Source organism: Lepidochelys kempii, chromosome 14 (genome assembly GCF_965140265.1).
Source record: "Lepidochelys kempii isolate rLepKem1 chromosome 14, rLepKem1.hap2, whole genome shotgun sequence".
Taxonomy (NCBI): Eukaryota; Metazoa; Chordata; order Testudines; family Cheloniidae; genus Lepidochelys; species Lepidochelys kempii.
Genome location: NC_133269.1, coordinates 16,929,274 through 17,215,380, shown reverse-complemented (window position 1 = coordinate 17,215,380; position 286,107 = coordinate 16,929,274). Strand labels below are relative to the sequence as shown.

Below are 286,107 nucleotides of genomic sequence, written 5' to 3'. Positions count from 1 at the left end.
AGAGGGATTCTCTATGTTTTGAATCTAATTACCCTGTAAGGTATTTACCATCCTGATTTTACAGAGATGATTCTTTTTACTTCTATTAAAATTTTTCTTTTAAGAAACTGAATGTTTTTTCATTGTTCTTAAGATCCAAGGGTTTGGGTCTGTGGTCACCTATGCAAATGGGTGAGGATTTTTATCAAACCTTCCCCAGGAAGAGGGGTGCAAGGTTTTGGGGAAAAACATTTCCAAACTGCTCTTTCCCAATAATAAACCCAGTTAGACGTTTGGTGGTGGCAGCAAAAGTCCAAGGGCAACAGGTAAAATAGTTTGTACCGTGGGGAAACTTTAACCTAAGCTGGTAAAAGTAAGTTTTGGAGGTTTTTATTCAGGTCCCCACATCTGTACCCTAGAGTTCAGAGTGGGGAAGAAACCTTGACAGGGGCAGACAACCCTGTTACAGCCCTCATTCTCACAGATCCATTCGCACAGAAAGCCAAACAAACTCACATTCTAAGCATGCATCTTAGTGGCCAAGAAGGAAGCATGAGAGCAAAAGCACTGTAATCATTTCAGTAATAGGAGGTGCTCACATACTCTGGGGATGAGGGCCAACTTGAGATAGACAGTCTGCAAATCAAGACAATGCTGAAAGAGCATCAGAGAACCCTGGCCCTGATTCTCTTGGTTTTACACCTGTGAACTCCATTGGCTTCAACAGGCTCAATTCTGTTTTGCACCAGGGTGAGTGAGAGCAGGACTGGGCCCGTTGAGTACACTGGAGTTATTCCTGGTATACACCAGGCTGAGAGGCAACACAGTCAGGCCACCATCACAGCTAGCAATAATAATCAGGTAGAGCATTCTGCCAAAGGTTGCCAGGTGCCATTCTGGCAGCCAGGGATTGCCAAGGAGGTAAGGAGCTCTGGCCACATCTCCTTTTCCACACTCCTGCTCCTTGTATCAGTGGCCAGCACGGTGGCGGGAATAGAAACAGCCACAGTATCTCTCCCCCTTTGGAGGATGCGCCTGTGAAGATGGCATGCTCCGATGGCTGGCTATGTTTGCCTACGGGCAGCTTAGTGCCAGCAGAGCAAGACAGAACTGTCCCTGCCCAATGCACTGGAGGATCCAGACCAGACTGTAAAAGAAACAGCAAAAGTGAGAGGAGAATGAGACAAACGCCAGACAGTTTAAATGCCCAGTGAACCAAACTCACCTGAATTACTCCCAGCAGAACAAGCGAGGGTCAGAACACACATCAGAAGAACCTGGGGTCAGCTGTCTCCTGGGCTTTGCAGAGTACTGGGAAGGCCATCTCATGGCTTGAGAGGAATCCCTGCAGCACCTGGCAGAAGGAGCTGATTCCACAAATTAGCTCAAGTCCCACTCCAGCCTCTAATTGTGATCGCCCTTCGGTTTGACATATTGATTGGGAGCCTGAGACTGCTCAGGTTCCAGCTGGAGCCAGTAGACAGATGAAAAATATAAATAAATAAATAAATAACAAGCAGTTTATTGTGTTTGAAATCACCATTTAATGTGCTTTTACTGTGGCTCCAGACAGCATATCAAGAGGCAATTGTCCATTATCTTATGCGGGTGTGTTGAGGCATTAGTAATGTCATAACAGCACCCACTGACAATGTGCAAAAACTCATAAACACTAACATTAGCCAGGAAACCTAGATTTGCAGGAACATCTCATGGTGCAATGGGGAAAGCAGGAAGAGGAATCAAACAGATACAGTTGTTTCTCTGATGCATATTTCATGCCTGATGTTTCAAAACATTTAGGTTAATCCCAGGAGTGAGAGAAAATATGTCTATCTGATTTTTATTTATAAGGGAAAGGGCATTTTTCATGTTTTCACAATAGCCTGGGAGATTTGGTGGGAGAATTGTTGCTCACACTTAAAACAACACAGCAAACAGAACATTTTTCCAGCCCAAAGATGTGACAGGGAAACCATTGCTAGTGCTTCATGTCTCTGGGCAGCTGTGGGATCACCCATGAAATGCCCTCAAATTGTTACACAGACCCCAATATGTAAATATAGGTGTCTGATTTGCAATAATATCAACTCCACGTATTCAAAAATCATGGGTCAGGCCCCCCACAAACCTCGAGACTGGTTTAAAAACCATGAGATTTTTCATACAACAACAATGAACTTTTGCTTTCTGCCTGGCTTCTGAGTCCTGAGGGCACACGCAGGTCACACTTTCAATCTTTTCTCTGCAGCCATTAAGGATAGAAACATTTTAAAGAAAGAAAAATAGCAAGCTAAGATTCTCACTGAATTGCTTGGCTCCAGGAGCTGAGGCTTTAAGTGAAATATCAAATATTGCAAGACTTGCACTCAAGTGGCAAGAGTTGGCAATGCTGAAATTGGGTCCTCAGTTCTGCATATGAATGCTCAAATCAGCCCCCAGGCATTGGCCAGCCCCAGTGACTGCCAGCACAGATTCTTTATGGGCCCAGCTCAGCAAGGTACTTAATCACATGCGGCAGTCCAGCCCTATTCAGCAAAGCACTACGATGTCCAAATGGCGGCTCGGAGGAGGGACTCTCCAATTCCTTTTGACTTCCTACCTGAGCCAGGATTTGAATTCATGTCTCCACAGGTGATCAGCCATCTGTATCATCCAGCCCTCCTTCAGAACACATTTTCCTGATGACAGCCTGTTTCTAGCCTTGCAGGGAAACTGATCAGCTGTTGCTTTTCTATTTCAATAGGCACTTGAAGTGCCATATTCTATTTATACCTCACTTATGTAAGCTTTCCGTCTCAGCTGCTGCTCAGTGTTGCTTTCTGGTGTGGTAGGGGAGCGGGTGGTGTAGGAGGCCTGGTGCTTCAGGAGACTTAAAAAGCTGGCAGTGGTGGAAGCTGCCGTTGTCTATGTATATTCCTAGCTGGCCAGAAATAGCAGAGGGAGTGGCAGAATGAAAGCTCCAGCAATCCCAGGCCTGTCATTTCTACTCATGACATACCTGAGGCTAGAGAGCCTGGGGGATTTTAGCGTCCTCTGAGGTGGTGGGGAATGAGGGGATGGAGGAACGATCTAGTGACCTATTTGTCAGGGGTTCCCCAGCCACAAAATAAGGAATATGCACCCTGAATATGCCCAGAGGAGGAAATGTCCCCAAAGTTTCAGCATACGGCTATCGCTGATTTCGTCCCTGGAATGGGTGTGTGTAGGAAATCCACCAGCATCATCTTGGGTTGGTCTCATAGAATCATAGAATATCAGGGTTGGAAGGGACCTCAGGAGGTCATCTAGTCCAACCCCCTTGCTCAAAGCAGGACCAATCCCCATTTTTTGCCCCAGATCCCTAAATGGCCCCCTCAAGGATTGAACTCACAACCCTGGGTTTAGCAGGCCAATGCTCAATTCAAGGTCCCATGTTTGGGCCCCTTATTCTCCCAGCCTTTGGGGTCTGGGAGCATCTCCTTTGGCGCTGTATTGACCCCCTTTGGGTAAATGAAGGAGTAGTGCTGGCTAGTTTTGGGGGAGAAGAGCATCTGCCCCTCCTCACCCGAGGAAAAGCGGTTATGTTTCTGGGCTGGGGAAAGCAAGTGGCTGGATACAGGGTGGTGGGTTCTCAGCGAAACTATCTTCTTCAGTGACCAGCTCCTGCTTGCCAGTGGGTGGCAATGTCTGTGCTGGATTCAGAATGATCCAGAGCCAGAACCTTCTTCCTAGTCTCTGATGCTCACTGAGGGAGGAGATGGGGAGGCATAGGAGGCAGGTTCATTTCTCTGTGGCTCTGTTGGGCTTTGTTGTTGTCATTGTTCTATACTTTGCATGAGGCTGCAGGTCACATCGCAATTATTTCACTCTAGATCCTTTTCTCCAGCCTCACTTACATACAGCAGCAAAGAGAAGCCTGTCTAACAGTCCATAGACAGAGGGGTGGGTTCAGGGAAGAATATACCATGCCAGCTTGGCCCACCGTGCTGAAGAGGGGCAGGACTTGGGTAGCCAATCACAGCACAGGACAAATCGTCAAAGGGATGAGGGTGAAAACAACACAAAGACCTAAAAAGCTTCCAAGGGAGGTTGTGGAATCCCAGTCACTGCGAGTATTGGAGACCAAGTTGGGCAAACCACTGTAAGGGATAGTTTAGGTTTACTTGGTCCTGCCTCAGCACAGGGGGCTGGACTAGATGATTTCTTGAGGTCACTTCCAGCCCAACATGTCTATGATTCTGTGAAAATACCCTATTGGACGAATGCTTGTGCAGGAAATCACCCCACAGAAAAAGGGCTGAATCCATAGGGTCAGTTTGCCCCTTGCCCCCCTCCTTACATCTGCTTCAGCCTAGGCCTTGTGCAGGGCTGGGTCTTGCTAGCAGCAGGATATGGCGGTTAGGGTGCTAGCCTAGGACTTTGGAGAGCTGGATTCAAGTCCCCGCTCTGTGTGACCATGGGCAAGTCACACGATGAGCAAGGGCTGTGATTGCCCTTCTCACACACAAATACTGGGAGTAGCTCTCAGCGAGCTAGCGTGAGTACAGATAGCAGCATAGCTGCAGTAGCAGGGCTAGCAGCAGTGGAGACATAGCTGATTACAAACCTGCCTGACCCTGAAGCGCTCCTCGAGTTAGCACGAGGTTGTGTACCTGAGAGGGGAATCGCACTCCTAGCTCACAGAATACACTGGGCCTGTGCTTCACTCCCCTCTCTATAAAATGGGAACAACAGCACAGCCCTGCCTCGACAGGGTGTTGTGAGGATAAATCCATTAAAGGGTCTGAGGTGTTCAAAGTAACAGGGGCCCTATGAGTCTGATAGGTCGTGTCCCAGATCTACAGGATAGGTGCTGTGTCCCCAGCTTTGGAAGAATCTCTAGGAAGAACCCGTTCAGTGTGCCAGACCCCCACGGGGTCTCACTCTTCCTTCAGGGTAAGACACAGAGCCTACTGCCTCCTTCCACTGAACCTCTGGGTCTCCAGCACACTGTGAGCTCTGTTCAGCGAGTCCAACTGAGACCGACTCCTGTTGGAGACTTGTCCACTTAGTGCACCTCCCCAAGCATTTGCAGTGACTCCCAAACAACAGTGTCAAAACAGACAGGTTATTAGTCAGCTGGAACACAGCCTAGGAAGTCTTTAGAGCAGCACAGAGAAAGGAAGATTAAAGCGTAGGCCATTCTTCTGAGCCCAGAGCCCAGCCAAACATTCAAGTTCTCTTTGTCTTTCTCCATCTCACCTCCTTGTCAGTTCCCAGGTGAAAGCCAGACTCCCTCCAGCAGCCCTGAGAGAGATACCTATACTGACGTAAAACCCTAGTGTAACCTATGTCTCGCAGCCTGCCCTAAAAGCACCTGGACCTTTTTCCCCCTATGGGAAACTGTCAGGGTTCCCTCCCCACTCTGAACTCTAGGGTGCAGATATGGGGACCCACATGAAAGACCCCCCAAGCTTATTTCTACCAGCTTAGGTTAAAAACTTCCCCAAGGCACAAATTCTTCCTTGTCCTTGGATGGGTACTGCTGCCACCACCAAGTGAGTTAGACAAAGATTCAGGAAAAGGACGACTTGGAGTTCCTGTTTCCCTAAAATATCCCCCCAAACCGCTTCACCCCCTTTCCTGGGTAGGTTTAAGAATAATCTACCAACCAGATAGGTAAACAAGATGAGCACAGACCAGACCCTTGGGTTTTTAGGACCCTAAAAAACAATCAGGTTCTTAAAAAACACAACTTTATTATAAAAACAAAATAAAAGCAGCACCTCTGTAAAATCAGGATGGAAGGGTTTTTACAGGTTCCAGCTGACTAATAACCTGTCTGTTTTGACACTGTTTGGGTGTCACTGCAAATGCTTGGGGAGGTGCACAGAATTTTACAGGGTAATCAGGTTCAAAACACAGAGGATTCCCCTCTAGGCAAAACTTTAAAGTTACCAAAAAAACCCAACAACCAGGAATAAACCTCCCTCTTAGCCTAGGGAAAATTCACAAGCTAAAACAAAAGCTACTCTAACACATTTCCTTGCTATTACTTACTATTTCTGTACATTTAGTTGTATCATTCAGTAGGAGCTAGACTACTTGCTTGGTCTCTCTGCCTCCAGAGAGAACACACAAGCTCAAAACAAAAACCTTCCCCCACAGATTTGAAAGTATCTTCTCCCCTTATTGGTTCTTTTGGTCAGATGCCAACCCAGTTATTTAAGCTTCTTAATCCTTTACAGGTAAAGGAGGGATTTTATGCTACCCGTAGCTGTATGTTTATGACAGTAACAATGCAAAATATAGGGGAAACTGAGCCATACATAGGATTCATAAAAATATTACAGAAAATTTCCACTTCTCACAGGTAGAATTTCACCCCTGGTGGAATGGTTTGGCCAAATCCATTGTCCATAGGATTACTTTTTTCCGGCCAATGAGAACAACATCACATTAGCCAGCTGTGGAGGTTCTCTCTGTGCATTCTGGGAAAAATCTCTCTCAGTCCCTGTTTGATTATTCCAGCTGATTCCTGTTCCATGGGGCAGAACTGCTAACGATGGTTTGTTATTAGAACACGCAGGAAATTCTCTTTGATGAAAAGCATTACAGGTGCATTCTCTCACTTCACTGCGCCCCTTGGTGAAACTTAATCTTAATGAACTACCACGTCACTGCTTCTTTAATTTGATAAATAGAAAATCCAAGCACAATAATAAAGTGATCAATCATCTCCTATCAAGGCAGCCCGCAAAGCGATGGCCCCTAAAATCAATACTTTGAAAAAAAATATTATTATGGTTACAAATTAGGCAGCGTAAGGGAATGGTGCAAGTGGAATTAACAGCTGGTTGAGATAGAAAAGGCCAGACTTCCACAAGGGGCTTAGACTTCTTGCCCAGGCACATATAGGGAGAGAGGCATCATTTCTCATTATGTACAGCAGAAAGATAATGCACTAGACTAGGCAACATGTCCAGTTGTTACAGCAGAGGAATAGGAGCCAGCACTGTCTGGTTGTAGTCCCAGCTTTGCCACAATGTCACTGCGAGCAAAATTCACCTCTGAGCATTAGGTCAGAACAAGGCCTATGCTAAGTTAAGTCCCATTGACAGCAGCAGGCTCTTTTGGGTTGGCCTTCTGGGCAGGAGTGAATTTTACCCTGTATGAACTTGATCATGTCACTCTTTGTGCTGTCAGTGAAATGCGGGTAAAGCTATCTACTCCAAAGGGGAGCTGTGAGACTTTACTAATACTTGTAAAGTGCTTTGAGATGGATACATACTCACTCTTCTTTCTTCTTTATCTAGAGCCATATCCGTCCTATGTCCTGGTGCAACTTGTCAGCACAAACTGACATTGGTATTGCACTAGGAGATGAAGTATTTCAATACCATGCCTAATAGAGGCTCATCTCCATATCTATTACACTTTGCTACTTCCTTCTCCTCCCTGCTCTGCTAACACAGCAGCATGTCAGCCTCCAGCCACTCCTGACAATAGATGAGCGCACCTGCTCAATGTACTGTGCTTTCCAAAACCAGAGTGATGGATTCTGCACACGTTCCATGTTGGAACCCCTTCCCCATCTTAGATTTGCTGCATCTTTCTGCAAAAACAATAACATAGAATTGTAACAAAACAATAAACTATAATGCAATAAGACTGGCTGCTTTCCTGAGCTCTACCTACGTACAATTTTGCTCTTGAGATAGAAAATAGAACTTGATTGTGGGAGCTATGAGATCCAAAGGCTTTGGGCATTATATCACGTAGTCTCAGCAACTTCTGTCTCTCCTGTGTGAGATTTTACTGTTGTCACCCCGAAGAAAGGCCAATTTAACCTGAAGCTGTTTGATCACTGGCTCACTTTCAATAGTGAAGTTCAAATTAGCATCTAATGCTATGTCTGAGGGGCAGAAAGGCACTTGGGCTGATTCCAACCTCCATTGCACTGGTGAAAATCAGGTGTGATCCCACTGGAGTTGATGAACCAAATTGTCATTTACACTGATGGTACTACTCTGGCACTATAAAAGGACGCTGGTATCCTCCATGGCCAGCACAGAGTCAGTGTTAGGGATATACACATGGCCCTGCTCCCAGCTCCCAGTGTAGAGGCCAGATTTCACCAGTGCACTCTGGCTATTCTCTGCTTCCCGGGGCGGATGGGAAATAGTGTATGTGAGAGTATCCGCAAGGTTGCTCGTACTTACACCAGGGGGCAGATAGGCTGCTGAACACTCCCAGAATACTGGGGGAACAAAGGTGGCTTAAAGCCACCATCACCTCCCCCTACCCCATCCTGTGCCACGCTTAGGAACCCAGGAGCTGAGAATGAGATCCAGCAGTGCCACATTGGTGTAAATCAGATGCAAGAGAGATTCAAGCAAAGCCATCCACTCTCTCTGCAGCAGCATTGTCCCAAAATCAGCCCATCTCTGTGGTGCTTTATATTCTAGCTGTCCAGGAAACACCACTGAGATCTGTCTTCTGATGGGCGAGAGCAATTGGCCAATGCTTTTTGTTAAGCAGATTCAGCTGATTTGTTTTCAGGAGGAGTCTGGAGAGTACTCTGGGTTTTACGAGTGGAGGCACTTCTGCCATAAAGTAAGTGTGTCATCTGCATCAGAAATAGTCCATGTGAAGAAGTGAAAGGTATTTGTATATATCCTACTATATTAATAGAAAGCGAGAGAACAGCTAGCCATTTGCAATTCAAATTCAGTCTGTGTTCAACTCCAGATGTGGTTCAGGCTAGAGTTCCAGGTTTGTGATTTTTGGCACAAGATAGCAGTGATGCTGTAGGGGTGGAGGCGGGGACCATAGCCCTTCCACTTTTGAAAGTGGATGGGGCTTGCTCCAGCCAGGGGCTGGCGGGAGGCAGCCTTGGAGCAGCAGCCCCACCATGGTAAGAGCTCCACAGGCAACTGTGGGGAGCCACATGGACCCTCCATCCAGTGATGAGCTGCCAAAATCTTAACAACGGGTTCCCTCCTCACCCCACAAGGGGGTTGTTGCCCAGCCCCGCCCCTCAGGACTCCTGCGCCATCCAACCTCCCCGCATTCCTTGACGCCCCCACCCCAGAACCCCCGCCTCATCCACCCCCCTCCCCTGTCCCCTGACTGCCCCCAGAACCGGACAGGAGGGTCTCATGGGCCACCATAGTGGGTGCCCACCCCACCCCTAAGAGCTAGAGGCACCTGCCGGGGGGCAAGGTGGGGAGTCCTGGCGGTGCTTACCTGGGGCAGCTCCCAGGAAGCATCTGGCAGGTCCCTCTGGCTCCTAGGGGTGGGGGAGCGTAGCTGGGGGGGGGAGCAGAGGGAGCAGCCGCTCCCTCCACTGATCACATCAAAAGTGGCGCCTTAGGCACCGGCTCCCTGGGTGCTCCAGGGTTGGAACACCCACGGGGAAAATTTGGTGGGTGCAGAGCACCCACCGGCAGCTCCCCGCCCCGCGCCCGGCCCCAGCTCACCTCCGCTCCACCTCCGCCTCCTCCCCTAAACGCACCACCCCGCTCTGCTTCTCTGCCCCCCCGCCTCCGCCTCCTCCCCTGAACGCACCGTCCCCGCTCTGCTTCTCTGCCCCCCCGCCTCTGCCTCCGCCTCCTCCCCTGAACGCACTGCCCCGCTCTGCTTCTCTGCCCCCACCGCCTCCGCCTCCTCCCCTGAACGCACCGTCCCCGCTCTGCTTCTCTGCCCCCTCCGCCTCCTCCCCTGAACGCACCGCCCCGCTCTGCTTCTCTGCAGCCCCCCCCCTCACCCCGGCTTCCCGCAAATCAGCTGTTCGGGGGGCAGCCGGGGAGGACTGAGAAGCAGGCCGCGGCTTCACACTCAGGCCAAGGGTGGCGGAGGTGAGCTGGGGCGGGGAGCGGTTCCCCTGTGCACCCCCCCGGGTTACCTGCTGTGGCGCAGGCGCCCCGCCTTCCTTTCCCCCCCACCCCCCCCGAGCTCACCTCCGCCTCCCTGGGCCTGAGCGGGAAGCCGCTGCTTGCTTCTCGGCCTGCCCTGGCTTCCCGCGTGAACAGCTGATTCGCGGGAAGCCTTGAGGGGGCGGAGAAGCAGAGCGGGGCGGTGCGTTCAGGGGAGGAGGTGGGGGCAGAGCGGAGGTGAGGTGAGCTGGGGCCGGGCGCGGGGCGGGGAGCTGCCGGTTGGTGCTCTGCACCCACCAAATTTTCCCCTTGGGTGCTCCAGCCCTGGAGCACCCGTGGAGTCGGTGCCTAAGGCGCCACTTCTAGCGAACCGGTGCGAACCAGCTCCGGCTCACCTGCCTCCACCTGTCCTGGGTGGGCCGGCACCCGGGGTGCGGGGACATGGGCCAGGGGCTGCTCTCGGTGGGCTCCGCGTATCACGGGCAGGTGGAGGGTCCGCTGTGGCTCCCCACAGCTGCCCACCAGGCTCTTATCATGACCGGGCTGTGGCTCCAAGGCCCTGCCCCGTGGCCTGAGCCAGGTTGGGGAGAGCTGCGTGGGCAGCTGTGAGGAGGTTGGGTCCTTCCACCTGCCCAGGGTGGAGGGCCCAGGAGGCGGGACATGGGCAGGGGTTGCTCTTGGCCCCACTCTGGCTTCCAGCTTGGCTGGGGGCAGGGTCTCTGTTGGAAGAGGAGGGGCAGAGCCTTGGGAAGGGTGGGGGCCCCTATCCCCCCTCCCACTTTTGGGAAGGCGCTGACTCCCTTGCAAAAAATAGCAGAAATCTAGTGAGATCAGCTGTGTTGAGCAAGTTTTCTGCCATCTAGAGCCAAGATCACACAAAACACCTGTTTTCCTGTGACTTCACCCACTACCAACCTAGGTGGAAAACAGTCTGGTTTGAGTTCTGGATCCAACTTGAAACCAAAACTATATGTGTGAGCCTGGATCTGGGGTTTGACTCCATCCTCCTCTCCCTGAAATTCAAAAAAGCTTGCATTCAGAGTTTGGGTTTTAAGCCAGCATCTACCTGTTTTAGGGTTTTATATTGCTATCTCAGGATCTGATCTCTAATAGTATCGCTAGGAACCCCACACAAGGATAATGGCCCCAGTGTGCTGCGCCTGGGACAGACGAGTAACAGTCCCTGGCTGAAAGGGCTCACAATCTATATGGCAGACAGGATGCAATAGGTGAAAGAGACAATAAAGATAACAATAAAGCAAACAGAGTTCAGTGGGCAAACAGTATTCGTAGCTTGCCATTTGCCTAATCAATGCCAGATGACCATAGTTGTGGCTAATGCAGTTTCATAATGTTATGGATAAGAGCTGGGGGGTGGGAAACTGTCTTATTTGGTTTTGTTGCTGCTTACACAGCTGCTTACACAGTGATACAAAACAATCAATCATGTTGGATCCACAACCCAGGCAGAAGAACCCCCGTTTCCTTCTCTCATTGCACCACTTCAATTTCACACTCTCAGGATCCATTTTCTATCTAGGTCAGCCTGAGGCTTTTATACCAAACCCTCCTCGGTGGTCCAGCCATTGTACAAAAATTCTGGATTTCCAGCTGTACCAAAAACCTCTGTTTGATCAATAGATGAAACCCACATCCAAAGCTGCGACCGACAGCACGTACCATCCAGGCACCTTGAGAGAGGCAGAAATTGCACTGAACATGGACGCAGCCTCCTGCTGCATAAGAATGAATCTATTATATAAAGCCAGCTGTTCGCACACTAGTGATGTGAGAGGTTTTGGCAAGAACAGAGAGGGTCAAAGTCAGACAATAATTATTCACCTGTGATGGATCATGCTTTCAGTGAAGGCATAACATGTGCCACTGTGCAGTACAAGGGCATTTCACTTAGAATTAAAGTCAAATAGGAAATATCTGCTAAGGGATGAGCTCTAATATTCTCCCGTTGGACATTTTATTCGTTTAGCATCCAAGCCATTAGTCCCCAAAGATTTTTAATATCCATTGCTTTCACTCACTTCCTCGCCTGTCAAATGACCTAAAGCAAATGCACCCAGATGCTGTCTTGATTGAAACATTTTTTTCTGGCTTTAAAGCAATCTCCAGTGGGGCTCCAGCCAGCCATCCTGCGAGGGGCTGAACCCCTCAACAGCAGTGGAAATTGAGGTGCTTGGTACCATGCAGGATTAAGCTCTGAAGTTTTGGGTGTGATCATCCACTACATATGCAGGCTGGTGTGTGGAATTACCGACTGGGCACATTCACAATCCACATGTGGAACTGTTACATTGCTCTCAGCAAAATTTAATCTGCTGGGGTTGGGGAAAAGGGGATTGATGTAGATGCCAAGCAGCCTTCCAAGGGTCCAGGAACCATTCTGGATGTGGCAGAATCATTTAAGTAATAAATTACACCTGTCTCTAGGGACAGATTTACCTCTATGCTTAGAGATGACAGTGATAGTTGCCTTACAAAAACCAGAGAGAGTGGTTAATTGGATGGAGTGCTGCCACACCTCTCAAGCCTACATATATGTTCCCCTTTTAATAACACTGGTCCCTATCTTTCAGCAGTATTGGCCATCCCTCCATTCTGTCCCTGCAGAAACCTCTCTTGCCCAAATACAATGGCAAAATGAGTGGTCAGAGAACACAAGCTGAAGTAATAGAGCTGTGCAGCCTGCACCAGCCTGCCATCCAGTGGGTGTGCATATAGAGCGTAACTTGCACGTTGATGGACAGGAGGCACGGTGTGCACACCCAGCACGTAACTTACACTGTCGTTTACATCACTGCTGTATTTGGCCCAATGGTTTCCACCAGAGATGTACCATTTTATTCCAGCCACATATCTTCACTTACCATGGTAACTAAGCTACACAGGTTTCACTGTAACTGCTGGTCCCTGTACGTGACGCTGTGGAATTACACTTAGAGGGTACAAAAATAATTACCATATGCTGAATAACTCTGACTTAAACAATAGATATAACCATGGCACGTATATCCCACTGAACCTTTGCATGGAGAGACTTCTCCCTGCCTGCCTGCAAAGGGAAGTACCCCCTCCATGGTACTGCCCCCCCACCTCCCTGGAACTCCATGGACTCAACTCTCCTGAGAATCTGCCCCCGGCCCCATGCCCGGGGCTCTGCTCCAGGCCCTGGGCCCAGGGTCCCAGCTGCAGGACCCTGGCTCCCGGCACCACATGTAGGTCTTGGCTGCAGGACCCACACCCAGCTTCAGCCCCCTTCCCCCTCTCCGTGTCCCTCCACCCTCCCAGAGCCATGGCCCAGTCCTGGCCCCAGCTCTGAGGAGAGGTGTAAAGGGGTGCAAAGTAAAAAGTTTGGGGACCACTGGCTTTCAGCACCCCCACTGTAACAAGTGTTCCATTGCCACTGAGCAGAGGTGTGAGGGACAGGGCAGTGCAGTACTGCAAGGTTATATTGCACATCGGCTGAATCATTTGTCCCCTGCATTTCTGGCCTCAGACCCTACTTGTGACGCAGACAGACCCTCTCCCTCAGAGAAGAGACTCAGCTCCTGTGTCCATGCCTGGCTGCTCACAGCTCACACGCTGAATCTTCACATTCATTTCTGGAAGCTCACTCAGTCTTGATTTGATTTAAAGTGACCATGCCCTGAGAGCACTAATCGCCATGTCAGAAACCATAAGTATTTCAGTGTCCATTTGATAAACAATGAGAATCAAGACAGAGTGAGTGAGTGTAAAAGCATCAGAGAGGTGGCAGTTTGCTCTGTGATTTCTTATTGTCACCTGAATCCTGGTCTCACAGGCATTTAGGGGAGAGATGGACTGAAAGCCTTCAGAGGTCCTCCTGGAGCAATGAGTTCGTTACGCTGTCATTGCAGGACAATCCCATAATCTGGCAACAACGTAGCACTGTCTACACTGGGGGCTAGGTCAGCTTAACTACATAGAATCATAGAATATCAGGGTTGGAAGGGACCCCAGAAGGTCATCTAGTCCAACCCCCTGCTTGAAGCAGGACCAATTCCCAGTTAAATCATCCCAGCCAGGGCTTTGTCAAGCCTGACCTTAAAAACCTCTAAGGAAGGAGATTCTACCATCTCCCTAGGTAACGCATTCCAGTGTTTCACCACCCTCTTAGTGAAAAAGTTTTTCCTAATATCCAATCTAAACTTCCCCACTGCAACTTGAGACCATTACTCCTCGTTCTGTCATCTGCTACCATTGAGAACAGTCTAGAGCCATCCTCTTTGGAACCCCCTTTCAGGTAGTTGAAAGCAGCTATCAAATCCCCCCTCATTCTTCTCTTCTGCAGGCTAAACAATCCCAGCTCCCTCAGCCTCTCCTCATAACTCATGTGTTCCAGTCCCCTAATCATTTTTGTTGCCCTTCGCTGGACTCTCTCCAATTTATCCACATCCTTCTTGAAGTGTGGGGCCCAAAACTGGACACAGTACTCCAGATGAGGCCTCACCAATGTCGAATAGAGGGGAACGATCACGTCCCTCGATCTGCTCGCTATGCCCCTACTTATACATCCCAAAATGCCATTGGCCTTCTTGGCAACAAGGGCACACTGCTGACTCATATCCAGCTTCTCGTCCACTGTCACCCCTAGGTCCTTTTCCGCAGAACTGCTGCCTAGCCATTCGGTCCCTAGTCTGTAGCTGTGCATTGGGTTCTTCCGTCCTAAGTGCAGGACCCTGCACTTATCCTTATTGAACCTCATCAGATTCCTTTTGGCCCAATCTTCCAATTTGTCTAGGTCCTTCTGTATCCTATCCCTCCCCTCCAGCGTATCTACCACTCCTCCCAGTTTAGTATCATCCGCAAATTTGCTGAGAGTGCAATCCACACCATCCTCCAGATCATTTATGAAGATATTGAATAAAACCGGCCCCAGGACCGACCCTTGGGGCACTCCACTTGATACCGGCTGCCAACTAGACATGGAGCCATTGATCACTACCCGTTGAGCCCGACAATCTAGCCAGCTTTCTACCCACCTTATAGTGCATTCATCCAGCCCATACTTCCTTAACTTGCTGACAAGAATACTGTGGGAGACCGTGTCAAAAGCTTTGCTAAAGTCAAGAAACAATACATCCACTGCTTTCCCTTCATCCACAGAACCAGTAATCTCATCATAAAAGGCGATTAGATTAGTCAGGCATGACCTTCCCTTGGTGAATCCATGCTGGCTGTTCCTGATCACTTTCCTCTCATGCAAGTGCTTCAGGATTGAATCTTTGAGGACCTGCTCCATGATTTTTCCAGGGACTGAGGTGAGGCTGACTGGCCTGTAGTTCCCAGGAACCTCCTTCTTCCCTTTTTTAAAGATTGGCACTACATTAGCCTTTTTCCAGTCATCCGGGACTTCCCCGGTTCGCCACGAGTTTTCAAAGATAATGGCCAATGGCTCTGCAATCACAGCCGCCAATTCCTTCAGCACTCTCGGATGCAACTCGTCCGGCCCCATGGACTTGTGCACGTCCAGCTTTTCTAAATAGTCCCTAACCGCCTCTATCTCCACAGAGGGCTGGCCATCTCTTCCCCATTTTGTGATGCCCAGCGCAGCAGTCTGGGAGCTGACCTTGTTAGTGAAAACAGAGGCAAAAAAAGCATTGAGTACATTAGCTTTTTCCACATCCTCTGTCACTAGGTTGCCTCCCTCATTCAGTAAGGGGCCCACACATTCCTTGGCTTTCTTCTTGTTGCCAACATACCTGAAGAAACCCTTCTTGTTACTCTTGACATCTCTGGCTAGCTGCAGCTCCAGGTGCGATTTGGCCCTCCTGATAACATTCCTACATGCCCGAGCAATATTTTTATACTCTTCCCTGGTCATATGTCCAACCTTCCACTTCTTGTAAGCTTCTTTTTTATGTTTAAGATCCGCTAGGATTTCACCATTAAGCCAAGCTGGTCGCCTGTCATATTTACTATTCTTTCGACTCATTGGGATGGTTTGTCCCTGTAACCTCAACAGGGATTCCTTGAAATACAGCCATCTCTCAGGGGTGTGGATTTTTCACATCCCTAAGAGCCGGAGCTACGTTGATTTAACTCTTAAGTATAGACCAGGCCTTACAGTGTCTTTGTGCCATCGAGGTTAATCCACTTTCACTTAACCCATGTAGCATGGAAGAAAAGCATCCACACCAGGAGCGAGTACAACACAGCTATTCAGCAACAGCTATTCTCAGCTAGTTATTCCGGGCTTTTTCCCCTTGTAGACAAGTCCCATTTTCAAAAGTGACTTGATCCCAGATCTTCTATCAAAAGTATTCAGATGCCTGTGCCAGAGTTGCCATCCAGCACACCCCAGTATCCAGCAGCTGTGCCTCAGTTTCCCTCCTGTTCTTCCATCTGTTCTGGCTGGAGCGGCTTCACCCTCTGACCAATGCACATTAAAGAGTGTGACCCCTTCCAGAGCCCCTAAATTATTTAACACATCCAACAGAACTATAAAGATAACTGAATCTTCCTGCCCAGTTGGGTTCAGCTGGCCTCACTCTCACCTCAGGTGATGGTCGGCTACAATGTGATATCTTCACAGCTACCCTCAAGGTCCTGTCCCTCACTCCACCCCTGCAGCTTAGAGCTAGCACAGTTCTCTACCTTCTTCAGGTTCAGGCAGGCAACTCTTCATCTTGCTTCAGGTTCACCCCAGGAGCACACGGGCTACATCTCTGCCCTTCCAGCAAGCCCCTTCCCAGGGACCACAACACCCTTTTTCCAGGTCTCCACCCCCATTGTCCTCCTCTCTCCTATTTAAAGACCATCCCCTTCAGCTGACCACACTCTCCCCATGTGCAATCAGGGAGGTTACTCGACCTCAGAGGCTCCCTTAACCCTCTGGGTGCCTATGCGGGGTTTATACTCCGTCACACTGACTCACTCCCATTGATTTTATAGGGAGCAAGGAAACAAAATACCTCTGAAGATCTGAGCCTTCGGACCCTAAATCCTCTTGTCCTTCAGAGATCCTTAGGAGCCTAGAGTGCCTAAGTCACTTTTGAAAATGTAGGCTTCTAAGTCACCTGGGCACTCTTGAAAAGGTTACCCTCAGTCTCATCAAAAGTCAATAGAACTTCAGCTCCTAAGTGACCTAGATGCCCATAAGCTGACCATGACCAAAACCATTGCAGTTACATGATCCCCACCAAACCTCGCACTGCACTGACTCCAGGAAGGTGAAACCACTCCAGAGCTTGGGACCCCCAGCCTGGCAAGCTGTATCATTCACCCCAGAGCTTGACCAGAAACAGTGAAGCGCAATGGCCCCATCCAGCTCTGGTGTAAATCTACTGGCGTCATTGGTGGGAGGATACAAGTACTGTTTTTTAAAATGTGCAACAGCAAGTCAGGCAGAAGGGGTGGGACTAGAGGAGGTGTTAAGGAAAAATACTGCAGTGAAGCAGAGGGATGGTGCTTTAGGAATAACCCTGCCCTCCTTATTCTAATAAAGTGCCTGGTTCAGTGTGCTGAACAAAGTGACTTTTTCCCTGATTCTTTACCATTGGCATCGAGCAAGTGGAGTGACATATGTTTACACTGCACCTGAATTTAACCCTAAGCATTCAAAGGACTGAGTGCATAGGCGGCGACGTCTAGTGGATAGAGCAATGGAGTGGGACTCAGGTTTTCTTCTCAGATCAAACATTGGCCTGCTGAGTGACCTTGGGTCAGTCGCCTCCCCCACACCAGGCCTCAGTTTCCCCATCTCTAAAATGGGGATAACAACACTGACCTCCATTGTAAAGTTCTTTGAGATCTACTGATGAAAAGTGCTCTAGAAGAGGTAGTTATTGGCGTTATTATTAGATGCAGCAGGAAAACAGCTTCTGTGGGTTCTCAATAAAGTAAGGGTTGTGATTTAACGCCTCTACAATTGTTCTCTTGTAACCAGAGGGGGACACGACAAACACAACTAAATACATGCACACCCTTGAGAATAGGACTTTCCCAGAGGGATGCAGCATCCAAACTATTCTTCAAGGGACACTTTACAGTCCTTGATGAACTACCAAATCTCTCATCTGCAGACAGAATAACAAGGCACTTATAGACCTGAGGAAGAGCTCTGCGTAGCTCGAAAGCTTGTCTCTCACCAACAGAAGCTGGTCCAATAAAAGAGATTACCTCACCCGCCTTGTCTCTATAATATCCTGGGACCTACGCAGCTACATCTACACTGTATACATGACCTACAGCATGGCAGTTATAAAGGTCAGCACAGATGCAATGGCAGAGCTACATGATGGAAGTTTGCAAAGTGCCTGCCACCGTCACTCTACTGCCCACGCTATTAATCCTTTTCTTTTGTTAGCAGTAAGTTCACTTAGAGCTGAAATAAATAACAGAGTTAAGCATCAGTGTGTGGATACAAACACAATTACAGAGAGAGAGGGAAGGGAAATTGAGTTTTGCCTTTTCTGGCCCCAGCACATTTTGCATACAGTGTTAATCAAAAGCACAACTGTCCTGGTAAACAGTGTAATGGGTTAAAATGAGCGGAAACCTCAGGATCTGCTTTACCTTGAAGAAAGGTTTAGACACTTCCTTGCTGCAAAGGGAAAGAGTGCAGGAAAAACAAGAGCGGCAATTAAAGCAAGATGTGCAGAGAATTAATGGGGGGAGGAGGTGCTTGCGTGCTCCAGTCTGTGCAGCTGGCTCTTCTATTCCTTCCCGGCATTCACACAACTAGGCTTCCCCAGCGGGGCTTTAAACACTCTTTGATGAGCAGCACTGACAAGCAGTGAGGGCGGCTCACAGATCATTACTGACTGTAGCAGCAGGGCCATTCTGCCCAGTTCGATCACAGCATGCAGAGAGGAAAGACGAAACAGGAGAGGACGAATTGGGAAAACACAGGACAGAAGAATGGAAGGGAACTATTCACTATCAACCTGAGTAAGACATGCTGAATGGGGGAAGAGAGAAGGCCCCCTAGACAAATGACTGGCATGGTCTATTACCATAAGAAAGCATTCTCTTCGTCTGATGAGAGGATGTTCAAGACTAAGACCCCTAGTAACCAGTTAGAGATGGGACCAAGCCATGGGATTCTGAGCTGGATACAGATCACCAAGAATTCAGATCCAGGGGATTGGGTCAGGCCCATCCCCTATTAGAGATCTCATCACAGCAAGTTGAGGTCTTCTTCCTCCTTTCCTTGTCACACTCAGTTAACCAGCATCCTCCAACTCAGTGCAAACTCCATTCCTCAGCCATTGAATTAGCATGGCAAGAACATTGCACAGGGGAGTGAAAGATAAAAGTCGGCCTCGGGATCTCTGTGTGACTATTAGTATGTTTCATTCAATGGAGGCCACCTCCCCGAACACAGGAATCAAGTTAAGTGAATAGGCTCCCTTTCTCCACCTCTCCCGGGGAGAAAGTTACACCATGTTTAGAACTGGTTGGATATTGCGATGCAGGGTTTGTGAACATCAACTCCAACTACAAACAGCTGTTTGATTTGACCATGTTCACATCCCTTGTTATTCGCTGTGAACATTCAGAAGGGGGGAGGAGCTCTTCCTCCCCCAAAGACCTATACTCCTTTGCAAAGGAAGGTATCTATGCACCCAGTAAAGCAGGGGTTCTCAAACTAGACCAATCACATGCTATGTAAAAATAAACAGTTGAAGCAAAGAGTTCATGAAAAGCCTATGGGCTGGTAAGTTAACTGAACCTACAGACTGGTCCCAGCTCAAATTTTGGCTCAGGCTAGTTTCTAGTTTATCTGACTCAGTCCTTGATCCTTCGTGTCCTTTGACGCTTCTCAGGCCCAGCAAGGCTGAGCTCCACCACACACACACACACACAACTGCAGTCTTTGGGACACATGGTCCTTAGTTCTCCAGTCTCCCTAGATTCACACAGTGCTCAGCATTCGCACACTCACTGATCCCATGCAGCCTCTTTTGCTTCTGTACGGATCTCCAGACTGGAGGAACCCTTCCTCCCACCATGAGACACCATTTTTGGCTTCTGGTACCGTCTCCCATTCTCCAGGCCTCTCATCCTTCCTCAATGTTCATCTACTGATGAAAATCATAAATAAACAAAGATCATGCTTTGAGAATGCCAGACAGCACATCCTGAATTAGATAGCACATCCTGCAGCACTTACTCAAGGCACAAGTCAGTGGGCCTACTCTGATGAGTAAGTGCCACTGGGTGCGGGAGGGTTGCAGGACTGAGCCCTAGTTTATTCTCCAGTACCAAAATGTCAATTGATTAATGAAATCATATCTACGGACTACAAGAGCATCTGACAGTGCAGTCTGGAGTGAGTCCGGACACATCTAAGTTGTGTTTTTAAATGTGTATGGAAATATGGGGTGAGGGCTGGTGTATGTGCATGTTTACTATGTATATGTACATGTGATTGTGTACATAGGGTTTGTATGTGCCAATGCCAGCAGGGGTGTGTGTGTGTGTGTGTGAGTGAATGAATGCTCAGACATCCATGCATGTGTATACATGCATTACATACATACATGCATGCTATCATAAGAGCTTCACCCCCTGGATTGAAGTGGTTTCCATCAGATACAGGGTTTACAGTTTGGTTCAATGGCTCTCAGCACCCCCACTATACAAACTGTCTGAGCTCCCCGGCATGCTGTGTGTGTGTGAGTACACCTAGGCAAACTGCTCCTGAGTTACATCAAGGTATCTAATCCAAACTAGACACCCTTTCAGTCATTTCCCATAAAATCACAAGGAAGAAAATTGTACCTGGAAATCAGATCTCTGAGGCAGCTGCACCTTAACTCTCTGCAGGAAGTGATGGGTTCTGAATACACTCCCAGGCTGAGTCTGGAGAGGAACGGAGATTGCAAACATAAACCTCTATAAAGGGAAAACATCTGAGGATCCTTCCAAGTGTCTGTCTGCTCAGTGTAGATGCCAGTTGCCTGCTGTGAACCAAACAGAGTCTGATTAGGTGACATTCGTATCATCTGGTAAACACCATTTTAAAAATGTGCTGATGAATATTGTGTTTTATGAAAGGGAGGGACTGAGCGCGAATCCAGGCACAATGCAAACTATACAAACTTCCCCTACATGGTTCAGCCAGTATAACTGTGTCCTAACTACAGCACCCTTTTCTGTACCCATCATGGATTGGCACACAGCTCTGCCAATGCATCTCGGTCCTGACCTGCACCCCCCACTGCTATTCCACTCCTGAGGCCTCTATACATGCCCAGTTCTCACCCACAGCAATTGCTACCATTCCAGTTCCAAGCCTTACCTGAGCAAAAACTACCAATCATGCTGAATTGCCTGGAGCTACATGGCCAATTTTTGATGTGGACAAGAAACATTTAGAGACTAAGTTGAGACTGAGACCGTGCAACTTGTTTTCTTTGGTGACTGATTCATAATTTCAGCCCAGGGCTCCAGTAAAAGGCTGCTCTGTTCTCATCCCTGGAACACGTAGGCCACTCTGATTTGGGCTTCCTTAAAAACAGTAAGTGCCTCCGTTTTCAAAAAAGTTAGGCAGGTCATGATGCATGAAAACCATATGCAACTGTGCAGCTGTGTAGGTACCAGGATTGTACATGCAAATCAGGTTATTGCACAGGCAAATGTTTCTAGTCAGCTATAAAAACACTCACTAAGCCTGGTCAAAAATTTTCCAATGGGACTATTTTCCATTGGAAAATGTCAATTTGATGATCTCAAAACTTCTGGGGGAATGTGTCGATTTTGATGACATTTCATTTCAGAAAAAACCCTAACCAGTTCATTTTGGTGCTGCTCAAACATCACGTTTCGACCTTTTTGTTTTACAACTTTTTCATTGTGACTATATCACTTCTTATATTATAAATGTCAACATTGAAATGAAACATTCTGGCTTTCTCAAAACAAAACATTTTGATCCTCCTGAAACTTTGTTTTTGTTTTTTTGGGGTATTTCCTTTTGGGGAAAATTCCATTATTTTGATTTTTTTTTGTTCCAGTTTGGAAAAAAAAATTTTTTGACGGAAATACTGGATTGCGCTCACCTCTAACACTCACGTACCATAATGAACCATGGCCACAAACCCACAGGCACTTTGCTCATCTCCTAAGGATTGAAACAAAGCCCTTCACTGCCCCACGTAGTGCCCTTTAGACGGCTGGCCTTTAGATGGGCTAAAGGAGCTCTTCTTTAGTTTAATGAGCAGACAGCTATGCTTTTTGTACTGGAGGTCCCAGATTCAATCCCCACTGATGACCATGTATGTGGATTCAGCCACATTTGTTATAGTTTCGCCCCCCACAGAGACACATACAAGTCAAGCAAAGATAGACGAGGCCTGACTTGTAACTCCATTTGGTTTGTAAAGGGATCCGTTTTCTGACTGTTGCCCTGAAATTGTGTGCAACACATTATGTGACATAAAGCATCAATGGAACGCCTGCTGCTTACTTAGATAGAAAAGCCATGAGAAAAATCCACCAGCTTCTGTATGCACTCTGACAAGGGCAGGGCTGGGGAGGTTGCTGCTTCCTGCTCTGCACTGCCATGTTGGGGAGACTTATTCATGACCTCTCAGTTCCTCAGTCCCTGGACAGGCAGAGGCTGAGAGCTCTGTGGATGGAATGTGAACACAGAAAACCTCTTGCCAGCTGATAATGGGACCTTCAGCCACCTAAAGATCGGCACTTGTGGGCTCCAAAGTCAATCCCATTTCACCCTCCTCAGCCAGGGCTGTGCCCACAAAGCTGAAGCTACTGGAGGGAGTACTCTGGACTCCATGAGAAGCTCCTTCCCAGGCCACAAAGAGCATGATCTCATGGTTAGAGCACTGAACTGGAACTCAGGAGTTCTGATTCCATACCGGGCTTACTGCGTGACCTTGGGCAAGTCACTTCACTCCTCAGCCTCAGGTCACACGCCTGTAAAACTTACCTCACAATGGCATCGTGATGCTTAGTTAGTTGATGCTTCTAAAACATTGGAGGTCCTTGAGGACCAGTGCTATAGAGGGGGGCATGTAAAGAAACAAGCCCAGCCCTGCACTGCAATTCTCTAGTCGGCCCCCAGAGAGCTGTCAGAAAGTTTCTGAGTGAGTGAGGGGATGGTTTGTGGTCCAGCACTGCTGGTATGAGCCACACCTGCTGCACAGCATCCTCAGTGTGGAAATTAACACCTTCTTTCTGTAGTTAGGGTATGTCTACACTGTAAACAAAGGTGTGCTTGTAGCATGGGTAGGCATACCTGGGCTAGCTTTCATCTAGCTAGCTAGCACGAGGCAACAATAATAGTGTAGATGTGGTGGCACAGGGTTCAACATGGGCTAGCAACCAGAATACGTCCCCGGGCTCCCTGCCGAGCTTGTATTCTAGTTGCTATCCTGGGCTGCAACATCCACCACTCCTGTTACCCCTGCTAGCTAGATATGGGCTCCAATCACATCTTCATTTGCACACTAGACATTAACCCCATGGCACAGGGAGGAGTGACACAGCCCAAATTAGGAGTGAGCCAAATCCACAGCCTTCAGTCAAGGCATTAGCAGCAGGCTGGGAAAGGGATGTTTGCACCTACATTAGGCAGATTAAGAGGGAACCGTGCTGAGCTTCAGCTGTAATTAAAGAAATTAAAGTCCGGGGTTAGGAGAGCAGGAGCTCTCAAGCCTTATAATTAAGGTGGGAAATGTACTAATGCTAAAAGGGAGCCGCTGCACCTGCTGCTGAGATTTATAATGAGTAAAATAAAGTGTGCTCTCTCTGCTGTGAGCCCATTATTTCCCCAGAGCTTCCCGGCATTGCAGCAGACCTAGTGCAGACTGTCTCTGAGGCAGCTGCAGACAGCTGTCCAGGAGGGTGAAAAGGACACGGCTGCTGTCTGTCACAGGTCTGGGTGTTGCTGGAAACGGCTTACATTTGAACATAAGAATGTGTATTTGGGGGCTGGACTTTCACCCCTGTAGCTTAGGAAGGCAAAGATCTGTGGTAGCTCTCACGTGCAAAAGCTACGGGTCTGATCCTGTGAGGGGCTGAGCCCTTGATTTCTATGAGAGCTGAGGGTGCTTAGTCCCTCACAGGGTCACGCCCTAGGAAAATTCCTTCCATGTGGTTCAGTTAGTTGGCTGAGCCCCTTTCCCTCCTGGTGAGGGACTGGGAGCCAGCCTGCTGCACCTCCATCATGCAGCTACTGCAGTGCACTACCCGCAGTGCTTGCTGCCCGAAGCCTCGGTCTTTTCTTCATCTCCATCCCCTTCTGCTCAAAGCCAGGGATCGCACTCCACCTCTGGAGCCCCAGGGCTTGGTTCACCTCCTCCAGCTAGCTGGCATCCAAGAGAGAGATGAGGATGCCTCTAACCAGTGTGTGGAACCGCTCCTAGCTCTGTCCGAACTTTGCATTCTGGGCTACGTCTAAATGGGGGAACCCTCTCAAACCCCAGGCTGAGGCCCAGTGCCCCTAAGGAGCAATCCTCCCAAACGCCAGGCCAAGCCAGGCCAGGCCAGGCCCTATACCCAATGGGGTCTTTATCCTTGAGTCCTCCACCTGAGACATCTGTTTTGCCTTCAGCTCCGGGACTTGAAAGTGACTGTGCTGCCAGAGACGTGAATACGAAAGGTGCCGCAGGTGACGGTGGCTGTCCTGAGCAATGGCAGAGTTCTCTTGGAATGTAGATTTCTGTCACTGAAGTCAGTCAATCATTTCCAGTAAGTCGAGCATCACAACAACAGAAACCAAAAATAAACTGCAAATAAAGAGTGAGCTGCAATCCAGGGCATTTATCATGGGGGCAGGAGGGGAAGAAAAAGAAACCGACATTAGAAAAGGCTGCATACATTGGCTGCATACAGATGCAGTCTAAATGGAAAGACCTTCCAATTGAAATGTCAGAGGTAGAATGGGCTGTGCTTCCCCCCTACACTCACCTACCAAGCAGGACTCAGTGGGGGACTTGGAGAACAGGAGTCAGGACCTTAATTATATACTGGTAAATATTTTGGTGAGTGCGCCTGTGTGAGAAGGGAAAGATGCAGAAATTTTTGTGTGTCCCAAGAAATTCAGGATTTTGTCAGAGAAACTGATGAGAACCTGATGTGTCAGTGGGGGCTGCTTATCCCCCCGAAACAGACCCACACCCATGCATACATTTACCCAAAACACCCAGACAATTGCTTTTGTTTGCAACCCTGTATTTTACACTGTAAGAAAGAGGGACAAAGAAAAGGAGCCCTAGAGATGCCTCCTTGCCCTGCAGCTGTTGGAGCAGTGGAGCCTGTACTAGGACCTGGGCTGGGCTTCAACTACAAAATTCGGATCCAGATTGCGAACCCCCCAGAGAACAAGACAGCGTCCAGATCAGGTTCTTGCTCTGTCTATACAGAATAAGGGGTCATTTACAAAATTCAGCTCTGGCTCTGGGTTCTGAGGGCTGTGAAGTTGTGGGATTTGGAAATCTGCAGGCAACTGTAACGTCTGCCTGCTCCTAAAAGAGTAAAATAAGCAAGCAGTGGTAGCCTGCCAGTTGCCGCAGATGGGTTCTGACTAAATAAATCTTCCTGTCAGAGGCTTTGGCGGTAGAGCCTTGCAATTCATTTGAAACAGTTCCTGAAACTCTGTTTCATGGTCCAGATCTTGCCTGGGGGACAGCAAGGGGGCTTGTTATTTAAAAAAACCCGGGTTGATGCACCGGTTGCTGCTGAGAAACTGACGGATTTCAACGCTGCCACCAAGGCTTCCTCCACACTGCCCAGCCATGAATGCTAACTAAACAAAGGCAGCCAGTCCAGCTGCTCCGTATCCCCTGGTGCCAGCAATGGCCTCGGGTCTCAGTGTTTGCTGCGTCAAGCTAGAACGAACAAGGGCTACAGGAACATAACACCAGTGACATGTAGGCAAGGGGATATTTTTACCATCCCCTGAAAAAGCACAAAGAATTTTGTTTGAATGCAGGTCAGTTTAATGGGGACTCTGTTAGAAAGAACCGGCTGCATAATGTGCTGGCACTCCAGGCAGAGGGCAAATCCTCCTGCCACACCACTCATAAATCTCTGGTAGCATGGAAGGGGAATCTGTGAAAGTCACAAAGGCAGAATGGAGCCAGGTTTCAAACGCTTGGGGATAGAGAGAAAATGCCTTTGACGGAAAGGAGGGGTTGGAAAATGCCCCAGGGTTTTGTGAGGATAGTGAAGAATGTGGCAGGAGAAATCTGAGAGGGCCCTACCTTCTTAGGGCCCATCCCTCCTCATCTGACTCAATCAGTCCCAGGGAGCCCACTTGCACGCATAAGGCATGTAAGCTTCAGCACCTACGTGCTACAGAAATCCAGGGTGCTGTCCGTCCAGCAGCTGCCCTAGCACACCTGTGACACACCTTGCATCCTCATGGAAAAGTGCACACAGGCAACCACATGTCCATGAGAAGACTGCCCTCCCTGCTTGTCTTTGCCACCATCATGAGATCACACACCATAGCAATCTCCCTGGTGCAGTGCCAGCTCCGACAGCTCCAACAGTGCAAATAGTCTCCCACCCATGGCGCATTGGTCACTGCTCAGTGCCTTTCTGGTCAGCTTTTGCATGTGCCAGAAGTCCCTTCCTCCTTCAGATAATCCTGCATGCACCATGGAGCTCTTTTGCATGCTCTTTTGCCAGTATCATCTTCTTCAACATTGGTCTACTCCAATCTACTCCATTTGTCACTAGCCGGTCTCAGAGGGAGCTTTGCTATGAGCCTGCTGCCAGCTGGCCACCAGCCAATATGCAAGCCCTAGTTGATAAAGGGATCCAGGCCCAGCTGGACTCGGTGATTCAGAACACCAGCCTATTGGGGAAAAGTCAACACGCCTTTTGTAAACGGAAATCACGCCTCACCAATCTATTAGAATTCTTTGAGGGCGGTCAACGAATATGTGGACAAGGATGATCCGTGGATATAGCATACTTGGACTTTCAGAAAGTCTTTGACAAGATCCCTCACCAAAGGCTCTTAAGCAAAATAAGCAGTCATAGGTTAAGAGGGAAGGTCCTCTCATGGATCAGTAACTGGTTAAAAGACAGGAAACCAAGGGTAGGAATAGATGACCAGTTTTCAGAATGGAGATAGATAAATAGAAGTGTTCCCCAGGGATCTGTACTGGGACCTATGCTGTTCAACATTCATAAATGATCTGGGGAAAAGGGTAAACAGTGAAGTGGCAAAATTTGCAGACGATACAAAACTACTCAAGACAGTTAAGTCCAAAGCAGACTGCAAAGAGTTACAAAGAGATCTTACAAAACTGGGTGACTGGGAAACAAAATGGCAGATGAAATTCAATGTTGATAAATGCCAAGTAATACACATTGGAAAACATAATCCCAACTATACATAAAAAATGATGGGGTCTAAATTAGCTGTTACCACTCAAGAAAGAAATCTTGGAGTCATTGTGGATAGTTCTCTGAAAACATCCGCTCAGTGTGCAGCGGCAGTCAAAAAAGTGACCAGAATGTTAGAAACCATTAGGAAAGGCTAGATAATAAAACAGGAAATATCATAATTCCATGATATAAATCCATGGTACGCCCACACCTTGAATACTGTGTTCAGTTCTAGTTGCTCCATCTCATAAAAGATAGATTAGAATTGGAAAAGATACAGAGAAGGGCAACAAAAATGATTAGGGGTATGGAACAGCTTTCATATGAGGATTGAGTAAAAAGACTAAAACATTTCAGCCTGGAAAAGAGATGACTCTGGGGATATGATAGAGGTCTATAAAATTGTGAATGCTGTGGAGAAAGTGAATGCATCCGATGAAGTGAGCTGTAGTTTATGCTCAAATAAATTTGTTAGTCTCTAAGGTGCCACAAGTCCTCCTTTTCTTTTTGTGAATAAGGAAGTGTTATTTACTCCTTCACATAACACAAGAACCAGGGATCACCCAATGAAATGAATAGGCAGCATATTTAAACAAACAAAAGGAAGTACTTCTTCACACAATGCAGTCAACCTGTGGAGCTCGTTTCCAAGAAATGTTGTGAGGGCCAAGACTATGGCAGGGTTTTAAAAAGAATTAGATAAGTTCATGGAGGACAGGTCAATTCATGTCTATTAGCCAAGATGGTCAGGGATGCAACCCTATGCTCTGGGTATCACTAGCCTCTGATTACCAGAAGCTGGGAATGGACAAGAGGGGATGGATCACTCAATGATTGCCTGATCTGTTTGTTCTCTCTGAAGCACCTGGTACTGGCCGCTGTCAGAAGACAGGATACGGGGCTAGATGGATCATTGATCTGAACCAGTATGGCCATTCTTATGTCCAGTTATCCAAGTACCTGGTGGTTCCGGGCCTCACCCCGGGTAACAAGCAAGGCTGTGGGCAGTGGTGAGCTGGAACCGGTTCGCTAGAACTGGTTGTTAAATTTAGAAGCCCTTTTAGAACCGGCTGTTCCACAAGGGACAACCGGTTCTAAAAGGGCTTCTAAATTTAACCGGTCAAAAGTGGCGCCTTAGGCGCCGACTCCACGGGTGCTCCAGCCCTGGAGCACCCAAGGGGAAAATTTGGTGGGTGCAGAGCACCCACCAGCAGCTCCCCGCCCCACCCCCGGCCCCAGCTCACCTCACCTCTGCTCTGCCTCCGCCTCCTCCCCTGAACGCGCTGCCCCACTCTACTTCTCTGCCCCCCCCAGGCTTCCTGCAAATCAGCTGTTCGCGCAGGAAGCCAGGGCAGGCTGAGAAGCAAGCGGCGGCTTCCCTCTCAGGCCCAGGGAGGCAGAGGTGAGCTCAGGGGAGGGAACGCGAGGCGGGGCGCCCGGGCCACAGCAGGTAACCCGGGGGGGTGCGCAGGGGAACCGCTCCCCGCCCCAGCTCACCTCCGCCACCCTCGGCCTGAGTGTGAAGCCGCTGCCTGCTTCTCAGTCCTCCCCGGCTGCCCGCCAAACAGCTGATTTGCGGGAAGCCGGGGTGGGGGGGAGTGTGCGGAGAAGCAGAGCGGTGCAGTGCGTTCAGGGGAGGAGGCGGAGGCGGGGGGGGCAGAGAAGCAGAGTGGGGTGGTGCATTCAAGGGAGGAGGCGGAGGAGGAGCGGAGGTGAGCTGGGGCCGGGCGCGGGGCAGGGAGCTGCCGGTGGGTGCTCTGAACCCACCAAATTTTCCCCGTGGGTGTTCCAACCCTGGAGCACCTAGGGAGTCGGTGCCTAAGGCACCACTTTTGATGTGATCAGTGGGGGTGTGGCCAGTCCCCCTGCTCCCCCCCAGCTATGCTTCCCCACCCCTAGGAGCCAGAGGGACCTGCTGGATGCTTCCTGGGAGCTGCCTCAGGTAAGCACCGCCAGGACTCCCCACCTCGCCCCCCGGCAGGAGCCTCTGGCTCTTAGGGGTGGGGTGGGCATCCACTACGGTGGCCCACAAGACCCTCCTGCCCGGTTCTGGGGGCAGTCAGGGGACAGGGGAGGGGGCTGGTTGGGGCAGGGGTCCTGGGGGGGGGCGTCAAGGAACGCGGGGGATTTGGATGGGGCAGGAGTCCTGGGGTGCGGGGGTGGGCAACGACCCCCTTGTGGGGTGAGGAGGGAACCCATTGTTAAGATTTTGGCAGCTCATCACTGGCTGTGGGGACTTTCAGTTCGTCATAGGAGGGTTAAGACATTTTGGAGTGAGCTCTAGTATCAATGAGGGTGAGAAACTGACCACAGAGACAAGCATGTAGGCAGGTGCTGTGCAAGATCATCTCACCCAGCTCTGCCAGTGTATCTTGATCCTGACCTCCAGCACTCCATTAGGTATCCAGTCCTGGGCTGGCACTGTAAGTGCACCTCCATTCAGGCCTGTGACACTCCCCCTCCACGAGCAGACCCATCGTGAGTACAGATTGACCGTCCTGGTTAATTGTGATGTCCACAAATGTCTGCTAACGCCTGGCTGAGGCTGCCAAACACTCCACACACGACCACATCTAGATTCGAAGCAAGATCTCCAGAAAGAAAAGATAGGCACCTTCCCCACCCCCAGTGGGATGGGAATAGCACTGAGGGAACTGCCACTATCCTGGCAAAGCAAGAGCCCAGCTTCACTACCCTAGGTTGCCACCGTCTTTGTTACCAGTCTGTTATAGAGTCCTTTGTGCTAAAATAAACTGCTGTATATCATGCAAAGTAGTTTACTTTGCCTTTGGATACATCAATGGCCATATTCAAAGCGAAGGCAGTGAGAACAGCCCTATGCATCACAATTCAAAGGGAGTGATATATCTTCATTTCACGTCTTATTATGCAGTTCTGCTCCCTCTGTTTTTATTTGGCTAACAAAGCCATGTACCACCGCTTCACGCCGGCCTTTGTTTCGCACGCAGGAAGGTACGGAAAAAGAAGCAGCAATATAATGACACGCTTCAGATTTAATTTCTCTTCTCACCTCCTGCCCCAGCCTCTTCCCTGCCCCCCCCCCAAGAAGGGGAGCTGCGAGTTTTATGAAGCAAGAGCAAACGTTCAAATGAGGTGACACAAGCTCTCCGCCTGCAGCCAGCACTCAGCAGGTTGCATTTCTGTGCTGCTTATTAATCCTTGTTCATTATACACAAGCAGGGCATTCATGTGTGTCGTCTTTGCAGTGTGAACCTTGGCACCTCATTTCCTTTATCAGAAACTTTCTCAGATAACAGGGAAGGCCTCTGAAGTTGCTGCTGCTAATTCTCTGGGGGTTGGGGGGTGGGGAGAAGGTTGGAGGGGGGAAAGCTGATATATGAAATGATCATCAGTAATAACATTGTGAAAGCCTCAGATGAAAGGGGCTATGAAATGCAAAGAGCCTTACTGACATTATTTCAGAGTAACAGCCGTGTTAGTCTGTATTTGCAAAAAGAAAAGGAGTACTTGTGGCACCTTAGAGACTAACCAATTTATTTGAGCATAAGCTTTTGTGAGCTACAGCTCACTTCATCGGATGCATACTGTGGAAAATACAGAAGACGTTTTTATACACACAAACCATGAAAAAATGGGTGATTATCACTACAAAAGGTTTTCTCTCCCCCCACCCCATTATCCTGCTGGTAATAGCTTACGTAAAGTGATCACTCTCCTTACAATGTGTATGATAACCTGGATTTGTGCTGGAAATGGCCCACCTTGATTATCATACACATTGTAAGGAGAGTGATCACTTTACATAAGCTATTACCAGCAGGAGAGTGGGGTGGGGGGAGAGAAAACCTTTTGTAGTGATAATCACCCATTTTTTCATGGTTTGTGTGTATAAAAACGTCTTCTGTATTTTCCACAGTATGCATCCGATGAAGTGAGCTGTAGCTCACAAAAGCTTATGCTCAAATAAATTGGTTAGTCTCTAAGGTGCCACAAGTACTCCTTTTCTTTTTACTGACATTAGTGAACATAGTCTAGCAATCCCTCCCCCGCTCCTGTCAGGCAGGGAAGTATCTTTATGCCTGTTACACACAGGGGGAAAATGAGGCACAGTGAAGCTAAAGCCTAAGTTTTCAAATGTGCCCTTGAATTTTAGGTGACTCCTTTATTGGGTGCCCACCCTGAGACCAACTGAGCACCCACAACCGTGGTTGATCACATTATGAGCTGTCGGCACTCAGTCCCTCTGAAAATCAGGTCCCAGATGTTCCAAGCTGTGCACCCAAAAGCTGAGAAACCTCCAAATTAATACTCCTGAGTGACTTTCTCCAGGTTACCCAGAGAGTCAGCTGGGAGTAGAGCCCATGAGTACTAGCTCCCAGTCCCCTAATCAAACCATCAGATGACACTGCCTGCCTGGTCATGCACACAGAAATGTGACCTGTGTTTATGTGTTTCTAGAACTTAGTGGCAGGTGCAAGTAACTATGGCAGGGGGAAAAGCAGAGGAAGTGCATTGCAGATCAGGACTGAGACACATTGGCAGAGCTCTGTGATTCCAGGGCCGGTATAGCAAGGATTGTGCAAGCTACCTGCAACATAGCAGCTCATGCTAGCTAATGACAATTTATGGGCTAAGGCAGACATATGTCATTTACACCACAGCTTACAATTTCATTCCCGGGAGGCAATATTTCTCATGGGGACTACACACTCAGATATACTGTGATAGATAGATAGATAGATAGATAGATAGATAGATAGATAGATAGATAGATAGATAGATAGATAGATAGATAGATAGATATTCTGGCCCCTTTAAGAAGTAGTGGGGCTTGGATCCAGCCAACCCTATTGCATGACCTGGCCCCTTTAAGGAATAGCACCATGATGCATGCATTGGCAGGGCCCATGCTTTCAGAGAAATCTGTGTCCATGTTCTGATCACTCACGTGACCGTGCTGACGTCGCCTCCTCGCCCGGTATCGCTCTGCCAGGTTCTGGTGCTGCATATACTGCTGGATAATGCATGTGGTGTTTAATGTGCTCCTAATTGCCAAAGTGAGCTGAGCGGCCTCCATGCTTGCCTTGGTATGGCGTCCGCACAGAAAAAAGGCGCGGAACGATTGTCTGCCGTTGCTCTGACGGAGGGAGGGGCGACTGACGACATGGCTTACAGGGTTGGCTTACAGAGAATTAAAATCAACAAAGGGGGTGGCTTTACATCAAGGAGTATTTCAGGCAGGACTTCACGGAGGGTTCCAATAAGAAATGGTGCACCTAAGTAATTGTTCTTATTGGAACAAGCAGGTTGGTCTGGCCTCTGATTGATACATGGCTAGATTTACCTTGCTGCACCTTCTCTGTGAGTGACTGCAGCGTGACCTAGAGGAATGAGTCCCCTAGATGGGGGGGGGGGTGTCTATTTCTTGTTTTGATCCACTCCATCTATCTTTTACATCTTTGGCTGGCAACAGACGGTGCAGAAGGACTGCAAGCCATCCACATCTCATGGCTGCTCGGCAGAAAGTGAGCTGTAGCTCACGAAAGCTCATGCTCAAATAAATTGGTTAGTCTCTAAGGTGCCACAAGTACTCCTTTTCTTTTTGCGAATACGGACTAACACGGCTGTTACTCTGAAACCTACAATAGGACTGCTAGCCATCCTCATCTCTTGCCTGCAGCAGAAGATGGTACAATAGGACTGCTAGCCATCCTCATCTCTTGCCTGCCCGGCAGAAGATGGTACAATAGGACTGCTAGCCATCCGTATCGCCTGCCTGCTCACCATAAGATGGTTCAATAGGACTGACTGCAGGACTAAAGAGAATGACCTGCTCAAGTCACTTCTAACGTAGTCCCTGCATCCATGTCTGCCCAGGCGCTCCTGGCCGATGTGGCCAGGAGCACCTCGGACATGACGATGACGGCTACCAGTCCTATTGTACCGTCTGCTACCACAAGGCAAGGGGTTGCTGCTGCTGTGTAGCAATGCAGTACCACGTCTGCCAGCACCCAGGAGACATATGGTGACGGTTACCTGAGCAGGCTCCATGCTTGCCGTGGTATGGCGTCTGCACAGGTAACTCAAGAAAAAAGGTGTGAAACGATTGTCTGCTGCTGCTTTCATGGAGGGAGGGAGGGAACGGGGGCCTGACGATATGTACCCAGAACCACCTGCAACAATGTTTTAGCCCCATCAGGCATTGGGATCTCAACCCAGAATTCCAATGGGCAGAGGAGACTGCAGGAACTGTGGGATAGCTACCCACAGTGCAACGCTCCAGAAGTCGACGCTTGCCTCGGTACTGTGGAAGCACTCCGCCGAGTTAATGCACTTAATGCACTTAGAGCATTTTCTGTGGGGACACACACACTCGAATATATAAAACCGATTTCTAAAAAACCGACTTCTATAAATTCGACCTAATTTTGTAGTGTAGACATACCCTAAGAGAGCAGCAGACAAGCTGGGAATGGGGTCCAGGTGCTACCTCCTGATCAGGATAAAAGCCACTACACAGCCCAAGGAAGGAGGGCTGTAGAATCCCTTAACTAGAGGGAAGGATTTGGGACCAAGGGACAACGGAGACTACATTTTTATAAGGAGTTACTAAATTGACCCCCCCCCCAGGAAGAGGAATGTTACTTCACATCCTTTGGACTGTGAACCAGTTATATGGGAGAAGCAAAAGGAAACTGAGGGTAGCATACCTGCAGGGCCACGCCCTGCCATGAGGGGGCAAGCTATGAGATAATACCCTGCCACAGATAAGAGAGATAAGCAGGAACTATAGTTTTCTTCCCCACTGGGCCTTTTCTTAGCCCATTTCTTGTCAGTGTGCTACGGCATCAGCTCTTCTAATGATCGTCACAGGCTAAATCCTGCATTCAGTTACATCTGGAGAGTTAATGGGGTTACACCAGTGTGAATGAGATCGGGCTTTGGTCCTCTATGGTGCACTGATCCGTGTATCAAAGGCACATCTATTTTGGGGATATGTAGGGCCAGGTTTGCAAAGGAGCTCAGCCCCCATCATGCTACTGAAAATCCTTCCATATTTTTAGGAGCCTAAGTAGGAGCAGAGCTCTTTGGAAAATCTTGTCTACCTGGCCAGTTCCACTCTCTCTGACTAGTGTGAATCTGGAGTAACGCCATGGCGTGAGTGAAATGAGGGGCACCAGTGAAATGAGCTTAAAACTGAGCCCTATAGCTATAGTGCAGGTAGGAGCACTAGCAAAGTGAGTCTCAGACTGCTAGCTATTTACAAGGCTGACCTGACCTATGAAATTCAGCTCACTAAATGCTCCTGCACATGACGGAAATTGGAAAAAACCCATCTGAACCCCCCCAAAAAATTGTTTTTCTAAAATTACCCCAGGAAATAATATACATCCTGACCTACTGAAATTCATAAAGGAACGAAATAAAAGCTCTAAGCTGTGGTCTGAGATCAAACAAGCAGACTATACAAAAAAAATTTAAAAAGCTTTAAAGACCCTCAGACATTTAAATCTGATAGACTGTATAAAGGAAAATGTTCACTTTTCATATGCAGTGAGTTGAAATCATTTTAGATTTTTTATTATTTTTATTATTATTATTTTAGACAAGGGTAGGCAAGAAATAAGCATATTTCAACCCAGTCAAGAGTGAAATTAAGTTTAACAACAAAGCAATTTCTACTAGTGGAGGCCCAGCAAAAAAATATGGATGAATAGAAAATTCACAAAGGCTGAGAAATGTGTCAGACAATGGCAATATTAAGAATTAAAAGCGACTTTGCTTTAGTGCAGATAATGTAACCACCTAATGATACACCTCACAGCTAATGTGTTCCCTTCGCAAATAAATATTGTAAAAGCTCAACAGTGGAGAAGATGGTTATTAAGTTTTGCACCATTCCCAACCAAAAAAGAAAAAGTGATGTTTTAGGTATGCAACCATAGGCCTAACTACAAGAATCACTTGGCAACTGACAAATCAGTGATGGAGAAATTAGAGATGAAGAGCTGAATAAAAAGCCAGATGTTATCGAATACATAATGGACAGCAACCTACATAGAAAACATTCAGGTTATCAGTGCAGGTACTCATAAGAGCCCCAACATTGTGGGATTTGAGTGCCCCACATATATGAAGGAATTTACTCTCCCCATGCCCTTGTTTATTGGGAAAGTATTGCTATCCCCATTTTATAGATGGGGAAACTGAGGCACAATGCGATGAAGTAGCTTGTCCAAGGTCACAGAGAGGAAGGATGAGCTTGTGGCTTAAGCGCTGCAGTGAGACTTGTGAAGTCTGGTTTCTGTTCCTGTGACTTTGGGCCAGCCACTTAATCTCTCTGGTCTGTTTAGATTGCAAATTTTCAGGGCAAGGATTGCATGTCTATGCATTTGTACGCTTCTTGGTTAGTGCCTCTAAGTGCTACTGGATTACAAATAATTAATAAGCCAGATAAAGCATCCACCTATTCCACAGCTTCCATGTTAATGGGAGATATATTAGTGTGTGGCACCAGGAGTCACATCATCTGGGAAGCCTGTGGCAGTGAGAGTGATGGAATCCAGATCTCCTGGGTCCCAGAGCTCACTTCCAGAACCTCCCCTACTTCAATCCCAGTGATAAATTACCACAAGTCATAACTGATCAAATTTTTATTCTCCTGTTTCCTGACCCCAACTCCAGATATATAATAATGGATCTTATCTACTATTAAACGTCATCCAGGCCAAGTCATGCCGGAGCTGCCTGCTCAGACGAATGCTGAATTAATCAACATAGCTCTTCCTATGCAGGAAAAAGACTTTTATCCAACATGAAGTATTCTCCAATCAATAACATCATGATTTGCAAGAAGAGGCTTTCTGAATCAAATGCTAGGCAGATCATCTTGCTGTGTCCAAGGCAGCTCCAGCCTGCATCCCTCCCCTTTCTCCTTCTCAAAGGGAAGGGATTGTAAAGAGGCTAGCCAGGGCTCGTCCCTCTCTGGGGCGGTGAGGAGCCACACTGGCTCACCACACACTGTCGATGTTTACGTGGAATTAGTTCTGCCACGGGAGTCTCTCTCGGCAGCCTTTGCGGCAACTGAAATAAGCACAGTGAGCCTGGGCCCTAGGTGAGGGCGGGGCACCAGTGAGTCAGGAGCTCAGGCCCTCAGGCAGGGGCTGAGCAGTAGCAGTACAATAATAGAAATAAGCCCATTCCCCAAAGGCCCTGGGAGAGGGGGAGACGGCCACGCACGAGTTGGGTGGCAGGGGGGACGCAGGCCCACCCACTCCACTGCGTCCCAACCCAGGGCCCTAGCAGCGGCCGAAGACCCGCTGCTGTGTCAGTGGGGACCCTGGCCGCAACACACTGACGTGGGCTCTGGCAGAGCTGCAGCCAGACTAGGGTCGGCTGCCCCCGGGGCTACTTCCAGACTCGCCCTCGGGTGGTACCTGGGTCACGGAGGTGTCCTCCGGGGGGGTCCAGCACCATGGGTTCCTCGGGGTAGGTGGCGAAAGGCAGGCCCGGCAACTCCTCGGGATAGCGGGCGCAGGGCAGGTCGGAGGCGTCTGGCCTCCCTGGCGGCTGTCTCCCTAGTGAGTTCTGAGGTCGAGCCTTTATACTTCCGGGGCGCCGTCTGACCCTCTGAGGGTGGGTTCAGAGCTCCCTAGCTCCGCCCACTCCGGTGTCTGGAAGGGCTCGTCCAAACCCCCCCCCGAAGTCTGGCTCCCGTGTGTCAGGGCCAGGCTCTTCCATCCCTCCTAGGCGGGACAGGAAGTCCGCATTCGCATGGTCCTTGCCGGCCCAAGGCTGATGGTGAAAGCGTAGGGCTGTAAAGCCAGATACCAGCGCAGTAATCTAGTGTTGTTATTTTTCATTCTCGTTAACCATTGGAGGGGAGCATGGCCCGTGACTAGTGTAAATGGGGTCCCAAGGAGGTAGTACCATAGGGCATCGCAGACCCACTTCACGGCAACTATTTCTTTCTCAATTACGGCATAGTTCTTCTCACGGGGGAATAATTTTCGGCTAAGGTATAGGACCGGGTGGTCATCTCCATCAACTTCTTGGGACAGGACAGCCCCTAGCCTCCTCCCATCCGTGTGGAGGATGAACTCACAGTCAAAGTCCGGGCTGTATAGGACCAGTATGTATTGGTCATCCAGTGTCCAGAAGGGCCCATCCCTCTCCAGGGCGGCAGGGAGCCACACCAGCTCACTACAGGGATCAATAACAAAGTATGCAAACTCCTTGCCTGGTTCCTGTGCAGTTAGACGGTACGCACTTCATTAGAGCACGCCGTTCAGTATGAGTGCTCACTCTGGGTTGGGAGTAAAAATTCATGTTCTCACCAAATGGGTTTTTTATGACTTTTCAGAGAAAAAAAATGAACCTCTCTAATGTAGGGGTTTTTTTTTTTTTTTAAACTGAATTTTAGTGCCGGTGAAAACCACCCCTTTAACATCCCTAGCATCTGACATTTCCTATTTGCATACAGAACAGGTACAGCAAAGGGCAGCAATGACGCAAGCTTCTCTCCCTGCATCATGGTGCCCCAATCCTGGCCCCTATGTACGACCTCTGGTAGGTCAGGGGGGTTTCATAGAATTCAAGGCCAGAAGAGACCATTAGATTATCGAGTCCAGTGGTTCTGAACCAGGGGGCCCCTGAGCAGCTTTCAGGGGGTCCGCCAAGCAGGACCAGTGTTAGACCTGCTGGGGGCTGAGGGCAGAAAGCCAAAGTCCCACTGCATGGGGTTGAAGCCTGGGGCCCTGAGCCCTGCTACCTGAGGCTGAAGCAGAAGCCTGAGCAACTCAGCTTCACGGTGCCCCCTGTGGCATGGGACCCTGGGCAGTTGCCCTGCTTCCTACCCATTAACACCAGCCCTGGCTTTTATATGTAAAAAACCAGTTATTGTGGCACAGGTGGGCCATGGAGTTTTTATAGCATGTTTGGGGAGCCTCAGAAAGAAAAAGGTTGAAAACCCCTGATCTAGTCTCAGCACCTGTATTTCACAGGCCATTCACTTGGACCAAGCTGCCTATATAATGACCCCAATGGCTTTGGTTAGACTAAAGCAATTCAATCCTCAGGAGACTAAACTAGTGCGTGCCACAGGCAGAGAACAGGAGAGACTGAAGGGCTGCCACTGCCTGAGGCCCCTCCAGTGGCAGGGAACTGATATGGGGAGATATGCCCAGATGATCCCAGGAGGCAAATCAGACCCCACGCTGCAGAGGAAGGTGAAAAAAACACCGGTCTGACCTAGGGTGAATTTCCTTCCTGACCCCAGATCTGGTAATCCGTGTGTCCCTGAGCAAGACCCGCCAGCCAGGCATCTAAGAAAGAGGATTCTCTGTACCACCTCATAGCACTGGTTCACCCGTCCGTTGTCCCGTCCCCAGCTGTGGCCAGTCTCTAATTTGTCCTGATGGTCCATGCAATCCTTGATCTCTACAGAAATTGCTAACGAAGGGGTCGCAATTAGTATAATGAATTATTTGTATTAGAGTTGGGCCTAAAGAGCCCCATTGCACGAGGCATTGAACAAACACAGAGTGGGAAACACACCCTGCCGTGAGGAGCTGGTAATCTACATAAACAAAGGGTGGGAAGGGAATTAACACAGAGAGCTGAAGAGGCTTTACCAAAGTTACAGAGCTGGAAATTGAACTGAGTCTCCAGATTCACCATCCACCAGCCCATTCTGTCTCTGCGGTGGTCGTTTTGGACATCAGCCCAATGAAAACTGGGCTGAGCCCACCCCAAAACTCATTTCACACAGGGTCACCCAAAAACCATCAGAGGGGAATATCTTTCAGTAACTCCCAACCTGCTCTGAATGCAGATCGGTTGCCTAATGGTGAGGGGCTCCATATCCTATTGCCAGTCTTCTGAGCAACCCAGTTCCACAATGAACCTTTTGTTAATGAGACACTGGAGGAAAGTGTTACATCAAAGATACTGTGAGATGAATAATGCATACATTTGGCACTTGCAGGCATCCGCTGCAGAGGCCGGGAGGGATAGAATCAGTAAACAGTGTATTTTATACCAACGTGTATCCCCTCCATTATGGAGATAAATGCAAATTACAGCGTGAAGAATGAGTGTGGCAGTATACTTGGGTGCCTGTTGATTGAGAAATCATAGTATTTGTACTCCAGCTTTAATAAAACATATAGGCTTTTCTTTCTGGTGATTAGATTTGTGAGATGGAAAGGCATAAACTATTGCAGGTTTTAAAGGGCAAACCAGCTATAAAGGAGTATAAAAGCTTTCATCACCCTTGTGGGATGAATATGCCTTTGATAGGCCACACTGAACAGCCATCAACAGGCAGCTCTGCGTATGCTCACTGTCAGGGGGTGGGCACCCCACACCAGCTCTGAAAGGGTTCATGTTGATCACAGACACCAGTTAACATACTGGCTGTACCTAGGGCATGGCACAGGTTTATGGGATCATGAAGACCAGCTGGGTGGTTAGTTTAAGACAGAAAGCACAGATTAGAAAGTGGTGTGATGAGTTGGATCACAGAAGCCCCCTGGGAGCTGCCACCTGATGTGCCAAGACTACTTACGCTCCTGCTTTCCTGCCCTGTCAACTTAGGACTTCAGTGCCCTGCCTGGTTTGAGCCAGACCCGCTAGCCTGCTGCAAACCCAGACCCAGGTCTGAACGACATCCCCTAACAGCTGTAGGCTTAACTGAAAGCAGCTTACAGAAGTGTTCCTGTCTTTGACACTCAGATGCCCAACTCCCAATGGGGTCCAAACCCTAAATAAATCTGTTTTACCCTGTATAAAGCTTATACAGAGTAAACTCATAAATTGTTCGCCCTCTATAATACTGATAGAGAGATATGCACAGCTGCTTCCCCCCCCCCCCCCCCGCACCCTCAAGTATTAATACATACTCTGGGTTAATTAATCAGTAAAAAGTGATTTTATTAAATACAGAAAGTAGGATTTAAGTGGTTCCAAGTAGTGACAGACAGAACAAAGTGAATTACCAAGCAAAATAAAATAAAACCTGCAAGTCTATGTCTAATCCAACTGAATACAGACAAAACCTCACCAGTTCCAGTAAGCTTCCTTTTACAGACTAATCTCCTTCTAGTCCAGGTCCAGCAATCACTCACACCCACTGTAGTTACTGTCTTTCGTTCCACTTTCTTTCAGGTATCCTTGGGGGTAGAGAGGCTATCTCCTTAGCCAGCTGAAGACAAAATAGAGGGGTCTCCCACAGGCTTAAATAGACTTTCTCTTGTGGGTGGAGACCCCCTCTTCTCTCCTATGCAAAGTCCAGCTCCAAGATGGAGTTCTGGAGTCACCTGGGCAAGTCACATGTCCCTGCATGACTCACAGTTTTTACAGGCAGCAGCCATTGCCCACATGGTATCTTGAATGTCTCCAGGAAGACTTCTTATGTGGACTGGAGAATTCCAAGATGCATTGTTCCTTAAGTGCTTCTTGACTGGGCACTTAACTTTGCAAATTCCTTTCTCCAAGAACTGACCAAATGCTCTACTAAGGTTATTTGGAAATCAAGCCAGTACACGGCCAATATTCATAACTTCAAATACAAAAGTGATACATGCATACAAATAGGATTAATAGATGCAGTAGATCATAACCTTTACATAGATATGTTACATGGCATATGTAGCATAGAACATATTCCAGTTATGTCATATATATTCATAAGCATATTTCCATAAAGCCTTATGCGGGGCACCATCACAAGTGGGTCCAGGCAGGAGTTTTGTGGTCACTCTCTGGGATTGGGCAGTAGAAGGACTTGGCCCTGGAATCTTCTCCTGAATAGGGAAGTCTGGGAGGCAGTCAGGAGAGACACAGAGTGGCCACTGGGTTGGAGCAGACTGTGGCGGGAAACCCTGACAAAAGAGCTTCCTGGGAGATATTTAACTGGGGAATGAAAGATTGAGTCTGAGGAGGGCAGAAAGTTGGTTTTAAATTTTGGTGGTTTTGGTTTGAGCTTTATTGAAGAGCCCTGAGAAGAGGGTGAACCTAGAGAGGTTGTAGGGAGAAGGCCTGCGAAGAAGCCTGTGGAGGCAGCAGGGGCAGGTTGGATAGACAGACCTTGCCTGTTCACTACAAGATCCCTGGGGTGGAAGCCAGAGGAGCAGGAGGACCTGGGCTCCCCTACCAGCCACTAGAGAAGGTGGTAGGAAGGCTCTGCTCCAGACATAAGGGGGTAAGCACATTCAAAATCCTGAGCTAAGAGGGTGCAAGGAGCAGGGGGCATAGAGTGAGGGCTGAAGACCTGCAGTAAGGGCCTAGGACTGTATTTGAGGGGCTCTGCTACCCCAGAAGAGGTGGAATTAAATGTGACTGGCTGAAGAGCTGAGTTATGGGAGGAAAAACCATAGCAGGACCAGACCAGCTGTGGGCAGGGCATGCCAGATGGGGTGAGAGCTTGCTATGTCATGCCCAGCCACGAGGGGGCATGTCAGCAGTGAATGCACTCTTCTGAAGCTGGCCAGACCTCCAGCAGCTTAATTAGGCTGAAGGGTACTGACGCCAATCTCCCCTTCTTGTGGTGCAATAACATAAAACAGCATGTAGCTAAGGAAAAGAATAATCCTGCCTGTGTGACAGCTGCTTTATTAGTTATTATATGGAAGGGAATGTACCCCAGGAGCAGGGGCAGGGAGGGGGCCTGATTTACTACAGGTTTTGGGCAAATCACATAACCCTTCCATGCCTCAGTTTACTCAGCTATAAAATGAGGATAATGTGGGGTGGATGTCATTTCTTGTTAAACACCTGCAGCTGGAGTAGGGTTCAGTGAGGCTGAGTGCCAGATGGATTAAAGAATCTAGCAAGAGCATATTTATCAAAGGAAATCTCAGGAATGTGCCAAAAACATTGGGAATGGGCCTCTCCCAATTCCAGGGAGCTGTTGAAATGGATGGCGGCAGGATGGGGGCCTGAGCAGGTTTGCTCTGAAAGGAGAAACATTCGGAAATCCATGGGTTAGTCTTTATGAGCTAGATTCTCAAAAGTATTGAAATCAAATGGCAGTTAGATGCCTCAATGCCTTTTGAGGAGCTGGGCCTATGTCACCAGGTTGGTCTACCTGGCACATTGCCCTAAGGTTTAACTAGCCTGGATTACTGGCTTTGTCACACACTCCCTTTGTGAATATGGGGAAGTCACTGCCCGCCTCTATGTCTCCGTTTCTTGGTCTGTTTAATGGAGATATGACTTCCCTGCCACACATCTGGATACATCTTTGCCAAGCTCTCTGAGAGCCTTATTGGAAGAGTCTGTGAAAGTGGAACATATCAACATTACGTTAGCTCGTGGCTGCAGCCAACTTTTCTGGGAAGAGATGTCGTGAAGCACTGCATCACCTTTATCTCCCAGGGTGTGTGTTGGGTAGGCTGGTGGCACAAGGGGAAGTGGAGGGCTTTTGGGGAGAAAAATTTGCGAGAAAAATTCTATTTTTAATGAGAAGTGGCCTAAATTTTAATCCATCGCTATTTGCACCTGCAAAAATGGATGTTTGGTTAAGGATGGGCTGAAAAGTGAGACCTGCTTTTCACAGATACCAATTTCAATGGGGCTTCATTGGTAATCGGCACCTTTTAAAAATCAAGCCCTAGGTGCCTTGCCCAGGTTAAGACAGTTGATTAGTGCGAGGGCTGGGATTAGAAATCAGGAAGGCCTGGGTCCCAATCCAGTGCTTTGACCACTGTACTATACTGCCTTTTGCTGGGAGCTGTTTAACTTTCACCTGCTATTTAACCAAACTCCAGCAGGTTTCAGAGTAACAGCCGTGTTAGTCTGTATTCGCAAAAAGAAAAGGAGGACTTGTGGCACCTTAGAGACTAACCAATTTATTTGAGCATAAGCTTTCGTGAGCTACAGCTCACTTCATCGGATGCATACTGTGGAAAGTACAGAAGATCTTTTTATACACACAAGGCCAGTGTGGATAGCTGCATAGAAGCACGGCAGAGGGATTGAAATCCTTCTTGTTCCCCTGTAAGCAAAGGGAAGCTCCTGGTGCACTGAGCCGACAAGCATGCATTGCCTGAGTCCCTGTGACCCTTTGCATTCTGCGGAGAAGCAGGCAGGGCACAGGTGGGAAATGTATCCTTTGTGACAAAGGCAGGGAAGCGGTTGTAGGCCCTTCTCTTCCGCAAAGCAATTGAAGGGAGCGGCCTCAGGAACACTTTGTACTGAGCTCCTCCGTCAGCTCCTTGCTGTACTCCCACCATGTGGTCAGCTGGGGGATGGGCAGTGGAGACAACCGTGATGTCCTTTGGACTTTATCTCATCCAGAGGTGGGCTTGAGTTGCACTGATGTGAATCTGAAGTGCCGCAAGCATCAGGGGTGTTTGGATCAGGAGTTTGATTTGGCCCATTATACTTTACCTATCTACCTCTATCTCTCTCCCTGTCTAATATCTATCTACTTGTTTAATCCACCTACCTAATATCCACTTACCTGTCTAATCTACTTACCTACCTATACTTCACCTCTCTGTGCCTGTTTTCCTTCCTACTCTGTCTCCCTCGTCTATTTAGATTAAAAGTTCTGTAGGGCAGCAACTGCCTCTCACTACGTGTTTGCACAGCGCCTCACTACTGCACTACAAATAAACATCATAATAAGCTACCTACCTATGTTACCTCAATGCCCTCCTTCACTATGGTATCTAAAGATACAGAGAGATGAGCCGATCGCAACGTTTGGATTGGGATCCGGACATAAATCTCCCCGTGGTCTGGCATTATTCGGATGCAGTGGCATTGCTCATTTCATCATCCCCCTTATTCTTCAAAAATGTTGGCAGAGGGCCCTGGCATTGCTTCCAAGTTTGAATCCTCTCCACATCCGTGCAAGGATCTAAACACTGGGTTCAGAATTGAAAATCTGAAAAGTCTAATGCATCAAATCTTAAAGTAATTATACTGCCCTAAATCTTTATTGGCTTTCAAGATTAACTTCCCATCTCTGGCAAGCTGGCTCCACTTGCTCCTTCTCTACAGGTTTCACAATTTGACTATGAAGACAAATGAATATTGATCATCCTGAAGATTATTGAATGGGACTTTTCTATTTCTTTTTTGCAATTTAGATTTTTTTTAAAAACAAGATAATGTCAGTAAAACTGTTGTAGGAGTGAGAGAGGGATTCACTAACCACTCTGTAAGAGATAGGCAAAGGATCACAGGTTTCAGAGTAACAGCCGTGTTAGTCTGTATTCGCAAAAAGAAAAGGAGTACTTGTGGCACCTTAGAGACTAACCAATTTATTTGAGCATGAGCTTTCGTGAGCTGTAGCTCACGAAAGCTCATGCTCAAATAAATTGGTTAGTCTCTAAGGTGCCACAAGTACTCCTTTTCTTTTTGCAAAGGATCACAAAACTCCATTTACACCAAAGCATGTTCCCTGTGAAGTCAGTCACAGAACTCCCATGGACTTCAGTTCAATGGGAACAGACTCAGGCCATTAGAGAAGGAGCAATTTACTAAACACTGGTAAAAGCAGGGAGTGATTCACTAAATCACTGCTGAACCAGTCATCCAATGATATTTTGCAAAGGCATCATTAAGGAATAAATAATAATGATACCTGATGCTTATGAAGTGTCTTTCACCTGGAGAATCCTATAGTGCTTTACAAATTGCATAGATTAGGGCCTCTCAATCACCACTGAATTGCAGGCAATTCTGGGATGGAATGCAATGGGCATTCTGCTCCACCAAGAATATAGCAGGAGGTGCTGGGAGAGGGAATAAAGAATGTCAGAGCCGACTGATGGCATAGGGAAATGTCCTTTCCCAGATTGGTATATGGCCAGTGCAGCAGGTCTAACGCTTCTGCAAACGTACATCACATTTCTCTCTAAGCAATCAGGCGGAGTCTGACGTCTTCTCAGTAATGGGGGAGGGAGATTGCTGTTGTTGCTAGTGTAGTCTCAGGTTCCAGTGAAATTACATCCAGAAGATAACGGATGACACTGGATTTAGTTTCTCACTCAGAGAGACTCTATCTGCCTCCATGTTTCTCTGAAGCCTACTTACTCCCTGCTCCTTTACTTCCTGTTAGATACAGGCAGTGCGGACAGTTGGCACTATGCCACAACACAGCCTTTCCTACTTTCTTTCAACCTGCCACAGTCAACGTTTTGGGGTCCTGATCCCCAAATCAAGAGAGACAGGAAAAAATCTCCAAGGAAGAGAGTTCAGACAGCCTGGGAGGATGTTTTTACTCTCTCACAGACAGTATTTCCTACCGCTTCAGATTCCTGGCTCAGCATTCCCCGCTGTGCCTCGCTGACAAGAGGGAAAGTGAAACGAGGTGACCTTTATGTGGGACACAGCCAGGTTACCATGAGGCTAACAAGTGAGGGTAGTGTCAGTCCAAAAGAGCCTCAAGGGCAACTGAGAATGAAAGTTCCTAATACACAAATCCAAGGGCCAGATGGTTTTCCATACCAACATGATTGTATAGATCTCTATCATATCTCCCATCTCTTTTCTTCTCTGAACAGTGCCAGTCTTTTTAATGTCTCTTCATACAGAAGCTGTTCCATGACCTAATCATTTTTGTTGCCCTTCACTGCACCTTTTCCAATTCTAATATATCTCTGTTTAGACAGGGCAACCAGAACTGCCCCATCTAAACAGAGATATATTAGAATCGGTGTGGGCGTTTCATGGATTTATATAGTAGCATTATGATACTTTCTGTTTTATTCTCTTTCCTTTTCCTAATAGTTCCCAACTTTCTGTTAGAGTTTTTGACGGCCGCCACACACTGAGCAGATGTTTTCAGAGAACTGTCCATGATGACTCCAAGATTTCTTTCTTGAGTGGTAACAGCTAATTTAGGCCCCATCATTTTGTATGTATACTTGGAATTATTTTTTTCAGTGTGCATTTCTTTGCACTTATCAACACTGCATTTCACTTGCCATTTTGTTTCCCAGTCACCCAGTTTACTGAGACCCCCTTGAAACTCTTTGTAGTCAGCTTTGGACTTAACTACCCTGAGTAAGCTTGAGTAGATGCTGCTATGACTGACAGAGTGGCCATCCCTTCTTTGATACCCACTCAGAGATGCAGGTTACGAAAGCCATCTTGAAGCCCTGCACATCTGAATTCACATGGACTTTCCAAAACCTAGGGCTGCATTCAGGGGGAGAAAACTGTCAGGCACCAGCCTGTTGGTGTCTGAAAAGGATGGCAAGCGTGGCACTTCTATTACTGTTCAATCTGGATCACTTCCCTTCTCTTCTGTTGCTTTCTTATCTGCCTCACTCCCAGCTTTGTACAGAGCACTGAAAAACAGAGTAGGCTTTGCCTGGCAGGGGTCCATCTGGGCATGACAATACGCCATCTAGAGGAGAAGAAGAGAATTAGCAAACTGAAGAACAAGTCAAATAGCACCAGCTCTGCACAAAGATTAAGTAAATAACCAGACTATCTTCCCTTAAGTCCCTCATGCATAGAGTTGGGAGGGTTCTTCAAAAACCTGCAATAAGACATCTGCAGTTATTGTTTTGTCTCCTAGAAACTGGTAAATAATTCAAAAGAACTTTTTTTGTTTTGTTTTTCATTTTAATTAATCCATGTAGAATTTAGTCCTCCATGCATAATCATTTCAGCCCGGAAACAGCAGGTACAGAGAATCTCATTACCGAGCTTAGCAGCCAGATCCTGGAGCTGTTATTAATAGAGACTTCATTGCTATGAAGAATTAATAAAACCCGACTATAAGAGGGAGAAAAATGCTCCATTAAGAATGCGCTGCCCTCTTTGTTTTAAACTCAGAATATAACACTTTAGAGACCGCTCATGCTGAGAGACAATGCACGTTCCTATTTGGCAAAGGTCTGGGGAAGCAACAGAGAGTTTTCAGAGTAACAGCCGTGTTAGTCTGTATTCGCAAAAAGAAAAGGAGGACTTGTGGCACCTTAGAGACTAACCGATTTATTTGAGCATGAGCTTTCGTGAGCTACAGCTCACTTCATCGGATGAAGTGAGCTGTAGCTCACGAAAGCTCATGCTCAAATAAATTGGTTAGTCTCTAAGGTGCCACAAGTACTCCTTTTCTTTTAACAGAGAGTTTGTATTCGGCAGATTGTGCATTGCCATTATTAGACTACTACTTTCATTTCAGCTGGGGTAGAGAATGCAATCTGTTAAGCTGCTTTAAGTAAGGAAATGCATGCAGTATATGAGGGGCAAAGCTTGTCTCTAAACTCAAGCTAGGTACTGATGGCTCTTGTAAGGATGCATGGTCTGGCTAGAGCAGGGACCTGGGAGTCAGGAGACCTGAGCCCAGATTGCATATTCCATGGCAATATCTTAGTTACTTGTATGATCCCCGTTAGTGTCATAGCTGATCATCTCACAATCTTCAACGTATTTATTCTTACAACATCCCTGTGGGGGAGGGCAGTGCTATTATACTTTTGGCAGTTAGTCACCTTGTGGGTGTTCCAGTTAGGAGCAGAAAGTGGTTGTAGTCAGGTATTTCTCTGATTATTTACAAAGACAGTACAAAGCCCTGTGCCTCTGAGCGCAGAAGGGATCAAATAGCAGGATACAGTTTCTTTTGCTCACAGCACCAAGTGCACTTTTTCAGTCAGCAGCCGTGGCCCAAAAATCTCTCCTCAGATTTCTTCCAGGGTTAACCACCATGCTTTTAGGAGCTCCTTTTTGCTGTCTCTTCTCTGTTTCTTTTTGTTTTGCCTTCACACCAACCATCCTGATTCAAAACAATACACAGCAATAGCTCCTGGGCAGGTTCCCAGTCTCCTTTTGTCTTAGCTGGGGCTTATGCTTACAGTTACGTTAAGTGCAGGGTGAGTTCATGCATATCAGCCTAACTCCCATAATAAGAACAGGAGGACTTGTGGCACCTTAGAGACTGACAAATTTATTTGAGCATTTGTTAGTCTCTAAGGTGCCAGAAGTACTCCTGTTCTTTTTCCAGATACAGACTAACACAGCTGCTACCCTGACTCCCATAATAAGATTTCACCCTGCTCATAACAATTCCCGTTTTACTGATGGGGAACTAAGGCACAGAGAGGCTAAGTGACTTGCCCAAGAACACATACTGTCTGTGGCATAGTAGGAAACTGAACCTGGATGTTCCAAATGCTAGGTTACTGCCCTACCCACGAACCCATCCTTCCTTGAGATCCATGACACAGTGCTCTGGGAGAACTGAGGATTCCCCCTGCAGAGTTTCCCTGTGATCTATTGAAGGAAGAGGGTTTACTCTCCTGGAATGGGCAGCGGTTCTGCCACCAAAATGCACAAGATGTGCCGGAAGCCAGATCCATTTGTACTGAGCTCTCCAGTCCTCCATCTCAACTCTGAATGCATCCGATGAAATGAGCTGTAGCTCACGAAAGCTTATACTCAAATAAATTTGTTAGTCTCTAAGCCCTGGTCTACACTAGGACTTTAGGTCGAATTTAGCAACGTTAAATCGATTTAAACCTGCACCCGTCCACACAGTGAAGCCCTTTATTTCGACTTAAAGGGCTCTTAAAATCGATTTCCTTACTCCACCCCTGACAAGTGGATTAGCGCTTAAATCGATGTTCCCAGCTCGAATTTAGGGTACTGTGGACACAATTCGATGGTATTGGCCTCCGGGAGCTATCCCAGAGTGCTCCATTGTGACCGCTCTGGACAGCACTCTCAACTCAGATGCACTGGCCAGGTAGACAGGAAAAGAACCGCAAACTTTTGAATCTCATTTCCTGTTTGGCCAGCGTGGCAAGCTGCAGGTGACCATGCAGAGCTCATCAGCACAGGTGACCATGATGGAGTCCCAGAATCGCAAAAGAGCTCCAGCATGGACCGAACGGGAGGTACGGAATCTGATCGCTGTTTGGGGAGAGGAATCCGTGCTATCAGAACTCCGTTCCAGTTTTCGAAATGCCAAAACCTTTGTGAAAATCTCCCAGGGCATGAAGGACAGAGGCCATAACAGGGACCCGAAGCAGTGCCGCGTGAAACTTAAGGAGCTGAGGCAAGCCTACCAGAAAACCAGAGAGGCGAACAGCCGCTCTGGGTCAGAGCCCCAAACATGCCGCTTCTATGATGAGCTGCATGCCATTTTAGGGAGTTCAGCCACCACTACCCCAGCCGTGTTGTTTGACTCCTTCAATGGAGATGGAGGCAATACGGAAGCAGGTTTTGGGGACGAAGAAGATGATGAGGAGGAGGAGGTTGTAGATAGCTCACAGCAAGCAAGCGGAGAAACCGGTTTTCCCGACAGCCAGGAACTGTTTCTCACCCTAGACCTGGAGCCAGTACCCCCCGAACCCACCCAAGGCTGCCTCCTGGACCCAGCAGGCGGAGAAGGGACCTCTGGTGAGTGTACCTTTTAAAATGCTATACATGGTTTAAAAGCAAGCATGTGAAAGGATTACTTTGCCCTGGCATTTGCGGTTCTCCTAGATGTAGTCCTAAAGCCTTTGCAAAAGGTTTCTGGGGAGGGCAGCCTTATTGCGTCCTTCATGGTAGGACACTTTACCACTCCAGGCCAGTAACACATACTCGGGAATCACTGTAGAACAAAGCATTGCAGTGTATGTTTGCTGGCATTCAACCAAAATCCGTTCTTTATCTCTCTGTGTTATCCTCAGGAGAGTGAGATATAATTCATGGTCACCTGGTTGAAATAGGGTGCTTTTCTTCAGGGACACTCAGTATAGCCCATTCCTGCTGGGCTGTTTGCCTGTGGCTGAACAGAAATGTTCGCCGCTGTTAGCCACAGGGAGGGGGGAAGGTTGAGGGGGTAGTCACGCGGTGGGAGGAGGCAAAATGCGACCTTGTAACGAAAGCACATGTGCTATGTATGTAATGTTAACAGCAAGGTTTACCCTGAAAGAGTGTAGCGACTGTTTTATAAAATGTGTCTTTTTAAATACCGCTGTCCCTTTTTTTTTCTCCACCAGCTGCATGTCTTTCAATGATCACAGGATCTTCTCCTTCCCAGAGGCTAGTGAAGCTTAGAAAGAAAAAAAAACGCACTCGCGATGAAATGTTCTCCGAGCTCATGCTGTCCTCCCACACTGACAGAGCACAGACGAATGCATGGAGGCAAATAATGTCAGAGTGCAGGAAAGCACAAAATGACCGGGAGGAGAGGTGGAGGGCTGAAGAGAGTAAGTGGCGGGCTGAAGAGAGTAAGTGGCGGGCTGAAGACAGGGCTGAAGCTCAAATGTGGTGGCAGCGTGATGAGAGGAGGCAGGATTCAATGCTGAGGCTGCTGCAGGACCAAACCAGAATGCTCCAGTGTATGGTTGAGCTGCAGCAAAGGCAGCTGGAGCACAGACTACCACTGCTGCCCCTCTGTAACCAACCGCCCTCCTCCCCAAGTTCCATAGCCTCCACACCCAGACGCCCAAGAACGCGGTGGGGGGGCCTCCGGCCAACCAGCCACTCCACCACAGAGGATTGCCCAAAAAAAAGAAGGCTGTCATTCAATAAATTTTAAAGTTGTAAACTTTTAAAGTGCTGTGCTTAAAGTGCTGTGTGGCATTTTCCTTCCCTCCTCCACCACCCCTCCTGGGATACCTTGGTAGTCATCTCCCTATTTGTGTGATGAATGAATAACGAATGCATGACTGTGAAGCAGCAATGACTTTATTGCCTCTGCAAGCGGTGATTAAAGGGAGGAGAGGAGGGTGGTTAGCTTACAGGGAAGTAGAGTGAACCAAGGGGCGGGGGGTTTCATCAAGGAGAAACAAACAGAACTTTCACACCGTAGCCTGGCCAGTCATGAAACTGGTTTTCAAAGCTTCTCTGATGCGTACCACGCCCTCCTGTGCTCTTCTAACCGCCCTGGTGTCTGGCTGCGCGTAACCAGCAGCTAGGCGATTTGCCTCAGCCTCCCACCCCACCATAAACGTCTCCCCCTTACTCTCACAGATATTGTGGAGCACACAGCAAGCAGTAATAACAGTGGGAATATTGGTTTCGCTGAGGTCTAAGCGAGTCAGTAAACTGCGCCAGCGCGCCTTTAAACGTCCAAATGCACATTCTACCACCATTCTGCACTTGCTCAGCCTGTAGTTGAACAGCTCCTGACCACTGTCCAGGCTGCCTGTGTATGGCTTCATGAGCCATGGCATTAAGGGGTAGGCTGGGTCCCCAAGGATACATATAGGCATTTCAACATCCCCAACAGTTATTTTCTGGTCTGGGAAGAAAGTCCCTTCCTGCAGCTTTTGAAACAGACCAGAGTTCCTGAAGATGCGAGCGTCATGCACCTTTCCCGGCCATCCCACGTTGATGTTGGTGAAACGTCCCTTGTGATCCACCAGAGCTTGCAGCACTATCGAAAAGTACCCCTTGCGGTTTATGTACTCGGCGGCTTGATGCTCCGGTGCCAAGATAGGGATATGGGTTCCGTCTATAGCCCCACCACAGTTAGGGAATCCCATTGCAGCAAAGCCATCCACTATGACCTGCACATTTCCCAGGGTCACTACCCTTGATATCAGCAGATCTTTGATTGCGTGAGCTACTTGCATCACAGCAGCCCCCACAGTAGATTTGCCCACTCCAAATTGATTCCCGAATGACCGGTAGCTGTCTGGCGTTGCAAGCTTCCACAGGGCTATCGCCACTCACTTCTCAACTGTGAGGGCTGCTCTCATCCTGGTATTCATGCGCTTCAGGGCAGGGGAAAGCAAGTCACAAAGTTCCATGAAAGTGCCCTTACGCATGCGAAAGTTTTGCAGCCACTGGGAATCATCCCAGACCTGCAACACTATGCGGTCCCACCAGTCTGTGCTTGTTTCCCGAGCCCAGAATCGGCGTTCCACAGCATGAACCTGCCCCATTAGCACCATGATGCATGCATTGTCAGGGCCCATGCTTTCAGAGAAATCTGTGTCCATGTCCTGATCACTCACTCACGCGCTGACGTCGCCTCCTCGCCAGGTATCGCGTTGCCATGTTCTGGTGCTGCATATACTGCTGGATAATGCGTGTGGTGGTTGATGTGCTCCTAATTGCCAAAATGAGCTCAGCGGCCTCCATGCTTGCCTTGGTATGGCGTCTGCACATAAAAAAGGCGCGGAACGATTGTCTGCCGTTGCTCTGACGGAGGGAGGGGCGACTGACGACACGGCTTACAGGGTTGGCTTCAGGGAGCTAAAATCAACAAAGGGTGTGCCTGTACATCAAGGAGTATTTCAGGCAGGACTGCACGGAGGGTTCCAATAAGAAATGGTGCACCAAAGTTATCGTTGTTATTGGAACAAGGAGGTTAGCCTGGCCTCTGATTGATACATGGCTAGATTTACCTCGCTGCACCTTCTCTGTAAGTGACTGCAGTGTGATCTAGAAGAATGAGTCCCCTAGACAGGGGAGGGGGGAAGCAAATCTGGTCTATTTCTTGTTTTGATCCACTCCATCTATCTTTTACATCTTTGGCTGGCAGCAGACGGTGCAGAAGGACTGCATGCCATCCACATCTCATGGCTGCTCGGCAGAAGATGGTACAGTATGACTGCTAGCAGTCCGTATCGCCTGCCCGCTCACCATAAGACGGTTCAATAGGACTGACTGCAGGACTAAAGAGAATGACCTGCTCAAGTCACTCCAAATTTAGTCCCTGCGCCCATGTCTGCCCAGGCGCTCCTGATCGACCTTACAGAGGCGACCAGGAGCACCTCAGACATGACGATGACGGCTACCAGTCGTACTGTACCGTCTGCTGCCACAAGGCAAGGGGTTGCTGCTACTGTGTAGCAATGCCGTACCGCGTCTGCCAGCATCCAGGAGACATAGGGTGACGGTTACCTGAGCGGGCTCCATGCTTGCCGTGGTATGGCGTCTGCACAGGTAACTCAGGAAAAAAGGCGCGAAATGATTGTCTGCCCTTGCTTTCACGGGGGGAGGGAGGGTGGGAACGGGGGCCTGACGATATGTACCCAGAACCACCCGCGACAATGTTTTAGCCCCATCAGGCATTGGGATATCAACCCAGAATTCCAATGGGCAGCGGAGACTGCGGGAACTGTGGGATAGCTACCCACAGTGCAACGCTCCGGAAGTCGACGCTTGCCTCGGTACTGTGGAAGCGCTCCGCCGAGTTAATGCACTTAATGCACTTAGAGCATTTTCTGTGGGGACACACACACTCGAATATATAAAACCAATTTCAAAAAAACCGACTTCTATAAATTCGACCTAATTTCGTAGTGTAGACATACCCTAAGGTGCTGCAAGTCCTCCTGTTCTTTTTGCGGATACAGACTAACACAGCTACTACTCTGAAACATCTCAACTCTGGGACCCTCCTCTGGCCCCCCTGGTAGTGCAGATTCCCCCAGCTATCCCTGCTCCCAGACTCTGCCCAAGGAGATTTGCTTAGCACAGGAGTGGCAGAACAGATAATACAGCCTTTAGCTTCAAAGGAATTACTCCCAGTTTACTCCAGAGAAACTGACAGCAGTAGCTGATCCTCACTCAGGTCCATGTTGATGAGAGCTGAGAGCACTTCACACCTTGCAGGATCAAGGTTCTATGTTAATCACACAGAGCAAGGGAGGGATGTTTCTGTATCATGCAAATCAAAGTGGGATTCCCAGGCAGCATTATTCATGTCTTCTGGCATCCAGAAAACACCTTCTTCATTAATAACAGATGATGGGTTTCTCCTTGCCTCTGGAAGGCAAGTAAATCATTGATCAGACAGCATTTAATACACATTAGTTGTCTTAACAATGAGCTAGATTCTCAGCAGTTCTCAAACTTCACTGCACCGCAACCCCCTTCTGACAACAAAAATTACTACATGACTCCAGGATGGGGGACTGAAGCCAGAGCCTACCCAACCTCCATCACCCCAGGTGGGGGGAGCAAAGCCCAAGCCCAAGGGCTTCAGCCCCAGGCAGGGGGCCTGTAATCTGAGCCCCACCACCCAGGGCTGAAGCCCTCAGGTTTCAGCTTAGACCCTGGGAGGTGGGACTCGGGCTTTGGCTTTGGCCCTGGCCCCCAGCAAGTCTAACACCAGCCCTGGCGACCCCATTAAAACAGGGTCACCATCCACTTTGGGGTCCCAACCCACAGGCTGAGAACTGCTGACTAAGTGTACCCAAAATTCAATCCCTATTCTCTTTATTCTCCAAAATAAGTATACAATGAAATATCAGGGGTTTGAAAACAGCCAGTCGGTGCTTTAGAAAGGAGAGTGAATGTTGGCAATTTACTAAAGGCCAGATTCTGATCCCTGTACTCCCATGTCAATGGTATTTCTAGCGGAGTAAGATGCTGTCCAGTGGGAGTACAGAGATCAGCCCTTGGCCATCTATCTGGGGTAGATTGTTTCCAGCTTGGGAACAGCCTCACATAAGAGACAGGAACCCCCGTGAGGTCCTCCTCCAGGAGTTTCCATTAGCTCATTTGTCCAGGGTGTGAGGGTACAGCGTCCCCCCCAGCACTTCCCTCCCATGCACAGAACAGCCAGGGGTTCAGCCACCAAAACCCACAGAGTTCACAAGATCTGCACAGATCTTAGCAGAGCTGTTACAGACAAGAGCCATTGGAACAGACCCCACCACCCCTCTGCATGGCACCAGAGTCCCTAGGGCATCACAACCATGAAGTGATGCTACTAGGGGTTCATCTGAGGACACTGCCCCCAGTATACGGGGCAGTTCCACACCACAGAGGGAAACCACCTAATGTAATGCTGACTCAGCATTATCTCGGGCAGGTTGGCCTGCATGATACCATGAAGGATAGCTGCCACCCTACCCCCAAACTTGCCCACGCTTGTCCTGCCCCCTGTCCAGATGCAGAACCCTAGAGAGAATCCACCGCGTGGTGAGAATTGGGAACCATGACACAGAAACTCCCCACACCCGGGTCCACTGGGCTTTCCTCCCCTCTGCCTACAGAGGCAGATAGCTGCAAGAGGGGCCTGTACCGGACGATGCTGTTTCCAGAGAACAAAAGTATAGTCTCCCTCAGAGAGCACCAGTCTCCAGGAAACCACACAACACAGCTGCTGACAGCACAGTCCTTAGCAGTTTAAAGGTGCAGCACACTAGAAACAGAGGTATAAAAGCTACGAGCCAAACAGACCATATCCGTGAGCAAAATGTCTGGAGGGAATGATCCAAGCCCTGCCTGTTGGGGAGAGGAACCGTCACACTGGGTCTCAAGGGTGGGAGAGGACTAAGAAGTGAAGGGGAAAATTGACTGACCCAAGGATTCAGGGTGATGGGGGAATCATAGGATCTCAGGGTTGGAAGGGACCTCAGGAGGTCATCTAGCCCAACCCCCTGCTCAAAGCAGGGCCAATCCCCAACTTTTGCCCCAGATCCCTAAATGGCCCCCTCAAGGATTGAACTCACAACCCTGGGTTTATCAGGCCAATGCTCAAACCACTGAGCTATCCCTCCCCGCATCAATCAGTATTCAGTATTAAAGGACTGATCCTCAGTGGCCCAACACCTATACATAAGCCCTGTGGCCTGAAGTCCCTAGAGAGTAGAGAGTAGAGAGTATTGACACCTGTTGGTAAAAAGAAAGAAGAAAAGCCCAGAGCTGTTTGAGGACTCCAGATGGACAGGGACTCCATAGGAAAGGGAGCTCTCTGCTGGCAAGCAAGGGGAATGGACTGAGTGGGCCAAGCCTCATTTGCATTTCTGTTATGTGACAGTTTGGGACATTTTGGTATAAGTTCAGTTAAGTTTTAAGTTTGGAGGCGATGAAACTTTATTATCCTTGTTGGAAAACTAAGGGACTAGTGAACTGTATCAAGCATTTCTGGAGTGAGGAGTCACCCTGACCAGCAGTTTAGTCTGGCATGGTTGTGTAAGGGAGCCTGGACAGCCTAAAAAGGAAGTGGTAGAAAGGAGATGTTATTCTTTATTAGGAGTATTTTAGTGGTGATAAGGACATTACTGAGGTGGGTAGTGCTACTTAGGTAACTTGTGCTGAAACTACAAAGCATGCTATCCTTGCTGATTGACCCTGGGGAGGCCTCCCTATCCAAGCTGTAATTACTTCAGCTGGGATAGGTGATAGATTCCCCTAGAACAACCCAGGCAGTTCTTCCCTTTGGGGCTGCAGAGGGACCTGCCTGGATTTTGGACTCTGCCAACACTAGACAACAAACTGTGAGTGGGGAGCAGCAGAGATGCAGCAGTGGGGAGTGGCTAGCACTAAAACATATTGTGTCAGCCATTCACAGCCATGAGAGCAAGACTGAGGGTTAAGCTATTGCTAAGACTCCCAGGTGGGAGGGTCTTACCTAACAGAAAGGGTTGATTTATTAATTGCTGACTTTCCTGTGTTGATTCCATGCCCCCCTCCCCACATAAAGTTCTCTTTGTTTGAGACCCTTGGACTCAGTGCATCAGAGTGGGGAAGTATGACCTATCTAAGATGCTCAGGGGAGGTAATTTAGTTTTCTCTGGTTTCTGGCTGGGGGCTCAGCTGGTGTTGTATAAATTTTCAGGAGGGAGCCCTAGATAATTGAACCTGGCCCTTTTTTGTTGCCAACAATGCCTGGTAGAGGGGTTATATATATGCACCCAACTTTCACTGATGTAAATGACCACCCAAGGGGCTTGGCAACAGAGGACCAGGCCCTAAGACTGTGTCACAGGTGAATTGGGCCCTGTAAGAGGGAACTAGTCAAGCCCACCTGCACTTGTGATGGAGCTGATCGAGGGAAGGTGGCCTCTGTAAAGGGCCAGAGAGGAGCAGGGAACAGGAGGAAGAGGCGCTAGCGGAGACTGTAGAAAAGCTGCAGGAGGCTATTGCAGGAGTCCCACGAGTGGAAGAAGAGTTTGGGCCTGAAAGAACACTCCAGCTAGGAATGGCTGGGAGTGGCCAGCTAAAAACAGGGAACGAAGTTGGATTTTGTAGACTTTGTTTGGGGACTTTGGTATTAATAAACCCAGAACTTAAGGAGGGATGTTTGAATGGAGAAAAGCCTGTGTGTGAAGTTTATAGAGGTGCCTGGAAGAAGGGAAATTGAGGCAGGGTATTGCAGAGCCACCCTAGCCATGAGGAAATGCTCTGGAGATGGTTGACCCAGTTACAGACTGCATTACAGAGGGAACCTTTATCCCAGTAGACTTTGTATGCACGGCATGCCCATGTAATGAATCACAGGAATGACAAGACTGGTGCCATCTGAGCTCGCCTGCATAGACGTTGCTGATTGACAGGACACAGTTGTCCTGCTATTTTTTTCCCCTGTTGAAATCTTTTCTTCGAGTGTGCTGAAGCTCATTGCTGTGGATCCGCACATGAGTTCAATCCACATTCTGCTGCACTGGGGCACACCGAGGTGTGATTCGCTTAGGCTCCATGACATTTTTGCCTTAATCAGCTACACTTATACAAACAGCAGTACATCAATAAGCAGCTTTAATTAGCAATGGGACCGTGGAGTAGCCCATCACAGCAGAGGGAGAGAAATCTGCAATCCAAGGTGAGAGGAGGGGCCAGACCAAACAGGATTCTTGGGACCCTCTTTTCCTGTCATTCATATCCAGCGGGTGAGTGAATGAAGCCCTAGGAGACCATGGGTAATTGCTAGGGAAATGTAAACCCCATGCTGGTTATCCTGAATAATTCATGCAGGTTTTAGCATACATTCATGTTTTATGGATGAACCATAAAGCCAAGGCCCTGACCACTTGTGATCATAAACCACCTCCTGGAAAGATTCCTTATGATGAAGTGGTACAAAGCTCAGGAGGGGATCTGCAGCTAGGTATATGAGACCTGGGCACTGGCTGTAACTCCTGCTTTCCTCCCTTTCCATCTGCCTGGTGATGGCTGGGACTTCTAACACAGCCATCCAGTGGGCAAGCCAGATGCAAAGAGGCACCGCTCAGGTTGTCAAATCAAGCTTGAAAAGCCAGGTGTGAACCAGTCCTTACTGTTCTGCACAGTGTTCCCTGCGCCGCTGGGCCAATGCTCTGGTATCACACTACGTCCTGCAGAAAAACACACATGCACCGCTCCTTCTAATGACCCTGTGTGACTGACCCCTGCCTCTTTGTGGCACTTCCCCCATAAAACACCTTCCTCCAGTCTTCAAAGTGCAGCTATGCAGGCGTCAGAAAAGAGAGAGAAAGGATACTATCCAATCGCCAGGTAAATCTGTGCACTGGCGGAGTTCATGTTTGTGCAGCACCTTGCATCCCTCAAGATCCAAGAGAGCTTTACGTAGGCAAAGGAATTGCTACTCAATCAAAGCAGAGGACAGTGAAGGACAGAAGCTCCCAAGGCATCCTCTGAGGTGCAGTTAAAACCACAGTGGGTGGGGAGGGTGGAGATAGGCTGTGTTTAATTACCCCGGGTCCTGGTGCTATCATCCATGCCCTGGCTTTTACACAAAGTGCTGTCACTGGATCTTTTTGGTCAGGACATTGGTTTTATAACTCATCCAAGTGGCGGGCACTTAGCCCCATGCTCGCACATGGGAGCACTGCGGACCTCAGAGGGAAGAATGTCACAGTTTGAACCACAAATACCTAAAGGTGAAAATCTGACCACAGCAAAGGAAAGTGCCAGGGGTGTGCTTTTTTTTTTTTTTTTTTTTTTAATTGCTTGAGAGGCAGGAAGGAATATACGAATTTAGCTAAATCAGAGATTGTAGATTGCAGTGACGTCAAGGGGAAACAATTAACCTGGATATTTTCCAGGCATGTGTCTTTCCATTTTACTTGTACATTTGGAGCCACCTTGTGATCCTTGTGCTCTCATGGACTAGTGACTTGGTCCACAAGTGGTGCCATTGAAGAAAACTGGAACTACACGTGCAGTATGGTACTATTCAACACAAGCAAAGGTATCAAAATCCATCCCTTAATGTTCTCTTGTTAGCCAGGATGACTTGGATTTTTGTTCATTGGGGGGGGAGGGGCGGTGTGTGGAGGGGAGGGGGAAAACAGCATTCTGTGAACTAAGCAGGATACAGTATGACTGACTGACATTGTGACCTTCAGCGGCCACCTTAACGTCTCTCTGCCTCGGTTTTCCTGTCTGTAAAGATAACGATGATGACACTTCACCATCTTGTTAAAAGCGCTGTGTGATCTATGGATGAAAAGGGCCATGGAAACATTAAGATTTCGTGTTCCTATTAATCGTAACAAATAATCCCAATAGAAAACTCGTCACATCCCTGCTCAGAATGAAATTATTTATTTTCAACACTAGAATTATATTTTCAAAAAACCTGGCACTGCAAGGGAAGAGGGAACTAAAGCTAACCCTCCAAGAAATTGTCTGCCCCTGGGATATCTCCCGGTTAAGCCTGCCCTCCCAAGGGTGACCAGACAGCAAATGTGAAAAATCGGGACGGGGCGGGGGGTTATAAGAGCCTAGATAAGAAAAAGACCCAAAAATCGGGACTGTCCCTACAAAATTGGGACATCTGGTCACCCTAGCCCTCCCATGCGAGAGTTTCCCCCATTTGCTGCCTAAGACAAGGTGCTGAGGGGCAGAAAGGAAATCAAAGTGACTATCGTCACTCGGAATGTTTCCCAGCTGCCCCAGAATGAGCAAGCACTTGTAGCCCTCGCCCAGGCACGAGGGAGATGCCAATAGAGGAAGCAGATGCTCTTGGGCTGACACTCCTGGATGGAAGGCAGAGGCTGTGCTTAATTACAGAGCACTGAAGAGCCAAGGGTATAATGGACAAGAGAAGCTGTAATGAGAAGGGGCTGTTGCTGTCACTCACAGGCTGCTGGAGATCCCATGGGAACATGAGGAGTCAGCTCTCAGTGCCAGCTCTCACCAGCTAAGGGGGCAGGTGCTCGCAGCTTCTCTGGGGTGGCTGTCTGCTCTGCTGGGCAGGGGCAGCATCGGAAATGGCTCTCAGAGCCAACCATCAGTCCCTCTGGTGAGCAGCTACTGGAGAAGGATGGGGATCATGGCTGGGTGGATTTGAGGGGTGGGGCTGTTGAGAGGCAGGGTGGTGGGGAGAATGCTACGTGGCCAGGTCCAGGGCCCAAGGGGCAGTTCAGCCTATCTGGGTGTGAACAGGGCCTGCTGATCCCAGAGGAGAAAGTCATGTTAGATGCTGAGGCTGGCTCTGGACATTTACCCTTCTTAGCTCTGGTCTACACTAGGACTTTAGGTCGAATTTAGCAGCGTTAAATCGATGTAAACCTGCACCCATCCACACGATGAAGCCCTTTAGTTCGACTTAAAGGGGTCTTAAAATCGATTTCCGTACTCCACCCCTGACAAGTGGATTAGCGCTTAAATCGGCCTTGCCGGGTCAAATTTGGGGTGCTGTGGACACAATTTGACGGTATTGGCCTCCGGGAGCTATCCCAGAGTGCTCCATTGTGACCGCTCTGGACAGCACTCTCAACTCAGATGCACTGGCCAGGTAGACAGGAAAAGAACTGCGAACTTTTGAATCTCATTTCCTGTTTGGCCAAGGTGGCAAGCTGCAGGTGACCATGCAGAGCTCATCAGCAGAGGTGACCATGATGGAGTCCCAGAATCGCAAAAGAGCTCCAGCATGGACCGAACGGGAGGTACGGGATTTGATCACTGTATGGGGAGAGGAATCCGTGCTATCAGAACTCCGTTCCAGTTTTCGAAATGCCAAAACCTTGTCAAAATCTCCCAGGGCATGAAGGACAGAGGCCATAACAGGGATCCGAAGCAGTGCCGCGTGAAACTTAAGGAGCTGAGGCAAGCCTACCAGAAAACTAGAGGGGTGAACAGCCGCTCCGGGTCAGAGCCCCAAACATGCCGCTTCTATGATGAGCTGCATGCCATTTTAGGGGGTTCATTCACCACTACCCCAGCCGTGTTGTTTGAGTCCTTCAATGGAGATGGAGGCAACACGGAAGCAGGTTTTGGGGACAAAGAAGATGATGATGAGGTTGTAGATAGCTCACAGCAAGCAAGCGGAGAAACCGGTTTTCCCGACAGCCAGGAACTGTTTCTCACCCTGGACCTGGAGCCAGTACCCCCCGAACCCACCCAAGGCTGCCTCCTGGACCCGGCAGGCGGAGAAGGGACCTCCAGTGAGTGTACCTTTTAAAATACCATACATGGTTTAAAAGCAAGCATGTGAAAGGATTAATTTGCCCTGGCATTCGCGGCTCTCCTGAATGTACTCCCAAAGCCTTTGCAAAAGGTTTCTGGGGAGGGCAGCCTTATTGCGTCCTTCATGGTAGGACACTTTACCACTCCAGGCCAGTAACACGTACTCGGGAATCATTGTACAACGAAGCATTGCAGTGTATGTTTGCTGGCGTTCAAACAACATCCGTTCTTTATCTCTCTGTGTTATTCTCAGGAGAGTGAGATATCATTCGTGGTCTCCTGGTTGAAATAGGGTGCTTTTCTTCAGGGGACATTCAGAGGAGCCCGTTCCTGCTGAGCTGTTTGCCTGTGGCTGAACAGAAATGTTCCCTGCTGTTAGCCACGGGGAGGGGGGAAGGTTGAGGGGGTAGCCACGCGGTGGGGGGAGGCAAAATGCGACCTTGTAACAAAAGCACATGTGCTATGTATGTAATGTTAACAGCAAGGTTTACCCTGAAAGACTGTAGCCACTGTTTTATAAAATGTGTCTTTTTAAATACCGCTGTCCCTTTTTTTTTCTCCACCAGCTGCATGTCTTTCAATGATCACAGGATCTTCTCCTTCCCAGAGGCTAGTGAAGCTTAGAAAGAAAAAAAAACGCACTCGAGATGAAATGTTCTCCGAGCTCATGCTGTCCTCCCACACTGACAGAGCACAGACAAATGCGTGGAGGCAAATAATGTCAGAGTGCAGGAAAGCACAAAATGACCGGGAGGAGAGGTGGCGGGCTGAAGAGAGTAAGTGGCGGGCTGAAGACAGGACTGAAGTTCAAATGTGGCGGCAGCATGATGAGAGGAGGCAGGATTCAGTGCTGAGGCTGCTGGTGGACCAAACCAGTATGCTCCAGTGTATGGCTGAGCTGCAGCAAAGGCAGCTGGAGCACAGACTGCCACTACAGCCCCTGTGTAACCAAACGCCCTCCTCCCCAAGTTCCATAGCCTCCACACCCAGCCGCCCACGAACGCAGTGGGGGGGCCACTGGCCAACCAGCCACTCCACCACAGAGGATTGCCCAAAAAAAAGAAGGCTGGCATTCAATAAATTTTAAAGTTGTAAACTTTTAAAGTGCTGTGTGGCATTTTCCTTCCCTCCTCCACCACCCCTCCTGGGATACCTTGGTAGTCATCCCCCTATTTGTGTGATGAATGAATAAAGAATGCATGAATGTGAAGCAACAATGACTTTATTGCCTCTGCAAGCAATGATTAAAGGGAGGAGGGGAGGGTGGTTAGCTTGCAGGGAAGTAGAGTGAACCAAGGGGCGGGGGGGTTCATCAAGGAGAAACAAAGAGAACTTTCACACCGTAGCCTTGCCAGTCATGAAACTTGTTTTCAAAGCTTCTCTGATGCGTACCGCACCCTACTGTGCTCTTCTAACCACCCTGGTGTCTGGCTGCGCATAACCAGCAGCCAGGCGATTTGCCTCAATCTCCCACCCCACCATAAACGTCTCCCCCTTACTCTCACAGATATTGTGGAGCACACAGCAAGCAGTAATAACAGTGGGAATATTGGTTTCGCTGAGGTCTAAGCGAGTCAGTAAACTGCGCCAGCGCGCCTTTAAACGTCCAAATGCACATTCTACCACCATTCTGCACTTGCTCAGCCTGTAGTGGAACAGCTCCTGACCACTGTCCAGGCTGCCTGTGTACGGCTTCATGAGCCATGGCATTAAGGGGTAGGCTGGGTCCCCAAGGATACATATAGGCATTTCAACATCCCCAACAGTTATTTTCTGGTCTGGGAATAAAGTCCCTTCCTGCAGCTTTTGAAACAGACCAGAGTTCCTGAAGATGCGAGCGTCATGTACCTTTCCCGGCCATCCCACGTTGATGTTGCTGAAACGTCCCTTGTGATCGACCAGGGCTTGCAGCACTATTGAAAAGTACCCCTTGTGGTTTACGTACTCGGCGGCTTGGTGCTCCGGTGCCAAGATAGGGATATGGGTTCCGTCTATGGCCCCACCACAGTTAGGGAATCCCATTGCAGTAAAGCCATCCACTATGACCTACGCATTTCCCAGGGTCACTGCCCTTGATATCAGCAGATCTTTGATTGCGTGGGCTACTTGCATCACAGCAGCCCCAACAGTAGATTTGCCCACTCCAAATTGATTCCCAACTGACCGGTAGCTGTCTGGCGTTGCAAGCTTCCACAGGGCTATCACCACTCGCTTCTCAACTGTGAGGGCTGCTCTCATCTTGGTATTCATGCGCTTCAGGGCAGGGGAAAGCAAGTCACAAGGTTCCATGAAAGTGCCCTTACGCATGCGAAAGTTTCGCAGCCTTGACTTGACCAGGTCATTCTCTTTAGTCCTGCAGTCAGACCTATTGAACTGTCTTATGGTGAGCAGGCAGGCGATACGGATTGCTAGCATTCATACTGTACCATCTTCTGCTGGGCAGGCAAGAGATGAGGATGGCTAGCAGTCATATTGCACCATCTTCTGCCGAGCAGCCATGAGATGTGGATGGCATGCAGTCCTTCTGCACCGTCTGCTGCCAGCCAAAGATGTAAAAGATAGATGGAGTGGATCAAAACAAGAAATAGTCCAGATTTGTTTTGTACTCATTTGCTTACCCCTCCCCCCGTCCATGCCCTGGACAGCTGTAGCTGTGCCGGCTGAAGTCTGCAGCTTTGATCCGGCCTGACTGCAGAGACAGCCATAGAGCGAGGCCATGAGTGCTGCGTTCACTCCCGGCTTGGAGGCTCCACAGGCCCCCTCCTTGGTTTTCTCCGCTTTCCTGTGGTTCTAGGACTGAGGAGTATGGCAGCTTCCAGGAAGCCTGAGGGGGCTGGGCTACGGTGACTTTCTCACTCCAGGGGAGGAACAGACAGGGGAGGAAGGCTCCTGGAGCGTCTTTTTTTATGTTGAAATGTGCAATCTTCAATGCTTTTAGCGCTGGCATTGCCCTTTCATGTGCGATTGGGAAGGATGCTCACCTACTGTGTGCTATAAGCATGAGCCTCTGTCTCCTTGGAAACGGAGCTGCAGTAACTGGCAAGGGGGGGGTTGTTATTTCCCTTTAGAAGACATGTGAAGATGAGTTCTGAGTCCCTCCGTGTTCATCTTCCCGCTTGATATCCCTCAGCAGGCAGACAGAGACCAGGAAGCGCTCCCAGCTTTGATGTGCCAGGCAATGAATGGCACCAGCAGTGAAAATGACTTTTCTTACATGTTTCAGAGTAGCAGCCGTGTTAGTCTGTATCCGCAAAAAGAAAAGGAGTACTTGTGGCACCTTAGAGACGAACAAATTTATTTGAGCAAATATATGCTCAAATAAATTTGTTCCTCTCTAAGGTGCCACAAGTACTCCTTTTCTTTTTTCTTACATGGTGGATCCTCAGGGCAAGAGTTTACTGTAGGGACTAGAAATGGGCCCAAACCAAAGAGCTGGATGTGAACAAATATCTCCTGACCATAGGGACTCTCCATTCCAAATCCAAACTTCTCAGACGCCCTTGCAATATGCTAGTAGTCCCTTTCATGACCAGTGAATCTGGGACAGGATTTAAGCAGACGCAGGGTGATGACCTGAGGCAAGACAGAGGTGAGAGGTGAAGCCAGAGGATCAAAAGACTTTGCCTAGGGAAAGCATACAGGGAGAAAAGAAGGGAGCTGAGAACAGAGGCCAGGAAAGGTGGGAGAGGCTAAAAGAGAAGCCACTAAAGGACATGGTGATGGTAGCCAGTAAGACAGGAGGCGAATCCGAAGAGCAAGCTGTGGAAGACGGCATGGAGGAGGAAGGAGGGATTGAATGTCCCAAAGGCAGTGGGAAGATAGTCCCCTATCGTCTGATGGCTTAGGGCAGTGAGCACCCTCCTTGGAAGCTACCAGGGTGACATGAAACCAGTGAACCATGCTGAAGACCGTGAAGTAAAAATGTCACTCCCTATTCTGTTCCTCGTGGGATAATAAAGGCTGATGAAATGCAGCAATATTTTTATGTTAGGATAGTGCAGGGGGATTTGTCACAAGGGCATCCTGCTGCCACCCCAGCTATTTGCATGTTAGTAGTACCATTAACATTCATGAAGGCTTTTCCTCTTGATGCAAAGGACTCAACCTGCCAAAAAATAAATGTGTGAGGGCGCCCTTTAAAATGTGTGAGAAGGACATCCAATAAGGGACACGACATTAAAGAGCGGAGAGGAACATTTTTCTATCCTGGGCAGATTTGCCTTTGATCTCCACTTCCTCGTTCAACAGTCCTGACAATTAATTTCCCTTGATAAAAGCTAAATGAGGGGGCAGGTGGGCTTGTGTCTGAAATGAGCAGTGGCTTTCTCAACACAGGATGTGCGGGAGACAGCAGGGGTGAAAGGGTTTCTCAGAGACACAGCATGATCTTCCGACCTGTACCCTGCAATATCTTTCAGGAAACTGCCCCCTCTAGCTCTGCCTCTGTTGCCACCACTGTTCTGAAGAGATGGGGTGGGAAGACCCTCCTGCACTGATGCAAGGAAAGAGGCTTTGAATGTACCCAATACGGCCCTGTCCACACTACAACCTTTAAAATCATAGAATCATAGAATAACAGAGTTGGAAGGGACCTCTGGAGGCCATCTAGTCCAACCCCCTGCCCAGAGCAGGACCAATCCCAACTAAATCATCCCAGCCAGGGCTTTGTCAAGCATGACCTTAAAAACTTCTAAGGAAGGGGTTAGCCAAATTGGTAACCAGTTAGTGGCAAGATTGGCGCTAAATGTGGTTGTGTCTGCACATAGCTAATAAATACCCTGCTAGGAACTGTGCCACCTAACCATGACCCCCGTCTGGCAAATCATCAACTTTCAGTGTGGGCTTCAGTCCATCCCTGTTCAGCAAAACACTGGAGCATATGCTAAATTTTAAGCTAGAACTGGTCAGAGAGGTTTTTTTTTTTTTTAAACCATTTTCCATTGGAAAATGCTGTTTTTGTCTAAGCCAGTTTCTTTCCTGAAATCATATCTATTCTGATGAAATTTCCCACAAAAGTTAAAAAGTTGAAACAAATTTTATTTTGAAATGAAATTGTTCGGAAACAAAATTTTCAGAATGGATTTTTTTTTTTTAATTTGTTTTGTGGGAAGTTTTGCCAATGTTTAGATTTGTTCTGATTTGGACCAAAAACAAATTCCAAAACATACTGTGAAATGGAAATTCAAGGTTTCAACCAACTCTGCTTGAAACACGTGCTGCCAGTCAGCCCAAAGTTGTGCTTAATGTTTAGTACATGCTTAAGCACTTTGCTGAGTTGAGGTCCGGGCCTAGGCTGGCAAATGGTGGTTGCCTTGAAGCAGATCATAGCCTGGCTTTTTTGCAGTGTGGATGGCATCTACCTATCTTAGAGTTTTACACTGAAGCCCATCACAGTAGTATCTGAACGCCTTCCACATAAAATGCATAGGAGTAGTGAAGCCTCTAGTAGACTTCCTGGAGTCTGTGGCTCTCCTTCCTTCTCGGGGTCAAACCTCTGGGGTGGGCTTTTTGGGGAGGTGGGAGTTTGATGATAAAAGGGGTGTTGAAACTGTGAGTGTCACTTATGGTGGAAAGACTTTTTCAAAGAGGACTCCCAGGCCTATGTACCTGCCTGTGTGAGCTCTCCTTCCTCACAGTTGTCTGTGCAGTGGGACGTTTCAGGGCACATTGTCCCATCTGCTTGGAGGTATCGCTCTTGTGTGCGTGTCCTCCGAGCACTCCATCCCCTACTGAAGCATTGCAGTCCAGCGGCCCAGCTTCTCCCAGAATGCACTGATACAAATACAGTGAGGCAGGGATGAATCTACACACACAGTGGCGACGTGTGTGCAGAAAAACTGGGGCACGGGCACAGCTCAGCTGTGTTGGTTGTAACCGAGTCGGAAGAGAGTATCACAACCGAAAAGTGCTTGTAAGCTGAACCAGAGCCTTCGTCCCAGTCCCTCCAGTTTGTCCCTCTGCTAATGACCAGGGTAATTTCACCAGGGTAAATCAACGCAGTCACAATTTACACCAGTGCCACGTGTCTACGCTAAGGGCAGCAAAGCCCAACTGCACCGTGCAGCTATGCCAGTAGCACAGACAAGGCTGGAGGGACCTGACTCCATCAAGTTTTCTCTCTGACAGACTCTGACGCCCCCTCCCTCACCATGTTACGCTGTTTTGTTTGTTTAAAGAATGCCAGGGAAAATTCAACTGAGCCAGGCCATCTCTGCCTGCAGCATGTTTCAGACATTTCAATTACAGAGCCTTCCTCAGAAGGAAGGCCAGAAACCTGAGCTCCTGAGATGCTGCCAGCTAGGAGGACAAAGGCCAGTAGTGCTGCTGTACATGGACACTGTGCCCAGCCCTCATCTATCATTTACAAACCATCTGCACGTGTGCCGAGCTTTGCCTACAAAGAGGAGGGGAGTAGTAGATAACATCCTCCCATCAGTAGGTGTTAACCGAACAGCGTTACTGTAGCATGGCATTGATCAGGAAATGGCTTGTAGCCATGTTTAATGAGCATGTTGTCTACCCAGTGATGAGTTATAGCATTTTGTTTATCCAGAGAAAAGTCACCTTAAGTTGTTTATATGGAGATGGGTCATCATGGCATCTGTGATAGGGTTATTACAGAAGCTGCGGCTTCTAAGGAGATGGATCATTATAGCCTCTGGTTTATAAGGGTATGGGTTATTAATTATAGTGTGTGGTTTGTATAGAGTACAGCTTGCTATATCATCGGGGATTTATAATGACATGGGGCGGAATCCTCACCCCACTGAAATCAGTGGAAGCTTTGTCATTGATTTAAATAGGATCCAGATTTCACTCGTAGTTTATTATTGTGTAACGTCCCCAGATGGGTCACGTATGGGCACTGAACCTGGGACCTCAAAGCGTGGGCCACCTTTGCTTGAGCTGAAGGACCACGTCCACTCACAAACTACTACATACTCTAACGACCAGAGAGAGAGACCGAGCCACATAGAGTGCCTGCCCGGTGCGTGGAGTACACTTGTAGCATTCTGATAGGCTACGTCTACACTACGAGCAAGGGGTTTGATTCTCTGCTTGCGCTGAGCTCTACTTGAGCTGGCGTGAGTGTAAACAGCAGAGTAGCCATAGTAGCACGGCGAGGTACAGCAGAGGCTCAGCGGGGCCATGCTGAGCACATACCCACAGCCATGCCTCTGCCGCCACCACTCCTCGTGCTGCCGCCGCTGCATCCTGCTAGCATGAGCAGGGGAATCCCACCCCTTGCTGGTAATGTAGACGCAACCATAGCAGGAAGTTGATAGTCTTTGGAGTATTCTGTTGGTGGGGATTAAAAGCTGATGTAAGGAGCTGCACACAAGAAGTCATTTGCATTGCACCATAACAACAAAACCAATCCCAGGACCATGTTCTTGAGTGCCATCTACTGGCACTTTACCTGGTAACTATTCACATACAGGGTAACCGACCTCTCTTTTTACAGAGCCCTCTTGTAACGGTCACCATTAAAGAGAAACCACAGATTAGCAGCTAGATCAGACAGACTGACGTGGGGTAATCTAGCACGGGGTTTATATGGTTACCGGCTCTTGTAGCTTGTGGTTTATAACTGTCGGATGTTACTGCGTGTAGTTTATGAGTAAATAATTTGCACACGACGCTTCACAAGTGACCGTGGGCGGTGCAGGGCTCAGACTAAACACATGTGTAGTGTAGGCCAGTTCTGTTTTGTGGCACTGTTGTCCTTCTGGATGGCAGAAAACAATGCCTCCACCGTCATTCTGGCCTCTCCTTATTGCGACGTTCCAGCTGCCACTGTACAACTGCCCCTCTAACAGCACAGCAGGGACAGAGTTTCTGTCATGGCCATTGTTAATTTACACCTGTGAATGCCGCCTCCAGGGGGCACTGGGGTCAGCCTCCCTTCTCCCTGTTCCCAGACAAGTCCCCAGCTGTTTGCTGGCATTGTTACCCCAAGAGGGGGCCCTTCATTTAGGGCTGCAATCCAGAGATGTGCTGGGCACACAGGCAACTCCCACAGATGCTCATCAGCTCTCAGGATGTGGGATGTAGCCCTTAAAATCCAGCTCTGTCCAGTCAGAAAGGGCCTGCTCTGGGACTGAGCCTGGCACTGCAGGTCTCTTGCTCTCCGCAGCATTTACTTCATAGTACATAGTTTGTAGGCCTGGTTGAAAATTTTCTAACAGAACAGTTTTCTGTCAGCAAATGCTGAGTCAACTAAACCAAAATGTTTCGCAGGAATGTATCAATTTTGTCAACATTTTGGGCAAAAGATTATCAAAATGTTTCATTTTAATGCAGTTGAAGTGCTTCATTTTGCCCTTTACAATATGATCATCAAAACAATCAAGTTAAAACAGAGGAAAGTTGTTTTGATATTTCCTAAAGAATTTGGGGGAAGTTTTGACTTTTCGTTCCCATGTGGGACAAAAGGAAATTTCAAACTGTCGGGCTTTCTCACTGAATGGGAATGCTGAGTTCTGGCCAGCTCTGATTTTTGGTGTTAAGGACACGTCTGTTCTTCCTCCTTACTGCTGCCAGGTGCTGAAAGGTGGTTTATTCCTGTGCAGCTTGCTGGAGGTTCTCTCCCACAGAAAAGATGCTTCTGTGGGTTAGCAGCATAGGTGCTGGAACTAGGGATGCTGGGGGAGCTACCGTACCCCCTGGCTTGAAGTGGCTTCCATTACACAAGGTTTACCTTTTGGTTCGATGGCTCTCAGCACTCCCACTATAAAAATGGTTCCAGCACCCTTGGTTAGCAGCACCCACTGCTAAGCAGCCCTGTCACAGATACTGTCTAATGTGACACACATTGATCTGGTTCTACTGAGGCAAGAAAGCATGGCATGGAAGAGAGGCGTGCTCAGATATTTGCTGTATTTGCCCACGCACCCATTGAGAGGATCCAGGCTTTGTCATTTTCACTGCCATCTAATTATCGATCCATAAAGATACTTATTTCTGCCTTTGCAATCCGCTTTCCTTGTGGTCCGGGCAATGGGTGTAGGGTTGCTGCAGGGCTGGCTTTTCTACTGCTTTGCTGGTTGCAGTGTGTTGGGGGTGTTTTTTTGTTGTTGGGGTGGAGGGCTGTTTTCCCACCTGTAAGCGGCACACACGCATGGTGGCGACAGCAGACGCACAGCCATCTTCTAACTATGGTGCGCCGGTCACATGGCTGGGAGCGCTGCTGGCCCAGTACCCAGGTCCTGCTCTGTGTGCTAGGCCTTCAACATGACGAAACAGTGGCAGCTCAGGCTCCTACTCCTCCCAGTGCCAGGGATCAAAAAGCAAGATGGATGAACCTGAGGCTCGCCAGCAGGGAGGGGAAAGGAGAGAGGACTATGGTGGGGGAGGCAGGAGCTCCTGGGAGAGGATGGTACTGGGGCTCCCTCTTGGGCTGAGGTTCTTTGGATGGGATGAGTGTAGAGGCTCATGGGCCAGGGATTTTGAGGCCTGGGTGGGGGAGGTGCCTGAGAGGGGAAAGGAAGTTCAGGCTGTGGGGGCGTGGCTAGACTCTGTTTTTTCTGCATCTCGGAGATGGCAACCCTAAATGTGGGAGGAGCATCAGAGGTGGTGACTTGACCAAGGTCACCCAGAAGATCAGAGGCAGAGCTAGGAATTGACCCCAGGAGCCTAACTCAGGCTAGTGCCCTAGCCACACTTCACACTAGGTTGGCTAGTGGTTTGATTCCATTGATTTCAGTGGCACTCCTGAAAAGCAGAATCAAGTCAGAGGTGTAGTCAGGGCCAAAGTAGAAAAAACACCCCACTCCAACTCCCCAAAAAACTAGGGAAATTTCCCAGAAATTTTTTTTAATGTTTAAGGTTACTCCCTGTACGAGACAGGTCAGTGGGCATTTGCATACATATTAGACCTGCACAAAGCCCCAGATTCAGCCAAGCACTTACACATGTGTTTAACTTTAAGCATGTAAGAAGTTTATTTGTCTAAGGTATGTCTCTGGCCCCCATCACTGGAGTATCTGAGCACCTTACGCTCTTTAACATTTATACTCCTCACCCCGGGGAGGGAGGGGTGCAGTAGCAGCTAGAGCTGAGCAAATGATTGACCCTTTGGTGTGGTGGCTGAACTAAAATAAAAAATTTTTCTGACTGAAACTGAAATTTTGGGGGTTTCTCTTGACAAAACGAAAAACAAAAGCAGTCTGTTCACGTTGAATCAGAGCACTATTTTCTAAATGACGTATCAAATCAAAACGTTTTGACATTTCCCAAATTTTTGTTTTTCAGGATGTTTTTTTTCCAGCTCCCCCAAAATGCATTTTTCAGCAAATTTACTATTTGCTGAAAAAAATCTGCCCACATCTTCTAGTACCCAGTATTACACTGTGGTGGTCAGAGAAACTAAATGACTTTACCAAGAGGTCTGTGGAAGATCAGGAAATTTAAGCCACGTCTCCTAAATCCAGAACTCCAACCACGGTGAATTCAATGGGATTCAAGCATATGCTTAAGTGCTTTGCTGAGCTGGAGCCCAAGCAACCAGAGAGAACTGCAGCAATGAAGAGAAAAACATATGGGAATGGGGAGCAGACTTTAAACTTATAAATGAGCTTTTTCCTTTCTCCAGGACGCTGGCTCCTGTTGAGCCAACCATCAAACCAAAAGGGTTGCATCCAACTGTGGGGCGGGGCAGGGGGGGAAACGTATCCTATTAAAAATTATAAAAACCACCTTGACAGAGCCTTTTAACGTAATTAAAAACCATATTTACAAGCATGCCAAACGTTTACTAATTTACACAGCCACTTTATTCTGTAAAAATAGAGGTAGTTCAGGCAAATGCCAGTTTTTTAAGAAATAATTTGATAGGAAATGAGTTACTAAATTAAACCATTTTATACCCACCCTTTATTGTGGGTGGGGGAAATGTGGGGGGGTGTTTTTGTCGTTTTTTCTTTCACTTGTGTTAACTCAGTCATTGCCATTCAGCCCCCTCTTGTCCACTTAGGCTCAGTGGTGATTTCTGTTACAGACCGACTACACCCTGCTTGGGCTCAGCTAGCCAGAGTGCTCCAGCCCGGGTGCCGATCACCTGAATTGCCCAGAAGACATACCCCTAGAAAGGAGAAACTGGAAGTGTATTAAAGTTAGCTGATTTGCCCAAAGTCAGCCAGCCAGTCAGGAGCAGATCTGTGAATGAACCATTTCAGAGTTAGGCTGGGGTAGGGAGCCAACAGGAATTAAACCCAGGTTGGTTCCATAACTACCTGCCAAATGTACCAGGCCTGTCCTGATTTCCCTTGGAACTCAGACTGGGACTGCAGCGCTGGAGTGAAAGGGCCAGCAGAGAAAACCTGCCCACCGAAGCCACTGTCGCACGTGGCACTCATGGGCACTGGCTGGCCAGCTCATCAAAGAGGGCAAAGATTAAGTGGGCCATGGAGAGGGAACGCTCCCTCCCCACAAAATGGGCCCTCCTGGTTAGGTCGGAGGCATGGAGCTGGGGTGTCTTGCTGAGGTGACTGTTCTGAAGCGAGAGGAAGGACTTCAGACTCCATGGCTTCCATTCCGACTCCTTGATTTTGTTTAGTGAAAGGAACGTAGGCCCGGCTCACCACCTCCCACAGGAGAGGCTGCATCACCCCCTCTCTGCCTATTCCAACTCCCCCACCTACCCCGCCTTCACTCTGACCACTGAAATGGGCACAAATATATGCAGAGATCAAAATAAGAAATCAGCAGGAGACTGAGCAGCCCCATTTCCTATTCAAGGATCTATTTCCAATAGATGGGGGCCAGCTCCTCAGATGGTGTAAATCAAGGTATCTCTATTGAAATCAGTCTGGCCCTACAACACTAGCCTATTATTCTGCAACAGAACTTACTATGAAAAATAAGTCAACCTACAAATGTCCATTGCTACGGAGTATAAAATAGTTAAAAACACTAGACCCAGCTGCTCAGCTAGTGTAGATCAGCCTAGCTCCATTGCACACACATACCTAAACCTGCAGCATTGTAGAACCTGCTCTTTTGTTAACAGTGAACAGAATCGATCATTCCAGTTCTGTACACACAAATGTGTCCTCCTGCTCCGCCTCATGTCACCCCACAAGGCGACTGAGAGCTCTGATGTGACATAAGGTCCTTATGGACTCCATCCCTCCTGAAATCTTTACTGAACACTTAGGGCCAGATCCCGCAAACACTGGGGAAGAGTGGGGTGTGCGTGTGTGGGGGGGGTCATCCTGTTGAATTCATTTCTCCTCCCTCGGTGGACAAACTCAGCTGCCTCTGGTGCGATCTCACCTCGCAGTGGTGATCAGCACACTGTGCATTCTGCATCTCCCCACTGTTAAGCTTGGCTGCTAGCAGGCTTTCCCTGCACTAGTAGCCCAGGGCATATGTACAGTGAGGCTTACAAGTTCTCAAAACCCGCAGGTGGGACCAGACTTCCCAAAGACCTCGCTTGATTTTTGGCATCTCAGTGAAATGGCCAGGTTTTCACAAGCGCTCCGCACGTAGCAGTTTCTGTTCTCATTTGCAGCTGCTGGTGGCTGAGCTCTATTGAAAATCTAACCTGTTGAATGGATAAAATGCAGTGCTGCCAGGCAGCAGCAGCATCTTGCTTGAGACAGCAGATGTGCCACCCGGATCCCAACCCCTCCAAAGTGTGGCAAAATTCCGGTTTAAATTTAAATTTGAATTTAAATCCAAATTTTGCATCTCCCCTTTATACACTGGCTTCCATAGACCATCAAATCAGGGTCTCAGTCTTTATCTTCAAAGCACTCAATGGCCTGGGCTCACAATACTTAGAAGATCGGCTAAAGCTCTGGGATGAAGACCATGGTCAACACCTTCACTCGGGTTCAAAGGAACTTTCTAGAAGAAGGGTAAAGTTCAACTGTGCAGCAGTCAGAACTTTCCTGGGGGATAGTCTGAGACTGTGGCATGAACTCCACCCGGAACGAAGGGCCAGCCCAAGTCACACTAGCTCCATTCCAAGTGTAAGGCACATTTCTTAGACCTCCCCTACTGCCAGGGCCCCACAGCTGAACCCAGACCCAGCTCCTTGCCCTCAGCCGAGTCAGCTAATGAACGTGGCCTCCTGAAAAATCCAGCAGGCACATTCTTAAACCCTTGTCTACTCGGATTGTAAACTCTTCAGAGCCAGCTCTGTCCCTTACTACATCCATGAACAGCACCTAACACAAGGGGCCCTCTAGCCTAATTGGTGGCCCCATTGGCACAGTAATGCAATCAATTAGGATGCACAGTGACTGCAGGGCCAGCATGAGCTGCAAATCTCTGCTTTTGTATGTGCAAAGCCCCTGGACTTTAAGGATTAAAGTGGAAGGATGCTGTGTTCAGAACCGGTTCATAAATCAGCTAATAAAATCCTGCTCTTCCCATCCAGCAGCGGCAGAACTGTTATAAATAAAATGGAATGTAAGCAGTCTACATCTGCCGCCTCCTTCTGCAGATGGCACACAAAGCTACTCCTGGCCAAGGGTGCCTCTTACTCACCCTTCTGTGTGCTAGAGTGTACGGCACTCCATTCTATGTGGGCACATAAACCACCCGGTGCTTGTTTTTCATCCGAGTTTTGTGTAGATGTTTCTCAGCCCACCAGATCCACTGGCACCTTCAAAGGGGAGACGCAGACTTCTCAGCAAGGCCAATAACCCAAGACAGTACGTGTCCTCATTCAAGGGGGAGATGGAGACGGTGAGGAGGAAATGAGGCTCTTGTGCATACCGCTAGCTTATTACCGACTCTTAAGTGTGGCTGGCTTGTCGGGCCTTTGATAGCAGATGGGGAATCTGATTGCATTTGCTGATAATGGATTAAGAGGCTTATCTTTGATCTCAGCTTTCTCCTGGTTAGCCGATTTCCTGAGGGGCTCTGCAGTGAGGTGTTAGATTACATTTATTAAGATTAACTCAATGGGCACGACTTCTGCAAAAGTCCCTTTCTCCTGATGCACGCTTAGGATTGGGGTGGGGCAGGGGTGGGAATTACCCATGTGAATAGAGCCAGAACCCCACATTCTTGGGCACCGTTTAAGGGACATTCTTCACAGTAACTGCTCCCTCCCTACTGAGGATGGGCAGAGCTCTAGGGGGAAATTATCAATCATGTGGTTTTCTTACCAGCCAGTCCCCTGTCTGAATCGCTCAATGTCCTAGAGAACTTTGCCAAGAGTCAGAAGCGCAACCAGAATTTTCCTCGGAGGGGACCCAGGGAGAAGTCTCCTCCCCAGTAGGGCACCTGTCCCTGGATGCCCCGCAGGCATGGCTCGGCTTGGTGCATGGCTTGCTGAGGGCAGACCCAGCCATGGACAGGCTTATGGGTCTGCAGCCAGGGAAGGAAAGTGCTGGGACTTGCTGAGCCCAGGCCGCCAGAGCCAGGGCAGGGCACAGCCTGGAGAGTGCAGAGGCAGGCATCATGTGGTACGACAGGCCCTAGCACCCCACTCCCCATGGAAACCCCAGGATCTGGATTGCTACCCCACTCCTTGCTGCTGCCCTGCCCAGGGCAGGAGACTTGGGGAAGTGCTGAGGCCTCCCAGCCCAGCCCACAGCGTCAGGATTCTGGCAGGGACTCCAGCCTGCTACCTTCTGTACAGGTGGCGGGTCCCCAGTCACAGGGCTGCCCTGCACTGTTGTCTCAGGCATGTCTGGGAGGGGAGGCTGCAGCTGCAGGGTCTCCACTCAGAGCCAGACAGGGTGGGGGTGGGGGGTATGTGTCGGGGGGCTGTGCCCCCTGCCTTCTCCCTTCCCGTTGTGCCCCACCAAGAGTATTTGACAGCATTTTCAAACGTAGGTGCCTAAAGTTAGGCAGAGAGGAGCCAAAGTCCTATGTACTTCCAAGGAGACATTGACTTCTAGTGCCTAAAGGCAAGATTTCTAAAACACATTTAGGTGCATAAATCCCATGGGAGTTAGATGCCTAAATACCTTTAAACAGTCTGGCCCAAAGTCGCTTTTGAAAATGGAACTTGGGTGCATAAGTCACTGAGGCGCTTTGGAAACTGTGACCCCTAAATAACAGCTGCTGGCCTTTCTGAGGTGCTGAGCACCCTTGGCTCCCCCTGAAATCAGCGGGGAGCTGCCAGGTGCTCTGCCCCCTGGGAAATCAGCCCAGTGTTCTTTAGGGGCGGAGCTTTAGCCCTCTGAATTTGAAAATGTTGCTCACTGTCTGCAGCAGTGCTCTCTCTAACTCCAGGGGCTTTGTGCCAGACGACCTATCCTAGGACCTAAGCACAGCTCGACGTCTCCAGAGAGCGGTCGCAAAAACAGCAACCATGGGAAATGGTCACGGGCCCCCAGGTGTGTCTCTGCGAATACTCTGCTGTGTGCTCACAAGATGATGCTCTCTTACCATAAGAGGTACCCTTGAATCTACCGCTTTATAGGGAGATGAGACACGCACAGATCAGCCCTTTCAGCCCAGAGGAAGCTGGGAGGAGAAAGAAAACTCAGACTTCAGAGTCTCCCTTATTTTCCTGCTCCAGCAGGAGCACTAATGCATGAACAGGGGTAAATCACCATGGTCAAATCCCTCCTGACATATGACACCCCAAATCTCTCCAGATCTTTCACAATAAGAAGCATATACATTGCTTTAAGCCTTCTTCCCAGCTGCCTCCTTGGTACAGCACCCCCTAGAGGCTCCCACAAACCCTGGGGAAACCATCAGTTCTTAATAACCTTACATCCGGGGAGCAGACAGTTCCTTAAGAATTAAACTTGGTAGTAGAGTTCTCAGCACATCTGTTTACAGCCAGAATATCCCAGTTATAGTCCCTCCAGAGTCCTAAATGCTACCCTGCTAGCATGCTGTGGGTAACCCATGTCAGACTGGAGCAGCTCCCCATAAAGGTGAAAGCTAAACCAGAACAAGAGTCACAGACAGCTGCAACTACATATTAATTATAATTAATACTTTTCTCCAAAGCAGCAATAAGTGCACCATGAGGATTTTAGCAATATCCCCATCTTGCAGATGGGGAAACTGAGGCAGAGAGGGATACAGTGACTCACTTAAGGCTAGAGAGGGAGTCAGGATAAGCACTTGAGAGTTCCAGGCTCAGACCACCAGACCTGTATCTCTTGTGCCACTCAATCACCCTGAAAGTGCTAGCTTTGCTGCTTTTTATTTCAGCCCTGGTTTTAAAAGGTAGCAGTGTCCCTTAGCTATTTACTAAGCATTACAAAAAAGGAGGAGCCAGAAGAGGGGTGGGGAGGAGAGAGAGAAAGTGATGGGTGAGGGAGGAAAGAAGCAGAGGAGGGGGAGGAGTGAGATAGGAAAGCTAGGATGATAAATGTGCAATGAACTTTTGAGTCCAGATGGAGTTTTTAGAGGCACCGCTCAGCAATGCTGTTTTTTGCCGCTAGGGAACTAAACTGCCCTGTTTGTATTTGTGTCTCTCTCAAACCTTCCAAAGGCTTTTGGCACAAACAAAATGGTACAGCTGCCTCAAAGGGCTGTGCAGCTCGTGGGCCAGGTGCTTGTCCTTGGAAACATTGGGCAGGGATTTCGGGCCAGATTCTGTGCTGCGCCTCTCAAGGTGCACTCACTTTTCCCACTGCTCCTTCCCAAGGAAAACAGTCAAGACCTAACAAAAACACAGGTCCCCCACAATGTGGGTTATAACATCTCTGACTAGCCAGCAATTTCCATCACCTATAGGCTCCCATAGTGACTTTGGGTTTTCTTTGATGATCTACAAATTCCTCTTTCTCTTCATCTGATGAAACAGCACATCTGGAGACTTTAGTTCTGCATAGAAACTGAAATCCTTCCTGAGTGATTACCAGTTGAAGTGTATGTCCATCTTCTGCCTCAATACGGTATGGGGCTAAAATATTTTTATAATTCCTTTTATTTCAGTAACACCTAGAAGCCTCAGCCAGGCACTTCATTGTCCTGAGCACTCAGGAAATGCTTCCCCAAAGATCTTATAATTTAACTAACTAAATAAGTAATTTGTAAGACTCTCTCAGGCCCTCAAGTCTGGTGCCTGTGCTGTATAAATATATACAGTCCCAGGAGGAACCAGCTCTGATTAACATAATATTTATTAAAAGCAATAGCAGAGTTCCGCGGTGCTAGAGTGAATGAATGTTTGATGATGAGTGCTGAATGAATGTTTGATGATGCACCAAGTGTGGGGGCAAATTGGTGTTCCGATTGCTTTGTGCCTCTTCATCCATGTAGCTTGATGGGGCTGTTTTACTTCACTGGCAAATGTTTCCTTCAGTTCCTATCTGCTTTGGCTTTGTACCAGCCCGGGCTTTGCTTTGAGCTTTGCACTCATGATCTGGGAATTGGTCCTGCTTTGAGCAGGGGGTTGGACTAGATGACCTTCTGGGGTCCCTTCCAACCCTGATATTCTATGATTCTATGATCTATCCAGATACTTATAAGGGCCGCATCACCATAATATTCATGATCTCCCTAAAGCCCCCGTGGATCACTTGAACTTGGAGAGGCAGAGTGGCTAATGGATTAGAGCATTGTCTGGGAAGTGAGGAGACCTGGGTTTTGTTCGTTGTTCTGCTGCTGGGTGGCTTCTGGCAAACCATGTCACTGCTCTATGCATCATTTGCAAGATGGAGATGATAAAGATGCTTCCCTCCTTTGTGAAGCGCTTTGATTTCTCCGGATCAAAAGAGCCACACATTATTACTGAACAACGAGGTTATAGTGCCAATGAAGGTGATTCTGATGCCATCACACACCACCATGCAGCTTTGTTCTCAAAGAGTTTTCTCCCCACTGTATATTCTCTGGAGCTGGTTGGGGAAAAAATTGAATTTCAAAACTTTTGGCAAAAACATTCATCAAAATGTCAATTGTTGGTAGGAAAAAGTGACAAACTCCTGAAAATCTCCTTCCTCTGCCCCTCTTAAAATGTCTCTTTCCCACATCCCAACAGGGGGTCTTCACTTTAAACCTGAAGGGCTGAATTACTGCTGTTGCATACAGGTGCAATGTCAAAGATGTCATTAGAGTCGCTCTTGCTTATGGTGACCTTGGCTCAAAGAGGTTAACGATCTCAATGGGAAACTACACTCTGGGTCTAGGACATTCTGTTGGGCCAGGGCTGCTGTCTCTGCATGAGATCCTTCCTCAGAACATCATGACAGGCCTCTCATTGCTTGGGATATTCTGTTCATTTCAAAACTAATTTCCCCACCTCAAATAATTCCCTGCCTATGGAGCCTGGGACTCAGGTACCAAAGCATTTGAAAATTCAGCTATTTTCTGTCTGGAGGGAGGAGGGGGGTTGGAGGGTGGGAAGTGGGGGAAGGTGTTTCCTACTGGTTAAAGCAGGAGACTACAAATCAGGAGTTCTGAGCTCTGTTCTTATCTCTATCACTCCCTCACTTTGTGACTCTGAACAAGTCATTTAACCTCTCTCTGTCTTTCATCAAGGGACAAAATCCTTCTGCCTCTATTTCCCAACCTGTAGAACAGGGATAGTTGTACAGTAAAACCTCAGAATTACGAACACCAGAGTTACGAACGGACCAGTCAACCACAAACCTCTTTTGGAACTGGAAGTACACAATCAGGCAGCTGAGACCCCCAAAAAAGCAATTATTGTACAGTACTGTGTTAAACGTAAACCACTAAAAAATAAGGGGAAAATTAAAAAAAAAAATTGACCAGGTAGGGAAATTGTTTCTGTGCTTGCTTCAGTTAAATGAAGATGGTTAAAAGCAGCATTTTCCTTCAGCATAGTAAAGTTTCAAAGTTGTATTAAGTCAATAGTCAGTTGTAAACTTTTGAAAGAACAACCATAACGTTTTATTCACTTATGAATATTTCTGAGTTACGAACCTCTATTCCCGAGGTATTCATAACTCTGAGGTTCTACTGTACCTACCTCCTAGGGGAATTGTGAAGTTTCATTTAATAATAAGTAACTCTTTTATGCAAAACTTTTTATCTATAGATCTTAAATCACTTTACAAAGGACAAGGAGGTAAGTATCATTATTCCTATTATATAAGTAGGGAAATTGAGACCCGGAGCAGTGAAGTGACTTGCCCAGTAGGCCAGTGTCAGCTGGGAATAGAACCTGGTCTCTTGAGTTGCAGGTCAATGTTCTATCCACTAGATCGTGCTCCCCTCCCCCCCCCCCCCATCAGTGCTTGTACAGTGCTTTGAGATCATCAGATAGCGCTTCTGTGATGGGAACTTTAGCACCATTTGGAGAATTCCAATCTGCCATGTACATCCAGGGCATTGCATTTAGCAGCTTGCAGAGCTAAGCTACTATGAGAAGCAGATAGCTTTATGCCTGTCATGGCATTTCAAAGTGAGCTGTTAAGTCATATGATATGAGCAGCCTTGGGCAGGAATCCAGCCTAGACAAGCTGTCTGGCTGCACCAGGGTATCTCCTGTTAATAAACAGCAATGGCTTGTGGGAAAGGCTTCTTATTAGCACTGGAGACAGAGAGTGGCCGCCATTGTCGGAAACAATGAGAGAGAATGAGGAACGAAAGGACTAGACACGGACATATCTTTGGAGAGTCCCGGAGTCCCTGCATGGGTCTGGGGAGAAGGCTGGGGGGGCTTGGAGATGGCTTAGCCCCTGTCCCCATGGGCACTAATGAAACTAATAAACACAAATACAGTTCCAGCCTGCAGCAAAAGAGGGGAGCTCAGCTGTCTAGCCAGGTGCCTAGCTCAGGGAGCTCAGCTAAGGTAGGGGGCTATGGGGCCTGTGCCATCACCAATCAGATTAGAAGGAGAAAGGGGCATCTCTAGGTCCTCTCATTTTCACTCCAGGGAGCATTTCCCAGGTCGGTAATGCAATTGGCGCTGTCCGTGCCCAGGTGCGTTACAGCAGCTCCTGACTTGGAGAACAGCACAAATCCCACCCAGTGACTCTCCATGCTGGGGGAGAACAGCTGAGTCTCTCAACCTGCTAGAAACTCTCCACCGGGGCCCAGCCCGCATTTGCTGCTGCATGCCAGTGTCTGCATTTGAAGGGTGGATGCAGTGGGGCTGGCGGAGTGGGGCAGAACTGTCTATGTCAGGCGATGGTAGGCATTTTAGGAGCTGACAGGCCAAAGCTAGACAATGTGACGGGGAGGGGGTTTTTCCCGCTGTTTGCCAGAACTTTGGACTCTAGTGATCAGGCCCCCTGAGGCGGACTGTCCAATCACACAAACTCACTGCTAGCCTTGGAACAAAAAGGTAGGCAGAAAGCAGTCCACAGTGATACTCTCCTCACTGCCAGCATGCAGGGAGGGATGGAAAAAGACTGTGAGGCCTACCACATACATCTCAAGCACACAGAGGAGTGTGTTTTATTTCTTGGCGCCTTCCCTTCCCCAGCTGCATGAAAGCTCAGGCTGGGGAGGGACCTTGGCAAGAGCACACTTGGGGAGATGCCCAAGACTCGATTTTGATCAGAATGCTATTGAGGTGAAAAAAAAATCATTCTGTAACATGTGGTGTTCCCTTACCTCTGTGCCTGAAAACATCTGGTTGCAAAGACAGTGTGAAAGTATCTGGTCCCTTCTCTTGGTGCCCCCCAGGAGCCAACAGTGGCTCAGACTGAAATATGGCAGCAGTGGAGTTCCCACCAGCAAAGGGATCAGTGAATGCCATTCCACTGACTCCATAACAGAGTGCCACTAGCCCACACCAGGGCTGTGTCCGGTCCCACATGTCTGATATTTAATCTCGTCTGTCCCCAGGCACTTACACCGTGCCCATTATATATTGGCCTTGGTACTTGTTATATAACCTACTGGCCCTAATTGTCTGAAACCCAGATCCTTAGAACTGCATCCACACTAGGTGCCTACTGGGCACATTGCTTGCTCATTGGGGATGTGATTTTTACACTTTATCATCTAAAGATCAGAATTAAAATGTATCCAGCTTCTAACTGTATTTAGAAATATTAAAAAGCGGGCCTGGCTGCTCAGGAATGGACATCTGTGCCCATTAGGGAAGCAGCTTATACCATACATGCAGGTAAAAAATTTGCTGTTGCACATCAATTCACAGGCCAAACCAATTGTGTCTGTCCTGCCTCCATTTCAAACACCAACGTTTCAACCTCCCCTTCATTTCCAGCATCAGGTTTCCATTTGGTACAATGGAATGGGGGCTGTCCTGTGGATTCTCTGTGGGAAAGGCATGGATTTTGGGGTCTTGGGTGAGGGAGATGGGGGTTCTCAGGCCTGGCAAGGAAAAGGGGACTCTTGTGACCCCCAGCCTGTGGAGTCTCAGTTCCTGTGGCCTGTTGGGGATGTAGATTCTCAGCTCCTGTGACCTGTCAGGGATTCTTGGGCTCTGTGGCCACAGATCCTTGGACTCTAATTCCTCTTGGAGATGGGGGTGAATTCTCAGGTTCGCTGGCCAATAAACTGCCATCTTCCCATTACCACAAGCGATTGCCCTGTTCTCCTATCTCCACAGATGGGTGTTCTAATATCTCTGTCATAAGCCCCTAATGCTCCCACCCACAAAAAACAAAACAAAGCAAAAAACACTTAGGGCCAATGAGCATTTGGGAAGAAGAACAATTAACTAGGATATAAGAACGGCCATACTGGGTCAGACCAATTGTCCACCTAGCCCAGTATCCTGTCTTCCAACAGGGACCAGTGCCAGATGCTTCAGAGGGAATGAACAAAGCAGGGTAATTATTGAGCGATCCGTCCCTTGTCACCTAGTCCCAGCATCTGGTAGTCAGAGGTTTAGAGACACCCAGAGCAAGGGGTTGCATCACTGACCCTGTTGGCAATAGTCATTGATGGACCTGTCCTCCACGAGCTTTTCTAATTCTTTTCCGAACCCAGTTATACTTTTGGCCTTCACAACATCTTCTGGCAAACAGTTCCAGAGGCTGGGTGGGTAGGGGTGTGTGTGATGAAATACTTCTTTATTACTTGTGTGATACAGGAGGACCAGGGAGCAGTGGTAGAGTGCTAGAGGGGAAATATATAAGCCCAAGGCTAATTAAGGCATGGTTCCCTGTAGACTAGGAAGGGTGGCTACAGGTTAATTAGAGCACCTGCAGTCAATTAAGGCCCTGTCAGGAACGTAATAAAACCCCCCTGCTTCAGGCAGTAAGGGAGGAAAGAGGACTGGAGCTTGGAGGTGTGCTACAAGACTTCAAAGATCAGAGAACTGAAGTGAGGGAGACTCCCTCCCCAGTGTCTAAGGATTGAAGGTACCCTACCCTAGGGGGAAGAGGGTAAGAACCTGCAGGAGTTGAGAGGAGTTCAGAGTGAGAGCAAACCCAAACCTCTCCCCTGCTTCCCTCCTCTACCACCTTCCTGGGCCACTAGTGGGGACCTTGGTGGGCAAGGGGTGGCATCTTAGCCTCCCTACCAAGAAAAGTGCAGGATCCACCATACTAACATTGGCCATCTTGTCATTTATTGAGTGTCCTCCATATGCTTGGGGCTGTGTAGTATAGAGAAGAAGGCAAGGTGGCTGCTCAAGAGTGTCTGTATAAAGCTACCATCCACTTGGCTTGTCAGTGGGGTTTGAACCCAGGATGTTCAAAAAGTGTAAGCCTCTACTGATCCCTGCTGGCCTTAAAAATCTATAGATCTATTGCTTGAGCTAACTGGTATTCTCTTCCTTAAATAGGCCAGTAGAGAGAGAGAGAGACACTGTGCTAGGGTGAGTTTTGCCTGCAAGGATGTGGTGGTTGATCCTTTCTTGGAGCTTGTCTGTATGCGCATGTGGTACTGCTTTAACTATACCAGTACAGTTGGGGTGGTACACCACCCCTAGTGTGAACACTGTTATAGTGGTATAAAAGGTATTGGTATAGCAAGCAGCTCCCAACCAAGATACATACATTTGCAATAACTGCCAAAGGTCATGCAAATCTTGGATTGGACTAGTCAGTCACGTGAGACATTGCAAACCATCTGTCATAGGCTGCAATTCCCACTGTCTTTTGCAGACTAAAGATGCCAATAAAGAAAAATGATGACTTCTGTATGGGAAGAGGAATAAGCTGTACTGGCATAAGGCACCTCTCTAACAGTATATCTGTCCATGCTAGGGGTTGTACTGAAATAACTACGCTGGTTAGAAAATCACACCCTTACCTAGCACAGTTATATCAGTACAAAATCTGTGTATAGACCGGGCCTTAGAAGGTGGGGCTAAACATGAATCTGAATGGGTTTGAGCCCTGAAGGACTCTGAAATCATTTTGTAACAGCCTATTTACTCCTTATGTTGCTGGTCCTTGGGCTGCCACTCAGCTTCCCATTGGGATGTCATGCTTACAGGGCTAGTAGCGTCTCTGCCCCCTTTCTGCTTTCTCTGAGTGCACCCATAGTAGGTTTTGAGCCTCTTCTCCTTACCTGTCTGGGGTGGAATCTCAGACCAAGGCCTGATGGTGCTGCACCATGTACCTAACATCCTGCAGATCCAATGGCATTTGGGGCATTTGCCTTTCCTGCCCTTTGGGAGCCTGTGACCAGTGAGATTGACTATCCACTTTCTTGAGAAGGTACATTCATTAAGCACTCTGAACAAAATATCAGAGAAAGTGGTTTTACGTTGTAGGAAAGCAGCCTACTCACATATTTAGCCTTCGCTACAAACTATATTAAATGGGCTTTCCTCTAAAGTGAGGGGAACAGCACAGAAAGACATTCTCTCCCGTCAACTCCAAACCTCCTGTCTGTGACAATGTCTCTCAAAATGGCTTCTCCCCAGCGTGGTCCACCCTATTCAAACTGGTTTCAGAATCATTAAGCCTGCTTACTCTGGCATTGGCTCTCAATGACCCATCTGTCTCAGGTAGCTGTAATTGCTGGTCTTGTGTCTGTATCTCTCCTGTGGGGGGAAGGTGTTGAAACAGCCTGCCTCCCTAACATACCACTCCTCTCATTCTGAGGCAGCTCAACAATCCTTAGCAAGCTCCCCTCCATTCATCACTGGTGTCTTGGCAATGCCCAGGGCTCGCCCTCTGGGCAGCAGCGTAGCATGTCGTCTGTTCATATTCTGGATGTGTCCTTGCTTCTGCTTTCAAATCCCAGAAGAAGGGGGCGTCTGGCACAGAATTCACAAGTCACCCTGAGCGACAAAGTTTTGCTATTAAAACTGGGATCCAAACTTAAACACCACTTAGCCTTGCCAATCTCCTATGTTGAGGCTTCACCCTGGAGCCTGGCAGGACAGGCTCGTTAATTCAAATGGCTGCAATTATCTCTGTACTACGTAAGAGGGGAGGCTAATGTAACCCAGCAGCTTTATCAACCCTACAGAGTATTAACCTCAGTCAGTGAGGGCTGCCACAAAGAAACACCAAGCTGGGGAGAACAGGACTGTGCCAGTCTCGGCTAATCCCTCCTTACAGACTGCCACTCACAGAGCAGCTGGAACTGAACTTGAATTGGTCTGCGGAAAAGGACCTAGGGGTGACAGTGGACGAGAAGCTGGATATGAGTCAGCAGTGTGCCCTTGTTGCCAAGAAGGCCAATGGCATTTTGGGATGTATAGGTAGGGGCATAGCAAGCAGATCGAGGGACGTGATCGTTCCCCTCTATTCGACATTGGTGAGGCCTCATCTGGAGTACTGTCCAGTTTTGGGCCCCACACTACGAGAAGGATGTGGATAAATTGGAGAGAGTCCAGTGAAGGGCAACAAAAATGATTAGGGGTCTGGAACACATGACTTATGAGGAGAGGCTGAGGGAGCTGGGATTGTTTAGTCTGCAGAAGAGAAGAATGAGGGGGGATTTGATAGCTGCTTTCAACTACCTGAAAGGGGGTTCCAAAGAGGATGGCTCTAGACTGTTCTCAATGGTAGCAGATAACAGAACGAGGAGTAATGGTCTCAAGTTGCAGTGGGGGAGGTTTAGGTTGGATATTAGAAAAAACTTTTTCACTAAGAGGGTGGTGAAACACTGGAATGCGTTACCTAGGGAGGTGGTAGAATCTCCTTCCTTAGAGGTTTTTAAGGTCAGGCTTGACAAAGCCCTGGCTGGGATGATTTAACTGGGAATTGGTCCTGCTTCAAGCAGGGGGTTGGACTAGATGACCTTCTGGGGTCCCTTCCAACCCTGATATTCTATGAGTGGTATCAGGATAATTTAGAGGATGAGAAGCACAGCTGTTCATGGAGCATGTTGCATTCTGGGACATTAATTCAAATTGCAGCAGAGTGATTAGATATGGCAAAAGCCACCTCTCTCTTCCTGAGTCCTATGCTCTGAGATGGCACTTTTCATCAGTAGACCTCAAAGCACTTCACAAAGAAGGTCTGTATCATCATATGCCTTTTACAGATAGGGAAACTGAGGCACAAAGACGTGACCTGCTCAAGATCACCTAGCAAACTAGTGGCAGAGTGAGGAACAGAATTCAGGTCTCCTATGTGCTAGGCACTAGTCCACTCTGCCTCTCCTTGGTATTAAAGGCCCATTCCAAAGGCCACTAAATGAAGACTTTCCATTGACTTCAGTAGGCACAGATGGGAACCAATGCAGAGATTTCCCCTGTTACCTTGGTGCAGGGGTGTCTGACATGGTTTGTAGAGTTGCTGAGCACTTGAAACTCCCATGGACTGAGTCAGTGGGAGTGGTGGGTGCTTATCCCCCTGAGCACCAGCTCAGTAATGAGTGCCCCCTAGCACAGATGCAACAAACAGCAATGCTGCTTTAGGGTATGATCCAAAGCCCGCAGAAATCAATGGGAGCCTTTTCACTGATTGCAGGGGCTTAAAGGAGTGGAAAAAGGCATTGGAGTCTTATGCATTTGCACTGTGGGAAAAGCCACTGGGAGGCAGTAGGTCAGATTCCCCAGATGCTGTTAATGGCTGTAGCTGACTATACACACAATCAAAACAAATAAATAACCATACTGTCCAATTTGTCTGTATTCTCTGTTAGTGGGACCCCGAATATACAAATCAAACTTGCAGCTTCAGCCATGGGCCTTATCGTCATCTCTCCATTGTACAGCATCACACACACTAACTATCCTTAACTAGTAACAATCATCATTACTAACAACCTATATAAGTATCTGGGAACATACAAATTGCCAGGCTGGATCAGAGCCAAGGTCCATTAAGACCAATATGCTGTCTCAGGCAGTGGCCAGATCCAGACGTCTGAGAGGAAGGGGCAAGAAACTTCATAGTAGGCACATGTGGGACAATCTGCCCTCCATTACAGGTTCCACTGTGGTCTCATAGAGTTAGAGGCTGGGTTTAAACCCTGGAGCACAAGGTTTAATATCCCTTCCAACGTTTTTGTTGTCATTAATTATGATAACTCTGGATATATGGTTGGTTGTTTTCTAAGTTCTGTGCAGGCAGCAGCTAATAACTAACATTCTGTACTTCTTACCACCTCTTGGTGGGGTAGCCCATTTTGGTTGGATGTATTCCTGGAGGTTTCCTCCCATGACACAATCTCTAATTACAGATTAATTTTAAATTCCTGGAGACTCCAGGACAATCCTGGAGGCTTGGCAACCATACCTCTTGGTGCACTGAAAAACTGGCTTACTAAACCAAGTGTAACCTAAGCTCCACACCAATGCCTCGGCAAATAAAGTTGCCAAGGAGGAAAAAAATATCAAATAGAACATGGTTGGGTTCCAGCAAAAGATTTTTTTTTTTTTTAAGTTGCATTTCAGGAATATGCTGGTTGATAACCTCCCTGAGTTACAAGGGAGCCTTCTTGTCAGAGCTGACCTGAGTTGGATTTAATTGAAAGTGTGCTGTTGGCAGTGGGAGTGAGATAGTTGAAAGGGCACTTTCATGGCATAGTTTAATACAAAGAGCAGCTAGAAATGACACGCCAGACCTTGTATTCTGGAATGGGAGGACAGACACTCCAGTGAGTGAACAGCACCCTCTACAGGCCAATCCAGGTAAAGCAGCCAACGGTGGGAGCCAACATTTTCAAAAAGAAAAGGAGTACTTGTGGCACCTTAGAGACTAACCAATTTATTTGAGCATAAGCTTCCGATGAAGTGAGCTGTAGCTCACGGAAGCTTATGCTCAAATAAATTGGTTAGTCTCTAAGGTGCCACAAGTACTCCTTTTCTTTTTTACAAATACAGACTAACAGGGCTGTTACTCTGAAACATTTTCAAAAGTAATTTTGGAGGCATCAGTTTACCTTGAGACACGGTGCTGCATGCCCAGAACTCCAAATGAATAGGAACAGCAAGCGCAAAATGTGCCTGTTAGATTTTATTCAGTTAAATTAAGCCCGAGCCACTATTCAGCAGTCAGCTTTCTAAAACATTGAGCTCTCTTCAGTTTAAAATGCACAAAGGCAACTACCCTATGAACAAACTCTGCAAACAAACCCCCACAGGTGCTGGAACTAGGAGTGCTGCTGCACCCCTGGCTTGAAGCAGCTTCCATCACATAGAGGGTTTTCAGTTTGGTTCAATGGCTCTCAGCACCCTCACTATACAAATTGTTCCAGCGCCCTTGCAAACTCCACGTTCAAGGGGCTCTGTCAGGGCTGCTAGGCCAAAAGTCTTAACTCCAAGCTGTGCTTTAGACTTGGGGACCCAGTTCAGGGTATTTGTCCAGTCTGCATTCCCAAGATACCAGCCCCTCTAATAGCTTCCATGGAGTTGGCAACTTTTTTCTTGGTCCCCCGTCTCCCAGTGTGGAACCCCCTCTCTGAAGAGATCTTGGTTCATTCAGAACCAAATGCAAAACCTCTCTCTCCATACCCTATCTCCACCCCCATCTGCAGTGATAACCCTAATATCCACCAAAAATTACCCATCGCTACCCTGCAGCGATCCGCAAACCACATGGTGACCTACTGAACCACTCAGCTACCACAGTGATTAGAATGGCATAGATACACAAGTAGACAGGGCACTTGGTACAGGCTTGAACCCTTGCCTTCTGCCTCAGTTTACCACCTTCTACAGTGGATGCAATAACACTGACCTAGTGCCACAAGGGGAAGTAATAAGACTTCACTGTGCTTTCAGTGCCCTGGATAGAAAGTGCTATCTGCATACAGAACACTATTATTGTGAAGCATCATGATCCAGAAGCCTGAGCACGGGGTTAGGCAGCAAGTAGTTGTGAGTTCTAATCCTCATTCTGCTAGCGATCTTGTGAAAGTCACTTCACCTTCTCTCCCAGATTGTCCCAGTCTGTAAAATGGGGTCATATTTCCCTACCTCAGAAGGGTGTTCTGAAGATGAGTCAGCAAATGCCTGTGCACAGTGCTTTGTAGAAAGCACAATAAGCTGTTAGAGCTATATTAACCCTTTAATTCCAATAGAGGAAAACATGTTCATCAGGCACTTCAGTCATTCCCCAGGAAATTATCCCTCTTACTCTTTGTTTCTAAAAATAGTCAGCGGTTTGCAGGAGAATATTGCATTCCTGGCCACCACACCATACTTTTAGTTGGTTGTAATTTATCTGGCTATGACCAACTTCTTTCTATTTTGACATATTCTAGCTAATCCCATAATGCTCCAACCTTGTCAATTTTTGAAACAGCGTTTAATCTTTCATGGTACACTGTTATCCTCCACTCATGTCAAAATAAGACGAAGAGGAGAGAAAAACCCACCCCAGCACATCCCATGAGTTTAAAAGGTAACAGAATAATTTTTTACTGCATACAGCCCCTGTCCTGCAACAAGCTCCCTGCAGAGAAACCCTTGTACCCACACAGCGGCCTGCTGAAGAAAAGGGGTTTCAGGCAGGCACAGTGGGCCATACACACACACAGCTCTTTGGAGAATCAGGTCCTATCTTTGCATTATGCCAAATTGTTTCCACCTGCCATCTCTTTATTTTAATACAGTGCATTAGAATTTAGTAACTGACCTGTTTTAATAGGAAAAATAATCTTCTGCTTTATTATATTTGTGTGCCACTAGCACCCAGAGGCCCCAGTTGTGCTAGGCATTGTACATTCCATATGGATTTTAAATAAGCACGTTTAACCCGCATTTACCTGCCAGACTGGAGTGAGCCCTGAGCTGTTCTGGTCTATTGAGCACAGAATGCTTGCAGCCGCCTGCATCCAGAAATCTCCGATTCAGAGACAGCTGCTCTACTCTCTTCAGGGGAGTGCTCTGGCCATGGAATTGGAGATGGCCTCGTTCCAGTACTGCACTACGGATGTCGCAAGAGGGGCTTATGTAACAGGTGGGGAGCACTCCTATCTTCGATGAATTTAAATCCATTTTCCTTTACTGCCATGATACTTTTTCATCATATTTGCTGTTTGCCCCAGCTAGTAGTGCTGAACCAAAGGCTTTGCGCCCTCGTGAATCCAAGTTTGTCTTTCCCTTTGATCCTGAAGTGAAGCCAGAATTGGAGATGGGGGAAAAGCCTGAAAGTTTGGATCAGAACACAGACTTCTTTAGAGCACAGATGAAAGATTTGGGTTTGACCCACGAGAGCAGCTTTGCAAAACTACCCTAGCTATTCATTCATCAGCCCAAGCATCAGAATCGATTTCACCCTGCTGACTGGTGGTGGTGGTCTTTCAACAGTCCTAGCGGCTGATCCACAGAAGAGGCTAATGAGTTTGCTGCAGCTACCAGTTAGGGACCTTAAGGCATGATCCAAAGTCAGGTGGAGTCATGCCATTACCTTCAATGAGCGTTGGACCAGGCCTATAGTCCTTTAGGTCAAGTAGTAGAGACTTGGAAAAGAATGGGATAGAGCAAGCTAGAAGTTTAAGGGTCACCTACAAATAAAACCTAAACACTGAGAGAACCACTGACATAGGAGATGAAGCCCCAGCTAACCAGGCTTCGGCTCAGGCAGCACAGAAGGACTGTCAAAATAAGCTTTTAAAGAAAAATGGTGTTCCACAAAAATGACTGGGCTGGTTTTGGGTTCACTTAAGCCTCCCCTGAGCACATCATCCTGGGTTGTCACAAAGCTGGCCAGATGCGGGACTGTATCAGTTCAGAGAGACTCAGGTAAAATGGAATTTTCTTTGCAACTACGTGTGCGTTTTTCAAATTTCCCTTTTGCACTGTTCCATAAGTGGGGAATTAAAAAGAGGAAAACTAAAACCACTCAGTAGATGGACTTGCCTATTTGTAAATGTTTTTCCAAAGGGCAGTGGCTAACAGATGAGATCCTTGCAACAGGGATAGTTCAAGAAAAACTGGTGTTCCCTGCAAAGCCATCTGATTGGATTCCCAGGCAGCAAGCCCCAGGAGTTTGATTGCCAGTTCCGTTCTTCCCCCGCCCCACCCTTCTGTTCTATACCCACAGCACAGACTAACCTTTTAGGCACAGATCTCATAAGGCAGCAGTTCTCAAACTGTGGGGTCGGGACCCCAAAGTGGGTTGCAGCCCTGTTTTAATGGGGTCACTAGGGCTGGCGTTAGCCTTGCTGGGGGCTGAGGCTGAAGCCCAAACCTCATTGCCCAGGGCCAAAACCTGAGGGTTTCAGGTTATAGGCCCCCTGCCTGGGGCCGAAGCCCTTGGGGATTCAGCTTTGTCCGACCCCCCACCCTGGGCAGTGGGCTTAGGCTTTGGTCCCCCCTCTTGGGGTCATGTAGTAGTTTTTGTTGACAGAGTGTCACAGTACAATGAAGTTTCAGAACCCCTGTCATAAAGTATTCTAGCTTGGCAGATTCCTGCACCTTCCTGAGCCCCACGGACTTCTGTGCAGCAGAAGCCAGGCTGTCTCCCTGTTTGGTGCCTGTGCACCATTCATGATGGCACCAGGGGTGTACACAATGTAGGGGGCTGTGGTAAAACGCTGCCTCAGAGTCAGCAAGGAGAAGTGCACATCTTTTTTTATGCATCCCAGGAAAAGATGGTATGTATGATCCTGTGGTTAAATGTCTCAGAACAATGTAACAGCTGATTAAAATGAAACTTCTATTTAGAATCAAGACTATGTAACAACTAAGATGATGTATCAGCCTAGATTATATCAAGGAAGAGGCGACAGTTTAGGCACTATCCCTTTAGGCAAGAATGGGGTGCAACCTCATGCTCAGGCTGACCCTAAAAACCTCTGACTCCTAGAAGCCAGGAGGAAAGACAGGCATGGATTTCTCCAGAGTTCCCCTATTCTATACACTCCCGGCTGCTTGGAGACCAGATACTGGGCTAGTCGGCCCATTGGTCTGACTTTTCTTATGTTTTTAAGAATATATCGGGAAGCTTTTGCAGACATGTGAAGCCTCCTTGCCTAAATCCCTCGAGTTGCTCAGTGGGTCGATCCAGAGCAGCTCTGCTGCCTATCACTGACATGCTGTAATTCCCCGCGCGCGCCTCCCCCCCAAAAAAAATTTAAGAGCAGGAGTCTACTGGTGGCTAGGAGGGATGTGAGGCATCAAAATAGGAGTGTGTGAAAGGTGCTTGTCTGGCTAGACTGCTGGAAAAAAGCACTCTTTGCACACTACAGCGCTAGCTATAGTAATTGCCCTCTCTCTAGCAAAGTTTGACAGGCAGCTTCACTAATGAGTGGTGTTATATGAAGTGTCTGAGAATTCCGCACCACTTGGGTGAGTTATCTGGGTAGCACATTTGGAACCTCAGGCTTCTATATTGCACCAGTTGAAGCCATCATGTCCTCCCAATACCTATGATGGAGGCTTATTTGTTCACTGCCGACTCTTAAAAGCATTTTATTGTCTTGTAATCTTTTAAATCTGATTTTTCTTTGTATGAAATGAAACTCAGCCTGCAGCCCCCTCAGGGTCATAGATCTAAAATAAAATCACAGTGATATAAGCAAGGAGCCTTAAGGGAGGAGTTAAGGACTAATCGTGCAGAGTGCTGAGTGCCTTGTGAGTGGGACTGAGTGCCCTCAGCTGCCACTGATGTTAATGAGAATAGGGAGCGCTTTCAGCACTGTACAACAAATGCTCAGTACCTTCCAGAATTAGGTTCTCATATAGTATGATTATTATTATTCACAGGCTTTGCTGGGTTTAACTAGTGCTATTGCTGTTAAACTTCAGTGTGTTCACTCTGCAATAATATACACTGTAATCCAATGGTAACACTTGTATGTTTCAGTTTTACTTCCAGGATTTCGCTCCTGTAGTATTCTTTTAAAACTTTAAACTATGGGATAATTTGTCATTCCCATTGGTGGATTTAATACTGACTGATGTCCTAAGTCCAACGTGATCTAACAAGGTAATGACAAGTGTCAGCTTCCCACCACACACAGGCTGTTGGCTCCAACTACAGATGAGGAATTGCAACTCACTGCTGTTTCACTGTGGGGGAATAGAGACCAATTTTGTTATGCTTCAAGTTTGAGGCACTGACACCCACATAGAGGCAGACACCTGAAAGTTAAACATGAGCAGACTGACGTGTAGTCCCCAGCCTATATTAAATTGGGCCTACTGACATTGTGATACAGTACTTGTTTCTGTCATTTCTTTTTGCTGCTGCTGTTATAAAATGCATACTGTGAAAAGCAGCAGTCTATAAATTCAGGATCAGACAATGTGGAAATTTTATCATGGGGGGGAAAATATTTAAGAGTCCACTGCTATCCTCTTGCTGCTTTTCTCTATCACTCATTCCTGGTTGAGTGGGGAATGTACGTGTGTTTTAAAGAAATAACAGAGCTGCAGCCCACAGTTTCAGAAACTTCAACCCCCAATTCTTAGGTGGGGTCTCAAACTTCTACCATTAAGACAAATGCATTCAGTCCATTGCTGATGAAGCACGTTGCATACATGGGAGGATTCCGTCTATGCTATGTATTCAGAGCACTGTCACATCACAGCCATCAAACTTCCAGGCAGGAAGGCACCCATAAATTCCCTTTGGAGCCCTTCATTTCTTTGTAATTGACTAAAGGGGCAAAAAGGGACCTGTGATGGAAATTGAAAATTGGGCATGTGCCCGTGACATATGAAGAAAGCCTGATATTTCTTCCCCTGGGTGTTTTTTGGGTTGGTTTGCTCTGACTCTTTGGTGACTGGAGACTTAGTGAAGTGAAAGCATCACACAAGAGTGAGAGTTGAGCAACTGAGAGTAAGGGATTTTTAGACACATTGTTTAAAATGCTTTGGGCCAGACATAGCTGACAAGCAGACTGTTCCCAGATCTGTCACTGATTTACTGTGTGACCTTAAAGTCACTTCACTGTTCTGGCCTTGTCTTCACTGGGAAAAGAAGCGTGTTTTTTACCATCTTTTTTTTCCTAGTGTGGATTCACCTATTTTTCCCTCCCACTCTTGGACAGTCTAAATAGACAACAGACCCACGAAGTTCCTACCACAATGGGCCCTGATCTCAGTTGGGGTCTCTCGGTGCTACTGTAATGCCATTCTGTTTATGTACATATGTGGCCAACATCACTATAGCACGAGCACCTCACAATCATTAATGAATTGTATCCTCAGAGGACCTCTGTGAGGTAGGGAACTATCCCCAGCTGTAAAAATGAAGCTCAAAGTACATTGAGCAACTTGGCTCAGATCATAGTCATAGAAGATTAGGGTTGGAAGAGACCTCAGGAGGTCATCTAGTCCAATCCCCTGCTCAAAGCAGGACCAACACCAACTAAATCATCCCAGCCAAGGCTTTGTCAAACCAAGCCTTAAAAAGCTCTAAGGATGGAGATTCCACCACCTCCCTAGGTAATCCATTCCAGTGCTTCACCACCCTCCCAGTGAAATAGTTTTTCCTAATATCCATCCTAGACCTCTCACACTGCAACTTGAGACCATTGCTCCTTGTTCTATCATCTGCCACCACTGAGAACAGCCTAGCTCCATCCTCTTTGGAACCCATCTTCCGGTAGTTGAAGGTTGCTATCAAATCCCCCCTCACTCCTCTCTTCTGCAGATTAAATAAGCCTAGTTCTCTCAGCCTCTCCTGGTAAGTCATGTGCCCCAGCCGCTAATCATTTTCGTTACCCTCCGCTGGACTCTCTCTCCAATTTGTCCACATCCTTTCTGTAGTGGGGGGCCCAAAACTGGATGCAATACTCCAGATGTGGCCTCACCAGTGCCAAATAGAGGGGAATAATCACTTCCCTCGATCTGCTGGCAATGCTCCTACTAATGCACCCCAATATGCCGTTGGAACTTCTTGGCAACAAGGGCACACTGTTGACTCATATCCAGCTTCTCGTCCACTGTAATTCCCAGGTCCTTTTTTGCAGAACTGCCACTTAGCCAGTTGGTCCCAGCCTGCAGCAGTGCATGGGATTCTTCCTTCCTAAGTGCATGACTCTGCACTTGTCCTTGTTGAACCTCATCAGATTTCTTTTGGCCCAGTCCTCCCATTTGTCTAGATCACTCTGGACCCTATCCCTACCTTCCAGCATATCTACCTTTCCCCACAGCTTAATGTCATCTGTGAACTTGCTGAGGGTGCAATCCATACCATCATCCAGATCCTTAATGAAGCTGTTGAAAAAAACTGGCCCAGGACTGACCCCTGGGGCACTCCACTTGATACCAGCTGCCAACTAGACATCAAGCCGTGGATTACTACCCATTGAGCCTGACTATCTAGCCAGCTTTCTATCCACCTTATAGTCCACTCATCCAATCCATACTTTTTTAACTTGCTGCAAGAATATGGTGGGAGACCATATCAAAAGCTTTGCTAAAGTCAAGATATATCACATCCACCACTTTCCCCATATCCTCAGAGCTAGTTCTCTCATCATAGAAGGCAATCAGGTTGGTCAGGCATGACTTGCCCTTGGTGAATCCATGTTGACTGTTCCTGATCACTTTCCTCTCCTCCAAGTGCTTCAAAATGGATTCCTTGAGGACCTGCTCTATCATTTTTCCAGGGACTGAGGTGAGGCTGATTGGACTGTAGTTCCCTGGATTCTCCTTCTTCCCTTTTTTAAAGATGGGCACTATATTTGCCTTTTTCCAATCATCCAGGACCTCCCCCAATTGCCACAAGTTTTCAAAGATAATGGCCAATGGCTCTGCAATCACAACAGCCAACTCCCTCAGCACCCTCGGATGCATTAGATCTGGCCCCATGGACTTGTGCATGTCCAGCTTTTCTAAATAGTCCTTAACCTGTTCTTTCACCACTGAAGGCCACTCATACTGCCCAGTGCATCAGTCTGGGAGCTGACCTTGTCTGTGAAGACCGAGGCAAAAAAAGCATTGAGTACTTCTGCATTTTCCACATCATCTGTCACTAGGTTGCCTCCCCCATTCAGTAAGGGTCCCACGCTTTCTCTGACCTTCTTCTTGTTGCTAACATCCCTGTAGAAACCCTTCTTGTTACCCTTCACATCCCTTGCTAGCTGCAACTCCAATTGTGCTTTGGCTTTCCTTATTACACCTTTGCATGCTTGAGCAATATTTTTATACTCCTCCCTAGTTATCTGTCCAAGTTTCCACTTCTTTAAGCTTCCTTTTTGTGTTTTAAGCTCGCTGAAGATTTCTCTGTTAAGCCAAGCTGGTCACCTGCCATATTTGCTATTCTTTCTGCACATTGGGATGGTTTCTTCCTGCATCCTCAATAAGACTTCTTTAAAATTATAGCCAGCTCTCCTGGACTCCTTTCCCCCTCATATTAGCCTCCCAAGGGATCCTGCCCATCAGTTCCCTGAGGGAGTCAAAATCTGCTTTTCTGAATTCCAGGGTCCATATTCTGCTACTCTCCTTTCTTCCTTTTATCAGGATCCTGAACTTGACCATTTCATGGTCACTGCTGTCCAGGTTGCCACCCACTTCTTCTTCCCCTACCAATTCTTCCCTGTTTGCGAGCAGCAGGTCAAGAGGAGCATGGCCCCTAGTTGTTTCCTCCAGCACATGCACCAGGAAGTTGTTCCCAACACTCTCCAAAAACTTCCTGGATTGTCTGTGTCCTGCTGTATTGCTCTCCCAGCAGATGTCAGGGTGATTGAAGTCCCCCATGAGAACCATGCCCTGTGATCTAGAAACTTCTGCTAGTTGTCCAAAGAGCCTCATCTACCTCATCCTCCTGCTCTGGTGGTCTGTAGCAGACACCCAGCATGACATCACCCTTGTTGCTCTTGCCTCTAAACTTAACCTGAAGACTCTCAACAGGCTTTTCTCCAGTTTCACATTGAAGCTCTGAGCAATCATACTGCTCTCTTACTTACAGTGCAACTCCTCCACCTTTCCTCCTCCTCCTCCTCCTCCTGTCCTTCCTGAACAGTTTATACCCATCCATGACAGTGCTCCAGTCATGTGAGTTACCCCACCAAGTCTCTGTTATTCCAATCACATCCTAGTTCCTTGGCTATGCCAGAACATCCAATTGTTCCTGCTTGTTTCCCAGGCTTCTTGCGTTCGTGTATGGGCACCTAAGATAATTAGCTGATTGCCCTCATTTCTCAGTATGAATCAGGAGACCTCCCCTGTTGCAACCTCCTTCTTGTTTCCTCCCAGTACCCCACTTACCTCTGGGCTTAAGTCACCATTCCCCGGCGAACCTAGCTTAAAGCCCTCCTCACTATGTTAGCTAGCCTGCCTGCGAAGATGGCTCTTCCCTCTCTTCGTTAGGTGGATCCCATCTCTTCCTAGCAATCCTTCTTCCTGGAACAACATCCTTGGTCAAAGAATCCAAAGCCCTCTCTCCGACATCACCTGCATAACCATGCATTTACCTCCACAATTTGATGGTCCCTACCTGAGCCTTTTCCTTCAACAGGGAGGATGGACAAGAACACAACTTGCACCTCAAACTCCTTTATCCTTCTTCCCAGAGCCATGTAGTCTGCCGTGATCCAGTCAGTCATTCTTGGCAGTATCAGTGGTGCCCATGTGGAGAAGTAGGAAGGGATAGCGGTTCAAGGGCTTAATCAGTCTTGGCAGACACTCCGTCACATCCTGAATTCTAGCTCCAGACAAGCAGCACGCTTCTCGAGTCTCCCAGTCTGGACGGCAGACGGATGATTCCATCCCACTTAGGAAGGAGTCTCGGACCACCACCACCATCTCCTCTTGGGAGTGGTAGTTGTGGAACCCCCATCCCTAGGAGAATGTATCCCATACCTTCCAGTTGTTGGGGTCTCCTTCTGATTCCTTCCCTCAGATAACTCTTCCAAACCATTCTCCACCATAATACCTGTGCAGAGAGCCTGAAAACAGTTTACCTCTATCTGCATTGGAGGTACGTGGCTTCTCCCTTTTCTTCTGGAGATCACATGCTGCCAATTTTCTTCCCCGTTCTGCACTGCCCTCTCTGATTCTTCAGCATGCTGTGCCTGCAGTACCAAACGCTGACTTCTATCCAGAAAGTCTTCATTCTCTCTGAATCAACTCTGAAACAGAGTTGCTACTTGGTTCTCTAGTCCTTAAACCTTCTCTTCCAATATGGAGACCAGCTTGCCCTCCATACAGACGAAGTTGCTTCTATCCTCTGGGAGAAAGAGGAACATGGCACATCCTGTGCAGGTCACAACAGCTGATTGCCCACTATCCATAATGTCTTCCTTCTCAGAGCCTCTTCAGATATCGTATTTACTGCTCACAGAAGCCTGAACGGCAAAAGCACTCTGGGGGAACTCCCCGCAGGCGAACTCCCAGGCAAACCTTTTTGTCTGTCCTCTGTTCGCTGTTCACTTGATTTGCAACTGGCTGCTTTTTTATAAGGCTGCTAGCTTCAAAAGCAGTTGGCCCGGATCAAAGCCTTCCCTCCAATCAACCACTCAAGGCCTACCTGGAGGAAAGCACTCCCAATTCAGTTTTCAAACAAACAACCTCAGGGCCAAACAGTCCTTGCAACTAGCTCCAGTCAAACAAATGGTCACAGCAGAACACAAAGGAAGTCTGTAGCTGAGCCAGAAATGGAACCTATATCTCCCACAGCCCTATCCACTAACCATCCTTCTTCTGTGGCAATCTCCACTGGGACCTGTTGATGCTACTGTGACATGAATAAATAATTCCCACTCTAACTAATTACCACTCCAAAGATAATCAGCCCCTGTTGGCTGAAGTAGCCATACATGGGCCCAAAGAGCAAAAGCTAGGTCCCCGTGTGACAGTGCAGACAGCCCTATAAGGCCCAGAGCCGGCAATTAAATCTGCTTCTAAAATAGCTGCTTATATTAAAAAGGAGGAAAATCAGTAGATTAGAAACTTCATTCACTGCTACCAGAATACACTTAGGTCCCAGTGAAGCACATTTCTATTGAATGTACATTTGAATGACTTGCCTGTGAGTGTCCCGCCTGCAGTGGGGGGAGAACACATTTCAGCTTTCCCTGGTACAATCATTTAGCACTGGAACAGTTAACAGAGCTGTATATCCCATTCCCTCTCCTGCAATCATGAAATAAATAATGTATAACTATGAGGCTCTTTCAAACAGGTTATTTATGTATTTTTTTCTTTAAAAAGATTAATATTAGAAACAAACCCATGTAGGGCAGCCATTACCATAAGATGAATGGCCCTGACAATAAGCAGAGACCATTACACTTGCTGTGCTTGCTTAATTGGAGCTAATGTCAATAAGTGACCTAAACAAATGGCTATTTTCCTTTAATATGACAGAATGAGTAATTTTTCATTTGAGTCACAAACCTTCTTTCTATATTTTTTCCCTCATGCCATAAATGTGAAGTGAGAACTCCAAAATGTCCTGAGACACACATGGCTTTTTGGAAAGAAAACAAATCTGAGTCTATTTTGTTAATTCCAATTCTTTACAAAAAGTAACTGTTTTGAATACAGAGATTCAAGGAAGGAACTTAAATATGAAACAGCAGAACTACTAACTGGTATGTAACCCATTGCTTAAACCAGCATCTTTCCAGATGACTGGAGAGTAACTAATCTACTGCTGATTTTTTTAAAAAGGGCTCCTCAGGTGATTCTGGTAAGCCCAATTTCAGTACCAGGCAAATTGGCTGAAATTATAGTAAAGAACAGAATTATCAGACACACAGATCAACATGAGATGATAAAGGCGGGATATGATGTCTGTGAATGGGCAACAGGGGATGGATCATTGGATGATTACCTGTTCTGTTCATTCCCTCTGATGCACCTGGCATTGGCCATTGTCAGAAGACAGGATACTGGGCTAGATGGACTACTGATCTAATGCAGTTTGGCCTTTCTTATGTTCTTATAAAATCATGAATGATGTAGACAAAATGAATGAATAGGGTAGTGTATGTAATTCACATAACACAAGAACTATAGATCACCTAATTAATTTAATAGGCAGCAGATTTTAAATAAACATAAGGTATGTTGATAGAAGAGAGGTCCATTAGTGGCTGTTAGCCAAGATAGTCATGAATACAACGGACGCACACGGCCCAGGTTTCCCTAAACCTCCAAACACCAGAAGCTGGGACTGGATGACAGGGAATGGCTCAACTGTTTATTCCTTCTGCAGCATTTGGCATTGGCCACTGTCAGAAGATAGAACACTAGGCTAGATGGACTTTAGTGTGACCTAGTATGGCTGTTCTTATCTCCTCAGAAATCAGAATATTGAAAGGATCCAATCCTCGCACTAGTAGGAACACACTGAATTTTGTGGATGTGAGATATGCAGCATCCTCAGAGGAAAATGCAGCAGAGCAGCTTCCTCTGTGCTGGTCCTTCTGCATGCAGGTGCTTCCTACCCACACTGCAGTTTTCAGATTTTTGTCCATCTGCCCTCACTCATCATCCACAGTTTTGGCATCTGACAGCCAACTGAATTGTTACTCGAGTTGCTACTTTTCTAGTTTACTAGAACCATCACCTTTCAGTTCTTCATCACCTGAAGAAAACTGTTTGGTCCAAATGGTACATTCTAGCCAACTAGCTATCAGATTGAACAAAAATCTCTCCTCACTTGCGTCTAATCTGACTCTTAAATAGGTTCCAAAGATGGAGCCCATTAAACTGACTGATTTTACAAGAGACAAGGTGGGTGAGAGAATCTTTTCTTGGATCAACTTCTGTTGGTGAGAGAGACAAGCTTTCAAGCTTGTCTCTCACCAACAGAAGTTGATCCAAGAAAAGATATTACCTCACCCACTTTGTCTCTCTAATATCCTGAGACCAACAAGGCTATAGCTACATTGATTTTATAAGGGCATATCATAGGGACATGTGAAAGGAGTTGTGAAGGGAATATCAGAACTTGAGAAGTATGTTTATGGGTGGTAGATAAATCCCATGCTATAAAACTGGATGGAACCAAATCTTCCTTTCACTGATTGGGTCTAGTCTTCATAAAATGGGCTTGCAAATGGAGTGAGATGAGAAAACTAATCAGGGAGTGGAAGTCAGATCTGTATTTCCACAGACATCTCAATATTCTACTCTCTCTATGCCATGATGACTAGCACAAAGTGAAATCCTTCCTGACTGAAATGGAGTGCTGGTGTTCCAGGACACATTCATTTTCTAAAGCAAGCCAATATAGTTGATGCAAAGACTTTCCGAGATCAATCAGCCCACATATTTTGACTTAACTTCACAAAGCCTCTGGCATGAGTGCACAGCTTAAAACAGTGACAACAACAATTCCGACAACTTAATAAGCAAATTAGCAAAAATACAGGCCATGATTCACTTTTATTTGTGTGGCTGTAACCACAAAAGAAATATAGTAAGGAGTCTGTTTTTACTCAAAACACTTGCATACGATCAGTGTTTTCATTGTAACAGTCATCACATGGCTCCACTTTCAGTTAATGTGACCTCAATTATAACCAAAGACACCATTTTTAATGTAAAAAAGGCTTAAAACTATTTTAATAAGACTTCTGCATGACATCAAAATGTAAACAAAACAGAAAAGATGGCTTGGAGGAGGGCTTGTCAATACTGAAATAATAATTTAGCAGAACAGAAATTGAATTAATGCCAACAACTAATTCCCTAAACATCCTTTTCATTGAACCCTGACCACCTCTCCCCTCACATGCTCTTTCTGACACTCTCTCTCTCTCTCTCTGCTTCCAAATGTCCTTTCCATTGCACTCCTATAGCTCTGAGCATATTTCTTTCACTGCTTGCTCATTAGCACTTTACATAGTGCTATACAGTTTCTAAAGTGACATTAGTTGAGTGTGCTAATGGAAATTGTAAAAAACAGGAGTCTCAGCTACTGAACCAAACAGGTGACGTGTCATTGTGGAGTGTCTTGTAAAACAGAAATCTCTTAGACCTGGTCTACACTAAAAAGAGGTCGACCCAGCTATGCCACTCAGGGGTGTAGATTTTTCACACCTCTGAGCAATGTAGTTAAGCCAAGCTAGCCACCGGTGTACACAGCGCTAGGTTAACAGAAGAATTCTTCCACTGACTTAGCTGCTGCTTGTTGGGGACGTGGATTACCTACACCAATGCAAGGGGTTCTCCCACTGGTGCAGGTAGTGTCTATGCTGAAGCACTACAGCTGCAACACTGCAGCCCGGCCACTTTAGCACTTCTAGTGTGGACTAGCCCTTAAACGTTCCTTACTGTGTTTTCTCTAAAAAAGAAAAGGAGGACTTGTGGCACCTTAGAGGCTAACACATTTATTTGAGCATAAGCTTTCGTGTGCTACAGCTCACTTCATCGGATGCATCAAATAAATTTGTTAGTCTCTAAGGTGCCACAAGTACTCCTTTTCTTTTTGCGGATACAGACTAACATGGCTGCTACTCTGAAACCTGTGTTTTCTTTGAAATTCTACTAGGGCTGACATTTTACCACCATGTCACCTACAAAAGGTTAGACATGTTGAAAAATACACTGGAAGCTGGTCTCTGCTACTCCTTCCACCATTGCTAGCACTGGAACAGCTGCAAGAACTCCAGAAGAATCAGCATAGACACAGCCTTATAAGACTCATCTTTGCTAGAAAATTAGGTCATGTTAAACATGATTTTGCATTCATTGTAGAGAAAAATCAAGATTAGCATTCTGACAGCTGATCACAGCTAAAGCTATGGTTCGAGCTGGGTATACCCATCTCCATCTGGCATGATGTTAAACAAAATGGTCCCTGTCTATATTGACTGCAAAGTTGTGTTTAACATTGTGCTACTTAACACAACTCTTCAAACATGACCTAATTTTCTAGTGAAGACAAACTCATCGGGTAATTTCTGTGAGAATAGTTCGCAACATTCAAACAGAGTAGTAGCCATGGAGCACTACAACTTTTGGGTCCCGATCTTCAGCTGATAGAAACTGGTATAGCTTCACTGAAGTCAATTGGAGGTTTGCCAATTTATACCAGCTGAGCATTTGGCCCTGGTTTTGTAAAATAAACCACTATGAGAGTTTCCCTTCTCATCCCTACCTACTAGTGTAGATTATACTCAAAATTAAAACCATACAAATTAGAACATATCAATTAGTGAAGAACAAGGAATATAGACATCCAGACTGCAAAACATCTTTCCATACATTTTGCTGTTTTCATAAGAATCTAAACTTTTGAGAACTGCAAAATGAAGAGAAATGTACATATACCCTTATGCTTTTTCTGATGAATATAGGCCTATTTTTTAAAAAAAATCAAGGGGGCGGGGGGTTGCATTCAAAAGTCAGGAATATCAGTTTTTACTTCCTCTTTCTTCCTAAAGGATTTTGCCATTTGTTTAGAGGACTCACAAAGTAACATCACAGGAAGTTGAAACCATTACAGCATTAAGAGTAAAGGGTACAATAAACAAACAAATATATGTCTTTGCAGCTAACCAAGTTCTATTTACAGTTCTGCTTCTGGAGATAATTTTCCCAATATAAACCAATGCACTAGTGATTTTGAAGCATGCAAACCAGACTACAAGAAATTCACAGAAAGCCTGGCCCTGATCAAATTCACATTGAAAAAAATGGAAAGACCACAACTGAATTCAGTGGGCAGTGATTCAAATGCCAAGAGAAATGTGACTTTACCCCATTCATCTCAATTGGCCCTTACTGCCAGTGCTTAGATATGGTGATAGGAGCTTTAGAAATGCTTACAGAGATGGGAGCATAATTAGATGTCAACATTACTAACCTTTTTACTGCTGATCATTGTATCCAAAACAGCTGACTAATGTGCTTTATCCTGTGCAGCTGAATGTATTTTTCATGTCCTGACATTCCACAGGAATAAGTCTGCGAGTTTAGATGTAGTTACATGATTGCCTGGATAATTGAGGGTTTTTCTACTTTTCTTAAAAATTCAAATTAAAACATGATAAAGAGAAAGACAAGCTTCCAAGCTACACAGAGCTCTTCCTCAGGTCAGGCTCTGTGTATCTCGAAAGCTTGTCTCTTTCACCAACAGAAGTTGGTCCAATAAATAAATAAATAAAAGATATTACTTCACCTACCTTGTGTCTCTAATATCATGGGACCAACAGGGCTACAACAGTAGTGCATATATTTATAGGGTATGCAGTTTTAAAATGTTTGACATTCATAATGTGGCTTGAAGAATTTTGTCAATTTCTTATCAAATTTGGCTCAAAAAAGAAAACTTAGTTCACTTTAATAACCTAATAAGTAATTCTGAGCCTTCCTTGTGTCTTACATTATCTGGTTTTGAGTCAAATCAGATAGAATAGAAAAAGACAAATGCTCTGGATGTTCACAGGTGCTGAGAACCCCCAACTCTAATTGTCAGCAGTGAGAGGTCGGTACTCAGCACCTCTGAAAATCAGATCCAAAATACTTGCTGAAATTGTGAAAATTTAGAGGTGAAAATCTTTCCCTACAGATTTTACTAAAGCACTCTGCATACTTCTGTTATCCCAGATGAACAACACTGCACACAGACATCCATTAATAAAGCACCATTTTTAAAAGCAATCTCATCGTAAGTATTACCTTCTAAAATGAAATTGTATTATTTTTAATGCATTTGCAAGGCACTCATCACCATAAGCACCAATTTGTTCACCCATGTATTACCAAACAGAATGCTCCTTGTGATCTTTTAGCAATTAAAATCTTCTCTCACTGGTGTGTGGAGAACAGACTCCAAGAATAGTATGAAGCTTGATTTTTTTTCTCTCTTAATTAAAGTTCTCTATGCCTTTTGGTACTTTGAAGAAAATATAAAAAAAGAATGCAGTAGGAAAATACCTAATCACTGAAGGATTTCCTAGTGTCTTTACTTTTCCCCCCTCATGAATGGTATATAAAAAATATTATATTTGAAAAAAGAAAAGGAGTACTTGTGGCATCTTAGAGACTAACAAATTTGTTAATCTCTAAGGTGCCACAAGTACTCCTTTTCTTTTTGCAAATACAGACGACCACAGCTGCTACTTTGAAACCTGTCATTATATTTGAAATTACTGAATAAAAGAAGTGGATGGGAGGCACTAATGTGCAGCCAGCTACATCATATACATTGATTCAATTTGATTCCATGCCCTGAATTTCCCCTTTAGTTTGACTGACAACGTAGAATTGTTATATTAACCCTTTCTCCCCTTTCATTTTCTTCTCCATCTCACTCCCTTTTACACTTTATTCAGTGAAACTCCTGCTGACCAATAAGGTTTCCTTGAGTTTCCCTCACCTATCCTCTTCCCAGCTAAGTATCTGGGGTTTCAATAATTCTCTCACTAACACCTTTCTGACCTCACAGCAGAAACCTGGAATGAACCCAAAGCCAATACCCCTAAATTTGTGTACAGTGCCATTTTACTATGCACAGGCTTGGTTGTGCCTAGGGTGACCAGATGCAATGGACAAAATATCGGGACATAGGGGGGAAGCAAAAAAAAAAAAAAAAAGTGGCCGGAGCGGCCAAAGCCACAACATCGGGACAAATGGCGTCCCGACCGTGCATCGGTCGGGATGTGGGACAAAGAACTAAAAATCGGGACATCTAGTCACCCTAGTTGTGCCACATGAGGATTTCACGTGATGCACCACTTTGAGACTGGCACGGAGATACAGAAAGACACAGGGTTCCCCTAATTCAATACCAAATTTATCCTCCATGCTCACTAAGTAGTTATGACATAGTATGAGAAACTGAAACATCATTTAATTCTTTCTTAATCATCTTTAAATACAAGAAGTCAACATACCAACTGTGCTCATCAAAAGGTTTGCAGTCTAACAAAGGATGGTACCTCACTAAAAATCAAACTAAGAACGTTTCTAATAAAGTGTTTTAAAAAGTTTCCACCTTGGTGTTCAGATCTATTCTCAATTGCTTCAGATCAATTTGTTTACTAGTCAAAACCTAACTGCCAGCACTGAAAGTTCAACTAGGTAAACAAAATCTAGGTGTGTTGTATCTGCTGCCTACATTATCACCAATTACAGTATAACAATTCTGCATCCAAAATTTAGCTGCCAAGTTTTTTTGATGATGCAGAATAAATTATTGCATGTTCTTCCTATGTTCTATTGAGTGACAAACATATTTTATTAATCAGCTATTCATATATTACTTAGATGATGTACATGGAGCAGATACTGTATGTACAGTAACAAGAGACAATTTTTACAGTCCTCTTTCCCCTCTAACCAGGCTTTAAAGTGGTAAATGGGAAAGCGTGCCCATCACAAGATGCCATTACTAACATGTACATCTAACTAATGTAAGCCCTGATCTTGTAAATACTTGTACACCTGAGTAACTTTAACCATGAGTAATGCCAGTGAACCCAATGTTTGCAGGCTGAGAGCCGTGTCTTTATGACTCCTTGTATAGCATTTCCTGGAGAACATTCTGGCAGCCAACCTAATCTATAGCCTGATCCTGAGAGGTGCTGAGCACTCACAATACCTGTTGATATAAATGGGGATTAAGTTGCTCCACACTTCTCAGGTTCAGGCCCTTAATCATCTTGGACTTTACTTAGCCTTCTGATAAGCTTCAATAAAGAAAATCTTGTCCAAATGTATCTAATATACTTTACATCAGCCCATAATACTTACGATCTCTCTTTTTTTAAAAACTGATCCTAGATAAAATTTTAAGCTATAAAATAGGGTATCAACAATGTTATATACTTAGGAACCAAGGGATGGAGGGGCACAGCATCACAAAATGTTCCCCTTAAAACACCTCTATTGCCACAGAAGTCCATGGGTTAGATTGGCTTCTCGGATATGTAGACATGCTGCAGCACACTGTATCCTCATACACAGAAGGAATTTTTACAAGATAAGAGTCTGCAGAGCTTGGATCTAAGTAAAAATAAAACTATTTGAGAGGAATGAAACTAGAATTTCTATAGTACCTGATCACAAAGAGAGAAATAGGCACTCAGCAAAGGGATGTATCCGAATAAAATTGTTCAATGCACAGATCCCATTTTCCTTCCATTTTCTAATATGTGATTTCTGCACATCAATGTCAATTAAAATAAGAAAGAAAGCCTTTTAATTTTGGCATTTTGTTTTTCTATGTTTCATTATGACTGTTCCTGTCAGTTACACTGAAAGGGCTTTAACAGAGGCTTCCCTCATCCCGGCCTCTCTAATGTGATCTTTTCACCTTCTCAAGTCATTTCAATAAATATGTTTCTGTGCATCTCCTCACATCAGGCTGATGGAACACCTGAATCAAATGCTCCTGTAGTCAGAGCCACGGGCGACAAATGCTGCTGCTTCCCACTCCACAGTAAAGAAGGAGATTGTTCCAAAGAACCCAACCACTGCCATGATCAGGAGCTGCCACTGAAGAAGAAGGTAGTTGCTGTAGAAAAATGCGATTGCAGCACAGATGGACTGAAAGAAAAAACACAAAACACAAGCTATCACTTCAGGTATGCAGTCTAGCTGTTCTATGTAAAGATTATCATTACTGACATGCATACAGAAAGATATTTAGCCTTTAATTCTCTTAGAAATATACTCCTTTATCAGATATTAAATGTAAAAAGGCTTCACTATATTTATTTTGGTCTGATACACAGAAAATTCAGTTTTAACTTCTGTCATTTAAGTTCACTGGATGAATTGAACACCGCACACAAGGGTGTTTATAGTATCCTATATGCAATTCTCTGTTACTGAAACCACTGTGTCTCATGCACAACACATCCAAGGAATGAGTACAGAATATAAAACAATAACCTGAATAATCTTTTCCCAGTATTACAGCACTTTATTACAGAACCAGAGGCATGCATGTATGACATAACTGCAAATTTCTACCAAGTGTAGCTCTTAAATGCACTCTACCCTTGTTAAGGATTCAACCTACAATACTCATTAGCTCCCAGCTAGATTAAAGAACTTTTATAATTAGGCTGACCCATCATCACGTTAAATACTTAATTATCTTGGATAATGTTATCAAAACAGAATGGTGCATCGGGAAATCACTGGAAATAATAAAGTCCTTACAAACACAGCAGCTGTGATCTAGTGGATTAGGCACATGGCTGGGAGTCAGAACACCTGGGCTCTGTTTATTTCACACAATTTATTGTGTGACCCTGGGCAAATCTTGTCACCTCTTCATGCCTCAGTTTTCTGATCATCACAATCCAGGATCTGGGAAAGCTCAAAACCACAAAGGTTTCCACCTGGGCTTCATGTCTGCTATTTATCAACCCATTCAGAATAGGAGAAAGCAATCATTTATGAGAAGGGCTTCTAATTTAGTCCACAACTGACATAATTATAAATAGTTTCGGGGTGATGGCTTAAGACATGTGAAATGACCATTTCAATTCTTCTTATGCCCAGGTTCCCCTCACCAAGTACTGGGCACAACCGGTAACTCTAAGTGACATGTGGTACAAACTTTAAAAAACTTGGAAACCAACATTTAACCAATACATTTGCTGTTACCTACTACCCAATCTCCAAAGACTTCTTCCAGTAAATAAATATTTAAACCAAAAATCAGAATCTGCATATCTGAACATGCCTTTAGACATTAAAGCAGAACCCACCATTATCGATAGCTCACACTCAAAAACCTGAGAGTGTCTGATTGCTCAATACATTAACACAGCACTTTTATATTGTTCTCCTGAACCAAGGGCTACTACTTTAACCAGTTTTTGCATAAAAGACAGAACAGGCTCCCATCCTTTCTGGGAAGGATAGTATTAAATTTATTGAGCTCACTAAAAAAATCTGCCTTATTTCAGTAGAATACTAATTATTCATATACCCAAAAGACATCTTCACATACACAGTGACTTTGCTATTTGACGCAATATAATACCTGGACAAATTTGAAGACAGCGAAGGCAGGTGCACTGTCTTCTGAATAAAGGAACCCCAAAATACTGAGGAGTTGGGTGTTAAAGCAGCTGTCTCCTAGTCCCAACAGAAAGCTGCATAAAATTGCCAACTCTTTGCTGCAGGGAAAAATGAAACCAACTTTAATAGGGATATTCAGCTACTGGCTAGTGCTAGTACCCATAGAGATTCTCAATATAAACAACCTGTTTTGTCAGACTTGTCTTGGAAATAAAAGTAGAAAATTGAATTCAGGTTTGAATTTTGATGGAAAACTACTGATGTGGGTGGTAGATATATTTCCTTACAGGATTTTTGTACTCTGAAATTCTAAATTTTCTGCCAGTGCTACAGCCAGTCAATCCTACACTGAATTGGAGCTGCTAAAACAACTACCTCACTTTGGGACTCCTCTTCTGTTAATGGGCAAGCATATCTGGATCTTAATGCCTGCAGCCACCAGATATGGAGAGCATGAAAACTCTATGAATATGGGAGGCTTAAAAAGCACCTTTCAAATTGCAGAAAATTTCAGATATAATGCTTAACACAAGTCCATTAATATGTTCACAATTTCTTACGTTGGCAAATTAGCAGTTACTTGTATTTAAACATGGGATTGCTGCCTTCCAACTCATTCTCCTTCATATGTGTGTGTGGAGGAAGCAAGATGGTAGAACAATGTGGGCACAGAAACAGAGTGATCCCTGCAATATCCTGACCACAGAGATTAGAATTCTTCTTGGCCCTTACGGGGGTCATGCATGCACAAGGCAAGAAAGCTTCTGATGCCCACTCCCCAAACTGAGCACCCATGTAATGGACAGGCAGAATCTGGCCACAAGTTAATGGAGTGGACCTGGACAATGAGTATTCAATTGGCTTTAGAAATTGCTGTCATAGTGTGTGGTATAGTTGTGCCCTCTGGTATATTAGAATAACGGAAATCACTGGCATCTACGATAACTAAAGTAATTTCTCAGACCATCAGTAATAATGTTCACAAACAATGCACTTAATATGAACTGACACCATTCTGACCTGCCATTTAACCGCCTACATTTTGGTATGAATTGCTATAACATCTGAAGCTACTGAGAATGGAGAACTGTGGATGGAAACGTTCTCTAGGATCTTGATCACTAGTCAATGAAAAGAGCTTGAAGCTGTCTTTCCAACAGAATAACAAGCTGCTTCTCTCCAAGGTTGTTAAAAAGAGGACAGCGATAAACTCTTTTCCACATCCAGCCAGGATAGGACAAGAAGTAATCTGCTTAATCTGCAGCAAGGAAGATTTAAATTAGGTATCAGGAAAAACTTTCTTTTTACTGTATAAGGATAGTCAACCTCTGGAACAGGTTACCAAGGGAGGTTGTGTAATCCTTGTCACTGGAGGTTTTTAAAAACAGGGAAGACTAACACCTGTCAGGGATGGTCATGGTATATTTAATCCTGCCTCAGTGCAGGAGGATGGACTAGAAGACCTCTTAAGGCCCATACCACAGCCTTACATTTCTATGCTTTCAAATTATGCTGATCAAGAGAAACAGAACACTTTGTACCTTGGATTCATATAAGCACTATTATCTGTTCCTTTGAAGGAAGCAATGGGGGCATCATTTGGTATGTTGTAAAAAATTAAATAAAAGGCTAAAAAATGGACCACAATGCCAAGCATCACAACTGGGTTCCTGCCAAAGCGATTATCTTTGTTCACTAAGCCAAAGAATCCTCCACCTATAGGAGGGGAAAAGAATACATAATTATTAGGATTAATGACAAAAAGAAAGAAACATGTTTAAAAAGTTTCCATTTAATTGTATATGTACAGTGTAAAGAAAGAATCCAAACTTCAGATATGGCAGCACATGTTGAAAATGTACATTAGAAATTTATCTATGATAGACCCTGAAGGAGGGACTGGCAGAGCTGAGATCAACCAAATGGTACCTTGGTTCCACGGGGGGAGGGATGCAACTTGACAGGTAACAGAGGTGAGTTCTCTGGGCTGTCAGAGCCATCAGTGAAAGGTGGGCAGGAGCTTTGTGGAACAGTACTGAAAGGGCTAATTGTATTGTTGCAGCTGCTCTGCCAGTACTTACTATCTTCAGAGGGATTGCAATGGTGAAGGACAGTAGGTCTCAAACTGTGAGTCAGGACCCCAATGTGGGTTGTGACACCATTTTAATGGGGTCGCCAGGGTTGGCATTAGACTTGCTAAGCCAGAGCCTGAGCTCTACTGCCCAGGGCCACAGCCCAAGACCTGAGCTGTGGGTGGTGGGGCTCAGGTTACAGCGCCCTGACCTGGGGCTGAAAGCCTTGGGCTTTGGCTTTGGTCCCCCTGCATGGGGTCATGCAGTAATTTTTGTTATCGGAAGGGGGTTGCAGTGCAATGAAGTTTGAGAACCCTTGCTGGAGGGTAATAGTGGTGGATGATACTGTGCTTAGCCTCATTCAGAGCAAGTGCAATTACAACCATGTTGTGAATGCCTGTGTGGATTCAGGGTGTTTCACAAGTTGGGGGATTTCAATGGTGTTAGCTACACCAAAATGCTCTAGTGTAAGCAAAGGGTAGGAGATTTTGATTTAGTCAACTGAGATTTGTATTCAGTCATTTTAATTGAGTACTAAGTTTACCTTTGATATATGTTTAGTCTTTCACCTCTAAGCATACAACCTTAGCTTTTTATTATAAAAAAGAAGGTTTAGACTTAGCAATACAAAAATCAGTTCCAGAGTAGCAGCTGTTAGTCTGTATTTGCAAAAAGAAAAGGAGTACTTGTAGCACCTTAGAGACTAACAAATGTATTTGAGCATAAGCTTTCGTGAGCTACAGCTCACTTCATCGAATGCTGTAGCTCACGAAAGCTTATGCTCAAATACATTTGTTAGTCTCTAAGGTGCCACAAGTCCTCCTTTTCTTTTTGCCAATACAAAAATGTAAATCAGATGCAGCTAACCATAAAAGCATGATGTACAAATGCTAAAAATTGCCTATTAACACTATAGACTGGATTCACTATTGTTGTCGTCTTACATAGTCATTTATACCAATGCAAAGTGGGTGGAAAATGCTAAGACTCTTATCTGGTAATATTCCACATCCTTCTCTGCATTCAGTTTGTACTAGTGTAAATGATTACATAAGATGCAGCACAATAATGAATCACAGAATCATAGGGTTAGAAGGGACCGCAACGGTCATCTAGTCTAACCCCGCCAAGTATTGTAGCAGATCTTAGTTGTACTTTACTTCTTGCATATGCAACTTTTGCTGCAAGTCTGACATGTGTAGTGCACTGTACATTTGTGTAGAAACAACCTTTTCAATAATCTCAACAACTTCATTTTTTAAACTTAAACTTTAATTTCTTTAGACTCACCTAAAATTTCTCCAACGCCAATAAAAATACCAGAGAGTCCAATAAGACTTTTCTCTTCAGTGCCAAATCTATTCACAGCACCAATACAGGTTCCATATACTCCAGAAAAGAATGTTAATTCCAGACCTTTAAGGAAAGGCAGACAAAAGTTGACAGCTGTAGTATTATGCATTATTTCAGACACCATTATGCAAAAGTTCCTTTTGTCTAACCATTGTCTCTCACAAATACATGGTTAAAAGACGAAGATTGTAGATGCAATCACATTAGTTTAGGAGTATTCCAAGACATATAATTATATGACTTTCATAAGTCAGAATACATAAACTATTTTAGAAAAACCCACACACCATGACATGTGAAGTTAGTGTCATATCTGCACCTGGGGTGAAATTCTGGCTCCATTGAAGTCAATGGAAAAAGTTACATTGACTTCAATGGGAGTAAGATTTTACCATGGGTCTTTGACCTCCCACCACTTAATAAATGTATGACAATATAACCACACACCTATTCTGTATCAGTACTTTCAGATATTGTGGAATAATATATAACTGGAAGTTGGTTATAAGATTATACAATGGGGATGTCAAACCTATAGCCCCAGTGACACACCTAGAATGATCATTTAATATTATATTAAGTAGGCCTGCTGCCAGCAGCAGCCAAAACATTGCTTCAGTCATTTACATACACTTCAAAAAAGCACATTACAAAATTTGGAACCCTGTGAGAACCTTAAGACTTGTAGTGGCTTTCACAGAAACAGGTACTGCAACATGGGCTGCACTAATGCTATGTTTCTGAGGTCACTACAACACAGAAAGACATTGGTCATTTCTGGCTAGATCTCGGCTTGGGCAACTCTTTTCTGACTTGTTAAATTCTGCACAAATATTCACCTATACCATGAAGCATCACTGTTGTGGTGACCATATACCACTTTGTTTATTTTGTGTATTATATCCATTCATAATATTTATCGTATACTCTTCATCTTCAACGCCCTGGCTGGGATGATTTAACTGGGAATTGGTCCTGCTTTGAGCAGGGGGTTGGACTAGATGACCTTCTGGGGTCCCTTCCAACCCTGATATTCTATGATTCTATGATCTTCAAAGTGCTTTACAAAAAATCCCTAATCCTCATAACACCCCTAACATGAAGTAAGTAACCATTATTATCCCCATTTTACAGAGGGAAAAACTAGCCCAAAAATGCTAAGTGACTTACTCAAGGCCACATATCAGTCAGAAGTAGAGTTAATAATAGAGCTTCTGACTACTAGTCTCATGCTCTAACCACTAGACAAACTGCCCTTGGATTGTTAATACTTTCCTACACAAATTTTGTTCGTTTCATAAACTTTATATATTTCACAGCTAAAAAAAATACCTAAGGTGCTCTATAAATAGCTGTGTTTAATTAATACACTTCCCCTAACGATCTAATAAGATGTGGTATTTTTCATGCCTTGTCCTAACCTGTGATGTACTGTTATTGCGGAATGTTGACCAGCTGCTGTGTTCCATCCCAGAGGTAGGTCTATTTTAGTGATGAGCAATGTGATCCCTATAGACAATATGTATTTCAGTTTTCAAACTGTTTTGGGAATTCTTGCAGATGAAAAGTGCCACAGAATTATTATAAATATCATTTCAGGGAAACAGTCAAATAATCAAGTCTTTAAAGCCTGACTTCAATGCAGGAAAAAATTCTTCTTTTTTTTGGTCCAGTGATGGCATTTGTGAAAAAGAGCCCTTGTCCAAAGACTTATAAAGGAAATGACAGATTCCAGGTTAAGCTCCTAATATGTACTACTACTTTCAATACACTTATAATTAACTAAAACTTAATAAAAGTAAAACTAAACTCTAAGATAAGACCAATGTTTTGCTTGGTACTTCTCTACCCTGGTACTGTCATTAACATGAGGGAAGGTAACATGGCTGAGTCCCAGCTAGGGTGACCACAGAACCATGAGTCATGCAATAAGACTTTTCAATATATAGAGTCCATTTTATAAATGTCAACTCTTCCATAGCAAGTATATTTACAACAGTGCAAAGAGATTTGCTTAAACCAACACAAAGCCAGGCCAAAAATGAACTCTTAAGTAAACCTCTTTGGCCTTTGCTACTGCAGAAAATATAGTACACCATATAAAGATCTAGTAATAGTAGGTGATTTTACATGGCATGTGAGCAGTAAAGCCTCACAAAACTTTGAACAGTTTCAATAACAGACCACAACAATTCAGAATCATTATCTGCTTTTGGAGCTCTTACAATGAATTGTACCAAATCACTTTACAATACAGATGGTAATGGTGAATTTGAGCCACCAGATGGCAGCAACATATTTCAAGCTAGACTAAGTTTCTGACATGGTTACTTTAAGAGCCCAATGCAGCTTGAATTACACAAAACTCCCATTAAGAGAAAAAATTCTACGCAAAAGAATAAATGGACACAAATCTGACATCAGGAATCGTAACATTCAAAAACCGGTAGGAGAACACTTCATCCTCTCTGGCCACTCAGTAACAGACTTAAAGGTAGCAATTTTGCAACAGAAAAGCTTCAAAAACAGACTCCAATGAGAAACTGCTGAGCTTGAATTAATATGTTCCATTCTATTGCATCCGATGAAGTGGGCTGTAGCCCACGAAAGCTTATGCTCAAATAAATTTGTTAGTCTCTAAAGTGCCATAAGTACTCCTGTTCCTTTTGCAGATACAGACTAACATGGCTGCTACTCTGAAACCTGATAAAACTCCCATTGATTTCTTCTATCAACTCAGCACTTTCTACACTAGGGATTAAGCTGACTTATCTACGTTGCTCAGGGGTGTGGACATGTGTCTAGTCAACTGACCACCAACTGGTCTTAAAACAGGGCACCTGTCCTGGCCCCTAGAGGAAGGTGGTCACCAGATGAAAGCTCAACTGTCTGAGAACATGAGAGACAAAGCTCAGAGAATCAGAGACTAGAAGTATATAAAGAGAGAGAGTGAGCAAAAAGTTGCTTGGATAGAGCTATAGGAGACCTGGTAGAGAGAGCTGAGTTCTGCAGAGAGCTGGAACAGAATTGTTGGTGAGACCTGACCTAACTGGGAGCCTCTGATGAGCAGAAGGCTTGACCAGTGACCCCTATCCAGCCTGGTGAGAAGAAGCTGGGCCTCGAAGCAAGAGGTTGGGCTCTCAGCATGGGTAGGACTTAGGCAGGGAGTCCTGAGGTGTGGAACATAGTGAGGAGCTCTCTTGTGGGCAACCTGACTTGAGGACTGTGGTAAAGTTCATGAGACTGGGCACTCAGATGGACGGCCTGGAGAGTAGAGCAAAAAGGAAATGGGAACACCGTGCCACATTGACTCTCAGGTGGGTGATCTGGAGGCACTGTCCCTGAAGAGAGGACTGGAAAAATTGTTGTATCTTAGTATTTTTACTGTGAGTTTGTCAAGAACAGTTTTGTTGCAAGGGCTTTAGGGGAATTACTGCACTGGTATATATGAACAAATTATGCCCAGAGGCAGGTTTTGTATCAAACACTGAAGGTATATCTGCACTACGGAGACTATACTGGCATGGGTATGCCAGCATAGCCCTGTAGTGTAGATCCAGCCTTCAACAACAGTTTGGGTTTTCCTGTCAGCATAGGAATACCACTTCCCTGAATAAAGTTGGCTATGTCAATGGAAGCCCTCTTCCATCGACATAGCTGTGACTATATTTTGTCAGCATAACTAAGTCAGTAAGGGATGTAGTTTTTTCACACCTGTGACTGACACAGGCATGCAGCTATAACTTTACAGTGTAGACCAAGCCTGAGAGTCTGTCATGGGCAAACAAACAGGAAACTGAGGCAGGTGCAAGGAGAAAGTGGTGTCTCCCAGGGATCTGTACTTGGACCAGTATTATTCAACATATTCATAAATGATCTGGAAAAAGGCATAAACAGTGAGGTGGCAAAATTTGCAGATGATATCAAACTACTCAGGACAATTAAGTCCAAAGCAGACTGCGAAAAGCTACCAAAGGGTCTCACAAAACAGTGTGACTTGGCAACAAAATGGCAGATGAAATTCAATGTTCATAAATGCGAAGTAATGCATTGGAAAACATAACCCCAACTATACATATAAAATGATGGGGTGTAAATTAGCTGTAACCAATCAAGAGAGAGATCTTGGCTTCATATGGATAGTTCTCTGAAAACACTCACTCAATGTTCAGTGGCAGTCAAAAAAGTGAACAGAATGTTAAGAATCATTAAGAAAGGGATAGATAATAAGACAGAAAATATCATATTGCCTCTATATAAATCCATGGTACGCCCACATCTTGAAAACTGTGTGCAGATATGTTCGTCCCATCTCAAAAAAGATATATTGGAATTGGAAAAGGTTCAGAAAAGGACAACAAAAATGACTAGGGGTATGAAACAGCTTCCGTATGAGGAGAAATGAATAAGACCGGGACTTTTCAGCTTGGAAAAGAGACAACTAAGGGGGGATATGATAGAGGTCTATAAAACCATGACTGCTGTAGAGAAAGTAAATAAGGAAGTGTTATTCACTCCTTCTCATAACACAAGAACTAGGGGTCACCAAATGAAATAGGCAGCAGGTTAAAACAAACAAAAGGAAGTATTTCTTCACACAATGCACAGTTAACCTGTGGAACTCTTTGTCAGAGAACGTTCTGAAGGCCAAGACTATAACAGGGTTCAAAAAATTAAATAAATTCATGGAGGACAGGTCCATCAATGGCTGATGGGCAGGCATGGTGCCCCTAGCCTCTGTTTGCCAGAAGCTGGGAATGGGCAACAGGGGATGGATCACTTGATGATTACCTGCTCTGTTCATTCCCTGTGGGGCACTTGGCATTGGCCACTGTCAGAAGACAGGATACTGGGCTAGATGGACCTTGTCCTTTGGTCTGACCCAGTATGGCCATTCTTATGTTTTTATTGTGTAGAGACCTGCCTTAGGAGGGCACTCCACGTGGAGGCTGCCCTACTACAGAGTCAAATCAGTGATTGCAATGTAGGAAGTCTTTGCAACATTTTCCTAATGCACACATGGTTTTAGGACAAGGGCTCTTACAAAAGTCTCCTACACTTCATTGCAAGTCTGATGGAGCTGATATTAAAGACCTCATCTACAAAAATGAGTTTAATTACCATTATTAGACTTTACTGCAGTTTAATTGTGTTCTAACATGATTTAATCTGGCCAGTATGAACAAGGACAAACTGTGTAATAAAGCAGACTCATAAACCATGCCCTAGCCAAGATATAAATTGGCTGACCTTAAACTGGGTTTAACAACTCTTATTAAATCCCATAATTTTGGCAGGGTTGGGTACAAAAAAATTAATCTATAGAAGAGCATTTTTCAGAAACAGAGTACAAAAATACTACAAAATGGTAATAAACTCCAATACATTAAAGTAATATATACTGGGATACAGGAATATGATCCTGATTGAGGGGTACTCATTTAGTGTCCCATAAAATGCCCTGGCACTAGCAAATGATTGTGTCCTTTTGCCTGTTTCATTACCTGTATAAGCTGTTGTAACACTAAGGAGCAAAATCTCTTTGGTGAAGTACAGTTTAATAGATCTCTCTGCAAAGAAAAAATATAAATGAATAAAATTCACTGACATTAAGGGTGCATTTATTTTCTTTTGCTGTTTACCAAAGGCACAAATATGTTAAAGCGATGCAAATCATGTACTGATTTTTTCTCTCTTTGATTAAATAAGGCTGCTACAAAGGGGGCCTTTAACTTAAAAGGCCAATCTGAAAGGGTTTTATTGTGGGGGGGCAGGGTAGAGAGGGAAATCAACCAAATACATTTTCCAGTGACTAAAGGCTGAGTGGTTTTATGTACTGTACTCTTGTAATCTCAATTCAGAATATTTTTATTTTACAGTAATTGAGTTTTTCTAAATGTGTTTGGGCCAAATTCTGCCTTCAGATATCAACAGTTAAGTGCCACTACTTACAAGCTCCAGTGGGAGCTGCACACATGTATCCGAATGAAGAATTTTTATTTTTTAAATTGTTGAACTTTATTGTAAATGTTGATGTAAATTCATACAAAAGGTAACTTATACTTCATCTTGCTCTTTCTTTAATGGGAAACATTTTTACTTTCATAGAGTGGCTTTTCCTTTTTTCCTCCCCTCATCCCCATGATCTCTCCCTCTCACATCCTGTCCTCCCTTTCTAGTGTTAACCCTCTTTTTCACCTCCCTAGACTTGTTTCACTTCTGTCCTGAGACTGTCAAATATCCTTTGCTTCCCTCTCAACTCAGTAACTCGCACAATTGTTCAACAGTCCTCTTTAATCTCCACAGAATGAGATCTTTGCTCTTTCCACTGAGCCTTGAACCAGGAGGTGCCTAGAGCCTTCAAAACACAAATGCAGCCTACTCTTTGCCTCAGTGTCATATCACTTTAAAGCAGGCACCACCACTGAAGACTCTAAAGATCCTGGACTGATCTGGGATATGAAGGATCTGGGCTACATGATACATTGGCTGAATGAAGAACAGAGGAGGGAACTGTGAGGGTTGTTTAGCTGAGTGATAAACAAAGAAGATTAAGTGTCTCAGGATTAAGGAAGGGGAGACTGCAGGTCTATTGCCCTGCATTATTAAAGCCAAATTTCTGTTTAAAATTATTTATATATGGTTGTGTACAAATAGGATCATTTGACAGTTCATAGATCTGTTGTAATATTTTTGAGAAATGGTTCTAAAGTGCAATAATACTTACTAAATGCATCCACTGCCCTCGTCGCTTTGCTTTGGATAGACCTGTGTAAATATTTTCTTAAGATCAGAAAGATGAACCAGAGATAACCATGCTTTTACCATTATGATGGAAAATAGACAAATTCATATTTTTGTTTTCTGTACATTTTCCTGCCCATAATTAGCAATTTCAACACACTATGTTTAATAAAACATTTTTGTGAAATAATCCTCTAGTTGAAAAAGGTATCTACCTTTAGTGGGGGTGTATGTCATTCACAGAGTATCCTCTTTTATAGCACTATGTCTCTGGGCTTTGTCTGTATCAGACTTGTTCTCTCCACTACATGTGCTCTCGTCTTTCTAATCATCCTACAGCTGGCTAATAAAATAACTGTATCTGCAAATACTGTTTCAGAGAGACTTTAGTGCTTATAGCTATGCATTTCTAATGTGCACATCAGCATGATACCTAGGTCATTTATGTGTGATCTGCAGCTAAATAATAACTGATAGCTGAACAGATCTCTACATGTTATTAAATCTTTCCAAACAACCCTTGCCTACCACTGTGGCATGATATTTTTTTAAAACTGTTGGCCAGATAATCAGCCTCCATTGCTACTGATACGACAGGCCTTGTTGAGCGGATGCTTTTGAAAATCCAGACCCATACACAAAGCACCTGCCAAAAAGACAAAGTAGTAAGAATTCTAAGCCCTATCTCCACCAGCAAACCAAAATTACAAACCACTTAGCTTCAAATAACTAATAAAGGACAATGGAAGAATTGTTTAAGGTAAGGGGTGTGGATAAAAGGGTTTAGAAACCTACAAAGCTCTTAGAACTACAAAGGCACTTGACTACCAGATACAAATTCTGATAAGAGTGAATCAAGCTTCCTATAATTCTCGGAGAGGCTCTGAAGGTTCTTTCTGTGCTGCTCAATAAGGAAGTCAGCCCTCTCTTGCAGAATTATTGCAGAGACACAAATTGAGAATGTGCTTTTAGAAGGGAAGTAAACAGTCTCATCCCAATCTGACCCCCGGTCTTTTTTTACCTTCATAAACCCCACTCTGTTCTGCTTCTATCCCCAAATCACTTCCATGGTTAGAGACCAATAGTTACTGTTTGGAGATAAGGGCAAGGAAAAATATGAAAGAACATACATACGCTTAATAGTGAGAGGAGGGAGATAAATGAAGTCTCCCCAAAGACCCTTACTCACCAATGAAAAAACACTATTTGTTATGCCCTATCCCATGCTCAAGTGTACCGCCTATGAGGAGAACAAGTAAGGATTGCATCAACTAGGTAATAGCTCCAGGGACTCTCCTATACTTTATTCAAATTCTAGATGCTTTTGGTTCAGAGGGAGAAGCAAATAAGGAGTTTTCCATTATGCACTAGGTACACACGTGCTTGGCTGGGTGGTAATGTGTTATTGCCATAAGCACTTACGAGTTGTCTACAGTGCTTTCATCAGTGGAGGAGACTTCCTCCTCCAGTGTGTTTGACTCCTCTGATTTCCTAATCAGAAAGAACAGAAATGTGCCCACGAGACTGAAGACAGTTAGAGCAATGAAGACAGTCCTGCGATCACTCTCTGTGGAAAATCAAAAAGGTGTCACACACAGGTCTGCATAAAACAATTCAAGTCTAGTAAACTATCTCCACAAATAATGGTGCAGATAGCTAAGAAGTTCCCATGCTAAAGCAAGGTACAATTTATAAAGAGGTGTATATAATACATATTAATTTCAGTGGTGTTGTCTGACTTACTACCCGTGTGGCAAAGTGTCCCGCATGTTTGGCAAGTTCCTTTGTCATTGCTGATATGCCAATGGAATACTGGCTGATCAAAGAATATCACCACCACTTTTGGCTGTGGCTAAGTGGGGGTAAATAAAAGGGAAGAGAAAGTGCAGAGGCTGTTCAATAACAGTATCCATTATTGCTTGCAGGGCAGAGGCTACATCATCTTCCCTACACTGATTAGAAAAAACTGCCTTCCTCTCCAGCCCCAGGAACTAATGTTACATCATGTGATACTATAAACTGGTAGAGCTATACATTTCAAAAGCTATAGGCTCATGAAACCTCACAATTTGACAGAAGATAACAGTGAGCATCTGGAGGAAAGGTACCTGATGTTCCATGCACCAGTCCCTCTACACTAACCAACTTGCTTGGCACAGTAAACTCTTTTGTGCAGAGGCTTCCCCTATTCATCAGGCAGAAAAATTGCTGAGAAGCAGCTAATCATGAGTTGTCCTGAGACAAACTAACCTTTGGGCTCCCACTTCTCAACCCTAAAGATACTGCCTACACACTCATACTTATTTCTCCAATGGCTTAAAGGTGAACAGAATTTTTTTAAAATACATTTTTAAAAAAAACCTGTGTAAGATTCCAAATCAATAACAATCTGTCTGTGTGTGTGTAGTTTTAAAAATAGTATTTTATGTGCATGTGTAAACAGCTCTTGTGGGAACCTGAAATAAAGTGTGGCAAGGAGGGACTGATGTTCAAATGTAGGAACATTCACCTTCTAATGAAATGGAAGGAGACTCCTAAATTATTTCAACATGCTTCAAGGGACTTTAATTCACTTAAAGTTAAAGGAAAACTTCAGTGTGAGTTCTGCTAAATGCTGTAATCCGAGGTGATTAGCAGGAGCAATATAAATTAGGACTCATAGAATTTCAGATTCCACAGATTTATGTTTTTGGCAGAATTTAAGCTTTCATTTTAATTCTTGGATGTTTGAATTTTTTATTTTTATATGTAGGCTGTGCTACTCAGTCTGCAAAGAGCCTGAATCAATAGTACAGTAACAGAGCTGAGAACTGCTCTTTTCAGCACAAGAGGATGCTAACTGCGAAGTTTGAAATGATCATTTAAAAGTCAACATTTCAAATTGTCTTTAGCAGAAACATCCTCCTAAAATGTTTATCAAATGAGGTTGAAAATTCCATTTATTTGGAAGGATGTCCTACAGGGAAAAGGTTTCATGTTTTAAAGATGTGAATAGTTGAACGGTCTATCAGATATCTGAGTTCTTTTTTAGTACATAATATAGGAAACCCTCCTCCTCACATACACCTTACAGCAGGATCATCAACTCCATTTCATATTACAATTCGTTTTTTTTTCTGGGTTTTCTGAATGATTATATTAAAACACAAGCTTTGTCACAGTTTCCATATAAATCAGTTGGCTTCTTAGGGCATGGCTACATTTGCAGTTGAAGAGCGCTGGGAGTTAAACCAGCCTTCGGAGACCGCAGCAGGGAAAACGCTGTCGAGTGTTTACACTCTCAGCTGGAAGCGCACTGGCGTGGCCACATTAGCAGCTTTTGCAATGCCACAAAGAGCAGTGCATTGTGATAGTTATCCCAGCGTGCAAGTGGCTGCAACATGCTTTTCAAATGCAGGGAGTGGATGGAGTGTGACAGAGAGTGTTTTGTGTGTATGTGGAGGGAGAGAGAGTGGATTTTTGGGGGGTTGAGAGCGTGTCAGCATGCTGTCTTGTAAATTCAGACAGCAGCAGACCTCCCTCCCCCCCCACCCCGCCCCGCCTCTCTCTAACTCACTCAAAACAAGCAGCATTCCTCAGTAATGGTTCCTTTGTCCCGGAGCAGATAAGCAGCCAGCTGTCAGAAACCAAGCTTTGAAAGGGCATATCCGCATTCCTACAGCGAGTTCAAAACAATGACAAGAGTGGCCACTTGAATTAAGGGGATTATGGGACGTTTCCAGAGGTCAACAGAGCGCAGTAATGCAACACCTCGTTCACACTGGTGCCGCAGCGCTCCACCGGGGGCGCAGCAAACGTTATTCCACTCGCCAAGGTGGAGTACCAGCAGCGCTGTAGCCGCGGAGTCAGAGTGCTCTACATGCCTTGCCAGTGTGGACGGGTAGTGACCTAGTGCGCCTGGGGCTCCTTTATTGCGCTGTAACTCACAAGTGTAGCCAAGCCCTGAGTTGACAACCACTACCGATATATATCAGTCCCTGCCTCCACCTTTTCAGAGCAACTCAGGTCCCAGATGTTCTGTATGGAGCCCTACAGCTTTGTCCACCTGTCACTTTCTCCACTGAATATGAGTGCACTTTGCTCCAAGTTCTACTCTGATAGATTTGGAAGGCTCCAGCCACAATATTAATTATAATTCAAACAGGAAATTAACCTTGATTATCTGTATCAAGACAGGGACACTGAGGGTTTGTCTGCACCAGGATATTATTTTGGAAAAGGGAGGATGTGAATTTAAAGTGTAATAGCTATTCCAGAACAGCTCCCCATGTAGACATTCTTATTTCAGAATAAGAGTCTTCACATGGGAAGCTATTATGGAATTCTGCAATAAACTATTGTGATGAAGTGCGACTGTTCTTAATGTTTCCTCTGAATAGTGTGCGGGTGCCTCAGTTTCCCCTATGCAGTTCTTAAGTATCTAGGTGGTGGGATAAGGGTGTATGATCGTTGCAGAGCCCTAGAGGGCAGGTGTGTGCAGGGGTCTGGACATAGAGAATGGCCAACACCCTGTTTCCTGGCAACAGATGGCCGGGCCCTTCCCCCCTGCAAGGTGAGAGCTAAAGGGTTGGAGAACAAAGGAATCCGGTGGCCTCCTGGCCCAGGAAAGGGACAAAGCCCAGAGGAGGAGGGGCTGGAGAGAGTCAGTTGGGGCTGGTTGGGGACATGGAGTGAAGTGCAGACATGGTTGTCTGGCTCACTGTCCCCCAAAATGGAGCCAGCTGAGGGGATCCTGTTCTCTGCACCTACAAGCTCTGTGTTAGACCATGTTCCTGTCTTCTAATAAACCTCTGTTTTACTGGCTCGCTGAGAGTTATGTCTTATTGCGGAGTTGGGGTGCAGGACCCTCTGGCTTCCCCAGGACCCCGCCTGGGCGGACTCGCTGTGGGAAGCGCAAGGAGGGGCAGAGAGGATGCTGAATGCTCCAAGGTCAGACCCAGGAAGATGGAAGCTGTGTGAGCTGTGTGCCCTGCAGACAGTCTGCTCACAGAAAGGAGACTTCCCCAGAGTCCTGACTGGCTTCGTAGGGAGCAGTTCCAGAGCATTGCCCGGGGACTCTGTGACAACTATTCTGATCAATTTCCCTCTGTACACAAGTCCTGAAAGAAGGCAAAGGGAACAGCAGCCAGGAACACTGGAGATATTCACAGCTCTTGTATTACATGGCTTTACATACTAAGGTTATGTCTATACTACGCAGCTTTTTGCGACACGGCTATGGCGCAACAGTCGTGCTGCTAAAAGGTGCACAGTGTAGCCGCTGTTTGTCGGCAGGAGAGCGCTCTCCCACCAACAAATAACTTCCAGCCCCAATGAGCGGCATTAGTGTTGTTGGCAGGAGAGCACTCCTGACTACAAAGCGCTGTTCACACCAGCCTGTGTCGTCGACAAAACTTTTTTCTTTCGGGGGGGGAGGGTGTTTTAACACCTCTGAACAACAAACGTTTTGTCTTTCAATTGCTAGTGTAGACAAAGCCTAAAACTAAAATACTCCCCAGAAAACAAACACAAATTTTACCTGCTGTTCCCTATGTTTCTAGCTGTCACAACTATGGCTATGTCTACACTAGCACTTTTGTCAGTCGGGATGTGCAAAAAACACCCCGACAAAAGTTTCACAGACAAAAACACCAGTGTGCATCTCCCGCCAACACAGCTATCGCCACTTGGGTTGGGGGTGGCTTAATTATGCCGGTGGGGGAGCTCTCTCCCGCCAGCATAGAGGGACTACACAGGAGACCTTACAGCGGCACAGTGCAGCTGTGCCGCTGTAAGGTCCGTAATGTAGACATAGGCTATGGCTGCTTCCTACTTCATTGTTTTATCCATTTTTTCATACATTATGATACATCAAAGTATTCTACACACAAAGCAAGTAATACAAACCTGATATATGAATTTTCCCACGCCAAGCAAAGTATATATAAAGATTTCCAAAAAACAAGCTGCAAACAAAAGAGGGATAACACAGGAATATAGTATTTATTATGGTAACAAATTATATATAAAAGAATATGGTGTAAATGTTAAAGAGAGAGAGGGTGCCTGTCCTCACACTGTCCAAGTCAAACTGCTAGCCCCATAGAAATGTAAAACAAAATTGAGGATTCACCTTCATAAGGCCAGCTCTACATTTCAAAGGGATCCAAGATATCAGAAATGACATTAACTTTAGTCCATCAGGAGGAAAGACCTGCAGTATATAACTCCTATTTACCATTAAGCATTGCTCAGTATCAGCAACAATTGTCACCTCCAGCTTTTCCTTTCGTTTCATAGTCTGCGGAGCATCACTCTGAAGTATTGGAGACAAAAGTCTCCCTTGCTCTCTCATTGAACAACAACAGCAAGTACAGGGTGCATGTAACCACAGGGAAAGACTTAATAAAGGAAAGTTACCTGGACTGTAAAAGTGCCCAGAAAATTCCACTGTTTCTCCCAATAGTGTTTTCATCTGAATTTATTGTCAGGCAATTTCCCTGTGCAGTCCAAAGTACTGAAATTCAAGCAAAAAAGTTGCTGAGAAAGGAGGAAAAATAGTTTCGAGAGAGAGAGACAAATGTAGTGAAGAAGTACAAGCAGATACACACTAAGTGCAATACTTACCAGCAGCTGCTATCCCAATGAAAACAGAAGCAGTGTAGAAGGACCATGTGAAAGGCTGGATAAAAACCGCAATGTATATGCTAAAATATAACAATGTATTATATTCAAATTGAATGTGCGCAATGTTATGTGATTATGCTTTTTAACAATCAGATTTGTATCTTAGCTTCCTCCAAATCAAGTACTTATTCCTAAACTCATTTTGAAAAGACTCCAAGTCAATAAGATTTGAAACAAAACAGTTTTTATTATCCTAAACATTTAATGCTATTTTTCTAATACAGTCATTAGACTGAGGCCTGATCTTGGGTCTTTACTACAAGGTCAGCCAGGCCTGCCAAAGCTGTGGAAATAACACGGTCACTGTCTCTGGGGGAGGGAGTGCTCTGAAGTGACATTCCAAGTGACTCAAGAGCAACACTAGTATCACTGCAAGAAGCCAAACCCTGCCTTCCTCAACCAGTACAATTTCATGCATGACATGGTACCTTTTGAAGTAAAGGGAGGAAATACATAAGAAACAGAAACTACAGATTTAAATGAATTACTTACCTGTAAAATAGACCACTAACAAACATGGATAACTGAGGTCCCACTACAGCAACCACTGAAGGTGAAATAAGATTTGATGCAGAGAACACCCCATAAATAATGGCCATGCTACACAAATAAATAATAAAGACAAATAAGCATTTCAAATGAAATTCAAGAGTATTGGATAGTGTAGCCAATTTTATTTATTTAAGGACATTTTTCAAATGATTCAAAACTATTACATCAAACATATCGCTAGCCTATGTAACTGCGTGATCTTATTATTTTAGCCTCTCTTTCCCTTCTATTGTTATTTACCCTTGTTTGTTGCACCTTATCTTAAATTAGATTGTAAACTCTTCAGGGCAGCAACCAAGTCTTCCTAAATGATTGCAGAGTCCCAGCACAACAGGCCCCTGATCATGATTAGGGACTTTGGTTGCTATGGCAAAATAATAAACATTAAAAAACTGCAAAAAGAAAAGGAGTACTTGTGGCACCTTAGAGACTAACAAATTTATTTGAGCATAAGCTTTCGTGAGCTGCAGCTCACTTACTGGTTTCCACAGCTCTGATACCCTGATTTTCCTCCTATCTTTCAGAGTGTTCCCTTCCATGTGACTGTTGAAATCTCTCCTGCAAGCTGATCTGCACAGGCAGACCCTGTACAAAGGTCCACACATGCAGATAAGTTTGTAGGATCAACGCCTTAGTTAGCTGCTTTACTTTTCAATAATTTCAGCACAGACTGCATGACCCAAGATAAAAAGCAAAGTACGGCATTGTTTTTCCCTACACAGAAAAAGTGCAAAACATTAATGTGGTTCATTTAAATAGAAAGATATACATGCAAAATTAAGCTGTGTTTAAGTATGATAACATAATTTTGTTTTTAACGTGTGAGTTCAGCAGAACAATACAATCACGTAAGAGCGTGTCCCTATAAGATTTCATTAAGACTAGCTATGCCTCTTAAAGTAACAAAAGGACAAAAATATCACTGTAACTTACCTGGTATAGCCACTGCCATGAAAATTTGTGTTGTTTAAATTCGTGATAACGGTTTGCTGTGTAGAGAAAATTATAAATAATAATACAAAAAGTACATTTTATAGTTTTTTTTTAATCTGAAAACTACAGACAGATTAGCATAAGAGAGCAAAGTTAGAACTGATTGTTAATAACACCCAAGGAACTAAAAGTAGTTTAGAAATGGCCGTTAAACCTTGTATAACCTATGTGAGGAAGTAACTATTACACCCATTGTACAGTTAGGGAAACTGAACTGCAACTTGTTCAGATTTAGTGGCAGAGTCAAGGACTGGACATCAAAATTTTGACTTCCATCCCCCTTTTCTAATTACTCTACACTCCCTTCTCTTTTCAAATGAGCAGTACGCAAGCCTTTGAAAACCACATTTATTAATTACAGCCTAAGGCCCTGAACCTCAGAGGTTTTTAGGCTCCCAACTTCTGTTGATTTCAAGAGAAGTTAGGGCACCTAAATACCTTAGAGGGATCTGAGACTAAGCTCCTTTGTGGATCTAGGCCTTCCTTCCTACACTCTCCCTCTGTCAACTGGTTTTCTGGTATGCTGGTTTGGTCCCGGGGCAACTGCAATTTGAACAATGGAACCTAAGTCCTGATTCATTCACTGCCAGGCAATGGATATTTCTTGCAGACACTTTTATTTATGAGAGACAAGATGGGTGAGGTAGTATCTTTTATTGGACAAGCTCTCTCTCATCAACAGAAGTTGGTCCAATAAAAGATATTACCTCACTTACCTTGTCTCTCTCTCTAAGGCTTTGTCTACACTGGACTTTCGTTGGTAAAATTTTTATTGTTCAGGGGTGTGAAAAAAACAATACCACCCCGAACGACAAAACGTTTACCGACTAAAAAGGGCCGGTGTGAACAGTGCTTTATCGGCAGAAGAGCTCTCCTGTCGACAAAGCTACCGCTGCTCATTGGGGGGTGGAAGTTTTTTGTCAGTGGGAGAGCTCTCTCCTGCCAACAAAGAGCGGCTATGCTGTGCATCTTTTAATGTAATATCCTGGGACTAATATGGCTACAACAAAACTGTATACAGCTTTTATTTATAAAAGTTCACCCCACAAAGATGCTTGGGGTGAAGCTGTCCATTTGAAACAATAACTATTATTTTGTGATTCTATAGTGCCTTTAGATCTCAAAGTATTTAACAGACATTAACAAATTAGGCCTCCCAACACCTCTTTAATGTAAAACAGTATGAGCCCCATTTTTACAGAAATGGAAACTGAGACATGGACATGGTCTGTAGCAATCACAAATTGAACCTCTATTTGCAAACTCTCTGTTCTGTGCTTTAACCACAAGATCAGTCTCCTCCACCATAAATTAATCATACAACATGGTAAAGCAACCTTTATACACCTACAAACAGGGAATTCCTCCTGAAAATAAGAAAAGAGAGTCTCTAAATATGGCAAACATAGGTTTATAATAATAAAAGTAATAAAAGGGCAGTCTGCTTCTAAAGATAAATTGAATTATTTTTATGTCCAATTTGCCTGCAGTAAAGGAGAGAGAGACTGGCAGTAAATTATAAAGTGACTTGGCAGTTCTGTCAGTTGTGACAGTATGACCACTCGCCAGATACTGTATTCATACCCCTTCAATCTCCTGTTTGTCATTACACAGAGAAAATGTGAGATTAAGGAAGATTAATTAACCAGGAGAAATTAGGTGACAAAGTTACAAAAAATAGCATCGTGGTCATGTGTTTTACAGCGAAATTATAAAAAAGCTCAGAAACATGACAAGATCCAGTTTAATTCAATTGCTAGACAGATAATTGCCAGAGCAGATATTATTAAGATGAATGTGTTTAATTAACTTAATTTTTTTCTAAGCAACCATGTATTGTCCCATACCATTATTTCATTGCTATACTCTCTTAAAGAAACAGATTACTTAAGTACCTGTGCAAATACTAAATCAAGAGAAACACAAAAAGATAAAATGTAATGCTATCATGCATCTTAGATCCCTAAACAAAATAACCCTTAAAACTGGGGTGTCAGAAAGAAAGGTGAGGATGTGGAGTGTTTTGATATTTGCACTTACCGCAACATTTCCACACGTTTGAAAGGCAGTAAAGATAAACATAAAAGCAATTCCTAAAATAATTATGTTAAAAAGCTTTTTCAATTTAGGAGACATTTTGTTTTTTCTTAGGAAGTTGTCCTCTTCAGTCTGAAGAAGTTCTATTTTCCTTTTAAAGCTCCCTTTTAAGTTCTGTAAAAAAAAAAAAAAAAACCACAAGGAAAAAACCCCTCACAAACAGGTTATTTAAAACTAATTGTTAAGTGTTAAAAAGTACTGTATTCACTGGCAAGTCAAGAGGTCTAGTCTCCACTGTAAAGAAAAGAAAATTAAAAAACCAATAATACTGAAAAAAAACCAAGTCAACGGTTTAGTAGGCGTTGTGAAGATTATTTAGATCCTTTCATATGAAGATATGCAGAGTGCAGTATATTATTTCTTCATGACATCCCTTCCCCCTAGAAGTAGTTTCCGACCTGCTGAGTTAGTAAATCAGCTCACTTCCTTGCCACCATTGCTCTGAATAAGATTTTAGTCAAAAGACATTAAATCACCTGACAAAGGAAAGAAAGGACACTCATACACACAAGCCATGTCCATTAATGCTGAACAGGAAATAAGGAATATTTCACAATCCAGGTCAGCTGACTAATCAGGCTAGAACACCCTCATGCACTCTGGGAAATGCAGTTTCAGCATTTCTCCGACTTAAAAAAAGAGTAAATCTAGAATATTACTTAAAATAACAATAGTATGTTTGTGGTTACTGTAAATAATATTCTGTAACCTTTAGACAATAATACTTTGGGCAAGAAACCAAATCTTTCAGAAAGTCTTTTAAGAAAACTGTCACCTACTGCCTTCAGTCACGCAAAGAGCATTCATAAATGAAGACTGAAAAGCTCAGGACGTCCTTTCAACAATACAGCAGAAAAGAAAGGAAAGGAAACATTTCATTGTCACTGACACACATGCACAGTCTCTCTCGCTGTTTCTGTGTGTCACTCATTCACTCTGAAAAGGAAATGAAATAGCTGCCTCTACCATCATTCAATATTTTTCCTTGAAATCCTTCCAACAAAAAACCTGTTTAATTGCTAATATATTTATGTATTGAGTTTTGTAAAAAAAAATTAAAGTAAGTAATCCTCAAGATCAGAAGATCCCTATTTTAAAAAGTGAGTAAAGCAGAAAAAGAAAGTCAGACATCTCATGTTAACTCTACCCCCACTTCCTGCTATTATTATTTAGCACTTGTATTACAAGAGTACCTAGAGGCGCCAATCAGGATTGTGCTAACTGCTGCACAAACACATACAAAGACATAGGGTAAAACTGGCCAAGTTGAAGTCAGTGACAAAACTCCCATGGACTTCACTGAAGTCCAATGGCTTCACCCAGCATTTCTTCCTATCCTGAAAGGCTTATCCACAACCTACCATTCCAACAACAGTCAAAACCACTGTATTACTTATTAAGTATTTTAAAGATTTCTCAGCAATTATTTTGCAAAATTGTACAGCATTTTATTTGAAACTAGAGCTTTCTTGTTACTTATGCTAGTCAATAACACTACTCTTATGAGTATTGACTTGGAATAAGAGCCAGGGCTCAAAGGGGATGCCTGCATGGATCACATTGCAGGAGCAAAGCCTTGGTTATGTACTTGGGAACAGTAGCTCTTTCCCCCCATTTCTACATTATGAACACTTACAACAGGAGATTTCTAAGGGTATGTCTACACTACGAAATTAGGTCGAACTTAAAGAAGTCGATTTTTAAGAAGCGATTTTATACAGTCGATTGTGTGTGTCCCCACTAAGAGCATTAAGTCGGCGGAGTGCATCCACAGTACTGTCGCTAGTGTCAACTTTCAAAGCGTTGCACTGTGGGTAGCTAACCCACAGTTCTCGCAGTCTCCGCTGCCCATTGGAATTCTGGGTGGAGCTCCCAATGCCTGATGGGGCAAAAACATTGTCGTGGATAGTTTTGGATGTTGTCAGTCGCCCCTCCCTCTATGAAAGCAACGACAGACAATCGTTTCGTGCTTCATTTTCGTGCAGACACCATACTCCTGTCAGCAGACGGTGCAGTAGGACTGCTAACTGTCGTCATCATCCACCGCTTCTGCTGCAACTCTGTTCTCCTGCTCTCCTGGTGCCATGAATCCACCTCACAGGTCCTCTCGTCATTCTGTATAAATATCTATTCTTGTGGCATCCGTCATCATCCACCGCTTCCGCTGCAACTCTGCTCTCCTGCTCCCCTGCAGACGACATACCATGGCAAGTATGGAGCCCACTCAGCTCACCGCTGCTGTTGTGAGCATTGTAAACACCTCGTGCATTGTCCTGCAGCATGTGCAGAACCTGCAAAAGCAGTTGAGGAGGCGACGACAGCGCGATCACGATAGTGATGAGGACATGAACACAGACCTCTCTCAAAGCATGGGCCCTGACAATTTGGACATCATGGTGGTAATGGGGCAGGTTCCTGCTATGGAACGCCGATTCTGGGCTCGGGAAACAAGCACAGACTGGTGGGACCTCACAGTGTTGCAGGTCTGCAACGATTCCCAGTGGCTGCAAAACTTTTGCATGCGTAAGGGCACTTTCATGGAACTTTGTGACTTGCTTTCCCCTGCCCTGAAGCGCAAGAATACCAAGATGAGAGCAGCCCTCACAGTTGAGAAGCAAGTGGAGATAGCCTTCTGGAAGCTTGCAACGCCAGACAGCTACCGGTCAGTCGGGAATCAATTTGGAAGGGGTAAATCTACTGTGCGGGCTGCTGTGATCCACGTAGCCAATGCAATCACTGAGCTGCTGCTATCAAGGGTAGTGACTCTGGGAAAAGTGCAGGTCATAGTGGATGGCTTTGCTGCAATGGGGTTCCCTAACTGTGGTGGAGCGATAGACGGAAGGCATATCCCTATCTTGGGACCAGACCACCTTGACAGCCAGTACATAAACCGCAAGGGGTACTTTTCAATGGTGCTGCAAGCACTGGTGGTTCACAAGGGACGTTTCATACACAGGCACCCTGGACAGTGGTAAAAAGCAGTTCAGCTATTGGCTGAGCAAGTGCAGAATGGTGGTAGAATGTGCATTTGGACACTTAAAAGCTCGCTGGCGCAGTTTACTGACTAGGTTAGACCTCAGCAAAAGGGGGTGGGGGGGATGTGAGAAAACCTGGATTTGTGCAGGAAATAGCCCAACTTGATTGTCATGCACATTGTGTAAAGAGTTGTCACTTTGGATGGGCTATCACCAGCAGGAGAGTGAATTTGTGTGGGGGGGTGGAGGGTGAGAAAACCTGGATTTGTGCTGGAAATGGCCCACCTGATGATCACTTTAGATAAGCTATTACCAGCAGGACAGTGGGGTGGGAGGAGGTATTGTTTCATATTCTCTGTGTATATATAAAGTCTGCTGCAGTTTCCACGATATGCATCTGATGAAGTGAGCTGTAGCTCACGAAAGCTTATGCTCTAATAAATTGGTTAGTCTCTAAGGTGCCACAAGTACTCCTTTTCTTTTTGCGAATACAGACTAACACGGCTGTTACTCTGAAACCTGTCAATATTCCCATTGTTATTGCTGCTTGCTGTGTGCTCCACAATATCTGTGAGAGTAAGGGGGAGACGTTTATGGCGAGGTGGGAGGCTGAGGCAAATCACCTGGTGGCCGATTATGCACAGCCAGACACCAGGGTGATTAGAAGAGCACAGCTGGGTGCCCTGCGCAACAGAGAAGCTTTGGAAACCAGTTTCATGACTAGCCAGGCTACGGTGTGACAGTTCTGTTTGTTTCTCCTTGATGAAAACCCGCCCCCTTGGTTGACTCTACTTCCCTGTAAGCCAACTGACCTCCCCACTCTGATCACCACTTTCAGAGGCAATAAAGTCACTATTGTTTCAAAATCATGCATTCTTTATTAATTCATCACACAAATAGGGGGAAAACTCACAAGGTAGCCCGGGAGGGGTGAGTGAGGAGGGAAGCACTGGGTGGGGTGGGGATGAGGGGAGGAGGGAAGGACAAGGCCACACTACAGTTCAAAACTTATTGAATACCAGCCTTCTGTTGCTTGGGCAGTCCTCTGGGGTGGAGTGGCTGGGTGCCTGTAGCCTCCCCACCCGCGTTCTTGGGCGTCTGGGTGAGGAGGATATGGAACTTGGGGAGGAGGGCAGGCGGTTATACAGTGGCTGCAGCGGCGGTTTGTGCTCCTGCTATCTTTCCTGCAGCTCCACCAGACGCCTGAGCATGTCAGTTTGCTCCCCCATTAGGCTCAGCATTGCATCCTGCCTCCTCTCAGCGTGCTCCTCCCTCCTCTCATTGCTTTCATTTAACGCTTTCCTGGACTCTGCCATTGTTTGCCTCCATGCATTCTGCTGAGCTCTTTCAGTGCGGGACGACTGCATGAGCTCTGAGAACATGTCATCGCGAGTGCATTTTTTTTTTTTTTTGCCTTCTAATCTGTGCTAGCCTCTGGGATGGAGATGATAGGGGGAGCGTAGAAACATTTGCAGCGGCGGGAGGAAAAAAGGGAGAGTAGTATTTTAAAAGATACATTTTAGAGAACAAAGGGAAGACTATTTTACACTGAATCAAGCGATTCACAATACATAGCACATGTGCTTCACCACCACCCCCGCATGTCCCGCCCCCGCGTGGCTACTATCAGGGAAGATCCCTCTTAGCCAAACGCAAACAGCTCAACATGAACGGGCCTCCTGCCACCGCATGGCAAAGGCTTTTAGAGTACCTCCAGGAGAGCTTCATGGAGATGTCCCTGGAGGATTTCCGCTCTATCCCCAGACACGTTAACAGACTTTTCCAGTAGCTATGCTGGCCGCAAATGCTTCCCAAGTCTTTAGGGCAAATTAATCATTAAACATGCTTGCTTTTAAACCCTGTATTATATTTACAAAGGTACACTCACCAGAGGTGCCTTCTCCGGCTTCATGGTTCGGGAGCCCGCCTTGGCAGGGCTGGGAGGGTATTGGCTCAAGGGTGATGAACAGTTCCCGGCTGCCGGGGAGAAGAGATTCTCCGCTTGCTTGCTGTGCGCTATCCTCAACCTCCTCGTCCACAAAATCCTCATCCCTGTTGCGTGAGACTCCCCCCTTGCAGGTGTCCACGGACAGTGGTGGGGTAGTGGTAGGCGCCCCTCCTAGAATTGCATGTAGCTCATCACAGAAGTGCATGTATGGGGCTTTGACCCGGAGCGGCCATATCCATCCTTTGTTTTTTGGTAGGCTTGCCTCAGCTCCATAGCTTTCAGGCGGCACTGCTGTGTCCCTGTTGTAGCATCAGTCCATCGTGCCCTTGGAGATTTTGGCAAATATACTGGCATTTTGTCTTTTAGAACGGAGTTCTGCCTGGACGGATTCTTCTCCCCATACAGTGATCAGATCCAGTACCTCCTGTTCAGCCCATTCTGGAGCTCTTTTGTGATTCTGGGACTCCATGGTCACCTGTGCTGATGAGCTCTGCATGGTCACCTGTGCTGATCAGCTCATTATGCTGGCCAAACTGGAAATGAAATTCAAAAGTTCCCGGGGCTTTTCCTGTCTACCTGGCCAGTGCATCTGAGTTGAAAGTGCTGTCCAGAGCAGTCACAATGGAGCACTCTGGGATAGCTCCCGGAGGCCAGTACTGTCAAATTGCATCCACACTACACCAAATTCGACCCAGCAAGGTCGATTTTAGCACTAAACCCCTCGCCAGGGAGGAGTACAGAAATCGATTTTAAGAGCCCTTTAAGTCAACAAAACAGGCTTCATTGTGTGGACGGGTGCAGGGTTAAATTAACCTAATGCTGCTAAATTCGACCTAAACTCGTAGTGTAGACCAGAGCTAAGAGACATAGGAGGGAGACTCCCTCTACCATTTTGAGGGATTCACTGTAAAGCAGATTTTTAAATCTCTCCTGATATGAAGGATTTTTGTGGTGTGATTCAAAGAGAAATTTTAAATCTCACTGTTCTATGTGAAACGAATAAATAACAAGAAGCAATAAAACAGACATAAAAACAAGAAGTGAGACATTATTTCCTTAATTTAGATTACTCATGCAGGTAATACCTTGCATTAGTAATCTAAATTAAGGAAATTTAAATTAATATTAATATTAATTTAAATTAAGGAGTGGTGCACCACTCGTTAGTGGAGTATGGTCACAGTGCTAGTATGGATAGGCCGATTGTCAGGGCTGGCTCCAGGCACCAACGTTCCAAGCAGGTGCTTGGGGCGGCAGTGTTTCCACAGCGGCGGCAATTCGGCGGCGGCCCCTCTGTCCCGCCAGCCACAGCAGCAATTCGGCGGCAGCTTCTCCCTTTTGCCGTCTGCGGCGGCGGTTTTTTTCACTGCTTGGGACAGCAAAAACTCTAGAGGCGTCCCTGCCAATTGTATCTCCTCTGCACCAATTTGAGCAGGTGTAGACAACAGAAAAGTAACAATTCCAAATCCCAGTCTACCCTAGTACTCCCACTATTGCTACAATCCCACTAGTGGAGCTACACTGTGGCAGTGCAGCAGTGGGAAATCTGAAAAAAAAAATGCTAGCAGTCTTTTGTGCCACTGAAGTGTATATGTGATGTCCTAGCACCTTGGAGTGGAGATGTGGAACCTACTGAGAGGTGATACCCATGCCTTGGGGTCAGGGAGGTTTTTATACGACGCCAGCAGCAACGTGGCAGCATACGTGTGCTTGTGCAGCTTTCATATGGCACCCCAAAATCTTGGCAATGTGCATGTAAGCTTTCACACAACAGCAGCAATACTCTCACAGATCACTTATAAGGGCTTTTCCACAGCAATCCAAGCAATATGATGAGGTATCCTTGGGGAGCTTTCACATGGCCGGAGAGGGTATATACATGCCTGGAGAGTTCACATGGCACTCCCAGCACTATGGAAGTGCATGAATGTTTGCAGCACTTTTAGACACCATGTCCCCAGTAGCGTGGCAATGTTTATATGTGTGAGGAGCTTGTGTGCAGCATTCCCAACCACAGGATGAAAAATGTGTGTAAATGTGAGGCGCTTTCATGTGGCACCCCAAACAAAGTGGCAGGATGTATTTGGGAGGGAGCGCTGCTTTCACAAACTGCCTCCACACTTTGGCAGGAGGAGGGGGTGCCACTTGCCTGGGACACCCCAGCATAATTGCAGGGAGTGTGTGTTTGGCGGGAGAGAGAAAAGGAAGGAGTTTCACACAATGCCCTAACACTACACTTGCAGCACATAGCAGCTTGACATAGGGCTTCATGCTGGCCTTACAACAACAGAGGTGTGCATGGATGTGCTGAGGGCTTCAGGTTGTATCCCCCACACTATGGATTTGGGGGGGGGGGGTGTTAAAATGCCATCTTTTGCATCTAGGTGGGCGTGAATGCAGAGTGAAAAGGAAGTGCCTATGTATATGTAGGGACCTTCACAGGCATCTGCTGCACCATGGCAGGACGAGTGGGGGGCTTCATACATGGATCCCATATTGTGGCGATGTAGGTGTGGGGGAGAAATGGGACTTTAATGGGGACTGACCAGCACAACAGCAGCATGTGTGTGTGCCTGTGAGGGGCATACGACATGGTTCCCATCCCGCATGAGGGGGTGAGCAGGGGCCTACACGGTGCATGGGGGGGAGGGGAAAGTGCCCTCCCCAGTATCTCTGAAGTGAGAGGTTCGTAACTGATCAGTCCAGGATACTGGTGAATGTCATGTGCCCAGCTTGTATCTAACGTTGTTACAGCTCCCTCCCGCCAGTGCCCGTGTTTCTGGCCCTGTCACTCACACATGACACAGCCTGGCTCACACCTTCCCTCCCCCCTCACACCCACCAGCCCTTTCTGCTGATCGTCCGCCATTTTGACTCGTTTCCTTCCTCAACGGCTTCGCCCTGCTTCGCCACGGCAGGCTCCTCCCAGAAATTTCACGTTTAGGGGTTTTTTTTCTCCTTTCTCAAATGGGCGAACATTCACCCTCGATCTTTGTCTCGATTTTCGGGACACATTTCGTTCAAAATTTCCCCGCCTCAGTCAATCCCTTCCGGGGTCACGGCCAGGCCGCCCCAACGGCCACTTTCTCGGATAGCCGAAATATCTATTTAGAGGCGTACCCGCCGCGGATGTTTCGCGGCCGCTTCTGTAAAACGCGCAAAGGGATGAAAAATAATGAACTGAAAATGTCGGTTACGGAGAGGACCCGGCGGTGGCGCGCTCGGACCACCTTCGCTTCCGGGTCAGAAGCGGCCATTTTGTGGCGTTAAGTAGGAGGGCGCGGGCTCCACCTCGCTCATTTGCTAGTAGCGGCGGTAAGAGGCGGGTGGCCGTTGCACTGCCTTTGCCCTTCGCCCTTTTCGACCGTATCTCCACCGGGCCGCCTCCGCGGGCTGGGTGCCCGTTTGTCGCCTCTACGGACTCATCACACGGCCTGTAGCTTTCCACCTTTCTGGCCTAAAGTTCGGGGCCCGCTTCGGTGTCCGTTCCCTAGCGTGAGCGTCCCGACTCTGCTGATCTCTTCGCCAGGTTTCTCCCCTCGGTCCCGCCGCCCCTCGGGGGCCTCTGCCCGCCATGAGCTACGGGCGCCCCCCGCCTGATGTGGAGGGCATGACTTCCCTCAAGGTGGATAACCTGACCTACCGCACGTCTCCAGACACGCTAAGGCGGGTCTTCGAGAAGTACGGGCGGGTGGGGGACGTCTACATCCCCCGGGACCGCTACACCAAGGAGAGCCGCGGCTTTGCCTTCGTCCGCTTCCACGACAAGCGCGATGCCGAGGATGCGATGGACGCCATGGACGGCGCAGTGCTGGACGGCCGGGAGCTCCGCGTCCAGATGGCCCGGTACGGGAGGCCCCCGGACTCACATCACAGCCGACGGGGGCCGCCGCCGCGCCGATACGGAGGTGGCGGCTACGGACGTCGCAGCCGCAGGTGAGAGACCGGCAAGGCAGGAGTGTTAGGTGGGGGGAGGGGCTGCTCTCCCGGGGCTATAGAGGACTTGAGAGGCGCAGGGTTGAGGGTGGGAGCTATGGGTTCAGGGGGCAGCGGAGGTGCAGCCTGGGGGAACCAGGGGCCCCTACGTGACGCGCTGGGGGAAGGGTGTTTCCTGGTTGGGAAGGCAGGAGCGGCGCGAAAACGCAGGCTTACAGAAGCACGTGGTGTCCATGGCGGCGGGGAGCGTCCGGGGGCGGATGCCAGGCTCAGCCCCAGCCCGCTTCCTCGGAATAATGGCGTCTTGTAACCGCCGCGGGGGTGGGGGGGACACCTGTTCCACTTCCACCCTGCCCGACCCAGCGCATCACGCCTTTCTCGCGTCTAACCGAGTGATTTTTAACGTTCTAGCCCCAGAAGACGCCGCCGTAGCCGATCCAGGAGCAGGAGCCGCTCCAGGTCCCGCAGTCGATCCCGCTACAGTCGGTCCAAGTCCAGATCCCGCACACGCTCCCGATCTCGCTCCACCTCTAAGTCTAGGTCTGCCAGGAGATCCAAATCCAAGTCGTCATCTGTCTCCAGATCCCGATCCAGGTCGAGGTCCAGATCCAGATCTAGAAGCCCCCCACCAGTCTCAAAGAGGGAATCTAAATCCAGATCCAGGTCTAAGAGTCCCCCCAAATCTCCTGAAGAGGAAGGAGCTGTATCCTCTTAGGAAAATGGTAATGTAGTTGGAACTCTATGCAATTTGCATGTTACTTCCTGATAACACTTAAGTGGGGTGTATAGGGGTAGTTCTTACCATATTAACAACCTGAATCAAGTGAATCCTATTGGGACACACTGTTAGCTTTTTGAGCAGACTTTTCAGTTATTTGGCTAGGGAAATAAATTTCTGCAAAGGACATATTTTCATGTTTAGAGATTAATGGTTTGGTTTTAATGAAATATTGTATGAGACGCATCCTATTAATGAAAATGACTATTTCTTGCTGTTTTTTATCCAACATCTGCATTTTCCCCTTTAAAGCTGCGGTCTCCTGTTTGCTAAAAGAATATTGGCCAGTATTGCAGATTTTAACTGATTTGGCTGATCCTCCAGGGACCAGTTTCTGTGGGCGTGTTTTGGAGCAGGTTTGTCTTTAAAAGTTAAAGATACACTATCCTTTTATAATGGAAAATCAGTTCAGTGGTCATTGTACTGACTGGAGGTAAAAAAAAAAGTTCTTATAGAAGTGGCAAATGCAATCCAATAAAAATGGAAACTAGTTTTTCCTCAAATGAACTTTAGAGACTAAGGATATACTGGGTGGGGAAAGGATAGTGTGTCTTTAACCCCTCAAACTGTTTGGTCCTGTTTTTAAAATGGAAATGGGCCTAAGATAGCTGTAAGGTTAAATAATTGTGTATTAAAATTAGTGATACTGTATTGAATGCCAGTTGAAAGATAAAATTAAGTCTTTATAAAGTATTACAAAAATGTTAGTTTCTTATATGGGCTGAATTCAGGTTAAGTGTATGATTTGCAGCCTGATGCTTGCTCTTCACTAACTCAAAGTTTAAACTAATGTGACTATTAAACGCTTCTTCACTATCACCTTCGAATTTCAAATTTGGCCTTTGACTTAGAGGTAATGTGGTGACAAATGGGGGGTGAGGGGGGCATGTGAAGCACTATACATAATCCTTAATAAAACTTAATTAAATTAGGCAAGGCCAGTTGAATCACAACCAGAAGCATACTTGAAGTCATCCACGTAATTGGGAAGGTGTATAGTGGAAATGTGGCTGAACTGTACTCTCTTCAAACCTAGATGCATCAGATAAACGAGAAGCCTACATAAAGGACACCTCTGGGGGAAAAGATCCTATGCATCTTCAGTCCACTGGAGAGACCCCAGGCGCAAGCAACCAGCTGTTGAAAAGGTTATTTTGTAACATTTTTGTTTTAACTTTTTACTTGTTTAAGTTGAGCCTCAAATGGCAGACTTTACATTTTATGTGCCATTTTGTTGCTGTTATTCAAATTTCTTGTAATTTAGTGAAGTGAACGACTACCGATTTCATTATTGGCTTGGATATTTGAGGTAAATTTTCATTTTTGTTTATATAGTACCGACTTTTGTTTGAATTTTAAAAAAAAAAAACAAAACAAAACTGATGGTAACTTAATTTGTTGCCTCAAGTTTCATGTTGAGGAAACATGCAGCCATTACATGCTGAGTAGCTGACTGTCAAGGAAGTGGTCTCAATTTGCCTTCATTCCTTAAATAAAATTCTTCAAAACTGCAAATGTAAACTTCTTGTAAATGCTATTTACTTTGAATTTAAATAGTATTGTCTATTCCAAATTTGTATAAAACTTTTCAGGTGACAATTGATTTTGAAAGGATTGTTTTATCAGACTAAATTCTAATCTCTTCTCTTATGTATTTTTGTGCACTAGGCGCAGTTGTGTAGCAGTTGAGTAATGCTGGTTAGCTGTTAAGGTGGCGTGTTGCAGTGCAGAGTGCTTGGCTGTTTCCTGTTTTCTCCTGATTGCTCCTGTGTAACGATGCCTTGTCGTGCAGAAACAAATGGCTGTCCAGTTAATTAAAATGCCTGACAACTGCACTTCCAGTCACCCGGGCCTTGCATAAAAATAATGGAGCATACAGTGAGCACATCTAGCTGATGATATACACACCTTATTTTTTCCAGAATGGTAAAATCTTACCAACTACATTTATGAACTTGCATATAAGAAATGTAATGTTAAGAGCAAATGTTTCATTCCTTTGTAAGTACTGATTGGTGTATCTTTTGCTTATGACATTATGTACTATAACCACTGTCCCTGTAGTTACTATTAAACATTTTTCTTGGTGTTAACTTTTCTCAATCTAATGTCTGAGTCAGCATTTATTTTAGCCTGTAACAATCTCAATTATATTGTGAATGTTTAAGGTCTCTTCAGTAACTTATTCCTGTCTACTGCTTTTAACTTGTATCAATAGGGAGTGGCTGTTTCAACACTAATTTTAGTATATCATCTTAGTAACAAACATTTCTTTTTGAACAATACAAACCTTAAATATTGATTGCTTAGGCAAGGTGCCAAGTGGCAGACCTGGTTGCTTGACATCCTGTTTGTTAAAAGAACAAGCAATGAACAACAGTACTTGTTGGATTTGCCTTTGTGCCAGCTTAAAAGTGAAGGTAGCTAATATTGTGAAGTAATAGTATTTTTGAGCTAGACACCACTGGAGTTGTAATTTCAACCTGCAAACGCTACATTAAAAAAATCTGTATCAAAATACTGGTTTAATGCACTTTAGAGATCTTGATTACCTAATCTTCAGACTTAAGAGATATGAATATCAGAGGGCTTGTCTATACTTTAAGCACTTTCAAGATTGCATTCACTTTAAACAGAAACAAGGCGCACTTTTTCCAGTATAAACATCAACAATGGAGTTAATTTTGTGTAGATGTGCACTAAAAATTAGTGTCTAAAGTAAATTGTGAGCCCTTAAACTAGAACTTTGTTCCAGGAAAATCTTACTGTTCATGTAATTACATCTTAAATACAGAAAGGACAATGGCATAAAATGAACATTGTTCAGATCCTTAAACTTAAATTGTTTCACTATGTTTAGATCTTAAACTGGAAAACAGGTAAGAAATAACTTTCAGGCTGAACATGTAATAGTCAAGTCCCTAACTAAAACTTTGAAGAAAACCACAACTTGGCCATTTATAAATTCAGCATGGTAAGCTAGAGTATTTAGATGTGACTGTTTTGCTAGAATTTCATAAGTTTGTCTTTCTCCTATTCCTGTGATGCAATTAAAGTAGATGTAAAAATCCTTAATTTTATTCTCTAGGTACAAACAACTTTTTAGAAGAAAGTCACAACCAAACACTCTCAATGTATCATTCATACAATGTAAGATAAGATGAAATAATTGTTAAAATTACTGTAGTAATCCGTATACCTGCTTTCCCAAAAATTACACTAAAGCCATTAGGGGTATGATAAATGACTTGATAGCATGGGTCTGTGGAAGAAATGCATTCTGGCTTCTTGATCAAGTGGCATTAATTTCCCCAAACTTATTGACTCAACAGATAGAAATGCTGTTTGTCCAAAACTTGCTTGAAGTGGAGTGCAGTCAGTTTTGAGATACTTTCTTAAATCAGCAACTAGAATAAACTTAAGTATCACTTGCTCCTGCTAGTGAGATGATCATCATTTCAATGGTATGTCTTCCTGGGAGAGGCGAGCTAGCCAACTGTTCCTTGTCAGCATTAAAAGACCATAAGGGAACATGAACATTCTTCAGCTTCCATTTGTACAGCAAAGCTTCAATAGACCAGTTAGAACTGAAGGGAAGAAATGGCAGATGTACTGTTTTGATAGAAAAAGCACTGAACTAGGATTGTACTTCTATCATTCACCTATAGTGCATGAACAAGTACAGTAACTACAGAAGTGACAAACTTAAAATACAAAAACCTTCTACCCATGTGTTTCTTTTATTCAGTTAAATGGCTTAAGGCCTTTTTTGGGTCAAAACTCTGCCCTTTCCTACATAACTGTGACATTGCACTTTGGCATCACTGGCAAAAATCTTGCCATCTATGAATTGATAATGCCTCTAATATCACTTCTGTTGTGATGCCTAGAGGAGGTCAATGTTCAGTATGAAGGCAAGGGAGTTGAGGTAGTTTATATAACTGCAAACTACTAATGTAACAGGCTGTACCTCAATGTTGCTTTGTAAACTTGTGAAAGTTAGGGGGAAAGCTGTCTGAACACAATCTAACAGGAGAGTCCTGAACCTGACTGGAGTATCTAGTATTACTGTAACTTTTAAAGGAGTGTCAAGTTTGGATTACTAATTTTGTTGACTTTAGAGCCTTAAAACAAAATGCAAACAAGTCAATTTCTCCTGAGATTACCTTCGGACCTGATACGTAGTCCAGAACTGAGCATCTGGGTTCCTCTTCATCAAGAAGTACACTGTAGTTATAATATCTTCAAAATCTGCATATAGATTTTAAACAATTTGATCTTCTGGTTATGTGCATGCTGAAATGTGTTGGCAGATTAACTGCACTAATTAGAATACCTTCAGGAAACTACAATTGTCTAAGGAGAGGTATGTTTGGAGAATAGTTCTAGAGTAAGCCTTAGAACAACTGTTTGTTAGTTTAAAGTTAGGAATGATAATTTTCAGTTAGCTATTAACTTAATTTTCATCCCCTTTAATATTTTGATTTTTTTTACCATGGAGTTTTGTTCCCCAAGAACTATTAAAGTCAATTAAGCACCCAGACATGACTTCAAGCATGCATTAATTTGCAGTTGATTAGGGTGTGTTTTCTTGGTGCTGTCACAATTTTTTGCTTCCTCAGAACTCCAGTGTTACTAACTTAGTAACTTTGTCACTAGATTGAGTGACATTTTAGTTTCTCTAGCAAGAAAATAAGTGTCAAATCTAGCAACTTTCACTCTGAATTACAGTGACATTCAGAGAAAGTCACCAACATCTATAGTCAGTCATTCACAAGTAGCTCAATAGTGTTGTTAAAATCCCTTTCAGATTCTTCTTACTACATTCTGTTGCACACCAAGTCACTGTCATGGCCCAGTTGAGCATATCCTTAGAAGAAATCCTATTCCAGGGCTTGGAAGGTGGGGTGGGATGAGACAGGACCTTGTGCCTCCAGGAATGAAGCCCTTACTACAGGATCACAGGTGGAGCTGTCTTGTTTTTAGTTGCCCTTTACTCCTTTCCCTGGCTTGGGGTTAGTTGCCCAGCTGTTTCCAGAAATGGGGGAAAGGCATTTGGCTAGTGGATTAGTTTTTAAATCTATTTTCTTGGCTCGCGGTAGCACCAAGGTCAGGTGAATGCCCTCTTCCCCCTGGTTCTGGCTGCTCACCTGGATACCAAGAGGACTAACCTGTGGCTCAAATCCAAGCTGTCAATAAAGGGAGGCTCAGCTGAAATTAACTAACCCTAGCCAGCCTGGACTGCAGTGTACAGAGTGCCCTTCCCAAAGAGCTGAGGGCACATACCTGCTGATGACAGAATACTGTTGGCAGTTGCTCCAGGTGTGCAGAGTGTAATAAGAGCATGGAATGGATTTTATCAACACTGTTGAGCCACTTGTGAATTATTGTGACTATACTCACATACATACATATATAAATTGTTACTCTCAAAATTTTGTTCAGTGACATTTTTGAGTACTTAAAACAGCTACATCTAGCAACTTCAGGGTTTGGCTGGTGACTTCCTGCTATGTGGAGTTGGTGACACTGCCATGACTAAATTAAATACTACTGTCACTTAACTTTCTAGAGCTTACTGTTATACATTTAAGACCCTTTTATTTGTTTATGAATAGTCACTAACCTTCTGGTTCAAAAAATACATCAGAGGCTAGAATAATGTCTACTTCAGGCAGAGAGAGCAGATTGGGAGATATTTGGCCCCATGTGAGTCCTAGAATGTGTACCCCTAGAAGGTTATTTATCCGACAGCTTCGCTCACAGTTCTTCAAGCACTGAGGCAGCTCTTCAGTATCTGACAGTATAACTTCAGCCCCACATTTAGCAGCTACTATACCAGGTAGGCTCATGCCTGCTCCAATCTAAATAAAATAAAAGACTTTAATCTCATTCATAAATTATATTTAATGCAAAGGATAACTGAAGGATGGGGGAGTATATTCTGTATCTTGTCTCAAGCTGTTTAATTATGCCATTCTTTAGTTGAATTCATGGTAACTTTAAAACTACATGTTCACCTCTGAACTGCCCTCCTCAGAAGAATAAGACATTTGTAATTGATCTGTAGCAGCAGTGGTACACCACAGATACAAATTTAAGAATGTCATGTATCTTACCTCTTTCTGTTCTTGTAAATATAGTGAACTGGATGAAATCCTACCTGCTGAAACATGTTATTCACAAAGCTAAATCCTGAAGTTCATAGATGAGTAAAACTTATATTTAACAGGAAGCCCTTTCAATGGCTCATAACTGCTGCTTCCATAAATCAGCCTGCAAAAGTCTCTGCTTTAATTTTGGTTTTACTTTATCACTCCTTTGAGTATTTTGGAATTTTTCTAATGTTTGACCAAAAGAACTTGCAAACTGCTTCATGAATCTCCAGCCACAAAAAAAGTTACCACAGTAATTATTTTTACATAAATTGGATCAGAGATTACACCATTTTAAGACACATGGGCAGAACAGAAAATAAGAAAAACCAAAAAGCAGATCACTAAGGAGGATCATCTAGAATTATGATAATACTGAAGCAGAAATAGGAAAAAAGCATCCTGCCGCTGACCTAAATAAAAAAGGAAATCAAAACTAAAACTGAGAGTTAAGACACAGTAACCCTGAGCCTACTAATTTTTTTAAAGGTAAGTTTGTATGATCAAAAATCTTTCAAGACTACTTTTACCTCCAAAATTCTCTTGCCAGGTAGCATTCTTCTGTGAAACCATAGGTACTGAGCAAGAACCACAGCACAGGGCCAAACATACATGCCATATTGGGAATCCAGGACCTGAAACAATAAGACCCTTCTATGATCTTTGGCAGCACCACAAAACACTTTGAAAGAGGCAGAAAAATATTACATACGTGCATTTTTACTCTAGTCCTGCTTTAGTCACTCATTTTGAGCCTCATCCTGAGCTATCCCTACTTCAATTGACCTGTTATTTTCTGCTCATATGTATTTGCAAACAAATTGCACATCTCTACAACTAAGTAAGCTATTTTGCATATGGCTAGAGCTTTCCCACTTGATTAGCTAAGGCTCTTGCCTCACACTCCTTCTGGTTAACTTTTCTAGATCAGTAAAGATTTAAGTATGCAGTCTTGTGCTTTATCAGTACAAATTTGAAATACATCAAGCAATGACACTTCTGTCATCTTGCTTTGGGATATTATTCCACAATCTAATGGTCTGGTTCTGGAATCTTCACTCAGTTAAGTAGTCCTATTGCAGCAAAAGAGCATAGGCAGGCACACATTAGTAAGGAATTCAGGATCAAAGGGAATCTGTTACATTTTTTTTCCTGAAATTTAGCCTAGAATTACTTTTTCTTGATTTCATCCCATTTTTCTGTGGTGAAAGATCTCTCCTATAGTCTTTATTCAGGCAAAACTCCTCTTAAAGTCAATTTGTGCCTAGATCTGGTGATTCAGTGCATTTTAGACCCAATTATGTCTATTATCAGTTCTTCACAATTTAAAGAAAATGAAGACCCTCTGTGTCTACACAGTCGAAATAAATGAATTTACAAATGATTGGGATTGAATAATGGTTTTAGCCTAATTATTACATGGCCCTGAGGAATCTATACAGGTGAGAACAAACAGGTTACATGGTGCATTTCAGCAACAGCTAAATTTGACTGAGTTGTAGAGATAGGGCCTAAGGCACTTGTCAGAAAGGCAGGTCACTTGCAGGGCTTCTAAAAAAGTGAGTACTAAATAGGTTTTTTGTTTTCTTAATGCATTCTCACAAATAACATTTTTTTAAAAAGTATTTTCAACCAATTCAAATTATGCAATAGTTAGAAACCTCAGATGTGAACTATTTGTACAAATTTAATGAATGTAGAAATTCAAAAATAAAACCACTATTTGATCATTACATTCCATAGATTCCATAGTTACTACTTCATCTTTAAGCATCCAGCACAGTAGAATAGTAAATTCTGTGCTAGAACTACACCTGCACTTATGAGCCAAACAATTTGTAAAATTTACTTTCAACTTTCCTAGAATGTCCCATCCCCATCCCCCACTTTATTTTTTCTAGTAATGCCCAGAGGCCCCAGTCTAGGCTGGAGCCTCCTTATGCTAAGGGCATACAGTGATTTCTGCTATACAAAAAGAAAAGGAGGACTTGTGGCACCTTAGAGACTAACCAATTTATTTGAGCATGAGCTTTCGTGAGCTACAGCTCACTTCATCGGATGCTCACGAAAGCTCATGCTCAAATAAATTGGTTAGTCTCTAAGGTGCCACAAGTACTCCTTCTCTTTTTGCGAATACAGACTAACACGGCTGCTACTCTGAAACCTGTCATTCTGCTATACAGAAGCATATTGTGAGTCTGAATTTATTGGACTGGATAAGCACAAAGGGATACAAAGAAATCCAGGGAAAGAATACAAAATCTATGCCTTTTCGTTGTTCTAAAAAAAAAAAAAAAATCCTGCCCCTCTTTTCCATTCCCACATGGTTCAGCGTTCCTCCTGGCCTCTGTGCCCCCGATCAGGGGAGGCAGGAAATCAGGCTTCACAACGAACTGAAGGGCTACAGGTGTAAATGTATCAGCACCTCAGGAATCAGCACCACCAACTCTGGCCTCGACTCTTCTCTTTCTCGCTTGTCCTGCTCTTCCGCAAACCTGTACTCCTTGATATGGAACCGCGGGCCCTCCTCGCACATTGCAACCACTCCTCCCGCCAGGCGGCTGCTGCCACAATAACGCACGCACTTCTTTCTTCCCCTGTGCTGACTTCACCCATCATCTGACTGACACCATAACAGACCAATCACAGGCAGGAACGTTTAAGGCAGAGTCTTGTCAAGATCCAACCACCATTAGCTGGCTGAGGGGGGGGGGTCTGAGACCCGGGAAGATAAAATGGCACAAAGGTCCGGCCCCTTCCTTCTTTTAATCCCTTCCCACAGTCTCCTAGCTCCTCCCCAGCAGCGGCGCACGTGCTCTGAGTCGGCTGCTGCAGCGTGACTCTGAAGTTAGGGTGACCAACAGCAAGTATGACGAATTGGGATTTTTTTGGGGAAGGGGGTGTAGTTGCTCATATAAGACAAAGCCTTTAATATTGGGTGATGATCCCGATAACATCCGGAGGTCTGATCACCCTGTGCCTTGCAGGAGAATAAAGCACAGTAAATTTCTGGGCTATTATCCAGGCCCACACCACCCCCGCCTTCCCTTAGGAAAACAGCAAATATTTAAATGGCAGTGGGCATTTGAAGTCCAAATCCTGTACTCCCACTCCAGACTAAACCTTCTGAGTTTTGATCCTGCTCCCTTTGAAGTCAATAGAAGATTTGCAGGCATACGGAATGCAGGATTTGACCCATAGATTATTGCATAATTGTGGTCCTGATTTTTTCTAGGCACCCTAGAGAGGTAGAATGAGCTATTAGTGTATGATGATCTCTTCTCTAACCAAATACTTGCCCTGAAGAGTTTACTGTCTCAGTTTGTGGGAAGTTACAATAATTAAGGAGTTTGATCCTGTGACAATCATGTGAGAAGTCTTTTACTCCAATAAGCAAATCTGCAGGATCAAGCCTTAAATTAGGTTTAAGAAATGGTCGCTCAAGCTGAAGGTCATGGCCACCTTCCCTTTCTTCATGAGTAGGTGAGAGAGAGAACCTGGAAATTTTTTCTCTTGTAACATGGGATCACAAAATAGGAAAGCTTGAAAACTGCTGATCTTAGTGGAATCATATGGAAGACAGAAAGCCTTTTCTTGCTGTCATTAAAACTCATGCTGATTTCAGTGGGAGTTTTGCCAATGCAGTGTTTTAACACTGTACAATTTTGCCCTAAATTTCCATCTCTTGAAATTTATGTTAAATGGAACTCTGTCTGGAATTCCCTCCTGCAACCCATGATCTCAAGATCTACCCTGGTTTCCATCATTCCATCGTTTTTAGAAGTCTGTTTCCAAAAACCCAGTGTTTGGGAGCTTTGCACAAATCAATATTGTTCTTATGGGGATGATGGCTTGTTGAAAAAGTTTGGGTTTCTTTACAATGTTTCTGTCTGTGTTGTGTCATTGAACCAATGAAAACAATACAATAGAGACAAACTCAGAGGAACAGTTGTTACAAAAGGTAAAAGCTAATCTGTCACTGTGGTGATTCCACTGGCTACAGACCCCCCCCCCCCATTTTAACCCTGCAGAGCCCCATGATAAGCTGAGTCACCTGAGCTCCCCTAGGAGTCAGAGGGAAGGGATTGAGAGTGCTGCTCTGTACATTTAAGTGTCTGAAAAGTCAAGGGGCTGGGAGTGAGTGGAAGTGGAGGAGGATGGAGAGAAGAAGGGAAGGACATCAGGGAGAGCACAGAGAAAGTGGAGCGCGGGGGAACCCGGAGAAGAGAAGCACAAGAAAGGAGGATGAGTGAAGGAGGGAGCTACCCTGCTCAGCCCTAGCTGCCTCCCTTCTTGTCCCCTCCCTACCTCTGACGTTTCCTTCCCAAGATGGCGGCAAAGACCCCACCTCTCCGGGTCCAGCACGGCCAATCATTGCTGGGGATGGGCAGGGGCGCGTGGCGGAAGACACGGCAATGACCAATAGGATCGCGCCGCGGCGCTCGTGGGCGGGGCTCCGGTCTGGCTGAGGTCGAGGTAGCGGCAGGGGTGAAATTTCTCGAAGCCTCCAGGCCGCAGGTTTGGCGGAGTCCCGGGCGGCCCTGGGCCCTGGCCAGGAACGGAGCCGGCGACGGGGCCGGGATTCCCTAGCGGTGCCGGCGGCAGCAGCAGCGGGTCCTGGGGCCTGGAGCGGAGGAGGCGGCTGTCGGGGCCCGTCCGGGAGCGGAGGAGGCGGCGGGCCCCGGCCCCGGGTCGCCGAGCATGAACCACAAGAGCAAGAAGCGGATCCGGGAGGCGAAGCGCAGCGCCCGGCCCGAGCTGAAGGACTCGCTGGACTGGACCCGGCACAACTACTGCGAGACCTTCCCGCTGAGCCCGGCGGCCTGCACGGTGCGGACCGGGCTGGGGGGAGCCCGGGGGTCGGCTCCTGCCAGACCCGAGCCTGGGGAGGTGCACGTGGGGGCCGGCCGGGAGGGGGCGCCCAGTCCCAGAGCTGAGCTCCTCCAAAAGGGGGGGGGGGCGGACGCCCAGTCCCAGAGCTGAGCTCCTCCAAAGCGGGGGGGGGCTTTACGGTGCAGCCTGGCCCGGGGGTGTTGATTCCTTGGCAATGAGATCTCCAGGCTAAACTCGGATCTTGGGGTTAAGAGCCTAGGTCTCTGGTAAAGGAACGGTGGAGCGCCCCCCCCCCCCAGATGCCCCAGGAAGAAGCACCTAGCAAGGGGCTTGGTGTGTCCCCAGAGCAACCATCCAAGGTGTGTGTGGGAACTCGCAAAGGGGAAGATGGGAGACCCCCCCCCGGTCCCCTTTAACTGCCCCACATATGAAGAGGAGTGGGGGAGGGGACAGGTGGCTCTGTGGTTCCCTAGAGCAGGGGTTCTCAAACTGGGAGTTGGGACCCCTCAGGGGGTTGTGAGGTTATTACATGGAGGGTCATGAGCTGTCAGCCTCTACCCCAAATCCCGCTTTGCCTCCAGCATTTATAATGGTGTTAAATATATAAAAAAGTGTTTTTAATATATAAGGTTGGGGGGGGGGTCTCACTCAGCGGCTTGCTATGTGAAAGGGGTCACCGGTAAAAAAAAGTTTGAGAGCCACTGACCTGGAGGCAGGAGGTTGTACTGGGAGAGCAGCGCAGTGCTGTCGGACTGGTGGTCTAGTACCGTGAAGCCAGCAAATTATTCACAGCTAGAGGTACAGCTGGTACTTTGCAGGCAGCTAAGAAATTGCCAGTGCCTGGCCCAAAGAGCTTTAGTCTAAATTGGGCATCGTTCAAACTGTGGGAGAGCAGTGGACTGGCCAGATCATGGCAGAGGGTTGGCATGCATCGCGTTGCCTTCTTACAAGAAGTAGCTGCCTCCTTACTTGAGAGAGGGAGAGAGCGCCTCCTGCTGCTCTTCAGTGAGTGTGACTCCTAGAATTCAGGGGTGGAGCTCTCCCCTTCCCAGAAGCTCGTCAAGCACGTTTTTGATGCTGGAGTATGAGTGAGGGGAGGGGGCAGGAACTGTAGATAATGGGCAATATGTGGGCTTAAAGGAAAGGAAAATGCTTGGAAATGGAAAAAAGCTATTGTCATTTGGTTAACTGCCCTAGTGCTGCATGATTGTTGCTCCTACAATATTTAACTAGGTGACTTGAAAGGAGAGTCTGGGAGATGCATAGAAACGTCTGAGGAAGACAGGATGGGGGAATCGGAGGATGAATAATAAAAAACAAAATAATAAAAACAGGATTGTTGACAAGGGACCTGGGAAAACCTGTTTTCTATAGTGGTGTGTATTTTTACTTAACGCAGGCATGCCTACTGAATTCAAAGGTAGCTTCTAAATCCCTTCCCCATGGTATCAGGGGGAGGAAAAAATAAATTCTCACATCACAAATAGCAGAGTAAAATGCTGTGCAAGGGGAACTGTTTGCCAGGCTGCAGGCTGTGGATTTCCTTACCTCTAGTGCATCTTGCATCACCTCTACAGTGAAGAGCATTAAGCAAAATTTAAATATGCTCATATATCTTGTGATAGTGATGTGTGTAGGAGCAGGGACAGAGGCTTATTACATTTGGGAGCTGACAGTGCAGTATTGTGCAGGTGAAGCCTAAAATGGCATGCAGTCTGTGTAATGTCTCCATATCCTCTAGATTTGAATGCAAGTGTATCCTCTAGATTTGCCCATGTAAGTGTAGGCCAGACCTAAGTTGCATCTGGTAAATTTACAAGTTAGATTGACATAGTTACAGCACTCAGGGGTGTGACGAATTCACATCTCAGAGTGCTGTAGCTATGCCAACTTAACCTCTGTGAAGATGCAACTAGGTCAATGGAAGAATGCTTCCATCAACCTAGCTACTGCTGCTTGGGGTGTTGGACTACCTACAGCAATGGAAAAAACCTGTTCTGTCACTGTAGGAAGTATTTACACTATGGTACTACAGCTATAGTGTAGAAATAATTTTAGGCACCGACCTTTAGAAACTTGGCCTGTGGTGATGAAGACAGTTTGTGGTGCATTGCAGTTCTTTTTTCCCAACTGTTCTCTGATTTTACAGGATAATGTGGAAAGGGCAGATGCACTCCACTTATCGGTGGAAGAATTTGTTGAGCGGTATGAAAAGCCTTATAAGCCTGTAGTCCTGTTGAATGCTCAGATGGGCTGGTCTGCCCAAGAGAAGTGGACTCTAGAACGCCTGAAACGCAAGTACAGGAACCAGAAGTTCAAGTGTGGTGAGGACAATGATGGGTACTCTGTGAAGATGAAGATGAAATATTACATAGAGTATATGGAGAACACACGTGATGACAGCCCCCTTTACATCTTCGACAGTAGCTATGGAGAGCACCCTAAGCGTAGGAAACTTCTGGAAGACTACAAAGTGCCCACGTTCTTCACTGATGATCTATTCCAATATGCAGGAGAGAAGCGCAGACCACCTTATAGGTACAGTATCCATGGGGTGGCGATGAGATGGGGATTCCAGTTTCTTCTGTCAGTTGCTCATGAGCAAACTAAAATTACTTTGATTATAAATATCTCAAGATTATCATGCAAATACAGAACAGAGAGGAGAAAACTCAGAATAAGGACTCCTGAGTTCTGTTAAGAGCTCTTGGTACAGACTTGCTTTGTGACTTTAGACAAGTTGCTCTGTGCCTCAGTTTCCTCATCTGTAAAATGAAAATAATGCCTACCCCAGAGCCATGTTGTGTGGCTATAAAGTGCCTTTGAATTTTCAAATTATGTTACTGGGGTCAAGTTTACTATTAGTCTTCAATGAGACTTTGGTTGTGCTTAAGCCCAGACCTGCTAAAGCAAGCAGTATTTTAGGTCATGTCTAGATTAGGGCTAAAACTCTACAGCAACAGTGCTGTTGTAGCTCTTCAATGTAGACAGTATCTGTCTGCAGAGGTAATCCACCCTCCCCTGAGAGGCAGTAGGTAGGTTGATGGAAGAATTCTTCCATCAATCTAATGCTGTCTACACCAGGGGTTCGGTCAGCATAACTGTGTCTCAGGGTTGTGGATGTAAGTTTCCAATGTAGACCAGTCCTAGGAAGGTGTCAGGTTTAGGTTAGACTTAGCTAGTTCATGTTAGCTCCATATTTCATATAAGCTCTGCCTCTGAAAAGTCAATGGGCTTCTACACTAGAGTTTTTACCTTAACTGTCTATCAATTAACTGTAATTGTCTCAAAGTAGCAAAGTCTTTCCGAAAGCTGATTTAGATGCTCCACACACATTTGGACTGGCCTGCAGTACAAAGTTAACATCGATCCAACTATGTAGCTCAGAGATGTGAACAATTCTTGTGTGGGGCTTTTTGCCATTTCCAGCACTGTCATCTGGTGAGCTGTAGCTCATGAAAGCTTATGCTCAAATAAATTTGTTAGTCTCTAAGGTGCCGCAAGTACTCCTTTTCTTTTTGCTAGTCATAATTGATGATCTCAAAGCATCTTATTGAAATAGTCCTCACAATTCCCTTGTTTGAGTGCTGAATTCATAATCTCTCTTCTGCCCACACAGGAAGTAGAAACCTGCATTTATTTCCTTCTCTTGTGGACATCTAGTAATGATTAACCACACTTAAGATATCAGTATCTAGTATGATAACATTCTTATGTACATTTTCATATACTGTCCCAGACCAATTGAGATCACTAAGGATGGGTGTAACTTTAAACCTTCGAAGCAGTAGTTCTCTGCATGGAGAAAAATGACTTGCACACTTGCATATCTTCCCAATGAGGCTATTGGGGAATTAACTATGACCAGATAAATGATGCAGTAGTGAATAGAAAGTCAAAAGTGAACAGTATGTGGGTGATGGGAGCTGTCTTAACTTCATCTTCTTATCCCTTACCTGAAGATGGTTTTTGTTTATTCCTCATTGGAACAAGAATTGTAGAACAATACATCTATAGATGCTACTCACAACCAAGAAAAAGCTTAGAAAAACACAATTACCGTTTTATACACCAGGTGGTTTATGCCCTTAAAATAGATATAATCCTAATCTACTGAGAAACAGTTTCTGGTTTCTAAACTATTTTTATTGTAATATAAACAAACCCTTGCTCCAAGAAACTAAGAAAACAATTGCCATTATTTGTATAGGTCCTAGGCAAAAAATGTTATGCACCTTTTGCTGCAGTATTAAACTAACAATCCCTATAGTCAATGCTTTGCTGCAAACTCTGCTTTGGGTGCACAAAGAAATATATAGAGAGCCATGTTAATTTCAGGCTGTGGTAGAAATGGAAGGGAAACATGCTTGCTTAATGGAAAGGAAAGTTCATAGAAGAAAGTAATTATCTCTTGTAATGCACCTGGATGTTTTTTTTCCCCCATGTGCAGATGGTTTGTAATGGGCCCACCTCGGTCAGGAACAGGAATTCATATTGACCCTCTGGGAACCAGTGCTTGGAATGCCTTAGTCCACGGACATAAGCGTTGGTGCCTCTTCCCTACCAGCACTCCCAGAGAGTTGATCAAAGTGACGCGGGAAGAAGGAGGGAACCAGCAGGATGAGGCGATCACTTGGTTCAGTATCATATACCCTAGGACGCAGCTCCCCACCTGGCCCGCTGAATTCAAACCTCTGGAAATTGTGCAAAAACCAGGCGAGACCGTCTTTGTGCCAGGTATGTGTGGCTGTCTCCAATGGAAATTTGTAGTAGTATGGGAGAACACATATTTAGATGTATCCTTGTTGAAAAAGTATACACACTTGTCCTCCATTTTCCAAAACTGTACATTGTTTCAAACCATTTTTGTGTTGCTCTTTGAATATCCAAAACATAAATGCGAAGTATGTTCCCCTGTTACAGGGGACTGATGGCATAACAAGCAGGACATGAGACACACAACATGCAGTGTGTTTGGGAAAGTGATCCTGAACTAAACTATACAGTGAGGAAGTAATCAAAGCATGAAAGAATAGAGGCCTTTGAAGACAAATAACTTTCTCTTATTCTCTGTTTTCTTGGGGTTACTGACAGTGTAACAAATGACAGGGGGTGTGAGGAAAGAGTTGTGGAAAGATGCAGACAGATCCCATCCATCTTAGTTTTTCCACAACTTTAATTTCAAATGAAAGATTATGCCGTAGCTTCTAAAAGTGTCTCTATTAAAAGGGCATAGCATTTCTATTAATACTGCACTGAGTCAAAGGATTACAGCTTTCCAATAGGGGCTTATGTACAGGGGGAAATTCTGGAATAAGAGAGCTAGGTAAAAAGCCTGCAGGCAGTCTTCTGTATTTGGTCGTCATATGGGGAAGATGTCGGAGTGTGAGTGAAGGGACCCCCTAGTATGAAGGTTTGACAATCAGGGTTCAGAAACTCAAAAGAAGAACCGAAGGTTTAAATCCCTAAAATGAGCGGTTGAACCAACTGATTGTATACTGTATTATTGTACTATAAAAGTATGTCAGTACAGCCTTTTATGGAGGCTTATAGTGTTCTGAACTTGATTGTCATGAGATGTGTACAACTGTGGTTATGACTTTATAATATACACACAAATTCATAACCACAGAAAGGTCTTAATATACATACAACCCCACCTCTTAATATGGGCTCCATTAGCTATTGTTGATTCTAGCTGCAGAGGAAGGATATTTCAGTGGTTAGGGCCCTTGCCTGGGACTTGGGAGAATCAAGTTCAGTTCCCTGCTTTGCCACAGACATCATGTGTGACTTTAGGTAAGCCACTTAGTCTCTTGGTGCATCAGTTTTCCATCTGTAAAATAACAGCACTGGGGTGTTGAGGGAAAATGTGTTAAAGGCTGCGAGGTGCTCAGATACTGTGGCGATAGGGGCCATATTAAATATCTTAGATAGATGTATCTACAGTACTTTAGGTAAACGATATAAAAAGTGTATTTAAAAGTTGCTCTTGCATTTTGTAGGTGGCTGGTGGCACGTAGTTCTCAATCTCGATACAACCATTGCCATCACACAGAACTTTGCCAGCTGTACCAACTTCCCTGTGGTATGGCACAAGACAGTAAGAGGGAGGCCGAAATTATCAAGGAAGTGGTACAGGTAACGGTGCAGTAAATTCTGTTCCTATTTCTGATTTCCAGGTAGTTGAAGGGATAGTCCAAACACTTCTTTCAAAGCGAGACATGCAGCTGGAATAACACTAACAGTAAATACTCACATGTGACTTTCTTGGGGGAAAAACACATTGTGTCATTTTAAAGACATGTTTTCTAAACTATGGCCTGCTTTTTAGAGCAACTTTTCTTGGCTCCCTCCCCTATGAGTTGGTAGCTTAGCCTTGCTGTTTGGGGAAGGATCTGATCTGGATTTCACCTCTCATGGAGCTGACTTGATGCGTTCAAGTGATATGCATGAAACTCAGACGATGCAATCTGAAAATTCTTTGCCAAGCATGATAAAATGTAGAGGCAGTAGGTTGGTAAACTAATGCCCTAAGTCAGGGATTCCCAAAGTGTGGTTCATGTTCCACGGGTGCTGCATGTGTTTGATGTTCCATCAGTTACTTCACGGTTTTTTTAAGAAGGTGGTACGTGATCCAATGTACTGGGAGTTGCTGCCCTAAGCATTTAAGGGGAATGTAGTACTGGTGAAAGGATTTACGTTAGCGGGCGTAGAGATGGGAGTTCTGTTGTTTGCCTTGAAGATTGAAGTCTGCTATCCCCTGGAAGGGATGCATCTTTTCCCCTGATCTGAAGAGATTACTACTATGGTGAGAGTATCTTCTTCTCCCTTTCCATTCACTCTCTGGCTCTGCAGAGACCACCACCAATGAGGCTAATTGTGATGTGGTTCTTGTGACATGGACGCTGCTCTAGTGGGAGGAGCTGAGATTCTGCTAACTAGCCATCAGGTAGCAACAACTTTAGATCACTGTTGAGGTGACTCATGTTTATCCATTTAATCTAGAAGTGAAAGGTTTCATATGTCTTACTGATCTCTAGAGCTGTCTAGTGGCCCGAGCTAGCATCTTATGGAAACCTTTAAATTCAAGGTATTTTTCTCACCCAGTAACCTCTGAATATAAGCACAGTTTACTTCTAACTACTTTAAGAATAATTTTAAAAAAGCAACTCCGTTACCACTGCTAATTCTATCCTCCCTTCTGGAGGACCTTATTGATATCAAAACCTTGTTAATGTCCTCTACTCTGATATTCTGTGTTAGAATATTAAATTGAGGTAAAATAACTATGGAAACTATATAAAAAGCCATCAAAGCTAGAGTGCAGGAAGTTGCACAATGTTAGGTGATGCACCTTACTAGCGAATCATTGTCTGTTGCTTTTTTACTAATGTGGCAATGGACAGATTTTGTGGAGTATGCTAGTGTAAATTAAAACATTCTTTTGTTTCTCATTATGTGTTCTAAATGCGAATCATGATGGTTGTGTTTAGGATCCTAAAACAAGAGCATCCTGAGCTGGCAGTGTTGGCTGATTCAGTTGATCTACAAGAATCAACAGGTATTGCTTCTGATAGTTCCAGTGATTCCTCCAGTTCCTCCAGCTCCAGCTCCTCAGACTCTGATTCAGAGGTAAGGATTTGCCACTGCAAATGACCCTTAGCCTATGACTACGCTACCCTTTTCAACCAGTTGCCACGGAGTGTGGGGGAGTCTGGGCCCTGCACCCCTGTTCCTGGGATTCACCGTGACTCTCAGCCAGCCAGTAAAGCGGAAGGTTTGTTGGACAATAGGAACACAGTCTAAAACACAGCTCGTGGGTACAACCAGGACCCCTCAGTCAAGTCCTTCTGGGGGGCAGGGAGCTTAGACCCCAGCCCTGGGGTTCCCTGCGTTCCACCACCCAGCACCAAACTGAAACCAACACCACCCCACCCCCACCCCGCGCGCGCGCAGCAGGCTCTCTCCTGCAGCCTTTGTCCAGTTTCCCGAGCAGAGGTGTTGCTTCCCCCTCCTGGCTCAGGTTATAGGCTCTCAGGTCTCCCATCCCCAGTGAAACTCTCCTGCCACATTCGCAGGTCAACACTCCATCCTTCCTGCTACGTCACATCTCTCCCCTCTTCGAGACTGAACTGAGCGGGGTCACTCTGACCAGTGACCTGGGGAAGTTCAGGGCCCCCTCTCTGGGACAACGCATCTGCTATCATGTTGGCACTTCCCTTCACATGGACCACGTCCATGTCATAATCCTGCAGGAGCAGGCTCCACCTCAGGAGTTTGGCGTTGGCTCCTTTCATCTGGTGCAGCCAGGTCAGGGGAGCGTGGTCGATGTACATGGTGAAGTGTTGCCCAAAGAGATATGGCTCTAGTTTCTTGAGGCCCACACCATGTCCAGGCATTCCTTCTCGATGGCCGCGTAGTGTTGCTCCCAGGGTAGCAACTTCTTGCTCAGGTACACGATGGGGTGTCTCTTCCCCCTTTTCATCCTCCTGCATTAACACCGCCCCCAGTCCCGTGTCTGAGGTGTCAGTGAACGCCATAAAGGGCTTGTCAAAGTCTGGGTTTGCCAGAACTGGGCCACTGACTAGAGCCTCCTTCAGCGCCCAGAAAGCCTCCTGGCACTGCTCAGTCCACACCACCTTGTCTGGCTTCCCCTTCTTGCACAGCTCGGTGATGGGGGTGGCTATGGTGCTAAAGCAGGGCACAAACCTTGGATAGTATCCTGCCAACCCAATAAAGGCTTGGGACCTGCTTTTTGGTGTGGGGAGCGGGCGAGTCTCTGATCACCTCCACCTTAGCTGGTTCCAGCATTAGGTGGCCGCTACCCACCCGATGGCCCAGGTAAGATACTTCAGCCATCCCCACCTTGCACTTCTCAGCTTTTATGATCAGCCCAGCCTCCTGGAGTTGGTCCAGCACTTGTCTAACCTGGGACACATGGTGCTCCCAGGTCTGGCTAAAGACACAGATGTCATCAATATATGCCACAGCAAAACTCTCCATCCCCTTCAGTAGCTGATCCACCAGGCGCTGGAAGGTGGCCGGCGCTCCCTTGAGGCCGAAAGGCAGGGTCAGGAACTCATAGAGCCCCAGAGGGGTGATAAAGGCAGATTTCAGCCAGGTATCTGCATCCAGCGGCACTTGCCAGTATCCCTTTGTAAGATCCATGGTGGTAAGGTATCGAGCTCCTCCCAATTTGTCTAGGAGCTTGTCAGGCCTGGACATGGGGTAGGCATCAGATACAGTGATGGCATTGAGCTTCCGATAGTCCACACAGAACCAGATCAACCTGTCCTTTTTGGGGACCAGCACCACTGGCGAGGCCCAAGGGCTGGCAGATGGCTGGATCACCCCCAAAGCCAGCATGTCCCTGACCTCTCTTTCCAGGTCCTGAGCAGTTTTCCCTGTGACTCGGAAGGGGGAGCATCTTATCGGCGGGTGCGATCCTGTCTGCACCTGGTGGACCGTCAGATTAGTGCGTCCAGGCTGGTTGGAAAACAGGTGTCGGTACGGATGCAGCACCCCCCTGATCTCAGCTTGCTGGGCAGGAGTTAGTTGATCCGAGAGAGGAATTGTTTCCAGCGGTGAACCAGCTCTGGTCCCAGGAAATAGATCTACTAACGGGTCATCACCCTGCTCCTCCCAATGTCCACACACGGCCAAAACCACATTCCCCCTGGGATAATATGTGTACCCAGTTAGACAGCTCCACCACATAGTTTACCTCATTTAGCTGCTTGATAACCTTGAAAGGGCCTTCCCAGGCAGCCTGTAGTTTATTCTTTCTCACAGGGATGAGAACCATCACCTGATCCCCGGTGGCGTAGGCACGGGCCCATGCCGTGCAGTCATACCAGACCTGCTGCTTCTGGGCTCTGGCCAGATTCTCCCTGGCCAGGCCCATGAGTTCAGCAAGTCTCTCTCGGAAGATCAGGACGTACTCTACCACTGACTCTCCATTGGGAGTGGTCTTCCCCTCCCATTCGTCTCTCATCAGGTCCAGGGGGCCCCTTACCCTCCTTCCATATAACAGTTTGAAAGGCGAAAATCCGATAGACTCCTGGGGTACCTCCCTGAACGCGAACAGCAGGTGAGGTAAGTACTTGTCCCAATCCTGCGGGTGCTGGTTCATAAAGGTTTTCAACATCATCTTTAGTGTCCCATTGAACCTCTCCACCAGCCCATTGGACTGGGGGTGATAAGCTGAGGCCCAGTTGTGCCAGACCCCACATTTCTCCCACAAGCACTGGAGCACGGCCGACATGAAGTTGGATCCTTGGTCTGTCAAGACTTCCTTGGGGAACCCCACTCGGCTGAAAATGGTCAGGAGCGCATCTGCCACGGTGTCTGCTTCAATGGAAGCTAAGGGCACTGCCTCGGGGTAGCGGGTGGCAAAATCTACCACCACCAGAATGTATTTCTTCCCCGACCGGGTCGTCTTGCTGAGAGGTTCCACTGTGTCCATGGCCACCTTCTGGAAAAGCTCCTCTATGATGGGCAAAGGTCTCAAAGGCGCTTTCCCCTTGTCCCAGGCCTTCCCCACCCTCTGACAGGGGTCGCAGGATCGGCAATACTGCCGGACAGTGGTAAAGACCCCAGGCCAGTAAAAGTTCTGTAGCAACCTCTGCCGGGTGCGCTGGATTCCCTGGTGCCCTGAGAGGGGGATGTCATGGGCCAGGTACAGTAGCTTGCGGCGATACTTCTGGGGGACCACAAGCTGCCTCCTGATCCCACAGGACTCCACTTCCCCTGGGGGAGCCCATTCTCAGTACAGGAACCTCTCCTGGCAACCTCTCCTCATGGTCCATACCACAATGAGGTCGGCCAGGTCCCTGAGCTTCCGCAAGGAGGGATCTTTCTGCACCTCGGCCTGGAACTCAGCGGCTGGGGAACGGATGGGGACCGGTTCCCTCTCGCTGGCCAGGTCTGAGGCTACAGCCTCTCTGAGCCATGCCCCTCTGTGCTTCCTCCCCATTAGTGTAGGGTCCTGCGCCTCCGGTGTGGTACCCTCCCCAAGGTCGGGCCGCAGTGCCCCTCGCCGGCTCTCACTACAGATCACAACCAGGGCATTCTGGGGGTTGCTTGGCCAGTCCTCTAGGTCCCTCCCCCCATCAAAACCTCAGTGGGCAAATGGTGGTGCACCGCCACGTCCTTGGGGCCCTCCTTGGCCCCGCATTTCAGGTGTACCCTTGCCATGGGCACCTTGAATGGGGTCCCGCCCACCCCTGTCAGGGTCAGGTAGGTATTGGGCACCACCCGATCTGGGGCCACCACCTCAGGCCAGGCCATTGCCAGTATCCATTGACCTTCCTCCCATCCACCTCCAGGGGAACAAGGCCCTCTCTCCAGAGGGACAGCCCCTCGCCCACCCTGTAAACTGGGAACCCTGAGTCCAGAGCATCCAGCACTCTGGAGGAGCTGGCCTGGGGTACTCTTCCCTCCTGAGCAGGTGGAAGCTGGCAGCCCCCCTTGCCTGGGCCATCTGCCCCTCGTCCAGCTGGGTCCCTACCCAGTTAACCCTGTGTAGGTTGGGTCTGCTCAGTCTGTCCCTGAGCCTGGAGCACTGGGTCCATACGTGGCCTCTCTGGCCACAGTGATAGCAGCTCATGTCACGTTGGTCCCCTCGAGCAGGTCGGATGGTCCTGACGCCATGCATTCCCCTTGGGAGGGGGTTCTCCATGTTTCCCCACTGGGAGGTCCCATGGTGACTCTCTCTCTACATTGTGGGGGGCCTGTTCTTTTGGGACTCCTCCCTGCTACCCCCGACCGACTGTTCACAAACTCGTCGGCCAGCTGCCCTGCATGCTGTGGGTTCTCTAGCTTTTTGTCCACCAACCATAGCCTCAGGTCGGAAGGGCACTGTTCATATGTACAGTTAGGTCAAGCAGGTCCCCTTTAGCTTGGGCCCCAGCTGTCCACTTGCGGACATATCCCTGCATTCGGTTGACCAGTTGTAGGTATGTGACCTCAGGCGTTTTACACTGACTCCGGAACCTTTTCCAGTAAATCTCGGGGGTCAGCCCAAACTCACAGAGCAGGGCCTTTTTGAACAGTTCGTAGTCCCCTGCATCTGCCCCTTTCATTTGGCTGTACACCTCCACGGATTTGGGGCCCAGTAAGGGGGTGAAAAACTGGAGTCTGTCTGCAGGGTCAACCCTGTGCATCTAGCAGGCATTGTCAAAGGCCGTCAGGAAGCTATCTATGTCCTCCCGCTCCTTACGCTGGGCCAGGAAGCACTTATTAAAGCTCCTTGCAGTCTTGGGTCCCCCCTTACTCACCTCAGCCGGGGCCCCACTACTCCTCAGTCTGGCCAGCTCCAGCTCATGCTGTCTCTGCTTCTCTTCATGCTGCCTCTGTTTCTCCTTCTCCCGCTCCTGCTGACGCTGCTTTTCATGATCCTCCAGCTCCCTCATTTTCATCTCCCTCTCCCATTCCAGTCGCCTCTGCTCCAGGGATGAGGAGCTCCGCCGGGAGGATCCCCTGCTGGCTGCTGGGGTGAGGGTGCCCTCAGTATTCACTGGGCTTCCCATAACCCCTCCCCTAGGCATAGGTAGGAAGGGTCTCGGGAGGTCCTCGGCAGCAGTCTGACCCCTCTCAGCCTGGTCAGGCCTCAGGGCCCACGCTGCATCCACCGGGCGGCTTCCCTCAGGGACAAGGATCGAGTCATCCAAGTGATCCTTCTCCTCCAACTGGGCAATCAGCTGTTCCTTGGTGGACCTCCCAATGTGCAGCCCCCTCTGCCTGCACAGCTCCATCAGGTCACTCTTAAGGCGTTTAGCATACATCTCTCTGCTGGCCACTCGCAGGCCTGTGCAGCTTTCCACGGGTTCCAGGAAGAACTCGTAGGGTGCCAGTCCTTCTTGAGGTCACCATCTCTTTGCCAGGGTCAAGCTGCAGACTCCTCCACCCCTGGGACCGCTCGCTGCAATCCACCAGGGGACCCTGTTACTGCAAAAGTCCTTCTCTCTGGTCACACGCTCCCAGGGGTTAACCACCCCCTGAAACCGTCCCTCTCTGAGTCTTCAGCATGCCTGGTCCCCGTCAATCCCCCTTCATTTTACTCTTCCCCAGGCACTTACTGCAGGAAGCGCCATTCACGGGGTGCAGTACATCCCACTTCTGCCACCAGTTGTCACGGAGTGTGGGGGAGTCCGGGCCCTGCACCCCTGTTCCTGGGATTCACGGTGACTCTCAGCCAGCCGGTAAAGCGGAAGGTTTATTTGACAATAGGAACACAGGCTAAAACAAAGCTCATGGGTACAACCAGGACTCCTCAGTCAAGTCCTTCTGGAGGGGCAGGGAGCTTAGACCCCAGCCCTGGGGTTCCCTGTGTTCCAGCACCAAACTCAAACCAAACCAAACCCTCTCCTGCAGCCTTTGTCCAGTTTCCCGGGCAGAGGTGTTACCTCCCCCTCCTGGCTCAGGTTACAGGATCTCAGGTCTCCTATCCCCAGTGGATATCCCCTGCCACGTTCCCAGGTCAACACTCCCTCCTCCCTGCTGCATCACACCAGTTGTCGAAGGAGTCATGTCTGTTTCTTTTCTAAAAATACATACCATCTCCCTGACTCACAACTCTCAAGTGGGTTTGAAGATAACTGTTGAATAAATGTTAGACTCCAAAGTTAAATCCGAAATTGCAGAGGAAGCTAATAGTGTGCAAGTATAAAGCAAAGAACTGGACCAGTGGGGATCTTGGTGAAAGCTTTAGTCTTCTGTGAGGGGTGGTCCACTCCTCTTGCCAAAACAAACTTGGCTATGAGATGTTCCTGATTCTCGGGACCACAGACTCTTTATGCTTTTATGCTTAATGTACTTTGTGCTGCTGCTTTCACCATCTTCCAATGGCTTCACTGGCTTCCCATTTGTTTTGGCATCCAGCTCCTTGCAGATCATCTTCCCTTGCTTTTAAGTTGCACAGATGTACTCCTAACTTCTTTGAGACCTTGTCACTCCCATGAATAGGGACTCGTGTAGGCCCTGCCACCTCTCTCCGGCCAGACAGTGTCACGTTCTGACACCTGGAAACATTCTTTTCATTTTCTCTCCCATCCTTCAAACTTTCTTCTTTTGCCACTCAGTAGCTATATCTATTAACTTACTCTTATTAAATGTCATAACTAATTCTCTCAGGTGTTCAGAGGAAACTGAATGAGAGATTCTCGTCCAAAAATCCTTACTGGGAGGGAGGGTGAGTTTGAGTTCCCACCAACCTTTACAGCCTTTGAGAAAATTTGACTAGTTTAGTACTTGCACAGCACCTTTCACCTGAGGTTCTTTATTGACTTTACAAATATGTATCTAGCCTTAAACAAACAAGTAAAACTATCCTTATTTTATAAATGGGGAACAAGGCCACAGATTTAGGGCCAAGATTTTTTTTTCAAACGTGACTAGTGATTTTGGTTGCCCAACTTGAGAGACACCTTAAGTGACTTGACGTCTCAGAAAGTTCTGAGCACTCAGTCTGAAAATCAGGGGCTTTTGGGTGCCTGATTGGAATACCTGAAAATCTTACCCAAAGTGTATTGCAGTGAGTTGCAGGGCAAGGAACTGATCTGGAAGTCCTAGTTCTTAGTCCCTTACTCTAAACATGCTCTCGTGGACAGGAATTTTGATGTTTCAGGGAAGAATATGCACGATAACTTCTCTGGTGACTGTACTAGCACAGGTGTGGTTCGCTGTCAGATCTTCTGAGTAATAACTGAAGGTTTGTATTTCCCTATATCGATTAGTTCTGTCATTTTGTCTTTCTCTGTATTTAGTGTGATTCTGGCTCTGAGACCGAAGGGATGATGCATCGGCGGAAAAAGAGGAGGACTTGCAGCATGATGGGTAATGGTGACACTACCTCTCAAGATGACTGTGTGAGCAAAGAGCGCAGCTCCTCCAGGTGACCAGATGTGACAGCTCTTTCTTTTTTCCAAACAAAAGACATTTTAATGCAGAGATGGTAGGGTTAGGTTAGGCTGTTCCATCGTGCATGGGATGGGGGGGAGGATGAGGGGACTATCTAGATTGTGAAACAGCTTGCCACTGGTGATATCCTCTCTCCTCTCCCTCCTTCCCCAATTCTAATTACATTGGCCTGCTCCAAACAGGAACCTAAGATCTTCTCTTTAAAAAAGAAAGTACCAAGGAGAAATTTTACATTATTTAATAAACAGTTTTTTATAACTTTTTTCTAATCATTTTTTAATATAGAAGGAATGCTCCAATTGCTGGGGGTGGCCTTGGGAGTAGCGTGGCATTTTGTGGGGAAAGTGGAATGTCCGATTCTGTGCCACTGAGGAGCATAATTGTGTGGTAAATTGGTAAAGGGAGGAATAACCAGCGTAGAACAAGTCTTGATCACCTGATTGTCCAAACTGAAAAGCTTCAAGCAACTACCTACTTAGTTTTTCCTACTTCACTGTTGCCTGGACTACTTCAGTTCTGCCTACTATTCTGTTTTTGTAAGGATTAACAGATTATAAATTTCATTCTAAGGCCTTGTTGCTTTAACACTTTTAAAAAAAAGAAAGAAAGGGGGAAGAAAAAAAAAGGAGCTGTGCCCAAGACTGAGATCTTAGCTGATTTGTGGAGGGGGACACTTTAAATAAATGACAACAGAATTCACTTGGTGTGAATTTATTGGGACATGGTCCTTTCTCCCATCCATGGACTCTAACGTAAGGAGGATCGGAAAGTGTTAGGCATTTGGGAGATATTTACTACTAAGAAGCTGTGGCAAAATGCTGGATTTAGAAACCATCCTGCTTCTGAGCAGTTGTCGCTGATTCCCTTGGGTAGAAGGTACAAGCTAACCACACTAAAGTGCTGCTTGTGCCAACCCTCTCACATTCATTTATGCATCCTCTAATTCATCACAGACCTTGGGTTGCTCTGAATCTGTCTTTTGGTTGTAATCTCTGTGATGAATTAACAGAAAGATGCACATAGTACTGACCCAGCTGGAGGAGCCTCGCTTCCGAGACGCAAGTGTAATGTGCCCGTGTAGGCCCCTGTCTGCTCATTTAGTGTATATATGGCTATCTAACTTTAAGGGATACAGCACTCAACTTCTCTAGTCTTTGAATAGAGTCAAAACACCAAACTATCCTTAAACGTTTAGAGTTAACTGAACAAGCATTTTATTTCCCAGCTGAGGTTCTAATCCCCTCTTATGATACTGTCCATTTCAGTTCTAGCAGCCAGTTCTGACTTCAGGCTGAGAATGAGCAGCAGAAGCTAATGAACACAGATCCTGGTTTCCTAATCTCTTAGAAATGCAAGCTATATTGCAGAGCTCCATCCTTTCTGCATTTTTTCAGCCTCCTGCGGTGAAAACATTCATTTTAATATTTGGTATATATTACAAAAGACTAATAAGTTAGCACCTTGTCCAAGAGCCCCTCTCTGTTTCCCAGATGTCTCTTCCAGGCCTTTCTGTGTTGCAGCTCATGATTTGCTTGTTACCTCTGCCAACTCCTTAGATGACATTGTAGTGCTGGCTGGGGTTTCTGCTGCAGTTGTGTTGAGGAATACCATCAATATAAGCAGAATTGTTTCTAAGCCTTGTCAAACACCTCAGCAGCTTTATTTAAAAAAAAAAAAAAAGTAGTCCTTTTCTTTGGCAGCATCCTGCTGTCTTGCATTGTGATACTGGAGGAAAGGTTATCGTCATGACAGGCAGTTGTACTTTTTTTGACAGGATTAGGGAATCTTGCGGAAGCCGCACTCACCCCTGAGAGATAACAAGAACCGTCTAGAGGCAGCTGCCACTCGAAGCTCCGTTAGCAGCCAGCTTTGTTCTACCCCTCTCAGCTCCTATCTACTCTTATGATCCTTCTCAAGTCTTCATTGCTACTTTGATCCAAACTCCTATCTTCCACCATGTGCTGACTAAAGATGACTCCTTGCTAACTATTGGGGAGAATTCCCAAGTCTAAATGACTGTGCAATGCTTAGTGCCCTTCTGTACCCCCAAAAAAGTGCACTATATGATCAGAAAATAACCCAGCTCTGGGCAAGGACATGCCATGTGTCTTACAGTTCATGAAGTTGGCAAGGAAAGCAGTCTGATACCTGTTTTAAAACCAGCAGCTACATCCAGAAACCTACCGTGCTTTGTCGTTGTCATACATTTACATGTACTGCACGTGTTGAAACTAGGAGAGGATCTCAGCACCTTTGCTCTACACAAACATCCAGTGTATATTGTACCAGAGTGCTGGAAGGGAGACTAACTCTGTTATGTACTCTGAACACCGAGGTGACTTCAAATGACTAGAAATGGCTATCTGTGAGAAGCATCTTATGTGGTCATATTAATCTGTGTACACTCTGACTAAATCCAAATAGTCTAAGATGTGACACCTTAACCAGCAATGATCATACGTACTTCTGCTTGGTACCTGCCATATTAAGTATAAAAGAGATGAACTGGCACTTGGGTGTAGTATTGGGACTTGAGGGAACAAGAGATGAGTGGCTTCTTGTATAGTAGAAGCCACTGAAAGTCACCATCTATCAGCAGTTACCCATGAACCTTAGGTGTAGGGGGAAAACTACATAACTGAATTACAGACTTCATTCAGCCCCAGAAAGCAGCTGTCTCTTTGAGATCATGTGTTTAGGAGCTGAGCAGCACTTGCTCTGGAATCTGTAAAAGAGTACAGGAGGGGTGAGTATTTTGTCTTAAACATTTTAAAATAACACGTGATGCTTGGGTTCACACACCTGCAGTGGTATTGTGCCAAGATAAACTCTCATCCCCAAGCAATCTACTAGGATGGTTGATATTAATTTACCAGGGCCCGTGCGTTAAAGCTTTCCTATAGCCTGCTCCCAGCCAGAGGGAGGCTGTGCTTGTGGGGGAGCGGGAATAACATCTTTCGCTGATACAAAGAACACCGCACCCAAGAGCCAGCTACTTGGGCTGTTTCTCTTTGCACCCTCATTTCAGTTTTGCTGTTTGGGAGAGGGGAACTGAAAACAGAGGGGCAGTGCACTCTCTCTCATATAAGCTGCAATGCCTAGGCATTAGTGCAGAGGTCTTCAGTAATGGGGCACGCCCTCTGGGGGGGGTGCAGTGGGGGCCCAGACCAACCCTCACAGGGGGTGTGGAGGGAGTGCTGCCCTGCTCCTGGTCTGTGCCTGGGGATCTCCTGGCTGCCAGCCCTGTGCCCGGGGATACGCTCCCAGACACAGCCGCTGGCCCCACATCCGGGGTCCTGGCTGCCCGCCCAGCAGTGGCTGAAGGGGGCATGAGGTAAAAAGTTTGGGAATCACTGCACTAGTGGCTGAATTAAAATGCAGATTGGCAACCTTAACTGTGAATTTTCTGTATACAGTGTATTAAGTAGATCTCCTGAATGTTGGTTTTTAACTTGTCCTTTACTATTTGTGTTCCCTCTCTCGTCTCAGGATATGACTCAGTCTGTTGTAAAAGCGAGCCCTACTTATTTTGGTTCATCAGCAGTACAGACCTTTGTTTCCAAGTCTCCTTTGTGCCAGTCACTTTTATGTAGCAGAGAAGTGGGAGGGAGTTTGGAGGTGTGAGGCAGGTGGCTCATCAGTGCATCCCTAAGCAGGGAATCCAAGGGGTGCATTTGTGGCAATGGAACACAAATACGCAGACTTCTCTTCAAAACTGCTGCAGTCTTTCCTGCAGGGGGACCCTTCCTTAAGGCTGCTTAGATCTAAAGACGGTTTTGTGTGAAAATATCCAGATTCCCTGGCCAAGGATGCCTGTAGTCTGCCTAGCTCAGGGGGTACATTGGCAGCTTGCCCAGAGCCTGCATGCTGCACATTATCTTCATAAAATGGAGCAGGCTGCAGCTGCTATCACTTAGAACAAGATAGGGGGCTGCGGTGGCTACAGGATTAGAGTATCCCCCTCCTAATGGCAAGGGTTAACCTGGATTATAAGGCTCTCAGGGCTGCGGTTTCGGCCATTGCCTGGCTCTGAGGTGGCTAGCCGTTGCCTTCATCAGCATGGTTACAGCTGTGCCTCATCTTATTATTTTACTGTATGAAAGAAGTCTGGGCCTGAGCACTTGAAATCTGTTGTGGGGAAACTAACCTGCCTCCCACTGCCAAGAAAGCTGCTCCTTTTCTAGCAATAGCAGTCTGATGCTCCAGAGGGCAGAGCACTTCTCCATGCCTATGAACGTATCAGTGGTGTGACAATAAAGCTGTCGTTTAAAATGGACACAGTCTCCTCGTATTGAATGGTCTATAAGGTAACATTTGAAACTAGCAATAGGAAAGGTAATGTCAGCAACTGTAAGATGACTTCCACAAAGCCATCTCTTGCCTCACCTGAGAAGCAATGGCTCTGTTCAGGCAGTCTGGTACAAGGGCTGGGATTCTGAACTAGAGCTGCTCGAATGTTCTTCATCGGAACAGGTTGACTTTGCATAGAGGTATACTGGGTTTCATGAAAACTTTGTTGGGAAGTTTCCTCAAGTCTAGGGTGGAATTTTTACTCAAAACCAGAGAGACAGACCCAGAATAGCCAAGGCACTCACCTGAGATGCAGGAGACCCAGATTTAAATCCCTGCTATGCCTGATAATAGGGACTTAAACCTGGGTCTGCTACATCTCAGGTAAGTGCCCTAATCACATGCCTATAGCACCAGGCACTAATCTGCTGAATATTTTATGATTTATACAAAGTGGAATAGCTTCAGCAGCAGAGCGAAAGGGACTGACTAGCCTGCTGGAATGTGAACCTCAGCATTTTTTGTGAAACAGAATTCTTGTTTTCCAGCCAACCTTACTCAGGACTGCTGGGTTGTGTTCTTAGGTCCACCACTTTCATGCTGTGTGACTTTGGCCAAATAGCTTAACCTCTCTATGTGTTTGGTGTCCTAGCTATAAAATGGCAATAATACATACCTTGCAGGGGCGTTGTGAGGCTACTTTGAATTAATGGTTGTAAAACACTTTGATTCTTCTGCAAAAGATGTTACAAATGACTGACTCTGGTTAAGCCCCTATTAAGCAGGCTAGACACTTCTTTCTAAACTGTCACTAGGTCCTCCCACTAACAAGTGCTACAGTCACAAAGGTTCAATGCTTCTGGGCACCTGCTCAGCGATAACTTCAAAAGTACCCAATTCAAAACCAATTCACCCTACGTGAACTGTGCCAAATGTAGGGGTAGGTTTCATTGAGCTCTGAGACGAAAATGTATTGGTGCCTAAACTTGCTGAATTAAGATCCCAGGTTTGCTACTGCATGTCAGCTTTGCTGTCCTCTCTTCTGAGATAGGGCACTGCTTTTCTAGCCCTGTTTAGGAGCTGGTCTGAATCAGTTGTATCCCAAGTTCACCTCTTCCCTTGTTACAGGTTAAAGGGACTGACTGGTGAAATCTTGTCAGAAATATAACTACAGTTCATAGGATGCATGTTTCTTTGAAGATACCTGCTCCATACACATAGGGCAGGGGGAGCCTGTGGCTTCATAGAAGCTAGTAGTGGCTTCCCTTCCTCCTTTCTCTAACTGTGGTCAGATTAATGCCAACTTCTTCTCCCAGCTGCTTACTAGAGAGATGTCCACCTCTGGTAAGATTAATCTAGAGGTCCTTTTCCTTTTGGGTGGCACTGTGAAACCTCTGTGCAAGCTGGACTCCCAGAGACAGTGCTGTGTGTTCTTCTTGGGAGGGGGGCAATGGAGCCTGCTGATTCATTCCACAGTTACAAGCCCTATCATTGCCACTAACTTCTCTTTTCCGTCCTGCCGGGCAGAGCTGTGATGCTCTGAATTGTTTTGTCTGGATGATGATTGTGTTGCTTTTTATTTTAAATAAAATGATTATTTTGCATTACTCTATTTGTCAGTTATTATTTTTCATCTAGCGATCTGGAAAAACTACATATGTGTAGCAGGTGCCTTTGTCATCTGCCGTGCTATAGCAGCAGACAGATTAGTTACAGTAGTAGTTAAGAGGAAGCATGGGGGGGAAGTGTCAGTCTCATTGTTTATCTCACAGTATCCCTGTCTCAGTCATAGCCCTGTGCTGCATGTTTGTATCAGATGAGGCCAGTACACACTTTGGAAGCTTGTGCCACCATGGAAAGCTACTAGGGACATGATGGTGGCCGGGAGAGGGACCCCCATATCTAATATTCATTGTCAGACTGCAATCGGTGGGAGGGAGGGGGACAAATAAGTGAATTGCTGGAAATTTGCTTCCTGCTGCATGGCTCTCTTGTCACAAGCCAGCAGTGGACTTGATCTTGTGAGTAGATGGGGTTGCGTTGAAGCCAATAGAGCTGACACATGCAGTGTAGAGGATCACCAGGAAAGGGTTAAATTCAAAGTGCAGTGCAGTGATTTGCCCCTCTCCACTTCTTGTTAAGTGCTTTGGTTTTTCTTCTGGTGAATTTATGAGTTAGCCTTCCTGGAGGACACTGGACTATTCCAGTTGTCACTGGCAGAGACTAGATGGGACTCACCTATACGTTAAGCCTGCCTATATACATGTGTACATGTATTGGAACTTATCACAGGGTTTGTTGTAAGTTTTATTACGGGCCTTTTAGGAAACCAGATTCCTAGGGTCGACAAGTTAGCACGAAGCATGTGTCAGCAGGGAGGGAGAGAAAGCCCTGTGGAATCTAAGAAACTTATTTTAAAAATATTCCAGAAATTGTGGAAAGAAAAAGATCTGAAGGGGAAATGAATTTGTGGCCACGCCGGACAAGAATGTTACTGACTTATGCCTCAGCCTAGATCCATTCCTTTCAAGTTTGCGCCTCTCCCTGCCGAGAATTGATTTGAAAAACAAACTTTATTACTTTTCCCTCTGTGGAGCTCTTGCAATGCAAGAGATGCACAATTGCTCTCTCTTCCCTTGCCTGCTGGAAAACTGGCTGGAACTAAACAGTGAACCAACAGCAGCCACATTGTTAAACTAATCCAGCCCCCAACACATGTCCTTCGGGAGAGTTAACATCTTGATGGAGATGGAGCCATCGAAATGCTAACATTGTTAAGGGCTGCAGTTTGGATTAATGCTGAGCTGCAGAAGTATTTTTGCAAGGGCTGTCCTGCTTTTCATCCCTAGAATTCCCATGATATATGCGTTCATATGTCCCCAAATTTAGGCTGTCTGCTGTTGTAGCCTAGAAGGACTGCTATGGCCTTGCTCTATTCTTCCTCAGATTTCTTTGATTCTTTTACTGCAATTGCACCATGGCTCCTCCCTCTAGCATAGAGGATGGGCACATTGATCCTCTGTTTAATTGCTGCTAATGAGCTGCTCAAGGAGCTTACATCAGTTAGAATGTAAAGCTGTAATTATGTGACAGCATTGAAGGCCTGCCTAGCTCTGCCATCTTTCCCCTCTTAGCCTCAATTAGAGGCACACTTGCCAAATAAGGTAAAAATGGCCCCCTCCTTACAGGGTCTTATGTAAAGTGAATGTCATGGACCTCAGAAAGAGGGTTAGAAACAATGATGTTTCACAGTGAATCTCGAATGCAGCATGTGCAGTATCCTCACAACAGTATGCTAGAACGGCGTGTTCCCACACAGCTGCTTAGCAAGGGCCACCTAACCAGCACTAAATACAATGTGGCTGCCATGGTTGGGTTGGGCAAATCCCTGTTGTTAAAAAAAAATAGTGCACAACAGGCCCTTCCATGCAGGGATTTCATAGTGCTTTACAAGGCACCACCCATATCGCACAGCTGCACCTGGTTTGTAGATTTTGGATAAGGGCAAACTGAGGCACGTCTGGCCAGTGTTTTCCATGGACCTTGTGAGTTTGGGGTACCCAACATGAGACTCCTGGGGCCTGATTTTCAGTGAAGCTGGACTCTCATAACTCCAGCTGATGTCAATAGAAGCCATGGGTGCTTAGTAGCTCTGAGAATCAGGGGTGCAGGTTGACTACTCAAAAATGAAGGCACCCAGAGTTGGTGGACATTTGAAGTGGTGGCTTGGGTGTCTTGCCTAAGTTTATACAGTGAGTTGGTGAAGTCAGCACAGAATCTGCTGTGAGCAGAGACCGATGATAGGGTGGTTAAAACAGCAGCCGCACTAGTGCTCCCACCATTGCCAGTGGAGATGCTCTGGCGCAAGAACAGAGTAGGGGAATTTCAAAAGCACCTCTGGGTGGACCCAACCTAGGGCCTTTTCTTTGGCAATAGATGGGGCTAGATTCTTCTCAGTGCTTGTTACAGAAAGCATGATGGGCCCCTCAATTATAAGTCAGTTTGGCCTTCCCTTTGGGGACAGGATCAATCTATTAATTTATTTAAAATTGTGCAGCAAATAACTGTAGTTCAGGACCCTGTGCTAGCAAAACTACTATGTTGGAAGATCATGTTGTTATAACTGTGTGTGACTGGAGCTGCTATCTGTCCTCGTTAGAAAACAAGTGCTAGAACCCTCTCCGCATCAGCCATGCATATTCACTCAGAGTTGGGGGTGGGGACAACTGTCCACTGCCATTGCATACATCATCCCGGACCCAGACTATTTTCAACCTCTGTCTGAGGAAAGGAGCGGTTGCTGGTGGGGAGGGGCTGTGGTTGACACCTAGGTCATTACTACAAAGGCCTCCTCTGAAGCTGTCCATCTGCTTCCAGGAGGCCACATCAACCCTCATGCGCCGTTATCTGTAAGGTAGGAAACTAACATGGCCCTGTTGGACTGATGAGATAAATTTACCTCTTGTCAGACCTGTGCATGCTACTATTGCAGGCAGCCTTGTTAACAATAATGGTGTTGAAGCATGGCGTTTGCTAGCAGTTTCCTTGGCTAGCAGGATAGCACTCCCATCCATGCAGGAAAGATTTTCAAGCATGACCCAAAACACCCCAATCTGGCAGTTTTGAGAATATAGAGCCCTTAGTAGGGTTGTTGCTAGCACAGTTTTCATCCCATGTGGGCAGTAACGCAGCTGATGTATTGAGCCAGGATTATACCTGAATAGAGCAGGATCTTGTCTCGCTAGAGCGAGATGAAACTCTCCCAGGTTGCTTTAGCTCTACTGTGAATGGGTGTGTCCCTTCTGTGCCAGAGGCTCCTGAGCGGACAAGTAGATCTAACTCCTCTGCCCACTAACTGAATATATAGAGTTGGGAAACTAGCAGCAGGTCACATTCTTAAGTACCTCAACTGGATTTTCTGTCCCTGGGGAAATGCCCTTTGTTAAATCATCTCCTTTTGGCTTTTCTCTTCCTTTTTTGTTAGTTAAAATCTCCAGCTTTTTTCAGCCCCTCTGATTGGATCCATCTACAAATAGTTGGCAGAGATGGCTCCTCTTAGTCTGATGATCACTATGCTTTTACAAAGCCACTGTCTGCCTTTCTGTGTAGGCTAGCCCTTTTCCATGGATTATTTCATACCCCTGTTGACAGTTGACTGTCTGATGTAGAGCCAACCTTTTCCCAGTAGAGGGCAACATGCTCTTCAAAGATGACTCACAAATACACCAGCTTTCTCAAAAGCTAGCCCTACCCATTGAAAAAGGGCTGTACCCATTAACAAACAGTATTTTACCCCCCTTTTTAATCTTAGTGAGTGGAGTGCTGGGTGATGTATGTCCCCAGAGCATTAAACACCATCACAGTTAGCACTACCTGATCCCCTTGGCGCTGGCAATGGCAACAGAGAGGCCAAAAATTGAATGGACACACACACGGTGGAGGGTAAGACAGGGTTGATTGACCAACTGTATTGCACCCTTGGCAATCCATGCTGCCAAGCGCCCTACTGAGTCTTTTTACATCGTGGGCAGGAGCAGAGCTAGAGCAGAGCAACAATCAACAGGGAAGGGAACCTGAATAGCTAATTTGGCAGATAATGTGAAGATCAGCCATGTTCAGCAAGCTGAGTGTTTCCAGCCTGTGTTCCTGCTATGTGAATTCGTGGCCTCCTGTCCCTTAGTCTGCTGCAGTCAGACAAGAGCCAGGGGCATTAATCCTGCTGCTGGCTTGGAATCCCCCCTCTTCTTGGTCTCCAAAGGCACGGGAAGGTCTCCCCCAATGGCTGTCCTCCTTTGAGATCCAGGAAAGGAGGTCCCTATGAGCCCAGACCTTCAGGGAGGCCAGTGGAGGAAGCAGCTGGCTTACACAAGCTTGGCTTTTCAGGGATCTAGAGCACCTTGAGTTTAAGGGGCAGAATTTATGCGAGGAGGAGATGATGGAGCTTGGTAGACTGCCCAGCCTGCCTCTCTGCTCCCCTCTCCCCCAGACTTCCCCAATACATGCTGGACTGGGAGCAGGTCTACCTGGCAGGTGCAAAAAAAGATGCACAATGAGCCAGCATCCACCTGCCCCTCGAGAACAATAGAAAAGAGGGGAGGGCCACCAGCTATCCTCAGCAAATAGGTAAATGTGTATGGCGTATTCAGGGCCCATTGTGGGAGACTGTTATTCGGAGGTGGAGGAAAATTATATTCAGGAGACCAAAGGGCATCTGAAGAGTGGAGGGAGAGCAAGGTCTAGTGATTAGAGCCAGAGGCTGGACTCAGGAGATCTGAGCTCTGTTGCTGCTCTTCCACTGACTCACTGGGTGACCTTTTCAAAGACATCCCAGCATTATTGGATGCCAAACTTCCAAGACCTCTGGCTGGTTTTTCAGAGGTGTTGAGTCCCTGCAGATCCCACAGACATTAGCTGGAGTTAAGGGTGCACAACATCTCTGAAAATCAGGTTCCAGGTGTCTACAGTCAGGCACCTGAAAACTGAGGCTCTCACATCAGAGGCTGCTATGAAACAATTTGGCCTGAACTGCTCTGTGCCTCAGTTTCCCCTTCTGTAAAATAGGAACAATGTCCCTGGGTCACCTGGGGGTTGTGAAGCTCAGCTCATTTGTAGTGATGTGAGATCCTGGGATGCAAGGTGCTAACTGAGGCATGACCTGTGCCTAGGAATATCAGCCAGAGCCGAAGAGTGGGGAATTTGCCATGCCCTAATAATCATATTCCATTCAGTGCCAAAAAGGGAGCTGAGAGAAGCCAGGCTATCAGCCTGACAAGGCCCACCTGGGGAATAATGAGCCATTATAACAGGAGACAGTTTGAGAAAGAGGTAGCCTTCACCAGCTATAGCACACAAGGACAACCGAGATGACGGAGGATTCTTTCTATGGCATACCACATTCTTTTTCCATTACCTCTATTTAATGAGTCAAAATTTCTGATGCCCATAACATTACCAGTCTCAAGAGTGGAGGGGAGAGTTAACAAAAAATGTGTTTGACCGAGTAGCTGTAAATCATTCATTATTGTTTGGGTTGAGCTGTAGTGGGGCTATGATGATCTCCCACGAAACCTAAAGCTGCACAGAGAAGAAGATTAAGTGCTGTGGTTGTTTGTTACTAAGAATACAGTTATCCATAGGCTAAAGAGCTCCTGCTTGATAGGATTACCCAGAGCAGCAAGAATCAGCTCCAGTCCATTTCCCCCTTCCTTGGGATTTAATTTGGATTGAGGAGAGGGGGCTATTTTTTAGTCAATCAATAAACTGCCCACTCACCTATGCAACCACGGAAGGTTTGCTGGGGCAGAATTGGGAGCCAGATTCCATTGTCTGCTCCCCTGATGCTCCACTGTGGCAACAGTAATTAGCACTCATAGAACACCTTCTATTTTCAAAGTGCTTTGCATACCTTTACTGAGCCTCCCACAGGCAGGGAATGCTAGATGGCAGACTTCAAGACCTGACAAATCACCCAGTCCAAGCTGTGTCCAATGCAGGATTGATCCTCATGAAGCATTTGGCCCAGTCTAGTTTTTAAATCTGCCACGCAATGTCCCATCACTCCCTTTGGGAGACCCATTCCACAGCCTAAGTATAGCTAACCCCATCTGACAGATGGGAGTAATACAGACATCTAATTTTCCTTGCTAGTCCTTTTTATCCATGCAAAGGGCGGCCTGGCCAGTCCACAAGCAAGGGCTTCCTGTCAATTCCAGCATGGAGGGGGGGAGGAAGGGGAGGCACTCTGGAACTCTGGCTTCCTCTTACCTCCAGATCCACCTTTCCCAAGAGCAGCCCTTCCATTACTGAACAAAGGGATAATAAGGTGTAAACTATTCACTACAAGGTCCCCCTATCCTGCAGTCAGATCCAAGTCAGTAGATGCCCAGGCACTGAAATTGATTGGGCTCCAGGGGAGGCTCTGAGTGCCAGGTGCCCTACAGAGGAGGACGAGGGCGCTGCCTCAACACTGCTACAGACACTAGGCTAAACAAGGCTCATTTAAATTAATATCTCGATGAGTCCCCAGAACTTTCTGGAAAGAGCCTTTTGGACCCAGCCCGCTTCTCGCAGAGCTGACCATTTCCATCAGGCTAGCTTGCTCATTCCCAACATCACCCACCCCTTTCCTAGGGGAGTGGAAACCCGGTTCTCAGTGCTCTGGGGGGGCTGGACCCGGGCTGAGAACACGCTGAAGGAGAAAGGGGGAGAGAGAGAAAACCTGCTAACTTGGGCTGCCTGCGCGGTGGGAAGGCAGCGGAGGGCAGGGCCCTGGGAAGTGACGCTGCTGCTGGGTATGTTGTGAAACCCTATCCAGCTTTAGCAGAGCCGGGATTTCGCTCACAGCTGCGGGTAGATTGCGCTGCCCCTTGAAATTAACCAGAGCTGGTCAGTTGTTCCCAGGCAGCAGCCGCGCAGGGGAGCCAGACCAAAAAAAAAACAAGCAACGCCCTTGGGTCCATTGCAAATCGGCTCCTGCCCAGAGATGGATGTGGCCGTGGATCTGTACCTGGCGGTCCCGCTGCTGTTCACGGTCCTGGCTGTGATCCTGGCTTCGGTCTTTGTGAAGCTGAGAGCGGCTGACGGGGACAAAGCTGCCGAGCCAGCCAAGGGGGAAGGGTCCCAGGGCAAGGAGGCAGGGGCCAGCGCGGCAGCCGAGCCGGGGGAGGAAAGGAAGGATGGCGAGGGGGAAGGGAAGGAGGGAGACGCGCTGAAGGAGGAGGGGATCCCGAGGGGGGAGAAGGGCGAGGAAGGAGCGAAGGACGAGGGGAGAAGGATCCTGGTGGAGGAGATTGGGGCTGAAGAGGGGAAGGCGAAGAGAGCCGCGGAGAACGAAGAGCCGCGGCCCGAGGAGGAGGCGGTGGGGGTGGCGGCAAGGACTGCAAAAGCGGACCAGCAGGGTCACCCTCAGGAGATGAACGTCCCCCGCCAGGCTGCTGAGGCGGCGGAGGAAGAAGAAGAAGAGGAGGAGGAGGAGGAGGAGAGCAAGGTAGGAGCGGGGAGCTTGTCTTTCTTGTACGACTTTGGGAAGTTGGGTTGGATCCTGCTGCCTGGCCCTGTGGGGGTAGGTGCTGGAATTGGGGGAGCTGCAGCACCCCCTGGCTTGGTGCCCGTTATAGGGGGGGACAGTCGGGTTCCGTGGCTCTCGGCACCTCCCCCCGCACGCGTTGGGCCAGCAGCCCTGCCTGTGGGAATGGCGTGTGTGCAGCTCCCCACCTAGAAGTTGTGTGGCTGTTGCCTGTGTGTGTGTGTGACAGCAGCAGCAAATGCTGGGGTTGGCCCGAAACCTGGTGTCTGTCCTGACCCCCTGGCAGGCCAGGCACACCCATACAGTGCTGTGCGCAGGGCCTGTGCGGATCTCACGCACTTGGCCCAGAAATGCCTCTAGCCAGCCAGTTTTGTTTTTCTTTGTGGCCTCCAGCTCATCCCACCCTGCCCCAAACCTCAGATCTGTTTGATCTCTCTCCTTCCCACCTCCTCTGATCTAATGGGGTATGACAGGCTGGTTGCTTCTGGGGGCGGGGGGGGGGGATGCTGCTTCGTGCTGCTCCACTGAAATATTGATTTCGGATTTTAACTCGCAGCCCTTCCCCCGGACCCCCGTCCCTACTGCTTCATCGGTATGCATCCGATGAAGTGAGCTGTAGCTCACGAAAGCTTATGCTCAAATAAATTGGTTAGTCGCTAAGGTGCCACAAGTACTCCTTTTCTTTTTGCGAATACAGACTAACACGGCTGTTACTCTGAAATCTAAAAAAATAGATTCTGAAAATTGAATGCAAGCCAGATGAATCTTTGCTTGAGCTGACCTGAGGCTGCAAATCTGGCTGGTGAAGCTCCTTCCTCTCTATCACTGGCCTCACTAATCCAGATAAGGAGAAAGGGTTCAGAGGGTTCTCCCCCCCAGTCTCCTTTTTGCACCCTCTATCTAGATGTCTCTGGTACAGGCTGGCTTCTTGCGGCCCTGCATATATGGGGGATGAGCCCTTGTGAGGTGGTCTCCAGTGCCCCTCCTTCCCCATGCCAAGGAAGGAGAGATTTGAACGCCCTGTCCTGCAGTCTCGGCATGAGACGGCTCCCAGAGTCTAGACTCAGTGTCCAGTAGCCCTGAAAAGTGCCCTGGGTATCCGCAGTGTGTGCGGCAGTCACCCAGTGGCGTGCAGCAAAAGTAAATCCTCCCACCGCACCAGATCTTGGCTGTTTAAAAAATAAATGAGCAATCCAAGGTGGGTGAAGAGCTCATGCTTCATTGCTATCCCTCCTCCAGCACAGCCAGGACTCCAGGGGGCCAGTCGCCAACGGATGGTAAACTGGGCCTGCTGCTTTTCTCACACTCCTTTAAACATGAATTGCCTGAACCTGCTGAATTGCAGTTACCAAAAGCTTTCCCCTAGGGTTTGCCTGGTGGTTATTTTCAAAGGCACTTTGCATCTGTGGGTCATTGGGTGAGTAGCTTAAAGGTGGCTTTAAAAAAAAAAAAAAAAGTATGTGTTGGGGGAGGGGGGCGATGTCTATTTAAAAGCCACACTCCAGACAGGATGCTCCAGTGGAGAGAGCACAGGCCTGGGGGCCAGAGATGCGTAGTTATGTTGTTGTTGTTAGTTTTACTTTTAAAATGTCCTGGCCATGGTACAATAGACACAACAGAGCCAGCCCCTGCCCTGGAGAATTTACAATTCTTGGCTCACTATGTGACCTTGGCCAAGTCACTCTGTTCCTTCATTTCCCTACCTGTAAAGTGTGGTTAAGGCTTCGTAATGTGCTAGATGATTTGCCAAGCCCTATTAATTAGTATGGAAAGAAGACTGAAGCAGGCTTGGTGACTTTGGCACACGGATGCAGGCCTATATTTTAACCATGCTCTTCCTGATCTGTAACGTCTCTGTAGTGGGGCCTGGGCAGCATCCATGCTCAACTTTACTTAGCTTCTCACTTCCCGAGGTGCTGAGCTCTCACAACGCCTGAGTTCAGTGGGACTTATGCATGGGCAGCACCTCTGAAAATCGAGCTACTCTAGCTTGGTCATGTTGTTCCTTAGGACCTCTTTATCTCTTGTCCCACTGAGGATTGTCCGTATCATTGGTCTCATAATGGGAGTACTTTGCCTCTGGAATAAAGAGGATGATACCTGGAGACATAAGTTGGGAAGATACTAGCCCTGATGGGAGCTGGCCTGTTCACTAGTCTTGCTGTTGAAAAGCTTATTAGCCAGGTTTCTCTGCACTCCTCAGCCAGCTGCAGGGTCCGGTATGTGTCCCAGCTTTTCTGGCTAGAAACGGGCAGCATCCTGTTGAAGTTGCTGTCTTTATAGATTTCAGAGTGGTAGCTGTGTTAGTTTGTATCAGCAGAAAGAACGAGGAGTCCTTGTGGAGCCTTAGAGACTAATACATTTGTTGGTCTTTAAGGTGCCACAAGTACTCCTCGTTCTTTCTGACTTTATAGAGGGTTCCCATCCGCATTCTTGGCTTCCCTCCAGGCTTATGGCTGCTGCATGGCTTTTGTTTGAAGGTCTCTTCATCCTCTCTCTCATACATAGTCCCTATTTCAGAGCTTTGCTAACCAAAGCAGCTCGGATCCTTTTAAACTAACCTCTGTTGGGGTTGGATGCTCATGCTCAAACCAGTAACTTGATCAGGGTGACCGTTATCATGCACCTTGGCTTGCACCATCCCCCAGCTTGCTCAGAGTTCACTCCAGAACCTGGCTGGGTTTGGTCAGTGGGTGGAGAAGCTAGTCAGGACGTTTCCAGAGGTACTGATAGGAGCCTGCTGGTTTTACTCACAAGGAGAGTGATTGCAGCTGAAGGCGTCTCTTCATTGCTCAGCGATGGGGCTGGGCAAATGAGATGAGACCCCTGCCCACAGTGAAGGTGTCTCAGCCAGCTTGTCTGATCTCCTTCCCCAGTTGGCTTGTTGTCTCCACAGTTCTGTCTGGGCTCCACAGGCTTGTTGGCAGACTGCAGTTAGTTTCTCTGCCTCTCTCCCCAACCCCATCTTAAAACATGGGTTGTGTCCCCAAATCTTGTTTAACCCCTTCAGTACCTTGCACTGTTGAAGGTTAGGAGTCTGTAGGGTGGCATGGCTGTCTCCTTGTAAAGTATGTCTGGAGCAAAGCATACTTGTGTATGTGTCAGATACAGGAGAGACCATAAAGCACAGGGCATTTGTGGGTGGACTAGGATTGTGGTTCTCCACGTTTTTTCATTAGTGGACCCCTTAAAAATTTTTTGAATGGAGGTGCCGACCCCTTTGGAAATATTAGACATAGTCTGCAGACCCCTAGGGGTCCATGGACCACAAGTTGAGAACCACTGGACTAGGGTCCGGTGATGTATAAACCGGATCTGTCTCCCATAGAAACTGGCCTCTGATGTGCTCTAGAAGGAGAGGCGTGTGTAGATGAGATGTGGAGAGTCTGTTTCGAACAGCAGTTGCTGCAGAGGAGAAGGCTCCTGCGCCACCGTTGTTGAGCTTGTGGGAGAGGATAGAGCAGGCTGATGCTAGATGAGTGCTGGGGTGGGGGAGGAGAGCATGAGAAGGGCCATGAAGCAGGCAGAAGGCAATGGAGGGCTGGACCTGAAGCGATTTTAGGCAGCCAGGGAGGTGGCCGATAGGAGTGATTCCACCTTGCTTGCCTGCAGGCAGGCAGCTTGCTGTGCTGCTTGAAGGCTGGTGCACTTAGCTCCCCAAAAGAGCCCATCTTGATGACTAATCAGTTAGAGGAGCACAGCTGGGACACTGACCCTGCCTGGCACTTAACCAGGGCATGGACTCACTGCAGCGCTTCCTTTGACAAAACAGGGTGAGGGAAACTGCTCTGTGCCACCAGGAACCCTGCCCCAGGCCAGCCCTGACTGCCCCCAAGAGCAGAGCCCAGTTCTGTGGCTTGCAAACTCCCAAGGGAAACAAACTTGGGGCAATAGCTTGGTTCCCTGCTGTGCCCCTTTCTCCTCTCCCTGCCCACCCTGCTCCCTGACAAGCACGCTCCTGGGCTACGCCTCCTTCCCTCCATCACCCTCTTTCCCCTCCTAAACCCCCAGGTTCCCAAAGTGAGTTAAAATAGGTCTTCTCTGCCATGCAAGGCATTTTATTTTTCCCCTGAGAAGAATGACTTCATTCAGGTCACGCTCCAAACAGCCTCTCTCTGGTGGACCTAAGCCTGTGGATGGAGAGGGTGGGAGGGGGACATTTTTTGGTGCTGAGTGAGTGAGTGTGGGAGAGAGAGAGAGAGATCTAGCTTGTGCTAGGACTCCTCTGAGTAGGGCGTTTAGTTTTACAACAAGTGCACTAGCTAAACAATTTGATTCAGGACAGTAGAGCGGAGGGAAGATGATGTGCCGTCCCAAAGGGGAGTGGGTGTGCATGTGTAGGGAAGGGGTGGCAGGGACTTAATACCAAACCGCTAATGCCCCATCGCTGTACTTCTTGGCAGCTGCTCACCTAGACGGAGAGGCATCTTTCTCTGGCTACTGTAAAAACGACAGGGTCTCTGTCTTGGGGGAAGGTATTTAGCTCTCCCCACGCCCCCTCTCTCAGAGGAATTTTCAGACCATGCCGAATACCCCAAGGCTGGGGTGTGACTTTGCCAGCGACTGGCCTCATGCTGATTCTCCCATCAGCAGACTGTCTGGAGTGTGAGAGCTCTCCCTGTCCTTGGGCTGATAACCTCCCTCCGCACCCCTGGAGGAGAGGGGCCGAGAGAGCAGTTCTTGGTTGTGTTTGTTGTTACAGAATGTGTTTGGGGCAGCACTAGGCAATCATGTACCCCATAACCTCTGCGTATGCTAGAGGCTTTTAGTAGATGCGAAAGGTGCCCCAGGAATGGGCAGGGGGACGAGAGAGGTAGAATGGAGCTGAGCTAAGCTGGTGCTATCCAGACAGCACCAAGGTTAGACTCGGGGGTGTGGAGCTGTCTCTGTCCCTCAGTAGATTCTAGATTCAGGTCCAACATCCTAGCTGCAGCCATCTTCTAGGCAACTTCTGGGGCTGGTACAAATATGTCCTGTTCAATGGGTCTAATCTAATCTGGAAAACTGCAGTCCCCCAAATGACTCCGCACACAAGATTCCCAGACGCAGTCGGCTGGGCTGTCTGTTCCGTAGCAATGGCAGGGGTTTGCTATACGGGCTGAGAGCTTTATAAATGAATCAATACATCAGACTGGGGGGGCGGGGGGTGTTCTGCAGTGCCAGCGTGGGTTTCTTCCCTTCCTCAGCAGATGTACTGCCTCGGAGTGGTCTGATTTCACTGCAGCCATTAACCAATCAACCAGAACATTGAGGGAGAAATGCTTTTCTGAGCAAGCAGCACTGGTGTGTCTTAATCTTTTGTGCTGACTGGCTGAGGTCATGAATTCTGCTGTCTCCGATTATTTTCCCTAGTATATGCTCATGGCAGGCTGACCTTTCCCTTAGCACTGCCAACCAGCAGTGTCTGTGTAACTTTCTCTGCTCCTCTTCCTCCGACAGCTTCCAAGTTGTACGCAGCGGTGGTGTAGCCTTGTTGGCCCCAGGATAATAGAGAGACAAGGTGGGTGTGGCAGTATATCTTTTACTGGAAGAAGCTGGTCCAGTAAAAGAGATTACCTCACCCACTTTCTCTTGCTTCAGAGTCTGTTACTCTTCAGTGTACCGAGATGATGTATGGTCTCTTGGCTAGAGCAGTGGAACTGGGCACCAGGACTCCTGGGTTCTGTGCCTGCCTCTGCTGCTTGTTTGCTTACTGTGTGAACTTGTGGAAGCCCCTTAGGAGTTCTATGCCTCCATTTCCCCTTTTGTGATATGACTGCAATACAGCACCCCCATGAGGTGGGGCCTAAGGCTTAGCTAATGTCTGTAAAGTGCTTTGATATCATATGAAGGGTATGACAAAGATCTTTTCTCCCTCCCGCAAAGGATACCAAGTCTGCCTGGCTTGTATTTCTTTCACTTGTTTTGATCTACATAGTCTAGTAGGATGGAATGTGGTGACCCCTCTTCTACGGGATGAGGGGCGAACACACAGCATGGGCTCTCCTGACCTCTGCTCTTGCTGGCCCTGACGCAGGGTGAGTCGGTGCAGAGGCCAGGTGGCCAGAGAAGCTTGCATCTTAGTGCCTTACCGCCGGGTGAGCCGACTTGGGCTGTTTCAGAAGCAGTTCAAGCTTCCCAGCTGCTTGTCATGCTGCAAAGCCTTGATGTGGAAGCAGTTTTAAATGGGATCTAGCGCCTGGCCAATAACTGTCATGGGTCAGACAAGAGGGGAGCTGCCTCCTAGCAAAGAGTAGATGAGACAAGGCCCGGGGTAGCTTATTGCTAACAACAGGCCACGCTCATCCTTTCCACACAAATGCCCCTTACAGACACCATCTTGGTTAATGCTAGTGGAAAGGAACAGACATTCAAAAGGTATTAGGGCTTTACAGGGCACTCTCCAGCCCTAGATCTCAAAGTGCTTTGGAAAGAAGGGTTGGGGAGAGGTATTCCTATCCCGCAGAAAGCTGGGTAAGAGGTGCAGTGACTAGCTCAGTGGCAGATCTGGGAACAGAACCCAGGTTCCCTGACAACCAAACCGGGGCCCTTGCTACCGGACACCCCTTGCCTGTGAGAATCTCCCTCTCCTTCTAATGACTTGAAGTTAATTACAGAGTTTGTCCATGTGTTGTTTCGAAAGTGAGCTCAGTGTCCGAGCGCTCCCTGATGTTGCCTTCTCCAGGTGCTTCCAGCTGCGGGTGTGAAAACGTCCAGGCTCTGGCCCAGCTTCCTTGGGATGATCCTAACAGAGAAGCTGAGGCCAGCACTGAGTGAACAAAAGGGATCAGATCCTTGCCAGCAGGGCAGATAACTGCTCCAGGTGGTTTTATCATTTTGGCTGTCACAATCTGCTTTGCTGGCAGGATCCTGAGAACTGGGACGTATTGGAAGTGAGGGAGCAAAATGGCTCTGTTCTAAAGCAGATTCTTACAAGCTGCCCCGTCCTGTAAGGTGCTGAACATTCTCGACTCCTACTGAGGTCAATGGCAATGTGCAGTACTCGGCACTTTTCAGGATTCGGCCCCAGGTGAATAGAATGCTCAGCACTCCCCTAGCACCTTTGTGGAAGGATCTCAAAGCATGTTATGAACATATTCATTTTTGCAACCAACCTGTGAAACAGGTAAGGATTCAGACTCATTTCACAGATGGGGACACCAAAGACTGAGGTGAAGTGACTTGCCTGAGCTCACAAAGCAAGTGAGCGGCACAGCCGGGGAAGAGAACCCTGGAGTCCTGACTTCTTTAATCACCAGTAACATTTCCCCCTTCCTTTGATTAAAAACTGATCCTGCCAAAGTACTTGATTTTTGATTGGTGTCTAATCGTCTGCTCTCGGATAAACACCCCCTGGTCATGCTGTCAGCTCCATTAACACAAGATGAGTTTATATCATGAGTTCTTTCTGAGTGTGAGAACCAGACCAAGCCATCTTTGAAATTGACCAGTCTGGTTCCTGTGAGAAACTTAATCTGAAAATCCCAATTCTATTCTTATTACAGTACCAGGCACTGTACAAAACACCTACAAAGAGAGAGTTCCTGCCCTGGAGAGCTCATAATCCAAATAGACAAAGGGTGGGAGGGGAAACAGAGGCTGAGACAGGAAGTCAGTTGCCCAATTTCACCCAGCAGGTCTGGTGGCAAAGATGGGAATAAAGCCCAGGTCTCCTGACTCCCAATCCAGTGCCCTAGTCACTAGGGAATGCTCCTCCCCTGCTGTCTGTTCTAAGGAAAGCCTCAGGGCTGTTGTCCGAGGTGAGAGAGAAATGTTACAAAGCCCTGGTCCTCCCAGAAAAACTGCCCTTTTCAATTTTCCTGTGTGAGCAGCCCTGGTAACAAAAACCAAAATAGGGAAGAGGTGTGGGTGGGGGGGAGACAGACAACCCTGGCAGAACAGCCTTTTAAAGGGGTTGTTTTCCATGAAGCAGCAGAGAGGGTGTCTGAATGTCTCTGGGTAGGAGCCATCACAGGACAGAGATCTCCTGCGGTTACAGATATGGGGAAGGTAAACAATCTCCTTTCCTGGGTACCTCTGGGTGAGGGTGGGCTCAGTGATCTCCAGCCCACCCAGTGCTTTATCCACAGCCCACTGAAGTCAAGGGGAGGTTTTTTTCCAGTGACTTCAGTGGGCTTTGGATCAAGCCCGTCCTGCAGAGGGTTAACCACCAGGTCCAAGCGCCTTGCACTAGAAACCGCCTGTCGGCCCGAGCAAACAATGGCACTAAGACTGCAGAGCAGTGATCAGCCTTGGGCTTCTTGCAGGGAGCCCAGGCTGTGAGAGGGCAGGCCACGTGGAAGGTGAACTGTGCTAAGACAATGCTGGCCTTCTTCTCCAGATAAACTGATACTTCCCCTGCCACGTCAGCGGGCCTCCCACCTGGGGTATCACTTTTCAGGCAGACAAGGCCCTAATTTATGGCTGGGGGCGGATATTAGCTGAGCTGCTCTGATGGCCCTGCTGTGTGGGTGGCTGGGAGGCTGTGACGGTTACCCCTGGCATCAGCTGAGCATGGGGTAGCTCTTGTGAATAGCCACTTGGGAAGCTAAGACCAGGATTTGAACAGGGCAAAGGGAGAGAGGTGGAGAGAAACTGTAAGGAGGGAGCAGAGTTTCAGTGTGATGGGGAAATCCAGCTGCTGCTGGGTTCAAGCCTCAGTCCTGCATGCTGATCTGTGCCCTATGTGGAGCCCCTCAGTTCAGCCTGCAGGATTGGGGCCGAAGTCACAGCAGCTTTGCAAGATCGGCATGGAAACTATCCGCTCAGGCACAAAATGCACTTGTCCAGATGCTACCACAAGGATAGTGAAAGCACTAAAGAGATTTTGTCTGCCTGTGAAAATCCCTTCCCCTGTGAAGTGAGGTTTTGCAAGGCCTTCTCCCCCACCCCATAGCATGCATCATGCCAGCATCTTTATTACTATGTGCATGCTCTGATCCACAATGCATTGCAATGTTTCATGCGAATCCAAAGAAAATAAAAACTGCAAAGTACTTATCCAAGGGCTCTGGATACCTCTGACCTCTGGTGTGTTTAAAAATATGATTGTCCTGCTACAGACAGAGATTAACCCAGCAGCCTCCCCCACACTGGGAAGTAACCAATTCATCCCATAAATACCAGCTCTTGCCATGCTTCTCCCTTCCCCAGTACCTGTGGGGATGAGATCTTCCCTTGTCATAATGTCTCATGAGACAGGCTTTAAGTGGCTATCAGCAGCTCTTTTGGGATAGATTTGGGTTCGTCGAATGCTGCTGCAGGAGTGTGGTGTCTGCCCTTCCATCCCATGCTCCTGATTCTGCCTGGCCTGGTATGGGCTGCTTATGAAAACTACGTTCAGCCTTTTCCTGTAGGATTCCAAATCAGAAGTTTGGGACACAAGCGGGACCTGAATGTTATCTCCCCTTTGTATGTGTCTATCACTTTCTCTTTCTCATGTCCCTGTCTTCCCCCAAATCTGGGGTGTGTTTCTGAGGAGGTGCCAGTTCTGGGGACTCTAGAGCTGTTACTGTGTTGTTCACTGTAGCCACTTTGAACTTCCTGGAGGTAGCTGTGGGGGTAAAACTCTGATCCTCCTGCTCTAAGAAGCACAGGCCCAGTCTGCTGAGGCTAAAGGAAAATCTTCATTAGCAGTATAGGGTCTATGATGCCCCGTCAGACCGTTCTGATTCCATCCAGTAGAGGGCAGTGGTTCACAGACACTAGCCAGTTCATGAGACTACTGTATAACTACTCCACTGGGCCAGGGTGTATAACTACTCCCCTCCCCTCCCCAATTCAATTTTGTTGCTAGCCACTTGCTAAGCTTTTAAATCCAGATTGGCCATAGCAATTGCGGATTTCCCTGGAAGAGGAGGATATACTTTGCACTTACAGCCCCTTTCATCCAAAAATCATTGAGTGCTTTTAAATCAGTGGGTGAGGTTTATCCCAGCTTTACAGGTGGGGAAACTGAGGCACATCAAGGTGCCGTGACTTGCCCACGGTCACACAGTGGGGGACTAGAACCCGCTGACTCCCTGCCCTCTAACTGCTAGAGTCCTGACCGGTTAGTCCTGCCCTCTAACCGCTAGAGACACAGCCTCCTTTGGTTTCTTAAACACAGTTGGGAGGTGTTAGGGCCGGCCGCCCAACCTGTGACTACACTGACTTAGCAAACTGCAGGGCGAATGTAGCCAGGGGCCTGGTGCTGACAGACACAAGACATCCCAAGGAGACAGAGGAGTCTGATTGCGACGCAGCCCTTCTGTCACAGCTCACAAGGGAGATCGGAGACCTCGGGCAGGGAGGGGAATAAATAACTTGAGATTCGCGCAGCCAGAAATCTGACTGTAAAGGAGCTGCCTGGGCTTGGTGCTGCCTTGGCGATAATTCCCCATCTGGGATGCTGCAGGGGTCTCAGGTGCAGCCGGCAGGGCATGTGACTAGCTCCTGAGAGCCCTGTTCCCCAGGGTTCCCAGTCTGCCCTAAGGGAACGGTGTGTGCAGAGAGTTCAGTGCTAAAAAACGAGACAAGCCTAAGAAGTGCCTTCTGTGCTGAGCCATGGAGTCTCTCCTGGGTGGACCTGCCCCTTTGGCCAGTTCAGGATGCACCTTCGACGGGAGCACAAGCCCCTTGGCTGGCAGGCTGCAGCGGCTCAGTGGCAGTAACCGGCAGGCGGGGAGGGGAGAGGCTGAGCCAGTTCTCCTGGAGAAAAAGGCTCTCAAAGGCAGGGAAATGTGTCGTGGACACATGGCACAGGGGAGAAGGGGAGATTGCTGGTGGTGTTGCTAGCTGAGCTGGGGAGCAGGGCAGGAGAGGTCAGCTGGGCCAGTGGTTTAAGCAAGTGGTTTACAAAGCAGATTGGCTACAGCCCTATCTGGGCTTTATCTAGACTAGCATTTTAGTCCTGGTGCTGCCCCACCTGTGTGAGCAGGGGGGGCTAGGACAGACCAGCTGCTGGGGTTTAGCCCCCCTGTCCAGAGCTGGTCTGCATGACCCCAGGGTTAAAATGCCGGCAGCTGGTCTACACTAGCACTCCCAACGTTCCTACCAGCAGTATGACAGTCCCAGGGGAAAGTGCTAACACAGATAAGGCCTTAGGGGGGCATGGAGGCTATTGAGGATTGGGGGTGCAAAGGAACAACAATCCATCCGGGCAGTTGGACTCTCCCTAGGAAAGTTTTATTAAACCTAGTAGCCAGCGGGTAGGTGGGAGGTGGGCTAGGTCACCCAGCCATGGAGGGATTTGCTCTTCAGAGAGGGTCAAGCCCGCTAAAGGCAGGGAGGTTCTCGCCAGCTTTCAAGTCTAAATCTCAGGCAGCACAATGAGCGCCTGGCTTCCCCCGGCTGCTGCGGGAAGGACTCGCAGGATGGGGAGGCCACTGGCAGGGCTCTTCCACCACAGGAATGTCTGTAACAGGGAAGCAAAAATAGATCAATTCAAAACCATCCTGGCTTAGAGCTCAACCCCCAACATGGCTCCTGCCTCCTTCCCAAAGGTATTTATTGGCACCCTAAGCCCCACTTCATTGCCCTTCCTTTGAGCACTTGGGCAAGGGGAAGGGGTGACTGAACTGAGGATTAACTCCTCAGTCGCCAGCGGCCAGCCAGTGCCTCTGCCCCCTGTCTCTCACCCACAGCGGAACCGAATGTGGCTCACAAGATGGTCTAGGTCCCCAGGTCTGGCCCAAGGTCTGGGCTTCACACAGCTCTGGTCTCGTGATCCTAGAAATGAGAGGCGGAAAAGAGACATCCAGTCATAGTGTCAACCACCGCTATGTACGGCCCAGCCCAACTCTCCGCCCTCCATTACCTCAGGATCTAGCCACAGCAAAGTGCTGTCTTGGCCGAAGGGAATGGCCGGTGCAGCAGGAGAACTGGCTGACCTTGCCCTTCTGACTCCCTGGTGGCCCTCGACTCCATCTCATGCCACCACAGCTGTGAATAGCTTTGGCAGGCAGGGGAGCTATCTGCACTGCTGCTTCCCCCTCTGAAATAATTGACAGCTCCCCCGGGCCAGGTTTGGAAAGTGCCAGGCTCAAGAACGCTGCCCTGTCCAAAACAGCCCCTCAGCCCCTGGCCCGAGAGGCCCTGCTCCCCTCAAACGCTCAAATTCACCCACTCTCCAGCCATGTCCGGGATTTCCACTTCGAAGAGCCAAGCTGCAGCCGGCAACGTGTTTCATTGCATGGAGTCCTGGAGTCCTCGTGCTTTCGTCTGCTGGAACCAGGCGACTATTTGGCTGGGCCCTGCCTGGGGAGAGGCCTGCGGTGCTGGGTCTCCATCCCAGGGGTGCGAGCTAGGGTTGGTACCTTTCTCCCACCTGCTCCCAACCGGAGGGCAGCTTTGCCCGGTCCCTTCACCCTCTAATGCACATGATTGCCTTACCCGAAAGCACATCCCCCACCCCGTGTCTTCCCCCTCTTCTCCGTACATACGCCTAACACAGGAGCTGTTTGAGTGTCCTGGTTGAGTGTCCTTGAGTTTGGGGGGGAGGGATAGCTCAGTGGTTTGAGCATTGGCCTGCTAAACCCAGGGTTGTGAGTTCAATCCTTGAGGGGGCCATTTAGGGATCTGGGGCAAAAATTGGGGATTGGTCCTGCTTTGAGCAGGGGGTTGGGCTAGATGATCTTCTGAGGTCCCTTCCAGCCCTGATATTCTATGATTCTATGATTCTATGAGATGGGATGTGGGGCGGAGTGGCTGGGTCACTTGCAAATCGGGATGTGAAACGGGTCCAGGGCACCGAGGACCTGCCTCTCCTCATTCTGTCCTCTACCCTCATCCCCTCAGAAACTCCCCCGCCATGACCTCTCCACCGCCACACCAGCCTTTTCACCCAGCCGATGGAGACATGTATATTTTTGCCTGGCAGGGCACAATTGGGCTGGGCAAGGCAGAATTTGATGTCTCCCTATGGGCTAGAAGGGAAGAATATTGCCCCATAGCCCCAGTGGGGTTCCCTGCCCGAGGCAGCTGCCCACTTGCTTCTGCAGCTGTTTCTTGGTGCATGGGAGAACTGGAACTCCCCGGCTACATGGGCTTGGGACGGGGGCAGCGCTGAGCTGGTGATGGGGAAGGGGTGGAGGGGGCATTTATACACTGAATTGCAGCCAGGCCTGAGGTGGCTCGCATGGCATGTCCTTTCTTGGCCCCTCAGAGCCTCACTGGCCAGGATTATTTCATGGGGGAGCAAGGAGGTTTTATGCTGTAACAGCTGCTTTCCTAGATGCACAAACGAGGCTGAGTGGTGTGATTTGGGTCAGAGGGGATGTTCTGTGTGGTGACCATCTGCTCGGCCAAACTCTGCAGAGAAGAAGTCCCTTCTTTCCCCCTTTTCTCTCGGCTCTTCTTTTTTATTCCCTCTCCTCTCTGCCCCTTTCTTTCTCACTCTTGCAATGTCTTGCATCAGGCTTGGATCAGAAAGTGCAGCCATAAATGGCAATGTGTTACTCACGTCTGCGTGGGGCCTGGGTAGTTATTCCAAAGCACACGCTTTCCCTCCCCTCTCCTGGAGGCTGGCTACTCGCTCCTCCCTCCTCCTGCCAGGGTAAGAGACACGCTGTTCTGCCCCAGCCACTCTGGGGAAACTGAAGCTTCGCCTCCCAACAACGAAGGGCAGCTAGACGCACCAGCCCACTTGGCCAGATTTCGGTTGCCCCCTTTGCTAAAGGGAGGGGAGACTTGGGCTTGAGGGAGCTCCTCGCAGGGAGGGTTTGGGCTGCACAGAGGAAATGGGAAGAGGTGAGGTAATGGCTTGCATTGTCCAGCATTGAGTTTAAAAACAGATTATGATATGACTTTGCCAATGGGTGGGGGGTGGAGTGAGGGGACAGACTTGTATAGCAGAGAGTGAGCTGGGCCTCCCTCCTGACAGTCTCTTTTTCTGATCCTTCCCATTTCCTCTCTCTCTCACTTCCTGGTCCAGGGGTTAGGACTTTGAGTGGGCTAATCATTAACAGTTGGGTGCATTCAAAGCACTCTACAGGTATTAAGTCAGTCTCACCACGAGTGGGAGGTGGGTAGATCGCTATTGTTATCCTGATTTTACAGGTAGGGAAACTGAGGCAGGAGGTGGTGTGACTTGTCTATCTTAAGGTTTTACACTGCCACCTATCATGTATCCTGACTGTCTTCCACATCAGATCAATAGCAAAGTCCCTAGCAGACTTCAAGGCCCCAGACTGGCAGAGCCAGGACTAGAACGCAGGACAGCCTAGCTACCACCTCTGGACCATCCTGCCTGTTCTTAATTCAGTTAAAGGCCAAGCTCTTAACTTTTTTCAGCATTGCAGCATTCTTGGGATTTGATTGCAAATCTCATAATAATTGGTGTTTTTCTTAAAGCCCCAGCTGCTGGAGTCATGTGAATACATGAGAAGCTCAGCTGTTATTTAAAAAATTCCAGGAAAGGAAGTTTCAAGCTCGGATGACCTAAGTTCATCCTAAAGGTTCAAACACCAGAAGGCAAATAACAAATAATTTTGGTTATTTTTATTATTATTTGTAAATCTCATGATTTTTAAGCCAACCTTGTGGTTTTGGGGGTGCCTGATTGAGAGTATTTTTCACGTTTGGGGTTGGCAAGACTGCCTTTGGAAGCATGCTATGCTACCCTTTTGTTTTTGGAGGGTTGTGTTGGAAAGTGGCCTTGTTTTGCGGTGATGCTGGGAGTCAGGATGCTGGGTTTTGTTCCCAGCTGGAAAGCTGACACTCTGTGACCTCAGGTGGGTGACTTAACCTCTCTGTGCCTGTCTCCTGGGGTGTCGTCATAACTCCCACCCCTCCCATGTGTGCTGTGAGGTGTGACTGTCTGCAAAGTGTTCAGAGACTCTGAAAGAGAAGGCATTTCACTGCAGTGTTTTTGCTTGAAGGCACCAGCAGGGGAGGTGCTGTAGAATGGGCCAGGTATGGCAGAGGTAGCAGGAGCAGGCAGGGGTCACTGAGGGCTGCATCGGCCAGGGTGGCTGAACTATGTCTTTGGCACTGGGCAGCTGCTGCATAATGAGGTCTGTCGTTAAGCCTGCAGTGACGTGATCTTTGTCTGTTACAGCAGCTGGCCCGAACTGCATGTGTAACTGTCCTCCAGATGCTCCCAGATAATTATCGCTGTGTCCTGCCTCCCTAAGGCAAGCAGGACTTTTCACTGCGGGGAGGTGTCCTCCCTAGGAGCCTGTGCTTGTTGATGCAGCCAGCGAATTGTGGGGAGAGGAGAGGCCAGGAGAGCACAGGGTTTATGGGCTCACCTAGCCAGGGTGCTTCGGATTCTGCTGCCAGCTGATGCGTCCCCTTCTCCCAACTCTAATGCTCCCTTTGCTTGGAGGGGCAGCTTGCCCTGATGTCCCTAAAATGTCTCCCTGCACCTCCCCCTGGCCGCTTTCCAACTGGGCAGAGCTCAGGGCCCAGCTTTGCGCAGAGCCTGGGCTGGCTGGGCTGTCTGCCTGCCGGAGCTGCTGCAGTTGGTTAGGCTTCCACAGGTCCTGGAGCCTCAGTCACACTCAGGGCTCGGCTGGGGTTAAAAACCAAACCCCGTCTGCATCTGCAGTGTCCAGGCCGGGCAGCCGCCCGCTCTGAAAGCAGGGTGAAGCCCCATCCCTCTATTTCACACTTTGGGAAGTGAATGGGGTCTGGAGTGAACCCTTTTCATGAGCTGATTATTCTACACTGGGATTCAGGAGCTCTCGGTTCAGTTCCTGGCAGGTTAAAAGCTCAGTGTCAAGAGCTGCACAAAGGAAGCCAAAGCTGCTGTTGGAGCATAACAACAACCAGTTTCATTCGTCCTGCAAAAACCCAGGAGCTGTGCCAGATATTATAGTGCACCATCTGCTGGTCCCTTCTCTGTCAGCTAACTATTTACATCCCTATGGACGTGGAGCAGTCCTGTAATGTCTCTGACTCCCTGCGTGACCTTGGGCAAGTCACTTAGCCACTCTGTGCCTCAATTCCCCACCTGTATAGGGGGATCATAATCCTCCCTTTCTTCCACCCTGTGGTCTTGTCCATTTAGATTGTAAGCACTTTGGGGCAGCAAGGAAGGGCACCAAACCCACCAGCTACTCCCACTTTCGCCTCACTAACCCCCCCCCCCCCCCCCCGCCCTATCTACTGGCTTTGTTCCCCTGCCCTGAAGGCCTCCATGCACTCCCCATACCCTCCTGGGGCAGTAGGAGTGTCCTCAGGCCTCTGTCACTGAGTCCCATCTGTCATGGAGCTCCCCTCTCCACTGTGGGGCTACAAGCTGCACTTCCCGAGCCCCTTCAGCTGCCAGTATCCCCCTCTCCCTGCCTCCCATCTTGTCACAGGGGCTACACAGTGCGAAGGGGAGAGCTGTTGCTCCGGTGGCTTGAGATGCTCTCCCCCGGTATTCCCCCCCACCCCTAGCTGGGGACTGTAGCTCTCACTCGGCATGTTGGCATGTCTCCTCAGAGGCAGGGAGTGCTCATACGAAACTCCCTGAGAGAGGCGTGGGGAGGGCGGATGGGGACACATCCCCGTTATCCCCTCCCATCCCAACGCTGACACCTTTGTGAGCCTCTCTTCTAGCCTGCAGCTGGGAGGGTGCTGCAGGTCTCGGCCTGGTCCTGCCTGTTGTGAAGCAAATTGGACACAGTGGCTCTGTATCCCTTCCTCTGTGTTAGCATCGGCTCTCTGCTAGGTGCAGTACTGTCAAAGTCAGGGAGAAGAGTTTGTGGCGTGAAGGGTTGGCGGGGCAGGTAGGAAATAGGGCTGGGCAGGATTTAAACAAATGGCTGCGCAGCTCCGCTTCCGAAGCTGGCAGGGCTCTCAGCAAACAGGCAGCACTGAGCTCTGTACCAGGCTGGGCATGTTGGCAGGTGGCTGAAGGGCTGCAAAGACCCTCTGGAATGAGCAGCTGTCCAGGGGAGGCGAGTCTGTCACACAGACCCTGCAAGTGCTGACTGGGTAAGAGGCTGCGTGCCTCTCCTCTCCAAACTCCTCCTGCAGCCTGCTAGCCAAGACTCAGTGCACTGGCATCTAGGGGAGCGGTTCTTATCACCCTGCCAGGAAATCTAGACAGGCCAAGCCTTGGAACAGCCGTGATGCCTTTGCCTTAGGTATACTTCCAGCTGCTTTCGTGGGCCCTTAGGAGCCAGTCCTTTTAGCTTGGACCCGCCTTTGTTCATGCCGTTGAAAAACTCTTGACTGTAGGTTCATTTGGCTCCTTGGGTCCAAATTCTGGCTTGGGTCACAAGTGAATCAAGCTTTTTAGGTCTCAGCTTGGTATTCACCAATGAAACAGAGACGACGCATGATTGTTGATGGGGAGGTGGGGGGCACAATTTCAAGGTTCTGATGGTATGTAGCAGGGTTCAGGGCAGGGCATACAAACCCTGGCAGAAATCTGGAGGGGTGAGGGGACATGTGACCCCACGTGCCTCCTCCCCCACGTGTTGCCTCTGAGCTTGAAGGTCAGTCTGTGCTCAGGAGAGGCCCAGAAATGGAGCAGTGGGGTGGGCGGGTGGATCTGCAAGTCCGTTATGGGGTTTACCTGTCTAATACAAAGGCTGGTAACTCCAAGGGTTGGTTAGTTAGACGTGCCCACGGGCTCTCTCTGCCATGGGCTCGCTTTATTGGGGTTTGCCACAACAGTCCAGATGCTGCAGCATCTCTCGCGCTTTTGTGATCAGGCCTGTGTGTATCCAAATAAGAGTCCACGACGACAGCTTTAGAAATGGGCAGAGGCAATCCCAAGAGGGGTGGGAGTGTGGGATTGCCCTCCCCTTAGGGCTCTTCTGAAAAGTCCATTCGAGCACAGTGAACCAAGTTCTGGGTGGGCCCGGGCCTGGCGGCAGGGTTGCTGCTGGGGCTGCCTGTGAACCATGGTAACTGCGCTGACATGAGAGAGCCATGCTACCCGAGTCATGTATTGTTCCAAGCTAATGCCAGCTGCAGAGGGGCAAAGCCCACGTGGTTGGGTGATTAAAAGCTGGGAGGTTCTTGGCTGCACAGAGATGCCAACTACTTCATAAAGAGGAGCGAGGCTTCGGGGTATAGAGTCACTGCTTATAGACTGCACACAGGCCAATGGCTCTGCTATCCGGCAGAGGTCTCTTCCCCACGTTAATGAGTTGGCAAGTAATGCAAAGCACCAAGGCCCTTGAACTGGGTCACAGATCTAGCTATGGAAGTGGGTTAAGAAGCCTGTCCTGTCAATCCGAAGTGCACCCAGGAGTCCAAGGGTAGCAGATTTGCTGTCAGAGGCGCAGAGTAATTTCCGAAGCACAGTGGTGGCCATGAAAACCGTCAGGCCACATCCTCGGCTGCTGTAAGCTACCGTAGCTCTCCTGACTCCCATGGAGCTGCACCCGCTGAGGAGCTGAGTTAATGTTTGCTTCCTGGCTGGCTGCCCTCTACCTGGGGTGGGTAAGGGCTTGTCTACACGGGGAAACTTATGGGCATAACCATTCCCATGTGGGCGCTGCATTCCAAACAGTGGGGTGCCGTCTATGTACGCAACACCTGCACTATGTGCCCATGTAAGCCCTGAATACGTCTTCCTGACCAGCTGTGCTCACAGGATGATTCCATCTGGGCCCTGAACATGCACAGAGGATGTCATTTTGGGATCCTCCATGCAGCATGACCTCACAGGCCCTGTACATGTGCAGTCATGCCTTGAATGCAAGTGTAGAATTGCATGTGTTAGTAAAAATGCCCTGGCATGTTCCAGAGTCCAAAAATAATTCTTTATTCCGGAATAATCACTCCACTGCCCACAGTCTGTATTTATTCTGGAGTTGCCCCTGTGAAAGTGCGGGGATCTTGGAGATAGGAGGGGGGGCTGGCTCAGCTAAGGTGTGTAGTGAGTGGTAGGGAATCAAGAGTGGGCGTGTAAAGGTTGAAATGGACAAAATGAGTAGCCAGGATAAGACCCTGGGGGGTAGACTAGAGGACCCTTGTAGTCCCTTCTAACCCTCCCCATGTACAGCACCATGCACTTCCCAGGTCTGGGGTTTCCTGATGCTGACAGATGGGAGCTCTCACTTCTGTCTCAACGCAGTTCACGCAGGATAACGTTGCACCCCAGCATGCAGAGAGGGAGGGATGGGGCTGTGCTCAGATGGGTATTACCCTCTTCCTAATGGGAGCCTGAGTTGGTCTGCTGCCGGCTCTAAGGATGCTGGGCTGGATTCAAAAACTCTCATTGTTCCCTGCTGTAGATAATTCTTCACCTGTACTGGAGCTGAGAAATTCTTCTGCATGAGGAGTTATGGGACTACAGACTCTGGCGGGACCCAGAGCCTCAGGATGTCCTGCTGGGCTTGGTGGGACCCACAGCTCCTGGTTGAGAGGATTTTCCACACTGTTGGTGCCCTCCTGTGCAATGCAGGCCAGGGGGAGCTCCCAAGGACTACCTGGAAATCTGACCACTGAGCCTGCTTCTCTCCCCACCTACTATCCCTTCCCAAAAATATGCCCATCTGCACACAGGCATGGGGAGCTCCTCCTAGGCACCTCTGCAGCTTCATTGCTAACTGAGAGAGTGTGACTTTGCGAAGGAACTGCTCCCAGGAGTCCCAGGGCAGTGCTAGCCAGCTGGCTTATGCCAGTGCCAGCCTAAGGCTCAGCACCTGAGCCGAGTTGCCCTCCCGGCAATGCTGCTGACATTCTTTCCACCACTGTTCATAAAAGAAAGGGCTCTGTGGGCTCCCCCATCCATCGCTCCGCCCCCAACCATGCTGGCCTGGGAAGAGATGAATGGAGAGTGAAAGGGAGCTTCCATTTTTGGAAGTGTGGACCAAAATAGCTGTGGTAGAATGTGTGAGAGATGATGGGCGTGTGGGCTGTCCGCGACCCAGGGACCGGAGGTGCAAGAGGAGCCCAAATGGCCGTGAATAATGCTCATTCCCCGCTGATGACATAACGTGCCCGGTCCTGGGCTCTGGGCTACAACCCAAATTCCTGATGTTTATTATAAAACTGTGCTGAGAAACTCCACTGGCCTGTTCTGCAAGGGGGCAGCTCCTGTCCTGCCTTTCATCTCTGCATTGCTGACTGAGTTCACCTGCACAACGCCTGCCCGTGACTCAGCGAGTCGGCCCTCCCAGCCATCTTGGTTCTCCTTGTCTCCTCTCCCATGTGGCTTCTCAACCCCCTTCCTCCCTAACTGAGCATGGCAGCTTCTCCTGGCTCTTTCTGCTCGCACACAGACCCAGCCCCTGCCCTGTGCACCCCCAGCAAGCTGGGGCAGCTGTGAAGGAGCGATCGTTTTGACTCAAACGTGGGAAGCCAGACGAGCCGGGGTGGAGGCAGGAGCCAGGACTGCGCACCCTCTGGATTCTGACAAACTGCGAGTCTCCTTGCCAGTACTGGGGAGACAGAGAGAGAACACTCTGCCTGCTGCCTTTCTGATGTGCATTGCAGAATCTGAGTACTAGACTCGTGTGTGTGTGTGTTGGAGAGAGGATGGGAGACACTCTGGAGGCATCACTATGATTTTGGAGGAAGAAGACTGTAGTTTTCTTCTCCCTTTTTCCAGCCCATCCTCCATGGAGAGTATCCTGATCAAAGTCCGGGGCAGTTTTCTTCCCCATGCCCCCACCCCAATAACCGTGGCCCCTTACAGCCCTCTCTGAGGTGCCACGGATTTTGGATCCTGCCCCATGGTAAATTTTAAAAAATGAGATGCTGCTTGTTCATTATTCCTTTTTGCGGTTTAGTTGTTAGCCCTGGGCTGGCCTGTAGGACCGAGAGGCTGGGCTTGTTTCGCGCCGTGGGCCAAGGATGGAGCTGGCCTGTAGGACCGAGAGGCTGGGCTCATTTCGCGCCGTGGGCCAAGGATGGAGCTGGCCTGTAGGACCGAGAGGCTGGGCTCATTTCGCGCCGTGGGCCAAGGATGGAGCTGGCCTGTAGGACCGAGAGGCTGGGCTCATTTCGCGCCGTGGGCCAAGGATGGAGCTGGCCTGTAGAACCGAGAGGCTGGGCTCATTTCGCGCCGTGGGCCAAGGATGGAGCTGGCAGTGCTCCTACCCCTGCAGATTGTTAGAGTTGCCAGACTCTTCCCTTTACAAGACTCTGGGTTCCGTTGCTTACGTCTTTACCAAAGTTTAATAGTTTGGGCTGAAGTATGTTCTAGCACCCACATGTGTTGGAGCAGGGTCTTGAAAGGCAGGGAGGCGGCCTTTGTATCAGGGATGTGCCTTTTGACATACCTGTGAAAATTGCCTGCATTTGGTCAAGTAATAAGCTTTTGAAAACTCGCAATTTGCTAATGCTCTATCAAGTCTCTGCTATGCCTTGCAGCTTAATTCCCAGAAGAGTCCATCCTCGCTGAAAAGGCACCAACCTGGCATTGAGGAGGACTTTCCCTGCCGTTGCAATTCCTGACTTCTGGGCCTTGCTGGATCTAGATCAGGCATAGGAAATTAGAGGATGCTTCTACATAACATCATGTGGAGGAGGAAGCTGATTGAATCAAATGCAGAGTGGATAAGAGCCAGACCTGGGAGACACAGGGGGGACTGGAAGCTAATGGAGGGGCAGCTGATGGAGGGGAACGAGACGGAAACTGGGAGTTGGGTGAAGACTGGGAGGAAATGAGGGTGGCTGGCCAAAGACATTGGGACTGGAAGCCAAGGAGGGAAATGGGCGAGGGGGCTGAGATTAGACTAGGGGAGACTGGGACTGGGAACTAGTGGAGTGGAAAGAAGAAGGTTGTGGGTGGGGAAGAGCTCACAAGAAGCCAGGGTCTGACTTGCAAAAGCGTGAGTATGCTCAACTGCACCTGAAAGCACTAGGAGCGGTGCCTGAATATGCCAAGTACTGTGAGAAAACAGGTGATGGCTCATCTCACGGGAGCGCCACAAAGATAAACAAACGTTTGTGGAGCACTCGGATACTGTAGTGCCCTAGAAAATCAATAACTCTCCCTTCAGATCAGGATTTGAATTGTGTGCTGTAAATAAGACGTAGGGCCACGCATGGAATAATGAAGAGAAAACATAATGAAGAGAAAATACTGAATAGCGGATCATTAAATGAGCACTGTCCGTCCTGGGCAACAAATAGGGCAGGGGTCCTGTGGAAAATACAGCATGTGACAACATAATTAAAGACTGTATCATAATGTATGTGCACAAGGGAGAGGGCAAATTAAGGATGCACAGGCAACCATAATGTTCTTTTACTGTAGTGTGTGTGTAATATATAATCTTATTAATAAAAACTAGCTCTTTTCATCCATAGATCTCTATGCAGGTTAGTATCATTACCCCTATTTTAGATGGGGAAACTGAATCACAGAGGGGAAATGATTTGCCCAAGGCTCACCCAGCAGCCAAATGGCAGAGCCAGAAATTGAACCCAAGTCTGCCATGTCCCAGTCCATTGTCTGATTCACCGAACCATGCCGCCTCGGGGAGCTCCGTTTGCTCCACACACTGTTCTCCCCTCTGAACTGCTCTGCTCTTCATTCTCTCCAGGAGGAAGATCAAGCCTGGGAAAAAGAGAGACTGGTGGTGAAGGAACCAGAGCTGGACGATGGTAAGTGCTGGCGATGCAGCAGCTGGTGGGAGAGAGGACGTAGATAGTGCCACCTTGCCAAGGGCCAGCTTGGGTCTGAGCTGGAAGCTCCTGAATACTGAGAGTGAAATTTCCCTCTTCTAGAGTTCTAGGCAAAATGGGAGACAAGGCCAGTGTGTCCAGGGTCATGAAACACAAGGAGGAAAAACTGTATAAAACCCCTCAACGCACGTTGCGGGGCCTTTTTTCATACTCCATAAAGAAATAATCTGCCGCTGCCCCATGAAAAAATAGAGTGGCAGGTGACACCCCCTTTTCTCCTCCCCCATACAGATCACCTTTCAGTTTGTGGGGTGTGTTTCCTTCCACCCATAGGTGCTGGAACTAGGGGTGCTGCGGGTGCTGCCATACCCGCGTCTTGAAGTGGTTTCCATGATATACAGGATTTACAGTTTGTTTCAGTGGCTCTCAGCACCCCACTGTACGCATTGTTCCAGTGCCCCTGCTTCCACCAGACCCACATTGTGTGCAAACACACTCAGTGTTTCAGTAACACAAGGGGCATCTGACTTTAAGTGTGCACAGTACAATCAGACCATGGGAGTGGTGGGGGGCGTTCGGCAGGCTGACAAATCTCTGTTCTTGGAACTTTGGCAATGATAATGCCCCAGTGGCAGAATCCAGGAGAGTTGTGGGCTAGACAGTGTGGTGGGAGGGCGGGGACAGAGGACTTAATAGAAAGCACAGACCTGGGGTAACATGAAACAAATGGCAACCTCACCAGTTGAGGGGACCACCACAGAACTCTGCCATTGAGATCAGAACCCAATCAATTTACACCTTCGTCAACTTAAAAACTCTGTCCCAGCAAGAATGAGGCTTGAGGTCTCTGTCCCTTTAAATTCCCAGCTGGCAGAGAGAGTGGAAAGAGAAGGGAGGGCTGCAGGAATGCAATGGCCTGGGCATTCTTCGCCCTGCTCATTGTGTGCCAGGCACAGAGTCTGGGGTGGGAGGGCCTGTTCTAGGACAATGCTGGGGGACCAGGGCAAGGCTGTCACTTGCTATAAATATAGCCCCTGGTCAGCAAGGCCTGGAAGCTGCTCAGCTGCAAGCCTCTGGGGGGAAGGCTGGGGATTAGCTCCCCTCAGCAGCTGACAGCTTCCTCTTCCTCCTGATTATTGAGCTATTAATTCGCTGGGTTGGGCTAGAGTCAGCGGAGCACAAAGAACAGATAGCATCACTGGCATTTGTCATTGCGGCGGCAGCCTGGCAGGCCCTGGGTGGGGGTGGGTGGGGAGGGGGAGGGGACCAGGATGAGCCATGCTGCTACTGGGTTCCACACTGCAGAGAGGATGGAGAGCTGAGGACAGGCCAGCAATGTATGAATGCAGCTGCCCCCTCCCGGGGCTTAATCCTTTTAAGACTGCGTGTGGCACACCAGCTCGACGGCGGCTCTCGTGGGTTCCTCTCACCTCCCTTCTCCTTATATTGGTTTCACCCCAGCAGCTCCCTCCACATCCTGATGACAGATGTGCTGCGCCTTTTGCTTCCAGCCGTTGGCATAACACGAGAACAAAGCCTGGCAAAAAGCTCCTTGAAGGCACCAGGGATCTCCAGAGGGTTTAGCTAGAGCTGTGTTTAACTGATTCGTCAATGACTTTATTAGAAAATGATTAATAGATTAATTGGGACAACAACACAGGAACCTTGCTCATAACTCTTCCCCCCTCTCCCCTACCCCAAACTAGATGATGGCAGGCAAGTGTGTGTGTGTTGACCAGGAGACTGTCCCACAGCAGCACCACGGTCAATGTGATGGCTTATAGCCTCCATCCTGGGGGGGGCCGGGGTGGTAAGAATCCCTCCTCCCTGTCCCACTTCCTTGCTAGCCTTTGCAGCCCCCGTCACAATCCCTCTGGCGCAGGAGGCTTATGACAGATGCTAATCCTTGCAATGCACCTTCAAGGCAGGGAGCCGCTATCACCGTTTCGTAGAGAGGGGAGTGTGTGGGACAGAGCCTGGCACTGCGAGCTGGCCTGACTTGCCCCAGGGGAACACAACCAGTGGGTGGCGGAGCTGTGATTAGAACTCAGGTGTCCTGACTCCCAGTCTAGGGCACATGCCACTCAACTGTGTTGCCTTTTATCCTGACAAATTCCCTTAATCTCCTGTAGACCTTCAGTTCTACTGTCTGAAATGCAGCTGCCTCTGGGGTGGGAGAGGGCACACAGCAGGCCACACAAGGGATGGGGAGGGGAGTCTGGGCCCAGTATCCTGTGGCAAACTGCAGCTGCTCTTGCAACCAGTCTGTTGTTCAAAACTGTAAGAGAGCCACCAGTCTCTCAGGAGGAGGTCAGCCTGGGCTAATGACGCTGGGATTTGGAACCTGTGCTACCAAGGAGTCAGAGCTATGGCAAACCCATGCTTGGAGTGGGGCTGAATTAGGAGTCCCTCTATTGGCCATTGGCCCCCCACTTTCACTGGCTAGTGGGGTCAGTGTTGAGGGGCTCACGGCTCTTCCCTATCTTCTCACACCTGGAAAAAGCACCCCCTCCTCCTGCTCTGGGTTGTCTGCGCTGCCCCAGTCCCTGCAGCACAAGGCTCCGTGCATGGTGCCTGCTACAGGCCGCCTGCATGGCAGTACCTGCCACATTAGCAATAGGCGGCCACACCGGCTTGTTTTGCTAAATGAGGGCCTTCACGATGATGTGCCCCCGGCCAGCATTACGGTAAAGGATCAAGGCTCCAGCCTTTTCCAAGCTGTTAAAATTCTCTTGCTCAGTTCTCCTCCTTTCTGTCTTCAAGAGCCTTGGGCCAACATTAACAAAGCGCTTAGGCCACAGTTTTCCGCGCTAAATTCCTCAGGCTCAGTTACAAAGCTCAGCCACGGAAACTGATCGGAATCTCACTAAGCTGCCCATCTCCAGCCTCTGCATTTCCCTTCCCAAACTGCTGTTTGCCCGGGCACTCACTTGCCCGGGCTTGGGTTCTTCAGTGTCGGTGACATTGTCGTTGTCGTTGTCGTCGTCATTGTTTTATTAGAAGAAAAGAAAAAACAGAACCTGAACACTTTTCTCTCTTCTGTTTTTTTCCTCCCCCTGACTCCTTGTTCAATGGTAAAAGGGAAAAAGGAAGTGAGATGGGTAACCCCATTCTGCGTGCCTGAATTCCTCCAGCAGTTTGAAATTAGGGTGACCAGATGTCCCAGTTTTATAGGGACAGTCCCAATATTTGGGACTTTGTTTTATATAGGTGCCAATTACCCCCCACCCTGTCCCGATTTTTCACCCTTGCTATCTGGTCACCCTATTTGAAATAGATGCTATGATCTTCAGTTCCTGCCCTAAACTGTATTGCTGGGTGCTGTTAAAGTGTTACTATGTCCCATCCCTGAAGTGGCTGCATTTCCGGGTAAGGTTAAGTGTTCCCTTTTCCACTACTGGGATGGGGAGGCAGAGGGAGTTGTGACGCTTAACTAACCATCCTGTCCTTGGATAAATGGTACTGTAGACATGCAGGCTGCAATTCATTCCCTTTTAAAGGAATGTTCTAAATAATTCAGGCATTTTAATGGGCTGGATAAGATGATGACTCAGTCTGGCCAGTGGGGATACTAAGCCATGTGTGCGCATCTAGTATAACCACAAGGATCTCGGATTGTCAGCCAGCTACCTTTTTATTTCTTTAATGCATTTTCTATTTACGCACTTATATGGCCTCCATTGCAGTAGTGTCTGAGCACCTCACAGTTATCACATCTTCTGTGAGGTGGGAAAGTATTATTGTCCCCATTTTACACATGGGGAAACTGAGGCACGGTGCGATTAAGTGATTTACCCAAGAACACGCAGGAAGTCTGTGGCAGAGCCAGGAATAGAATTCAGGTCTCTCTAAATACTAGTTGAATGGCCTAAACACAAGACACCATTCTTCTTTTCTTTCAACAAGCAAAGTTGTACAGAAACCTCTGGGGAGCTGGCAGGTTCCTGGAGCTAGAGCCAAGGTGTCTAGGAGAGTAAGAAGCACTGGGTGTGGAGAGGTAGATTTGAATTAGGATTCTTTTCTTTTTACCAAATGACAGCCAGTAAGAAAATACCCTGCAAACCCAGCGTCTTGGAAACCTGCCGACATTGGCGGGGGAAATACACAAGACAAATATCTTTTTTTAAAACTCACCTCACGGCTGTTCTATTTAAGTAGGTCATTTTATACTCGTAAATATTTTGCAGTTCCTGGGAAAAATCATGCCTAGAATTTTCAATGTATTTCCTGACACTTATCTCCAATCTGAAGAGAAAGAAAGCCCTTGAGCACTGAAAACTTCCAGCTCTTTCCTTCAAAACCTACAAGCACAGGTTGGCAGGCAGATGGGCGAATGGCTATTCCCCTTCCACTCAATTTCTAGAGTCCCTTCTTCACTCTGATCTGAACAGCCCCTGTTCGGGGAGGGAAAACCGGCTTGGTTTTCTATCAAGTAAAAGATGTTAAGAATAAAGATTTGTGATGTGAAGGGCACCGATAAAGCCTGATTCTCCTTTCACATACCTTAGTGAAACTCCACTGACTTCAGAGAAATGACTCCTGATTTACACCAGTGCAAGTAAGAGGAGACTCAGGCCTGATATCTCCCCGAGCAACAACCAGTTAAAGGCATGTTTCAACGGCACTTTTAAGGCTCGTTTTTAGTGCCTGGTTAACTGAGCCTAATCTCTGTTTGCTTCCAGTTGATCAGGCTTGTTTGCCTGCCAGTGCTGAGTTTTTTCCATTGAGGGAAATGAGTCTTTACGGAGCTGCGTTTTCTGGGCTGTGGAGCGAGGGCACTGTGACAGGCTTAGGTTTGCTGAGCTGTTGGGCAATGGGTGTAGCTTTTCACAAGAGGCCAGACAGCGGCCTTTGTTTTCACTCCAGTGCTACGGCTAAATGATTAGCCCTTGATTCGGAATCTTCCCCAGTGGAAAACTGACCAGGATCAGCGTGAGGCTTGTTGACACACTGAGGTGCAGCAACTGGGGAGTGAAATGTGAAATATTTGTGGAAGTGGTGGATGAGGAGAAGTTCTGACTGGGAACCTCTGTTTCCTGTTAAGTCTGCAGTTTTAACAGGTTTGTACCAGTAAACATCGGTTCACACTAAAACCTGGATGCATGCTCTGTGGGATATTTTTTTACCCTAGCAATGACTGTCATGTAATAAACATGACACCTGGGTTCTATTCCTGGCTCTGCCTGTGTGGCCGTGGTGAGACAAGGTTGGTGATCACCTCACCCACCATGTCTCCCTAATATTCTGGGACTCACATGACTACACAACACTGCAAGCGGCCTTCGGCAAGTCATTTCACATCTCGGTTTCCCCACCTGTAAATTGAGGCTTGTACTTGCCTGCCCCATGGGTATTCTGAGGCCTGGAAAGTGTTTGGAGCTCAGCTGTGGACAGAAAAGCAATGTGGTGGCAGTTTTTGACCTCTGTTTTTCCAGACCTTGAGCTTGGGAAGTAGGAGAAAATAGCTTGATCAGGCAAAGACAAGAGGATTAGCAAACAAAGGCTGGATCCTTCCAAGGTTCAAAAGTTCTCTCTTTCTCGCACTAGCTAGGGCAGGTACAAGGGATATTTACAACACCTCTGGTCTGTATCCTTCTCCTGTGCCGGAAGGAGCCATGCTAGAGTATCTGGCAGGAGGCAACATGGCCCTATGGTCCCTGGAGCGTTGACTTTATCTCAACACAGCCGCTAGACGTTTTATTTATTTTTTTATAAAGCCAACAAATATGCACGAGCCCTGGCCCTCCTGGGATGCATTTTGGGCTGACTTTGTGCAGGAAGATGACCCTGAGGAGTGGGTAAAAATAAACAAAGAGCTTGAGCAAAATCTGCTTGGAGAAGCTAAAGCTCTGGCTCCACATCTGTGAGCTACAGAGTTTTAATTAGCAAAGAGATGTGATCTAGGGGCTTGGGCAGAGGAGAGAATGCCTGCAACAGAGCAGTGGTTTTCAACCTTTTTTCATTTGCAGACCCCTAAATATTTCAAATATAGGTGCGGACCCCTTTGGAAATTTTAGACAGTCTGTGGACCCCGGGGTTGAAAACACTGCGTTCTCCCAAAGGGATGCGACCCAAACTGGGTAATAAAGAGGATCCTTTTCCCGTTGTGTCTATCCATTGGCAGGACTTCATGACCACTGCAATCACAGCTGTTGATCGGGTCAAGAATGCTTTGGACCATCTCTGTTTGCAGCCCAGGAATTTGCCACATGGTGTCTCCCTTTCCCAAAGCCATTTCTCAAGCTTTCTTGCAATGCTCCTGGCTGCTGGAATGTTGTGATTTCGAAGCCCGGGGCATGGCCAGGGTGACTGGATCATCGTGATTTTGAATAGATTATGTGTTACATGCCCAGTGTGCTTACAGCATGGTCTCCTGAGCGATTATTCACAAACCCAAAGCATGAGCATGGGGGTCCTAGCTCCTGGGGAAGGGGGGAAAGGAATGTCCAGACAGAAATAGAGATGAATTCTGCAGGCTACGGTTACCATCCTCCTGCTAAGCCCAATGAGTCTCCAGAGCTCTGACTCCAGGGGAGAGAAATAGCCCAACAAGTTCCCTATGCGGTAGAATTTAGTTGTATCTCATTTCAAAGGGGATAGGTCACTAACGTTGGACCACAGATTGTTGCCAACTCCAGGTGAGTTGGGCAGACTCAGTGACGCCAACAGCATTAGATGGTTGTGATGTTAGTCAGCTGTAGGCAGGACTCTAACCCTCTCCCTGAATGACCAGGCCAGGGTCTTGTTAAAGGTACTGTTCGGCTTCCACTGGCATCACATAACTTTGTTGAAGATTTTCGTGCCTCCAGTCGGTGTTTAGCTGTCAAATGTGCTTCCAGGGTGGCGCCTCTCCCACTCTAGGGTGCAACAGGAGGAGCGCAAGGGATCCATCCATCCCATTGACCGCCTGCCAGAACTCACCAGGGTCTCCTTTCTCACACAACTGCTCTCTCTCTCCAGCAGCGGACGAGCAGATCTCCTTTAAATACAGCCCCGGAAAGCTGAGGGGGAACCAGTATAAGACAATGATGACCAAAGAAGAACTCGAGGAGGAGCAAAGGTACGTTGAGCTTCCTCTTACTTTGGACAAAAGGCCACCTTGCGGCCATCCTCTTGCAGCACGGTGTCGATTTTAACCCCTCTCCTCCATGAGTAGCAGCGGGAGCTGTGGTGTGAATGTCTGGCCAGTGCTTTTGGTCTGGACCTGTCCCTTTAAGAGAGGTTGGAGAGCTGTTAGAAGCAACCTGGATTTGGAACGTGGGGAGACCATGACACTGGGTTCCCTTGTATCTGCTCAAGCTCCTTCTGTAGATACTTTGGGTCAGATCCTCAAAAGCATTAGGTGCCTAACTCCCACGGAAATCAATGGGAGTTAGGTGCCTAAATGCCTTTTGAAGATCTGGGCCTTAGAGGCAGATCCTCAACTTGTGTAAATTGGCACAGCTCCACTGAAATCAAGGGCAGGAACCTCATCTGGGGTAAATCAGCATAGCTCCACTGCCTTTATCAGAACCATGTTGATTTAGTCCTGCTGAGGCTTTGGCCCCATCTTCCTTTCTACATCACTTACCTGGTGTGTTTTCATGGAAGGTCTCAGAAATGAGAGTTTTCAGAGATTGACTAAAACCCAGAGATGCTGGGACCCAGAAGTTAATGTAGGGCTTTAGTATTATTTTCCATTAATACAATAAGATTGTGCCCTGCAGCCTGAATGTAAAGGGATGATGATAACCATTCAAGTCATTGTAAAATTTATATGAGATAATCCTATGGTACAACCTGGAGAGGGCAGGGGAGAACAGAGAACCTGACATTCAGAAGTGCTGAGCACTCACAAAATCAAATGAGGTCATTGGGAAGCACAGGTACTCAGCAGCTATGAAACCCAGGTCCCAGATGGCCTAGTGGCTCTTTCCCACCTCTGATTTCTGTGGATCAAGTTCACAGTTGCTTGCTGAGAAGGCCTGAAGTTTGCTGCTCCTCTAGAATTCTACGTGGGGTGCTTTCCAAGGCTCTTTACGCCCCAGGGCTTGCCACGTTTTCATAAAATGAACTTGGCAGATTGAGTTGCCATCTTGCAATCTGATAAAGCCCAGACTAAGCCCCCCCGCCAAACCGCAGCCTGTGCATAAAACCCCATTTTGAATGAACCGCTGTTCTCAGCTCAGTGACTACGAGCAATGGCACCAATTCAGATATTTCTTAGGTGGGGCAAATTCCATTTCCTCCTCACCCCCAGCAGGGACCCTGTTCCAGTCCCTGCTCATCCCATCCCATTCCTCCCTGCCTCGTTCCTTCTCCCCCCACAGAGACCCTGGGTTTCCCGCAGCTGGGGAGTCTCCTCTCTTTCTTACCTACTCAGTGCATGAGCTGGTGCTGCCAGACGTCAAGCTCTCAGTGACTCCCCTGCACTCCGCGAAACAGGAAGAGACTTCCTGTGAGCCACGTTGCAACACCATTTAGCTGATCCCCCGTGTGTCTGTACGGAGGGGTAGCTAGGCCAAATTTGACTGGCGTCGCAACCCCATGCGCCAGGTCGCAAAGCCTCTCGTGGGTCAGATTTCAGTGGCACTGTGACCATGCAGCTGAAGCAACGCTCCATACTGCTCCCGCACAGCTGTATGATTTAGTACCAAAAAACCACCGCTCAAAAGCGGTCAGGCCACTGCAGCTTAAGAAATTTTGAGCGAGTGCAAAAACCTTGGCGATGGGGGCATTCCCACCCCCTCCCAGCCAGTCCCTCCTAGGTGCCACTAGCTACCAGCAAACTAGTGTGTACATTGCTGTACAGTCACTAACTCTATGGGGCTTCTCTGCTGAGACTGCATTCTATTAACTGGGGTATGTTCTTAACAATTGCCTCCAGACAGTGTCTAGAGTGATAACTACCGGTACTGTACCCTGCTACCCACCCAACTTCTGCAGTTCCCTTTCGTTCAGGCCAGAGGGGAAGGTTTGCCTTACCTCCAAACAACAGAGCCCAGATTTTCTCCCTACATAACACAGCATATTCTGGGGTTTTTACCCATTGCCTTTTCAGAACAGTAATGAAAGTTGCGTCGCTGATGAATTCTCAAAGGCTGCCTAAGGGACTCTTGTCTCTTAAGCTGTTCATTCCTATTCAGATGACTATCTCCACTGTGAGAACACACACACACGTCTCTATAAGCTGTCTGATGGACTGAATTTTCTTGGGACAGTTACAGTGGAGCAGAGTTTTCCAGGCCCAGTGTTTTGGGTCAATGCCATGGGTGGCAGGTATGATAAAAAAGCCTATGGTAGATCTATAGTTACTAAAGACTTGAGTGAAGTGAAGGAAGTTTATACCCTTGTCACTGCATCTCAGACTTAGCTGTTAGGCAAATTTAGCTTCAAGGCCTTGGTGATTCCTCCTGTCCAGGGTTGGGGATAATGCTGGTTTTCTAGCTTACTAACTGCCAGGATAGTGGGTTAGGCAGCTCTCTTCCATTGCTAATGGGTTGGCCTTTGTGATGCGGCAAGTGGGGTTCAAACTGTTGTCTTTTCACTTTAAAGTCTACTTCCCCTATGGTACAACGAAGGAAATATCCACCTCTGCTTCTGTAGTGGAAGCCCTGGAGCCTGATTCTCCATTGCCCTGCAACTTGGGTAATCACATACGTTACTGCAGAGTGGGTGTAAAAAGCTGCTAAATCGGAAGGGTAACATTGTACACCTGCTCTGTACTGGTGTAACTGCCCGCACAGGATGTGAGGCAAGGGAGACGCAAGCCCTCTGTTTTATCCCACAGCCTTGTGTGCTGGGGCATAGGAGAGCCATGGTCTGATGAGGACCTGTTGAAAGCAAATTGGGAACTTGTAACATAGGCAGTCTATGAGAGGATCCAGCCCAGGACATGTGTGTCATAAGCCAGGTTCCCCTGGTCTTGGGAGATATAACAGAAAGCTAATGAATTATAGATTGCTGCCATCTTGATCCTGGCAAAGCTGAGCCAGAACCGACAGTCTTATGGGATTTTCCCCTCAGGAACCCTCTGAGGCTGTCTTCTCATCATCCTTTCAGTGCCAAGCAGTGAGAGAGGGGCCTCGCTGGCTTTGAGGAGGTAAAGGAGCAGTGAATGACTTGCTGTGTTCCTAGTCTCCTAGAAAACTGACATGTCCGCCTCGTAAAATGCACCTTTGGGATGAGATGGGCCCAGTTCAGCTGGTGATGTGTTTCTCTGGGATTGAGGGCTGTAATCTTAGGGGAAGAAGTGCAGGATAAACTCCTGATTGCTGGGCTATGTGCAGAGAAGCCTAGCAAAATCAAACTCCTGCCCAAACAAGAAAAAATACTCACTAGGATTCCCGTTGACTGCCCTGAAGTTAGGTTCCCATGAGTGAGCCTTGCTTTCCCCTGGCTGTGTACCCTTTCCAGCTCACTGTGTGGAGATCACCTTTAACTGTTACTTTGCACTGGAGTTAGAAACTTTCAGGTTACCTTGCAGCCCGATGGCAAAGGCATTTTACCCACATCCTTCTTACCGGCACATTGGAAAAGTGCTGTAGTCAGAAGAGTGACTTTCCATATAGGTGACACTGTGGGGTTCTGTATTTAGTTTTGCTCCAGTTCAAACTTGCTCCATTTATAACTCAGCAGAGAATTTCCCCTCCCCCTGTGCCCCAGAAGCTTCAAACTTCCCTGGGGATCTGAGAGTCATGCTGGGCTCTTTCTCTCTCTTACCCATCATCAGTTGTAAAGAATCTGGAACAAAACTTTGTTGCTAGTTTTGTTACTGATCCATGAGGCAGAACAGGCTCCAGCTAGCTCTGCTGTATCTGTGGTGACCCTGTATTGGTGACAGCAGTAAAAACTTGATTTGCGTTTCCCCTTTCTTTATATTTCTATCCGGACCAAACTCTCCACTCGCTAACATGTAGCAAGTTGGCCATGTCTGGTAGCTTCATCCCACCATTTCCACTCAGACAGAGCCCTTATGGACAAGTCCTGTAGAACTGAAAGTGAATGACACCAATAGGGTTCTATAGAAATTACTCTTGGAACACCTATTGAACCGAAAGACTGTCCTACTCTACAAGTGTTTAAACCAGCCTCTATCGTACTGTGTGCTCTAGCTCAACCAGAAGTTATGGGCTGAATGCAGGCATTGTTGTTTGAAGTTATGGCCTGGAGTTCCTGTTCTGCAAGACGTAAGACGAGGTGATCATAATGATCCCTTCTGACCTTAGAATCTGTGGGCTGAAATCCTAGGACACTGAAGTCAATAGAAGTTTGACCCTTGTCTTCATCAGGGCCAGGATTTCACCCCGTGAAATTAATCCTGGAGAAAGGTTGATTCTACAAGATGGCTTCCTCATCAGGTGCATTGACACACAGGATCCATCCCCTATTTCCATTTAATTCCTTTTTCCTGTGAGGTACCGTCACACCTGAAACCTGTCGAGAACACACCTGGAGTTGGCTCTTCCACTTGGGGGTTCTTTTCAAAGTTCTGCTCGGCGTTCCATGTGAAGGGGCATTGGCCGACTGCTGAATTTCTCCTAACGGCTCCTTTATTTTCTTGTCAATGTTCCATGTTTCTGTGTGTTTGTCAGAAGCTTGTGTTTTGTTTCTGGTTTCTTGTCTTCTGGATCTCGGCTGTGGCGTCAGCAACTTTTCATTTCAGGCTTCACAGCTTCCTCTTCTCTAGCTGCTATATTGGGGCAGAGCTGCCCACAGGTAAGATGCTAAGCAGATCAGTTGAGAGTAGCAGTGCAGCTCAGCCGCCTCCTTCGTCCTGCCTCATACCCCTTTACATCCTCCCCCCCTCTCCTCTCCCCACCGCCCCGCTGCCAGGCACCTCCTGACAATGCTGCTGTTTTGATATGACCCAGGTTTGCTGCGTTTATATTGCAGGATTGAACTGACCTCTGACCTCACATCCCTGTAGCAAGTACCTTAGGTCCTCGGCCACAAACATTCTTGCAAATCTTTTTGGTAAGGAGATGATGTTTCTTAGAAGTAGTGGTACCACCTGATAACCTCTGCTAGTATGTTTTGTTTTGTTTTTGTTTTTAAATGAAGTAACCATGTCTGTCCCACCTCCCTCACCCCCCCCACTCCCTCCTCATAACAAATTAATAAATCTACTCTCCTCTGTGCCCCCATCTCATTTTCCATCAGCAGCACAAACTGATCTAGAGAAACGGGATATACAGACCTTTGCCTCCTCTAGCTATGGCTTGATCTGGCCTGTACTGAGCAGCTGTGACCTCTGCAGTAAAAGCCACTTGTGCTCAGCATCTCTTAGGCTCTGTCTGTCACGCTTGTGTGCTCGGCCTTTGAAACTTGGAAGTTAGGCCCCTAAATCCACTTTAGCCCCCCAAGTTTGAAAACTAGGGTCACAGCCTGGATGACGGAGCCATCGCAAGTTGTGCCTTAGGTTGTGCCGGCTAAAGTCGCACAGAAAGGCGTTTTGGTTGTTTATCTGATAGCATCTCTTGTCTGTGCCTGGAGGAGTTGTCAGCCCCATGCAGGAAAGGGGAAGGGAATGCAGCAGAAAGGGTTATTTAATAGAAAGCCATTTCTGCTTCATGCCACCCCGCATTGCCTCAAAACTGCAGATATTTTTGCACCACTTTGCTTGATCCAAATTGAGGATTTATCCCTAAATCTGCCCTAAATGCCCTGATATGGGGAGGAGTATATAATGTACTAGCTGCTGCAATTTCCTGTCTCTGATCATTTCAGTCTTAAAAATAGAGGCACTTCTCAGAAAAACAGAAGGAGGTGACCAGACTGGTGAATGTTTTGGCTAAACGTGGTTTACCAGATCCTGTTTCTTAAGTCTTGTCTTCTGCACTAGTGATTTGCCCCAGTTCTGGCCATCAGTTGCCAGCCATAAGTGTAGCTGCCCCAATGCAAACCACTGGTGCAAACAGGCTAATCCACAATTTTCACTGGTGTGGTTTACCCCGGTTTCATGCTGTACCCGTGCAAATCACTGCTTGTAATGGTTTAACCTGGCTCCATGAGGTGCTGGCACAGGTGCAGCTGTCCTGGTGGCTGGGCCAAAAGGGGGTACAGGCAGTGCTCTTAAATGCAACTACAGTGACTGAGATACACTGACTATTTTTAAAGTAGCCTTTGTCAGCTGCTTCCCAAACTTTGCTCCAACTCCAAAAAGAATTTTTTGCAACTGGGCAGGAAGATGATCAGGACTTCACCCAACTCTGTAAACTTCTGCAGGGCTGGCAGACCGGTGTTTTTAAAGAGGAATAATTCCTTTTGGTCAGTTAATCCTTTTGTGACCTCTTTTCTTGGCCCAGAGCCTGGTCCTTGTAAAGTGCTTGGCAAAACTAGTGTGGACGTTAGTGGGACACAGGAGTCAGCCCCCACAGGAGTCTGTGCCTTTCTTAACACGCCTCCCTTCCCAGATTCATTGGCTGACCTGGGCTGGAGAAAGGAGAGAGCAAGTGTGTTTGACTCAGCATGAGTGTTTGTGGGAGGGTCTCTTCTCCCTCCTCCACCCCTCATTCCAGGGGCTTAGGAGAAGGTGAACATAGCCAGAAGTCCCCTGTAGGGTCTCTAATCCTAGGGGGGAAACAGGGTCATCCCTGTGAGTTGGAGAGAGAAAGGGTGGCAGCTGTATTTTCAGCATAATCACCTTTCACTGGTGGGTGTCAACTCAAACATCATAGATGCTTCTAATTCTTGCGTGGGCTGCAGGCATAGAAAGGGGCAACCCATAACACTCCAGACATTCTTGGCTGCAACTTTAGGATGTCAGCTAAGCCCAGCTTGTATTAATGTCAGAATGGGTTGGGGGAAGATGTTCGCCCCCAGATTTGCCCAAGGGTGAGGTTGGTCAGGAAGGAGAAGTGGAACCCTGATCCTGAGCGTGCGAATTCCTCCCCATCCTTCGAGCTTCAGGGGTTATTTTTCCAGCAAAGCCATAATATGCCTGGAGTAGGAGCGCCCTCTACAGGGCAAAGTGAACCCTTTTGATTTGGATCCGGACTTCAAACCCACAAGTAGGACAAACTCATTGGGAGGCAAGATTCCTTAGTATGTGAGTTTGCTACTTAGTGGGAGCCACTGGAATTAGGGACTAAACGATCCACTAGACTGTAGCTTCTCTATCCCACCCTGCATATTTCATGTGCGTTGTGCAGCCAAATCTGCAATTGCTTTGAGAAATCCCTGCCTTGCTCAAGGCTGGGGAAGCTGCAGAAAGATGCCAGGGGGAGGGGATTGTCCCAACTCGGGGAAGTGGACTCATTATCCAACCAACCAGTTGAACTCTTTGCGGGGAAATTCTTTCCCTCCTTCTGAATGTCCCCCTCCCCTCCACTCTCCTGCCAAGTTCTTAGTAGAAATGAGCTGAGGGGGTGATACTTGGATCTGGTTTAGGCTTAGGCTAGGGTTCAAGGCTAAACTGGAGTCCAGCCCCAGGGGAGTTATAATATATTATGAGCTGATCTCATGAGATTTCCATTCTCTTGGGCCTCAATTTAGAACTGGAAAATTGGCCCCTTTCCACTTTGGGTCTTGCCTGAATCTGAAGTTCTTGAAATTCAAAGGGACGGGGTGGGAGAGCTGGTTTTCCAGTCTGCGCTCACCCCTAGTTAAGGATGGGGAGAAGAGACCCTGCCGTGATGTAGCATCACGACATGAACCTAGGATCGAAACGGGGGTACAGCTGGACATATAGAGGGAAGGTGGTGGTTTTAAACTGGAGAGCAATGGTGGCGACTCCTCCAGAACAGACAAGGGCTGCAAGGGGCTGGTTGACGCTCTGACAGTCTATTCGCTGGATATATTTCGAACTCGTCCATTACTGTTTCCCCCAAGGGTGCACAGGGGGTGGGGCTGTAGCTGGACAGGTCTCCATTAGCATTCCCAGCTCCTGGGCTCTCCTACCATGTTCATCGCATGCTCCCCTCTGCTTGCTCATCAGTGCATTCTGCTTGCTTTCTCCTTTGTGTAGCATGGGGATGGGGTGGGCATTTTCCCTTCCTCCTTCATCTCTTCCCCTTTGCTGCTTGCTTTCTCCCTGGCCCCTTCTTTGGCAGCTGTGCTTTCCTGTCCAGCATGGCGCTTCTTTTGGATGAGAGAGGCTGGTAAGTTTTTTTGTTGCTGTTCCTTTTTTGCTTTTCATCTTCTGCAGCATGATAGGTGTCCTGGGGCGAGGGACAAGCAGTGAGGAGAAGGGGTTGGCACCTGCTGTTTTATTTAGGTCAGAATGATGGCCCTGTCTAGCAGCAGAGAGCATTATAGGCAATGCAATGCATATTGCCATTCAGCCAAAAAAAAGTCCAACGCCAAGAAATGTTTTCCCCTCCCTACCACATCTCTGATAGGAGTCCTGTGTTTCTCCGGTGGGTCTATGTTGGGCCCACACTGCAGTTGGGGCTAACCTGTCCCCAGGCATAGCTGCAGAAGTGCCAACCCTCCCCTCCCCTTTTCTGGCCAAATATTTACCTCTTCCCACTGAGTCCCTACCAAAAAGGTCTTCTAATCGAAAAGAGTTAAGCTCTGGCCCATTTATTGTTTTCCAATATAGCCACTAATCTCACTGCAGCCTTAACTATGATCTGGAGCCACACACGATGCTTCCATAACCGAGAGCCAACAGCATAATGGAAAAATCCCCGTTTCCCTCCCCACGCTTAATACTCAGACTTAAACTTTTCTGGGGCAGGGGATCACACAGTCCTCTTGGAAGAAAGCCGCCCCCTCTCCCCTGTTTGGTAGAACACCCTCTACAAATGGGGTGCTGCACGTAAAAAAATCATAAGAGTCACATATAGAAAATATTGCCCGTGTCCTGTGTGTGGCAACGGGGGAGCTTTGAGAGCTCCTGCCAGCTTTTTCCATAGGTTTCGAGTCTCTTCTCTTTCACTGTGTTGGGCTGAGAATATGGGTCCCGCTTTGAGCTGCTGGATTCTTTTCCTGTCTCTGCTCAGCTCCCCAATTCTCGTCTGGCTCATGGCTGCTTCTCTGTGTCTCCCCGGTCCATTATTCATGACCTGTCTTCATCAGCTTCTGCTTTGCTTAGTCCTGTGTTCCCATGGGCAGCTTGCCATTCTCCATCTCCTAACTCACTGGGAGTCTCAAACCTCTGGCACACCTGCATTCTCCCATAGCAGGGAGCAGCGGGTGCCTGTAGAGGAACTTGGGCTGAATGCCCAGACAATGCATAAGTTACAAGCCAAAACCTGGTGTAATTTATATGCCAAGGGGCCAGAAGTACCCATAAGTCTGCCTTTTGCTCCACTTTACTCATCACTTTGGAGTCTGGCCCTTTGGGCAGGATTTTCAGGAGCTGAAGGGACGTAGGCCTGGTCTACACTAGAAAAGTCAGTCGGTTTAACTCTGTCAGTCAAGGGTGTGAAAAATCCACACTCCTGAGCAATGTAGTTAAGCCAACCTGAACCCCGGTATAGAAGGCGCTAGGTCAACAGAAGATTTCTTCCATCAAGCTATCTACCACCTCTCGGGGAGGTGGATTACCTACACCAACCAGAGAATTCCTGCCGTCGGCGTACGAAGCGTCTACACTGAAGCTCTGCAGCTGTGCCGCGGTAGCATTTTCAGTGTAGACAAGCCCCAGGAGCACAAGTCCTACTGAAAGTCAATGGGGCTTGTGGTCCTAAATCATGTAAACTCTTTTCAAAATACCACTTGCCTAGTGTCCCTGTGAAATGATGGATAGGGTGGGTACTTCTGGAGGTCACTTTGTGTATTTAGCCTTTTGACTTCTTGTTAACTCCATGCTGCAGGAGGCATTTGGATTCCCATTGATTAAAGCTTGTTCCATAGCCCTTTACCTTCCCTCTTCGTCTCTCTTTCTAAGTGTCAGCGGTCTCTAATGTTTTCTCTATGCTGAAGCAGTCTCTCCATGCCTCACCCACTGGCAGAAGCAGCCAGAGAACTCAGGTTCGATGCCCCCTTCCTCATACTCAACATAACCTCAGAGGGCTGTGGTGAATCAAGGAGAACAGTTAAGGTCCCAGCCATGGGAGGCAGTTTGATATACTGGGCACCCCTTGTGAGCCGGACCCTGTACCAAGTTTAAGATGGTAATTAAAAAGGGGCTCAGTACCTGCAAGGGATGGTATGGAGGAAAGGTGGCGGTGGGAACATCCCTCACAGGAAGAACTGGGAGGCCAAAGGTGGGCTGGGATGCTGAGAGAAACTCTTCCACCCAATGCCCTGGTCTACCCAGTTCCGGTGGCCCTTCCTCATTGACATCCCATCAGGATCAAGCGTGTTTTCACTCTGGACTGGGAGGGGGTTGGCCCTTCATGGAGCCAGCCAAGCTTCTGCTTCTCCTTTCTGGATTTCATAGACACCAGAGGCTGAGCAGCTGGTGCTCCGGGCAAAGTCAACGCTTCTGAAAATCGGGGCCTAAGTTAATCAGCTGCCACCGTATGCAGCCTGCAAAGGCATTCCTATCTCCTTCAGTAAGCAAACGGAACCTGCGCTGGGAGCTACACCATATCCCCTGAAAGTCTGGGTCTGCACCTCAATGTTTAGCAAGGGTTAATCCAAGTGCTTAATAGCTGGCCCATCTGGTGTGTTTTTCATGTGTCTGAAGGACAACTTAGCTGACCTCACAGTGCCACATCCCTGTCCCCTTCAGCCAGTGCATGGAAAGTGCCTTCCCCTTTGCTCTGTCAGCACTGCTTAGGCTATCCCGCTCTCCCCGGAGGCTGGTAGTCAGTCCCATTTGGATGAGGAAACAGAGCCACAGAAAGCCTAAAGGACTCTTCCCAAAGTCCGAGAGGAAGCTTCAGGTTTCAACTAAACCCCGATGTGTTCATGATGGAGGGTGGAGGAGGGAGGCATTTGAAATGGAAAAGGAAGGAAAGGGACTCGGGAGCTTTTGGCTCCAGTCCCACTGGCCAGTTGCTAGATGGTGCTTCTCCCCTGATTCTGTGTCCTCCATGGGTAAGCTGTGGTGCCACCATTTCCACCCCACCTAGTCTAACGCCTGGACTGTAGGAACTCCTCCAGCGGGTGCATAGTATGGAGTCCTGTTACCTCACATTGACTGGAGTAACTTCTACACCCTTCCTACTGCACCCCTGCTGTGCCACATCAGCTGTGGGAAGGGGCGGCACCGGAGACTCTGCTCTACCTGTGAAGAGGGAGGTCCGTGACCAGAAGTCTTGATTTCCTTCACTTAGAGGGGACCAAAGAGCAGGGCCGGAGCACTCCATAGAGTTCTAACGGCCTGGCCTGCACCTGCCCCCATCTCTCCTCGGGAGGTGCCACCCACGGAGATGGCATGTCCCCGCCTGACGGGATTCTGCTGGGATCAAGGTGGAGCATGGCCTTCTGGGACCTGCAGCATCCAAACCTCCCCTCGTGCTAGGTGAAGGTGCCTCTGCTATACCAGCTGGGTGCAGTTCTGGGCGAGTTACCAATCTGGCCCTTGGGCAGGGAGCATTTGGACAATCCCTGTCCCTGCTGAAGGGATGGGCCTCCCTGTAAAGAAGGAGCCTAAACTGAGCCTTTAGCACCATGTGAATTCATATGCAATCGGGTTAATAGCATTTGGCATAGAGAGGATTTTTAGCCTTAGATGAAAGTGTGGAGTGAGGAGTGTGGACCTCCATTAGCGACTCTCTTGAGGAGACACTCAAGCTTTGATGCCAGGCCCAGACAGTATGTGGCAGTCTGACTCTCCCCTTCCCAGCTTGTTTGGGGATGAAGGGTAGGAAGGGAGGGGGCTGGAATAGAAGACATATCAACCTGGCTGCTTTTTGAAAGAGATGTTTTGTGCTTTAATCATCTAACAGCTGCAGTGGCCCGGGTCCTAGGTGGAGAGGTCTGCTAAGAGACTCCCACAATGCATACAGCCATGGGCCAGTCCAGAACAGGGAGTCTGGCTTCCACCTGTCCATGGAAACACAGGGCAAGGTTCTCATTTACATTACGGTCCCTTTACCCCATGCTGGCACCTTAAAGAAGGTGTAAATGTGATTTGCTCCTACTTTAAAGCACCAGAGTGGTGTAAAGGGGCTAGTGTAAATGGGGATCTGGGCCATATGGTTTGCCCCTACAGCAATCAGCTTATTCCCCGAATTATGGAATCTGATTCTCCTTCTCTTCCCAACCATGGCAGGGTAATAATGACCTGACCCCCACCCCCCTCACTCCCCCTGCACAGTGAATCCTCCAGAGCGATTATCCCCTCTGAAGTATTTCCTTTATTCTAAACTGGGCAGCTGCTAAGCTTGCTTGTACACAGCCCGGTAGTAGAGAAGCTTGACTGATGCTCAGTGTGCATCTCCAGTCTGGATCTAGCCCATAAACTAGGCTCACTTACCTGTTGGGAGGTGAGGGTATTTTGCACGGAGGGACTGTACCCCTGCCTGATGCTGAAGACACTACTACGTTATAGGTGTGGAGATCTACTTCAACTGAAATTAGGAGCAGAAATATGCCAAATGGGACTTAGTCTATGAAAGAAGTGGGCATGCAGCTGAAGAGTTGAGGCATGTTTGGGCTTGCCTTCCTACCCTTGGAGGTTATCCCTGCCTGCTCTGAGAGGCATCCTATAAAAAGTATGAACAGTAGTCTAGAGACAAAGCTTAGCCTTTCCACGAATGGAGAATTCCTAATGGTTAGAGCCAGAGAGCAGTGACAGAACTACTGTGTTCTAGCCCTGGCTCTGGCAATGACTTGATATGAGACCTTGGAAAAGTCATTTAGCCTCTCTGCACCTCAGTCTGTCCATCTAGAATATTAGTCCAAAGCATCTTCCCTACCTCCTTGGCAGGTGCTGAGCTTCACCACTCCCAAAGCAATCCGAGATCCTCCAATGAAAAGCAGAGTAGTCGTGTTTATGGATTGACACCCCCGCCCCCCCCCCCCAGGGCCTGCCATGTGACTATGTCCTGTTTAATACAAAAGGGACAGGCAGCACTAGAGCAATAGGTATTTTTTCTGGAGGAAGATTTTAGAAAGAACAGTCTTTGTCTTTGCATGCTCAAGCCTGCTGCCGATAGCATGAGACTGTTAGCGAAGCAGTCACGTGTTCACCCCAGGGCTTACCTCCCCCCGCTGGCTTAGCGTGTGCTGAGGAGTATTGAGCCAGGCAGGTAATCCAGGTGCTCTGGACTGCTCTGGGTCCACTCAGAACAGGAGCTGCCACAGCACCCAATTTGTAGGTCAGAAGGGTCTGAATTGTACTGGGTACCAATCAGGAGGGCATGCAGTCATTTTTTTGGCTTACTCTGTTGTTTGGGTTTAGACTATCTTGCTGCAATTGATGAAGCAAAAAGCCTCTTACTTTGAGGCACTACAGTCTGCAAATGGCTCTTTGTGAATCAGAAACTTTCTTTGCCTCCCCCTCCAGCACCAAGTCCTTTTCCCTTGCTCGTTACAAAAATAATTAACAAACCAAACTCAAAAGGTGAAATGACTGAAATGAATTCTCTTCTTTTCTCCTTGTTTCTCTTTGCAGAACTGAAGACTATATGAAGTTATCCCTAACCTCCTCCTAAAGGCTTTTCCCTTGGCATCTTAAAGGCTTGAGAGAAATACCAAAACCAACCAAACACACAAACAAAAGAAAAAAACAATAAACCCTCAAAACTCGGGACTTTCTCCTTGGCTGAAGTTGGGTTCTTCAAAATAACTCCTTGTGGTATCAAGGTTAAGGAGAATCTCTTGCTTGGGTCCCTGGATGCGACCAGGCTAGAGCCATGACTGGAATTGTGTTTGGGGGTTCAAGACCTAATATGGGACTGAGACCCCCCAAACAGAACCCAGAGTGAACACCAAAAATTCAGTAAGTCTACTGAGTTGTGTTAATCACACTCTGTCTGCCCTACCCTGAAATCTGTATTGTTCCTTTAGAGGAAATGGGCAAAAGCCAGATGTTATCTTAGATCTACCCAGATGTTGTACCCGAGTATCCAAGCCATTTCCTCCAGGGACCAAACTCATCCTTTAGCTTTGAAAATTACAGCTGGAGATTTAAAACATTGTTTAGCATTGGGAGGGGGGCGGGGTTTGACAGACTATCGCTGGACTGACTTAATCTTGCTCTGTAATCATTTCAGCAGAGAGCTGATCCTTTAGTTTAGGTAGAGGGCAGATCTGAGAAGTGAGATTGGTTTGTCTTGTAGCTCTACTGTTTGTGGTGACTTCCCGTTGAGGAGCCCAAGCTTTGTTAATGATTGGTAGTGCCTGGATTTACTTTTCCCTGCTCCAGTTCCCAAGAGGGAGAGGGTGGAGGAGGTAGCCCTGAAATTGAGGGCTCTCTCTGGATTATGATGAGTTTCTGGGGGTGCCAACAGCGTTTCCCGTTCCCTTCTCCACACCACCTTACTGTTCTAATACCCCTTTCTCTTTCCCATACCCTTTTGTCACTGTTGCTGGCCTGCCTGCTTTGCCCGAGGTTCAGCTCCTCTTCTGAGCCTTGTCATACACAGGAGATGAGCTCTGCTGGGCATCAGCACCCGCTCAATTGAGATCTAACTTCAAATAGGGTCGGGTTGATTTGCTGGAAGTCCTTCCATGGGAAGAGGGTTTTGAGTCCTCTGGTGATATCACTTCCTGTCCTGCAGCATTACAGCATAGTTGGAATCTGTCCTCCAAGTTTCCCTTCATTTTTGTGGAAAGGCCGCCTCTTAGCTAAAGCTTCAAGCATATAAAAAACCAGGCTGCTTTGTTTTATTCCTACACAGACAATACTTGAAACTATTTACTCGGTCGTTCTTTGCCGCGCCTGGGTTTGGAGAATGTTTGTCTGTAAAAAGGGCTCATTTCACAAACAGCCGGAGGCTTCAGCTTTAAGGAAGCTGCCCCTTCCAAGCCGGTAACTGCTAGCACATTAAATGGATTGCTTATGAATCCTAGACACACAAGGCCGCTCTGCTTCAAGGTACCCAATGTGACTGGCCATTCTGTCTCCAATTCGTGCTGGCTGGCAGATTTGACGTTCCAAGCATGTGACTATGCAAAGAATGCCTTATATACAGATATGTTTAAGTTATACGGCAAAATGTACATCAAGCAAGCAAAGTCTATAGCTGAGCTCAGATTTTGCAAGTGGCAGCGAGTTAAGCTATTTCTTTAACAACAACAAAAAGGCTGTCTGGGTATTTTTTTACCTTTTTTTTTTTTTTTTTTTTCATCTGAAGGTGGCTCTTATACACAGGACTGTAATTCTAGTGGCTTGAAACTGTAAATTGCCTTTGTTCAGTTCAATAAATCTTTGAATAGTTTATTTGGATGGGCATTGTGTTGTTTATACCTTTTGCTTTTTTTCCCTCCTTCTCTCTTCCACAGAACTTCTCTAGTGATGATTTATAGCATTACATCTGCATCCCATATCTTTCACTGCTTTTGCTGCACTAGCAGGGAATTCTTATTCACGTGAAAATACCCAATAAGGACTTGGTGTCACACAGAATGTGGAGGAAGACACTGTCCTTGCTGCAGCGAAATAATCATGGTGCTTTTACAGGGTGTTACTGCTGTGGAAAGCAACAGAGAAATTGTAAAGTCTTACTCAGCAGATTTGCTTCCTATACGTGCCCAGAGTCAGGACTTTAGTGACAGAGGGCCAGACTGTGATGTCACTCTGTGAATAAGGATATCTTACTCCACAACTAGTTCCATTGACTTCAGTGGGAGCAGAGTTCGGCCAACACTGTTAAAAATCTCACCCTGAAACCTTTTGATTTTACTTCTGTTGGAGCCAGGCAGAGTCAGTGAAGCTGGGAGAGATGAGCTGGACTCTGTTTTTGCTCCTGCACCATCTGTAGTATTCGTGAAGTTCCAATTGCAGAATCTTTGGCCAAGATTTTCAAATGTGACAAGGTTATTTTGGGAGCCTCCATTTTTGGGTAGCCAAAACCCTGTACAGAGACCTCATTTTCAGAAGGTGAGTCCTCAGCACTTTCTGAAAATCAGGTCCATTTGCAGGGTCTCAAGTGAGGTGCCTCCAATCATTAATTACTTCTGAAAATCTTGAGTTGAAATTTTCAAAGAGCTAAGGGAATAAGGAGCAGAACTACCATTGATTTTCAACAAGAGTTCAGCTGTTTTGAAAATCCCAGCCTTAGCCTATTTTGTCAGTGATGAGTGAAAGCCAAGTGCATTGATACCGGGTAAAAACAAAAACAAACAAAAAAACACATTGAGACTTTTCTGTGACCATACTAGAAAAGAAGTATAGGTCACTGAAAGTTGCAATTGTGTTTAGACTTTTTCACAATCTATTAAGCTGCTTGGGAACAATAAGGAAAAGAACCAGAACTAATTTTTGTTCCCAGCTGGAGTAAACTTCAACGGTGCCTGTGTAAGGAGAAGAACACATACTGAATTTCTCCAGACTAGATAGGAGATATGCCCCCCTGGAATCCAATGAAGTTCTGAAATAAAATATGAGGATCTGTAACTGCTGTGTCTCCCTTCCTTTTTCATATTCTGAAAAGGTCAGTTTAATGCATTCTCTTGTAAGTGAGAAAAGTATATGAGAGACAACGGGATTCTTGAGGGTTATAGACTTGAGATTCCATTGGTTCAGCAGGGGTATAAAGACTGCTCCAAGCCAAGGCTGTACAGAGAAGATTTCATTTCATAACAAAAGATCCTAGCTCATTAACAGAATATATATAGTCTTTAAATGCTACAGCCACATGCATTTTGATTGTAGAACAAAGTAACTGGCACAATAGCTGCTTCTGTTTGCTAAGCTCTGCTTTTTCAGAATTCTGTTTCCCCCACAATGTTGATAGCACCAAAGTTAAAGCAGGGTGGGAAATGCAGCTCACTTGTCACCACTTCTGATTGGTATTATTAATGTTTATCAGTAGGTGTAAGGAACATGCACAACCCTTCCAGTTCCAGGTTGTGCTTCCCAGATTGAAAGCTCTTCTGTTCACCTGTGACGATGGCTCATCTACCATTGATTTTGGTTTTTAATGCAAAATTCCCAGTGGGATTGCTGTTGATGGACCAATGCTCTGCTCTGTTGTTTCCCCCACAAATTGAAACTGCTTCTGTCTTCTCTAGAGAGAGATGGGGGGTGAGGTAATATTTTTTTATTGGTGAAAAAAACAAGCTTTTGAGCTACACAGAGCTTTTCAGGTCTTTTGTCTGCTCTAGACATTTATACCACTCTCATCGCCACAACTTCTAAGCAGCTTCCCGCTTAAGTTTTACGCAGCCATATTCCTAAAACTGTGATTTCACTACCAAAAAAGGTGTATTTCTACATCAAAGTAACTAACTCAAGATACCTATTTTGAGGTAAAATCCTAGTGGAGACAAAACACAGGTAATTTTTAACTCTTTGTATCTAGTTGAGGTTAACCCCAGGTTGGGGGGTGGGGGTTATAGGATCAACCTCATCTAGCTATATGGACTTGTCTCCCCTAGGATTTTACGTTGATATCGCTATCTTGATGTAAAACCACAGCTTTTAGTGCAGTGAAGACATAGCTTAACACCAGCTGAGTTCTGATCGTCCATCTTCCTGTGCTTGTGAGATTGCCACTTGCAATATCTGCTTCCCAGCACAACCTCCAGAGACTCATTCCATGGTGGTATCGTCACCATGGAGTGAAACAAAATTCTGATGCTTTCATTTGTTAGCGAAAACTCTTGCTGCACACTCTCCCGTTGTCTGTCTCAGCTGCGGCAAAAGAGTCCCTAGAGTTTATTACCAGGGCAGGGTGCCAGAATATCTGGGAGGTAAGGAAGAGACTTGTGAGGATAGGTTTGGCCACTGGAATGAGAATCTACTACTATAGACAGGAGGGCTGGCTGTGCCAGAAGCAGAGAATCCTGGGAAGGTGGGTTTTGGGACCGCAGAGACGGAAGGCCAATCCTCCACCCACTGTCAGCAGCCTGCACCAGGGACCAGTGGTGCTGGGGGCGTTTGAATCTGTGTGGACAGCACCAGCTCTGCATTTCTGACCTGCTGTGGGTCAACAGACTGTTCTCATGTGGGATAGAAGGGCAGTAAAAGCTTTGAGGTTTATATAATAGCAAAGCCTTGTTCCACCCTTGTTACAGTCATAACACCACGGCTCCTTTAGTTCTCATTATCTGAGGCAGGAGAGCCAAGGACTGCATGTAATAGGTGGGGAACTCGCTGCACTCTCAGGGAGACTTGCAGTGAGACCACATCAGTCCTGTAACCAATCCCAGCTAGTAACAAAACGGAACCCTCTCCTCCTTCCCCTTAAAAAAAATTAGGGGTAGTTATAACAGAATATGTCCATGTGCTAGGTTCAGGGCCAACTCCTGATGCCCATTACTCAACACTGGGGAAAAAACCTAGTAAACCCCAACGCAAGAATGACTTCTCTCTCTGATCACTCATTTCCCAGTAGCAGACTAACGGCTTGTGTACACTTGAAAGTTAATTTGGATTAAGGTAATATTTAAAGTGCAATAACAATTCTAGAATAACTCCATGTGTAGACACTCTTATTTCAGAATAGAAGAGTGTCTGTAGACAAGCCCTAAGAAAGTTCAAAATAAACTCCATCATTGCTGATCACAGTGCCTCTTGAAGGGTGGCTATTTCTCTTTTTACTTTTCTTCTTGACAGGGTTCAGAGAGAGCAGCTGACTGCCATCTTCAGGCTCATGAAGGAAAACAGTGAGACATTTGGAGAGATGACGGAAGGAGACATGAAGGAGCAGCTTAAACTTTATGACATGTAGGCTCACAGCCATTACAGTCTATGGCCTGCCAGCTGCCTCAGCCCTTATCATATGAGACACTGGAGACTAGTGCTATAAAACTGTCACTAAATGCATAATCAGTTTCATTTTTTGGATGGTTTGTAAAAATGAATAGGCCTCTTTCAAATATTTCAAAGACTTGTAATTTCTATCTTTACTGGTTTTCCTAAAGGAGCTATTGCTGTATTTTCATCTCATGCAGAGATATTTCAACTCTTTCTGACCAGTTAGTAAGAGCCAGACCATACAGCATGGTGAAATCTGTAACTGTATTCTGAGTATGCTTTGTAAGTATGTATTTCTTCACTCTGATCCTCCATCATCTTGGTGTCTGAAGGAATCAGAGTAAAGTAAAACAGCAGCGGCTGCACACTCTAATGTGGATAAAATGGGAGGTTACCCCTTTAGGGTATATCTGCACTGCAGCTGAGAGTGTGTTTCCCAGTGTTCATAGACAGACACACACAGGAGCTTGAGCCATTGTGGTACAGGAAGCAGCTTGGGCTAGCCACACAAGTACAATCATGTTCAACCCCCTGTGTACATACTCGGGCAGCTAGACGGAGCCGCTGCCCAGGCCACCACAGCCACGCTGCTATTCTTGGTGCACTGGTTCAAGCAGAGCTAGCACGTGTCTGTTTTCCCACGGTGGAGAATATGCTCCCAAATGCAGCATATACGGTCAGTCAGGATCATGCCTATCGATTATTCAGACAGTATAGGGCTGATGTCAGATGATTCATTAAAGTTTTTTGGCTGGAAACCAGTGATTCTGAAGGAGGATAAAGCTGCCAGGCACAGTATGTGAATAACTTCTGTAAGTGCATTTTTGCTGTCACCCAGATCAACTATCTGCTTATGGGCATAGTCTGCATCTATAATCACCATCGAAACCTACGTGGAACAGAATGTTCAGTCAAACTATGTTTCATGCAAATAACTTTTCCATTTCAGTTTGGGAAATTTCATTCCCCCCACCCCCAATTTTGCTTCTCCATAAAAGTATGGGGCAACTGCTGTTTTTCTCATTGCATTATGCAGCAGCAGAAAATGCCACTTCCATTGGAATTTTTGAGTGGAAGCAAGACAGTGGCCATCTTTGAAAATGATCTTTGGACAGAGGCAAGAGGATGGGAAGCACAGTGAGAAACTGATTTACATCTATGTCATAGTCCTTTGTGAAACAGAGGGTATGTCTACACTATGGAATAAGGTCGAATTTATAGAAGTCATTCTTTTAGAAATCGGTTTTATATATTCGAGTGTGTGTGTCCCCACAGAAAATACTCTAAGTGCAGTAACTCGGCAGAGTGCTTCCACAGTACCGAGGCTAGCGTCGACTTCCGGAGCGTTGCACTGTGGGTAGCTATCCCACAGTTCCCGCAGTCTCCGCTGCCCATTAGAATTCTGGGTTGAGATCCCAATGCCTAATGGGGCTAAAACATTGTCGCGGGTGGTTCTGGATACATATCGTCAGGCCCCCCTTCCCTCCCTCCCTCCGTGAAAGCAAGGGCAGACAATCGTTTCGCGCCTTTTTTCCTGAGTTACCTGTGCAGACGCCATACCACGGCAAGCATGGAGCCCGCTCAGGTAACCGTCACCGTATGTCTCCTGGGTGCTCGCAGACGCGGTATGGCATTGCTACACAGTAGCAGCAACCCATTGCCTTCTGGCAGCAGACGGTGCAGTACGACTGGTAGCCGTCCTCGTCGTGTCCGAGGTGCTCCTGGCCACATCGGCTGGGAGCGCCTGGGCAGACATGGGCGCAGGGACTAAATTTGGAGTGACTTGACCAGATCATTCTCTTTAGTCCTGTAGTCAGTCCGATTGAACCGTCTTTTGGTGAGCAGGCAGGCGATACGGATTGCTAGCAGTCGTACTGTACCATCTTCTGCCGGGCAGGCAAGAGATGAGGATGGCTAGCAGTCGTACTGTACCATCTTCTGCCGAGCAGCCATGAGATGTGGATGGCATGCAGTCCTTCTGCACCGTCTGCTGCCAGCCAAAGATGTAAAAGATAGATGGAGTGGATCAAAACAAGAAATAGACCAGATTTGTTTTGTACTCATTTGCTTCCCCCCTTCCCCTGTCTAGGGGACTCATTCCTCTAGGTCACACTGCAGTCACTCACAGAGAAGGTGCAGCGACGTAAATCTAGCCATGTATCAATCAGAGGCCAGGCTAACCTCCTTGTTCCAATAAGAACAATAACTTAGGTGCACCATTTCTTATTGGAACCCTCCGTGAAGTCCTGCCTGAAATACTCCTTGATGTAAAGCCACCCCCTTTGTTGATTTTAGCTCCCTGAAGCCAACCCTGTAAGCCGTGTCGTCAGTCGCCCCTCCCTCCGTCAGAGCAACGGCAGACAATCGTTCCGCGCCTTTTTTCTGTGCGGACGCCATACCAAGGCAAGCATGGAGGCCGCTCAGCTCACTTTGGCAATTAGGAGCACATTAAACACCACACGCATTATCCAGCAGTATATGCAGCACCAGAACCTGACAGAAAGATACCGGGCGAGGAGGCGACATCAGCGCGGTCACGTGAGTGATCAGGACATGGACACAGATTTCTCTGAAAGCATGGGCCCTGACAATGCATGCATCATGGTGCTAATGGGGCAGGGTCATGCTGTGGAACGCCGATTCTGGGCTCGGGAAACAAGCACAGACTGGTGGGACCGCATAGTGTTGCAGGTCTGGGACGATTCCCAGTGGCTGCGAAACTTTCGCATGCGTAAGGGCACTTTCATGGAACCTTGTGACTTGCTTTCCCCTGCCCTGAAGCACATGAATACCAAGATGAGAGCAGCCCTCACAGTTGAGAAGCGAGTGGCGATAGCCCTGTGGAAGCTTGCAACGCCAGACAGCTACCGGTCAGTTGGGAATCAATTTGGAGTGGGCAAATCTACTGTTGGGGCTGCTGTGATGCAAGTAGCCCACGCAATCAAAGATCTGCTGATATCAGAGGTAGTGACCCTGGGAAATGTGCAGGTCATAGTGGATGGCTTTGCTGCAATGGGATTCCCTAACTGTGGTGGGGCCATAGACGGAACCCATATCCCTATCTTGGCACCGGAGCACCAAGCCGCCGAGTACATAAACCGCAAGGGGTACTTTTCGATAGTGCTGCAAGCTCTGGTGGATCACAAGGGACGTTTCACCAACATCAACGTGGGATGGCCGGGAAAGGTACATGACGCTCGCATCTTCAGGAACTCTGGTCTGTTTCAAAAGCTGCAGGAAGGGACTTTCTTCCCAGACCAGAAAATAACTGTTGGGGATGTTGAAATGCCTATATGTATCCTTGGGGACGCAGCCTACCCCTTAATGCCATGGCTCATGAAGCCGTACACAGGCAGCCTGGACAGTAGTCAGGAGCTGTTCAGTTACAGGCTGAGCAAGTGCAGAATGGTGGTAGAATGTGCATTTGGACGTTTAAAGGCGCGCTGGCGCAGTTTACTGACTCGCTTAGACCTCAGCGAAACCAATATTCCCACTGTTATTACTGCTTGCTGTGTGCTCCACAATATCTGTGAGAGTAAGGGGGAGACATTTATGGCGGGGTGGGAGGTTGAGGCAAATCGCCTGGCTGCTGGTTACGCGCAGCCAGACACCAGGGCGGTTAGAAGAGCACAGGAGGGCGCGGTACGCATCAGAGAAGCTTTGAAAACCAGTTTCATGACTGGCCAGGCTACGGTGTGAAAGTTCTGTTTGTTTCTCCTTGATGAAACCCCCCGCCCCTTGGTTCACTCTACTTCCCTGTAAGCTAACCACCCTTCCCTCCTCCCTTCGATCACCGCTTGCAGAGGCAATAAAGTCATTGTTGCTTCACATTCATGCATTCTTTATTCATTCATCACACAAATAGGGGGATGACTACCAAGGTAGCCCAGGAGGGGTGGTGGAGGAGGGAAGGAAAATGCCACACAGCACTTTAAAAGTTTACAACTTTAAAATTTATTGAATGCCAGCCTTCTTTTTTTTGGGCAATCCTCTGTGGCGGAGTGGCTGGTTGTTCGGTGGCCCCCCCACCGTGTTCTTGGGCGTCTGGGTGTGGAGGCTACGGAACTTGGGGAGGAGGGTGGTTGGTTACACAGGGGCTGTAGTGGCAGTCTGTGCTCCAGCTGCCTTTGTTGCAGCTCAACCATACACTGGAGCATACTGGTTTGGTCCTCCAGCAGCCTCAGCATTGAATCCTGCCTCCTCTCATCACGCTGCCGCCACATTTGAGCTTCAGCCCTGTCTTCAGCCCGCCATTTACTCTCTTCAGCCCGCCACTTACTCTCTTCAACCCGCCATCTCTCCTCCAGGTCATTTTGTGCTTTCCTGCACTCTGACATTATTTGCCTCCACGCATTCGTCTGTGCTCTGTCAGTGTGGGAGGACAGCATTTCATCGGAGAACATTTCATCTCGAGTGCGTTTTTTTTTCTTTCTAATCTTCACTAGCCTCTGGGAAGGAGAAGATCCTGTGATCATTGAAACACATGCAGCTGGTGGAGAAAAAAAAAGGGACAGCAGTATTTAAAAAGACACATTTTATAAAACAGTGGCTACACTCTTTCAGGGTAACTTTGCTGTTAACATTACATACATAGCACATGTGCTTTTGTTACAAGGTCGCATTTTGCCTCCCCCCACCGCGTGGCTACCCCCTCAACACTCCCCCTTCCCCGTGGCTAACAGCGGGGAACATTTCTGTTTAGCCACAGGCAAACAGCCCAGCAGGAACAGGCTCCTCTGAGTGTCCCCTGAAGAAAAGCACTCTATTTCAACCAGGTGACCATGAATTATATCTCACTCTCCTGAGGATAACACAGAGAGATAAAGAACGGATGTTGTTTGAACGCCAGCAAACATACACTGCAATGCTTTGTTGTACAATGATTCCCGAGTACGTGTTACTGGCCTGGAGTGGTAAAGTGTCCTACCATGAAGGACGCAATAAGGCTGCCCTCCCCAGAAACCTTTTGCAAAGGCTTTGGGAGTACATCCAGGAGAGCCATGAATGCCAGGGCAAAGTAATCCTTTCACATGCTTGCTTTTAAACCATGTATACTATTTTAAAAGGTACACTCTCACCGGAGGTCCCTTCTCCGACCGCCGCGTCCAGGAGGCAGCCTTGGGTGGGTTCGGGGGGTACTGGCTCCAGGTCCAGGGTGAGAAACAGTTCCTGGCTATCGAGAAAACCGGTTTCTCCGCTTGCTTGCTGTGAGCTATCTACAACCTCCTCCTCATCACCATCATCGTCCCCAAAACCTGCTTCCGTGTTGCCTCCATCTCCATTGAAGGGGTCAAACAACACGGCTGGGGTAGTGGTGGCTGAACCCCCTAAAATGGCATGCAGCTCATCATAGAAGCGGCATATTTGGGGCTCTGACCCGGAGCGGCCGTTCGCCTCTCTGGTTTTCTGGTAGGCTTGCCTCAGCTCCTTCAGTTTCACGCGGCACTGCTTTGGTTCCCTGTTATGGCCTCTGTCCTTCATGCCCTGGGAGATTTTGACAAAGGTTTTGGCATTTCAAAAACTTGAACGGAGTTCTGATAGCACGGATTCCTCTCCCCATACAGCGATCAGATCCCGTACCTCCCATTCGCTCCATGCTGGAGCTCTTTTGCGATTCTGGGACTCCATCATGGTCACCTCTGCTGATGAGCTCTGCATGGTCACCTGCAGCTTGCCACGCTGGCCAAACAGGAAATGAGATTCAAAAGTTCGCGGTTCTTTTCCTGTCTACCTGGCCAGTGCATCTGAGTTGAGAGTGCTGTCCAGAGCGGTCACAATGGAGCACTCTGGGATAGCTCCTGGAGGCCAATACCGTCAAATTGTGTCCACAGTACCCCAAATTCAAGCCGGCAAGGCCGATTTAAGCGCTAATCCACTTGTCAGGCGTGGAGTAAGGAAATCAATTTTAAGAGCCCTTTAAGTCGAAATAAAGGGCTTCATCGTGTGGACGGGTGCAGGTTTACATCGATTTAATGCTGCTAAATTCGACCTAAAGTCCTAGTGTAGACCAGGGCAGAGTGAGGGACAGCAGGTTTTAGATATAGTTAAGGTAGGTTGTAGTTGTAGGTAGAGGATGGGAGTCAGGTCAGGTGATGTAGCTGATGGTGGAGGAGAAAGGGCAGAATGTCCAAAGTTTGGAAATACTATTCCTTGGATGAAAAATGGGCTTGTAATGTAATGTTTAATGTGGATCCTAGCCATGGTCCTGGGTCCCATGAAAGGAACAGCGCACGCTTCAAGAACACGTATAAAATGGGGTATTCAGTCCTGCTGCTGGCTGCCCAGCCATGCTCTGCCAAGAAAGGAGAGCCACCAACATCAATGGCAGCAGGCAGGAACACCTGTTGCAGATTGTAAGCTCTTTGGGGAAGAAACTGTCTTTGTTCTGTGTTTGTGCAGCCCCTAGCACAATGGGGCCTGGTCCAGGATTAGAGCTCCTGAGCGCTATCATGATACAAATAATAATTAATAAAGGGGCATCAGCATCAAGAGGTGCTGAATTAAACAGCTCTCTCACACTCTGGTTGCCAATCCCATTGTTTATTAAATAAATAGCCAAATCGAATGCATTGGTACTTGGATTAGGAATCTGTTCCAGTTTCTCGAATCCTTTAAGGGCATGTCCCTTCCTCCTCCACACCCTACCCTTCCAAAACAAGTCAAGATGGTTCCTGATGATCCTCTTGAGTGCATAGATTCTGCCTATCAGGTGGCCTGAAGAAATACCACATAACTTCAACCAAGTAACAAAACCCACTAGTAAATACACTGCCAAAAGATGCAGTGAAATTATTAAGAGGAATTACCATGCCCAACTTGGATTAAATTTTCCTTGATGCAGAATGTTTGTGGGTAACTCCATTTCATGGAAGCGCTGTGAATTCACAAAAAAGGGCATGTTTCAAATGTGTTTTATTTCATGATAAGTATTTTGAACAGCTCTTGCCAGACGTTGGCACTTTTAGTTCACCAAGAAAATTGCAGTGCATTCCATATATTTGGTATGCACCAGTTTCTCTCTTCTTTTATGAAATCTTTTAAAACCTTGACATCAGGAGACATTTTCTAGTGCCCACATATCTATTCAGGGGACACCATCACAGGGCCTAATAACATCAGCCACACTATCAGAGGCTCGTATACCTGCACATCCACCAATGTGATATATGCCATCATGTGCCAGCAATGCCCCTCTGCCATGTACATTGGTCAAACTGGACAGTCTCTACGTAAAAGAATAAATGGACACAAATCAGATGTCAAGAATTATAACATTCATAAACCAGTCGGAGAACACTTCAATCTCTCTGGTCACGCAATCACAGACATGAAGGTCGCTATCTTAAAACAAAAAAACTTCAAATCCAGACTCCAGCGAGAAACTGCTGAATTGGAATTCATTTGCAAATTGGATACTATTAATTTAGGCTTAAATAGAGACTGGGAGTGGCTAAGTCATTATGCAAGGTAGCCTATTTCCTCTTGTTTTTTCCTACCCTCCCCCCCCAGATGTTCTGGTTTCACTTGGATTTAAACTTGGAGAGTGGTCAGTTTGGATGAGCTATTACCAGCAGGAGAGTGAGTTTGTGTGTGTATGGGGGTGGGGGGGATGTGAGAAAACCTGGATTTGTGCTGGAAATGGCCCACCTTAATTATGCACATTGTAGGGAGAATGGTCACTTTGGATGAGCTATTACCAGCAGGATAGTGAGTTTGTGTGTGTGGTTTTTGGGAGGGGGGTGAGGGGGTGAGAGAACCTGGATTTGTGCAGGAAATGGCCCAACTTTATTATCATGCACATTGTGTAAAGAGTTGTCACTTTGGATGGGCTATCACCAGCAGGAGAGTGAATTTGTGTGTGGCGGGGGGGGGGGGGTGGAGGGTGAGAAAACCTGGATTTGTGCTGGAAATGGCCCACCTGATGATCACTTTAGATAAGCTATTACCAGCAGGACAGTGGGGTGGGAGGAGGTATTTTTTCATATTCTCTGTGTATAAATAAAGTCTGCTGCAGTTTCCACGGCATGCATCCGATGAAGTGAGCTGTAGCTCACGAAAGCTCATGCTCAAATAAATTGGTTAGTCTCTAAGGTGCCACAAGTACTCCTTTTCTTTCTAGTTTATGACACTGTTGATGTCACCCAACATCCATTTAACAACTTCCAGCCCCGCCCCATTCTAAGGAATAATCGCTTGAAAAACTAAGATTTCTTTACATTAGCCCTTTAGGTTGGAGAAACCATCTCACTAGCAGAACACTTCTTCACCATGTATATTCCATGACACAATTACATATAACTTTTTAAAAAATCTTACTTTCTAATTTTTTTCACTTGGGTGGAGGACTTGCTTGCAGGCATATTTACTACGAGATCATGCTGGCTTTACCATGAAATCATGGTTAATTTGACTTACATGTCTGAAAATCCTGTAGTTTCAGGATTATTCCTTTGGCTTTTTAAATTTTTTTCCTTTACATTTGGGCTGCTTCTACACAGGTGGAGTTCTGAAAATCTCCTAACAATACGCTATCACTGATGACAGCAATGGTAGAAGCACCAGTGTAGACCATCTGCTGGCATTTTAACCCCTGTCCTGTCCAACCCTGTTTAGAGGTATGTGACATGGGTGGTTAAAATTTCGGCAGTGGTTGTGTAATGATGAAAGATTCTCAGAAATTTGCCAGAGCTGACAAGACCCAATGTAAAAAGAAATTAAGCCAATTATACTACGATCTTCCTGAGCTACGCTAAGAGCATAATAGTTAAAGGGATTGTGAGATTAGAACCCTCTGCCGGTTTAATGTTCAGTTTCTTAACATGTGGGGAAAACAGTGTACTTTCTTAGAAAGCTTTAATAAAGATAAGCCTTTTGTACATCTATCTGATATTAGTTTGTCTTGTAGAAGAGAAACACAAAGTCATTTTGTGTGCAAGAATTTGAAGGTACAAAAACTTTGGGGAAATTCCCTTCTTTAATAAACTGACTACAAGTTTCCTCTCCACTTCTGATCCATCAAAAAGGGCGTGTTTACACTGGTCAATTTACCAGCATTACTATACCAGTATAATTATAGTACTATAGTTACACTGTATATTTCCCCATGTAGACACTCTTATTAGGAATACCAGTAGCCTTTTTCTCCTAAAATAAATCTAAAAAGAGGCCACTGTTATTCTGAATAAGTGTCCTCACAGGGAGCTAGACTGGTATAAATATAGCAGTATAATTATACCAGTATAGTAATGCTGGTAAATTTTCCTGTTTGGCAAGCCCTGAAATCCAGAGATGGGAGTTCAAGGAATGGCAAGTCCCACTTGACAGGTTGCGGATTCAATATTACAGATTTTTTCTTTTTAAATCTACAGGCCACCTTTAATTTGGATATTACTGTTGAAATGTATCTGTGTAGGGTATGACAAGTTAAACGGCACTTTTAATTTAAATTTTAAAAGAACCAAGATTCCACTATAGCAACCACTTTGAAGCGTGTGCCCCAATTCTTTTTTAGCTCATTAAAAAAATTATATGGTTTTTTCAGCTCCTGTGCTGATGTTGATAAGGAGTTTTCAGCAAGGAAAAAACTGATTAGCTGATCTCATTTTATACTGAGACTGTATAAACTCTTTGCATCAGGAACCCTCCTTTGGTTATGTTTGTACAGCACCTAGCACACTGGGAAGCTGATCCACAGCTGAGGCTCCTAGGCCCTGCCACTATATAAACGATGAATGACAATAACAGGTAGGGGAAACAACTGATTGTACACAGGGCGATGGCAAACACACAGACTAAACATGCAGGCTGCTTAAGCGCCGCAGCGAGACCCTGCCATGGGAATCCCCAGCTAAGACCCCATTTGGCTGCCATGGGAACAGACTCCCTGGTCTGTCATCATGGCAACCCCGCCTAAGATCCTGAGTTGCTGCCATGGTAACCCCGACCTGCGAGGCCCCGGGGCGCCCCAACATCACACAGGCTGTGGGAAGATGCCGTCGGGGGCAGGTATGCACGGTGGGAGGACCGAAGGCACTCTGAGCGATCCCAGGGAGTGACAGGCTCCCCTTTCCCAACGCAGTTGTAACTTTGGCTTGAACTGTCCCTGGCAGGATTCCGTAGTCAACCTGCGCAGCAGGACAACGACTCAACTAGAACAGCCCCTAAATCCAATACAGCGCATGCGTGTTCGCAGAGCCGCCCCGGACAGGGAAAATATGTCTTGCCTCCGGAAGCGGCTGCGAGAACCGTTACGCGCCGCGCGCGAGCCGTCTACAACGCCTAACGCGCGCTCTGCGCATGCGCCTACTCGGGGCTGGCGACTGATGCTCGTGCTTTGCGCATGCGTAACATCTGGATGGTTCCCCGATATTATCGCTCTAAACTTCATAGTTGCCATGTGGGGGCCCAAGAAATGGCCGGATGGAAGCGGCCGATGTCGTCCCGCGCGTTGTGCGCATGTGCAGTGTCAAGATGGTGGGGCTGGGTACGGGTAAGTGGCGGCTGTGTAAATCCAAGCCAGGTCATTAGGCGGCTGGCGCGGCCCCGCCCGGCGGCTAGTTCTCACCCTTCTCTCAGATTTCAGCGACTGGCAGCTGAGGCGGCGGCGGCAGCAGCAGCGTCAAGGTAACCGGGTCTGGCGCCTGCCCCGCGGGGCCCGCTGTCCCCCCCGCCCGGGCCCCGTTCCAGGGCCGGTGCCCGCAGCCCTGGCAAGTCGCTCGCAGGAAGAGAGCGGCCGGCAGCGGGGATGGCGGCCGCGGCCAGGGACGGCAGCCGCCCCCAAGGCGAAAGCAGCCGGTGGGAGCGCGGCATCGGGCCCTACGGCTAAGGCGGCTGGAGCGGCAGACCCCCAAGATGGCTGGGGGGGGGCAGGGAGCGCGGCGGGCTCTGCACTGACGGCGGCCTCAGGCGGGAGCGCAGCGGAGGCGGCGGCGGCGGCCTCAGGCCCCTCGGTGAAGATGGCCTGCGGGAGCGTGACAGTGGCAGCGGCGGCAACCTCGGGCCCCATGGCGAAGGTGGCTGGTGGGAGCGGGACCCTGGTAGCCCCGGGCCCCATGGCAAAGGTAGACGCTGGGAGGGGGGGGGTGGGCTTGGGTCCTGTGGCGAAGGAGGCTGACTGGAGCACAGCAGAGACGACAATGAAGGTGGCTGGTGGGACGTTGACGGTGGCGACGACAGCAGCAACCTAAGGCGAAGGCGGCCGGTGGGAGCACAAAGAGAGAAGGAGGACTTGTGGCACCTTAGGGACTAACCAATTTATTTGAGCATAAGCTTTCTACTTCTTTTCTTTTTGCGAATACAGACTAACACGGCTGTTACTCTGAAACCTGTCATTATGGTGGGAGCACAGCAACCTCAGGCCCTGTGGCCATGTCCGTGGCCTCAAGCTCCGAAGCAACGGGTCCCACGGCGAAGGTGGCCAATGAGATCATTCAGTCTCCCTCTTTTGGGTCACGGGCGGCCACCCCACTGCCAAGACAACGGTGGGACATCTGTATCTACAGTGGAGCCCAACAGCAGCAGCACGTTGGCCTTCAAGGGTTCTGTGGTTTCAATGGCAGCCACAAAGAGGCACAACAGCAACATCCCTGTGTGTGGGACTCCGGAAGCCAAGCTCCTCAAATTGCCCTGGTCTGATGACAACAATAGTCCAGCCCTTTTGGAAGCCTTCAAGGCTGTGGTAGCAGCTGGTGGGAGTGGCTGGCTGGACCCAGTGGCAGTGGCTGCAGTGAAAACAGAACTGGAAGTGGACTGTTCCTCTGAGGAGGACCTAGGAAGGGGAAGCAGAGACACAAGTGGCAAGAGCAGTGAGCCACAACAACTCACCTGGACCCCCACCTTACTTGTGACGGAACGCAAGAGAAAGAAGAAGCCCATTAGCCAGGAACGCACAACCTTAGTGAACCTTGTACCATCCATTGATAGGATAAAGGAACCTAAGCCCAACCCCCTGGGATCTGAGGAACAAGCAGAGGCCTACAATATGAAGCCCATATTGTCATTTTTCCCACCAGAGTCCCCTATTAGAAGCATGGTACTAGGTGAGTGGAGTGGGAGGGCTTCAGCCTACGGAGTCGTATAATGCACTCCGCGGCCACACAAGATGTAGAGACTGTGGGTTCCAGGGAATGATGCTTTATCTTTAGAAGTAGTCTAAAGATGATTTGTGTGTGTTTTTTTTTTTTTTTTTTCCTGCTTCTTTATGATGTATGGAAGAAAAACCCTAAAGAGATTGATATACATATGATGGTGCAGGAGAAGTAGAAATGAGTCTATGATTTTCTGTAGATCCCTGTCACCCCTAGAAGATGATGGGTGACTGGAAAAAATTAGGAATAGGACATTTGAGAAGCCAGGCTACCTCTTCTCAGTTAATTATGGTTTTTGTTGTTTTTTTTTATTTTTTATTCAGACTGTTTAATATTTCTTGTTTTTGTTAACACTTCTATTTTCTCCTAATAGATTCTCAGATGTTTGAGTTAAATAAATCTTAAATTATGGACTGAGGGAACTGAAGTTCACATCTGAGGCTTCCAAGGAATCCTCCAACAAAAGCAGGGAATACCTGGCACACTGCCGACTCTTCCTGCCCCCTTCCCACTGCTACCCCTTCCCCATCTTCACATTGGCGCTTCGGTCTTCCTCTGTTCTTCTTTGGTAGTGACACTTCTTTTTTGCTTACATGACTGGGGTACTTTGCAGCCTCTAATGTCACTGTGGTATTACCACCGTAACAGTGAATGAGTGGCAGGGAAGATGTTGATCTGTAAGCAGTAACTAAATAACAGAAAATCTTAGTCAGTTTGGATTTGGAGGTGCAGGAAATGTAAACTTCTAACTGTCAAAAGAAGTCATGCTATGAGCTGAAGGTTACTTGTATGCAGTGTCGTTGTAGTGGTTTCAATCCCAGGATGTTAGAGAGAGAGTCTCACCAACAGAAGTTGATCTAATAAAAGATGTTACCTCACCCACCTTGCATCTCTGGCGATTACTTGACTTTCAGTGAATGGAGGAATGGCAAGGAACTGTAGCAGAGAGTGCACTGCAGCTGATTCAGAATGAAAAGGTGGAGGTCGAGTGAGACAAGCAAAGAAATCTAATGTCCTGTGGATTCTAACTTCAACCAGTTTTCCAGTTTCAGTCGTTTTGAATTCTAATCATGTCCTCCAACGTGCATGCAACCCCTCCCAGCATGGTGTCAACTGCAGATTTTATAAGCATGTTCTCCACAGCATTATCCATATTATTAATGAAAATCGTGAATAGTGACCAGACCCAGGACTAACCCCTGTGGGACCCCACTAGATTCATCCCTACCAGTTTGACAGCAAACCATTGATAACTACTCTTTTTGAGTATGGTCTTTCAATCAGTTGTATACTCACCTGATAGTAATTTAATCTAGACCACATTTACCTGTTTTGCTTATGAGAATGTCATGTGGGTCTGTGTCAAAAGCCTTACTAAAAATCAAGGTATATCATGTCTAATGCTTCCCCTCATCCACTAGGCCAGTAACCCTGTCAAAGAAGGAAATTAGGTTGGTTTGGCATGATTTGCTGTTTCTTATAACCCTGCTATCTTCTAGGTGCTTACAAATTGATTGGTGGTTAATTTGTTCCAGTATCTTTCCATACATCCAAGTTAGGCTAACTGGTCTATAATTCCTTGGGTCCTCTTTGTTCCCCTTTTTGAAGATAAGTACTATTTTTGCCCTTCTCCAGTCTTTGAGTTATTCACCCAGTATCCATGAATTCTCAAAGATCTTTGCTTATGGTTATGAGGTTGCTTCAGCTATTTCCATAAGTACCATAGGATGAATTTCATCAGGACCTAGCAACTTGAATACATCTAACTTATCTAAATGTTCTTTAACATGTTCTTCCCTATTTTGGCTTGCGTTCCTTCCCCTTTGTTAATATTGTGACCAGATACACTATTAACCTTTTCAGTGAAGACTGAAGTGAAATAGGCATTAAACACTCAGCCTTCTTGATGTAGTCAGTTATTCGCTCTGCTTCCCTTTTGAGTAGAGGACCTGCACTTCCTTTTGTCTTTCTCTTGCTCTTCATGATTAATCCTGTGTTAACACTAAGAAGTACATAGGGCTTACAAGTATCATATATCCCACTCTCATTTGAGTTTAGCTTCCATCTAGTGTCTGACTAGTAACAGGACACTGATTCTGTAACCTGCTCTGCAATAGAGGTTTTGACAAAACTGGCTTCCTCACCATCAGTTGCTCTGCAATCTGTCCTCAAATAACACATTAATTTCTGGCTATACTCAAGGACTCTACCTTCCAGCACACTACTGGCTTGGATGCTGACTTGCAAACAAGTCATCTTACCATTTCGTAGTCCCATTTCAAATTTACCCATTTACCTACCTCAAGGGGTATGTTAAAGATATTAAGTGCCCAGTAGCTAGGGATTATATATATATTTTGTACTTCTATAAAGAACACATAACTAGTGGAAATTTTCTCATGAGGATCCAGTGAGAAACTTTTTCTTGTTTTGAGATCATTTATATGAACAGCGATCAAAGAGCTGACTGTTGAAATGCCATCTAATTCTTTCCCTATGTTTGTGTTAAGCCTACAAGTCATCGCTTAGAGGGATCAGAATAACGCTGTTGATGATACACTGGCAAAAACACGTGTATATTTTGTTTATTAAGTGGCTTATACCGAGAGGTCATCAGACTGGGAATGGCAGTAACTCCACGACTTCCTGTCTTTGCAGGGGAGTCTGGAACGGGGGCAAAAGGGGGTTAGAATACCATAAGCTTAATTGCCAGAAATGGGCAAGAAGAAAAGTTGTCCATTACCTGTGCATCTTTTGGAAGACGTGAGGTGGAAAATCTGGGGTGGTCTGGGAGGTTTACAGAGCACCTCTCTAAGGCAAGGCTGTAATAATACCAGAATCTCCCAAGAGTGGAGAAATTGGCTGATGACCTCTTTCAATTGGCAATACATAGTTGTTGAGCATTTTTGTAGGAGGAACGTATTTGTAGTGTGAACAACACTGTACCCTTTTGTACATTAATAAAGTTATGACTTTTGTGTTCTCTTCAAAGCTGTGATATATTTGTATGCCTTGGTGAAGTGCCTACCAGTGTTTAGCTTTCTGCAGAATAGCAGAACCTTGCATGCATTTTGCTTTGCATTGCAACCCGAAAGTTAACATGAAGGGGAGAGCTGTTCCCATTGTGGGGGACTTTTAAGTAAAATTCATTACTACTTCATTAAAGATTATAAACAACATACACTGGCATTCCTGTGATTTTCAGGTAGGACTGACGCATGCTTACAAATTTTTTTTTTCACCCCTATTTGGTTTCTGTAATGGCACTGGCACAATGCCACTCTTGATGTCTGTCAGCGACACTCAGAAATGAAAATGTAATTAAAATTTAATTTGTCAGACAACTTAATTTTTCTTAGTATGAAGTGAAACGTCAGAGTAGTGCTGAGTAAAACTTTTAATATAGCAATTAGAGTGCCAGTCTTTTCCCTATGCCTGTGCCTGGTAGCTCTGTGAATAAGGCTTTATAGGCCTAAATGTCAGTGCTCCAGAGTGATTAATATTGTAGTGAAAGCAATTACACGGTATTTCTTTGTAAATGCTGTGGTAACTTTTCACTTATTAGCTTGTACCAGCCTCTGTTTTTGATCTAGTCTTGGCTAGAACTTGCATGTGGTACTGAGCTACTACAATCATTTTGATATACATACCTAGAAAAATGGGATTCTCAAGGAGTTAACCCTTTGTTTCTCTGCTCCTTTTTCAAACCAGCATGATCAGACCATTCCCCTTAAAGGGTAGATCATTTGTAATAAATACTAATGAATGATGCTCTGGCTGTCAGGTGGCATTAACAAATTATTTTATTATATTGTTGCCTTCTCTTTTGTCCCTCCCCAAAGGCCAAGCAGAGAATTTAAAATAAGAAATTGAGGGCAGTGTGATACTTGTCTCACTCTACACTGATATAAACGCCATTTACTTTAATGGAGCTACTCCTGACTTGCACAGATTTGAAAGGGCAGTCAGGCCTTAGAGATGCTGTTAGGTCATGTAGTTTGACCTTCTGCTGTGTCTAGGTGACAGTTCTGACATCTCAGTAACATAATTGATCCTCTAGCACAGGGAACAAAGGCCAGTGGTGGCTTCAACTTTCCAGCTCTGGTCTCTGCCCATGGTTACATTGTCATTGGTTTGGGTGTATTTAACCTTTTAAATGGAACTTTCAAATGCAATGTATTTCCATTCTGAATGTTTAACGGAAGACTGATTCCCTAGAAGTATTAGCTACATACAAAACATATGTGGGGAAAAGGACAGTGTTACTGAATTAGGCCAGAATTTTCAAACTGGATGCCTAAATTTAAGTTCCTAAATAAGAGGCTTGCCCCCACTTTTTTGCTGTTGTAGAGCACTGAATCTTGTAAAATTACCTATATTAATGAACTTCTATGGAGTTAATATAATTAGCCTTTGGTAAGATGCAGTAAGTGTGTTACAGCCTCATAAGAAGAGGTAAGAAGTGGTATGCAAATACAATTTAATTCTTTTGGTTTATACAGAGTCAAATAACAAGTTTGTGTTACTCTTATGAATTGCTGTATTCTTTTCTATTTATGAACAAGTCTTTGTCATCTTATCTGGTAAGATGCACTTTCCCATGGATATATAGCATAAATTTTTTGTTGAATGCTTGCATTTACTTGGGAAAGTCTAGAATATAGTTTTGAATGTCTAATAATACTTAAACTTACATGGAGCTTTTTATCTGTAGGTTTCAAAGTACTTTGCGGAGATGGGTAAGTATCAATAATATATAGAGAAAAGAAAACCGGAACATCATTATTAGTGCATATATGTGTGTATTCTGTATGTATCACTTCTGTTTGATTGTTGCTGACAATTTAATAGCTTGATCTTCAAAGACAATATGCAAAGAAATATATCCAGATATTTGGCTTTGTTGCTATAGTCTATTTTCCTGGAAACTACATAGGGAATCCAAGTTGTCCCATAGTCCTTGTCTATGCAACAGTTACTTGTAGGATACTGAATATGGGTATGCCATGCCCTTGGTGATGACCTGTGACATTATCCAGGGTACAATCTGGACAGATGGACAGCTGTGTCCCCTCAGATCTCCAGCCTGGGGTGTCTTTTACACTGCTGTTCCTGCCATGAGCATAGAGAAATGGAGGAGAGAGGTAATTTGTGGTGTGTGTGTGTTTTCTCTATTCTTGTACCTTTCTCCCCTCCTTGAAGATCATCTCCAGCTGGGATTCAGGGGGCAGCCAGTCTGTTTACATGGGAACTCCCAGCTGTTTTCCATTTCATGTAAATTTCTCACACCTTTCTTCCTGCCAAAGAATGGTCACTTAACTAGGTGATAATCTACTTGACTTTGTTGACTTAAGCTACCTGGCTTAGTTGCTGGTTTGTCTTTTGTTTCTGAGGAACTGGTTTGTGCCTGCTTTTCTAAACTTGCAAAAAGAAAAGGAGTACTTGTGGCACCTTAGAGACTAACCAATTTATTTGAGCATGAGCTTTCGTGAGCTACAGCTCACTTCATCGGATGCATACTGTGGAAACTGCAGAAGACATTATATACACAGAGACCATGAAACAATACCTCCTCCCACCCCACTCTCCTGCTGGTAATAGCTTATCTAAAGTGATCATCAAGTTGGGCCATTTCCAGCACAAATCCAGGTTTTCTCACCCTCCGCCTCCCCCCCCACACACACACACACAAACTCACTCTCCTGCTGGTAATAGCTCATCCAAAGTGACCACTCTCCTTACAATGTGCATGATAATCAAGGTGGGCCATTTCCAGCATAAATCCAAGTTTAACCCCCCCGACGTTCTGGTTAAACTTGGATTTATGCTGGAAATGGCCTGTTGTACTTAATGTGTAAGATGGAGAACTTTTAATGCAGGGCTTTCAAATGAAGATGGTTTTGATGAGGACTAAGTTCACAGCCAGGGGCTGCAGACATCTTAAATCTGCTCCTGTTTGCCGAGCTGTGGAGTGCATGGGTTTCGTTTTGTACAAAAGTATCCAATGTGAAGGTGTGATCTTCATGCTGTGGCTCATGTAAGCTACTTAACTTTTAGTCTTGCGTTTGTAGTTCTAGGTACAGTAATTATGCGTCTGTGCTAGGGGGTCAAAGTAAGGCACTCTTTGGGGCATTGTCTGGGTAATTTTCTGAATATAATCCATTTCAGTGAAGAGATGCAGTAGTACTCTGCTGGCATTTGGCCTTAAAGAAAGCAGGAGCCCTTGTAGATGTAGCCATGTGGCTTTCTTTCAGTCCTAGACTCGCATTTGAGTGCTCCACATGGGTTTCTTCCCGTAGGCCACACCTCTTTGTTTCCTACCTGCTGCCTTCCCTCCCACACTCTCTCATTGTGGCTATCTGCATTTAATGCAAAAGGAATGGTGGATGGTATTTTGAATAACTTCCACTAATATGTTCCTCAGAATTAATCAAAGGCAGCAGTTCTCACTAAGATACAACAAGCTAAAACAATGAGGAGTTCCTAGGCCAACCCATTTTGGAGTTATGGTGAGCTAAAATTAGTTCAAGAAGTCAGATCACTTTTTTTATTATTATTATTATTATTTATTATTAAAACAACAAGGAGTCTGGTGGCACCGGACAGACTAACAGATTTATTTGAGCATAAGCTTTCGTGGATAAAAACCTCACTTATTCAGATGCAACATATCTCCTAAACACCATATCCAATTTTACTCCTATTTTCCAGGGTCCTAAGAGCACAATCTGTAAAAATTTGCAAAAGCAGCACTTGTTTTTCCCCAATATTAAGAGATTATTATCGGTGCCAAAGACTCATGCATTGACAAGGCAGAAGGAATGCACCAGGATTGAAAGAACAAAAAACCTTTTTGGATGCTGCAATGTTAAGGTTATAAAATTATCTGTCTAGTTTTTTTAGAAGATTGCTGATCACTGCGAGGTTTGAACAGGGCAGTCCTTGGAAAAATATTAGGACTGCTGTTTATCTTTTCAGAGTAGCAGCCATGTTAGTCTGTATCTGCAAAAAGAAAAGGAGTACTTGTGGCACCTTAGAGACTAACAAATTTATTTGAGCATAAGCTTTCGTCCGATGAAGTGAGCTGTAGTTCACGAAAGCTTATGCTCAAATAAATTTGTTAGTCTCTAAGGTGCCTCAAGTCCTCCTTTTCTGTTTATCTTTAGTTTTTTATCAACTATCTGGATTTAGTTTCTTGCCTCAAAGATAAGACTTATATGCATTATGACTGATTTTGTGGATATGATCTCTTCTGTAAGTCCTCTTTCAATGTCAAATGGAGGAGCCAAGTTATTAGCTCATGGGGACATGCACGTTTCCAGACTACACTTGTGGAAACAACACTGGGTAATAATAATCTACAACGTTCAAGGTAAGTCCAAAAGATAAAAATGAAGCATTCCTATTTATAGGAATGCTTTTTTTTTTCCTGGCAGATGTCATGTATCCCAAACTGTGAATCCAAGCGTGTTCCCCAGAAAGTGAGTGCTAAGGTTGTGGGTTGAGCTGAACATATAATGTAAGGCAGAATTTGGGTAAAAATGTCAGGTGCAGAGAAAACGGAGATTAAATTGTGACAATTATTATGAAGTTGGCACAGCAGAAATTCAGGATGATTCTGAGAACTAGAATGTCAGTAAAGAGGAGACTAATCTGTACAGGAGAAGGTGGGAGGGTACCACCAAGTTATCAAGTGTGATGAAAGGAATTGTTTGAGTATAGATAATGCAAGGGATGATTAACAGAACTGTGGGCATTTACTACAGACATTCAGAACAGGAAGACAGCAAGACCTAAGAATTCATGAGATATCTCAACTGCCCAGATATCTGTTGGGTATCAAGCAACAGCAAAAGATTCCGAGTTCTGCAGGGCAAAGCTAAGGTGCAGAACGTAGAGGTTTTCTACCAGGTGAGAAGCAATCTGAACCCTGTTTCTTATTGAGAGGCAGGTGCTGCTTGAGATCATAAGATTGATGGGGAAGAAGACACACAACACAATGGAACATAGGTTAGAAATACAGAAAATTAATGTCACTTGAACACCAGCAATTTTATTATTTGCATTAGAGTAGTGCCTAACAGAGTCCCCAACTCAGATTGGATTCCCATTGTACTATACACTAAAGGGAAAAGCTTTCAACCGAACTTAAGTCCCAAAAGAGACAGGCTCCTAGGAGCTGAAGTCTCAATGGAAATCAGTGGGACTTGAGCATAGTCACTTGCACTTTAAAAATTTGACCCTGTACAAACACATAGTAAATAATAACTTGTATCCCAAAGAACTTAGTCTAGCTAAATATCCTTGAGGAGCAACGATTAAAATATATGCAGAGAAAAACAGGAATGTTGAAAGAGGCTTGGAAGTGGTGATGGGCATCACTTCAGATAAGAGGTTTTTCTAATGTTGTTGCACCAAAAAAAAAAAAAAAAAAAAAGCCAGTGCAATTTGGGCTGCATATACAAACACACATCAAGAAGCAGAAGGTAACATTCTGTTACACATCTCCAGTGCAGCTGCACCTGGAAATGGCCCTTTCACTTTTAGACAGCTCAGAACCAGCAAGCTGGTTGGAGTTCAGAGAAGATACAATACAAATGATTAGAGTGCGAGAGGGTGTGACTTAAATTAAAAGGTAAGTGTGTCTAGCTTTTACAAATGACAGCTAAGGGGGAGGTGACGTGAGTTAACAATTGTTTGAGATGAGTTTATGTAGTGAGGTGCATAAGGATAGAACTATGCAGTTGAGAGGGAAACTTGCAGAATTGTAGGAAAAAAATCTGGATTGTGAGACACTTTTGGATTATGGATAGTTTTGTAAGGGAAGAGGTGGAAGCACTAGTACTTAAGAATAGGCCAGGCAAAGCACTGCAATATGTAGAGAATAATCAGAAATTGGCAAGAAGACTGCTGGGATATTCTAATGGGTCTTTTCCACCTTTACCTTCTATGCATTGATGTGTTTAGGGAGATAAACTTGCTTTTGTTTACTGTAGTCCAAAATGAGATGTACTCAATCTTGTCTTCTGCACTTGGTTTTTGTATCCAGCCCCCTGTGCAAAATAGTCATGATGACACAAGTTTAACCTCTGAGAACTTTATAGTCTATCACAAAATGAAGCCTGTTAAATAACAAACTTGTCTCAATAAAATCTAGTGGAAACTTAATGTTCATATCCACTATAGACTTAACATAGTAACTTTGTGAAAGCTGTTAATTAAGAAGCCTAATATTTACAGGGCCTCATTTCAGAGGTGCTGAGGGTCCACAACACCAATGGAAGTTGTGGGTGCTTGGCGTTTCCAAAAACCAGGTGTATGCTGACTTAGAAATATTAAATGCTTCCATTGAAAAACAGTCCTCTTCTGGACTCCCCGTTCTTAAGACTATACCCAGGACTGTATCTTACATTTTAGTGCCCAGAACAATGGGGTCCAACTTGGTTGTGGCTTTTAAGCATTACCATAATGTAAATGTTAAACTTCCAGGTGAGAAGGATGGGTGCACACTAGAGACCATTCCAAGCTGAAAAATCTGGGAATAAGTATCCACAACTATGGGGCATTGCTTTTCCAACAGGTAAAATGGAATCCTGTCCTTTCCATGTGCTTTTCTCCCCACAGTAGTAGATTGGGAAGGCTGTGGTTGAACCGTTCTGTGGGTATGAAGGAAATGGAAGTGTCATGTGTTTCAGATTTTGAATGCTCCCAGTCATTGACACTTGTCAACTGCCAAACTGTACTGAAAATGACAAAAAAAAAACTAATAAAAGATAAATATCTTGTATAGTCTTGTGTCTCTTCCTTATTTCCATCTCCAAAGAGGCCGGTAAACATAAAACAATCTGCATTTTCTCTTGGCAGCAGCCTGTTGACTTTATTGGCCATGACTGTGGTTTTTATATGATAGACCAAATTACGGGGGGCATTAGGAAGGGGAAGATGTGAAGAAGCCAATCACCTTCTCTTGTGGGGAAAGGGAACCCATAGGATCTCACTGCAGCCCCAAAACTGGCAGCGCTGACTGTGGGAGTGGGACATGTATCAGGAATACATGTTGATTTAACTCATGACCGTGGTAGCTTCTGTTTGCGAAATGCCTGTGGAGCCCTAGCTGTAAAATAAATCTCCTTGTTAAAAGGCAATTCATGCATACGTGACTTGGAAAAGGATGGAAATAGGTAACGCAAATGGACTTTCCAGCAGGCAGTGAAATCTAGCTAGGTGCTCTCCTACCTTTTGTCACAGCTCAGCTGCGTTATCCTTTGAATTGAACCTTGCCAGCAACCGTAGAGAAATCAGAAACAATCCAAACAATGCACTGGTAATAACTTAGTAGTCCACTGGATGGTACTGTCACTGTGTGCATGCTTCACTATTCTAATTCTGAAGGTTCCTGTGCAGTTCAAAACAAAGATTATTTCAAGTCTTTTATTTCAAAGAGGTAAAATGGGAGGGGGGGAAGAGAGAAGTGTGTGCAAATCGTTTCTATTTCAAATGTAGCTCACACCCTCCAACCCCACATGTTTTGTGATCTGCCTCTTAACCAAAATTCCTCAGAGCCTCTTGGCTGGACTCTGATTAGTATAGATGAAAATGGCTAGTGCCCTAACCAGCTGCCCTCATCATCCTCATACAATTCCAGCCTTTGAGTGATTACGCAGCAACATGTCCAGTTGGGGTTTTCTTGGTGTGTTTTGTTTTTTTTGTTTTAAATTAAACTACTTGCAGATATTATTGTGCCTAAGAAGAAAGTAATGTGGTGTAGCTCAAGGTTAACATGGAAGCTTTTCCCTCAAATGTGAGCATTGCTGAGCTTTTGTGTATGTTTGCAGGATCAGTAAGGTGCAGTAAGTTAGCCCAGAATCCTCCTAGAAAAGCTTGCTATGCATTATATTATTTCCTGTTTTGCAGAGGGAACCTTGCTTAGCCAGAGCCCAACAGTTGAGTTTTGTTTGTTTTTCCCCCTGTGGGGTCAGACAGCCTCACTCATGTGTGAAGTTAGGGGATCTGAAGATTGGTACTTGTGACTTGTTCTAATGTCCTGGTAAAATCCTGTTAATGTGACTTAATTCACTTCTGTCTTACTAAAAATGGGGAAAGACTAGCTCATAGAGCACTCTTTCTCTGGACAGATCCTAAAGTATTTTAGTTGGGTGCTTGTATCTGCAACTTGGAAGGTGGAACTATTTAGCAGTGCACAGCAATGCTATCGTGACTTCTAGGAAAGGATGCAAAAAAAATAGTGTCCAGATGCAACTGTAGTGTGAGCTATTTCTGCTTCTCTAGTCCTAACTATTTCCCAGTTGCTGTGGTAAAACCCTAACTGCTTACTATGATTCTTTCTGTAGTCACAATAAATGTGGTATTTTGCCTTTTTCCCTTTAATAAGATCCTGCTGGTTTTTATTTTATTGGTATAACACCTTGCACTTGGAAACAGTTGTCAGTTGGCTTTGTTGTTTTCTGGCATGATGTGGTGATGTGATCCTGTTGAGTGTAGTGCACAGATGTGATGCTCTGCTTAATAGTAACAGAGTGAGCCATGGAGATCTGAGAAATATCTACATGGAGTAGAGCTGGTTGAACATTTTTTTTGGCCTTCGACTGAACATTCTGACAAAATGTCTGGGGTGGGGGGGGGGGCAGGAAGGAAGGAGTCAATGAGAAAGGGAGATTTTTGGTAGAAAATGTTGACTTTTTTTGTAAAAAAACTCCAAATATTTTGACTCAAAATAGTGGTGCCTCATAGGAGTTGTAGTTGGATGCCTTATCCTCCTATTTGTAGTCATAAGGTAAGAAGCAACCTTTGTGATCATCTAGTCTGACCTCCTGTATAAAACAGCCTATGGGTCCTCCCTGAATTAATTCCTGTTCTCCAATATGGGCTTAGGTTCTTTGGCTGGACTACGTCTCCCATGATGCACCATGGTTGGGGCTTCTATGATGCAGCCCCTCCTCCGCACAAAGAGGGCAGGAAAGTGGTGCATCATGGAAGATGTACTCTAACCAGGGAGCTTAGCCCATAGAGAAGAATGGGAACATAAACTACAACTTCTATGGGATGCAGTGGTGCCATTTTGAATCAAATTATTTTGCTTCTTGGGTATTTAGTATTGTGATGAGCTATTTAAGTATTCTGCAGAAATCAGACCCTTTTGAAAAAATTTCATTTTGTTGAAAACCCAACCTTCCCTTAAAACAGTTTCAACAGAATATTTTCAGCCAGTCCTAACACACAGTTCTCATTTTTTTTCTGACTTGGCTGCTGGGCATAGTTCCCAGGCATCTGAGGGGTTTTTGGAGTTCTCAAGGCTGTTTCCACAATCTCAAAGTAAGGCCCCACAGATCTAGAACCTAGACCCATAGAGCTACCAGACAGCTGGCAACTCCAAGCTGCCATCCAGCAGCAGCTGTAACCAACTTGCACTCCACTTCCAATGACCTACTGTGGACACAGACCATGGGAAGTACCGCCTCAGAGGTTTGAGAGACAGCAGCCCCGTCATTCCTGATCAGCTCCCTGCTTTATATAAACCCCAGGGGCATTCCAGGAAGTGTCCAGGCAACAGCGCAGATCTTCTATAGCTTCTGCTTCTTGCTCTTAAATTCCTGATTTGACTTTGGCTTGATTTGGACTTCACCACCTGACTCAGACTCTGACCTTTGGTATTGACCCTGGCCTGGACCTGACTACAAACTCCTCGGCTACACCCTGCCTCAGGTTTGCTCCTGGTCTGTCCCTTGGCCTTGATTTGTCCTTGTTGGGATCCTGATACTCAGTTTTTGTTAGTGTCTCAATGGAAGGTACCACTGTTGTGATAGTGGTGTTGAATAGAAGAACAGAGGAAGGCTGAAAACAAGACTGTTTTGAAAGTTTGGGCCCAGCTCTTGTCTAAGTTCATTAAATGTGGTGGTTGTAGTCCTGATTTAAAAAAAAAATCTTCTCCACCCGTCTTCCCTGTTAGTTACTTATTTTTAAAACAACTCAGTGAGGAAACCATCTGGTTGTAGATGTAGCTGAGAAGACTAGCGGGTCTACTGCAGTGGCGGGGCATGGCAAAACATTTGCTGTGCTACAACCTTTTGCTTCTGGGCCATGCAGTCTGGACCTCAGAGAAATTCCCATGTTGGAGACTCCATTGTTTGAAAGTTAGAAATGTTGCATCTACCCTGAACACAGAGGGTGAGTACCTAAGGGTCCTGGTTCAGAGTTGTACTTTACAGAAAAAAGATGGCTAGTGCTTTCTCAGTAAAATTTCCCATCAGTGGTGTACTAGATGGGAGGGCTTGTGGGGCCAGGGCTTTGGGTGGCCACCAGCATGGTGAGCACTGTGCCATCTCGCACTGCTCAGAGATTGTCTACACAATGTGATAAGCTGGTGGCTGCTGGTATCTTTATCTGCACTAGTGCTCTCACTGTTGCTGCCACCAAAAGTGCGGCCCCAGCAATAGTAATGTTGGGAAATTGCAAAAGGAAAGAAGTCTAGTGTAGACATAACTCCACATAGAGTGGACATGAGCCTGTGGCAGAAAGGGGCAATACTCTCTACTTTCCTGAAGAGGACTGAGCTTGAGGGTGGCACCCAAGCAAAGGACTCCCTGGATAAGTTGCTGTTTTCTGGTAGATACCTCATAGTGAGGATCTTGCTGTGGGGAAGAGCACCATGGTCTGCTCTAGGGTGGGCTCCGCACAATAGGGATGGAGAAAGGGTGAGTACTACCCAGTACTCTGCTGAGGGCTTTTTTGGAGGCTCCAGTGCTCAGCAAGTCATCCCTCTTATTTGCACAGGGAGTTACTGTACCTGTAATACCTCACATGTCAGACTGAAAACTCATAAATAGTTGTAGTGAAACCACCTGCAGGCTGCATGCCAGCTTTCTCATTAAACTTCCTGAGAAAGAACCCATTCAGGTCACTGTTCTAGATAAACATATTGAGACAAGTCCTGGCCTCTGCTGCTATCAGGGGTCCTGAAAGGCTACAGTGGAAGTAGCATAATTCTGCTACACAGGTGTTCTTCCTGTCCCCCTATAGGGGGAGGAGTAGAGGGCAGGATCAGGACCACGCAGATCCACCAGCCATTCTCCCTTCTGGGCCAAAGGATAGCCATACTTGGGAGGAGCAAGGGGTGTGTGTGACAGCTTCAACCCCACTTCTAGGATGCCACCTGATGTACTGAGGTTTCACTGAGCCCCTCCTGATTCCCTCTCCCTGTTTTGCTGAATTAGGCTCTCCAGCCTCTTGGAGCAGGCCACACCCAGCTACAGATACAGACTGAAGTCAGCTCTGTGTGAGAGGATTCACCCAGCACTCACATGCACACCCACTTTGGGGAATAAACCCAAACTAATACTGTCATGTGCTGTATAGAAAGATCTGTACAGTGCAAGCTCATAAAAATTTGCCCTCTCCCTCCCTCACTATGAAAAGAGAGATGCACAACTTCTTCTCTCCCCTGTCCCCCAGCTAGAGATTGTACAAACTGGGTTTAATAATAAACAAAAATGTATTAAGTGATTATAAGGGATAGCAAACAGAACAAAGCAGATTACTGAGCAAATAAAACAAAACATGCATAATAAGCTTAAGATCTTATCTGGAACCCCCGTCCCAGCCTTAAAAAGGATTTACCTAAAGCGAGAAACGTTTGTTTGATCCCCCTCCCCCTACAGAGGAAAAATACCAGTCAGCAGTGGCCAAGGTGGTATTTTGTATCTGGTGATCTTGCAGTGTCAAAGCAACTATGAAACCAGGTTTATTTGCAATGTCCACAGGAAGGCACTCCAAGCAGATGGGAGATCCACATCTCCAAAGACTCATTGTCTCTATCTGGTGGCCCAATGGATTAAGGCTGATTGCGTACTGTCTGGTGGGCACTTCTCCAAGTACACACACAGTTGTAATTGTTATAATCAATATTCCCTAACTTCAGATACAAAAATGATACATGCATACAAATTGGATAATCACATTCAGTAAATCATAACCTTTCCAATGATACTTTACAAGACCCATTTTGCATAAAATATATCTTAGGCCATATTCATATCATAATCATATATCTATGAAGAATATGGGGTGTAATGTCACGGGGATAGAGAAAGAATTGTGGCAGGGGGAGGGATTCATCCCCCAAGAAACTTGCCAACACATGGCTGGGATATGAATGCTGGGAAATGTGACCAAGATTTCACCCATTAGTGCAAATCTCCTTTCCCATCTCCCTCCACTAAATACATAAATAAAAATAGCACACATCCCAAATAATAAAAGCTCTACCTTAATGCAATAAAGTTGACTATTTGGTTACGCAAGAGTTGGGACATTCAGCAACAAACATTCCCCTAATGTCCTTAACTCTGCCCCCTCGTGTGCATGGATTGCTATGCAGCCTTTGATCACAAAATACACAAAGGTAGTACTACAAACAGTTGCATATGTGCATTTAGAGAAAAGGGTGATTTAGAGACAAAAGCACACCCTTGAGGTTACTTAAACAGTAGTGCTGGAAAGTATGTTATTAAAAGTCAAGTTCAAGTGCAGTTGTGGTCAGGAAAGGGACAATGAAAATGGCACATTCTCATTCACCAGCTCTGCTCCCTGCATGTGTCATTTCCACATGCTGATTTTAATGACTAACTGCTTTTTATTGCTGTTAGCCCTGCAGAACCAACCTGGCCCTCTGGGGTAGGAGCAGGACCCTAGTCTGACTGATGCATCAGCCCTAGAACTGTGAATTGAGTTTCCACTGCGGGCAGGGTAGCACAGGTGTAACTGAGCCCTGGTCTACACTAGGACTTTAGGTCGAATTTAGCAGCATTAAATCGATGTAAACCTGCACCCGTCCACACGATGAAGCCCTTTATTTCGACTTAAAGGGCTCTTAAAATCGATTTCCTTACTCCACCCCTGACAAGTGAATTAGCGCTTAAATCGGCCTTGCCGGCTCGAATTTGGGGTACTGTGGACACAATTCGATGGTATTGGCCTCCGGGAGCTATCCCAGAGTGCTCCATTATGACCGCTCTGGACAGCACTCTCAACTCAGATGCACTGGCCAGGTAGACAGGAAAAGAACTGCGAACTTTTGAATCTCATTTCCTGTTTGGCCAGCGTGGCAAGCTGCAGGTGACCATGCAGAGCTCATCAGCAGAGGTGACCATGATGGAGTTCCAGAATCGCAAAAGAGCTCCAGCATGGACCGAACAGGAGGTACGGGATCTGATCGCTGTATGGGGAGAGGAATCCGTGCTATCAGAACTCCGTTCCAGTTTTCGAAATGCCAAAACCTTTGTGAAAATCTCCCAGGGCATGAAGGACAGAGGCCATAATAGGGACCCGAAGCAATGCCGCGTGAAACTGAAGGAGCTGAGGCAAGCCTACCAGAAAACCAGAGAGGCGAACGGCCGCTCCGGGTCAGAGCCCCAAATATGCTGCTTCTATGATGAGCTGCATGCCATTTTAGGGGGTTCAGCCACCACTACCCCAGCCGTGTTGTTTGACTCCTTCAATGGAGATGGAGGCAATACGGAAGCAGGTTTTGGGGACGAAGAAGATGAGGAGGAGGAGGAGGTTGTAGATAGCTCACAGCAAGCAAGCAGAAAAACCGGTTTTCTCGACAGCCAGGAACTGTTTCTCACCCTGGACCTGGAGCCAGTACCCCCTGAACCCACCCAAGGCTGCTTCCTGGACCCGGCAGGCAGAGAAGGGACCTCCGGTGAGTGTACCTTTTAAAATAGTATACATGGTTTAAAAGCAAGCATGTGAAAGGATTACTTTGCCCTGGCATTTGCGGTTCTCCTAGATGTAGTCCTAAAACCTTTGCAAAAGGTTTCTGGGGAGGGCAGCCTTATTGCGTCCTTCATGGTAGGACACTTTACCACTCCAGGCCAGTAACACGTACTCGGGAATCATTGTAGAACAAAGCATTGCAGTGTATGTTTGCTGGCGTTCAAACAACATCCGTTCTTTATCTCTCTGTGTTATCCTCAGGAGAGTGAGATATAATTCATGGTCACCTGGTTGAAATAGAGTGCTTTTCTTCAGGGGACACTCAGAGGAGCCTGTTCCTGCTGTGCTGTTTGCTGTGGCTAAACAGAAATGTTCCCCGCTGTTAGCCACAGGGAGGGAGGAAGGTTGAGGGGGGTAGCCACGCGGTGGGGGGGGGAGGCAAAATGCGACCTTGTAACGAAAGCACATGTGCTATGTATGTAATGTTAACAGCAAGGTTTACCCTGAAAGAGTGTAGCCACTGTTTTATAAAATGTGTCTTTTTAAATACCGCTGTCCCTTTTTTTTTCTCCACCAGCTGCATGTGTTTCAATGATCACAGGATCTTCTCCTTCCCAGAGGCTAGTGAAGCTTAGAAAGAAAAAAAAAAAACGCACTCGAGATGAAATGTTCTCCAAGCTCATGCTGTCCTCCAACACTGACAGAGCACAGACGAATGCGTGGAGGCAAATAATGTCAGAGTGCAGGAAAGCACAAAATGACCGGGAGGAGAGTTGGCTGGCTGAAGAGAGTAAGTGGAGGGCTGAAGACAGGGCTGAAGCTCAAATGTGGCGGCAGCGTGATGAGAGGAGGCAGGATTCAATGCTGAGGCTGCTGGAGGACCAAACCAGTATGCTCCAGTGTATGGTTGAGCTGCAGCAAAGGCAGCTGGAGCACAGACTGCCACTACAGCCCCTGTGTAACCAACCACCCTCCTCCCCAAGTTCCATAGCCTCCACACCCAGATGCCCAAGAACGCAGTGGGGGGGCCACCGAACAACCAGCCACTCCGCCACAGAGGATTGCCCAAAAAAAAGAAGGCTGGCATTCAATAAATTTTAAAGTTGTAAACTTTTAAAGTGCTGTGTGGCATTTTCCTTCCCTCCTCCCCCACCCCTCCTGGGCTACCTTGGTAGTCATCCCCCTATTTGTGTGATGAATGAATAAAGAATGCATGAATGTGAAGCAACAATGACTTTATTGCCTCTGCAAGTGGTGATCGAAGGGAGGAGGGGAGGGTGGTTAGCTTACAGGGAAGTAGAGTGACCAAGGGGCAGGGGGTTTTCATCAAGGAGAAACAAACAGAACTTTCACACCGTAGCCTGGCCAGTCATGAAACTGGTTTTCAGAGCTTCTCTGATGCGTACCACGCCCTCCTGTGCTCTTCTAACCGCCCTGGTGTCTGGCTGCGAGTAACCAGCAGCCAGGCGATTTGCCTCAACCTCCCACCCCGCCATAAACGTCTCCCCCTTACTCTCACAGATATTGTGGAGCACACAGCAAGCAGTAATAACAGTGGGAATATTGGTTTCGCTGAGGTCTAAGCGAGTCAGTAAACTGCGCCAGCGCGCCTTTAAACATCCAAATGCACATTCTACCACCATTCTGCACTTGCTCAGCCTGTAGTTGAACAGCTCCTGACTACTGTCCAGGCTGCCTGTGTACGGCTTCATGAGCCATGGCATTAAGGGGTAGGCTGGGTCCCCAAGGATACATATAGGCATTTCAACATCCCCAACAGTTATTTTCTGGTCTGGGAAGAAAGTCCCTTCCTGCAGCTTTTGAAACAGACCAGAGTTCCTGAAGATGCGAGCGTCATGTACCTTTCCCGGCCATCCCACGTTGATGTTGGTGAAACGTCCCTTGTGATCCACCAGAGCTTGCAACACTATTGAAAAGTACCCTTGCTATTTATGTACTCGGCGGCTTGGTGCTCCGGTGCCAAGATAGGGATATGGGTTCCGTCTATGGCCCCACCACAGTTAGGGAATCCCATTGCAGCAAAGCCATCCAATATGACCTGCACATTTCCCAGGGTCACTACCCTTGATATCAGCAGATCTTTGATTGTGTGGGCTACTTGCATCACAGCAGCCCCAACAGTAGATTTGCCCACTCCAAATTGATTCCCAACTGACCGGTAGCTGTCTGGCGTTGCAAGCTTCCACAGGGCTATCGCCACTCGCTTCTCAACTGTGAGGGCTTCTCTCATCTTGGTATTCATGTGCCTCAGGGCAGGGGAAAGCAAGTCACAAAGTTCCATGAAAGTACCCTTACGCATGCGAAAGTTTCGCAGCCACTGGGAATCGTCCCAGACCTGCAACACTATGCGGTCCCACCAGTCTGTGCTTGTTTCCCGAGCCCAGAATCGGCGTTCCACAGCATGAACCTGCCCCATTAGCACCATGATGCATGCATTGTCAGGGCCCATGCTTTCAGAGAAATCTGTGTCCATGTCCTGATCACTCACGTGACTGCGCTGACGTCGCCTCCTCGCCCGGTATCGCTCTGCCAGGTTCTTGTGCTGCATATACTGCTGGATAATGCGTGTGGTGTTTAAAGTGCTCCTAATTGCCAAAGTGAGCTGAGCGGCCTCCATGCTTCCCTTGGTATGGCATCCGCACAGAAAAAAGGCGCGGAACGATTGTCTGCCGTTGCTCTGACGGAGGGAGGGGCAACTGACGACACGGCTTACAGGGTTGGCTTCAGGGAGCTAAAATCAACAAAGGGGGTGGCTTTACATCAAGGAGTATTTCAGGCAGGACTTCACGGAGGGTTCCAATAAGAAATGGTGCACCTAAGTTATTGTTCTTATTGGAACAAGGAGGTTAGCCTGGCCTCTGATTGATACATGGCTAGATTTACCTCGCTGCACCTTCTCTGTGAGTGACTGCAGTGTGACCTAGAGGAATGAGTCCCCTAGTCAGGAGAGGGGGGGAAGCAAATGAGTACAAAACAAATCTGGTCTATTTCTTGTTTTGATCCACTCCATCTATCTTTTACATCTTTGGCTGGCAGCAGACGGTGCAGAAGGACTGCATGCCATCCACATCTCATGGCTGCTCGGCAGAAGATGGTACAGTACGACTGCTAGCCATCCTCATCTCTTGCCTGCCCGGCAGAAGATGGTACAATACAACTGCTAGCCATCCTCATCTCTTGCCTGCCCGGCAGAAGATGGTACAGTACGACTGCTAGCAATCCGTATCGCCTGCCTGCTCACCATAAGACGGTTCAATAGGACTGACTGCAGGACTAAAGAGAATGACCTGGTCAAGTCACTTCAAATTTAGTCCCTGCGCCCATGTCTGCCCAGGCGCTCGCAGCCGACGTGGCCAGGAGCACCTCGGACATGACGAAGACGGCTACCAGTCATACTGCACCGTCTGCTGCCAGAAGGCAATGGGTTGCTGCTACTGTGTAGCAATGCCGCACCGCGTCTGCCAGCACCCAGGAGACATATGGTGATGGTTACCTGAGCAGGCTCCATGCTTGCCGTGGTATGGCGTCTGCACAGGTAACTCAGGAAAAAAGGCGCGAAATGATTGTCTGCCCTTGCTTTCACGGAGGGAGGGAGGGAAGGGGGGCCTGACGATATGTATCCAGAATCACCCGCGACAATGTTTTAGCCCCATCAGGCATTGGGATCTCAACCCAGAATTCCAATGGGCAGCGGAGACTGCGGGAACTGCGGGATAGCTACCCACAGTGCAACGCTCCGGAAGTCGACGCTAGCCTCGGTACTGTGGAAGCACTCCGCCGAGTTAATACACTTAATGCACTTAGAGCATTTTCTGTGGGGACACACACACGCGAATATATAAAACTGATTACTAAAAAACCGACTTCTATAAATTCGACCTTATTCCGTAGTGTAGACATACCCTGAGGGCAGAATTTGGCCTGCGGGAGTTGGTGACAATGCACAAGGCAAAGAGCCCAGCTTGAGTCTGCCATTCTAGTTGGAGTTTGCAGAGCTGGAGATTAGAATAAACATCATTTTACTTGTAAGCTGAACCCATTTAGGTTAGAGGCACTGCTACACAATAAACGTGGAGCCCCAGAATGCCATTTTTGAGGCATTTTCAGAGCAGAGATGCACTTTAAGAACATCTGCAGTGTACAGAGTGCCACCTATAGTAGGTAGGGCTAAGAGGCTTTTTATTTAATGGTGCTTTATTTTGTAAAAGTAAACCAATAATTCCTCAATAAATAAACTGAAAGACTTAGGTATTGACAGGAGGCACTCTGCAGGAGGCATCAGAAGCTGGCAGGACTGGACTTTTTCTGCAGGAGCAGTGTTACAATGTAGTTGAAGTGCATATGCAAGAAAGAAGACCGGATCCCTCTTCAACTCCAAAGCTGCTTCCTTTGGTCTTCAAGTGTGGATGTCCTAAGTAGAGAGAAAGGGACAAATCAAATGGGACACATCCTTTCTCCTCTTCTAGTCCTTTCTCTTCTTCAAGAATCATTCCAGCTGAGATTCAGGAGACAGGAAGTCTGTGTGGATGGGAACCCCTAGCTGTTTTTTTGTGAAGATGTAGCTTTTCACCCACATCCTCTTTCCTTTCAAAGAATGGCCACTTAACCAGGTGATGTTCCATTTGATTTTGCTGACACCTGGCTGAGGCGTTGGCTAGCCTTTTGTCTCTGCAGAACTGGTCTGTGTCTGCTTCTCTGTAGACTCAGAACATGTCTAGTAATACTGTACAGGGAAATCATATACCTTTACATGCAATGTCATCACACACATTTTATCAGGATAATAATGATCAGCAAGTTATGTGTTTTTGATACCTCACAAGACATACTTTATACTTTATACTTTTGATACCTCACAAGGCATACTTTATACAAAATGTATCATAGCCCTGTAAAAGGGTACAGAGTGTCACAAGAGGTTAACTAGGGTAACATGGTTGTCATACAGGGGATGAGAGATATCTGATGGAATCTGTGGCAAGAGAGAGCATCACACAGCAAAAATTAATCAGAAGCTGAATTCATTCTGAACCTGACTCTGTGAGGATGTTCCCCATTGGTCTCTGGTGTAACTCCACTGAAGTTGGTGGAGTCACATCAGGGATGAATTTGGCCCTGGGAGTTTAATGACTATATTTCACAACTGAAGCTGTATTTTGTATTTAATCATTAAGGCCCCTATGCTGGATTGCATAGTGGCTGGGTGGGGATGGAGCCACACTGAGCACAGGTGCCGTAGTCTGCCCACATATCACACTGTGTGGAATCGAGATCTAAGTCGACTCTTGGGGGACTGATGAATAATTAGGAGAGTGTCTCACCTGAGAGAATATACCGTAAGTCATTCTTTTAAAAAGCAAATGAATGGTTCTTCGGGTTCAAGTCGCCTCTCCATGGGCAGGCTGGGAGGTGGGAATGTTAAATGCCTGTGCACTGCATGGCAGGGAATCAATGGAATAAAGATCTGCTTGTCAGTGCTATTCCAAGGCTCTTTGTGTTAGACCTTTACATGGTTAGGAGTTGTCATAAATATAAAGGGAAGGGTAAACCCCTTTGAAATCCCTCCTGGCCAGGGGAAAGCTCCTCTCACCTGTAAAGGGTTAAGAAGCTAAAGGTAACCTCGCTGGCACCTGACCAAAATGACCAATGAGGAGACAAGATACTTCCAAAAGCTGGGAGGAGGGAGAGAAACAAAGGGTCTGTGTCTGTCTGTATGCTGGTTTCTGCCAGGGATAGACCAGGAATGGAGCCTTAGAACTTTTAGTAAGTAATCTAGCTAGGTATGTGTTAGATTATGATTTCTTTAAATGGCTGAGAAAAGAATTGTGCTGAATAGAATAACTATTTCTGTCTGTGTATCTTTTTTGTAACTTAAGGTTTTGCCTAGAGGGGTTCTCTATGTTTTGGAATCTAATTACCCTGTAAGATATCTACCATCCTGATTTTACAGGGGGGATTTCTTTATTTCTATTTACTTCTATTTTTTATTAAAAGTCTTTTTGTAAAAAACTGAATGCTTTTTCATTGTTCTCAGATCCAAGGGTTTGGGTCTGTGGTCACCTATGCAAATTGGTGAGGCTTTTTATCCAACATTTCCCAGGGAAGGGGGGGTGTAAGTGTTGGGAGGATTGTTCATTGTTCTTAAGATCCAAGGGTCTGGGTCTGTAGTCACCTAGGCAAATTGGTGAGGCTTTTTACCAAACCTTGTCCAGGAAGTGGGGTGCAAGGTTTTGGGAAGTATTTTGGGGGGAAGGATGTGTCCAAACAGCTCTTCCCCAGTAACCAGTATTAGTTTGGTGGTGGTAGCGGCCAGTCCAAGGACAACGGGTGGAATATTTTGTACCTTGGGGAAGTTTTGACCTAAGCTGGTAAAGATAAGCTTAGGAGGTTTTTCATGCAGGTCCCCACATCTGTACCCTAGAGTTCAGAGTGGGGGAGGAACCTTGACAGGAGTATTATGATAACACAACAAGCTTTCATGCTGATTCTAGTTTTCTAGAGGTACTATGCACTTGGAACTCAGAGTGGAGTCAATGGAGCTGAGGGATGGGTAACAGCCCTCTGGATCAATCCCATTTTGAGCAATTTTTATAGGCAAAGAGTTACTACTGTGTAAATGGAGAGCTGTGACTAGGTTGACTTGTGCATGAGTTTGAAAGGAGCAATGTGTGACACTACACCCCATCTGCTTCATGGAAATATTGTTAGAACATGATTATAGCCTAAGATCTATTTTATGCAAGATGGGTCTTGTGAGATATCATTAGAAAGGTCCGTGACACAATGGACCTGATTTTCTATTTCCTTGCAGCTGCTAGGGTCATTAACACCAGTGCAAATACACAAGATTCTCTGGCCAAGACATTGAAAGGACTGTGCAAGCCAAGTGCAACAAGTGAGAGTTGCAAACTCTGGTAATTCCTGTTTATAACAGCAAAGCATCTTGTTTGCATATGAAAATTGGGTGGCTGCATGCCCAAATGAGTAAAAGTGTGGGAAATTACCTGATCTGGGCACACAAAAATGGGAGGAGAAGGGGATTGCACAGCTCAATAATTACACAGAGTTTTTGTCATTTTAGTGTCTTAGAAAAGTGTTGGAGATGCCTTGATAAAGCATGGCGGTGCAGTGTTGTTCTCCTAAAGTTTGTGAGATATGTTAGGCGCGCCACATATTCGGCAGTACAGCCATGAAACCTGGATTAACTGCAGTGTTGCGCCAGGGAGGGCCGCTTGTTAAAATGCCCCTGTGAAAATGTAAACAGCTTTGGAATGATTTCCTTAACTCGGGAGGAGTTCACCACTCCCCCTTTCCAAACTGCTAAATCACCCCTGCCAGAGATGATAGTTCTCCATGTGGCTCAACAGTCCAAAGAGCAGATGGTTTTATCTTTGGAAGATAATGGCCCCAGCCCATTGTATCAAGTCTCAGATACTCCTCCTCCATTTTGAATTCACAGGGTGAATACTGTTGTCTTAGCTACACATCCATATATCCTTCAGGACCAGGATACAACCACTCCCAGGAAGAGGCAGTTGTAACCAGCTTGCTGACTTTGCTTTTTGGCCATTGCTAGGAGGAAGTATTTTTGTTATAATGGTAAAACAAATCCCTTCCCCCAGCCCCTCACCCTCTAAACTGTTGCTATCACTGGGGCCCGACAGGGAGAAATTCTTTCAGTCTTTCTACCTTGGCATGTTTGCACAGGGGACCCACCAAAATCTGACACTTCACAACACAAATGTGCCAAGCTGGATCCGGCCATTCAGGGACCTGGACTTTCATGGCTTTAACATGCCCAACGGGGTGATTTATGGGAGTGCTAGCACCATCTAGACCTTTTCACTTCTGCCGTAGGCCACCCAGATTCGAATCCAGCCGTGGCCTAACTCAGTTGTGATCACAAGCTGTTGTTCAGCGGCGGCCTCTATGAAATGGAGAGGTGGACGTTCAACACAATCCCCAGTGGGACAGAAGCCTGTCGCTCAAACCCCAGTCCCACAGCTGGACCTACTGAATTAGCAGTCTGACTGGTAGGCCCAGCGGGGGAGGCTGGGGGAAGCTTGCATTGCCACCACTGAAACTGTGCCTGCTCTCGAGAGGAAGAGAAAGTTTCCACCTCCAGGCCTGTTAATGTGGCACTTTACCCAAGTACTAAATTCACTTTAACAATCAAATTTCTGATGCCTTATAATGGATTTAACTTTGGACTTGCTTATGAGTCATTTTGGATCATGTTTAAAACTATGGCCTGGGTTATAAAGAGGTCAGACCTATGGCCTTGGCATCTATGTATCTAGTGATTGAGCTTTGGGGGGCAAGGATGGTCTCTTACTATGTGTCTGTTTAGTGTTTGGCACAACAGGGGCCTGATCGTGGTTGGCTCTTCCAAGCACTAGTGTAATAATATAGACATCACTAGAACTGACCAAACCCACAGCTAGGTGCTGTTCTGAAAAATAGTCTCTTAAGTGTAGCTATGGTTAACCTCGTCATTCACACGAGCTTTTATTTGCTCCTGTTTTTGCCTGAAACAGATTGAAAGGGGGTATTTATTTTACATCAACCATCAAGAAACATTGGCAAAGCAAGTTTGAACAATAGGTGTTTGCCCACGGACCGGCCAAGCCCACAGAATCCTCACAAGGCTGCTACAGTGTTGGCATGGAAAAAACAAAAACCAAAAAACCAACACCCAGCCTTCTGTTCTGGCAGAGAAAGCTCAGCATGCAGAATTTATTACCATCCCTGCATGCTGGGACAGGGGGTGTGCACCTACCGGCCAGGGATATCTAAGGAGTCACACGGCCTGCTTGTTCATTGTGCAGTACACCTGTAGCAGGGAAGGGGAACAGCTCCAGTCCTGCCTAAAGCGAGGCCATGCGATCTCTCCGGAGGAGATTTGTGAAGGTGCCCCGGTTGATCTTCTGGCCCATTTTTGTGACAGTCTTTCTGTTCCTCGTTGTCTCTTTTAGCTCCTTCTTCGGCTTTTCAGAAAAATGTCTTCACAGGTAAGAGATCCAGCTCCTTCTAAGACAAACTATCCAGGTAGTGTACTCTCTCCAATCTCTCTAGCTCTAAGTGTGAAATCTTTTATATACTGACAGGTTTCAGAGTAGCAGCCATGTTAGTCTGTATTCACAAAAAGAAAAGGAGTACTTGTGACACCTTAGAGACTAACAAATTTATTAGAGCATAAGCTTTCGTGAGCTACAGCTCTTGCATCCGATGAAGTGAGCTGTAGCTCACAAAAGCTTATGCTCTAATAAATTTGTTAGTCTCTAAGGTGCCACAAGTACTCCTTTTCTTTTATATACTTATGTGTGTGTGTGTACACACCCAAAACCTTGTGCTAGAAAGCAAGATCTGAGTAATATCGGTACAAGAAAGATGGTACATTATGTATATCATCATGTCTTTTGACTATAGATATCTAAATATTAAATTAAAACATTATTTATATCAAAAATACTGCAGATATTCCATTAATACAATTGTTATTTATGCATAAAATATATTTAATGTTTTCTAAAACCTCTAATTCAGGACTTGTCTAATCTAGGGAAATTTGCATCAAAGCAAACCCTTAATGCAAAGGGAATCAATATACAGGAAGTGCAAATTTCCTTAATCTAAACAAGCACGCAGACTACATTTCAAGGGCTAAAGTACCATCCAAGCCAACTCTGCCACTCTCCAAATTCAGTTCTTTTCGGGAGCCAGGGAAAGAACCCTGCCTCTGTGCAGAATGAGATGCAAAGAGCCCCTTTAGGTTTGGGGCAGCTGAATCATAACATTTGCTCTGCAAACTGATTTGATTTGGAGTTTGAGCCAAAATTATACTGGTAATCTCTCAAACAAGCAAACAAACAAAGGAAAGTATGATTCAGAATCAAGGCACTCATATAATGCAAATAATGATATTATAGAAAGTAACCCAGCAGTACAGTTGTAGGATCCTTCCCAAAGGAACTGTTCCATGCAGCTTAACCCACAAAGATCTGTCCTCACTGTGGAAGTGAAGAGGTATTGGGTTAAGTTCAATGACTGGGGCTAGGAAGTTTGTTCAGTATAACCTAAGGTGTGAATTTAAACTGACCTCATTATAACCCTCCATGTGGACACTCTTATTCCAGAGTAAGTATGGCTTTGTTTGGTTTACCTTAAAACCCATAAGCAAGATAAACTAAACCAAAAAAACCCACTTTTATTTCTTTTCTTTAGATTTCAGATGATAAAAAGACTCCTGTCCAAGGGCTCAAGCTGCCAAATATAATCTTAGCAGCATTAAAATAATCATCCCAACAGGAAATCAACCCCACAGTCACCGCCTGAAACTCCTTTCCACCCCTGCATCCCTATGGGATGCAAACCCTCAGCCCTCTCCAACTCTCCTATCAAACAGATGGTTTATGTTGGAACAACTGTATCCTCATGGAAGTTATACTGGTAAAATTATATTGATTTCAGTTCACACCTTAGTTTATACCAAAAAACTTTCCTATGTGGACAAGGCTTGTCTGTCACTTTCGAAAGCATGCAGACAACAGTGGATTTTCTAAAGAAAAACTTAAACATTTTGGCTCTGATTTTTTGGCTGGGCATCACCCCAGCCTCCATTACTGCAGGTGGAAATAATGGCACTTACAGCTGTATCCATTTAAAGACCTAATTACCTGGTTGTATCTGTAAATCAGGCAGTGGGGCTTCCAAATGGATGTAATTATGCTCACACTGTATTGGAGGCTATTTCTGAAAATGTAGGCATTTAATACCATGTATTTCAAACCTTTAAAAAATGTAACCCCTCTAAAATTCCTGGGGACTTGCTGATGTGTCCCTTTGCCTGTTGCATGTCAAATGACGTGTGTATGAAGCCATTGGATTGACGAGCCAAAAGACAGAAGCATTCTGCACTAGTATCTGACATACGACCCAGGTAGTTATTACCTGTATACAGTAAAGCCTCATGGAACAATGTTTCCTTAAAACCAATATATCTTTAAAAGCAAATGTCAGTGTATAGTTTGCAAATCCCATGTCCGCACCAGTGCAGAGATCAATGGATCAGTGCTCTGCACAGATGTTGTGGAGTCCCCCTGCATAGCCTCTCCATGACATGACACCCCATGTGAACCGTGGAACTACCATGGTAACTTAGCTTTCTGAGCCTTGTAGTCCTGCATTGTGGGGGCCAGGATTAGCCCCATTTTAATCTTCCATTTCAGGAGCTCAAAGCACTTTGCAAACACGTTGCAAAAATCTCGGATGGTCAAAAAACAGAAAGTAATTTTTGTTTCATTTGTTGGTTTTCCTGTTTACTTTTCATTTGTCCAAAAAAAAAAAAAATGTTTTGGCTTTTTAAGGGTTTTTAAGGATCTCGAGGGAGGAGGGGGTTTTAGAGAACGTGTGTGGGGGGAGAACCCTCACTTTTTTTTCCACTTAAAAGGGGTGGGGAATAAAAATGTGTGAGAAAGTAACACTGTTAACTGTGAGGGAATCTTCCAAAAATAAAAACGAAAACTGTTATGCATTTTTAAAAACCCACAAATTTTCATTTTGATCATTTTTCTTCAAAAACCACAAAAGGACCCCTGACTTCAAGTGGTTTCCATCATCAACAGGGTTTCCAGTTTGGTTCAATGCCACTCAGCACCCCCACAGTCCAAATTGTTCCAGAACCCCTGACCACTGCCCTAATGCAAACTTGATGTGGGTTGTGCCAAGGTGACCTTGTTAGAGTCCATCTCTGCCTTCCTCCCAGGATGCCAGCCATGTGCCCTGTTGCAGGGTACTGTAATGTGCGGTATATGTAGCTAACTGCTATGGGGTTTTTTTATTGCATACTGCAGTTCCAGTGTGTGCTGGTAAATGACAGATGAGCACACCATGCACTCTGGCTGCCTTCCTGCAGGAGGGTGCAGTAGGCAAGCGCCTCTGCACGGTGGGTAGCTACAAGAGGCGTTACACCTCTGAGGCGCATTGGGCTTCCCCCAGGAAGTCAGTGGAGCTTTGCCAATTCACATGAGCTGAAAACGTGGCCTGCTATCTTTACATCCATCCGCTCAGCTGCCTCGATGCCGCTAAGTCCGTAGGACTTCAGGCCATTCATTGGTCAGCATCAGGAACTGCGGGTCTTCTTAGACTCTAGATGCCAGTAAGTTCCAACCTGCTTCCCAGGGACCTGCTAACAGTGGCTAGGGCAAAAGCTGAACCCTGCCAGAGGACTCCAGGCCTGGAACTTGACTGACAGAATGCTGGAGGTCCTGGCTGGTCCACAGGTTCTACATAAACCCAGCACAGGAACAGGAAGTTGTCCATGCAGCTGAGAGTCACCCTATTCTGGATTGGGTGCCTCCCGCTCCTGCTCCCGTGGCTTGGCTTCCTGGCATTCCAGCGTGGCTTGACTCCTGGTGTCTGACTTGTGGTTCCGATCTCAGTTTGCCTCCTGCCTCTGACCCAGCCTGACTCTGGTTACCGATTCATGATTCTGATCTCAACTTTGTCTCCTGCTTCTGATATCCCAGTATCCTGACATGACCAACTGTTGACTCCTGTCTCATGACTGTGGACCCTGGCTCTGACCACTAGGTCTGGCTGTCCATGAGCCGGCTGTGACAGTCAACCTGGAGTGAAACTGAAACTGCAGGAAGAGGCAGACCCATGCTGTGGAGCCAGCAGCCTGAAGCCCATTTGTGTGAAAGATGAAGCTTTGTGACTTTGAAGCTGCTTTGCCCCATTGCTTGCAGGTGGCTGGAGATCCCTTGTATGACAAGCCCATCCAGCTGCTGCTACTCCCTGCCCTGGGCTGGCACAGCATTTATAGTACACATGCAAGACGGGTTTTCACTTGTAATCCCCAAAGGGCAGGATTTGGTGCTGTGTCTTCATCCCCTTTTGTTGTTTTCCTTCTGCCTTGCTGCTATTGCCCACTAACATTCCATTGAGCTCACTGGGAGGCTGGGATGTACCTGGTTACATTGGGACTGATTGCTAGAGCCCTGCAAATCGGGGGCTATCCGCATCCGTGTACCTTGTTTGCGGATCGCATGCAAATATACATTTTGGCTCTACTGATGATTCTCTTTAAAACAAGCATTTATCTGTGCTCTGCACCAGCTCAGTAGAGGTCCCTAGTCACTGCAGTCTGCAAGGAAGGAGCAGTCCCTGTTCTCTAAATCAGACTGCTGTGCGTTCCATACTTCGGAAATGCAGACTGCATAGAAAGTGACGTTTAGACTACAGGAACAAATCTCACCTCATTCTGACCTTACCTTACTCGAATCACTTCCTTGTGTCCCTGATTTTGGCTCTGGGTCACACATGGAGCTTCATCCTGCCATGTCTTAAGCACCGTCCCCTCCTATTGACTTCAGTATGAGTAGGGGACATCCAGCGTTGCAGAATTGGGTCATAGTGTCCCCCACATTTGCACCTTGTTCGGTCAAGCGGTGTGTAGCTAGTATCCCTGCAGCCCGCACAGAAGTCTTTCTAGACATCAGACGACCTCTTCCCAACATTGTGCTTGTTCTTCTAAGTATTGAAAAGCTGCAGTACCTGCAGTATAGTGAGCAATCTAGTCCGTGGATGCCAAATCTGGACCAGGAGTCAGACCCATTCTGGCCGGGAATTGTGAGGTGCATCAGCATTACTCAGCGAGAATGCGAGCTGGAGAGCAAGTGGGCTACAGGTATAGTGTTTGTCCAGTATCCTGAATAAAGGTTTTGCTCTGCTTACTACACCATAGTCCTGTCTCTTTCATGTGGGATGTGTCAGTGTCCTAGGATGATTGTCATGGATTGTGCCTAGCTGCAAATAGGTTCCTCTCTTCCTCTACATTGATTTCCAGCTACGGTCATTAATATTTCAAAAACCACCTGTGTAATAGTCTGAATTACGTATGATTGATTTCACAGGCGGAGGGGGGCAAATCACATGATTTCATGTCTGGTGGGTCCAAGATGCTGAATAACCATTTTATGGCTAAATCACAAACAAGATCAAGTTCAGGCAGGTGTCCTTTGAGCAAAGCATAATGACAATTCCCTGCAGAAACTCAATGAAGGTTATAAAAGTGGAGCCCTAGAGAGGGCAATTGCTGTACTCACTAGTGTCATAAAATGCTTGGAGGGTAAGATAGCCATTAATGTGGTGGAGGGGATAGAGGGGGCTTCATTCGACTGGTATAGTGGTATATTTGCCTTTTTTTATTACATTTAGGCCACTCATTTATTTGCAACATGCCAAAGAAATGCCAGAAAGGGACATCCAACAGAGCAAGCTCCACACTGTGCCCGCTGAAGGGGATTCCTCGAGCCAGCTAAATGTGATACTGGGCACAGACAGCAATAGGCTGGAGCAAGATATGGTTAAGAGAATGGCGTCAGATAAAGGAGAGGCCACGGAGGAGCAAGCAGAGGATAAGAATGTAATATCAGCATCCAATAAGATGCAAACTCAGGATAAGAGTGCCCCACCAGCACCCAAGGGGAAGGAAGCCAATGCAAAGACCATAGCCCAAGACCAAGCAAAACCAAAAAAGGCCCCTGTGTCAACTAAGCCCGGTGCGCTGAGACCCACTACAAAAGGCAAGGTTCATCCCAGCATCCCGATGCAGAACGTAGCCCCTCCCACAATGCAGAATGTCACGACTCAGGCTCCTACAGTGGCAGAAAAGAGAAGGCTGAGGATTGCCGATTTCAAGTCCGAGCCTCGGTGGGATTTTGAGGACCGCTATATCTTGGACAGTTCAGCCCCACAGTCGGTAAGCGATTACTATGTGTTCTGGCCACGTATACAGCTGGATGGTCTCCTATAAATCTACCTCCTTGTTAGCCTCCACATTAGTTTTTCCAAGTCACCTATTTTCATGGATTTCTTGATTAGCCTCTGGCATGGACAGGTAGCTACATGCAGAGGAGCTGCCCCGAGCTCAAATGAAGGAGGCATGTGTGGATTGTAAGGCAGGACGGAATTTGGCCTTTCATTCAAAACAATGAAGTTTAATATATAACTTTTGAGATATATATATATCACCTTAACACATCTTGCCCAGCCCAACCCTGGGATTAGCCTCTGACACAGGCCAATTGTATATATTTAGGAGGGGCAGTCCTTATTTTGCTGCAAAAAAAAAAAAGAGAGAGAAAGAAATCCTTCCCCCCCCCATCCCTCTTCTATCCCACCAGAAATAAATCCCTCTGCCCCAGCGTACTGCCTGGTGGATCCCTGTTTTCCCAGTCCGGCTGTGGCTGGGAGCCCCGGGGCCTTTAAATCACCCCCGGAGCTCCCAGCTGCAGAGGCGGCTGGGAGTCCTGAGGCTCAGGGGAGATTTAAAGGGCCCGGAGCTCTGCTGCTGTGGTGGTGGCGGCTGGAGCCCTGGGCCCTTTAAATCCTCCCTGCAGCAGCAGGAGCCCCGGGTCCTTTAAATTGCTGCCCAAGCCCGGCTGCCGGAGCCCCGGGGTAGCGGTGGCAGGGCTAGGGTGGTGCTTTACAGGGCCCGGGGCTCCGGCCACTGCAGGGAGCCCTGGGCCCTTTAAATCGCCAGCCTGAGGAAGCCGGTCCGGTCCGGCACACCATACTGGACCATACCAGCTTACTTTCACCTCTGGATGAGGGAAACAAAAGGTTACACATAAAACAAAATCATAGAGACAAAACTTAACAGGCTAACCTCCTGTCTAAAGAAGTCTTATCTCACCCAAAGTCTACTGCAATGTTTCCAACCAAATCTGGTTGTGATCACATTTTCATGAATGTAAATGCACTGCCCATTTACTTTCTAGGTGCAGGATGCTGGGGTGTCTTTTTTGTTCCCCAAATATAGTCCAGCAAACCTTTGAAGCATATCTCCATATAAGGTTCTCTTCCCCCACTGTGTTTTCCTTTCTGAAATTCTTATAGTCTTTCAGCATAGACAGGGGATGGGAGACCCACTGTGAATGAGACAGTACTTAATTTACTTTTCAACAGCGAACTCAGTGAATCAACATCCCTTATCTAACAAAAAGCCTGCTTGTCAGCTCCGCCTTGATCCAGACTTTAAAACATATTTTCAGTACATGTACATAACTCCAACAGTATCTGTACATACATGTCACAATGATATGAATGACCAGTAAGAACTCCCATGACATTCTTTGGGGAACCAGAATGAACATACCAGAATCAGGATCCTGTAACCCGCCTTGCCAGTTGTTATTAAGGGGTTCTTGGATCACAAATGGATCCCCAAATGAAAGTATTAACTTTGTCCCCATAGAAATCACGGTGCCCACTGCTCCAATGCAGCCCCCTCTGGGGTGGAGAGCAGCGGCTGGCAGACCAGCACAAAGTGACACTGGGTAGCAGGTTATGACAGGAAGTTAAGGACACTTTATTCAGCTAAAACTACACAAAATTTCACTAGGCAGAACTTAATTGCTCACGTTAGATTTTGGCCAGCACAGGGGGGATGACATCCCCAGAGTCTTTTACAAAAAGTGTCAGGGGATCTTTAATGAACACATGTCGGGACCTCAAATTTTAGATTTCAAGTGGGTTCTAGCCCACGAAAGCTTATGCCCAAATAAATTTGTTAGTCTCTGAGGTGCCACAAGGACTGCTCGTCATTTTTACCCAAAATATGATCCATCACTCAGCCCCTAAGGATGTATAGATTCCGATAGTGAGTCTCAGGGGAGAAGCAGTGCTTGTTACTGACTCACCATCTCCTGCACATCTTGCTTCACTGGGTTTTCCCCTAGAAATCATCCACCCACCTATTATGCCACGCTGGCCCTGTGTGAATTTAGGAGCTGTGACAAGCTCTAAACCTAGAGCAGTGTAATGAAGCTGCCGGCAGAGAAGGAAAGACCTGAGTCGCTAGAGGCCAAACTGCTAGAGGTTAAACAACACTTTGCTGTTGATACAGTATTTGTATGAATGGCAGCAGGCCTATAGGAACATCCTGCACCGTTCTCTTCGCTGCACTCATAAAAACCGAGCAAATAGAATTAGGTGTGTCCTCGTTAGCACAAGAGAGGAGACTGGCAGCGCTTGCCCACACAGCGCAGAGTTTCCTCTGTTGGCGAAGCAGCGTCAAGTGGGGCTTTGCCCTCCGTCCTTCCTGCTTTGCCATTGCTGGGCTCAGAGGGTTGCGGATGCCTTCTAGGCCTCTGCCAGACCATTAGTCTTCATTTGCAGCTTTCAAAGCTATTCAGGAAATCCACCTGTGCACAGAGGCGGCTAGTAGCTGGAACCTGCTGGAACCCACACACCTTCTGCTTGTGGTGTTGTCTCATCTAGTGGCACCGAGACCATTTAAAGAGAGAGATCACATGAGTCAGCTCTACAGCCTTAGCTAAGAGTGAGTTAGCTTTTAGCTTATGCGGTAGAGGCTCATGCACTAAGCTCCCAAGGCCCCACGTTCGATCCCGCCGCTGACTGGGGTCTGTCGGTATTACACTGGCACACACCGTGGTTGTCCCCATTGCCTTCAGTATTCACCAGGCTGGAGTCTGATCTCAGTGGAAGGCAGTGGAGTTTCTCAGAATGTACAGCTGAAATCAATGGGAGCTGTGGGTGCTTAGCACCACTGAAAGTCCAGCTCATACTGGTTCAATGTCTCTGTTTCCCCACCTGTAACATGACTTAATACTCATCTAACTCAAGAAGAAGGAGGCTCTGGTGATTATAGCCATTAAATGCGGGTATCGCTCAGGAGCCCTGGGTTCTATGCCTAGCTTTGCCACAGACTTTCAGTGTGACCTTGGGCAAGTCACTTCACCTCTCTTTCTCATCTGTAAAATGGGGATAATAATTCTTCCTTTCTCCCACTCTTGGCTATCTTGACTAGTTAGATTGTAAGCTCTTTGGGGTCAGCGGTTGCCTGATTGTGTGTTAGTGGCACTGATCTCTAGGTGCTACCTTAATACAAATAACAATAACTCACATTAGTGGAGTGAGGCCATAGTGCTAGTAAAATTATCTGAGGAGCCTTGGACAGTAGATGCTGTCAGCGTGCAGAACCAGGGATGAAAAGCTCACAGACACAGAACTATCCAGGCAGCCACCCAATCCAGTTTTTTCCCTATGTTCATGTGATGGTTGAGTAACAGACTCACATTCTGTGTGGAGGGGCCACAAAAGGGGACGTGTAACTCCAGCCAACCCATGGATTAGACTGAACACATCTCCCTTGTGGTTTGTTGACCTACCACTGGGTGGCAGAGGTGGGAGTCTCATGGATCCGAAGGCGACTGGCTGTGAGCGTCTGGCTGTGAGCGTCTGTGGCCCCTCCATGAGCTTTCCAAAGAATGCCTGCAGCGTTCACAGTCAAGGGTATGTCGCAATGATTTCCCTGCGTATCTGAAAAGTGCTGATGAGCATGAATGCAGGGGAGGCTTGAGCAGCTGCCCTACAAGCATTAAGGTGCCTTTAACTAGCGCACTGCCTTGTGCAGAGTTTAGTTAATCTTCCAGTCAATGCTATAGCCTCAGAACTCAACCCACTGTGTACTGCAGTAATCCTTGACTAGGCTGTAAAGCTTCAGGGATGTGAAGCTGCACACGGAAGCTTGGGGCTTAAAGCCAACTTGCTGCAGGAAGTAACTAGATTTTGGGAAGTTTCTTCCTGCCAATCAGCACTCACTTTGCTGAGCTGCCCAAAGTGCAGCCTGAAGGGGTGATGTGGCTTGTGAGATTTGCTACAATGCCGGCCTAAGGCAGCCTCCTAAGCCCAGGGCCCTAACTTGCTGGAAAGGAGGAATTGAGCTGGGTGTAGGCGGGATCAAACCAGGGAACCGCTGAAGCTTAGGGTTACCGTATTTGAACATTCAAAAATGAAGACACTCCCCCCAGCCCCACCCTAACGCCACTCCTTCCCCGCCCCCATTCCAACCCCTTCCCTAAAGTCCCCACTCCAACTCCGCCCCCTCCCTGCCCATTGGACCCCTTCCCCAAATCCCCGCCCCGGCCCCACCTCCTCCCCTGAGTGCACTGCGTTCCCCCTCCACCCTCCCAGCCATGCGAAACAGCTGTTTCGCAGTGCAAGCGCTGGGAGCAAGGGGGGAAAAGCGGGCACTCTCTCAAGTGATCAACATTCACTTTCTTTCTTGAATGATCAACTCTTCTTTGGGGAAAAATAATAATGGCAAAATCCTGGACGTTTTTAGATATTTAAAAATTCCTCCCGGACGGCAATTTAAGAACCAAAAAGCTGGACATGTCTGGGAAAATACAGCCGTATGGTAACCCTACTGAAGCTAAATGCATGAGCCTCTACTGCATGAGCTAAAAGCCATGTGGCCCTTAGCTAAGGCTGTAGAGCAGACTCATTAATCTGTAAGTGGTCTCGGTGCCACTAGAGGGGACCCAACACCACACTCAGGAGGTGTGTGGGTTACATAAGGAAGGGCTGGCCTGCAAGTTGCATGAGATGCAACTTCTGAAAGAGCAGTGCTGCAAACAGCCATATAGTCAGCTTGTGCTCAAGATCAGCCAGGCCACAGCTGCTCTTTGCCTGTAACGGTAGGGGAGGATTGAACTGATCAGGTGCAGGGTTCTGTTGTCACTGCACGCAAACAGGTGACTCCTGGTCATTGCAAGTAGAAGCACACTGAAGGGAGTGATGCTTTTATCTTCAGTTTTTAAAACGGGTTAATTCAGAGCTGACAGCTGCCTGCACTGTGGGAAGAGATGCAGAAAGCAGGGAGGCATGTAACCCAGTGGAAGCAGCTGTAAAGGGATGTGCACCACGGTGACTGACTGGGAGGCTGAAGTGGGGAGTGGCTCCAAGGAAAGGAGGTGTGGTTAGGGCCTGGGCAGATATGCACATTGAGAGCTCGTGCAAGGGGATGTCCAGCTGTGCATGGCATGAGCTCTGTGTCGAGGAGCATAAGGCCATGGAGGCCTCATTCAGGGCAGGGGGCAGCAAGCCCATTCAGCAAGACCTGGTCAGCCACTGCATCATAAAACCATAATGGCATTTTTCCGAGACAAGCACAAGTGCCCCTGGGTGGGTGGGTATTCTAGCTCACCCTGCGTCTGGAAGACTTTGGCTCTTAGCTGCTGCAGCATGAAGACCCTAGTTCAGTCCCTGATGTGGCGGCCAAGATGGTGGCCATCATGTAACCCTAGTCTGCTTCCTTGCAACCCTGTCTTCTGTGCTTCCAGCGCTGCCCCGATGCCGTGAGGGCCAAAGCCACCAAGTCTGCCTGGCTGAGGGACCTTTTCCTGCCCAACATCACGCTCTTCATAGACAGGAGACACTTCAATCACAGCGAGTGGGAACGTCTGGAGCATTTCAAACCACCGTTCGGCTTTATGGAGATGAATTACTCATGTGAGTCCGGCAGGGGGATGCTGGGCTGGGCTGGGCCTGCTCCCTCCCTGATGCTCACAAGGTGCCCTCTCCCCACTTGAAGTGCAGGGTCAGAACTTCCGAGCTGGGACACACCCTCATTGGGCAAACACTGGTTCCTCCTGCTGGGACAGGGAGGTGTCTTCCACTTCTTTGTCAGTTCCTGGAGCAGGCTAGTCCCCTCCATCAGCTCCCAATTTTGTGCTGATTCTGAGGCATGGGCCCTAATTCACCACTGCATTACGCCCATATAACCCCACTGAAGTCATGGCATTTCACTGAAGTCAAACAAGAGCAATGCAGTGGTGAATCGGGCCCATGGTTTCTTTTCATTGCAAAGACTATGGTGTTTTTTTTGATGGCTCCTTTAGTTGAGGGACTCTTGAAGTAAATAGTGTATTTAGTATCCAAGAAGGTATGGGCAAGTATACCAATAGGCAAGGCAGCAGCAGCCATGCTAGTTAGGATAACAGTTAGGTGAGCTGTCAGCCCTCATGCTCCAGGCCATAAACTGATTGCCAGTTGGGGTCAGGAAGGAATTTCCCTCCATGGTGTATTGTTGCCTTCCAAAGATGTGGAGGTGTTGCCTCTGGAGCATCCCATGTGGCCGCTGTTAGAAACAGGATAACAAGCTAGACAGCCCACAGGCTGGTTCACATATGGCACTTTCTCTGTGATCCCTTCCCAGCCTGAGAGCTCTCCCAAAATGCCCCATTCACTCATCCTCCTTGATGGAAAACCACCTGTCTGTGTTCCAGTGGTGAAGGAGGTCATAACGATGCTGCCACCCAACCCCTACCAGCAGGTCCTCTTGGCCAACAACACCAGGCAGAGGCCGACCTGTATCAGCTGTGCCGTGGTGGGGAACGGTGGGATATTAAACAACTCTGGAATGGGCCAGGAGATCGACTCCCATGACTACGTGTTCCGGTAAGAGATGCAGCTTCCTGTTACTTTCCTTTCTCCATCATGCACTTTTCTTTATCCCCCCACTTCCTTCTACACCCGTCTACTGCCTTTATAGAGATGATCCTACAAAAAAACTCCAGAGCCATGTTTTAACCATGTTTCCAAATCATTGCTACTGGCCTGCAAAGTCCAAGGCTAAATAACCTTTGTGCTCAACCTTATTCAAACCTCCCTGGTCTGTAGTTCAGACTGGAAATCTCATAGGGACAGGCTTTATTATGCTATTCCCAGGTCGTCTTATTTCTGGCAGGGACAAAAAAGTATAGCTGTGGCTGTGGTATTGTGTCACTTCCAGTGCCACACTGGGACCCACAAGTGCAGAGATTGCAAGTGAAAATGGGGGTGGGAGTCCAAAACAAAGTGCGAACAGCATGTTTCTGAGCCTCAGGGAAGGTTCCATCTGGATTCATTTCCTGCTGTGGCTGTCCACCCCAGAGTGTGAGGTGGTTCCTAGATGGCTCAGGTTCAACGGTAGTTTTGGCTCAAGGTTATTTTGGCCAAACCAGTTCCCCCAGTCCTGCTGTGAATGCCAGCCCAGTGATTCAACCAATACGCTGCTGACTTTGCAATTCTGTTTGATTTTTCTGGCCCAGGGTGAGTGGGGCCGTGATCAAAGGTTACGAAAAAGACGTGGGAACAAAAACGTCCTTCTATGGATTCACAGCCTTCTCCTTGGTGGCCTCTGTTGTGACGCTGGGGAGCAAATTCAGCAAGATCCCAATGGGAAAAGTAAGTCAGGCACGTGACGTGTGTACACGTGCCCTTGGCAAGGTGCTGCTTTGCCTTAGGCCTGCGTTTCTGATCCTGACCCATGTGAAGGGCAACAGGGCAGAGGTAGCATCTGAGGTCACAGCAGAGTTAGCCCAGGTCTGGACGCCTGGGTCTGGGAACCCGAGTTAGCCCAGTCAAGTGTCCACACTGGCAAGGGACACTTGAGTCATTCCAAGTAGCTATGGCCAAACTGGTGCTGCACTAGCCCAACTTAGGTGTGAGGGTACAGATCTACAAAGGTATTTAGGGCCCTAACTCCCACTGAATGAGGCACCTTGGAGGAGCTGGGCTTAGGAGTGCTGGGGGGGTAGCCCAGGGTTCTGAGCACTGCACTAAGCTGTGTCGCTCTAGTTGTTTTGCAGTGTGCTGTGGAAATGCTCTGAGCCAGCCAACACAGTAAAGCAAAGCACCCCTGGCTTGCTACGCTCCTCACTTCCATGGCCTCTGTCCCGGCCGGTAGCACGGCATGGATCCAACTCGAGACCGTGACCTGTTCCAGCTGTTGGCATTAATGCAACTCCATTCTGCCCTATATCACTCCAAGGTAGAGGCTTTTGGCCTGCAGCCACCTTGTGCTGTGATTTTTGTCAGCTCCCTTAGCTGAGCGGAGATGGGTTGGGTCAATACTTGGATGGCAAGTCTTCATGGAACGCTCAAGTGCTGTAGAGAAGCTATGTTGGATCACTCTTCCGTCTGAGTCAGCCATGACCTGGCATGGTGGTAGGATTCCATGCGATACTGGATGTGCCTCTTTGGGAGGAGACATCATACTGAGGCCCTGACCATCTGTGGTCATTAAACATCTATTTACATTTATTTTGGCAAGAGCTAGGCACTAATCCCAGTGTCATGCCCGGATTATGTTTCATCTACTTATCCACCCACCTGCAATTTCAGTTTGAAATAGTGTTCTTCACTTCCTATTCTAAAGCATTGGCAGTGTTGTTCTAGGCTGCTAAACAGCTACTGTAATTAATCCCAGAGGTGGATGATGTGATCTGTGTTCATAGCTGATCACTGTATAGCGGTTTGGGCACCTTCGAGATGAAATATGCCATACAGGTGTGAGATCACATTACTGAATTTTGCTCCGATGTCTGGGTTACTGGGGGAAATCCAGTGGAAGCTGTGGGGTGGAAGTTGGCCTTGGATCACTTTTCAGTTCAATCGAATCTAATTTTTTCTAACTGACTTGAGAGGTTGTCAGTCTGGGGGTTGGGAACAGACATCGGGGTCATGACTGGAGCTGAGTGAACAATTGATTTTTCAGTTCTGTGGCCAAACTGAAAAATCTCCCCAAAAACTAGTTTCAGGTCGACCTGAAACAATTTTTGTTCATTTTCTCTTGGGGTGGTTTTTACTGTTTTTTGTTTGTTTGTTCTTTATAATAAATCTAGCTACATTTCTAAATGAAACATTGTTTTAAAATGTTTCCAGGTGATATAATTAGCAACAAGTGACCTTGGCTCTGTGCCCAAGAATCATAGCGAATCCGGGCTCTTGTTTGCTATTAATTGTTAATGCTCATCTCCCTCTCATGTCAGCCACTAACTCTTCCTTGGTGGGTTTTCTAGGAGATCAAGTACCTTCACTTCCTGGAGGGCACGAGGGATTTTGAGTGGCTGAAGGCTCTCCTGCTGAACAAGAACGTCAGGAAGGGATTTTTGGATGAGTATGGGTAAAACAGGCTGCCATATACCCTGTCCTTGAATAGTGAAGCTTGCTGCAGCCTCACCTCCCTTTGTGCAGAGCTGCATGAAAAATTCCCCTTGTAATTTCATTTGGAGAAGTCAGACTTCCCATCTGCTCCTTTGTGCATTGCTGCAGGAACGGCCGTCACATGCTGCCCCTGAAGTGGCTGCATGTCAGTGATGGGTGTCTGAATGCTGCAGCCTGTACATCAGTAGCTTGTAAAAGACTTTGTGATTCTCCTGAATGAAATGTGCTGTTTAGAGCTGCGTGAAGTTTTTCAACTGAAACTTTTTTCCAGCAAAAAAACTGCAGATTTGGGTCAACCAAAATATTTCCCAAGTTTGTGCAGATTTGGGCAAATTGTTTTGATTGAGGAAAAACCAAAAAAGGAAAAATCTGAAAACGTGGAAACATTTATTTCATGTTTTTTGACATTTTCAAAATGAAACGTTTTGACTTTTTGATTTGAATTCACCTTTAACCATATTCATTTATTTATTTTAACTTAAAGGGGGAAAATCTCTCAACATCAACATGAACCATTTCCTTCTGGGTCAATCTACACATTTTATTCAACCCCAAACTAGTATTTTTATAAATTTTTTGATGCACTGAAAATTCTAAAACAAATTCAGTTTCAGTTTGACACTATCTGAATTTTTTCTTTGAGCTTTTCAGAGCTGCTGGTGACATGAAAAACCCATTATGGGCACATCTTTATTGTTGTTATTTTTTCCTTTTTCCCCCATTGAGGGATCAGGGCCCCATTGTTTTAATTCCTGTACACACATGCCATGAAAAGATGGCCCCTGCCCCAAATTGCTTATATTATAAAGCTACAAGAAGGTGAAGATTTTGCGCTGTTCTGGGAAATGCTCCAGAATAAGTTAGCATAATTTCTGTCTGTTTCATCTCTTAGCAGCTTGCATGATGGGGCCTGATTATTTTCACAAAGTGAAATGTGTGGTTAGAGCACTCACCTATTTCCATTCCTTTCCCTAGGCCCAGACCACGGGACAGATTCAGTAAGGATTTCAATCTGGACAATTATCTGGTCATTCACCCTGATTTCCTCAGATACACGAAAAACAGGTCAGTAGCAGGGGGTTATTTGCCATGGCGAGTGCCATTTGTCAGACTGTCTCTGAAAGGCTGCTTGCTGGGTTCTGTCTTCTTCATTCTTTCATCCCCACCCTCTGCCTCACAATCCCAATCATATAGCGGGTGAAATTGACTCCCATACAGAGAGCAAACACAAGTAATACTTAAGCAGAACTTCAGTGTCGTCTAGCCCTCATGCTGGCCCTCTACCAAGGAGTGGATTTCACCCATAAGAAGCTGAGAGGCGGAGAGGGAATGATTACAGGGCAGTTTGCTTTTCAACATACAAGAGAAAAGAGTATTGAATTTGGCCCATCAGAACAAATTAATGCCCTGATCCTGCCAATGGATCAGTGTAGGTGGAACCCCTGCATCCATGCAGAGTTCCTCTGAAGTCAAATTGCAGGATCAGGGCCAAATTGTCTGGTGTCCTGCTTTTGACAGAGGCCAGTGCTAGATATTTCAATAGAAACCATAAACCCCCTAAAATGAACTTTCTTCCTGACCCCTCCAGCATTCTATGTCCTGAAGGATGAGGATGGATAATTTTTTATTACTACGCTAACTAGTGTGATTGCCACTGCTATTCTTTTATAATTGTCTAATCTTTTTTAGAAACCTACAAAGTGATTTGCCGTGGTAACGTCCACACGTAGCAGGTTCCATGTGTAGGAAAAACTACTTCCTTTGCCCCCCCCTTCAAAACATGTTGCCTTTCAATTCCTTTGAGTGCCCACCTGTGCTTAGATCCTGGGAAGGCAAACTGCAGCCCAAATGGACCATCCTTTATTTTACAGACATCAGCCATAGCTCCTCTGACTCTGCTCCTTTCCAAGCTAAAGAGTGCTAGAACTTTATTGTTTCCTATCTCGTGTCTCTGATCAATGCATCATTACACAAAACACACAGGGCCCCCAACAGCTTTCATTCCCCTTCTCTGAGCCTCTTCTACAACTGCTCTTTGCGTCCTACAAGTGGATAGGATCATGGGATACCTGACCAGTGCAACGCCCCGTAAATGCTATCCAGGAGACTCCCTATGTGTCTGTGTGCATCATACCGTCATGGATGAGATCAACTTTAGACACCAGCCCCACAAAGCCAGTATTTCTGATGGATGGGGCACCATTGTTGCAGCCATGTGTGGCAGTCCCATGTTGTTTTCAGAGGTGGTACTTCCTGATGAGACTCCATGCATCATGGAGCTATTCATTCACCCAATCTTCAGGACAAACACCCCACCCCTCTGTGCGGGGAAAGGACGGTAAGTCCTGTTAGGCACCTGGGGGAGTAATTCTGAGCTCTATAGAAGCACATAGTGAGCCCAGAGTCAGGATGAGTCAAGGCTTGTTGGAGTGCACAGTGGCAAATTAATCACAGGGCCCATGCTCAGGGGCACTGGTCAACTGGGGGCCCCCAGAAAAAATCCACTGCCCAGAACTTGGGCGGCCAGGCAGGTGGGAAGCCCCCATGTCCTGACCCTGCTCCCCAGCAGAAGCCGCGGGATGCAGGAAGACCCAGCACACCCCACTCCGACCCCATCCCTGGTAGCAGGTGTGGGACAGCAGGGGAAGACCCAGTACCCGCACACCCCACCCCCGAGTTTGTCCCTGGCAGAAGCAACAGGGCAGCAGGGGAAACTCCCATGCCCGACCCACACTCCAGCAGAAGCGCCAGGCAGGTGGGGCAGGAGAAGCCACAGTGCCCCAACCCTGGTCCCGCCGCAGAAGCACGGGGAGTGGAGGGGGAAGCCCCAGCATCCGGATCCTTGCTGCGGCCCTGATGTGGCACAGGGACAGAGCTTCTCTGGTCTTGGGGCCACATGATGGGGAGGGCAAAAAGGAGTAAACGGGTTGGGGGCCACAGTGGGGGGGGCAGAATCCGGGGGACCCTGGGTGGGTCAGGGATGGGGCCCAGGGGAAGAGGCACAAAAGGGTGGGGGTCATGGGGGGGACTGTAGGTGGAAGGGGTGGGGAGAGGGCCACCCACTTACTCTGCCTCAGGGCCCCAGGAAACCGTAATCTGCCTCTGGGAGTGCAGCATCTCAGAGGGGTGGAGGTGCATGTGGGTGAGAGAGACCCCCCAACTTTCCAGCTGTCTGGCCTGATTTTGTGGTTGGACCAAATCAGTGCTTAATTTGTAATGAAAGAGGTCCTGGGGCTCAAGCAATTTTTGTACTTTCATAACTGAAGCGGCAAGCCCAGAGGTGCCGGGGCTATGAACTGCCAAGCCTAGATGTGCCAAGGCTCAGCCCTGGCAAGCCCTGGCACAAATTAAGCACTGGACCAAACCTGAATCAAAGGTTGGCTGACCCTTATCTCAATGTTGAAATGCTCAACATACTGTGGGTAGCACTGGCCTTCAGAATGTGTGCATCATGAATCAGACACAGGGGGAGGGACAGGCTGCCTCCCCAATCAAGCCATCACACCTGGAGACCATGCTCCTCCTTCTTATGTCCTGCTGCAGGTTTCTGAGATCCGAAAGTCTGGATAAGTCCTACTGGGCACTATACAGACCCACCACAGGGGCCTTCTTACTGCTGACTGCCCTCCATCTCTGTGACCGGGTAAGGACTCCAGAGGGCTACTGATCCCCACCACACTGCCTGGGATGGGCAAAAGGCAGTGTCCCGGAGTCCCTAGCCGGTGAGAGGGAGCTTGTATGGTGGATTGAGCATGGGGCTGGTAGCCAGGAACTCCATTCGAATCCAGCTCTGCCACCGAATTCTTCTCTGGGCTTGGGTTAGTCATTTAGGGCCTGATTTTCAAAAGCACTGAGCACCTGCAGCTCCTGTGGGCTTCCTTTGGGGTTGTGAGTGCTCAGCACTAAGGAAAATCAGGGGCCCTTAACTTTGCCATTTCTCCATCTGAAAAATGTATTATAAGCTTCATAAACAACGAGAGTTTGGACCCTGTGAAAACTGAGTGAGGAACTCACAATGGGGCCTAATCATAAAAATGTATGGGATAGGTGCTTCTTGCAAAACAGACCTGTCTGTCAAACCTAGGATTTTACTCCTTGAAGATTTAAGTCTCCTGATTATATTGTCTCAGGAAGATCATATTCCTGAAAGACCCATGGGAAAGGCACTCAGCCTCTGGGTATGCTCAAGGACGGGGGAAGGAATGGGATGAAGGGGCATGGTACGAGTCATGCATCAGCACCTGGGTTGGCCAGTTAAGGAACTACATTGCAGACTGACCTGGTGGCAGACAGTCTAAGTGTCCCAGTGACTTGGGGACAAGACAAATGGCAAAAACACCCCTATGGGTTAAGAAGACCTGACCTGATCCTCCTCTTGTGCGGCTGGGAGCGTAACTCCCCTGACTTCCAAGGCATTGGTGTGAGAGCAGAAGGACAATCTTTGGAGTGAAAGTTCCTAGCTTGGTCTGGCTGGAACCCTACATACAACAATCTGGGAGGCAAACTGCCCCTTGCCTCAGCTGCAGGGACCCCACACTTACCTCTCCATTTGGAAGCAGCTCCCCTCTCTGATAGCCATGCCCTCCAAGCTCTGTTTCCCCCACCCCTCCAGCCCCGGACTTCCACATTTCTGAAGCCCTCTAACCCATTGGACTCTTCTGGCTTTTCCAGGTGAGCGCCTATGGCTTCATCACAGATGGCTACCAGAAGTATTCGGATCACTATTATGACAAGGAGCGGAAACGTCTGATCTTCTACACCAATCATGACTTCGATCTGGAGCGAAGGGTGTGGAAAAAACTCCACGATGCAAATGTCATGAAACTCTACCAGCGATCCTGACCTGGGGCCAAAGGGACATTGGTTGGAGAGTTTGACCCTCTCTGGCAAAAGGGTCATATGGGAAAGAAACTTGAAAGGCAGGGGTGCGTCCTGACTTCAAGTCATATACTACTTCTTTTCATGAAGTTATGTTAATTCTTTGGCACGGAAATCTTCTGTCTCAGGGCGTTGCTTCCAGTAATATGCACCCCATGCACCTCGGCAACAGGCCAGGAAAGAAGCACTAAGCAAACAGCAAGGACCTTCCCAACTCAGACCACACATGTAGCCGGTGCAGGGCTGATTGTTACTGTAGGGGCTACAAAAGCCATTGTCAGTTCTTTGGTTTGCAGCGCTGTCATTGGGAGAGAGGATTCCAAGTTGGAGGGATCTTGAATGTTTCCATCTAGAAGCCTTTTGCTAGCAGCAGACATATCTATGGAGTTCGGAACTGGCATTCAGCTGGGTTTCTTGGGAGAGGTGCAGCAGTCATTGGGGACAGGGAGTCTGCTTGGACTGCTGTGGTGAGCCCCAATTGCATGGTGCATCAGGAGTCCCATTTAACACCCCTGCTTGAGCCCACAGAATAACCATTGCCCTGCTCCCCACTCTTCTGCTGCAGCTCATGTGTCCCCATCCATCCCTCTGAGTAATTGGTGGGAGATTGTTTTGGGGAGGGGGATTTGTTCCTGAGCTCAGCCCAAGTCGGTCCAGCCCTGATTGTCCCACTCTGGTTTAGCTCTTTTTTGCCTGTGTGCAATTAGACTGCTCCCATCGAAATGGGGCTAGTTTTTTTCCAGGCGGTTACCAATATGGTCTAATGGTTAGTGCTTGGGAATTTGGCACCAGGACTCCAGGGTTCAATTCCTGATTCTGCCTTGTGATCTTGAGAAAGTCACATATCCTTTCTTTGCCTTGGTTTATAGTCAGTAAAATGGGTATAAAAAGGTTTTCTTTCTTAAGGGACTTGTGACTAGGGCTGCATCAATAACTGGCTTTTTGGTTTGCTGGCCGAAAATTGTTTTGGTTTGACCTGAAACAAAAATATTTTTTTCAGCAAACTGAAAAAAGTGAAAAAAAACCATTTTATTTCAGGTTGAAAAAATGTTCCCATCAACCCAGCAATAAATATTGTGTTTCATTTTTGAGTTTAACCTTTAAAAACATGAAGTAAAATTCTAAATGAAAAGTTGTTTTGAACTGAAAAAATCTGTTTCTGTTTTGGGGGATTTTTTTGTTTGTTTTTGCTTTTTTAGACCAAAACAATTTGGTGAGTTTGACATGAATTCACGAAATGTTTCAGTTGACCTAAACCTGCATTTTTTTTTTAGCAAAGAAAAGTTTCAGCCCAAAGATTTTGCCCAGCTCTACTTACGAGGCTGAACTAGCAGAATAGCTCTGGGAGCTCCTCTGGCAGAAAATCCTAGAGAATGACGCTGTATTATCAATATAATACTCTTAGCTCTAGACGTTTAGGCCACATCTACATTAGCACTTATGTCAGCAGACTTTTGTCGCTCAGAGGTGTGAAAAAGGCACCCCTGTGAGCGACATAGGCTTTGCCAGCAATAGCACTCGTTTGCACAGCGGTATGTTGGTGGGAGATGCTCTCCCACTGGCATAGCTACCGCTGCTCATTGGGGGTGGCTTAATTATGCCGGTGAATGGTGCGTGGGGTAAGATGATCTGTTCTTGCTGCAGTCAGTGGGCCCCATCTGATGAATCGTCCTCACTCGTTTGGGGCCCAGTCCTGTTCTAATGGGTGGTTGAGGTGCTCAGCACCTTGTCAGACACGCTCAGGATCTCCTAGGATCAGGCACTCACAGCAGTTAGCACCTCCCAGATATTTCAAGGCAAACGATT

The 286,107-nt window shown here is 46.9% G+C and overlaps 7 protein-coding genes across 21 annotated transcripts; 5 read left to right on the top strand and 2 right to left on the bottom strand.

Annotated features, from left to right (window-relative positions):
• Positions 1-99,302: 99,302 nt before the first annotated feature.
• Positions 99,303-138,800, bottom strand: MFSD11 (major facilitator superfamily domain containing 11). Of its 6 annotated transcripts, none has more exons than XM_073310489.1 (14): positions 137,515-138,800; positions 129,693-129,863; positions 127,593-127,648; positions 126,600-126,707; positions 126,048-126,127; positions 125,841-125,937; positions 125,328-125,386; positions 120,864-121,008; positions 119,425-119,465; positions 118,202-118,267; positions 112,635-112,760; positions 110,814-110,988; positions 109,235-109,370; positions 99,303-107,781 (listed from the first exon to the last, which is right to left on the bottom strand). In XM_073310489.1, the coding sequence occupies exons 1-14, from the start codon at positions 137,539-137,541 to the stop codon at positions 107,617-107,619; spliced, it is 1,452 nt and encodes a 483-aa protein (XP_073166590.1). In that variant the 5' UTR covers positions 137,542-138,800; the 3' UTR covers positions 99,303-107,616. The 6 variants fall into 6 exon arrangements, with proteins under 6 accessions (XP_073166590.1, XP_073166587.1, XP_073166589.1 ...); XM_073310486.1 differs by lacking the exon at positions 137,515-138,800 and adding an exon at positions 134,613-137,499; XM_073310488.1 differs by lacking the exon at positions 137,515-138,800 and adding an exon at positions 130,226-130,355.
• Positions 137,938-141,489, top strand: SRSF2 (serine and arginine rich splicing factor 2). Of its 3 annotated transcripts, none has more exons than XR_012154769.1 (4): positions 137,938-138,608; positions 139,020-139,330; positions 139,639-139,742; positions 140,423-141,489. XR_012154769.1 is itself a non-coding variant. In XM_073310497.1 (3 exons), the coding sequence occupies exons 1-2, from the start codon at positions 138,247-138,249 to the stop codon at positions 139,321-139,323; spliced, it is 666 nt and encodes a 221-aa protein (XP_073166598.1). In that variant the 5' UTR covers positions 137,939-138,246; the 3' UTR covers positions 139,324-139,330; positions 140,423-141,489. The 3 variants fall into 3 exon arrangements, 1 of the variants encoding a protein (XP_073166598.1); XR_012154768.1 differs by lacking the exon at positions 139,639-139,742 and having other exon boundaries at positions 137,939-138,608; positions 140,423-140,534; positions 141,055-141,489; XM_073310497.1 differs by lacking the exon at positions 139,639-139,742 and having other exon boundaries at positions 137,939-138,608.
• METTL23 (methyltransferase 23, arginine) lies at positions 140,747-148,232 on the bottom strand. Its single transcript, XM_073310496.1, has 5 exons — positions 147,967-148,232; positions 146,072-146,176; positions 145,013-145,250; positions 143,553-143,637; positions 140,747-142,973 (listed from the first exon to the last, which is right to left on the bottom strand). Exons 1-5 carry the CDS (start codon positions 148,075-148,077, stop codon positions 142,805-142,807), a joined length of 708 nt encoding a protein of 235 aa, XP_073166597.1. The 5' UTR covers positions 148,078-148,232; the 3' UTR covers positions 140,747-142,804.
• Positions 148,233-149,882: 1,650 nt separating this feature from the next.
• Positions 149,883-171,193, top strand: JMJD6 (jumonji domain containing 6, arginine demethylase and lysine hydroxylase). Of its 3 annotated transcripts, XM_073310495.1 has the most exons (8): positions 150,314-150,371; positions 151,608-151,750; positions 152,524-152,912; positions 154,825-155,111; positions 156,380-156,515; positions 157,871-158,009; positions 165,143-165,270; positions 167,071-171,193. In XM_073310495.1, exons 3-8 carry the CDS (start codon positions 152,623-152,625, stop codon positions 167,105-167,107), a joined length of 1,017 nt encoding a protein of 338 aa, XP_073166596.1. In that variant the 5' UTR covers positions 150,314-150,371; positions 151,608-151,750; positions 152,524-152,622; the 3' UTR covers positions 167,108-171,193. The 3 variants fall into 3 exon arrangements, with proteins under 3 accessions (XP_073166594.1, XP_073166596.1, XP_073166595.1); XM_073310493.1 differs by lacking the exon at positions 151,608-151,750 and having other exon boundaries at positions 149,883-150,371; XM_073310494.1 differs by lacking the exons at positions 150,314-150,371; positions 151,608-151,750 and adding an exon at positions 150,515-150,733.
• A 6,501-nt stretch (positions 171,194-177,694) lies between these two features.
• On the top strand, positions 177,695-226,908 carry MXRA7 (matrix remodeling associated 7). 4 transcript variants are annotated; one of them, XM_073310437.1, is made up of 5 exons: positions 177,709-178,572; positions 201,015-201,075; positions 208,057-208,156; positions 212,971-213,051; positions 221,534-223,301. In XM_073310437.1, the coding sequence occupies exons 1-4, from the start codon at positions 178,069-178,071 to the stop codon at positions 213,002-213,004; spliced, it is 699 nt and encodes a 232-aa protein (XP_073166538.1). In that variant the 5' UTR covers positions 177,709-178,068; the 3' UTR covers positions 213,005-213,051; positions 221,534-223,301. The 4 variants fall into 4 exon arrangements, with proteins under 4 accessions (XP_073166536.1, XP_073166535.1, XP_073166538.1 ...); XM_073310435.1 differs by lacking the exons at positions 212,971-213,051; positions 221,534-223,301 and adding an exon at positions 226,643-226,908 and having other exon boundaries at positions 177,695-178,572; positions 208,060-208,156; XM_073310434.1 differs by lacking the exons at positions 212,971-213,051; positions 221,534-223,301 and adding an exon at positions 226,643-226,897 and having other exon boundaries at positions 177,708-178,572.
• Positions 226,909-236,961: 10,053 nt separating this feature from the next.
• Positions 236,962-285,372, top strand: ST6GALNAC1 (ST6 N-acetylgalactosaminide alpha-2,6-sialyltransferase 1). Of its 3 annotated transcripts, none has more exons than XM_073311073.1 (9): positions 236,962-237,272; positions 269,845-270,388; positions 275,778-275,946; positions 276,723-276,894; positions 277,527-277,662; positions 279,279-279,382; positions 280,399-280,488; positions 282,967-283,066; positions 284,095-285,372. In XM_073311073.1, exons 1-9 carry the CDS (start codon positions 236,962-236,964, stop codon positions 284,263-284,265), a joined length of 1,797 nt encoding a protein of 598 aa, XP_073167174.1. In that variant the 3' UTR covers positions 284,266-285,372. The 3 variants fall into 3 exon arrangements, with proteins under 3 accessions (XP_073167174.1, XP_073167175.1, XP_073167176.1); XM_073311074.1 differs by having other exon boundaries at positions 237,190-237,406; XM_073311075.1 differs by lacking the exon at positions 236,962-237,272 and adding an exon at positions 261,839-264,635.
• On the top strand, positions 245,975-257,143 carry LOC140897884 (uncharacterized). Its single transcript, XM_073311078.1, has 2 exons — positions 245,975-255,589; positions 256,181-257,143. The coding sequence occupies exons 1-2, from the start codon at positions 255,007-255,009 to the stop codon at positions 256,702-256,704; spliced, it is 1,107 nt and encodes a 368-aa protein (XP_073167179.1). The 5' UTR covers positions 245,975-255,006; the 3' UTR covers positions 256,705-257,143.
• Positions 285,373-286,107: the final 735 nt, after the last annotated feature.

Coding starts and splice junctions, on each gene's coding strand:
- MFSD11 (XM_073310486.1), bottom strand. CDS start 134,774: ATGAGGATTTTGTGGACGAGGAGGTTGAGGATAGCGCACAGCAAGCAA. Junction 125,938..126,047: donor CATTGGGATAGCAGCTGCTG/GTAAGTATTGCA, acceptor CTTGAATTTCAG/TACTTTGGACTGCACAGGGA. Junction 110,989..112,634: donor TGGCGTTGGAGAAATTTTAG/GTGAGTCTAAAG, acceptor CCCCTCCTATAG/GTGGAGGATTCTTTGGCTTA.
- SRSF2 (XM_073310497.1), top strand. CDS start 138,247: ATGAGCTACGGGCGCCCCCCGCCTGATGTGGAGGGCATGACTTCCCTC. Junction 138,609..139,019: donor TACGGACGTCGCAGCCGCAG/GTGAGAGACCGG, acceptor TTAACGTTCTAG/CCCCAGAAGACGCCGCCGTA.
- METTL23 (XM_073310496.1), bottom strand. CDS start 148,077: ATGTGCGAGGAGGGCCCGCGGTTCCATATCAAGGAGTACAGGTTTGCG. Junction 146,177..147,966: donor TGGTGGTGCTGATTCCTGAG/GTGCTGATACAT, acceptor TTATTGTTTCAG/GTCCTGGATTCCCAATATGG. Junction 143,638..145,012: donor TGTATTTTTTGAACCAGAAG/GTTAGTGACTAT, acceptor ATCTATATGCAG/ATTTTGAAGATATTATAACT.
- JMJD6 (XM_073310493.1), top strand. CDS start 150,243: ATGAACCACAAGAGCAAGAAGCGGATCCGGGAGGCGAAGCGCAGCGCC. Junction 152,913..154,824: donor AAGCGCAGACCACCTTATAG/GTACAGTATCCA, acceptor CCCCATGTGCAG/ATGGTTTGTAATGGGCCCAC. Junction 165,271..167,070: donor AAAGAGCGCAGCTCCTCCAG/GTGACCAGATGT, acceptor TTTTTTTGACAG/GATTAGGGAATCTTGCGGAA.
- MXRA7 (XM_073310434.1), top strand. CDS start 178,069: ATGGATGTGGCCGTGGATCTGTACCTGGCGGTCCCGCTGCTGTTCACG. Junction 178,573..201,014: donor AGGAGGAGGAGGAGAGCAAG/GTAGGAGCGGGG, acceptor CATTCTCTCCAG/GAGGAAGATCAAGCCTGGGA. Junction 208,157..226,642: donor GAACTCGAGGAGGAGCAAAG/GTACGTTGAGCT, acceptor TCTTCTTGACAG/GGTTCAGAGAGAGCAGCTGA.
- ST6GALNAC1 (XM_073311073.1), top strand. CDS start 236,962: ATGCGTGTTCGCAGAGCCGCCCCGGACAGGGAAAATATGTCTTGCCTC. Junction 270,389..275,777: donor ACAGTTCAGCCCCACAGTCG/GTAAGCGATTAC, acceptor CTGTGCTTCCAG/CGCTGCCCCGATGCCGTGAG. Junction 279,383..280,398: donor GGATTTTTGGATGAGTATGG/GTAAAACAGGCT, acceptor TCCTTTCCCTAG/GCCCAGACCACGGGACAGAT.
- LOC140897884 (XM_073311078.1), top strand. CDS start 255,007: ATGCAGAGCTCATCAGCAGAGGTGACCATGATGGAGTTCCAGAATCGC. Junction 255,590..256,180: donor AGGCAGAGAAGGGACCTCCG/GTGAGTGTACCT, acceptor TTTCTCCACCAG/CTGCATGTGTTTCAATGATC.